The 242,962-nt window shown below is 38.5% G+C and overlaps 1 protein-coding gene and 1 long non-coding RNA gene across 7 annotated transcripts; both read right to left on the bottom strand.

The window, feature by feature from the left end:
* Window positions 1–10,005: 10,005 nt before the first annotated feature.
* On the bottom strand, window positions 10,006–153,025 carry RBMS1 (RNA binding motif single stranded interacting protein 1). 6 transcript variants are annotated; one of them, XM_064718171.1, is made up of 14 exons: window positions 152,657–153,025; window positions 75,434–75,606; window positions 50,593–50,651; window positions 47,682–47,773; window positions 35,686–35,843; window positions 32,584–32,663; window positions 24,047–24,162; window positions 23,129–23,178; window positions 22,942–23,035; window positions 19,638–19,688; window positions 17,421–17,531; window positions 16,682–16,762; window positions 15,363–15,447; window positions 10,006–12,510 (listed from the first exon to the last, which is right to left on the bottom strand). In XM_064718171.1, the coding sequence occupies exons 1-13, from the start codon at window positions 152,729–152,731 to the stop codon at window positions 15,370–15,372; spliced, it is 1,218 nt and encodes a 405-aa protein (XP_064574241.1). In that variant the 5' UTR covers window positions 152,732–153,025; the 3' UTR covers window positions 10,006–12,510; window positions 15,363–15,369. The 6 variants fall into 6 exon arrangements, with proteins under 6 accessions (XP_064574241.1, XP_064574240.1, XP_064574242.1 ...); XM_064718170.1 differs by having other exon boundaries at window positions 75,434–75,609; window positions 152,657–153,024; XM_064718172.1 differs by having other exon boundaries at window positions 24,056–24,162; window positions 75,434–75,609; window positions 152,657–153,024.
* A 53,465-nt stretch (window positions 153,026–206,490) lies between these two features.
* Window positions 206,491–217,498, bottom strand: LOC135450401 (uncharacterized). The gene is made up of 3 exons (XR_010441064.1): window positions 217,378–217,498; window positions 208,478–208,610; window positions 206,491–208,317 (listed from the first exon to the last, which is right to left on the bottom strand). It is a non-coding gene; the product is annotated as an uncharacterized LOC135450401 (long non-coding RNA).
* Between the last annotated feature and the right edge of the window lie 25,464 nt (window positions 217,499–242,962).

Here is a 242,962-nt window from a genome sequence, read left to right as displayed (position 1 = left end):
TGAGTGAAGTGAAATGTAATGCTAATAGACTCAAAGTATCAGTAAGGAAAATTTAGATCAGAATATGATATTCATAATTAATAAAACAGGTAACTATTGTACCATGCAATAAATGGTTACAGGTCTCATGCAGGACTGGATTATTAATAACACCATAGATAATTTCACTGCAATGCTATAATTTTTTTAAACATTCTTAATGCAGTAAAATATCTGAATAAGCCAGAATGAGCATTATTATTATTATTATTATTATTATTATTATTTATTAGGCTGCATAAATGAGCACTAGTGTTTAAAAACAATCAAAGGTATTAAATTCATTAATAGTGGAGCAACACTGACAAAACAGCTAAACTTCAAACATACTATTTTCCTAGCCAAATCAATTTCTGAAAAATCTTACAAGGTAAAGGATATACCACTAAACCTTTCATGTTTTTTATGCAAATTATGAAAATAAATGATTGTTAACTAATTTATATGTATTTCATTATGAATTATATTCTCTTTTGCAGCCAGCATCATGGAATCACAGGGAAATTGTTTAAAAACTATTTTTTTAATTAATCAGTTGAACATACTTTTTAATATTATTAACTGCAAATTAGAGTGATAACAGGAACAGACCTAGAATATGTGCTCTGAAGCCTATAATGATGCATTGCACTACTTACCATTCAGGACAGACCTTTCAATTCAGAAAGTGCTGAATGCATTACCAGGCCCATTGTCCAGAACCTCTGCCAGACATATCATTTGTCTCTATTGTGGTAATAAAGAGATTCCTGGCATTCTGCTATTAAGAAACCAGAAGTAATACATTAGTTTTACTTTACCTCTGCTACTTAATAAGGAGCACATACAATAGAGCACACACTTCAGAAGACTATGAAGATAGTATCCTATTGAATGACAGACTGTCTGCTTGATTTACATGAAATACCAAGTGCTCGTATGAGAAAAGGTTAAAATTAGATTGACGAGCAAATGTGCTACCAGACTGCTGGCTGACAAATGGCAAAGTTATGCCAACGTATTACTTATTCTGGAGGCGCCCAAGAAGCAAGCAGGAGGATAGTAATTCATGTGCTAAAATATATTCACATTTAGCATAAACAAAGAGTCCTCAGGGTCTGCAACAGGAACATATTAGCTTCATGTAATTTATGCCAACCACTAAGTCAGTGGAACAATTTCCTTATTAGATATGGAATTTGAATGACTTGTATTTTCTTGAGTCAAGAGTGGGCTCCTCTACTGTCATTTAAATTATTTCAGAATAATGCCCTGATGAATGACTACATTGTTCTTCCAATAAATTGACTGTTGTGCTGCATCCTCCTTCCTGCTACCAACCACACAATGAAAATAGAGATTAGTCATGTAGCTTTCCACAGTGGCTCTTGGATTATAGTCTGGCTGCTTCTTGGTCACCGTAAAGAGCAGGCGAGCTCAGTAGTGGTGACTCCTTTCCCTTTCTCTTTTCCTTTCAGGAAGTCCTGTTGAGATCCTTGCTAAAACTTGTTCCCTAAAAGGTGTGAATTAAAGAAAAATTTTGACTTGCCCAGTTTCTGAAATTCAGCAGCAAAGATGCATCACAAACTGACCTTTGTGCTCTGGGCATGTCTGCAAGTCTGGAAGTTACATTTGATGATTCTATGGGTACAAATATCAATCCACCAGAGATACAGGGCACCTCTGCAAGCACCAGCTTTAATGATTAGAAGCTGGATTTTGGTGATAATGAGTAACAACCAGTCAGTTGGGCCTCAATTTTGGTTTATGAACTAAACCCAACATTCTGAAAGAGATGGAAACAAATTACTGATGCCTGCCACTTTAAAACTCATTTTACACAAATCAAATAATTACACAGTGAAAAGCTGCTACTCTATGAAGTGGACAATGCAAAACTGTATCTTTCTCCCTTAGCGACTGATGGCAATTCTGCAGTTTACTCCTGTGGAATTAGAGATTGGCTATAAAGTGAATTTTTCTACATGTGAACATGAATTAAAAAGGAATTTAAAAGCAGACAATATGGGCTTGAACCTGCTCTTCATTGGAACAACTTTTTGATATTTTGTTAATATGAAATTTCATTAACACTAAAGCTTTAACAGACCCAAACCCATTTGCCAACCTGTTTCCTTAGGGAAAAGTGCTCTTATTTCCTTTCCAATTGCCATGACAGACAGCAAGTTAGGGGAGGGAGTTAATTGCCCCCTTAGTCATCACCTTGTCAGGATGACTGGCAGCCAGTAGCCTTCAGGCTTGCATGAAAAGCCAAAGCCAGTTGAGATCCTCTCAAGTCTGGACGGGAGAGACACCTCTGGACCTGCTGCCCCTCAGTGACACCTGGAAAGCTGGTCCAATATTTTATGCCAGGTCTTTCATATGTCTGTTAGTTCTTCTTCTTCCAAAACTCCTGCCAAGTAACAGGGGAGGGGAACAAAATGGAATTCAAGGTTTGAACCCCATCAGGTTCTCTTTCCGGCCTCCTCCTCCTCCTGCAATACTCGTCTTGCAAGTCATTGACGACCAAAGATACACAGGAACAATTTGTTACTATCTAAAATAATCCACTAGAGTGCAAAACAACCTCTATAAAAAGAGCAGCCATTTCTGGAAAAATCTCTGCTTTAAAGTTATGCTATATTAAATGGAGTTTACCAGCAGAGCCTTCACAAGTAGCTGCTGGAAGCAGTTATTAAAGTAGGAATTAGGCTAGGCTCAGACCTTGTACAAACAGTTGTAGCTCCCCGAGGACGATCGCACTGACAGGCTGGTTTCAGTCCTCTAGGCAAGAGAGAGGCAGAAAAGTGAGAGACGCTAGCAGAGCATCTGCTAGCTAGATCAAAAAAAGTCTGTCTTGTTGGCAGAGCTATTGTCCTTTGGTCACACCAATCCTAATTTGAGTCCTGCTTGCAGCAGCATAGAAAACCTGTGACAAACATAGTCATGCTGACATTGAGCTGGATGCCAAAAGTAGATAATCACAAGTACTTGAGACTGCAAAGGAAAAAAATTTAAAACCCCCAAAAAACAAAACAAAACAAAAAATTCCAAAGCCACACACAGGAAAGGAAAGCTTTCAGGTCTGAAACTGATTGAGAGGGGGAATTTTGTCTTTTCCTCCCCTACTCTCATTCAACACTAAAAAAAAAAAAAATCCTCAAAAATTGCAAACACATGCCTGGATCAGATCTTTTTCCAGAAATTCAAGTCTGTGTCTGTGCACTGTTTAGCCTAAAGCTAGGGTGTATGCAAAACAGAGAAATACTTTATATTTCCAGACTTACAGTATTTTTATTCATGACTGTCTGTGAGCTCTCCTATTTGTTCTGATTGCTCTTTGGGTCTTTTATTGTGCCTGATAGAGCAATCTGGCCTGGTCCAGAAGTGAATCATCTAATTACTTTGAAGACTGACAAAATCCCTGGCAGAGATTAACAAATGCTTCTTGTAGTCCACATCTAAGAGCAAGTCTGTGCAGGTCAGAGCCCCTGGCCAGCCCTCAGGCCCTGGTGATGAATTGCAAGGCTGTGTCCAGCAGAACCAGAGGGGAACAAAATAATCTGAAATGCATTGGCAACATGATTCTCCCTGACCAAAAGGGATCCTGCAAAAAGCTTCTGAGATCTGAAACACTAACTGAAGCACTAACTATCCCCTGTGGGTTATGGTTAATTATTCATTAGATTCAAGCTGTACAGATAGAGACAAGCAGCAAAAATATCTATTTCTGTGGGCCCCTTCGCCCACTTGCCACATCTGCATTACTCATCTGGATTAATATGTAAGAAGCCCTCTTTAGTGATCACTGACAGGTTTTCTTGAATGAACTTTTCAAAAATGAGCTGCCTTTTCTATATCACTTTAAATACCTAGAACAATTTTGGTTTCTAGTACGGATTTTTCATTTAGCCCCCAAGACACCAATTTACCTTCACAGCTTTATCTATTTCCTGAGAAGGTATTGGTTTGTTTTACACTGTGTTTGGAATGAATATGCTTTCAATTGTCATGGCTCTTATAAAGATATAGCAATCATAAAACAGATTTTCCTAAGAGTATGTGAAAATAGACAGGCTTTGAGTTAATGGGAAAAAGATTTCTAACTCTGGTCTGCGTTGAACCTTTGCAGGCTACTTGACTTCTCCAGAATTGTCTCCTTTTGTGTTTGTCTGTCACTTACAAGCTACTTACCAATTCTCCCTGATCTTGTATGGAGCACTTGTGTGGTGACGTTGTGGTTTCTATTAGATTCCTTTATTTTTTCCTCCCCGTTGGCTGCTGTAGGTATCCTTACCTGTTTCATTATCCTTGCACTGAAGGTATCCTTACCTGTTTCATTCACCCAAAAACCCCTAGTTTTTATTTTCCTCTAATAAAGACAACCCTATTGTTATCTTAATGACGACTAAAAACACTTCTTAGAAATGTGAGCACTTGCATTGTATGGCACAAAGGCAGGATGAGGTTTTGCTTTTAATAGCAGGTAAATAAACGCTGCACAATGGCGCGCTGTGAATGGGTGTTTACCTTGTGTGATCATTGCGGTTTATCCCGATGCCCTCTGGCGGCTGCACGGGAGCTGTTCGAGCTCTGGGTGAGCTCAGCGGCTGCGGGAGGCTCTGCCCTCGCTGCTCCTCGCCCGGCACCGAGAGCCCCAGCCCGGCCGCACGGAGCATCCATCCCCGGGGCCGGGGCTCTGCACCCCCGCTCACCTCGGGAGCCCAATTAAACAGGGCAGCCCCAACACAGCTGGCCTTGCTGATGTAGCACAACACTGCTTAGGAAATTAATTGCAGGCCTGGAGCAGGGCAGCAGCACGCACTGCAGGGCTGATCAGGCGATCCCCACTTGGAAGAGATGGGCTGTGCATATGAGGACTATAATACACGGAATGGTATGGCTTGTCCTGAACTGTTTTTCCAGAGACAGCTGGCTAGTTTCATCTGCAAAATACTTTTGAGGAGAGGAATTTCTATAACTGCCTAATTTTTTTTTAATAACTGAAATCTGGTTTTTCAATGCTGTTGTACAAAATTCACCCTAAAATAGAGGGTAAGGCTTGCTGTTTCTAGAGACACCACAGCAAAGACAGAGCTAGACCACTCTTAAATATGAACAGTTTACCTAGAAACAACTTAAACCCCAAATGTTCCCACTCTTATGCACAAGCTTTCTTCCCTACTGCTGGCTCTGTTCCATAACTTCTGCAGCTCAGGGCCCAGTGACTCGCTTGAATGCACAAGTGGCAAAAGGCCTTTGCTGTGTGAAGCCTGTGAGCTGCTGATGAGCTGCCTCCTTCCCACTCACGTCAGAAGCTGCTGGCAGCTGGAACTTGTTGAAGTTTGGAAAGTGAGCAGAGCAGGGCTGGAGGAGGTCAGGAACTGACGGTCCATGCAGCTGCTAACTTCTGGAGCATTTCATTCTACTGAGCTGCACTGGCCTCTCAGAGCTGTTTGAAATCTAGTTTTCATTCTGTTCTGGCAAAGACAGCAACACTTGGAGCTCTTTGAATACCCTTTCTTCCAACTGCATTTGAATGTTTTCCTGACTCAAGAAAGACCTGGAGTATGTCAGCCCTTACTGCAGCCCCTGTGCTGTGCCTCCCTTCCTCTCCACAGCTCCCTGCACATGAGGGCCCAACTCTGACCCAGCCCAGCTGTGTAACCTTGCTCAGAGTGCTGGAAAAAAAGCTGTGAGAAAGTCTGGAGAGATAACAAAGGTAAAATTACAGACAGAGGTAGAGCTAGTGGGGCAGGAATGCCAGGAGCTCAAGGGCTTAGGAGGGAAAGCAGCAATGTAGAAAGGATATAAAATCTAAAGGAAGAAAAGAGCAAGGCAAGTCAGGAACCATCAGGTCAGTCAGTTTCCTGGGCAAGGCACCCATGCCAGGGGCCCTGATGGAGCTTGGCAGAGGACAGAAATGTGGCAATGTTGAGGGTCTGCTCCTGGGCCTTCCCTCCTGCCCAATGTCTGCATGGCCAGCAAAGCCACTGCTGGCACCTTGCTGGGTGAGCAGAGTCATGCTCAGCCCAATGGATGGTGAAATTCTTTCTTTTCTGTGGGCTGGTCAATAAATAACTGCTTCACATGCCTAGTTATGAATATTCTGCTTATGGATTATCCTTGAGACTGGCTAAAGATACCAGAACAAATTGATGCAAAAACAAGCTGGTAACAAATGCCTGTAAATACATTATTGGGCACTTTAACATTCAAAAAAACCAAAATAAACAAAGAAACAAAAAATTTAGCAGTGATTTCTCATTGGTATGAAAGTACTTCCCATTGGGAAAAGGCTGAAGCCCATAAAGGAAAGGTAATTTTCTATTTGTACTTAGGAAAAGCTAAAACTATTTACCAAAACATAACATTTACTAGTGAACTTTCTCTTGGGCTTGTTTAATCATTGCTTTATTCCATTACCCTTAAGTGCTTCACAGACATTGCTTAAAACCATCATCCCTGTGTGACAGTTTCAGGTGGTTAAAATACTTGGGAAAACTTCTACTGCAGATGACTTCTTTAAAATCAGCAGAGTGCATGTGCAGAAACCATTTTAAAATATTATTCCCCTTGCTAACACTTGCATGTGGGGCTCCGAAACAATGACCCTTCTCAGAAAGCTGCCTGAGCAGGTTGACCTGAACACCTGCAGGGTACATGTGGGAAGCCTTTAGGGTGCCACATACCTTCACTCCTTCAGTGCTCCAAAAATCCCTTTGTATTGCAGTGAAGCTGTCAAAAGAGGTCAGTTTATTCAGCTGAAGGGAGACCAACATAACACAGCAGAATTCAGAGCACCACTGATGTAGATACAGCATGAGGGGATAGTGTTGAAAAAGGCAAGATATCTTAAACAGTTAAGGCTTGCCTGTGGAGAAGCTGGCCTTTCTTCTTGGACATGGAAAAACACCCCAGTAGTATTTTCCTGTGATATGATTTCTTCTTTACTACAGAAGTGGGCTGCACAGATTTGTCAGATGGTAGATGTGGTTAGAGCTGTCCTGAAAAGGAAAGACTGACTCATTCCACATGCAGGCTTTTACACCCTCCCTCTGATCACTGCACGGTAAATCTTTGCTGTTCTGACATCAGCTTGGCTTCTCTTAGTCACTGAAAGAGAAGTTGCCAAACAGAATAGGGTTTGTATATCCTAACCCCGATTCTGGAGAGAATTAATGGACTGAGTCTGAAAGCCAAAAGCCTCAGATTTGTTTGGGTTAATCAAAGCCAGAATTTGTTGGCGGGGAAAGGATACAGATGATCTCTCCCAGTTGAAAGAGTACGTCAGTGTGGCAAGCGTTGGGAAGGTAACACGTCTTAAATGCCACCAAACAACACACTGGCTTTCACAAGAAGGCACTGCTGGACAGGACAGATTATCTTATTCCAACACATGTGGAAGTTCACAAAAAATTTTGGAGTGGTTGACTACAGCAAAAGGAACAAGTGCAGTGAAGTGTGCGCAGGAGGAGTAGGATACAAACGCATACCAATATTCTGGCACATAAAATGCATTTCTGATATGATGTTTCTGTGGAAGATTAGGTCAATCATGACTTTGTCTGGTATGGTGGAGGTACCACGGCATAAATTAAAGCTAGAAGGAGAGAGCAAAACAGCACTTACTAACTTTTTTCCCCTGAAAAGCTAACACCCAGTACCAGCAAAGTGCTTTAGATTGCTTTGACTTACTCTGTTCTAGCCCAATATATGCAGTCATTAGCAAGGCTCAGTTGCTCAACAGTACTTGGTTATACTCCTTGTTAATGCATTGCTTGCACTTGTCTGGCACCTGCTCAAAGTAGCTAATTTAGAAAACCAAGAAAGATAAAAAATATGTTTAGTGCCTAAAGAAAAGCTACCAGGTAATCACTAACAACTAAAAAACAACAGGGTTGGTGCATGATCTTGCACAAAACATTTACATTGGTGCACAATCATCCTACATTAATCTGATACTTACCCATATTTGTTAACGGGTAAAAAACATTATTAACAGCAAGTTTGCAAGTAGGGTTCAAAACAGGTTGTGTACAAGAGGATGGAGTCAATGTTGAACAAACTAGTTGGTAATGACTTTTATTATATACAATAAAAGTATATTACATAAAGACATGGTATTACTGCATATTGCCTGATAGGAATGATAAACACAACCTTATTAGATCAGGCAAAAGATACTAACCTGAAAAAAGCATTCATTCTTATCAAATATACTAAGAGAGCTAAATTTATCATAGGAATAATTAGAAAAGCAAATAGAGAGCTAGAGAGCAAAAAACATTTCCAGCCTGTATTATTCTATTTACATACAGCTTTTGTGAGGAGCATTCATACCTAATTTTAAAATAATGCTTATTAATCTGAGATTAATTCAGTATGGTGATGGACATGAATAATATAACAAAACCCTTTTAAACTTTTCTGTATTCATCTTCTCATGCATTTCATCTGGGACAGGCAACATACTGAGCCAATATTTAAATGACCCCCCCCAAATGGCTAAATGGTATTTCTTTTCAGTCACAGGAATTGAGTGTGTAGTAGCACAGTGTGATGTTTTTTTCTCTCCAATTATCACAGAATATGCTGATTTGGAAGGGACTCACATCGAGTCCAACTCCCTGCCCTGCTCAGCACCATTCCCAAGAGTCACACCCTGTGCCCAAGAGCATTGTCCAAACACTCCCTGAACTCTGTCAGGCTTGGCCTCTTCCTAGGGAGCCTGTTCCAGTGCCCAGCCACACTCTGGGTGAAGAACCTTTCTCTAACATCCAACCTAAACCTCCCCTGACACAACTTCAGGCCATTCCCTGGGGTCAATTAATGCTATAATTGTTGAGGATGTCTTCATTGCATAAGCAACTGTAAATCAGGTTTCCCATTGCCCAGGTGAGTTGCTTTGCCAGCTCCACTGGAAACACATTTATTCTCAATATCTTGCACGAGTACTGCATGAGTGAAAGCTCAGGCTGAGCACTGCCAGCTGCATGTCCCCACCTGCCATCCCCAGCAGGCTGCCTGTCCTGCCACGGCGCTGGCAGAGCCCTTGGGATCCCTCAGAGTCAGGAGAGCAATGGAAAGAACTGTCTCCCAGGCTGGAGAGGGCTGTCCAGAGCAGCACAGCCTGGGGTTAGCGAGCCTCCCCTTTGCCTGTCCAGCTCCCAGAGCAAGGAGCAGGAGCCCTCTGGATCACCCAGCCCTGCTCTGAGGTGCCCAAGGCCATGCCAGAGCCCCCTCCTGCCACACACATCAATCCAAAGCCACGTCAGACCATGCAGCTGGTAAATCATGTGGCTGAGCAGATACAAGAGTTTGACTTTTCCCCTCTTGCTTTCCCTAGCCTTACTTTGGTCAGAGCAGTCCTCTACCTGATACACACCACCAGCAGTACTGATCCTGCCAGAAGGATAACAAAATCAGAGATTACCTTTAAAGAAATGCAGGGCTTAAAGATGGCAGCTGGAAGGCCAACACTGGAGATCTCTTTGAATCCCAGTGAAGTGTCACCTCTGCTCTCCAGAACTGGGCATTCCAGCCAATGACAGCACACGTGGGAGGACAAAAGCATTTGAAGGCAGTGATCCCGTGCCATGAGCTACCAGAGTGACCCTCTCCAACCTTACCTCAGGAAAATGGCATTTACAGCCACAGCACGCAAGCCTGGTTACACACAACTCCCTGTGTGGGCTGGCACACAGCAGAATGAAGTTTTTGCATCCAAATCCGACATCTCATCATTTATTTTTCATATATCTTTTCCTGTTGTGTTTGAAAGAATTAGTGACTTTGTAGTGTGGTGTGAAAGAGTTAAAATTTGGTTTTGATGAAAGATAGAGGAGAAAAAAACCCAGGCTGTCAAGCAGAAAGCAATTCCAAACATTTCAAAATAAACACAGATGTTTTACCATAACCTATTTGGGTTTTGCCCCAATAAAGGAAGGTCTGAAGGAAAAAGACGATGCATTTTCGTTTTTTTGGATCTTTTTTATTCAAAAGTTTTCAAAGAAATAAAACAGAAAAAGCTAACAATCTAATCAAATTTACAGTTCAAAAATGTCTTTTGGCGTTTAACAACAAGTCCTAGGAAACAAAACTACAGAGTTATCTTGAACCGGACAAATAAGTTACCACTGGCAAGTTTGTGGCACTAGTAAAACAAAAATAAAAAATTAACTCTCTTGATCATATAGATATCTCTATGAAAATCTTTTTTTTTTTTTTCAATCTGTACAAAAGGTCTTTCTTCATAAATTAATTTTTTATAATTTAATGGCTGTCTACTATGTGATGTTTAAGTAACTGATTATTTCTTTATGTACAGAGGTTAAATTTCCCAAATCTTACCCAGACAATGAGTATGGCACTTAGTTCAGACATTTCTGTCAGCAACTCTTCCCTCCCTCTAACACAGCTATCATACTGCAGTTTTTAATTAATGCAAAAATAGCAAGTAGTGAGAGATCCAGGTTTGGAAAGTTACCAAATACAGGCAAGGTGCTGCAGGAAGTCTGGACTTTTACAAAGCAGTAATATTCCAGGGAGCATAGAACCAATAATACCACAACTTTTTAAAAAAAGAAAAAACAAAAACACATCTCTTATGACTATGCATTTCACTAGAATCTACACTTCTCAGAGCAGCAATTTACTTTTGAAACTATGAAATGTCACCGACATCTATACTCCAATACTCACACAAAATTTAAAAACTAAAAAATACTTGAAAGAAACAACTGCTTAGCCCTAGCTCCCGAGCTAGGATGATTTGGTCTGTGGAAACAGGGAGGGCCAGCAACCTGTCCCAATACAAAAGGAAATAAACTTTGAGGTAGATAACTGATCATATACAGCTGACCAGAGAAGTACACAGTTTTGGAAGACAACTTAATTTATCATTCAATTTAAAACATATGCAATTGTAATAAAAAGCTTTAGTAGCAGTGAATTATCTAATATGTGAAGTACAAATAACTGTGTATTTATGAATCAGGAATTTCATAGTTTCAAAATTGGTTTTCTTTACACTTAACACTTGTAGTGATGATGTAAAGTGTGGCACTGCTTGGATCCAAGTCTTCCTTCATGCTTTTGTGTCCATACATCAATTAAAATTATAAAACCTAAATGCAAATGTACAAAAAAGGCACATTCTCTTAACCGCAAACTGGTCCGGCAAAAATAAAGAGTACAGAAGACGCAATGCTGAGACAAATCAGAATTATTGGTTACTGGCTCTTTGTTCTTTGGTAAAGTTACCTTTTAAAAGTGCCAAGTCTTTTTATTTTTATTTACCTACTATAGAGAGCTAGTACCCAATCAATTATGTTTCTACTTAAATCTCAGCATATGTTTGAAAACGAGTCCTTTAGCTTTTGCCATTTTGCTGTAATAGCAACTTTTCTGTTTGCTACCTCTCAGCACAATCCTCATCCTAAAGCACTATCATTAGTAAAAAGGAAGGACAAAAACATTCGGTGATATCTCCACCCCAAACTCCCTACTCTACCTATGCTAAAACTAGAACATCAAGTTAGTTTCTGAAAAAAGGCAAAAAAAGATTTTACATTGCATCATACAGCAGAGTTCCTAAATCATTCAAACTACCAGAGGGAACTATTGGCATATGGCCTTACAAACAATTTATACTATTAAAATTTCCCCAGTCAGAAAATGTGTTTCACACAAAACATTTTTTCCCCTCTTGCATTTCACTACCTTACATATTATGTGAAAAAATCATTAAAAACACTTACTACACATTAAAAAAGCCAAATTTTCAGCAATTTTTATTGACTACCTTTAAAAGCCCTATGCTGCTGTTTTACAAGGCATAATAGACCAGCTCATTTGGTCAAAGCATTCTACACCATTAGTTTGGACTACTTACTGAAACAGCTACAGCATTGAAAGATTTAAGGCAAATTGGAATTTATAGAAAAGGATAAGACACTTCACACTACATTAAAAGAAAAACAGAAAGCTAAGAGACCAGACACTATAACTGCAACACTGCACTAAAGCAACACTCACACACTGCAAGCACAGAACATCATCTTAGATGTTTTACTATTTTAAACTTCAGAAAATCCATTTCATACAAAAAAAAAAAGGATAAAAAGAAACAAACAAAATAAAAATAAACCAAAACACAAATTCTGTCATGCACGTGAATAAGTCTTCGTGGTCATCTGTGCATACCCAGAAATTTGAAGGTTTTTTTTTTTGCGTCATAACACTTGATAAAAACTTTTTTTTTTACTAAAATAAACCTGTTCATGGGAACAGCTACTAGATGAATTTAAGGTTTTTCTTATGCACCTTATAGAACTTATAGCAAAAATAGTTTTAGTTGATTTCATTATAAATAACATTTTCAAGAACCTGTGCAAAACTGTCAATAATTCCTAAAGCACAATTGATCAGTAAAATCCATGATTGTTTCAGCCTTTGCACCCTTCTCCAGGCCAGGTCAACACTGGACATCTGTAACACAGAAAGGTCAGAGCTAGAGCAGAGTTACAATCACACACCTTTTTTCTAATGTAGCTGTCTACAAAATGAGCTGATTTCCTATTTCAGACAGCTGTGAGAAGACTCAATGAATCTGAGTATAAACCTGGGCAGTACCACAGGCAGCCCTGCAGGTGCTTGGCCCTTGCCAGGACAAGGCTCTGCACCAGGACAGAGCCTGTGCTGCATTTCCCCCTCTCTCCCTAACAAGTGCTCAGCACACAGAGCTCCCGCGGGGGAACCGTGAGGCTGCACTCAAAGCTCTTCCCTTCTTTGTTGTTTTGTTGTTGTTGTTCCTTTTAATCCACCAAAAGTGGTTGTGTGTGCTACTCCTGTGTCATCTCCAAGGCTCTGGAAAAGGAATAATAACTTTTTTTTGGTGCAGCTTCAATGAGGATATGTATGACAGCTAAGACAGACACAGCTACTGTGCCTCCCTGATGGTAATACTGAACAGCAAGTCAGGGCTCATCAAATTTGAAGGCAGACTTCTTAATGTACTGGTTTATGTTGCCACATGGGTTTAAAAAAAATACCCAGCTAAAGACAAAAAAGTTTAGACAATTTTTTAATTTTTCAAAGCAAGGCAAAGATTGGTATTTTAAGGCTTGTACATTTGTAGGTGCATATAAAACAGGTTTGGGGGTTTTTTCCAAGTCCCTTTGACTATTTTTCACATAGGAACAACTTTTTGAGAAGAAGCTATAAAGTTATTAAATGTAGCTGCCATAGGAAAAACACTGTATTTCTGAATGACTGCATCCCCTCATGCAAATATGCTAGTTGTAATTTACCCCTCGAATTATGGGAATATGGGTACTGACTTTCAACAGGACATTCCCAAAAGTGCTGCATGTGCGTTTAGAAAGAAGTTTCAGCTTGACAACAGTGACAAAGCCACAACAATCAAGAGACTGCAGTGTTCCCTGTATTTAGGGCACAAAATAACTGTCAATTCCCTCCCCTTCACCTGTCTGAAACAAGACAAGTGCCAGCATGTTCCAGGGACAGAAATACCAAATGCCATGCTCTGAGGCTGAAATCAGCTGGGTAATATTAACCTTCCCCCCACGTGCCCACTGCTACAGCCTCTGCTGACACAGATTTCACTTGCTCCCACTGCACAGAAATACAGGTAACAGTGCCTCTCTGAAGAATAAAATAAGTGGAGAACTGACTTACAGCAAACACACAGAATTGCTCACAGAGCTTGGATATCTACACAGAGTCATCAATACAAAACATGTCTCAGATGGCAACAACAACTCATCCTTTCAGGAGACTTAAGGCTGTTCCTCCTGCCTGGCCTCAGTCTATGGGGAAAGACACTGACAGGCTGGGAGAGAGAGGCAGCAGGGGGATGTGACATGCAGGATTCCACTTCGCTGGCTCCCACAGATCTCTGCTGGTAAGGAGGTTTTACATGCCCACGGGGAAGACTTAAGGCAAAACAAATAATTCCTTGAAAAGCGGTTAACACCAGGCACCAGCCTTGGCATGGGAAACGTGCAGGAGTCATGATTTTAACACCAGGAGATGGATAACGAGAAGAGCCTGTGGCTTTGCTTTCTGCCTGCCCTGGAAGCAAATCAAGGATGTGGGCTTCCTCTAGATGCCAGCATTTGGCCTGACTACAGGAATAACACAGGTCACACGCTGCACCACGCAGGCTCTGCCGTCTGCTGAGCGTGCCAAGTTTCCCCATTGGTTTGTTTCTATCTTTCCATACAAGAAGCTGTTATGCCAATAATGGGGATGAGAGCACTGCTGTCAAACAGCTCAGCTGACCTGCAGGATCAAAGCTAATGCCAAAATGTGTGTTTTGTTGGATCAATACATTTTAGAGAGATATCACACAATAGTAGCACATAACTGATTTTGATTTTTCAGTATCAAATAAATGCCACAAGGGCTGTAGAAAAACCCTTCTAACATGGCCTCCAGCACATTATTGCAGATGAATGGAATTTTTCAGTGTGAGGTCTTAGAAAATGTGATGTAAAAAATTATGTAGCCAAGTTGCCTGGCTTACAAAGCACTCAAAAAAAAAAAAGATGAGTTAAGGAAGAACTAAATTCCAGAACTTTAAAACATGGATCATGGAAAAGGGAACAGTTAGTGCAAGTAATGTTTTTAGGACGGAAATGTACAGAAAGCAAAACAATTTTGTATGAAGTAAGTTAAGGTAAAGCTAATGATTTGCTAGTAAGAAAGGCCATGCAAGCAGAACCAGAGGAAACCTGGAGTACGAAAGTAAAACCCTGGAATTAAAGCCAAATGAGGACATGGATTAAAAACAAATTGACAAAAATCTGGGCCAAACTGGTTTTTTTTCTAGAAAAAAGGATGAGCAGGGAAGTCTTCAGGAGAAAAGGTCAGCAAGGATTTCTAGCAGACTGCCTCCCTGCCTGTGGTCTGCAAGTCAGCCACCAAGCTGCTTCTAATCTTACATGTACCACAAAATTAGGCATGATATGTCTATCAGTACAATTCCCTTTAGCATTTTGATTCTTGTATTTTTGCATTAATTCATTGTTGTTCTGTATACAGCACGCTGCTAAAATGAACAAATTAAATCCAACATGTTATGGTATAGAGAAATTATTAAAACAATATTATTCAGAATTCATTAATTCATTTCTGGATCCCAGGTTTCCTTCCCTGGCTTTTGACTCTGGCCAAGTTCAAATCAGCTTCACTGTCCCCAGATGGCATCATCAGTATTATTTATATGACATTAAAAAAAGTTCAATACAGAGTACTGTAAGTTATGAAATAAAGCATCTTTGAATTCACATCTTTCATGAGACAGGATGAGCCCCTACCTCACAGTTACTTATTTTGCTGATACGTATATGGAGAATGGTCACTGGATGTCTCTACTGTAACCTGCTGCTGGCCACTGGCTTCCTGCAAATGAAAAGGAAGGCAAGCCATGAGACACAAAATCAAGCAGCATTACTTGCAATCTATATTTCCACTTGACTCATGCAATTAACAGTCTTCAAATCTACAATCTTCATCACATTTCTCAAATGAAGTATTCCAAATCTGAGGTGTTAACTTTACCTCGATGAATATTTCAGCAAACAGAGGAATTAAATGATCATGCAAACTTTGTACTTCCTCAGATACTTTGATGATAATGAAAAAAAAACCCTCAAACTTTTGACAATATAGAAACAGAGAGAGCAAATAACTGCTAGAATATTTTCTATCTGCAGATGTAAAAGAGCATTCTGTCCCTCTCCTTTTGAAGGGGAGGGAGAAGAATGAGATCTACTTACCACACAAACACTATGAGTACTGTGATGGGGTTGGCACTAGGCAACACAAAGAATTGTAGATGGGACTTTGCACCAGGCTCCCCAGAAACCAGGCAATTAATTCAGCTGAGAGTGCTCTGGCAGACAGAGCAATCAGGTAATTACCAAAAGAATTTCTCTGATTCATATGGGCAGATGCACCAAAATGAATCAAACAAATTCTGGAGTTTCTGGATAAACAGACTTTGAAATGAAATGGGTTTTTTTTTTTACAGGCTCTGGAAGAGACTGTCTGGCACTCATTCTGAATACATGAGCTGCAGCATGCCTTGTCTAGCTCCTCTGTCAAAGCAGGACTGACCTAGGAAAGGCTGTAAGGTAAGCCAAAGTAGGAGAGGAATTATTTAGCTTACTTATGTTATGCTCTCCAACAAAAGTAATAAATTCCTGTTCGATGGAGAGATTTATTAGACAAACATGCACAATCTCCTGAGATGCCAGGGTCAAATCAGGATTCTTTGCAAAAATCTACAATCAAGGTCTGCTGGCAGATAATTTTGTACACAGGTAAACTAAGTTAAAGATCAAAACTATAATCCATTCCCTGGCTTGCTACTATTGGAGTTATGTTTGGCAAAACACAGGGTTTGCCTGAGCTATGCTCATGGAGCAGATTGCTCTGAGTATGTACTGCCATAAGTACAGGTAACTCTTTGTTGTAATATATTAGTTGAGAATAATGACATTTTATAGTTTTAATACATGTGGCATTCACAGTACATTCACAATTACAATACTTGCCTTTGAGCACTAATTTTCCTAGGAAAAAAAAATGTATTAATATTTCTTATCTCTGGTCTTTTCTAAAATATACTGACCTCAACAGGAACTGCTGCTGTCTGGACATGTGTGTACTGGGGGATGTAGGCTCCTTGCATAGCTGTTGTGGCTGGCATGTACTAGAAAGACAGAGACCATTACATTGAGTGAAAGCCCAATATAAAAGTACTCAAAATACCTGTCATGGTATTGCTTAAGAGATATTGACTGTTTCCCTAAAGCAATATACAGGAGAGAAAGACTTTTGTGTCTGAAATCAATAGGCTTTCCAGAAAAGTCATTTATCTATCTTGAGAAAATACAAACTTGGACTTCAAAGACTATGTAAAGGGCTTTTCCTTCTCTGTTAACCCCGGGCATAATATTTTATTTTTTTAACCCCATCTGGTCTGAAAAGAAAGGTCTTGCAGTTTAGAGGCAAGTCTGAATCTCTTCTGATTTAACTTCTGTTCCATACTTAAGAGATTTATAATTGCAGAAAGGAATATAAAGAGTAAAACTAACTATTTTTAATATTTTGAATGCAACTCTGAAGTTACCTCCAGGATGCCTTTCATTTGTTTTGGTCTATTTTTATTTACTCATTTCCAATTTCTGATCAGTTAATAGACTGAATAAAAGCTGATTAATATAATTTTAAAATGGAGACAGATCCTAATAATTTACTGGACATAAAATGACTTATTTTCCCACATGCAAGCTGCACAGGGATACTGTGATCTACATGCAGTATTTTCTACTTGGGTAAGTTCTATTTTGTATGAAGTTGCTACATACTGTTCCAGTACTGCCTAATGAAAGATGACTCATCTGCTGTGTCAGAGGGCTTATCATTGATGCAGGCTGTAGTGACATGGTGTGGTCCATGGAGGGAGTCAGAACAGCACCCTGTTAAAACAGAGAAACAAAGAAATGGTTGCAGCACTCAGATTTGATTTTTGATTTGAGAGTCTAAGTATGGAGTCTCCTTCTCAGGGGATGTACCACAAGAACTCTCCTTAATCCCAGGCACTGACTCGAAAAGCAAGTCTGGGGCATTCTGAATATTTCACTCGAGCATCTGCAGATCCTCAAGGTGGAAGACCTGCTTTGACTTCCTGTTGGACATTCAACTGACATGCAATACACTTGAGAGACCTGCTGAAAATGCTTTCTAAAATATGAGTTTAACCAGATGCTGACTTGAAAGCAAAAATGTGCACATGTTACCTGGTACAGATTCACTCAGCTTAAGCTTTGGAATTTCATGCTTCCGGAGGAACTTTTATCTCATCTTTAGGAATGGTGGCTTTGGAGGAGGAACGTTTGTGTTCCTACCCATCACACACAATGTTCACACACGAGGCAGCTGCCCTACTTAGTGGCTGCTTTCATTAGCACACACATCTCAGAAGGGTGATTTAGCAAGGCTGATTCTTTGTCTAAATACCAGCTGCTCTTGATGACATTTCTATTGCTTCTGTACCATTTTGTTAGGTTCATAAAAATTATACTCTAAACTTCTAAACACTTTAGATTGTTAAATATGGACAGCACACAGGTTTTCAGAAGTAGCTGAAATGGAAAATTATCAAGAAATTTCATTTTACCAATCATGTTCCACAAAAACACATTTCCAAGTATTTTGTATGACTTATGCTTGCAGAAGGTGTTGAATAAAATTAACGGAGGCTCAAAATGAACAGAAATAATTGCAGTGTACTGAAAGCAAGTATTTTGAATCAATAACTAATCCTTAAAATGAAAAAAAAGAAAAAAAAAAGAAGTATAGAATATACTTGGAAAAACAACCATGTGATCAGTGTAGATGAAATGAGTCACAGGCACATCAAACACTGAAAGAATTTCCTGTCTGTAGACTGCAGGCTTCTCTGCAAAGCAAATGAGCAAGACAGCACCTGTCTTTGCACAGGCCAAAACTGAACTTCAGTCTAGAATCTAGGTCTTTATTTGCAACTGTGAAATCTCATCTTGTTTACCTGTGAAACTAATACACCTAAACTAATACCCCATTATATCAACTCTTGTCTTTTACAGCATTATCTGCAGGATGTTGTTTTATGAAAATCTGTGTTGCTAGAGAAGGAAGTTAAAACCTACTCTGTGTATGTGTATTTAACATCAAAAACCACAAATACAACAACAATTAAGTGTGTGAGAAGGTGTTCTGGTTCAACATCACCTTCTCTGCATGCCCAAGAAGAAAATGTTCTGCCAAGAAGATTTACATTCTATAATCTGCCTGGAGAGGTTAATTAAAGTCAAGACCATATCCCTTCTGCATCTGGAAACAGACCTGTTTGTTAACTGTGGGAGCACATGTACTCAAGTGCCTGTTATTATTAGTAATGCTCATCTCAAGAAAGCCAGTAGGTCTCAGATGTAATGGTACTTAATTGGCAAATGACACAGACAAGAAGTGAAATGTCACGGGAGAGCAGAGCCCAGGATGCCTGACAGTCTGGTACAGATGCCACAGCCACAAGTGTAGGGAGACCAGCATTGCTCAGGAGTGCTGAAGCCAGAACAAGCTACGCAGGTTTGCTCAAGTGAGTGCCCACAATGTCATTCATATCACCACATCCATCTGTCTTTCACAAATTATCCAGTCTGAACTATTGTAGAGCTATTCTAAAACACTGGGTCTCCAATTTCAGCTCCTGAAAGGTAGACAGTATGTAAAGCATTTGGCATTTGCAAAGTGTTTTCCATTTCAAGTAAAGTAAAATAAAACAAAAACAAAAAACCCCCAACACCACAAAGTTTCGTCTTGGAAGTTTTCTCTAATGGTCCTCATCACATTGATACTCTGAAGGTAGCTTACTTTTTTCCTAATAAAATGAGGCCCCAGTTCAGGTTACTGTCTTTGTGTTGTTTTTACATTTTGATCCATGGAAGTAATTGGGCAGGAACTGACATACTTCCTGTGGTTTAAAGTATGTAAAGTGTTTATATAATAGATAAACACAGCAATGGAGAAGCATAAAAACTTACTGGGTGCTGCATTATATATGGTTGAGGCTGCATCCAAGAAGGACTCTGAACCTAGAACAAAATTGGCATTTTATTTTTCATTTTACACATTACTCCAGCTTAGATATAGTAATAACCTAAATCATGTTAACATGCCTCCTCCCTTATTTATTGACTTTTTAACCCAATTAGTCCCTCTGTGGAACAACATTGATTTCTATGAAAAATGTATTCATTGTAACCTGTAAATCAGAGACAAGATTTGGAGACCATACACCGCATACACCTTTCAGAACAGAAGACAATGTTGTTAGTGCAGGTTTCAGAAACAGTGAAAGGAGTCAAATAGATGAATGGCAGATTTCTGCTACATTGAAAAAGAAAACTCCTTCTGTCTCAGAAATTCCTTTGTGCAAAAGTAATTGGGATCTCCAAAAGTATAGCACCCTTTGCCTTCTAGTGTGATCTGATTAAAATAAATCATTGTATTTTCACAACTGAAAAAAACCCCAGGAATTCTGCTGTAAAAAAATCAGGAATTCTTGTTCTAGAAAAAAGAAGATTTAGGAGTACTGTTCACACATTTTGGTGTGTTATTCAGAAAGCACAGGAAGAGGAGGAGGTTCTGATGGAGTCCCTGCTCTTGCAACAAGCACACTTTCTCTCCAAAATCAGTGACCACCCAAATACTTCAGTTGCAGGAGAATGCCTAACTTTGCATGACAAAGTGAAATATAAAAAGGGAGTGTAAAGGTTATATTGTTATCCTGGTTAAAAGGAGCTGGTTGCAACAGCTCTCTGAAAAAGTGTGCAAGAAAAACTAAAGGTAAGGACAAAAATGTTTCCTCCCCACCTTCTGTAGGTGTGTTGGATAAGGCAGGAATCTGACCTGCACCACACACAGAGCAGGCTCACCACTGCTGCTGGACATTTAAAGCTTTTTAAATGCCTCTGCCATCACTCCCAGAGTCCTGTGAACAGGACAGGTAAACACACACAGCCTTGAAAAAAATCCAGGTGAGACATTTTCTGGAATATGGAAATATTTCTTGCCTCCTTTTGATACTTAGTTTCAAACCAGAGCTGGGTTTTGTTGTTTTTTTTTTTTCTTTTTCAGTCAGGAAAAGAGCAAAAGGAGTTCAAAAATGGAATGGAAAAGACTGGAACACTCCCTTTCCTCAGGCAAAATCTTAATGGCAAAAATACCGGTACAGCCTGACTAAAGCTTTGGCTAATCTCACACTATGATAGTAACTGGCTCAGTGCAGTCATTTGGATACACAGGGGTTGCAGAAACAAACACCAGCCAAAACTTTATTAAATTTGTTTACCTGAATAAGAATAAATCTAGCAGCAGGTTATACCATGCCTCAAAGAAAAAAAACCCAAAAAAACCCAAAAACCCCTTTGCTTGTGTGATACATGCTGCTGTGTAGAAGACAAAGCTGCAGGTTTCTGTGAGAAGGGATCAGTAATGAAGATGTGACTAATACTCAAATTGTGAAACTCCTCTGGCCACGAACCTCCTTCCTCCCCAATACAGAATACTTCAATTTAATTTTCAATTCCAATTACTGTGTCACTTCAAGCATAATGATATTAATAACTCCATTCACAATAATTTAAGCTTCATGCCATGTATATTGAAATACTGGTAACTACATTTCTGGAAACATAATGGATTGTGGTCTGTCTATCTCAATAAGCCCAAAAAATAATACTGTATTGCTAACTAGTATGTTTCCATGCCAACTTCCAATTTTTACTTGGATTCTGAATATCAGAGAGTCATATATTGATAAATAATTTATATTTTAATAAAGAATAGCAGTTAATTTTACTGAAATATTTTCCTGGGTAAGAACTTACTGTAATTTCTGAGGTAATGCAGTACCAAGCAGAGTGATTCAGTATACTGACAAATACAGTCTAGCACTGTCTGCCCAGAGCAAACATTGTGTTGCATAAGTTACCTCAGAAATTAATATAAAAATAATGCAGCTGCCCTTCACACCAGAGAATGCTGTTTTAACTCCTACACAATACTTTGCTCATGCCAGACGGCATTAAATGCCCAGACTAATATGAGACAATTCTTCCTCATCCTCCTCACTTGGAATTGAAGGCTACATGGGAATTTCTGCAGGATACAGCTGATGAGATGGCCCACAGTGCCTCTGCCAGCTCCTGCCCCCCTTTGCACACCCTTCCACACTCATGCACACACAGAGCACATCTGAAAGCTCTGCATGTCTCTCTCACTAGAAAGCAAACTGCCTCTTCTTCCCCTGTTCTGACACATAGAGGTAAGAATCTTCTAAATTTAATTACTTTGGGTTATTTATGACCTGAATCTCTGCTGTTTACTCCATCTATGTGTTAAACAGTAAAATGCCAAAAAAGCTCATAATTTAGCATACACTGCCATAATTGGCATGTCTCAAGCAGTAATTACAGAGCACACATCTGAGACTGCCATACTAGTTGTATTTAAAGCAAGTTGTTTGTAAACTGAAATGTACAATGCCCTAAAATTGAAGATTGCTAAGAGATCTATATCAAAGTGCTAAAACTGTTCCATGTAATTTCCCAATGTGTTGAATTGTATGTCAATATCCCTTGTGAGGACTCAAGATAGCACCTATCAAAATCCCTCTTCAGAAAGCTTTGGACCAAAAATGTCCACAATTTATATTTTAATTTATTATCCAAAATAAAGTAGCCTTTGGTTTAGAAATACTGTCCTAGGCTATTAAATGCTTTACTCCTAATACAAAAACACTGAATTTGAATCCTAAAGTAATTTGACCACGGAGCTCTTTTTTAAAAATTTCCTTCTCTAATGTGAAGAATGTTTCTGTACCCTTCTTAGTAGAACTACATAAGATATTATTGTTGGGCTTTCTGAGAAAAGTACAGAGAAAAGCTCAAAATGCATGGAAAACATCTTTAAAAATAAATTGAATTAAACCAATAAGGCTTTAAATAAAGAATAATTACTTCATGTGTACTGGTGACATTAAAATAATTTGCCTGAGAGAAAATGAAAAATCTCCCATGAAAGGCAGAAATGGCTACAAATCCCTCAGCCACCAGCACAAGTTGGAGACTTGGCTTTGCAAGACACCAGGGCCTCATTAAAGCACTGTGCTTCCTGAGACACACACTCAGGTTTTCAGGCTGTCACTTTCATGCTGTACAGCACAAGGAGGCCACTTCATTAAAATGTAACATTATTGGAGACCTCATAAAACCAGATGCAACAATTGATAAATAAACATAAGCTCCAATGAACCATTTCAGCTACCAAGCTCTAAATACAAACCTGGTATGTAGAAACTGGAGAAGCAATATATGGCGTAATAGATGTCTGAGTGATCATTCTGTTTGCTGTAATACTGTAGGGTGATGGATAAAATCTAGAAAATGCAGAAATATTTATTAAATGCTAGTTCTGTGCATCTTTCATAATGCAAACATTTTTTTTCTTAGTGTGACATTACTCAACATACCCATTTTGTAAAGCAGCTGTGGTTGGATCATATGTGAGTGTCATTCCAGCCTTAAAAAAAAAAAAAGTGGAAAAGAAAGAGTGGACAAAATTAATTTTAATTGTAAATTATTTCTCTTTTTCTTTAGGTTGTCTCATTTTTAACTGAAAATTTGTATTGAAATAATTTATTAAAACTTAGGGAAAGGTTAATTGACAGAAGTAATTATACAGCAAAGAGAATTAGCAATATTGTTTGTGAATACAAGTTTCCATGTTCCCATTATGAGGAATAAAATGCAATCTATTAAACACCTGGCTAAAAGTACCTGTGTGTTTGAGATTCAGGGCATGCAGATGATTATGTTAGGGTGTTGCCTACTATATATGACCTATAAGATTGAATGGGGAGTGCAGTTTTTCAGAAGGCACATTTGAATTTTCCTGTGTAATATAAATGAGGTGGTTAGGCTTGCTAGCCATAGTAAGTCTGTGAAACTATTATCTTGAACATTAAAGTTTAAAACAACTGTTGACTAAAACCAACAATGCTGCATGGCACTGGTACACAATTTTAATCTTGTGAAAGTGATGTGCATTTTAGTGTTGCATAGATCAAAGGATTATTTCTGCATGTAAGCACAGTTATGTTTCTGGTAGTTTAATAATATGAGAATGCTGAAGTTTATATAATGACCAAGTTGAAGGAGATTTTATTGTTCACTTCAATGAGACAGGACTTGGCGTTTCACATTTTGCCTTTTCTCCTCAAAAGAAAGACACAGTTAAACATCTTTTTACAGAGACACAAACTGTCAGGTAAGAGTGGCTTGAACATTTTTAATATGCCAAAGACCCAAGCCAAGAAGTCTCAATGCCTATCATTTTCCTAAGTATTCATTATTGCACACCCACACTAAAGCTTGAAGGGAGGACTTACAAGTCTCACCTCGCCTTCTCTGTGCCATGCTCTTCCATTCTGTATGTATTTATTCTGATTCTGCCTCTTCTTCTGTCCTCCATCAGCAAACTTGCACAATAAAGGTTCTGCAGGAACTGGATGGAAGAAAGAAGAAAAATTAGTTGAAGTAGCATTGATACACAGATGCTCAACTCTCCATATGAGGCATGGTTTTAAGTTATATTCCAAATATGACACTTAAATAACACAGAGCTGTATTACAGCATCAACAGCTGTTCAGCATAGCACAAAGACAGCTGCCACACACAAACAGAGCATCTGGAATGCCTTATCTATTTTGATTTTGAACTACTGCTGTAAAACCTGTTGGAAGGAAACATGGTCTGTATATCCTGAGTATGTGTCTCTTGGTCTGGGTTCAACAAGAACTGTCATCTGAATTCTAAGCTTTGTCTCTTTGGAAGTATATCTAAGCAGGATGGAGAAAAATTCTGGCCAAAGGTCTGTAATACATTCTCCCCACCCTTTGGAGGTTTCAGTAATGTCCCAAAACTTACAAGTGTTTTACTCATCCAGAAGAGGCACCTTTATGTCCTGAGGCCTTTTACCAAGAAAATGCCACAGTTGTTCATTCCCATTTTATCCCTGCTCTATAAAGAACACCCAATGCAACCAGAAATTCTTCAAGATTGTCCTTTTGGGGTTTTTTGCGTACTACCATGAAACAGCATCACCATACTTTATTATTTTTCTTGTTGTTGTTATTATTTTTTTCCTAATACAATCCTGACCATGACCTCAATTTTTAATGTCAGAATTAAAGCAATGAAAAGGTTTGCATAGCATTCTTTCTTTCCCTGTTCTTAGCTCCCACATTGCCAAGTACCTATGGCTGAAGCACAGCTCTGCTGCATCACACCACACCCTCCCTAATCACAGGGTGGAAGCACTGTTATGACTTGGATGTAAACTCTTCTCTGCCAATAATTCCTGACACATGAGCTGTCTAAGCTTTACCATGACACTCCTCCAGTCACTCTCTGTTTGGAAACATCTTCATGAGACATGGCTGGACCTGAAAACATACAAGTTTCCAAATGCAGAGTAAACACATGGGGTGGGAAGGCCACCTGCAAAAAAACAACCCCAAGAAAAATTTTCAACAAAATCTATTAATATAACCATGGTGAGTGCTGATGTCTCTTCACCCTGTCTGCATTTGCCAAAGATGATTGGTACTGAAAACCTCAGGGACGCGTAACCTCATAAAGAACTTGACTTTCAAACCTTTGGCACAAAACAAGCATTAATGGCTTTGGATGTCACACCTAAAACACTAGCACTGTTTCTACTGGAAAAATGTCCACTTCCTGCATGACACATCTTTTGACTGCCTTCTCTGTAAAAAAGGAGACAGAACTGGTGTGTGGTTCCCTGTCTCACCTCCAGCAGTGACCACACAGCTCAGAGACCTGGACCTCTCCTACCAGGGCGCTGTTATACAGAGTGTCAGACTGTAACATTAAACATGACAACTGAATAAATTTAAAATGTATTATCCTTCAGAGAATGGTAATTAAAACCCTATAATCATAAAATAAACCAGGAAAAAGCTAGGTTAATGCCACTGGAAAAATATAGGAGACCTATGGATGATGGAGTAAATAAACAAGGAAATAACAAAAACCTTAAAGTAAGAGAAAAAATGGAAAATATTGTCTTCAAAACATTGTATTTCTGAGGGGATTTCTGGCATTACCAAAACTGAGTTTTGCTTTGAGGTCTTCTATTATGTGAAGCAACTTCTGTTTCAACATATTTGGAGCAAAAAGGTTCTATGTCAATATGGTGATGGATGATTTGATGCTGCTTTGTAAAAGCTATATCCAATAACCTTAGTCATAGCACACAGCATTTCAGTCTATACAGTTTGGCTTAAATAAGAGGAGGTAATCTCAGAATATGTTAGCCAATGTTGGATAAATTTCTCAGGTTCTGGTCTGAAATAATTTTGGTTGGTTTGACACAGAGTGGAAAACAAAAATCCATTGGACACTGAGACAAGAGGTCCAAATACTGAAGTTAACTGCCTTAAATTAAAAAAAAGCTCTTCCCCAAGTTGAATATCTTCATCTATTTTTACATTATTTCAAAAAAACTAGTTTTGTGAGGAGCATATGTGACTTCCAAAATATGCATATAAAATTTTAGATGAAAAATCAAAATTTCATTTCAAAATTCAATTTCTCTGGCATGAGAACAGTACAGAAAGACATCAGAAAAAATTTCGGGCCCTGACATTCTGTATTATAGCACTCACAGGTAGTAAATGCTTTATTTAAACCTGGATTATGCTTTCATTAAAAATCCCTACAATGAATTATAAAAAACTTGTTAGAAAGCATCATTTGTGCTTGCATTTCCCATCATTGTCTCAACATAAATATCTTTTCTTAAAAAAAAAAAACCAGAGTAAACCCACCCAACTGTCTGAATGGAATGTTCATAAAAAACCTATTTTAAGAAGCAATCTGAATTTTTTTGTCAGTAGATAACTCAAAACAGCTACATTTTCTATGATTAAACATCTTTTGTGTTGCATTGTAAAAATTCTCCAACAGATTTAAAGAGGAAGAAAAAAATGGAGTCAGAATTATACACATGTACTGGATTTTGCCTACATAATATCCAAAACCTGCATCACTGAAGAAACCCAAGCATTTAAAGAGCTATCAATTTGTGATCTCTTACAAGTTAGTGCTCCATCTTACTGAACAGCCATGGGGACCTTTGTTTCTCTAACTTTCCGCCTTCCCATGCTCCTCCCTGTGCCCATCCAAGATGCCAAATGCTGGGAACGCTCCAACTCACACTAAAAACCCCTTGCAGACCATCTATTTAATACAGCACTTCTGTCAGCAGGCTGTACAGCATTTGCCTTCCCTGATTCTGCTTCAGGATCTGGCTGCTGACAGTGGGACAGCTCCAGTGGAAACCCAACTGCAATTTTTGGCTGCTCTTCCACACACGTGACCTGAATGACACCGTGTTCATTCCTGCAACAACACAATGACTGATGGTCACCACAGGGAGGCTCATGAGAAACAAGATAAACCTTCTGGGGTTTATCGCGACCTACTGATCTCCCTCCCACCAAAGAATGAACATAGACCTTACTCTTTTCAAAATTAAATCTGAACCTTACTTATTCAGCTTACTTTTTCTCATTGTTTTCAAGAATATGCAACACATTCTCTCTCTTGCATATACGTGCAAGCATGTGACAGAAAAATATTTGAACAAAAAGCTCTCACAATTCCTACAAACCAGTTAAGCAATCTTTTGTAGTACAGGAAGGAAGGGAGAGTCATTTTTATTGTTTAATTGCTGGGAACTATGCAGGCCCAGTGATGAAGCAGATCATTAATCATTCAGTGACTTGTCTGTATGTGCAAGACAAAGGCAGAGTACAAATATTCAGAGTTGCATTCACAGCTGAGAGGTACCTGATGTAAAAGGCTAAACTCAGAGTGGAGTTAAGCTTTTGCAGCTAGGACAGCACGTTTGACAAGCCCACTCTTGTGGCACCCAGTGCAAACCAGCACTGCCCATGGCTTGCAGGTGCCTGTTGGGCTGCAGCTGCTGAGGGGATCTGTAACCATGAGCTTTCCTGGCCTTCAACATCAGGGCTTTAGAACAACTTGGCTGTGGAAAGTGCTGACCATCTCCTCCCGCCCTGAACCACTCTCTCTAGGGCTAATGTTTTTACAGAAGAGAGATGTGAATGTGATATTAGCCCAGAGATTAAATTCTTCCTTGTTGTAGACACTTTGTACACATCTGTACATTAGAATTCAGTTTGTCTTTGTTCAGTGTCTACCTAAATTTGTACCAGGGGGTACTATAAATGCAAAACCAAAACTGATGGTCTTTGTTGGACCTTGAGTTTGCACCCTTGATTTTATGTGACTAATTTTATCAACTTTTCAATAAACGCTACTTTCAGTTACTGAAAAATACAACGAAATAGTTAAAAAATACTATTCCTTTAGTCAATTTTCAATTACACTGCATCTTTTAGAGACTTTCATTGCTTATTTTCTAGTGCAAAGCATATGGGACTTAATGAATTCTGACATTAAAACATCACTTTAATGATAGAGCAAGCCTGTACAGCCAGAAACTTTTGCCAAAGGCTGTGGGAACTAAAAAAGAAATTGTGCAACCCATGATCAGGGTAGTTTTATATGTTTAAAGAGAAATTCAATATTATACTCTTCACCATCCTAGTCTTCACTTAAACATAATGCTCAGGATTACATTGTTTTAATAATTTATACAAGGTTTAATAATTTGTGACAGAAGGATATTTTGAGTGGTTTTAAGAAGCATTTTCCTCTTCTAATCCTATGTTGGTTCTTAAAACTAAGCAGCAAATTCAAATTATGGGAGTTAAAACCTCTAATTCACAGATTTCAAAAAATATTCAGAGTTGATGGTCCTTGTGGGTCTCTTCCAGATCCAAATCTTAAGTGAATGGCCCATACAAGGATCAAACCTCCAACACTGGTACCTCAGCACCATGCTCTGACCAGCTAAACTAATCTCAGGGTCTTGATCAAAAGAGTGAAAGTTTTGTTCCTCTGCCTTTAGTGTGGCAACCACTGTCAGCCTTTGATATCCTTAGCAGTGGTTTTTAGACTATGGTTCGTGTGTTTTTTTAAAGGATCTGTGACAGATAATTGAAAGAAAAATTGAATTTATGGTCAAGTAGCTTAAATTCACTAGAGATCTTTGGTGCTGGATACTTTGTAAAGGTAAGAAACTAGGAAACACTAGAACATGAGTGACAGGAGACAGCTACCTCAGGGCTCCATTTCCACTCCTTCCCACACTAGAGTGATGTCCAAGGCCAGATCATTTCAAGCCATGGTCTGTATCATCCCTGGTGGACCTCATCCCAGTCTAGTCAAGAGCACAGGCAGGAGCAGGGCTTTTACACACTCATTTTTCTCCCCTAAAAGAGAACTTGAGCAACCAATCTCTATATCCAAAGTGGGAAGAGAGGGGTGGGTCATGGATAATTTTTGTTTTTTGCATCATCACCATTACCAGCCATTACTGAAGTAAAAATTACATGGGCTGCTCAGCAAAAATGCTCTTACTCCCATTAAACCAAAATCACTTAAGTTCTTTTCCAGTAAAAGAAATATTAAAGCTACATGCTACTGTGACAGGGAGGAGATGTCTTTCAAGATTTTGCCCAGAAGATAATTTCTACAATCACTGTGGATGCAACACAAGACTAAAGGCCAGAGAACACTCAGTATCATCTTTAAAGGAGGAAGGCTAAGTATGCTGCTGCTCTGCTCTCACTGCTCATCTGCTGGCTCCTGGCTCTCGATACCAGTCTGGTCTGTTTCCTCCAATTCACGTCACACATTGTACAGGAGAATAAAAAAGTTTAAAATATTACATTCTTCACTGAAAACAATAGTTCTTTAAGGAGGAGAGTGAAACTAAACACAAAAGTTACTTTAAAATTATAACAATCATATAATAGTTACATATCATAGCTGAGAAGATAATTAAGTAGAAAATTAAAGTTCTGAGTTGGGTTTTTGGTGACAAAATGGAGAGGAAGTCATAGTCCATAAAACACAACCAGCTAATACAATAACTTCCATAGAAATGGACAAAGCACAACAACAAAAGGTGAAACTAACACATCACTTCCAGGAGTTTCAGGGTTATACCAACTTGCAGTGCTTCCAGGAGTTTCAGGGTTATACCAACTTGCAGTGCATTTCAAATTGCTCTCTGAGCTAACCCTTCTGCTTCTTTACTGAAGATAAACAAGGACACACTAAATACTGAATATATTTCATTAAGTTAAATAAAGCCTGAATAGCCAGTTATATCTGGGTTTAGCTTGCTTACCATCATCAATGCCCAGTCACTCACCTAACTCTGGAGCTGACAATTTTGACACCACCCTGTGTTAATCCCTGGCCTTCCCAGATTCTTAGAGGTTTTATTCATTGTGTCTTCTCATGCTCCAGAGGAGGTTTCACTTATGCTTTCTATAACTGTTTAACCCATTCTTCCATTTAAGCCCAAACTTAGTTAAAATAACAAAGCTGCATTATGAAAGCATGTTTTTGTTGAACAAATGTTCTTCCTCCCACACCTATTTCATTACAGGCCCATCTCTCCTACCCTCTTCATCCTGATAACATGGATGTTTTTAGAGCCAGCTCCCTTTGCTGATTTTAGCCAAGTTTCTAGGACACAATGTTTTAATTTAAACACAGATCTGGTTTTATGATTTTGTTTTGCATGTGTTTGAAGTTGATCCTTTATAATCCCAATGGTCACTAATCTATTTCAAAACAGTTTCCTAATCTTTGCTTGTTCAAGAGCTTTCCTACTGTCATCCAGTTTTCTCTCTGCAGGCAGTCCAAAATCACAGTGGCCTCATGACCCCACCCCATGTTTTGGCAGACTGCAGTATACTATGATGCATAAATTGAATTCTCTAATAAGGCTGCATTATTGGACAGGTGCTTGCTGTGTGGGATGGAACTCTGGGAAGAATTTGATCTCCATAAAAACCTTTGCAAGGAGCAATGAAACTTCACCAGGACAGAAACATAGAGCTGAGGCTGTGCCCTATACAACAAAATTGAGGGTCTTTAAAAACCAAGGTTCTCACAACTCCCTTATGACATATGATCATATGTCTCATTTTCAGTATCATGGAAGGTGAGACCCATCTGAATTTCAAACATTTGGAGTTATCTATTTCTGAGTCACTGAGCTAGACACCCTTTGTAACTGCAAGGACAGTCTCTGGAGGTGTCTTTTTCTTTACCTGTTCTAGACAGAGAGCCTGGACAAGTGCTTTGCAAAGGAAGCATTAGAAGTTCAAGCCTGTGAGGTGGATTATTTCTTGACACCCCTGTTTAGTTTCCACTTTCAGAAAATTAACAGTTCTCTGCAAATTTCTTGTCCCTAATTCATCACATTTTTATGTTAAATATTTCCTTCAGACTGCAAAAATCATTCCTACAATTCCATGCAGGAAGCTTTTATTCCAACCTAGTTGAACCTCATCACGTAAGGGTGCAACTCCAGCTTCAGCAAGAAGCTGAGACAGATCATGATTAGCAATGACATGCTTGACGGCTCATTCATTGAGAACAGGAGAATGTAAGTGAAAAAAACCCTAACAAACTAAAAAGCACTGATAGGAGCTTCTGTGGCAGATGTTTAGTGTCCTTATTATCTGTTTAAACATAGGCGGTAACATTTTTACTAAATGTAGCAAAGAAACAACATAATATAACCAAAGAAACAAATGCAACAATGTGCTTAAATTTACCACGTCTTTGTAACAAAGTTTTAACTAAATAATAATATCAGGAATTAATCCTTGTGCAAAGGGTCTGCAAGAGCAAGGCTAGGGAAGTCAAAATGCTGCATTAGATTAGTTGTGCCGAAGGGAGTGGTTTCCTGTGCTCTGAAGCATTTTCCATCCTTAGAGCAGCACAGACTGCCTCAAACTGGAGCAATCTTTCAGGGATGAGCCATGTTTGGAGTTTTACTAAACAAGCCACATTCTTGTCTGCCTGCCGAGGGTGGCTTTCCTCCTCCTCAGTGACAGGGTCTGGCTGCACAGAACATTTCACCAGGGGGATAACGGCAGCTTCCCCAACCACATCAACACTGTAATTTGCAAAATTCCCACTTGGGATTCTCAATAAAATGCCCACTGAAAGCTGCCTGGAATGCCAGGCATGTATTCTTTCCTTCTTTATTTCACCCTCTTTACTTTCTATTTTACTCAGCAGCATTCAATTTCCTCTCCTCATTTTTCAGAATTCATGGAATATACATTTTGTCTCCTAGAAACAGTGCTGACAAAGCAGACAAAAATGATGAGGAACTTGGTGTGGCAACAAAATTGTACTAAGCTTTCTCTGAATTCTGCCTTGCACAATATTTCTAGAAGTAGCATTCTATACTGACCTCCTTCCATTTTCCTGAAGGACTTTAAAACCTACACTGACTTGAGAGTTGCAGCTCCCCAGTGAATGATCATGCCAGGCACTGCTGCAGATTCCATTTTCTTCCTAGGCAAATATTGTTTTCAAAAATGCTTAGAAAAAATCATCAACAGATGACAAAACCAGCCCATTTTTGCCTCTGAAAAAAGCCCTGTCCATGGAAAAGCAGCCAAATTCTGTTCAGATAGATATTTGTTTCCTCACTTCAACTGGGATTACATTGGATGTAAATTTGTACATAGCTGGCGCCTTAGCTGCTTGTTTCTCTGCTAGGAGAGAACACTACTAGATTCCTAGAAAAGGTTTACAACAGAAAAGCAATATACTGTGTTCCAAGCAAGCATTACAGCCATCCAAAAAGACAGAGTTTAATTTTAATAAGCTTGCCTCTAAATGAGAAGCCAGATACAACAATCAGTGTAACAGGCTTCCACCATGTAAGCACTAACCCATTCATACATCTTGTAAGAAATATATGCAACATACCAGAAACTCCTGCTGGTGTCTTTATGAATTTTCCATTAAAATGAGCAATCACTGCTTCACATTTTTCTGTTGACTCCATCCTTTGAAAATAAAGAATAATTTACATAAATTAAACACTCAAACAGATTCCCATGTTTGTGATTTTTTTTTAAAGCACATTTCTCGCTTTTTCTCAAATCATATTTCTTGTTTTTCCCCTCTTCACTGCTCTGGCTTGCTTTCCCATGTGTGAACAATGGAGATTATGTTTTCTAAGAACATACAACTTCAGAAAGGTAAAGCCAAACTCAATTAACATTTTATGCACTCTGAGACCAAAGTCAGTGCCAAACTGAAAATAATGCTCTTATTTACTCAGAAATTATACTGTAGCTGTCCAAGCTGCCTCAAGTACCTCTCTTGTCTTGAAAGCAGCAGAAGGACTGACTCACCATCATTCATAACTGAACCCTTACTGTCCATGCTGCATGCAGCAAAGGTTAATGCCACTCTTAAGAGAGGATTCAGAGCTGTCTGTACAGTTTAAGGGTAATAAACTCAAACAGAAACCTGCCTGACTGCATGACCCAAACTGACTTGGCAGCTTTTAGCTTATACACATCATCTCCACTAAATGATGCACCTGGCTCTTATTTAATTGTCTCCAGGTTCCAAACAGGAGCCAATACCAGCAGAGCTGTGATGGCTACTGAGAATGTGTCCAAAATCTGGAGCAGGTTTGTGCACTCCTCTGTCAGATCCAGACTGAGCAGACTGGGCAGGGGGCTGTGGCCTCACCTGCAGAGAGGATGTGCCAGCCCCGACTGCCACCTCGGACTCCGTCACACTGAACAACTCAGATGTGCAATTACAACAAAATATATTTTAAAAGAACTTATTTTGCAGCTGCCAGCAAGATGATGTTTGGTTAATGTTGAACAGATAATTTCTTTTCAGTTGTTCATTAAGTTCTGTAATTCAGATCCACAATGGCCTCAGTAGCAAACAAGCAGGACTAAAAATTACTAAGTCTTGGCATCTCTTTAATTCTGATATCCTTTCTGCACAGGCTGACAAAATACAAGTATAGATAACAACTAGTACCACCAAAAAGCCAGACTGAACAAGAGGCTTTCCTAATGATTCCAAAAATATCTCTTTGAGAATTTTCAGAAGTTCTGGATTATTGGATCTGCATCAAAGAAATCTAATTTTTTTTTGTCTCACATGAAACAAACAATATAATTTAGTTTCAGACTCAAGTCTGGACTTGATAAAATACATTACTCCCTTTTAACCTAATAAAAGTTTCCCAAAGGCAAGAAATTAAAATATTTATTTAATGTCTACAGGTTTTTTGGAAAATTTTAACTTTAATTATTTATCCAAGAACTTTTCAATACAAGAAAAATGTTCACCTTGTGGAAGGAAAGAAGTTCTAATTAGATATAGAAGCAATACTTACCCTATAACTTAGGTATACTTTATTTATGTATATAAATAAACACTTATGTAAAAATAACTTCACTGATGTATATATAAAACACAAAATGCATAACAGAGAAACTATTGAGAAAGTACTTTAAAAGTATTCTGTTTTAATGTCCTCAATACAACTGAGGTCTTGGGTACACACAAGTCTTTGTGACATTTGCATATGATTCCAGAACACTTCCAGCTACACTAGGAAAAATATATCCTACCATATTTCCTACCTTACCACTGATTCAAGGTAGGGGTGGTAAACAAGTTTAGGGAGAGGAGACTGAATAAGAGCAAAATGCCGAATGAATTTTATAGTGGGTGTTAGTGGATTCTACTCTTCACAGTACCAAAAAATGAAAGCTACACATAAAACACACATATACTAATGAAATTAAAATGCTCAGTTAATTTTACCCCACTTATTGATTTTTTTAAAGGGGACAGGAAGAAATTTTAGCAAAGCCCAAACTTGCTGGTTTTCCTCTCTTAAATAATGAATATTTTTCTATTATTTCCAATTTTGTTCCTTTGTTATACCTTCTTGAAACTTGATAGTTTGACATATGAAGTTTGGGTTCAAGAGGCTGGTGGGGGAAGACATTTGAAAAAAAAAAAAAAATCACAATGCCATGAAATATTCCCCAGCCAACTCACAGGAAAACCAATTCCTAAAAATTTTGGCCACATCAGGAGATAAATTTGTTCAGTTCTTTTCTGTGCACTAATTTTAGATTCTGGTATTTGTTCAAATACAAAGCTATTGTAATATTGGCTGAACATCTGAATTACTGAAATTGGATTTCAGTATTTTGAGAACGCCAATTCTTTGCTTGAAGCATGCTTTTATTTTTGATAATAGAAACCTTCAATTTAAAGCCTCTAAATTTTGATTGTTATACTAGGTTTAAAGCAGGACTTATATAAATAAAAACAGCACAGAAAAGACTTTGATGAAGAGATCCCAGAAAAAATAACTACATTAACTAGAGAAAAAGTAAATTCATATGGATGGAATATTTAGGAGGTATTTGTTGATTTGAGTGAGATATTTCACTTAGCACACAATTATTTTAAGATGAGATTTACTGTAAGTGAATAAAAAATATTTTCTTTCCCAGCTGACATCATGTTAATGAGCCTGAAAATTAAAAGGGCTGATGTTCAAAGGGCAATGATGAGTTCATTTTCTCCAAGGAACTAATGAAGAAAAACAACAAAAAAAAGGCATGGGGGTGGGGAAGAAGGATCTTCCTTCTGGTCTGCTGCCTGGGATTCAAACTTCCCAACCCAGCAGTCACACAAGTCTCTGTGAAGCATCACGTAACCCTTGCTTACTGACTCAGGGATAGAGGAGAAAGGAGAAGTACAGAAAAGGGAAGGAAGTGGTTTAGAGTGAATTCTTACTCTAGATAATTGTCCAGTAAGAGCAATAAATTTAGATTTAGCCATCTAAGCAAGATGAGACACAGCTCTACCAAAGGAAGAATTAACAAAACCCTGCTGGATAACTCTGTTTCAATCTTCCTTCTCTTTACAAGCTTTATCATTTTCAGCAATTTCTGCCTTTTCCGCCTATTCTTGCATTTTTAATGCAGACAAAGGGAGCAGGCTGCCAGCGCGGCTCACAGCCCGAGGTACCTCGCAAAGCCAACGCCGCGGCTCGTCCCACTCGAGTCCCGCAGTATCCGGGTGGAGATCACCTGCCCAAAGGGCTTCAGCATGTTCTCAAGCTCCTGCTCGTCCATGGACAGAGGCAGGTTGGAAATGTACAGGTTAGTCGGGTCTTGCTCTTGTTGCTGAAAGAGAATTAAAACCAATTGTTATTGTCATTGCCACTGACATTTTGAACTTAAAACAAACAAGTACATATGAATTCTGGCACAGATTTTTACTTCTCAGGCCCTTTGTTAAGTCTACTCTTTCCTAGTATTAGTGACCTCCATTTTCTGCCACTGCCTGCAGCATTCCTGAGAAAGTTTCCTTTCTCCTATTACTGCTGACACTGACATTTTAAAGTAGAGATAAAGGTGAATAATTGACCAGTTTATAGTCCGTGTTAAAACTCCATGTTTCAAATTTTTCTCAAAGGAAAAAAAAAAAGTAAATATGAGATAAAGGAAAGAAATTAGCAGACAAGAAATGCAAGAATGGTGGAAAGCACTAAGAAAGCCAGATGTAAATTAAGAAGAGAAAAGATTTGGATGACAATCAGAAAATAAGGAAAAAAATGAGAAAATGGATTTAAGAGTATGTACTTTGCCATAATAATACCAAAAGAACAGTGATACAGAAGCAAGTGGGACACTGTCGTCGCCTTCCATACATGAGCACTTATGACTTTTCACCAAACTTTTATGTTATACATTCAGACAATAAAAAAGTCTTCCAAAACTTTGTCTAGAAACAGACAAAATGAGAGAGGATGGCATCCAGGAGATGAGTAATTAGGGAGGTGACAAATATAGCCACATCTTTGCCATTCCCCTGATCTTAGGCTACTCACTACTTTGTGTTATCTATGTATGTGCCATAAAATGACACCTCTAAGAAACCTTTTTGGTGAAATTGATGATTTCCAGTGTTTTTCTACAGATTTCCCAGCTGTGGCAAGGGAGCATCTCTTCCATGCTGGCGATCACTGCCCATGCTCTGTACTGAAGCACATTCTTGATCTGCACAGACGGATGCGACACAGCCCTTAAAGTTGTGCAGAACTTCAATGTCATCACTGTCACCCTGGTATAAATGTAAGTCTCTGCAGGATGCCCACATTCAGTAGCACTTTTCTGGCATGAGCAGTGATATGATCTGAAATCAATTTTATTGATATACATATACAATTTTCATAGAATCACAGAATGGATAAGGTTGGAGAGGACCATGTCTGGTCATCCTGGATCACAGTGCACAAGCACTGCACAGAAAAGAAGCTCATCCCCATTTGCAGGTGAACTCTGTGCATCAGTTTCTGCACATTGTCCTAACATATTTATTGGTCCCAATATATTTGATGGCACAGTCCACAATGTATTTTCCTTCTGTACAAGAGGGCTGACTGGCTTGCAGGGAAGTTTGAATCAAACCAGACAACAAAAACAAAACCATACAAAACCACAACACTTGCCTCCTGCCATTAAAGCATTTCTTAAAGTGATTATACTGCATGAATGGTGATATCCTCTCATGCAGAACAGGATCAATTTGTCATTAAGACCCCCTTATATAAATAGTATCTCAGTACTTTTAGTAGCATATTGCATAATTTTATAACTTGCCATCTTAGATATCACCTCTCAGTTTGAGTTAGTTTTCCCCAGGAGGGAAAAAAAAAAGAAAAAAAGAAAAAAAAAGAAAAAAAGAAAAAAAGAAAGTGTTTGGGCTTGCAGGGAGGTCACACCTTTTAGGCACAGAAAGGAATTATCCTGTTCCAAAACCAGTGAAAATTAAAAACGGGAAAGCAAATTCTAGGCTGAAAAACCTTTACTTATTTGCATTTTTACCCCAAGTCTCACATTCAGTTCAAAAGAGTTAATGTTTTGAAGTTTTCCAAAAACATTTTTAAAGAAATTGGAATAGAAGACCTATAAGAGGGAAATGTTCTTCCATTTTAGTGCATGCCTCTGCCACTGGTATGAGTGTAATTCCTAGCCACACCAAAATCCCACATACTTTACAAAACAACCTTTTCCAGCTCCCAAGTGTTGCCCTCATTGGCCCCTTTATAGTCCATTACAAATGGCATTTGATTACCCTGTATGATTTTTCTTTTGTTACCTAGTAGAGACGTTCCCCTTCCAAAATAATACTGAATCTATACAGTACACAGACAAGTTTAGGGTTCAAATTATCTTATCATAGGGTATCTGAATTCTTTTTCATATTAGAAAAATTAACAGAAGGACAAGACAAGAAAATGGATTCACTGTGAGGCCACAGCTGACATTAATATTAATTGCTGGGCATAATTACAGTAGTTACATCTTGACATTCAGCTCAAATTTCCTCAGGCAGGAATGTGAGATGAAGAACAGCTTTCACAGTGTTAGAACTGGTTTGTTACTTAGATAGTATTAGGCAATTTTGTTTTGCACCTTGAGATGTGTAGGCTTAACTTCCTTCTTTAATGAGTTATATCAGCAAAAGCTTTAAAGGAGGTTTCAAGCATTGGCATTACAAAATTGCACTTGTAGCCATAGCAAGATTTTCTGAAATTCCAAACAGTATTTGAAAGGAAAAGTTTTGAATGTTTTACTTTTTATTACAGCCTGCAAAATATACTGTAGGCAAATATCCTAAAACTTCCCTAAATAATCTATAACAGTATATCAGCAGGAAAGTCAGACTCTTTGCATATTTTTATTTAATTTCCTAAAGTTTTTATTGTAGAATAACAGAAAGTATAAAAACGTTCTCATACAAAATTCTAACATTTGAAAAGATAAAGAAAAGACCCCATTTTGTTCACAGTAGTAACAGTGCAATTTACATGCAAAAACCAAAAGAACAAAAACCAGCCTACCAACCAAATAAAAGATTACATTCACCCAGAGAGAGTCACCCAGCAGAGAAATAAATTCAGTTAAGGCAGAAACTCAGAGAACCTGTTCAGGTAAGTGGGTAGAGCACACTCCCCTTCTCCAGGCTCCTGTGGCAGCCCAGGGCTTACCAGACTCCCACATTATCCTGGCACTATATCCTGGCATGAGACCGTGAACTTTTCCTGCCAAAAGGGGCACAAGGACCTGCTGCCATTCACTGCACACGCTGGGCATTGGATGCTTGTGCTTACCCACCTGCCAGAGAAAACCTCCTGCCACAAAACCATGTGACATACTGCTAGGGAAGGCAATGCTGCACTTTGGAAGAATATTAGCAACTTCACCACTAACCCACATTACAAAGCTCTTGGGGAAAAAAGAGAAAAAAGAAGTGCATCTGAGGAAATTGTTCTAAGGAAATTGTTTTCTCTGAACAGAAAGCATTTTGTGATGGAAAAATTTTACTTGTGGCCCATGAAACAATCTGTATTTTGCATTATTAATTATTGGGGTTTGGTCAGATACATGCTGAATGGCTAACTGGAAATGACTTCTGTTTTCCTGACCCTATCTCCACATCAGTCTAGTTCAGCCTGAATACTCCCAGGGATTCAGTTACTTCTGGTTTGATTCTTTGATGGAACACCCAGACCACAGCAAACAAAGGGGAGTTTGAAGACACTTCTACACATGTCCATAGCTAGAACTGGTAAAGATGGAAGGCAAAGGAGAGAAACAAAAAGGAAAGAAGCTGCCAACAGATGAGGATGTCTCACTGAAATCCTGGAATACAACTTGAAATTTCTTCCATCTGTAATTCTTTCAGCAAAATAGTTGAAATGCCAACAACACATTCCACAGTGCATTGAGGAGATATCTGCACTGCAGGTGCAAACCCATGATCACCCTGCAGTTCAGCTAAAAGGATAAATCACAGGGCCACAGAATAGCTCAAGTTGGAAGGGACCCATAAAGATCACCAAGTCCAACTAGGTCAGGACAGATTAATTTAATCCACTTCTTCACTTTTCAAGAAAAGAAAGAAACAGCCACTGATTCACAAAAGGGCTCATTTACAACACTCATTTGCAACCCCTACTACTGTTGGCATAGATGCAAAACAAGACTGAACTTTTTCTAGAGTGTATTTGGAATTTTATACAGTTTGACAATGGAAGATTTACACCAATTATTGTGCAAAACAATTCTCTTCCTTTGAATAACTTATTTCACCATGCAGCTCCTGTCATGTCCAGAAGGCTATTAAAACTTAAAACAGATATCTGGGTACATTTTGGGAGACTATAAAGCAGCAAGTTAGCTCCTTCCCCTTGGGTTTCCTAGCTGATTTCCAAATAGCAGCCACAACTAGGATTCTACTTCCATCTCTGTGCTATCTTACACAGAAGGCACTGCACAAACAGATGTTTGCCTTCATACATTATTTTGTCATGGAAAATGGTTACAGGTTAACAGTTAAAACTCAGGAAGTTAGGAGAAAGACAAACTATTTAAGTCATCCCTCTCTCTCTCTCTCTTTCTCTCTGGCAAGCAGAGGTTTAATACTTGAAGTTCTGTGAATTTTTCCCTTACCAAAACCTGTCTCACCATTGCTTAATTCACAGTGCTATTACTATTCAGTCTCAGAAGAGAAAAATAATTCTTTTGACACATGAGTTTTTAATTCCTCTTCTGGAATTAAGAAAAAAAAAAAAGCGAAACCAGGAAAAATACCTTCCAACATAATTCAGCTCAGACCTTGCCTATACATTGTAATAATTCTTAGGATTTAAAGGTAGGTGTTCCTCTGCTTAAAATCCATGAAATTGTATAAGCCACTTTCCCTTATATATCTTAAATCTCTTAAAATTATTTGCATTATTTTATGGAAATGATCAAAAATATTTACTAAAATCAGTGAGAAGTTCGCTAATTTTGGGCAGCAAGCCTCCATTAACATATAATCTACTGAATATAATATTTTTTTTTAATTCTATACAATTTAGGAAAACTGCTTAATTTGAGTGTCTTCATATTTCATGCAGGGGTTTCCTTAGTTAACAGAACCTTCAGCAGATCCTGAAAGATGCTGAAATTGCTCAGCATTTTCAGATTATGGGCAACATCAGGGAATTTCTGGGCTTCTGTAAGTAACCACATTACTGAGAAAACTAGCAAATCTTGTTTTTAGCAATGCAAGTCATCAAGTTTCTATCAATCTTTTCTCTCCAAACACCTTCAGCTGTGTCTCCTGAACTTCTCTACCAGAATGTAACAATATAAAGATGGAGAGCAGAGCTCTTGCAGAGTAACATGCTGATTTTCCCCAAAGAGCTCCCAAAAATCATAAGATACAGCATTTCTTACAAAAATGACAGGAATGATCAACTGTTAATATTTATTTCTGCAGAAAGAGGTGATCAGGATTCCTACATAATGTGAAGGGCTCTACATCATCTGAAAGAAATTAACAAAAACCTCCCTGTGCGTGTGGAATTGTTCCTAAACTGCAAGCAAGAAACTTGGCAAAAGGCAAGGACATCTGTTTTCTGTTGCTGTGTGTAAGGTCAGAGGGAACAGATAGCCATTCAGAAACATGTGACTAGGCACTGCTCACAGCAAGGAAGATCCTCTGCCTGACAGGGAAGGGATTAAATGCTTGTCTGCCTTCATATAGATACTACTTCAAAATTTACAATTGGCCAGTGTCTCACTGAAATATGTCTGTTTTAGCCGCAGTTTTAATGCTGTCTGACCACAGACTGTTAACAACACAATTCAGGGAAAAATCACTACCGTAATCTTCACTTGTTCTCCAGAATTGCATATGATTAATACACTAAACATTCAAATTTATTTTTACAGGCACATCTGTATTAAGAAGAATTTAACTGCAATAAGCTTTGTGATCAATCTATCACTTCATGAATACATTCCTTTTTTATTTCTCAGTGATTTTGCTCTCCCTTTGCTAGAAGAGCATGAAGGTGCCCCTTGGGAGCCGTGAATGAGCCCACCATAGCTCAAAAAAAGGCACCAGACCCTTGTCAGAACAAGCCACAGCACAACTTAGCAACTGAGATAAGACTTTTGTGGGCTGAAACCCTTTACTCAAGGCAAGTGTTTGTTAACTGTCTATTTAGAGCACTTGCAATTCCTGAAGTGAAAGTCATGTGGCTCCCAGGTAAGCAAATTTTGGCTTACCTTTAATTTGTTTTATAATGACTTTTAGGAACTTTTATAATTATAAGGAGAAAATTTTATTATATTTATTTAAAATCTGTTACAGCATGATTTAATACTATTACCTACAAAAGTAGTACAAACTAGATAAAAAGAAAACTTTTCAAGACAGTTGCTAAAAACTGCTGTAGAAATCTGCTTGAGTTAGCTCCAGTTTGCCTGTCATCTGTTCTTTGGCATTCAGAAGCCCAGATGTAGAATAAAAAAATTGCAACGTACCTACCTTCTCCAGTTAGATTAAGTGCTCTAGCTACCATGGTAACCTAAACTATTTTTCTTACTTTGCTCTGCAGGAATGAAAACTGATTTAATTCTCCAGAAGGTTGTCACAGTAAAGACAAGTACTATAAGCAATACATTACTGAACCTCAAAAAAGCTCTTCCTCATTTTTGCTCATTTAAAACCATGTTATTCATCAGCAACATAAAGAAAGAGCTGTCTTTAATACATTTTGCTTATTAGCTGTGGAAAAGCCTTGATTTCTGCTACAGAGATGAGGACAAGCAGCTAAGCAGCTTTTCCCTCCCAAAGTTCACACTTTATATGATGTGACAATTCATCTTTTCCAAATACACTTGGGAAAAAAGTCATCTAGAGTAAATTTAAGATATGAGAGCTTAGGACAGAAAGATAAAGCTACCTGCACATGGAGTGTACATCACAATTCTACCTTAGTAACCTCTGAGTGAAAAATATTAAGATTGCAAATTCAGGTCATCTCTGTACTCCACAGGATCAACATGAACTCAGACAATGGGCTCATATTCATCACAAGCTAAAAGCCACCCACACATAACAAGCATCAGAATTTGATCTGATGCTTTGAGGGCCTGTAGACCACTCCAGAAAACACAAATTGTGTCTTAAGAACGGAGGAAGTCAGTATGTGATGGGAGAACATCCTTTACATTGTCAGCACACTGTTATTCTGACACAACTCAAATAAGAAACAATTGTTAAAATGGTCCTAATTTTTTGCACAAGCTTAAAATATTTGAAAGTATTTAGTGATAAATTAATGTGAGAGCTAATACAAATAATCAGGACCACACCTCATTGTGTCAGCGGAAGCGAAGACTTTAAGGAGAAGGAAATTGTAACATTATGAATCTGAAGTCCTAAGTCCTAAAAATGTGCAACTCTGGGGAAATCTTGGAATGGATAAACAGTGAGTCTTCCCACAAAAATGCACATTAGTACATAGAACAGCATTCCTTGGCTCAAATTAACAAGGCTTACTGACCACAGAAATCTTCCATGTCCGTGGACTACTTTCATGGCTTCCATTGTAAGTGATATATGTTTTCTAAAGGTAACTTTATCCTTCCATAGGGAAAAAACCCAGGAAAACACAAACTGGAAAATAACGAATATCAACCATTTAAGTCATAAATTATCTTGACTAACTTATAGCGAAGGTGTACATATAATACTACAAATCTCACAAGGAGAGAGAGAATTGAAGAGACAGGAGAAGACAAGGTCTTCAACAACAAAATGTAGGGAATCAGGGTCTTGAGTCCATCAAGCTGTGTTGGACTTGGATGGCCTAAACAATTTTAAAGACTACACTGATTTTAAACACATGGTTGAAGTTCTATTGTGAGAACGTCCACTAAGACGACTTGTGATGTCTGAAGTACATTGTAAGGTTTTTTGCAAAAAGTGGTCATTCCTCATGTAGATATAAGCCTTTCACTATTATCTCAGAAATCTGTCAACCTACCAGGAGATGGACAATCTGGTTGTACAAACGCCTCTGCCAGGCCAGGAAGGAGTTAACACTCAGAGAAGTCTGAGCTGGCAGAGCCACACTGCTGCTCTAGCTGGCGTGTGCAGCTCTACATTGCTGTCAGTATAATTTAGATATTCTCTTGCTGACTTTATCTGGGCTGCAAACACAATGATTCTCTTCCTGTCTTAAGTTTGCTAGACAGAAAGATGAGAAGAATTGCGGGTTTTATTAACCATTCTTGTTTAGTAGCTCTTTTTTACCTTTTATGTTTATACATTAGTTTACATTTGGAAAGTAAGAAATAGTCAACTTTCCATTTGAAACAGTTGCTTCAGTAGCTACAGTAGAATTCATTTAACACCATTTATTGAGAAAGAACTTGGTCTGAGCAGTGACTTGGATGCTTTATGTTAACTTCAAAATCAAAAGCCTATGAGAATTTAAGTGTCTGATATCTCCATAGCATTTATAGCTCATTTCTAAAACACCCTTACACAGTCTCAGTATGTTAAATCTCCATTCAAATTGCAAATATATATTTGTTTTTCTGTGTGCATCTATCTTCCTCTACACAAAGTCCCTTCCTGCTCACTTTGAATAATTAGAAACCTAGAGTTATCTCACTTTTACTTGTGGGGTGCTGGGAAGAGAAGAGGGTTCTCAGAAGAATCACTGACAGAAACCACAACTTTTCTAACAAACAAAATTGTCAGAGCTTTTCAATACTACTACTAATCTTACCTAAGACTGCTCAGCTCTACAAAATCACAGCTTTTGAACTTATAATTCTTGGTTTATAATCACTTCTCTAGGAGCAAGAACATAAACTAAGAAAAGAAATTTTGATATATTAAAAGGAATCAGAATAAAAATTGGACATGCAGAAGTTACTAACTAGTTTAGAAATAACACTACTTTTGCAAGACATGTATTTGATCTGTTGAGTAAGATAATCTACTGGTTTGTACTGGTGGATCCTGAAACAAACTGGCTACAGCAGAGCTCACATCATCTGATCCCCTTCCACAGCCACGTACATACCCTGAAAAAGATGGACTTACCACTGGCAATACTCAGTGGAAGAGAGGAGAGGGACAAGACCTTGTTAAACCCATTTTAAATTTCCATCCAAAAACTACTCCCATCCCCTGGCTATGCAATTATCATCTTACATGAGGTCTTAGCCACATTTTCTGGCCAAAAGGAAACATTGGAAACATTTGTTTAAGCAGTGACCAGAAGACACTGGTAACCAGCAGAAAGCAAAACTCTTCCCAGGCTGCTTTGTCTTAGCCCAGGGTTCCCAATTCAGATCTCAGAAAAAGCAGAATAGCTGAAGGCATGGTATTTCATGAGCAATGGACTGACAGAGGGTGCCATTATTGTGGCATCTCCTGAGTGGTGGCCACTTCTCCACCAACAGTGACCCCCAGAACAGATTGGGCAGGATTTGGCCTGTAGCTGTACCTCAGGCCCTGGGCCTTCCCACTCTGCTCAGCAGCAGCAAAACATGGCAAGTGGGATTTTTTTCAACTCAGATTAACTGGGAAGCAGACTGCCAAATACAGCATGATTTTACCCCATGGATAGGAAAATACTACTACTACTACTACTACTACTACTAATGTCATTTACTACTTAATATTTTTTAAAATAATATAACTGTAATTTGAAGTTACCTCTACAAAACAGAAAGAATTTTAATATATAAAAATCAGAACCACTTCCACTAAAGCAGGGTTTGCAGATGAACTTGCTGACGTGAGTAGTTTTTATCTCACTGACCTAGAGCTACAGCAGGACACTGCAAAAAGGACTTTATGGCAGCCAGAGTCAGAACATGGCTCCAGCAAGAACATTTTCCTCCCTGTTCAGCTGCTGTAGGTCAGGAACCATGTCTGGGGGGAGGGTGAGAGCACTGAGGAGCTGTGCTGCTCCCCACACCCTGGGCACAGAGTAATTACAACACCTTTCCATGGATAAATCACCCCAACAGGCACGGATTTCCTCTCTGAAACTGCAGCAGCTGTGGTGGTCAGTAAGGAAATCCATTGCCCATACAGGCAGGAAATGCCTCAAATCCTTCTCTGTGACACTCAGGCTTAAGCCTGAAGCAGTGTCACTGCAGAACCACCACCCATGGCATAGGTGGTCACACGCAAAAGGATAAAATACTAAACACACAAACACAAACTTTTATAGTGTCATGCCTGTGAAGGGTGTGATTTGCTAATCTTGCCAAAGCAACTGTGACTGGCCAGTTCCAGACTGGAGCATCTAAGTAGAGATAGGAATTTTCAGACAAAAAGAGAGCAGCATTGCCCAGGGGAAAAAAAATCCAATGGCTCAAAACAGACAAAAATCAAAGCACTCAAACTCATAGTCACTAGTGGCTGTTTGTTGTGGTACTGTTCACTGGGCTGGTTTTGGGGTTGGTCTTTTTAATAATTCAAACACTCTCTCTGTGTTAAGAAGCAGAACAAGTTTCACTGGAATGCAAACCTCATAGTTACAGGTTTCCCACAGGTCATCAAGCTTGACACAGGGTCAGAAAAATAGCCAAACCTTTGGGATATTTTGATGCACATTATTTCATTAATGCTAACAAAAAGAAATATTACCAATCTTGCAACTGTCAGAGGAAACAAGTCAGAAATATATACTATAAAAGAGATTAAGAAACTATTCATTATGTAACTAGTTAATTATTAGAGCTTCTCCATCTACTCAAGAAAACAAATCAGACATCAAAGTTCATTAAGAAAATGAATTTACATTACTTCAAAATCTCTTTTTCCCCCTCCTACCTAGAGATCATATTCATAAGATGGCAGACAGAACTTTGAAAAATCTGGGATATATTTTAAAGTGATCACCTAAAACCTAAAGATTTAATAAATGCCCTTTATTAAGCACACATAAAACCTTGTAAAAGGGAAAAAACCCAAGTGTTTTCCAGTAAGCATGTATGTTTGTGTCATGGCTGTAATGAAACATGCATTAAGTATGAAACATATGGTTTCCATTTTGTTGCCCTGGAATCCATCCAAAGACATTTATGTTGTTAGCTTAACTGTTCTCTTTAGCTGAGAAGCTGTGGAAAATATCTCATCTGAAAAAAATCTGTACCTAGTGGATAACTATAAAAGATTTGCTAGATTTTTAGCAGACTATTTTAATAAAAAACCTCTGAGATTGCTAGATTTTAAGTTTTTTAAATTAGTATATAATTTTCTAACTGGAAACAAATTTGCTTTAAGTGGTACTAGAATTCTATCAACAGATTATACTGGTAATATTTTTTTTTAGTTAACAAATTTGTGGAGGTGTTTACGGCTCTCTTTTGGAACCAGGCCATCTGACCCAACAAGAATGCATGACAGTATCATTACCAAAGTATCATATCCCTAGCTTCATAAAAGAGAACTGAAGATCACATCTGGCTAATAAGCTGGTTCAGAGGCAAGGTTCGTTAAAAAATTAGAGAAAAATAAGATAGCTTTCATTCTGCATTTTTTTAATAATTGCTGGGTTTGCCTTGATGCAAAAGTAGGTCAGCCAAAAGCTGGCTAAGAATTTCAAAGTATCTATCATGAATGCTCAGATTCAAATTTTATTTATATTAGCAGATAATACACCAGAAGGGCTGAAAAATAAAGTTCAAAGGTTAAATTTTGCCATGATATACATAAAAATTAATTCCTAAATCTTAAGACTTCTAACCTCAGTAACAGACAATCTATTAAACCTTTCATACCTTTGTGCTGTACACCAATTCATTAAGCCTGCTGTAGTTTTTACAAACCATTGCTACATTTTTGAAACCATGTTTGATGAAGCCAATGGAAAAGACTATTATGAATAAATTGATAAATGCAATGAGATCAGTTTGAAGACTTTACAATTTCATGCTTCTTTATTTATTTAGTTGAGCTTATTTGGGATGTGGCAGACAAAAATCTCCATTTTGTTACCTTAATAATTACATGGCTTGAGGATTGTGCTCTCTGTAAAGGGCCCTGAAGCTGGAAACTCCACACTGCCCTTGTTGTGCCACTGTACAAGCTTGTCCATCTTCACAACCCATTGCAAGAATTAGCTGGTTATTCTAACTCACCTTTGCCATCTGTGCTTGGACTCCACTGGCCTTTAAAGCAGAAACTGCCTTCTGAGCAGCTGCTGGGCTGTCAAAGTCAACAAAACCATAACCTGAAAGAGAAAACATAATTTTGTTAGCAAGGCAGCAATCAGCTTACAAACAAACACTTCATAGCCAACAGTCGTGCTACTGGCAAGGTTACTTAATACAATTTTCTTGTTGTTCAACAGGGACAATTTGAACTCCAGGTCTTCATGCAGTGTCCCTCCCGCCCCTCTCTCCCAAAAAAATAACCTAGCAAAGTTCTTGAATCTTGAACTAGTGGAACAAATCCATTTCCATGCCCACTCATTATGAGAATTTTGGCCAAATTGCTAACAAGCAGTGCAGTGCTTTGTTTTCTGTTATCTGGTATGTAACTTCTAACACCAGATTATTTCAGAGATCACCAAATAAAGCATCATCTATTAATTTTTCTGAAGTAAATTCTTATTTCAGTTTGAATAAATGACAAGTAAGTCTGTAAGTTACTTTTTGTTTATTCAAATTTTTTAGAAGAGGAATTTAGTTTAAAAGCCACCCATCTACCCAATTTTTGGTAAATTACTTATCTCACTGTGTATACATAAAAGACAGTTAAATTTAAAAGTGAGTGAAAACCCATCTTCAGTGAAACCAAATGGTTTTTCCTATTATTGAAAGAATGTGAAAAACTGGCCAGAAAGCATTTTCTATGCCATACAATGCAATCTTTAAATACTAAAACAAGCAACATCAATTGAAACAAATTCCATATATTTACAATAAGTTCTTTTCTTATTCTGAACAAGAACACGTAACTAAGGGATTCCAGGATGCCCAAATTCCAATATACCTTGGCCTTAACAGACACTGGCCTTACAGGCTGGGATTTTTAATCCAGCCTGGGAATTGGAGGCTCAAGGCTCACCAAGAGGCAGTCAGAGTTTGGGAGCTACTTCCACTAGATGTTATTGCAAACCTCATTATGCATTTTTCAACCCCCCTCTTTTCCACCAGTGAGCTGCCCAAGTATTAATAAAATCCCTTTCCAGAGTTAAAGTTGGGGTAAAAGGAAGCAAACAAAATAAACAACAATGGAATAACCTCTGGAGGACTAGAAAATGGAAACATTTCTTCAAAACATATTACAATCCTCTTACAATATATCTATACTGAGAAAAGGTGGTCTAATGTTAGAACAGGACAAGCTTTAAAGCTCTTAACTTGGGAAAGACAACTCAAGCATCCTTGTACATCACTGCAAGCTTATTTATGCTGCCAAGAAGCTGAAGAAAGCAGCATATTGTTTTGTGTAACACGTGGTGGTGTGGATTGTTAAATCCTGACATGAAACAAAGTGAATTAGTTCATATCAAGTTTTGTGCTGCCAATGCAAGACTAACTCCCCATACCCCAGACTGGCTCTCCACACCCCTGGCAGCCTGGGTTATCACCAACACACTGCAGGGTGTAATGCAGATAAAGTTACATACTGACACCAAGCACGCCATCAAAGCCAGCTTTGCCACCTTCCAGATGATAGAGAAACTCAATTGCTCACTGTTCCAGTTAGTTTAAACCCCATAGTGTATTTTTTGGCAAAAGCCAGAGATGCTGTCAATCTTTCGGTTAAATTCCAGTTAGATATTTACATTCTGCCTACTTGTATTCCCATTGCAATTTCAGTAACACACAGTGAGCCTCCCTGGAGCCTTACCTTGCAGTGTACTGTCACAACAGGCTGTTAGCTACCACGTATCATCAGTGAGATTTAAATTCTCTATTGAAAAAATCATCTTAAATCTCTTAAAGAATTAATGTGAGAATTTTTGTATCCCTGAAAGGCCTACTGAACACTTCAGGAACTGACAAAATGGACAGACTAAATCTGTTAACTGCAATCATATGCATTAACTAATTAAAATAATTGCAAAGGGCACCTCCTCTTTCCTAGTCACAATGACATCTGCATACAAGCTAGGAAAAAATTTCTAGAAACTTCAGTTTCTGAACTGTCAGTGCCTCTTCAATTTTCTTAAGATGGGGAGTTGAGAAGCTCTGTCCTTGCACTGGTTCCAAGTTCTGCACAAAAGCTTTGTCTTAATTAATGATGGACTCTCCCCCCTCTGTCTATCAGCTTTCTGCTCATTCATGGGCATTATGCATATTAAAACTGCTCAATCAGCTGACTTAATATTTCACTTTGCTCAGAAATTATCCTCCTAATTGTAATAAATTAAAGTCTGAATCCTGGTATTTCAGTGTCTGCTACCACACCTTCTCCCACCACAAACATGCTGGGATCTGAATCACTGAAATTGCAGTGAGTGATGAAAACCCATGAACTGATACATTCAGCTTCTCTAGAGGAGCTCTAATTTTTTTTCCAGCTGCAATTACTTCATTGAAAATGAACCCTCTCTTTGCTCCCAATACATTCAATAGAACATAACAAAACACAATTAGAGTACTGGAACATGTAATTAAGTGCTGCTTCAAGCTACACTAATCAATGGAGCTTATTTCCACAATGTATAATTTTTTAAGATGCTTAGTATAGTTGAATGGTCATCTGCAAGCTTCCCTAGTTTCTCCAGGCAAAAGGGGAAAAGCTGCTTTTAACTCCATTTTTGTTTTTAAAATAGAGGCGAGCTGCCAGCCAGCCCTGTGCACGTCAGCTTCACTCCGCCTTGGCTGCGCCGCCGCCACCGGCTGTCTGCCAGCTCCACTGGAGGCAAATGCACGGAATACACCAACCACCAGCAAGAATAAAACTCATTTAGGAGCAAGAATGGGAAAAAAACCCAAACCAACAAAGGTAAAATGAACTTAAAATACAACATTAATGCACTTTATAGAATCAGTTACGACTTTCAGGGGAACACAGTATAAAGGAAAATATACATACCTTTGCATTTGTTTGTAGTCTTGTCCAAAATAGCCTTCGTGGATACAATTTTCCCATACCTAAAATGTATTATACATGTGTAAGGATAATGAGAAAAGAACATCCTATTATAACAAACACACAAATCACTTTATTTTATCACCTAGTATCCTTTACTCTGTGCAAAATGAAACAATTTATATAGACTACAATTATGGAATGCAAACTCATACATAGATGGAACTGACAAAAAACATCAACAATTTCAAGCACGATCTTGTTCTGTATTCTCAGTGGCACCACAGAATAAGCCAGAAAAGAGTGCTTTATAGAAAAGAATTCCAGGCATTTAAAATCCTGGTATTTATAAGACACATGTTATAGATATAAGCTGGGACTCTCTCAGTACATAGACCAGTTAGAGCAGATCAGTTGCCTTGTCAGTGGTAGGTTTGCTGGCTAGCACAGTATAGAAAGAGAAAAAAAATACCCAGCAAAACCCCAACTGACAAACACAAAAATATTATACCTGATTTAATATTATTCTGTTCTGGAATATGACAAGTAGAAGACTAAAGAAAGCTGTTCAGCAAAGTTTTCAAAAAAAATCTGTACATTTCTGTAAATATAAGCAATTTCAACTAAAATAAAAACATCCCTCAGGAAAGTTTCAATTTTCTTTTTCTTATTGCCAGTTTCTCAGCACCTGGTAAGCCCAGTCTGCTGTGTAGCCCAAAGGTGAGCACACAGAGATCTCAGCAACTAAGCTTGGAAAACAAGCGGACAACAATCTCAGCTATAAGAACAATGACTGTTTTGCAAGCACTCTGACAAGTTTATCAGAATTAGGTATTTTGATCATTTCTAGAGAAGAATTGTTCCTGTTTGCAATTTCCCTCCAAATAAAAATCCCAGTTTCAATTTAAAAACAGCAATTCTCTTGGCCTGCATACAGAGCACAGGTTTCCCAAGCTCCTTCCCACATCCTCCTGTTTGCTTGTCAGTGACACTTGTTAGGGTGCCCTGAGCATGGAAGAGAAAAATGATGCAAAAGGAGTTTGCTTTGACTTGAGAATGTAATGTAACTTATTACACTAACAGGTATACCTATGCACTGTGTGCTAAGAGGCTCTCTGTCATTGTACAAGAACCCAGGATTATGAGAAGTGTTATCAGTACATGAAAGGGGAATTTGGGGAAAAATGAATTTTTGTCATTTTACCTGCTAAACAGAACTTCAATAGTGTGAGTATAATTTCAAAACACACTATGTCAAAAGACAACTAACTCCATTTCTGCAGTAGCTGTATTAGTCTTAAAAATTCTTCAGAGTATATTAGAAGCCTTATAAATTGAGCTTTGTTTGTTAAGAGTATTCAATTCACTGTTCACTTGTAAAGTCATAGTTATTCAAAGGCAAAGCCTATTTATGAAGTACTTTCCCCACAAAGAGCATTGAAATACACCTTTCACCTAGCAGTCTTTGTGACCAGTTTCAAGATCCTGCTGTTTATGCAATAGTTATTGGATGGTTTCAAGTAATTGCAAGGGAGTAAACCTGGGACACAAGTCATGAGGTGGGTGATTCCTTCTATCTGAAATTGTGAGCATCTACACTGATATAAAATAGAACTATCCCTCTATAGCCTAAAAATATACAAGCATCAATGAAAATCAGTGCATACCTGAATTTATCATTTTAGAAGCTGTAATAAAGCAATAGAAATTGTGCATAATAGTTGGAGCAGGTACTTCGTTATTTGTACCACTTGTTTTCCAAATATGTCATTCCATTCAGAAAGCTTTATAGTGCCTAAATCAAAACTTCTCATGTTTTCTCCAGAATTTTTCTGAGTGCAGCGTAAAAGCACATGCTATAAATGAGAGAAGTAAACTGCTCAGGGCACTTGGTAACCAGCATGACATTCAACATTCAGCATTCTCCATATCCTATCAGGCTCCCTAAAGCTTCCTAAAGTGAACAGCTACATAGCCTTTTGTGGGGAAAAAATCCCTGGAGGGTGATCTTGTCTCTGCTACTGTGTCAGTTCTTGGAAGTGCAGAAAGTGGTGGTGGTGAAGAACCCCAGCCCTGGGTATTCCTGTGAGCACAATGACCTGGCCAGCGGGCTGGGGGCTGCCTTGGACTGCTCCAGCCCACGCTGCTGATGCTCAGCAGCCCATGAACAGGTCTCTGCACAGCTGTTCTTCACAGAAACTTTGTGGACTACCTTCCACTGTGCAAAGATGGCTTAGTGATTTATTGCACTGTCCTAGATAGCACGGCTCCTGCAAAGAACCAGCCACCATGGAAGGCTGCCAAGAAATTTCAGCAGTGTGAGTCTAGGAACAAACTGGGAACCTGTATAACAATAGCAGCTATCGCCAGGATTTCTCCTAGGTTTTCCCTCCCATGTGTGAGTTGTTCTCCACTCATGCCATGAGGCACAGAAAAGCACTTTACCCTCCCTGAGCCTGGCCAGCAGGATGTACCCCCTCCTTGTTCCCAGCATGTGATCTGATACCAGGGGAATTACTCCTTGCAGTTTCTCCCAAGTGCTTCCTTCAAATGATGACCATGGTGAAAACTTTTCTTCCCCTTGAATTCTGCAGTCATTATACTCTGCTTTGAACACAAGCTCCTGTCTTCAACTGGTCCTTTATTGGGTGCAACTGCAGTCAAGACCCTGCAGAAATCAATGAGCTATAAAACACACCAGTCATGACACAAACTGGTATGTATTGCAGAAAGGATTACAGAAAGGATTTTAGCAAGCAAGAGAAAATTTGTATTCCAAAGATATCTATGATGTTAGGTCTTGCTGAAGATCCTAACTCCTCTCAAAGCCTATATACATCTAGTTGTCTAAGGCACTTGCTGAGGGTTGTCTCCTGCTCCACAGCATGCTTGGTGAGATTTTGTACCTACAGCAAAGCACTGTTCCATGGCTGGCAGAAGCACTGCAGAATCTACAGCAGTTGGTGTTTGCTCATTCCCTTTCAGCTGAAACAGTTTTTTAAAACATGCTTTCCTTTAAATTAAGTACTAGTCTTTAGAAATAACTGCTAATCTGGCTGGTGACAAGCAACTAGGTATTCCTTATTAAGCAAGTTCTTTTTCTCCCCAAAATAACATCAAACTCATGTTCAACAACAATAGAGAGTTCATTTCTTTTCTTTTGAGTGCTTTTAACACATTCTTCAGTCTGAATTATCTTTGGAGATGGAAAGATGTTTTCAGCTTTGTGTCTCTTTTCTATACAGCACTTGTACCAATATCAACTCACACATTGAGAAAGAGAGAACTTGGGTAAGAGGCGGGTAAATAATTGCCAGGGGCACTGGGTATGGGATTAACAGGAGTGTGCTCAGCAACTGCCTGTGACCCAGTGTACAAGATACAGCTGTGGTACAGAACACCAATACAAATGTCTGGCTGGACAGAAGATAAAGAAACATGTTCAATGCCAAGCTAGGAAGAAATGCAGCACAGCTGCTTAACAGGATAATGTTTACTACTGCTCATTACATCCTCACAGCACAGAAATGAAAAAATAACCCTCACCTGGCTCATGCTGCCCCAAAATCTACTGCCAGGTGATAAGAATGTCAAACACTGCACTATACCTTTGTCTTACATGTTTTTGAAGTGGAAGACTTGAAGTGAAGCACCACCACATAATTTTTTTAAATCATATTGTTCAGCAACATGGTCAAAAACAGTGAAAACAATCATCCTGACAGATTCACTGCAAATAGCTAGGGATACATTTGGCATTTAAAACATCTCTGAAGCCTAATTTTGGCAACCTCCACAATGTTGAAAGAAAAGGGTCTTTAGAAAACCAAGTACATGAATCAACCTGAACCACTATTTATTTTTCTCCCTTTGTACATCTGGCAGTATGATGAACATATGTGGAAATGTGAGCATGAAAAGACGCCATCGTGAGCATGACAAAGAATGGGGAATGAAGTAGTTTGAAGTCTCAGCCCCAAGCGCTGTTTTGAGTGTTGAAAGAACTTATCTGTGTGTGCATTAGGGGAGGTACAGTAAGAACAGGCAGTGAGAGGCTTGATAAGGTTTGTCTGGAATGAATTGTTCAAATCTGTGTCCACAACATAATGTAATATACCTCATACCACCATGCTTACAGTGCTCCCGTTGCAGTACTCTCAACCTGCCTTCCAGCTTTAGCTGTGAAAGATTTCTGTACCACAAGATGTTGACTTGGAAAAAATATGCCAGAAGGATCTCTGCTACCATGGAATGCCCTTGCTTTTAAACGCTGCTTAGGTCCTCCATCCTGAACTGTCCAGAACTTTGTGTGGAAGATGAACAGTGATCTCCCTTTGCCTAAGTCCAGTCCAGCTTTAAAAGAACATTCCTAGAGATCCTGCTGTTACAGTTTGTGTTACTGTAGTGCCGTCAAAACTCCTCTGATATACAGGAATGCTGCATATTTTCTGTGTTTGTTATAGATTAATTTTTACATCTTAGAATCTTATCACTGCCCTTCATGGAATGCTCTTAATTTTAAGATCCAGAATTGTGTGGTAAAACCAGACACACATTTCATAACTTGTAAGTGGCTCCAAGTACATGAATTAACTTTAAGGTAGAATTGTGAAAGGAAAGAGAACCCGGCTGAAAACAAAATATTCTGACAGAAGGCCAATATTCTCACCAGGTGACTCAAAGACTGGAGAGAGCACAACAAACAGGCAGATCTGGCAAGAAGTGTCACATAGGAGAGCAGATCAATTAATCCTAAAATAAAATGCAGCTGCTGAATACACCCACATCAAAATAAATTGTAATTTTGACTAGGGCAAGTAACTAGATGAAAATGTATAAAGCAAATGCTTCATAAGCAATTCCTATACATTAACTGTAATGCTAAAAAGAAAAAGCAGGTGGGCCTGCTTAGTCTGTAAATCAAAAATATAAGAGACAACAGCAAAAACCAAAAAAAATTTCTTATTCAAGATGGCCTTATTCACCACACAGCATGGTCAATGGGTACCTTGCATGTGCTCTAAATGCAGCAAATTCTTGTTTGAAATGAAATCATGTTGTCTTTCAGTACGACCTCAAATCAATGCACACAACAAACATGGACTTCGGCAAATCAGTCACGTGCAAATTTTAAGATACTCACCTCCCCAAACACAGAGTATTCTGTTTTGAACACTGTGACTCAAAACATTTATATGCAACTGATTGTCTTACTAGCCAGACCGACACCACCATCTATCCTGCTTGTAGAGTGGGTGAAAGCCATTACATTCACCTCAGTTGAGACATGACAAGGAAAAACCCTAACATCCATGGGAAGGCCTAATCTCTACTGGAGTTCCCAGTTCCTCTGTAACACCTGGCGCAGGAGGAGCAAAGAAAATTCCCTGGGTCTGAGAAAAAGAGCCAAGGGAGTTGTCAGCAAGAGCTGACTTGGTGGTACAGCTCGCCCCTGTTCCTCACTGGTCTTGCCATGGTCAGGGCATTTCTAAGCCAACAGCACAGCCAAGGGAACACGATCAGCCCCATCAATCTTTTCTCCTGGATCCAAAACCCAAACATAAAAAGTTTTATCTGGCTCCCATACCTCTGCCTCTCTGCTGCCTTTTGGGAAAGTGGTGTACTGAATCTTAAGCTCTTGGTCCCTTTTAAGCTTAGACAAACAAAGGGAGTTTTTGTTTCTCTATGTATCAAATTTTCAATTTTTCAGTATGGGGAATTTTGGAAAATAGTTCTCAACACAACACTGCTAGTCTTTGTGATAGACAACTCTGATCCCACTCTTTAGTTATGGGTAAATGTTTCTTACAAAACCTTGATAAAGAAATTTATTCAATCCAGCAGAAGACTGAGTTTTAAGAAAAGAATCAAACCATATGGTTTCCATTTTTAAATTCTTCTTCACCACATCTATGCCGTCGTTCAGAAGGAAACATTGCTGAGAACATTTTGTCTGTGTTTTGTTTTCTGTTGTTGGAAGACACACTGTTCTTTGAGAAAGTCTTTGGAATACTTAGTTGCTTCAAGGCCATCATGCACCTAAAGGTTTTCTACCAGAACATAACAAGCATCTACCACCAAAAGCTGGACCAATCATTTTAAATATGTAATAAAACATTACATTAAAAAATGCAGTTATACTTTCATATTTTTACTTTCCAAGTTAATGTGTATGGATATTCTAGCTTTATTCTAGTATTAGTTCTGTCTCAAAATTTTTAGATTTGGCTAATTTATTTGGTTTAGTAAAGTCTCCTTTCCTAGTTCCAGATATTCAACCACCGGGTTAACCAATGCCACTAGATGTGCCCTGTTTCCCACATTAGACCATATTTTTCACTATATGCAAAACAGAACGAACTTGAGTGCCTAAATTAAAGTGTTCTTTTGAGGATATGGTGTTAAAATGATCGTGTGGTTTTGACATGAAGCTAGTTCCTTCCTTTCTTAATAATTGTCCCTTTGACTCTCTGTACTTCAGAAAAAAGATGGTATTTCCAAAATACCCAAATATCCAAATAGTTCTCATTCCCATTTATTATTATTTTATTTGAGAGATAAATAATACCTCCAAATAAATTAGAATTTATTATTATAAAAGCCAACTACAGTTTTGTCTTTACAAAATTGCAAAAATTACATTTTGTCTGTTAATGTAAAGACTACTTTTGAGATCTGGGTACTAAAAAAAAACACCAGGATAAAGATCACCCAAATAAAAAAGCCAAAACACCCTAGGCTCCTAGGAACTTTGCCTTTACTGACAAATCAATATTCTTATATACTGCTCTAAACTCTTCCTTAAGATCAGCAAAGCTTTCTTCACAAGATGTCTGCATTTAACTCTTCTTTTTAATTTAATTTCTGTTTTTAATAAGAATCAGTGTATGTCATCATCATTACCAATGCAACTACCAACACCTCCAGAGTGCAAACTACTTTTATTTTGGTACAAATAATCTGTTCTTCAGTCTCACTAGGTTACAATTCCAGATTTCCCTGAGAAGTAATCAAAAGCAGCAAAACCAGATGCAAGCCCAGATATTTTCCCATCTCCTACCGTTGTCTGCCCTCACAGGACCAGATGCTTTGCACAATGGACATACACAATTTAGTAAAGTGTGAACAAATGCCTTGTGAGTTTCTTGGACAATGTTAATTTCAACAGAAAAAAGCAGTATTTTATGAATAGGTATTTGGCTTGTCGTGTACAGGCTCTACACAAATGTAAATGCTTCTTAGAACTAAAAATAATCAGGAATTCAAAATCTTAATGGACAGTGACACACAAAAAGATTTTGGAAATTATTATTTTTCAGCTACCCAATTTGTTTTTCCCAAGAGTAGTTATTTCCTGGTTCAGACAAAGATAAGCTGTGGGGACAGGGAAGATATGTTTTTAGAATCAGGAAATGTTTGCTTCCTTCTGCTCTTGCTTTGTAGAGATGTGAATAACCTCTATCCATTCCTTAGAAGCTGACTGGAATTCAACAGGAAAGAGTCCCGTTAGCATCCTACAACTATTTTTATCACATCTTCCAAAGGTTTTTCAATTAATATGATCCTTGTTGCACAACAAATTGATTATTTTAAAAGCAAGAACCACTGCACAACTTCTTTAAGCAAGACCCACTACACATCGTCCTGCACAGTTGACTTTGCATTATATCTCTGGGCATTTTAAACATTTCAGAAATATTACAGCTGACACTAAAGCAGCTTTCCCAATGTGGCTTTTTAGTGTCTTAATGAACAGACTTTCAACAGCTGCTTGAAGATGTGTTCTCTGTCAATTTTAAATCAACAAATATGTAAGGGCACGTTAATTTACTTTTACTTTATAAGGTTAAGAATATTGCAATACGTGAAAAAGGGGTACTTTAAAAAGTTATACTTCAGTACTATGATGACACAGTCATGAGGGGAAAAAAATTTAAAATAATCCGTTAAGTATGCACACACACATATGCACACCCACTCCCAGCAAAAAGCTTTTGGAGTTGGAGGGGAAGGCTCTCATATTATGCCCTGTCAGGTATCAAGAAGAATTCTGCTGATGCTACTCTGAGAAAAACACAGTCAATTTAAAAAGAGATTTAAAAATGTAAGTATAGAAATCTTTACATTAAGGTTTCGGGGGCTCTTTTTTTAAAAAAAAAGAAAGAAAAAGGCAAATTCTGAAGGATGAACCTGCAACTTCTGTTCTAGGCTCTGACAAGTTTATCAGTATCTGAGGCCTCAGCTGCTCCTCTGAGGATGTGAATTCAGATACTTGGCAGAGCTATGATTAATAATCACCCTCTCTTCAGGGAGAGATTTTTGTCAAAGCCCTCAGTTTTGGCCTATCCTTGCTCAGCTGCAACATGATTTTTACTACTAAACATATGGCACCTAATTTCCATTTAATCTTCCATAGGCTAACAAGAGAATGCTGCTCAGTGTTATGGTAGGGAGAGACAACAGCTCCAGACGCTGAAAAAGGAGAGGGCAATAGCAGCTAAAGTGGCAGAGTTGACCTCTTGCTCTGCACTGGAGATCAGCTTTCATATTTCACAGACTCCTAAAGATTCTCATCAACCTAATGACTCTTATAAAAACCAGAATACAAACATGCTGGTCCTAAATTTGTTGATTGCATAGCTATTTTAACTGTAGACACAGGAAGTCACATGCTGCGAAGAAAAATGGCATTTCCAGCAACAAATTGTGAAAAATGATCCTGTTCTGTGCTTCTTGCTGCCTCTGCCCCTGCAGTAACCCAACCTGACTTCTGACAAGCTGAGGTGATTTTGCATAATCTCTGAACCATCTGCTAGGCTATCTGTCAGTTCAGTAGCCTTGTTACTTTACAGTTTATAGGTTAAGCAGGATAAATAACTTATCAGAAATACAAACAGATTTGCCTCTTTGACACACTTTGAAGTGCAAGTATTGTCTAAGTAATCACAGCTTGCTTACTCCTAAATGGAAGAAAAAGAAAATAAAAATCAAAGTAAAGCATTAAAACAAATGTCTATTCTTTCAGAAAAGGAAATTGTTTATCATAATCTTCACAGTTTATGAAATCAATAGCACAGCAAAACTAAAATGATTTTTCCTAACTAATTTTTGCCTACACTTTTAGAAGATTTTTATCTTTATCCATTTAAAAACACACATATGAAGTATTTTTAAATGTGTAAACTATGCAGAGTTATGGTTTTCAAACATCTGTTTGCAGGGACACAATTGCTGGTTGACATTAAAAGTGCTGTTTCCTGCCAAAGATCTATTGAGCTTGTTAACCAATGAGAGTGAAAGACCACTCTGGTTTTCCTTATAAATTATGTGGCCTTGTTCCTTAGAGAAAAATTTTTAAATATGCAGTGATGTGTGCAAATCAGATAGAATGGTTTAGAAACTAATTTGCCACTATTCTGCTTCTAATATAGAATATTGTAATTTGTGTGAAGTGTTCTTCCACTGAAAGCATTACAGAAAGTTTCACCATAAGACACAGAACTGAGGATCCTTTGCATGAAAATAGTTTGCAGTTATTCAGATAGTCAAACAATAAATCTCAGAATTATCATAAATTATCATAAATCAACTAACATGCATTAAGATGATTCAAACAAGAAGCTCCCAGTAAATGCTACAACATCACAAAAATCAAGGAGTGTGCTTCTCAATGTCTGCCTCACAAAGCAGGCTGCACTTCCTAATCTCTACTGTCCAGCATCCAGTTCAGCAGTTCTGGACAGCCCTGACTTTACAAAAAGAAAAAAAAAATATAAAATTAAAAGATACTTGGAATTTTTGGCTAATTCACTTTTTAGTACAACCATCACTCTTACTTAAGAAAACACAGGATCATCTACATTTTCTGCAGCAATTTGATGTGCAACTACTGACCAGGCTATTCCAGAATATGGGAAGAGGTTACAGTTTCCTACTGTAACAAGATGGAAGAACAAAACCATGTTGTTTTAAGAGAGCAAATGGTCTCACACCCTGTTGTTTTCTTACCCTAGTGCTACAGAATGGACACAAATTACATACTGAAAAAAATATGCATTTTTCACCCAACTGAAAGGTTGAAACAATATTATTTGCAAATAATATTATCATAGTTTCTGTGGCTCCCAGAAAGAATATAAAAGACATGAAAGCATAGGGTTTTACATGGGCACAAAAGATACAGGTTGTTTTTTATTAATATTAATTCATTTGCAAGCATAGCAAGAAAGTAACAAAAATATTTAAATTACAAAGCTGAAATGTTGTTTCTACAGTCTAGTGATTTTTTTATCCTTTTCTTTATACTGTGAAATGATCACTACTCAGGACAATGATTTGGGAGGACAAGAAATTAACCCAGATGAATGTTAATATGTATTTATAAGCCAAGCTCATGGCAGGTCTGCAGATGTGCATGTATTGATTTACCACTGCTTGCTGTTTTAATCTGAAAGTACAGCACTACTTCCACGCTCAGCCATAAATCTTGGCAAATTTCAGCCTCACTGATTTTGCAGAGCCTACACTAACAGCTTGAAAGAATAAAAGTATGAAGACATAACAGAGCAGTTCTCGTTATTCATAAGTCTTTCTTCTTCCCTCTGTTCAACAGCAGAGATCAGCTTGGGAGCACAAATGAGCCTCTCTACCTGAAGACATTTTATTTTTCAATTCCGCCTCCTCCATCCAAGGAAGCCAAATTCAGTCATTGTCAGCACATGATGCATTGTCCATTATTTTGGCTATTCCTAAGCATATTTCTTTTTCTTGTGGGAGGGAATTAAGGAAAAGGCAAAGGGAAAATAAAATCATTTATCTACACCTCCCAATACTTTTTTTCTCTTGTTTAGTCAGAACAGTGTAAATCAAAATGATTTTATCATTTGGCTACAGGCTCAGCTAGTGTGAGATTACCTCCTCTCTGGATAGATAGGCAGACACCTATTAATACCACAAACCTACATACTTGCAGAGGATTACTCTTTAATTTATTCTTGCATATCAATTTCATTTCTGGTGAAGGTTGCTAACCAAGTCTTATACATCCAGTTTAAACAGATGATGCCTCAAGGAAGCCACCAGTCTAGAAAATCATGGGATTGAGGACTGCCATAAAAGGGCACTTTCAACCACACCCCATTTCCCAAGCCCTGATCCATCTGCCAACTCCAAACTACAAAAACTGTTTCACATTTTGTGAAAATTACATATATAAAAAGTACATACATCTATATGTACATGTATACATAATGTTTTGTGTTGCACTGAAGATGTTTTGTTGCTAGTATAATGCCTAGCATTGATAACTTTTTTAACTACATCAACATATTTTGTATGTTTTGCCCTCTGGCTTTGTAACATTAAGACAACTGAAAAGACAAGAGGATTTCCAACACTTGGTCTGCTGGGTTGAAGTACACTACACATAAAGATAACTGTTTGTCCTTACCTCTAGCTTGCACTAATTTAACACCCCATCTCAGTAAGTGTTGGCTGCCTCTCTTCTGTCTGGAAGGCTGGAGAGGGAAAGTCTCTATATAATTCAAATAAATTCCACTTTCTCTGAACTGCATTTTAAAGTGGTTCTTCTATGAAATACTCATAGTAACATCCTGGCTTCAATAACTATTCTATGCTGGGATTAACACCTTGTAATGAAGACACTACAATAAATAAAGTACAAACTCCTTTAATTTCTGGTAACTTAATGTCAATCTTATTAGAACAGAGCTAAATGGACAAATTACTCAAAATCACTGCTAAGCCTTCTGGATGCCTTGTCTCCTTAATAGCATGGCATGTAGACTTTATCTCTATTTGAATCTGCTTCTGCAGCCTCAAGTCCCAGCTGTGCTGAATAGCAAATAACTCCATTTCAATAGGGAAGATGGTTGTACTAAAGTAGTTCTCTCCAGGGGTCAATATACTTCAGAAGGGCATTTAAGTGGCTGTATGTTACTAAGCAGAAACATCAGCTCACATATTATTGATTGCAACTGCACGGCTCTGTTGAAAAGATGCCTGCAATAGTATTAAGTGCTGAGACAGGGATAGAGGAGTGTTATGCATTAAAAAAACTACTATCCATCTGTTGCCAAATTTTAGATAGATGAGCAATCACAAGCTGTAACACAAAATCTAAAGTGCAACCTCTGTAGCTGATGCGTCAGGGTCATATTCAGTGACACTTCCTCAGTTTCACACTGCTTAGATGATCTTTTGAATATTGACTGAGGAAAGCAGGAGGCAGAGTTTGATTTCTGCAGTTTTGCAAAGAGTATGTAATAGATACTTACATAGAAATCTGCTTTTGGTAGCTTAAATGTACCCTTTTCTTTAAGGCATCATTAATCTGTTCAGATCCCATCACCGCAGCAGCCCAGGACAATGGCAGCCCTCTGGAAGCACTGCACCATCAGCCCACTGAGCCCTGAGCAGCAGCCAGGGCTGCAGGCCCACGCCCTGGGCACCCCCAGACTGCCCTGCAGAACACACAGAGCCCTGAGCCACACGTGATCCCCAGCCCCTCATCTCCAGTGACTTTTGCAAAGTGACTACGTAAATACCATCATGGAAGGGTAAGCCCAGTGTCCCAGACTGCACTTTTGGCAGTGTGCCCAAGGAAGCAGTTGGATCACTGGGCTTCACAGAGAAGAACACAGATGATAGAGGTTAATCCTGGCCTAGCAGGGAAAACCCAACCCAAAAGTATTTGTGCAAAGGGGGGAGTCAGATGGGCTCAGAGAAAATTAAGATCCTCCAGTTGCTGTGTCAACTGCAAACCTGGACGGAAACTACATTAAGCAGAATAAGATATACAGTCAAAAGTTTCTTAAAAGGAGCATCTGTGGGAGTTTCACAAACCCAGAACATCAGCAGCCACAGAAGGAATTAGTCAAAAAACCACATTCTTACACAGAATCAAGAAAAATCAATCAAACACTGCATGACTGCAAAGTTGACAGGCAAGCCCAAAGTCAGTAAAGCCAATCCATTATCACCACCTCTCTTGAACATACTCAGCATTACATGCCAGCAAGGAAGCTGGCATGTAAGGAAGCTCATTGTATGACATGATCACAGTGTTTCTGGGCTTTACAGACCTTTTTGTTTCAGAGAGCCTGAGATGACTATTTCTTTGCCTGCAAGAGGGCAGCAGAACAAGCTTTTCTCTTAGAAGTGATAAAATACTACAGGAAAGAAGCTGTAACTTCTGAGGATGAATCTCCATGCCTACACTTCAGGTTTTAAAATAGTTAGTTTTCTAATTTTTCCAATCAATTTAATTAAACAAGATGCTTAAAGCAATTCAAGTAGAAACTTTAAAACACTTTATATAAAAACCACTCAGAGGCAGGGAAATAGAATGGATACAATTATCACATAGGAAAGGATTGAGACTGGAAAGAGGCAAAGGCTATACCCAGTGTCAGAGAGCCACCCCCTAGTAAAGAGTTAAATAGTATCTAGGTCACTCTAAAGTCTTTCCTGCACACCCTCAGCTCACTGCATATCGGAAACGCTGTGTGGGAAGGCCAGGGAAATAAACTCACAGACCAAGTATGACTCAGACTGCAGTAATTTAATGATACTTTTATTCCCTTAAATTATCTTTGGGATTAAAAGAATCCACACCCTTAACATGGAACCAAATCACAATGAAAGGAAGAAACCACAAATTAACAGATCTTAGTGTTAACAAAAGGTATCTAGAAACAATTAATTATTAATGGCAAGGAGCGAAACCTCTCCTAGAACATACTATATGGTCAGAACAGCAGAAGGTGAAGAATTTGAACCCCAGTCAGATGTTCTTCTGAAAGCCTAGTGAGGATGATCTCAGTAACAGGAATGTCAGAGAACTGCCTGCCAAAAAAATAAAGGAGAACTGTCATAGCCAAATGCTGACCTCTACCACTAGGGGAAAGCAACTTGAGAGAAAACAGCCTCACATTTTCTCCATCACTGAAGAAGTTGAACTCAAGAGCTGTCAAATCTCTTTGGCACAAGCATGAACAGAAGTATTGAGTCCTAAAGAAGGCAGAACACCAGTGACCCAGATCCAAATACAAATCTAGCAAAATTCTTGAGGGGAAATTAAATTTCTTGTAAATTCTCTCCCACTGAAAAAAGCAAAAGTTTGGAAAAAACACTAGTGGGCAGAAGAAAGCATTGTCCTCAGAACTCCCTCCTAACTACAACATACAATGCTGAAAATTTGCTCTTTCCTCTGCACTTTAAGCTGCCTCCCCATCTCTCACTTATGGAAAGGACAAAACAAGGCACAGTAACTACCAGGAAACGATGAGCAAATCTAAGATGCCCTAAAGGCACTCAGATATTTTCTATCACAAGGACTTGAAAATCTTCATAGAGAGAAACAAATTAATTTCCCCTTTTTCATGGCAAAAGATTAACTGATTTTGTTGTAGTGTTATAAATAGCAGTGGATGCCCTTTCCAGTAGAGTTTCTATTAGTATATCATTATAACATTCTAAAGAATTGAGCATCTGGCTTCACAGCTATATATTTAGATGTACTCTGCTCTGTTTCTAATTAAACTGTCTTTTTTTAAATCTCATGAGATAAAGAAATGAACAATGTTCCCAAAACCTATATTCACTACTAGGATACCGTTCAGTAACCAGTTACCTTTAAAAGTCAAGTTTTGCTTCTGCTCACCTTTCAGCTAAATCCAGACCAGTGAGCCTCTGCTCCTCAGATTATCACCTCGATCTCAGTTCAAGTGTTAGATGGGAAATAGTTACCAGTGGCAGTCAGAGCTGTCCCCTCTTCCAGGAAGGGCCACTCTTTTAAAAAATATTTAATGACATTTGCGAAACTGCATAATTCAGAGCGAGTGTCTAGACTTCAAAGAGAATTAACAAATATATAATTAATTAGGAAATAAATAAAATGTGAGGAAAAATCCTTCAGAATTTCCCATGGAACAAAGTAATATGCAATTCACTTGGGAAGAACAGAGGACTGGGACATATTCTTGTGTATTTTTAAAATGTCATAACTGAATATTTGGAAGATGTTCAAAAATAATTGATCCTAATTTACATTTAAAATGTACATTCATGCTGAGGCCTTTGTGTGATGATGGCCTTTTCAGCAGCAGTCCTGGCACAAGTCTTTCACTGCTAGTACTGTACCTCTCTTCTGAAATGTGGAAGCCCTGTAAGCTGTCACAAAGAAAAAGGAACAGAGAGCAAGACTTTCCCTCTCATTATTTGAGATCTTCAAAATGTAGCACACAGACTTTTGGCAACAAATAAGCCTTAGCAATAAAATTTAAGACAAAGCCTTCCATACAATAAAAAACATGTAGCTTCAAGTATGGGAAATGTAAGAGTTTAAACACAGGATCTATGGGGAGGAGGGGAGAAAAGGCAAATTATTTACAAAGAGACCTTTCCAGATCAACAGTATCACAAACAGTGATGAGGAAAGGAAATGCACACTGCTACATCAGCTCAGCTGGATACCCCACCATGCTTATACCCTCAGGCCTTGAAGGGAAAGAGTCTCTCTTCTCTCTGCCAAATGTCTTCTCCAGAACTCAGCCAAGGCATTCAGGCTTAACACAGGGGAGATTTCTGCCTGGGGTACTGCACAGCACAGGTTGAAAAGAAAAAGAAACCACAGTGCAGTGCCAAAAGCACCAGACATCGTGGAGTTCCTCTGGCACTCAGCACCACAGAGCTCAGCCCTCACCACCAGACGAATCCTCCGTGCGCACTCTGGAGCAGGGAGCGATTCCCAGCCCTGGCTGGCAGCAGGAGCAGCGGGTCCTGGGCGCTCTGGGCTTCCCAGGATCGGGGCTCTGGGAGCACACGGCACACAGACAGCTGCAGTCAAGCTTGCCATCATCTCCGGGGCATGGGGAAGCATTTCTGTTTGTGAGCACAGCAGTCTCTTTGGGCTTTGATATATACACTAAATGAAATTATATAGTGAACTATAAAACTGTGCTTGTCTCCGCACTCCAAAAACTCTTCAGTTACCCTTTCAGCAAAGTCCTTGAAACAAGAAGTAAGTAATTTGGATCTTTTTTAAGTCTTTAGATTTATTTCTGACATGAAGAGTTTGAAAATAAAAGATTGAGGTTTCTCATGTATCTGCACTACCCTGTATGAAGATCTTTTCTTACCATTTTAGATCTTTTATTAACATAACACTTATTTCAGTATTGCATTCACTCAGATGTTAAAGTCCTTATTAATGCAACAGAATAATTGTTGATACTTTGAGAAGACTTGTGAAAGCTTATTAGTGACTGCACGTAAGCCAAAAAGCAGCACTAGAATTAGAAATATTAAAAATGTGTAAAACCTAAGCCCACAATGTTTTCCTAGGAAAAATACTGACTCAGACTCTGTCTTCTAAAGATAACATATAAAATTACACAACTGCACAGAATATGGAAAACAAGCATTTAAGAAGAACATACATTTTAGGCTAACATATTTCAGTTAAGATGTCCAAAATGATCAGTTAATTAAATCTAATTATTTATATCCAAAAGTGAAGTTACGCACATTTTGGTGGGTAATTTTTATCTTCTGGTAAAATAAGTAAGAGAAGAAATGGAAATGTAAGGTGCAGGACAGGAGTATAAATCAGAACATATTTCTTCCACTGCAATTGATTCTGTAAATGATTAACTCAACTCACACAGGTTATTTCAAGTAGAATATTTGTACTAGTAACAGTGTCAAAACAGACCCCAGATTGAAGTATTTTCTTTTTGAATTTTCACTTGTGGTTTTTTTCTCTGTGTCCATTTATCATAACAATATCAACATTCAAATTAAAACTTGACTTTTTTTCCAAGGTACAGCACATCTATCTACAAAGATCAGACACTTAAATGATGAAATGCTAATTCTTCTCTCAGTAACCCTTTAATGACTTAATTTTCTACACAGTTCGTCTGAGCCTTGAGTAAGGCAACTGCTCAAATTGAACTGAGGCAGCTAATATTTTCTGAATGTCAAAACAGGGTAAAATTTTAGGAGTTGGGGAAAAAAATTGAGGATCAAGTCTTAATATTCAGTGGAGGTTTTTTAAAAGATAAACACTGTTTACTCTATTTCCTCAGTTACACATTTCATTGGAGGTAGCAAGATCTGAATTAAATTAATTAATTATATTCAACTAGTTTACCAATATTTGATATTGCTTTCATTCTGCAGGTAAATATGAGTATTTATTATGTGGGTTGCAAAGTGTTATAAGGCTGTTCTTTGTCAACCCAAAATGTAGCTCAGCAATAATGTGGGTAAAAAAAGGTTAAAAGGTTATAAAAAAAATTAGTGGCCTTATAACATGCCAACATCAGATGTCTCATTTTTTAATTTCAAGGAGTTAGCATCAGAGAAATCAGAGCTAAGCAGAATGAACCTTTAGCAAACAAAGTCAAGACTTCACAAGATTTCTACAAGTTTTGTGATAACGGGGTATTGGTCATTGGATATAAGAACCTGCTTGCAAATACTGGTCCTGATTTCTACTCTGAATGGTTTCCTGAAGAAAAGGACAAGCTTGATGCAAGCACACTGAGGCAAAACCAACTTGGGCTCTAAGGTGAGTCAATTCTGGACTGGTTTCTGACTGAGATGCCTGCCTAAGAGGTCTCTGACGGAAGGGGAAGTTTTTGGCATCATGGAACCCACCAAAAAGCCTGATTAGTACTTGTTAATATTTTTATTAGTCCACTGGAATGAAACTGTCCCCTTCAAAATGTTCTTGAATTACTGGTTATGCCAGTGAATAACTGCTGCTATCACTTCCCATCTGCATCAGTTCCCAGCCATTGTGGAGCTGGGGACTGGGACCCTGATCAAAGACATTCCAACAGCTGCCACTGGACACTTCTTTCCTGCAGCTCTGCGGTCGCATCTCAGCACAGCAAATACCCAGCCCTGCACTACCAAATCAGCTGTTTGTTTTCCAAGAAGAGATCTTAAATGGTGGTAACTTTTACCAAATCTGTTTTCCCAGTATTCCTTTCACAAGCAGCTGCGGCTGAAACATTCCTTCCACTCTCTTCTCCTCCCTCGCCCCCACTTCCTCAAGGAAATTCCATGGGATCACCATTCCTCTGGCCCCACACTGCAACAAAACTCTCATCTCCCAGGGGACAGGGAGTTTTGCAATCACTGGATCTCCACATCTGCGAGCACAGGCAAACACAGAGTTCCTTTGCAGTTCTCTATTTGGATTACTTGTTTTTTAAACAATGTGCTCAGGGGAACTGCTTTAAAGTAAGGCTAAGCGAAATACTTAGAAAAACCACAATCTTTGCTTAATAAAAAAAATGGAAAGAGAAAATTAAAACTATCTTTGTTTTAAATTTGAGGCATGTCAAGAGACTATCTGCATCTGGAGGACAACTTCTCTACTTTTCTCTCAACTGCAATTTCCCTGAAAATATCTATGTGTCCCTAATAACATTCAACATGAAAGCATTACTGTAAAAAAACACCCTGGAATTTCTCAGAGAAAATTACAGTGTAGATTTCATTTGATCATGAATATAAAGCTGTCTGAATTTTATTTCTAGCTAATTAAAGTCCAAATATTGAGGGGAAGATAGAGAGTCTTCCTTCACATCATGCCAGGCTAGACACTTCATGACATGACTGCTGAGATGTGTTGCTCAACAATAAAAAGGAAACATTTAAACCAAACATCAACTCTCCAGGCCAATCACAGTTCCCATGGCATACCAAGCAAATGCCTTGCTACGTGCGGCAGTCAAGCCCTGGCAAAAAGGAGCATTTCAGCCTTCACATCAGGCCTACATCTCTCCGGTGCATCTGGCAAAAGGAACATACAATAATGAATTCTATTTCTTTTCAGCTGTAGAAATGGGATACATATTTTTGACAGGAACCTCCCAGGAACCTCACCAGCTCAGACAGAAGCCAGCAGAGCCGGTTTACACACCACAGTGGCAGGCCACTCCTCCTCTGACAGTCAGTCTGGTTGAGAAACTGGGTGCATCAGCTGGGCAGAACACAGTGGAGATCAGCTAAATCTGGTCCCAGGGTTCCTGTGGGTGTTTCTCTACTGTGTTCCACACCCTGCACAGGCAACAGCACAGGCACAACCAATGAAAGCATCCAGGGAGCGCACCTTCACCATCCCCGGGGGTATGTTTGCTCTGGGGAGCAAAACTGAGTGAAAAGTGCAGTAAAGGAAAACCTACTGCAGCTAACACAAACCCCAAACCATGCCACATTCCTTGAACAGCGAATAAAGGTAAAACATGATGCTGGTATTATACAAACAAGCTGAACAGTACATATCACTTACTGCTCAATCACTAAGGAATCTCTCTCCTCCTAGAACCAAATATTATTTTGTAAACCTGGTGTTATTTATTCAGATGTGTATGCAATCATACTGTTTTTAAAAATGCACACATAACTCTGAAAAAAAGAAATTTGCAGAGGGCTTCTTTCTACCCTAAAAGCTAGAACAATAGATAGGCTCCTACTACAAAACAATCAGGACTAATACTGTTCTCAAAGGGAACAGTTTCAGAGACACTGATGTATCACATTTAATTATATGACATGAAATCCTATTCCACATAATTATGAATGCAATATCTCACTGCAGCCAGCAAACCATGAAAGAAAAATGCAAGAAAAATGGAGAAAAAGGGAAAAAGGAATAAAGAAAAAATACTTTAAAGAGAATTGGAAAAGTTTGCTTTGAAAACTTCCATTCCACTTAGCCACTTAGGGGTTGCGTTCATGTGCTATAACTATTTCTAAGCAGCAATGACCTGCCCAGATCACTCTCCCAAGGAGTTAAATGCAAGAGATGTTCAGACTATTTTCTAAAGTCCAGCCTTTCTTTTTTTTCTAATGAGATATGCTGAGTAAAATTAATAAATTTCTTGATCTAAAGTGACCACAGTGGTGCCAGCTCCCTGCTACAGTAAATGTCTGAGCTCCAGTTCACCTCTCTTCAGTCCTAAGTATGTTTGAAGGAGATGAGAAGTGGCAACATGGGAGAGGTCACATTTATACAGCAAAGAACATGGAAACATTAATATACTAATGAATGTCACATGACAATGAAAATACGTCCTGTATTAAGAACAGGGAATTGAAACAACTTCCAAGTTATCTTGCCTCAAAACAGGGAAACATCGGAGTATATAACTAAGTATGTTTTGGAAACAAAGCTGTATATCACATCTGGGTCATATGTTTCAACAAAACCATTAGCCTGCCAGTTGTTTTAGCTATGCCTGTGTTCATGATGCTGAGTATTTGGCAAGGAACCCTAAATTACTCTCTCAGCAAGACAGGTGATTTCAGAATGCACATATGCAAAGGCAGCCACTGCAAAGTTCTGCTTCTGTGTGCGGACCATCCTGGCACAGAACAATGGCCTGCTGTGGTAATTCTATATTTTGTTATCTTAAAGCAGCTGCTTTGCTGAATGCATTCCCATTAAAAACCCACAATATGACCCTACAGTGATAACTTAAGGAGGAAGGCCAACTAAGTGAAACTGTCCAAAGGAAAAAGCGATTTCAAAAATATCATATAGACTACGAACAGCTTGATACAAGCAGCAGAGTGTGAGAAAACAGCCTGGAAGGGAAAATACCAAAGGGTGGGCTGACCAAATGATTTATGCTGAACTGAACAGAGGAGACTTGGGTTAAGCCTCAAAGCTTGAAATCTCACCCAGGGACTGGGGATTGTCAGGAGGATGAAGGGTCTGCTGCATCATCCTCATTTAATGATGTACACTTCACAAAAGGAGGTTTTTGAAGAAACGGCATTACACAGACACAATTCTGCTGCAGGCCAGCAAGTAAATCATAAGCTAGACAGTGGAAAGTACAGGGCTTTGGAAGCATGTGGCTTCAGCATAAAGGTCATCCTCAGCAAAGCACAGTGCTTAGTGAGAGTCTGGAAAGCACCTAGAAAACATGTCAAAGCAAGTTACAAACTCCTGGCTGAATCTGCTAAGACCCAATCACGTAAGTCCCTAATCAGATAAGCAGGCTCAACAATTTCAGTGAATAACTGGAATGGACTTAATCTTGCACCTTCAGATCCAGATATTCAATAAGTTAAAAGAAATTAGTAAGAGTCACCAATAAGAAAATACAGTTAAAGCCTAAATAATATATTCAAAACCCATCTGTGGAGCTGAAGAAAGCATATCAAGTACTGATATCCACACCAGGAGAAGGGAGTGCAATTAGGTATGGCTGAAGTAAACACTGCTTCAGCAACCCTGTCAAACCAGCTCTTCATGGCAGAGGCTTGCTCAGTGCAGCAGATCCCATGCAATGGCACTCCATGGTTGTGAAAAGAAACCACACAGCAGAGTCAGGCAGCTTCCTGCAGACTTTCCCAAACCTCACTGGCTCCTGTCCTATTTAGCTGATTGCTCCTGTCCAGCCTCCCACAGAAAAGACAGGACCTGTGGGCCACTGCATGGATTGCTTTGCCTACTCCCACATCCCTGAAGGGAAGCTCGTATGGCCAGGGCTGACTCACATCATGTCCCCCTGACACTCCTCTGGTTCTGGGCTGACTGTTATGACATCCTTGTGACAAACAATACCTACTTCAGTCCTCCCCACACTTCTGCCTCTGGCACAACTGATATGAAGAAATTTGGTTTCTCAATGCAGAACTGGAGTAGCAGGCTCAAGTTTGAATGAACTATTCAGAAATATGGCAGCTTCAGTTCCCACACAAAAGCCAGAAATATGGTCTGAAAAACAGCTGTGCTCCCAAGCCCTCACAACAAAAACATAATGTGTTCTTTTCAACCAGGAAAAGAGGAAAAGAGCTTCTCCTGATAGAAAAACAGAAATGACCAATCAGTTGAAGGTGGAGACAGATTTGTAGACACGTATACTGGCAAATTGTGCTCTTGCCAGGAAAATACTTTTCCACAAAGCTGGTGAATGTTTGTTCACTGTGTTCATAAATACTGCACAGCTGTGCTACAACAGGAGAGCAAGCCCAACGCTTCCATAATTGATAAGGGGTTTTTCTAGTGATTCACCAAAAAGAATTAAACTAAGTAAAAACATGGCCAAAATTAGCACTGTTGTCATGAGAAGCACAATGCAAATCCTGACTAAATCAAATAAAACTCACAGTATAACAATCTCCCCCACAAGAAATCTGTAGATTATTTGAGCTTGTATTCTGAGGGATTCTGTCAAAAGCAATCTTTCTCTACCATAACCATCACTGAAAATAACTTTTCAGTAGAGCATATATGATACAAGTCCATGACGATCAGAAGGAAAAATCTCTGCAGATGGGATGTTTCTGGTACTTGCAGTGACATTGATGCTTTTCAACCATTACTTCCTCAACCCACAGGTGTTTCTCTGTCTTGTCTGACATCAGCCAAAAGACACAAAACAAGCCAGTGACCTTTTTATGTACATCCACCAAAAGCTGCTTATTGCCAACTAGCAAGATCATTTCTACAAAATGCAGAGCAGCCTTTCTATCTATTCTTAGCACCAAGCACTGCAGTGGACACCCTCTTAGGATACCAAGACCCACTTTATATGGAGAAAAGGAGCTAAAACTACTCTAAAAGCCTCTCAGTAAAATCTTAGGAATTTGGAAAGAGACAAAACAATATTTCAGAGACCTGGAGTAAACAACAGTCTCTTCATTGACTTCTGTGTGTCCAAGATTCTATTTTCCATTTATTTTGTATTATCTCAGCTTAAACAATGAACACGGCAGGTTCACTTTGAAGAATATCTTGCCCTCTACATCCTAGAAGCTTAGGCAGATTTACAAAAAAGAAAAGGTTTGCATCTGAAGCTTCCCATGGTCTACAAAAGTGGATTACTGAGCTTCAGTGAATGGGGAGAGAGCTGCCATTTCTATCTTACTGCCAAATCCAGTTAGTTGCTCAGGGATTATGTTGTCCCCTACCTTAAGTTTCTGGACATCTCACTCGCTTCCTGAGGAGAAATGGAGAAAGGAGACAATCTCCTTTCCTCTTAGGTAAAATTCTTAGAAGGAAATATCTCACAGGAATAAATGTCATAACCTTCCATGCCTGTAAATTCACATCAGAATTGATTTTACAAGTTCATGGCTGAAGTTTTTGCCTGTTCTTTATTTATACAATTCATATTATTCCACCTACAATTATATATTGAACAGCAACAACAAAATCAGAATATTTGGTTATTTAAGAGGAAGAGGACCAGTTACAGCAAATTATGAAAAATATTTTTTCTAGGCTGTTCATGCATCAATGACATCTGAGACTGTACAAACCAAAATGTCTTCAGAAAGAGATGAAGGAGCTATAGTAACCACTGCACAAATAGTAGATACTGTGGTGTTTCCAGTGCAAAATAACCTCACAGCTCTGTCCTAACATAACATGAGTGCACAGGCCAAGGTTTCCTCATCAGTTCAAAAGACAAAAACGGGAAGGAAAAATCCACTTCTGTAAAACATGCATTTGCAACTAAAATTCAAGTTACAGGAGGTCATTGTCACATAGGGAGCCGTAAAAATGTTTAATTTATCAACAAGCCTTTTCAAAGATTGATTATGTATTCTCTTCTCTGCAAAACACAAGGATTTAATTTGCTATTGAAGAAATAAGCAAATAGATTTTTTTTCTTTAAAGATCTGAGAGCAAGCTGTTTTTATTATAATACTAAGATGACTTCTATGTGACTACTATTCTGAAAGTCCATTTTTTAAATTAAAAAAGAAAATATCCTCTATAAATAAGGTATCAGATTTTTTTGCAATATACAAAACCAAAGGCACTTCACATAAGCTCAGATCCAACTTTTACAGGTTTTGCTATCAATTTTTATTATTTGTGTTGTGCTCTATTTTTGAATACTCCTATTTACTTATCTGCTAAATGGAACATAAAATTATTTTTTAAATTGCAGCAGTAGAGTTAAATTCAAATCTTAATAATTCTTCATCCAAAATAGACAGATTTGGATGTTTTCCTACATGTAGTATTGAGAATTTATCTGAGTACTTTTGATTTCAAAATAATCCAGACAGTGCACTATGAATTTCAGAAGTACTAAGACATTTTAAAAATCCAGTAAAACAGTTAAGGCTGGTGATTTTAAACAGTGTATAAACAACCCAACTGCACAGTCTTTTGACACATAACCCATATTTGAAAGTAAGAGGCATGTGCTGCTGTAAAAATTCAAAAATCGAACAAATAACTTTCTTAAGCAAAAAAATCTTAGGTTAACAACATTGCCTAAAAGCCCTCTGCTAAACCAAGTCTATCCAGAACTTCAGCCACTAGACAGGATTCATACATGGACCAGCTATTTCTAATCTTAAAAATAACTGTGCAGCAAAGTACAGCCATAAATTAGTCTCAAACTAGGAAAAGCCTTCAAATGCACATTGTAGTTCACAGTGATTCAGAACAATTACTCAAGTTTGTATCAACAGATTATCTTAGCAGTGAACAGAGGAGACACTCTATGCAGGTTCTCAATAGCAAGTTTCACATTTAGGTATTAATTTTATCTGTGATTTCAACAGCACAATGGGTAATCACAGCTTTTACAAAAGCAATGGGTTGCTTCAGTTCACCACTGTATTCTCACTTTCTGTGCTTCTCCAAAGCATCAAACAATCTTTTCCTTCTGATTGTCAGCAAAGTTGAAACCTGCCACCATATCACAGCATGAAGCAGTTTGTTTATGTATTTGGTTTTCTTCCCTCATAATCCAAACACTCATCTTTGGTACCTACTGCAAGCTTTTAAGGTACGACATTATAATTTACATTTAAACGTTGTACTTACGGTTGGCATAGTTTTACCAGGTCCTGATCAGTGGTGTTTGGAGGCAGTGCTCTGATGTAAAGGTTAGTTTTACTTAATTGATCCCATCCTGAGTTGCTGCTGCTACTACTGTTGTTATTACTGCTGGTGGTGCTGGGACTAGGAGGAGCCATTGGGTGGGCTGGTACAATGGACTGCTGCAAAGGAAAAAGCAGGTTAGAGTAGAGTACAGGCAGCAATCACAGCATGCACATCAGCTCATCTACAGCAGCCTGCTTACCATGGGGAGCACTGTGCTCAACCTGTTCCTAATTACCCACGGATTTGAAATACAACTGCTTTCACATCACACTTGGGACAGGGTTCACAGGCACGTCCTAATATCTCCAACCACCACTTGATACATGACACAGGGTCAAATTATATATAACCTCCACTGAATTTTACCCAAAGGATTTTATCACTCTTTATTGTGTCATCTCATGTGAAAATAAAATAGCAACTATTGTTCCTCTAGGTTCCAGCACATACAAACAGTCATCACTATGACTGTTTCACATGTCAAATTGTGGCAGGCACAAAGACCATGCTCCTTCCTTAATCTATCAAAAAATACAAAAATAATTAGGAGCCTCTTTTCTATCTCTCTGGCTTTTAGTACATCATATAATACTGCAATTATTTTTTTACAGATAGATAAGGAGCACAGATAGCTTAAGAAAAATACTTTATGAATGGTGTGCCTTGGGAGAACTTTCATACTGCTGTCTGTCTCCATATTTGTGGATTACTTCACAATTATCAAGAAAAAGGCTCTATATAATGGCAAAAAATTCAAGTTTCAAAAGGAGAAAAGCACAGAAGCACTTCTACCTACTCCTCAAGGTATCTAGCCCTATTGCTCTTGCAATCAGACCTCAATGGAACATTAAAACATTCTAGAGGAAATCTACAGTAAAGAAATCATTTGCATTAAGAGAAGTACAGCAGGGCACTATACAAAAAGTACTATGAACCTGTCTGTGGTGTTGTAAGAGAGGAATACTTTAAAAAATATATACTAGAGAACTGAAGTTGCCTGTAAACATCTTGTGACTCCATGGTTTTCAGTGACAAAGTGGCTGCATGTGGCTCCTTTCCTGCAAAAGCCTGAGGTTCCACCACATATAGCAAAGAGCTGCCCCCCGAATACAGAGGAAAGGCACAGGAGGGGGAAAAAATAAATTGGAATATAAAGTGAGATGTCAATGTAGACTCACTTGTTCCCACCCTAGTACAAACAGTTGTATAGCCACAAACTGAACCCAAAAATGATCTTCCCTGATCTGGTACACCACATGCGGGCTTTGCACTACGCAAAAGCTTTGGCTGTCACAAGGCAGGGAGCAGGAATGTGACGGCAGAGAGGAAAGGATTAGAGTTTATCTCTGTTTAGACCACTCATGAAACTACACGCAAGAAAAGTGAAACTATTTTGGAGATAACCTCAAGAAATTGGAATGGAAGTGTGAGTGGGAGAAAAGTACAAAGGCATGTCTTATATCAGATACTTTATGGTAATTATGTGTTTCTTTTTTGTGTTTTCCTAGGAAGGTTTTGAAATCTTCCAATTTGGCATGTTGCAAAGTTTATTATGCAGCTATAATGGCCTGGAACAGCCAACTGCAAAACTTGCTATAAAATCAACATTGATAAGCAGTAACATTGCTGCTGCCCAATTTAATTGAACTGAAAATTACAAAAAGGAATGAAATACATTCCTGATCATTTAGCATTTCAAAACTAAGTATCAATATTTCATTGCCATAGGGTTAGAGATTTTTGTTGTTTTTAATAAAGATTTTTAGAAACATCAAATCTCTTCCAAAATATTTATATTTGGAATTGAAGCACTGATCTAGAATTTCTTCCAGGGAAAAAGATTAAATGCTCCCTTCCAAGTTTGCAATGGAAACAGTGACGGATTTTAACAATAGTAGCACAAGTCAGTCTGTCAGACCACTCTTCTTCCAGTAACGCCAAGCAATTATTTTTAGGGTTACAAGCAATGCAGAATGACAGAGCAACTAGTTTCAAAACATTTTCACAACAGAACAAACTTAGTCTGGCACAGTGAAATTCTCTTCAAAAAGCCTTCAGTGAAGTTCTCAAAATGCAAACAGTGATCAAATGCATAACTGCTCTGTTTACGGTTTCAAAATGTGCATGTACAGCTGCCAGAAATCTCAATATACACATACCTGTCTTCATCTAAACTGGTTTAAATTACAATGAAAGATTAAGAGGCTCTATTAAGTTTTTCAGTATCTTTGGTTTGGTTTTGCTTTTATTTCTTACAGTGTTTTTCCCTTAAAATCTTTGTTTTTCTATGTTATGAAGAATTGGAGTTTTGTAAAATCTTGTCACCAGCTGCCCAAAGGCAAGAGAGGAAAATGTGTGTCTGTGTGTAGAGAGAGCAGGAATCCTAATTCTGTCTGTCTGTAAAACATAAACACTCCATTCTGAGAAATTTAAACTTCTATTTAAACATGAAGAAGTTCTAGTGCCAGTGGTCACATTCAAACACGATGGGAATGTAAATGGGACTATAGTTGTCTTCCTAAGTTTACAGACAGAAGGTTTTCCAGTGCTTCCAGAGAGACTCATACCTTCACAAGCCTTAAAGGCTTTACAAAACCCATGTGCTGAGTGTCCTGCAGCTCTCAAAGCCCGCAACCCAACGACAGCCAGCCATTAAAGGGACAGTGACATCTTAAGCCATACAACTAAAACACGTTTTTTACATTAAAACTTTAATTTTAAATTCTGAATCACTTTTTCCGCTCTGCTCTTCATCGACGACTACTTATAAAAACTAAATTATAGAGGTCCCTCTGTTGTTCAAAGGGGCCTCTTTTTCCAGTTCTCTCGCTGCACAGGGTTGGTTGGCAGCGCGGCCGCGCTGGCGGAGCCTCCCACGCTGCCAGCGCGGGCCAGAGCAGAGTTTGTCTGCTGGCCGAGTTGCATCACCTCCCCAAACAACATCAGCCAGGCTGATAAAAGCTCTCTTCTGCCTGCACAGCTGCATCCACACCTGGGCTTTCGCCAACATATTGATGTCAGCGGGGATGTATGACTTTTTTCCACACCCCTGGCTGATACACAGTGCTTTGCTGGCAAGACATTCTGCAGTGGAGACCTGGCCAAAGTTTGGGGTTGTTTGTTTAGAAACAGCTTTCACAAACCTTAACTGAGTGCTCGGTCTAAAACCTGAAATAAAACTTGAGAAGTTTTGGGTTACAAACTGTAGTTTCTGCTAAAAATTCATATCAAAAACTGTTCTTGAGTTTTTACTATATGGACCTCACAATAATCTGCAATATTGCAACATCTACAAAAACACATTTATTAATTTTTCTTCATAATCATTGCATCTTAAATTAAAACATAGAACTCAAGGATAGGAGGAATAAATGTAGGTAACAGAATGTTATTTCTTGTGGCAATATTCCTGTTCACAAGAAATACCACTGTCACACTGGTTTGCCATTTCCTCCTCAGTTTTCACTCCAAGAGGTAATTAGTGATCGTTCTTTTTACACAGCAGTTTCCTTCCTGTCATCTTCAGCAAACATTTAAGCAAAAAGGCCAGTGACAGAATAATCAGCCCATCTGCTCTATGATCTCCCCAGCCCATTCTGGAGCCAGCTGTGAGGAGCCTGCTCACTGAGAGACCTTCCATCCAGCCCTCCACAGCCCCTCCACAGCAATGGGAAAACCACAGGTACTTATTAGGAAAACTAAAAGCTCACTGACTGAACAGTCCCCATGAAGTGCCTTAAAACAAGGAGAATTGTTTGCCTGTGTTTCATTCTCAATATAAACCCCAAATGGGAATAACTGCAAGTACTGAAAACCAGCTGGAGAATATACTCATCTTACATGAGCCATTCCTGTCCTTCTTATAAACCATTCTATGCTTAAGGACTGCAAATAAGTCAGAGCAGGATTTTGTCTCCCTAAGAACAGAAGAATCTCTTTATTTCTTTGCTGTCAACACATAACAAAAAAAAAAAAAAAAATGAAGACAACAAACCAAAATGGAATAACCCCAAGAAATTCCTTTGACCTGGGGGTTGGGAGATACTGATCCCTGCTGCCTTCAGACTACAGAATTCCAACAGAACTTCAATGAGCAGAAGATAACTTGGACAATGACTCCAAGTCATTGTCCCAAAACAGAGTAAGATCACTACAGTAGCACTCTATTTAAGTCTCTTTGTGCAATAAAATATGCGTATAAAGTTATATAACATGTTAGTATTTAATTATGAGTTTAATCACTCAGCCAAAATTCCTAATGGGAAAAGTACCAAGACTTTTAACAACAAAGTTCTCACACATCTACTCTAAATTACTCTAAATTCAAACCATAAATTGCAGCCTACATTAACTATCAGATTTAGCCAGAATTGCTACTTGGATCATCTCATAGCATCAAAATCTCATCAGCAGTGTTTCCCTAGCCTTGCTCAGGTGATTAAGCTACAGGCACCTGCTTACCTAGCAGGACTTTGCCTAACCTCCCTGATTTTGAAAGCAGCACTTTCAGTAACTGGCAGTGATATGAAAATTATCATGCATTCTCTGTGGATGTGTGCAACAGTGAGGAAAAGTATTAAATCTGGATTTAATTTTTGTTAAATTGGGCCTTGCTTGTTTATTAATCTACCTAACACTTTAGGTTAGAGAGAGCTTTACATGTACAATGAAAGCACGGGCTCAGTAGAATAGAAGATGCCATACCTAGTGAAGCAAGACACTGCAACACTTTGTGTACAGCTTAGGAAACAGGAACTCATTTGGAATTAAATCATGTCCCTAGAAGAAAGAACTCCAAGTGCTTAACAGAAATTAGTGTTCATGGATGAAGACAGTTGCTTTATTATCTTTCTTTAAATAAGGTAACATTAAACCTTGATCACTTATTCTAAGCCAGCAAAGCGACAGCTGCAGCGGAGATGCCATTTTGAGTGTCCTGCACTATTCTGCCTCATGTTTTTCCTCATCATGTCTGAAACATTACAGCAAGCAAAAGTGAATTTCTGGAGACCTCTCCAAGTTCAATTCTCAGTGGACATGAGTCAACCAGTAGAAACTGAAAGCTTTGCTGCTGCTTTACTCATCTCTCCTGCCTTAGGGTAGCTTCTCCAATTGCTCTTCTTTAGTCTGTAAGCACTTGTCACAGAAAGAGTCAACAACCAAATCGAAGCATTTTCAGCATGACACCAGTATAAAGAGTATCTCAGAAGCTCCAGACTTCTGCTGAAAATCTCCTCAGGCAGGAAAACCCTGATACCTGCTCCCTTTTTCTCCTTTAAACCACTGCCCATAACTTCTCCTTGCACAGGTGAAAATGTGATCTCATAGTGACACTGTAAGAGTCAACAGGACTATTCCAGAAAGGGCTGGTGAACTGCACAAGGCAGAAACTATGGATATTGTGTTTTCTGACCAGAGTTATTTGCATACTGAGGATGCAAGGTTATTCCATCTTTCTTAAGGTGTTAGTAGTTCAGCCACAAGGAGCAGAAGCAACTACAGAGAAGATGTGGGACCCTGAGGGTGGATGCTGGCATTGGGCAAAGACTCTGCCTGTTACAAATCACAGGCAAACCAGGAGCACTTGGAGATCCAGCCCTGTGTTTCTCCCAAAACCCTGCTCTACATGTTCCATATCTTGGTATGAAAGTACTATGCCCAGAATACTACAGCTAGGATTACAGCAATGATGGACTGCAATAAAGAGAAGGAAAATTAAGTAATCAAGGAAAAAACCATATCATACTGAACAGGGAAGCCCCCTTGCCTTAATAGAGAAGTTTTAACAGGAGCTTTACAAGATAAAAAATATCCGGTAATACCTTTTTTCTTGCCTGTATTTTACAGCCAAGTCCTATGAAAACTGTTTTTCTAAATACAGATACATCTTTTTCATACTAAAAGGAAACAAAACCGTAGGTGGATATCATCATGCATCTATGAAAATAATACAGAAAAAGTTATTTTCACTCTGATATTTGTTTTTAGTTAATACTCTCTTTCCTCTTTGTTGTTCTTTAACTAATTTGAACCAATTTGCCAGTAAGAAAAATGTTTCTGGCAAAATCCAGAGAAGCGGTTAATACATTTTTTTGAGCCATCTGAAGAAGCCCTTCCTCGAATTACAGAAAAGCATGAATGAGTAGGTACTTCTGCTTCCTTTTTAAAATGCCTTCATGAAGAGTGGCTCTACTAGCAATGAAACAAGACAAAGTCTAGCACAAACCCCCAGTCATGACTCAGATCCTCCTAACAATTTCACTTCCAGACTCACCTGATTACAACCCAAGCTCATTCCCCACTGAGCTGTTTTGCTTCCTTTCCTCAGATTTTATGGTAACATAGCAGGACTGAACCTGTTCTCACCAGAAAGCAACAATTACTGAAACCAGAAAGTACTGAAGTAAATCATTCCAGGTTCTTATAAAATGTCACATTTTCATATTTTGACAGGAAATTGAATCAGTATTATTTAAATTACACATTTAAAGCTTAATGCAACAGCAATCTTCTGCTAGCAATGAAAGCAAGCTCAAAAATCTACCTATATCTTTTCTGTGGAGACACTTGAAGTATGAGCATAATCCTGGCCACACTGAAGTTTATGACAAAACTCACACTGATGCTTTGAACAGAATTTTTTTCTCCAAGAATAGGGTGTGGAGAACTTTTTATTGTTATTACTCAAGAAAAAAGCTTTCTTACTTGGAGTTGGCAGGCAAGATGGTAACAATAAAGCAAGCAATGAGCACAGGAAACTGCTTCTGGTTCAGGGAGCTCTTTTAGAGTCTCAGAGATAAATTAAAAAACTTCAAAGCTCCCAGGAACTCACTTACTCCACTGACTCTATCCCTTGGCAGGGATTTTTTGGTGCTCCACTGATTCCCCTAGTTCAGAAACAAATAAAAAGTGCAGAATACACAAACCTAGCCACACTGCAGCACAAAAGCTATCCCAAAGGAGAGCAAGGGGAGTGCTGAACTGGGCCACATCCTGTTCCTTTCCAGATGTCATGAACCCTCCCTTTCCCTTTCCACCTGCTCATCCTGAATCACAGCATCTGTCTTCCCTCTCAGTTTTATACCTGGATTTCCTGGACAGTCCCCTGAAACAATACCTTGGTACTGCACCCTAATTCATGACAGAATTATAGACACATATAAAGCAAAAGACTTCAGTTTCTGAAATATGAACAAGCTGCAATCCAACAGCTAGGCTGCACTTAAAGAATCTGAAAAGAAAGTCAAGATGCTGAAGTACCCGATAAAGAGAGCCTGGTACTAAGATGTACCAGACAGACAAAAAAGCATATCTATGTTTTTGTGGTTAGCCCTTCACTGAGCAGTAGACACAAAAGAATTCACTGCCAACTTTCTTCTGGATTCTAGTACATACACAGGCCTATTTTCTTCAGTGAAACCAGCTAAGGTGTTTGCTCAGGATCCAGAAAGCACCGAGTACTGAATATCTAGACTATGTTGAAGTTTTTGTTCCAGCCTGAGGATTCAAATTACAATTAAAAGAAAACACATCCATTTTCAGAGAGGTGTAACTTGCATACTAATGGTTTAGGCAAGCACCTGAAAGGTAGCAATACGAATACATGACATTCAATCCAAATAATACAATATTCCTCCCTTGCATTACACATCTCTTGGTACATGTTAATAGCAGGGTATAAAATCTTACAACGTTCTCCACAACAGGAAACATTCAAGATACCCTTCATTGAAGAAATGCTTCACCTGAAACAGCAATTAACTTAGAAACTCCTGTAGTTTAGACTAGATCACAGATGGTCACATCATAGCCTGCAAATCACATGCAGCTCACAAGCACTTCAATGGCAGCTCAGAGGACAGTACTCGTGGAATTAAAGTAAAAAAATTTTCAATAAGCATTAAGAGGTTCATAGTGGTCCCTTGGCATTGTAAATAGGACTCTGCTTTAGCATTTATTAAACAGGAAACTCCTACTCACTACCTCCATTTAAAATCTCTTCAGATGTCAGCGCACTAAGATCTGAAATTAAATAATATTATTCTCTGACTGTACTTACAGTGTAATGGAAGAAGTGGGACTTAAATGTATGGAAAATGAGAGACATGGCTTTATCCTGGACATTTTTTGGTTCCCTTGTAGGAAAATACAAGAGAGCAGGTAACCATTTCTCTAAGTAAATCCCACAAAACTAAGCTCTGGCAGTGAGACTTCTTCACCACCTAAGGCAGCTACTTGTGTTCAGAGGACAGACTCTCACTAGAAGAATGCTAATCTCCAGTTCTACTGCTGTTCAATTTCTTTGCCATTATGTGTTGTGAACTTTTACTTCCAGTGTCAACAAACAGGGCCATGGACAATTTTCAATGTGATCAAAAATGTGCTGCTTTCAAGAGCTTCTATTCGTGATGTTTAAAATGGATCCTTTTTATGGTTGTATGTAGCTACATTTTTAATTTCATGAAGCAGTAAATGTGCCATCTCTTAACTATTAGGGATGCTACTGTATTTTGGAGGTTAATCCTGCTAAATCTGTAAAGTAGCAGAGTATATATACAGATATTTTGACTTATTCAAGAACTGCCTGAATATCTGTATTACAAAAGCTGACAGTACCGCAATAAAACAAACAAAAAAGTATGTTAAGAATGTTTGGCCATTCTTTAGTTCTTTAAAACAACAGAGGAAGAAAAGATTTAAAAAAAAAAAAAAAAGTTTAAAACTCTGCACAGAAGTTTCTGAAGTATTATTTATTCTTCTTTCATTTTGTATTAGACTTTAGATTTCTGATAAATCCATGCAAGTATTGTCTCTTACTTAAAAAGTGTCACAGATTTCATGATGCACAGAGGAGAATTTTGCAGCTTCTTTAAAATGATTTTTATACTTCTTTGTCCTTTTTTATTATTTTCCAAACTGTTGGCTTTTCCCCCAAAAACGACAACGTCACCATTCTGCTCATCTGGCTATCCTATCCACCCTCCCTCCATAGACAGCAATTATAGGATAGGAATGGCACCGTATTGAAGATGCATGTCAAAAGAAGCATCTGCTTTTCTGGCAAACTCCACATTGTTGGTGGCACTGGAATTATTGCTATACTGTTTGTCACAGGGTTAGACCACAGATGGCTCTTTTGGCTCACATGGGATCCGCTATGTCATTTTCTGTTTATTCAAGTTAAATAAATTAAAGAACTTGTGCCCGACCGTGCATGAGGGAGTCAATTCCTATCAAAATCCCTTTGTCTAGGATTGCTGATACCTTATGGGCAACATACTGCACCCAGCCTAGCAGCAGCACTGTTACTGTGAATCCCTCTGTTCTTTTCCAAAGAAGAGAATGTATGTTCCTCCTGGTAAGGCCATTACACAAGTATTTAATAGGTAGCCCAGTCTATTCCTGCTGCTTCCTTTGACAACATCGATGGAACAGATGAGGCAGCTGGCTCTGGTCCTTCCTCCTGCATTCCTAAATCCTCATCTCCCTGAGAGACCACACCCTCTTCACCACAGCCAGCATCTCTAGCTGTTGGAAAGGTGGCACATCAGACAAAAAAGGGTAGAAAAAGCCACTTTTATATGACTTCATCATCAAGACTGAATCTTGATGCCCCCATGAAAAGGCTCTTCGGGCTGCACAATTCATACTTCCAAGTACAGATCACTTTAGATATTTTATCCTTCCTACTCACTTTGCAAATGTTTTTTCCTTTTCTGTCTCCAGGCCTAACTAACGTAATCAGGAAAGAACCAGCTGGTGTAGATACACTGCCTGAGCACAACACAAAGGTTACTGTAATTTTGATACCAAGAAGGCCCAATTCTGCTGCTCAGCAGCTTGTTATGTGCCTGTGTCAAGTAACATTTGGCCCAACATCAGTGAGAATAGCATCTTGCACCACTTTCCATGGGAATAAATGATTCCTCCATGAGCTGAAGAAAAGGAAAGCAGACTCAGAGCACCACTGTCCTTCCTAGTTACTCCACTGCAATTATTTCCATAGTCTTTCACAGTATTTGCCATAGAATTGAGGTCAGCATGACCTGTGCTGTATTGAAAGTTCCATTCATCTGCTTGCCCCTAAATTCTGAAATTTCAAAATGCGTCCTTATGGTTTTTATATTCTGCAATATGATAAAATGCAGCAGATACAAGTCATTATAAGCAACACATTGAAACAGGACATGCACAACATTGCTGGTAAAGGATTAAAGCAGTAACTAGAAAAGTACATACCAAATTCAAGACATACTAACAGTGTTAAATTCATCAGGCTTCATACCTCACTGCCCTTTACAATCAAGAAAAAGTGAAGCATAAGATACTTTTAAAATTATTTCAGCAAAGGATGAACCATCAACTAAACTTCAGCTAGGAGTTTGTGCTAATTTGTCATGGTATTTTAACAGTCATGGAGTCCATGAATGAGACTGTGTTGCTGCAAGTGGTGTATGCATACACACACATTTTATATATATATTTCATATTTGTTATTTATATATTATTATTTTTATAAATATAGTCTAACACTGAACTTGTAATTTGCTATGGGAGAGTGACCACACCCCCATAAATGTGATTCTCCTCCATGGGCAAAGCCACCAAACTGAATAGAAGCAGGCAAAACTACCAAACTGTACAGAAGCAGCCAGGTATTATTAAAATAGCAATACAGCTTTAAAGCATGAGCAAGATCAGTAGAAACTTTTTAAACCATCAGACTCATTATGTAAGGAGTTGTCACTTCTCAGCACTTGCACATATCGGCCTGGTTTCGCTCTCATCCGGTGGTTCTGCATTCATCTGCACAAGCTGAAAATCTGTCCAGAAGTTTTATATATTTCAACATTGCACAGAACTGACAGACCAGAAGACAGCAGTGGATAATGTTGGCAAAACTTCTCTACCTAGGGCTTTTCCACAGAGCACCAGGGAACAAACTCTGTTTGGTCTGCATGCTACAACATGCAAACGAATTTTCTTTGCATTGTAATGAGACTGCGTGTAGCATGTATGAGACTACAAATGACATTCCCAAAGTCTTCTAAACGACTCCCAACACTCTACATGGTTCCCTAGAATGAAACACAGAAGCTCAAATCTCGCTAGAAAAGAACTGGAGTTTAACTTCATTGCCTCTAAAACGTCTGCCTCCTGCCTCATTTCTCATTTGGGAGGGGAGCGTGGCCTGGCTGCAGCGCCGGCAGCCAGGGTGTGACAGCAGCAAATTTACCAAAGACTTTCATTAGTTCAACTGTTTCAGTGCAGTAACACACACAATGACACCTCCAGGACAGACAAGGTCTAATTTGTGCTCTCATGGAAGGCAATGAACACTGCAGTGCTGTAAGTTTGCCTTATACCCAGCAAAAGTGATTTAAAGTAAGAGCTCCGAGATAAAGGTGTGTGCAGGCAGCACCCAGGACAACATGCTACTTTTGACATTTCTCAGAGATGATCCTGCACCATTAGAGAGCCATACTAAAGCCCACCACATCCAGTATTTTTGGCCAAATGTTCACTACAACATATGCTGCATAGCTGACATTAAAAGTCCATTTTCTCCAGGTTTATGATGTAATACAGTCACACACAGGATAGCCTTGCTCTTCAGGAAAAAAGGAGTGGTCTGTCATGCTTAGAACAATTTGTACAACTTTATTCTATGTAGCACATAGAGATTTACACCCATGAACAGGACAAATTACAATCAGTTTAGCATGACAAAAGCAGCTATGTTTAACTCTTGGGAAAGATGGAAACAAGAACAGCTCACCGGGCCAGTGAATGGTTCAGATACCTAACACCACCTTTCCTGCAGCTGCTTACTACAGAAAATGCTGCTAAGATGGTACAGACAAATCGAGACATTCCCAGTTGATCAGGAAACACTAGCAGCAGAAAACACAGCTTGACAAACAGCAAGAAAAACACACAATTTCTCTCATTTGTTACCCTTTTGCCCCTGGAAGTGTGTGTGTTCAAATATAGAAAATAAAGGAGTTCTACATACATTATTTTATATCTGTGTATCTCATATATTCAAATCCTGAATTAAATTACAGGCTGTTTGAACACTATGGGTTAAGACATTACCACCTAATTTTTTTTTCTTCCACAAGCCTTTATGAGCTTCTATTTTGAAAACATCTGCTACAAAGAATACTAGGAAAATATTGACATTTGGACAATTTTATCCTGGAAAAGGTAAGAAAGTAAAAATTTTTGTCTTTAGATAACTCCAAAATCCTAACCTACTTGGTTAGGATTGGTTTAGCTTGGTTTAGCTTCCTAGAAGTTAGAGGGAAGCATTTTCTGCTCACATTTCCCTTCAGTACATCCTTTTTGCTTCCCAGTACTCAGTGGCTGTGCCCTCTTGACACATTTTTCTCTCTCTTGATAGACAATTTTTATGCACAAGAGTGAAAAAGAAGCATTGCTTCATTTTTTAAGAATTTTAGATTTTACAGTAAGACAAAAATCACTTCCTTCATTACCAGAATGCTTAATGAAGTGATCACTTTTCCAGCATCATTTCAGGGAACTGGGACTAGGATACTCCAGAGCACAATGCTTAGTATAGTACAAATACTATTTAATCCCATTCAACTCGGATCAAGCAGGGTTTGTTAGCATTTGCTCACCACCAGTCTCAACAGATCCAGGCTATTTCTAGCAAAACCATTCTGTTGTTTAATGAAAGCCAGTTCGGGCATCCATGGCCTAGAGAAGCTGATTTTAGCCCTGTTTAAAGCACAAAGTTGCTGAACATTCAAGACAATCTATGGTGAACTCTTTTGAATTTTAAGCCCTAGAAAACAGGAGTATGGCACATTTAAATTACAAGTAGCAGCAGTAGTAAGAAAATCTAACCAATTAGTAAATGTAATGCTCTTTATGCAAAGTTATGAAAAATGTAAATATTTTCCTAAATGCAAGTGATCAAGGGCGCACAGATGAGAAGGAGCTCTTTCATACATTAAGGCAATTCACTACAATACTGTGAACACAGCAAATCTGGGGACGTGATGAAACAGCAAGGAGTTTGCTAAAATCAGCATAGGAAAATCCAGCACACGAGCCTACTTTTATAGATTGTAGTTTGCTTCTCCTTAGAATAAGGAAAATGGTATTCCTTCAGTAGGATGAAATTCTCAAATTTGTAAAGGTAGGCTTTAATTAAAACTGAAGATTCATCCACAAAAATAAGAGCAAGACTTCCAAGGGCAGGTAATTTCTGGTGGAGTTCCCAATAGATGTCTAGCTGCACATTAGGAATTATTTGCCTGCACTGACCTTTGATGGCCTGAATGTAGCACCAGGTCAACTAAGAACAGTATGGAAAGCTGAAAGCTTTCAAACATTACTGATTGGGTGTGTTAACATGAAAATTCAACTCCTGATAAAACTGTCAAGTAGAAACAGCACTTTCTAAGATATCTAGGAGGCGCAGAGAGTGAAAAGAGTGGTACAGGGATGCCAAAAAGGGTGGTTAGAGCTGCTGGTCTGATAAAATGTCTTTGGTGCAGTACCAAATAAAGAACAAAGATGGCTTTGCTGGTCTTGCTAGAAGCTCAGCTTTCAAGTCAACCTTCCCCTCAGTTTGGCTGAAAAGATCCAAGTGCAACAGAGAAATTGTGGAGCCACAGACCAAGATGGCAGTTCAAGGAATAGCTTAGGCTGGCATTACCCCAAAAAGCAGCATCCTTGGCCCTATGGCTGCTTACTCCTCCTCCTGGTGTCTCCCCATTGCTCATCAATAGAACAAGGAGAATTTAAAAAAAAAAGTTTTAAAAAAAGAAAAAGGAAGTTCAGACTGCTTCATTTACCAATGGTGCTGACTCATGAAAGTGGTAACAAAACAGCACTAGACTGTCAAACTATTCAGAACTAAACCAACATTGTTTTTTCATACACAAAGTAAGAGAACTGCAGCAAACACACATGGTACCTCTGTTCTTACAAGAAAGGCAACAAGCAGCATGCAAAAACTGCTCTGCTAAAAGTAAGTGAAATCCTCTGTACATACCACAGGCAGCAGAGTTGCTCTGGCCTTAGGGTCAGATTTTCCTTACAGCCTTATCTGAAACAAACCCAAGTCAGTCTTTTCTCATTCTTTAAAGGATGATGCTTTGGTAGATGCTTATCACTTATTAGATCCAATACTTTCTGACTGTTGGCTTTTTACAAATGACAATCTTGTCCAGAATCCTTGTGCATGCAATTCAAAAAAATCCCATGCTATATTACTGTATTATTTCCTCTTCTTCTTGATAGCTGTAATTTATATTGAATCATAGAAACAAAAGTTGTTGTAAATCACTTCTACAGCCCTCATCAATTTTTCTCACATATTGTCTTCTAATTAAAAATTTCACTCTTGATTTGAACCAAGACAAAACTTTTTTCTTTTGCAAACTACTGTTCTAACTCATGCAGCTTTTTAACTCAGATTTTGAATTCCAAGAGAAAAGTGATTTTAAACGGTTAAGAATATCATTCAGATGGCAGAAAGTCAAGCCATACAATAGGATATATTCTAAAATTAAATTGTTTGTGACTTCACAGTGAATGATAATGAACAATCCCTTTTACACCCAGAAACTTAGTTCTGAAGATCAGTTACAAAGATTTAGCAGCTGTATGCTAAGCAAATGTGGGATGCCATTCCTTGGTGCATCCAAATAGCTGCTGGGGAAATGTCTGACTGCACAATGAATCATTGTCAATTCTGAAATGAAAAACACAGGAATTAGATAACACCTAGGAAAGCTTCCAGACGTACTAATGCAACATTAATAATATATGAGAAATCCAACTGCCAGGCAGAACTGGTCGTGGCAGTGCAGGAGCAGTCTGACTCAGGCGTGTGAGTGGCTCCAGCTACAGCAGGGACCATCCAAGGAGTGCTCCAGCAGCCACCAAAGGGCTCAGAAGCCCCTGCAGCCAGCAGGCCACCATCAGCACAGCTGGCACAACAGCTGCAGCACCTGTGGGACACAGCCTCCACCTCTGGGTGGTGAAGGGACACGTGGCTTGAACCACGTCTGGTGCTATGTATGGATGGATGACAAACACTAGTCAGGAATAAACCGGTTCATTTGGGCAGAGAGCCCAACTCATGCACAGTTTTAATAGTCATGCTCTTATCCTTGGTACAAGAATTCAGCTGAGGAATCATACCTCTGAACACACCAGAAAGTTATAGATGAAAGAAAATACTTGTAATAAGTACATCTGGAATTGATAATTAACTTTAAAATGCTGTAGTGAAAGGGAATCTGTCCAGTCATTGGCTAACTTTTGAAGACAAATTAATCACTTGCCTCTGCTAACTGCACAACCCCAGTGCTTAGAAACTGCTTTCAGGTTCATCTTACACTGTGGACAATTTCAAGGAATCACATTTTCAGTAAGTACCTTCAACTGCACTTTTCTTAGCAGTAATTCTACCTTTGCAGCTTATCCATCTGCACAACACTTGGATATTTAACACTAATAATCTTGTACACCAGCACTGTTTCACTACAGAAGTCACCATAAATTGAATGATGGTGTACTGCAATTCCTTTAAAAAAACAACAAAAACCTAAAAACAAACAAAAAAATCCAAAAATAATTGAATTTTGAATTTATGCAATTTAATTTGATTTCAAAATTTAAATGGGACAACAGAATAATGAAGTATGGATTTCTCAGAAAAAAAAAAAAAAGAAGAAAAAAAAAGGGGAAACCCCTAAACCCTAAGGAAGTTCATTTCATAGGAAAGATAAGGACATAAAACCACTAAAGATAAGTAGATTAAATTTCTGTAAAATCTGAGCCACTGAACTTCAGGGAGTTATTCCTGTTCTCAGTAATATTTTCATGGTTGACTGCCTTTCTGCCCAACAAGCATCTGCTTAAATAAAATAAATGCACCTATTGCAAACAGTAAATCAACCTTTGAAAACTAGAGTTCTTTGAAAACTATAGTTTCAACAATCCAGTTCCTTGCCAAAATGAACTTTGCCACTGCTAATTATCTGGAAATAGCAACAATAGCACTCAGGTGAATGTTCTCACAGACCATGAAGAAACTACTTACACAGTATGTGACAGGCAGAACTTGAACACAGTTCTAGCATTCCAAATAATCTGCTCTATCCTGAGCTTCAGGGGACAGACAAACATAGATTTCTACGTAGGTATGTGTGCATGTGTATATAATTTTTTTTTTCAAGATATTTAGTCCTAATTGCTGTAGTATTTGAACCACTTGTAGGTGTTAGTATATTTCTGTGCAAAATCTGAGATGTAGGAAACTAATATTAACAAGTACCTTTTGAAGAGTCAAACCTTAACAATTTAGTTAAGATTATCCAATATATCAGTGACCAGGACCATTTTGAAGTTCAGGTCACCATCTTAATCCTTATGAATAACCTTTATAGGTGCGGCTGACCTTGGACTTCTACTATTATCCAGGACAATGACACAACACAGCACTTATTTCAGGGAATGAAGAAGGTGGAGATGGATTCAGTCATTTTGAAAGAGTCAACAGAGAAGTGTCACACCAAAATAATGGTTTTTGTCAGAAGGATAAGACACACAGATAGGCTAAATGTTTCTTTACATCATCTCATATACTGAAATCCAACCCCTACATTAATAATACTAAAACAATAACAAAGTGGCAACAGAAACTGTAAACCAGAAAGCACCAAATTGTCAAGAGCCTCAGAGCAGGGAATTCCCAACAATTTACCAGAATACACAAAGAACAGTTACATGAAAATCCAGAGTGCCTTTTACAATGACTACACCAGTCTGCAGCCCTTAGTGACTGAGACCATGACACTCCACACCTGAGAGATCTAAGAACATTATGTTTGCTGGCAATCTGACAAAGTCTGCTTCCAAAGTTAACATGATTTTTTTACTACAGCAATTAAAATATTGACCTAATGCTGAAACAATGACTTCCTTAACCATTTCCAACTTGCATTAGCTTCCACAGCATTGTAGAATATTGTATCTGGGAATGGGAGCAGCTCTTAGAGCACATAAAAAAAAAAAAACCAACTAAAAAGCCCCTGCATTCTTCTACTGGTGCACATTGTGCACCTTTAACCAGCTGAAATTCTATATACTGAATTATATCTTAGTATTATTCACCATTAAAATTACTGAAGATTTCAAATGTATTCTATAGCTCCTCAGTACTGCAGGATATAACTGGTTCTCTCATCTCAAAAAATGTCCCTAATTCTAATGTATATAGGGACATTCTAATGTATATTAGGAACATTATATAATGTATATAATGTCCCTAATATTTACATGTATATGTATGCATTGGAGACACTGATACCCTAAGACTATAAAGAAATCTTATCATTTATATTTTTGTAAAGTGAAACATTTTTCTGAAACCCCAGTTTTGCTAAGTGTTTCTCACAAGTAGCATTCAGAGATATATCTCCTGGAATGCTAAACAAAAACCAAAAAAATGCCCCTGTTTCAAAGGTTAGTAGACAATCCTATTTAATACCTGTCTCAATTTTTTTTTCCAAATTACACAGAAGTATTTTTAAATAAGCACAAGTACTATCATAATAAGGAACATGCAAACCAAACAGACTGGGTGGAATAATATTAAAGCAATTTAAATACCATTTGATTCTGAACTAGAATTTAACACTAACCCCATGATATACCAACTATTCAACTCAGGTTTCTCCTAGGGGAAATTCAGAAGTATTCTGGTTCTCTGTCTCAAAAGGCACTTTTTGATGTCAGCAGTCTCACCCCATGCAGTGGCACCACCGGCTATGTAAATATGCGCTGGCACAAGCAAGAGTCTTAAAATTCAGACCCACAATTTTAAACTCTTCTTGAACTTATCTGGAAGACAGACCACTAAACACTTCAAAGGATCTTGTCTGCTGGTGGTTGTTTTCACACAGACAGAAATCCAAGGAATTGTGTGCTGGCTCTGCCAAAGCCCAGGTTTATCCAGGGTGGCTGCTGCTCTCCCGGGCTCGCAGGAGGAGAGTCCCTGGCCAGGGCATGGCACAGCCACCATGTCTCTCAACACAGGCTTGTACTCTATGTTACTTCTGCACTACGTACTTCAAAGAGTTTCATGTTGTAATAGGTTATTTAAAACCTTGGCTAAGCAATTAGCTAAGTTAAGCCAGAACAGCACACATGCATGTGGCAATGCAAACAGTTCCAAATGGGTCACCGCAGCCGTGCTCAAAGGTGGGCACACAGGTGACACACACCTACCAGTCACCGGCAACAGCTGAAGTGGCAGGGTCTCCCCCACACCCATAGAAGACCACCAAAATATCTGCTGCACTATTGTTTAAAGCATTATTAGCAAATTGTACACATAGGCAGAACAGAAAGAAAAACATCACAAGACTTGAAATTCCTTCATAATTTCATACATGAGATCCCCTTTGCAACACACCAACCATCTTTTTGGTGCTCAGCTAAAGAGCACTCCACAGCCTGGGCAGCATTGCACCTGGGGATGCCCAAGAGACATCACTGTTTCCAAAGCAGGAAAAAACAACTTATGGTCTTGAAAGAGGCATCACCAACTTACCAATAAATAGCAATATCTACCCCTTACTCTTCAAGTGGGTTAAGTACAAATAAAATACAGAGAAATACAGAGCCTCAGATCAGAGTCTCTTCTCCGAACACAACTTGAGGTGCCAGGGCTGGACAGTAACCAGTCCCCCTGAGAAGACTGGGGGTTGTGTGCCACATGCCTGCATATTAGGTAAAGGAAACTTCCCACTCCTGTACTACTATATTGTTCGGGGTTTTTTTCATTCCTCCCCTTTAAGAATTCTGTATTTTTATTTGTGGACCTGTTAACAAGGACCTGCATTTGATTTTACCCTTGCCTGCCTGGTGTTTGGAGTGATTTTGGATTGTTGCAGTGGCACAAGCACAACCTGATAAAGTTTCTGCAGGTCAAGTGAAACTTAAAGCAGGATTGTGAATCACCTCAGAGTAGCCAAGAATCTATGAACACTGCTTCAGATTTTCAAAGATAACTGGATAATCCTTTACCAAGTTGCAGCAGCCTTCCTGGAAGCTGTGGTAAGACCACAGGCATGAGAAGAGCCCTGTGGTGACAAACAATCCTGAGAAAAGCTCCCTTGTAACGCTCATCCAACTCCCACCTGAATCCTTAGAATTCACTTCTCAAGCACAGTAAAAATGGAAGTGCCATATACATACCTTGAATATCCTAAAGGGCTGAATTCTAACATTGTTATGCTGTAATACCTAAATGACAGAATATATGAGCTGTAGTTAACCAAAGGACTCATGTTTCCACTTTATTGAACAAAGCACCATATGGCAAAGGAGATTCTGATCTGAGAAAACAATAGAAGTAAGGAAAGAAATAAATCCCCTTCTCATCTGAGCAGAAAAAACCCCACACAATAAGGTGTGAAAGTGCCATTGCCAATAAGAGACACTGTAAAGAAAAAGAATCAATGGTGAAATAAAGTTACACATATTTAGCTGCAGTAAAGAAGCATTTCATTGCAAAAGCAGGTAAGCATCAGACTAGACTAAGTTTGATGTTCACCCTGTCCTGGTGCTTCTGCTGTTCTTCAACAAAGGAACATGAAGCCCAAAGGAGGCTCCCCAGAACAATGTGTTGCTTGTTTCCACTGCAACCTCACAAAGTTCTACAATTCTATCAAACAAGTAAACGCTAAATATCCACTCTATTTGACACATCATTTTGCTAGAGCAGAATACTTTAAACAAATAAGACACACATGAGTGATTTCCTAAACAATTATAGTTAAGCGTACAGCATGGCTTTTATGAGGACATATGAACAAAAAGGTATTATTATAAATCATATTATTATGTATTTATACATTTCTGTAATTATCAGCTATTATTTTGCAACAGACCCTAGAGCTGATACATCCTTACACTCCACCATAAATTCCAAAAAAGACATTGTTGAAATGTTGTGACTATATTTTTGTTTAAAAGAGCTTCTAAGACTTCAAAACACTTGCTAGATATTTTTAAGCCAAGACATCTTAGTGCACAGGTGAAGTTCTTAAAATTGGTACAGAGTTTCACTATTAAAAATCAATTTGCATAAAGAGTAATAAAAGTTACTAAACTTAAATTCCTAGAAATAAATGAACTCAAACTGCCACAAACCCAGGTAATCTTGAATTTGTTTAAAGCAATCTCTCACCAGCATTCAATTACTTCAGCTGCAGTTTAAAACTACTTTGTGAGTCAATACACAGCTGCAGCTACACTGCCTTAACTGCAGTCTCTTGAGGGAAACAGCTAAAGCTGTGCTAATCACAGTAACCAGCCCTTACAGCACATGATTTTTTTGTTGTGTGTATGTTTCCTAAGTTGCTGGGTTAGGAGGCTTGTGCTTATCTAATCCATGGTTCCCCTCCTCGTTTCTCCTCTATTTCTAACTCATCCCTTCCCTTTCCTGTTGCATCAGCAAGCTGCACATACAGTGGCTGTTATAATTACCACAGTACACTGCAATTCTGAAACATATGCAAAATAACTCACAATTACTTCAACAAGGCTCAGGAACTTTCAAATGTGCTTCTGCTGGCTTTTTGAAATACTTCTGACCAACACCTCTTCCAAGATCAAAACATCTCCATGCACCTCTTCATTAGGATTACAGATTTATAAGCCTGCACACTGCCCCCCAAGTAAGATGTTTTAAAACAACTGGCTGTAGGAAAGGAGAAAAACATTCATAAGAAGTTGGAAACAGATCCGTGAGGGAAATCCACTAGAGGTTCCTCGTCTCCACTGACTTCTTTTGTTATACACCGCCTCGTGCAACAAACGCAGGTCAGTTTCAACCACACATTTAAAACGGGGGGTAAAAGCTTACCAAAACGGTTATAATGTCAAATGATCATTATTTTTATTTACTTGGTTGCAGCACTGTGCGGATGTTTTAGGAGACATCTCAAGCTTGCAGGAAAGGATTTTCCACTCCCTTCCTTCCTTCCCCTCTCCTCCCTGCCAGCAGTTACAGTTTAAAGGATCTAACTCTTCTGAAATGTGTTAACTCAAGCAATTTTTTTAACAGTTGGAAGTTTCAGGGGAAAAAAAATGAACCCAAAACAAAACAGCAGATGTTCAAGACACAGACTTCTATCTTCCCTTCCATGTGAAACTAAATGGCAAAGACACATACTTTAAACAATAGCACTTCCAAAGAGACACAAATATATTGTTCACCCTGTTAGAAATACTAAACAAAAACTTCAAATTGCCAAATACAGATAAGACAATTATATCACTTTTTATAATCTATAGCATCATGCCTGAACAAGAGAAGATGTTTCCTTTTATTTCTTTCATTCACATTTTGCTACAAGTATAGAAACCCACTGACTGAGTAGTTTTGCTCCCTTGAGAATAAAGCAGAACTTGACAAACAATCTTATAAAAGCACTGAAAAAATTAAAGTAGCTGGTACTTAATGTAGGAGTTCAGTTCTGCGAAACCTAGGTAGATCCTTTACCATTGTATACAATGTAATGGGAAACAGCCTATCACCTCAAGTCGGTGATACAAAATTACAATTCTTATAGTTCTCAGAAAAAGAAACAAAAAGAAACGAATCCCGTTTGTTTCTGTAACCACAGATATCTGCTCAACCCGCGGCACCTCAGCCTCCCCGCGCCGCAGCACCATCCGCACGCACAGGAGGGGTTGTGTTAAATCCCTCTGGGCACAGACTGCTCCGGGGAGCTGCATGTTCTGAGTTACGACCATGCCCAGGTCTTGCAAGTTTAATGAGGTTCCTTCTCACACACGCAGACACCACACACAGCGCCAACTGGGAAATCATAAAGTAGGATTGCAGGTGTAGCTTCTCGATAGGTTAAACCTATAGACAGAGTGAAAGGCTAATATACACTTTTAGCCTCAGACTGGCAAAAGCTTTCTCAATTTAACTGTCATTAGAAACCAACCCTAAACTTCAACTTTTAGAAAACCTAACCTGCCACACAGCACTTGGTATTACCAGAGCTACACGCAAAGATTGATCAAAAGCTTTGTCTGTCCCTCCATACACAGGCCAAACCTCAAATCAGTGTTAAATTCCTCACGTGCAGCTACACCCAGTTAATCTTCTCTAAAGCAGCAAACTATGTAAATCTCCTCATGCTGGCAAGACAAACATTACACTCATCTAAATGCAACAAGAATCACCCTTTCAGGGCAAAGCTGCTAAAAGGCACAGAGACACTGGGCTGAGCACCCAGGCCGTGCTGGTGGGACCCTGCACTCGTGTCCTTCCCAGGCCCCCAGAGCTGCTTCTGGCTTCCTCTTGGAGAAACCTGAGAGCAGAGGAACCTCCCTGCACAAAGCAATTTAAAATCCCTAATCAAATAGCTGGAGTAGCTCTGTAGATTCAAGGAGCAGATGGCAGGAGAAAGCCTAATTTTCCATTTACGATAATTTTACAGAGTGTAGAAATATTTACTTCAGAGGAGCGCCTCCCGATTTACATGAGAATGACAAAAGTGGGAGGAGGGACAGAGAATCATCTTGTTCTCAACAAACCAAGAGCTAAAAAAGCCTGTATTAAGCAGAGTATTGTATGTCATTTTGTTTCCTTTTCATTACAGATGCACACACGTGCATTCTTTACAATGGCTCGAATAACCTTGATAGCAAAGGTCTTAGCTTATACCTTTTACAGACAGGATGTACAGCTATGAGTGTTGTGATAGGTTATTACTGCAGATATTGTGTGGCTTTCATTCTTTAACAAGACCTACATCTGCATTTCAAATTAGTTCTCAGATGAGCTGTCACTCATTTAAGCAATGTCTCAATTTTAAGCCTGGCAAGAGTATTTTTAATATGCCTGTCTGTCCACAATGCAGGGAATCCTTTTGAGCAGAGACCACATTTTAGTATTCTTACAAGTACTCCAGAAGAGAGAAGATGATCAGACCAGTCAAATCTGACCTGAAAATGAGAATGTTAACTCGCTCCTACATGCCAGAGATGCACAGTGTAGATACAACAGGTAAAACACATAATGTTATAGGTACAGATTTGTTTATAAAACAGAACAGAGTTATATGGAAAAACAAAAAGAGAACATGGGTAAAAATCTGAACCTACTCTACCTACATGGCATTTTGTCAGTGTTTTAAATTAAGGTAGAAATCCGCATTATATTACAATGTCTTAAAAATAAATCAGGTTAGTGTCACCTTGCCTTTTATCAGTTAATCACTCATTTTTTCAACTGAATCTGCTATAGACTCTTAAAAATGAAACAGGATAATACTAAACATGAAGTGTTCATTTATTATTCTGATATGCATTAAAATACCAACAGAGACATACAAGCTGTTCAAAACATTTTAATTTCTCTTATAAGTTATTTAAAATTGTTTCAGCTTCATATATGACACACTGTTAGCATAGCAAATCTAGTTATTCCTTTTACAGTAATTGGTTGAGAACTTTTCCTACACTAACAGTACCTAGTGTCTCAGGCTAAAGCTGAACTACAATGCAATTGTCTGAATATGGGTTACACAGAGCATACAGGGACTTAATCTCAACTTTTTTTAATTATCATGGGTTGAAAAATTAGGCTTGCAGTGCTGTTCAGCATTGTTTGACATCGGCTCACCCCTGCAGGTGAAGTCTGAGTGAAAGGGAGATCAGAAAGCCAATGGCTAATCGACATGAGTCTATATGAATGAAGCTAATAAGCATTTTCCATGCACTTATGGAGAAAAGCACAGACCCTGGCTCCTTATGTAGGAAGTGTTTGAGCAGAGAATAGCTACACACTAACAAAAGAAACCTTTGGTACCCAGGGTCTTAAGCCCACATAATACCCCTGCATTCATTTCTTTCTCTGCCTGTTGGGGAAAAAGGGTCTGTTTGTTTTTCTGATTCAGTCGGCCCTTTTAGCTCTTTGAATCTAAGGAGTGCACTGTGAAAAGAAGAGCATCTTATCAGCCTGCTCCAGAGCAGCAGGCAAACTCACATCCGCACATAAAACACAACCCTGCCAGCACGAGGCCTGGCCCCGCTGCCCTCGGCTCCTGCCAACACCCTGCCCCGCACCCGACACACTGCACACACACAGGGGGCCTTCCCTGATTAATGGTCCTCTCAGGGAGAGCACGGAATTCTATCTGATGCACTGGCTTCATTTATAAAGTATGCAGGAGCACCAGACAAGATGATCAGCATGGGCGTATCCAGGACATTTATTAACAACAAACCAAAACCAGCGCACACAATAAGCATGTTTTGTTATGTATGGACTTGAACACTTTGACTACAAGATGCAAAGATAACTCCGTGCACTGCTGGGCAGCATCTGCAGAGTGCTGCTGAGATAACACACCAGTGATTCTTATCAAAAATATATTTCTATAAAATAACAAGGAGAAAAAAGGAAATAGCAATTTTTACTTAACCTTCAAGAAGATATCAGTCCAACTTTCACTGTTAAGCAGGTTAGCTACACAGACCCTGTGTCACCCCAACAATACACCAAGAGATCAAAATTTCGAAGCCTATGTCCTCATGATTTATGTGAAGCCCTCCACTGTGTGCAGCAGTGATATCTGATTTCCTATTTCTACCCTTAATGTATTCTGACCCCAAGCAAAATAGGACGAACTTCCCCAGTATTGCTGACTGAACCTGTCAAATTACTCCTTTCAGCTACTAAGTGCAGCAGACGCAGAAGGATTTTTTCTCACCTGGAAAGAAGCCTGCCATAGTATTTTTGGCATGCTTTGTCAAGCCGGTAGCTTGTCAGTGACCTCTACTCCATTTACCCTCTGGCACACACACAGAGTACACTTTCCCATTAACTTGAAATGTAAGGGGTTTTTGTTTCTTTTTTAAATTTAATCGAAGAGTCAATGAAAAATAACACACTAAGCAGTAAATAATGTAAGATTAATACCAACATTGTATCTTGTGTGCGTAAAAGTGCAGCCACAGACAAACGGTCCAGCAAGGTTGTAACAACTATTTCAAATATTTTATTTCCTGCGATTAAACAAACAAACAAAGAAATACCTCTTTCAGTACAGCTCCATAGATGCGAGTGCTCCGAGCTTATCAGAGAGATCACTCTGCCCGTAAAATGTCACAGGCTCCCCCCCGTGCCCCTCTCGGGGGGAGCTGGGGCGCACCCGAAGGGCGGCGGAGGTTTTCTGGAGCGTTGTTTGAAAGAAAAAATGTGCCCGGATCCCCTCGCTCATTTCACGCCGAGTGAAAAACATCCAGCCCCAAGTTTCGCTGTTGCGACACCGGCTCCTTTCTAACCTGTTGCCGAGCCCGGCGGGGCCGCCCCGCACCGCCCCGCACGCCCCGCGAAGGTGACCCGGCTGCGGCCGCCCCGGCACTCGCCAAGGTCACGGCGCGGCTCTTCAGAGAGGTTAAAAGCATTAAAAAGGAGAAGAGAGTTTCTTTTCTCAATACCAGCTCTCGCGAAGCGAGCAGGCTGCAAGCCGCAACTCACGCCAGCCGCCACTCCTCTCCCCACTCCTCCCCCAGTACCTCGGGGCCGCGGGGGGGGACGCGGGGGTGCCACAAACCCGCACACCCCCTCCCTTACCTGCTTCCGATAGGGGGTCCGACCGCCGCCCGCCGCGCTGCTGTTGCTGCTGGGGAAGATCATCGCCCCGCCTGATCCCCCGCTCCCCCTCGGGATGGGGAGCAACTTTGGCGGCCGCCGGGCTGCGGCGCGGCGGGGCTGCAGGGAGCTCTCCGCCTCCGTGCCTTCTCCTCCGGCTGCGGCTCCTCGAACCCTTCGCTCGGCCCCCGCCCTGCCCGACCCCGCTTCGCGTCGACCCTATCCCGCGGCGGCCGCCCAGGCTGCCATGCACGGGCCCCCGCTGACCGCCGCCGGCTGCCCCAGCCCGGCCCGGCCCAGCCCGGCCCCACCTCCCGCCGGCCTCAACCACCGCCCAGCAGGGGGAGGGAGAGGGCGGGGGAGCGCCGAGCGCGGCGGGGAAGCGCGGAGCGGGCGCGGTGCTCGCGCCCCGCCCCGTCCTGCGCGGGGAGGGGGGCGCGGAGCGGGGCGCGGCGCCAGGGGAGGCGCGGAGCGGGGCGGCGGGCGCGGACCCCCCCGCGCCGAGCAATGGTTGCGCCTGAGAGGGGCGAGGGGGGGCGGCGGGCCCGCGTGCCGCGCATTCCGCCGCGGGGCGCGCCCGGCGGGGTCCCGACCCCCGAGCGGCCGGAGCGGGACATCCCGCGGAGCCCCGGCTGAGCGCGGACAGACAGCCGCGCCCCGTGCACCCCCACACCGCGGGGCTGGCCGCGCCGAGGCGACAAACACTGCGCCCTCCAACTCTCCTAAGTTTTTCTTGACTAGGGATGGGGAGGGGGGAGGAACATCCGGTCACAGCCCTCTCCGGTGCCTCAAGGCTGCATTTGGGAAGTGAAGGGAAATTCTTCAGTTTCTTCACGAAATTTAGGCCTAGGAAACGTTACAGTTCTTAGGCTCCAAGACAGGGACGTACGGAGGCAAGGAGTTCCCAACTTCCCTCCTGGTACTCTGCACTGTTAACATTACTATATTTACATTACCCAGTGATGTTGACAATCTAGTTTCTAAGAAAGTCCAGAGCTATAGCTCTGTCAGGCCACCGACTGATCAGTGACACTGTAGAAGAACTTTGCCACGGACATGCATCATCAGGCACCTTTTGGTTTCTCTTCCTCTTTCTGACAATACGGTGGCCCCGATCCCATACACCCCAACATGGCCATAGGAAACAGCTGGGAAGAAACAGAAAATTGGCAGATAGTTCATTACTGAAAAGCCAAATAACATCTGAAAATGCTAGTACTTACAAAAACATATAATCTTCAATTACTGACTTCCCTAGAAATAATCTCTAAGTATTTTGGTATCCTAATATATTTTTACAACAGATCAGAGCCCATCTGAATACAGCTAACAACAAGAAAGCACCAACACTTGGCAGAACTACATTCTGCATAACTTCCCTTTTTTCTGTGTTTCAAGTCCTAAAATGGATCTCATTCCATTTGGTCTCAATTTGATAACACAAGTTTAAGGTGTACTCTTACTGGATGAAAAGCACTGCAGCCACATGGTGATCACTGGCACTGGAAATTATTTGATGGAATAAGTTTGTACCAGCAGACTTTATGTCAAGTCAGGCACTGTCTGTCTGTACTACCCCAACTTCATGTTGGATCACGAACAGTCGTATTCCCACTGCTGGCATAAAGCTAATGCCAGAGGCTTAATGCTAGGGTAAATTCAGACTCCCTGGCCTGGTTAAGGCCTCATGCCTGCTTCACAGCAACATCAGTTGGCATCAATGCTGCAAAAGCAACAGTTTAGCAACTGATTCTGGATGAAACCTATTTTTTCTCTCTGATCAGTTTAATTTTTTTCCAGATTATTTCCTTTGTAGGGTTCCGCATGTGGCTGTGCTGCGGCTTGTGCCAGTGTAATGGAGGAGGTAGCAGAGAGCAAAAATAGGCAGGGGCAAGAGGGTGGATAGGAGGGCTTGTTTTGGCAGCAGTACTGGATTATATTGGCTTAATATGTTCGTGTACCTGTGGCTTAATTTGACAGAAGTGTAGCTGTGTGCTCATGCCTTCCTGAGATGTGGCACACACAGCAGTCGATCTGTGCTCCAATCTGACTTATTTCAGAACCCTTGGTCACAGATGTCACAATCAGACTCAGTGCTGGAGAACTGTCTTAAAGCAGTACAAACTGGAACAGTGACAGGCTACTTCTCCTGCTCAGATTTCTATTCCCAACTGAAAAACAAGAAAAATATTTTCTGGACAGTGTTGCAGTCACCCCAAAGGGGTGACAAAGCTTAAGTCTGCTCGACCTACAGGAGGGCTTTGTTAGCTGGAGATGTGTATAGTGACCACACCTTCCCCTCGCAGGGAAAAGCTTTTCAAAAGCCATCAATCATGCCTTGCTTCCTTCCCTCTTCTCTTCCTGCCCCACCCCCAAGGAAGAGGCTGCAGGGATGTAAACACTATATGCTCGATTGGGTGTCAGTCACTGTCATACCAGGGAAGGCTCTCAAGAATATTCCAAAGCAGTATCTGAAATGCTGCCGTCTTGCTCGCTCTGCTGTCACATGTCCCAAGGCTTCCTGTGATTTGGACATGATTTCCCTCTCTTAGATTCAGTATGTGGCCCATTTCTCTCAGTTACTAGTACTCTCTTTCCTAACATATTAGGAAAACACATAACAACAAATATGATCTACTAGATCACAATCTAACAGCATCTGATTATTTATTTTTGTTAAGGAAAAACTCATTACAGAATTTTCTGGGAAGAAAACTTGATATAATTTTCTAAGTGCTAATGAGTCTATCAACATTATCTGTTGTTTTTAAAAGGCTTGATTAATCTGTCTCCATTTTGGTCTCAAACAGGGAAATAGCTGCCTTCCAATAGATTTGACAATGCTATCAAGAACACAGAGCCAGACTCCTTACAGCAGTGTGTCTGGAGAGAAAGGGACAGCAAAGCTAAATTGAAACAAGCAAGTTTCTGACTCGACATCAGGACAGACAGACATTGCTCCAAGAGGCTGTGCACTCACCCTTCTTGAGCATTTCCGAGACCAGAATACACACAGCCCAAAGCAACCTGACCTGATCATTTTGCTTTATGCTGAGGTTGTACTAGAGATCCCCTGAGGTCCCTTCCAATCTGAAGCCATGCTCATATGGAAAAGCTGCTTTGTTCTTACTCCTGAACATAGGCAAAATTATTTCTCTGTAAAACCTCTACTTGAGATTATGTTTATAAAGATCCAGATAAGTGCCTGGACTTTTCAGTCCTTGTGCAGTGATATATCAGTTCAAGTACTGACTACAGTTTTCCTACATATTTTCTGAAATGCAAGAAGCATGCCTTGTTTGCAAAGAACAGTCTCAGTCTTACTGGCTTAGCAATGCCAAAACTGAGATGCCTAATCTGTAAAACGTATGCAAATATAATCATAAAAATCATATTTTCAAGGACTTTGTTATTAACTGCATACAACAGGTGTGAGCAGACTTGCAGGTAGCCAGTGTATTGCTGCTTGCAGTTATAAATGAGCAATTCCTTTTGACCCTGAGGGAAAAAGGTGACCACAGGGTCTAAGAGTGCCTCCTCTACAAATCATTCAGAGCTTCTTTAAGTTACCCAGAGTTGCTTATTCAGGAAAAAAGGGTAAACTTACAAGCAGCTTTGATGCATTTCAGAAATACAATGTAGCAATTTACATGTTGTGTTTTGTTAGTTTGCTTGTAGGTTTGCAGAGAGATGGTTATAAATACAGAAAGAAAGGCTTGTCTAAAAACCTGGAGACAGAATCTTTCCAGTAATGCTTATCAATCTTAACAAACAGTAGACTGGCAAAACTAAGCCATAATTTTAAAAACAGTTCTACGCATTTAAGCTGCTCCTTTACCATTTCTGTTCTAAATCAAATTCATGGCTCCCCTTACTTATCTCAAAATTCAACCAAAGTAGCTATTTCCCCTGAGGGCATTCAGTGCCTCTGCAGGGCAGATGGTCTCTCAGCCCTGGATCTGCTTTAAATGGGAAACTTACAGTCTATTGCAAACCCCTGTGAGTCCAGACTGGATGTCCTGAATTTCCTTACAACTCTGCTCTCCTGACCACTTCAGGGCCTTCAGAAGACCCACTGTGGAAAGGTGACTGTGGGCACCTCATTTCCCCACCCTGAGGGTACTGAGGAGACTGTTGCCACACTGTTCAGTTCCCTGAGCATCCATCCTCTCATCGCACATGGTCATATGGAGAAAGATAAAAACCAGAGTAGGCAGGAAGCTGAGCCACAACAATGCAAAAATACTTTTAAATACTGTATGCAAGCTAAGGAAGCAGAATGCAGGGCTGAACTTTGAGAGATATTAAGCATTTCCTGTAAAGTGTTAATAAAGGAATACATGAAGCTGAGTATCAAACAGAAGATTTTTAAATTTTGGCCTTAATTAATCTATTAGAACTTAAAGCATGAAAAGAATTTCTAACAACCAAAGGAACACAGTAAACTTCATTACACGGGAAGCTCCTTCAGAGATAAGTTATCTCATAGTTAATTGTTTTTATTTAAGCATTCCCAGTATGCAGGTAATAAAAGAAATCTGTATCTAGCTAAGGGAGGATGAGGAGAAGTCTGTAGAAATGGGACATAGTAATGTTGTGAACATGCCAAATACTTAATATATAAAATCTTCTGTAAATTTTCCTTTATATTAGAAAACAAAAATTATTATGAAACAATGACTTCTGCAGAAGTATATGATCTACTAAGAGTGAGGCATTGCATACACAATGAGAAGCTGTTGTTTAAGAATGCAGTCTTCAAAATACTCACATTAATATATTCAACAATAAGAAAAAAATCCCCATGACGATCTGAAAAGGGAAAACAAATAATCTTTTCCAGCAGTACCATTTCAAATACTGGTACCAAAATACCAAATTACTTGTACTCTACACTAGAATACAAAAAAAAATAGTCACTCATTATAAAATATGTGTGCACAATCACTGTAACATTTTCTTTTTAATCTGAACGCATCAGCTCATTCTCTCTGGGAGTCCTCCAACCTGTCTTTGATTTTCCCATCACCTATACTGCAGAGGTTTTTCCCTTAAATCCAACAGCTCACTGTGAAAAAAGAGCAGTCCTGTGCTCCCTGCAGTGCTCACAGAATGCATCCGCTGCAGCCACTGGGGTTGTACCTCCAGTGATATGCTTTGACTCCTATTCATTTTGGCTTGCTGTTCATTCCTTCCATGCTTCCTTAAATGTTCTTGGAAAGACACTAAATATAAATTGCACAATTATACATAATTGTTGCCATTCCTTCACTGATGACTGGTATTAAGAAAATGAACATAGTGAGCAACACAATCTCCTGCTAATGCCATGCCAGCATTTTATATTATGGAAAGCACTATTTATTATTTGAAAGACACAACAAGATACTTTATGGAAGCATTTCCACTGTCAAACAAATGCCTTTCCTAAATATACCATGTATATTCTGGGAAGCACAAGTATGAAACATAATTACTGTAAAGGATTACTATGTAAGAGAAATTTAAGGAGGCTGCTCATAATCAGTAAAGAAAACACAAGACAAAATCCAATCCTCATTTGTGGAATGAACTGAAATGACTCTTAAAGATGTCATTTCTGCCATTGGCCTGATAATGTTGCCAGACACTTGTTTGAAACTATAAAGCAGTCAAAGTGTATAAACAGCTGCCGAATATATTATAGAATAAAATAATAAAGTCTGTCCAAAATGACAAAGCATATTGCTTTTCCTGCTTTATTATTAACTATGTAGAAGTTTCACCAACATTATATTGGATAATATTTATTTTTAAAAGAGACTACTAAGAATAGCTTACTGTTTTGACATGCTTTTTTGACAGTGCATTTTTATAATTTGTGCAGAATAAATTTATGGAACAATAGAAGAAGAAAGCAAAACTATTTGCTAAGTATTTTCTAGGAAACAATGACTTCATGCAGCTATTTGATTTTATATATTTATTTATTTACATTTTAATACATGTATTAATAAAAGAAGCAAAATCTGGAAATACACAATTTTTTTCTTAAACTTCACGTTGTGAGGTTCCAAAGCAGGTCATATATTCTGGTTTTTAACCAGAAAAACATGCTTTTTCTAGCCACAGTACATTCAATTTTGGTGTGCTGGGTTTTCTTGGATGACATTATTCACCATATTGACCAGGCTTGAATGGTTACTATTTCATGAGAATTTTAGAAATAAGAAAGAAATTAAAAGACTCCTACAATTAAAATTTGTTTGAAGATTGAGAACAGTTAATGCCAATGAAAAGATAAATCACTGCACAATGGTTAGAGTGGAAGGTGTGACCACAAATCAGCCAGACATAATTTTTTTCCTTTGTGTGCTGTTTTTTGGTATCTAAGGCCAAGAAAAAGCTTCAGATTTATCAGTGCGCTACAGCTATAGAAAAAAAAATCAGCCTCTTGCCTGGTCTTTGCACATCTATAAATAGGGACATACATTCTGAATTCATGAATGAAACAGGCACTATTTGCATTGTAAGCAAATTTGGTACTAATGCAATAAGGAGCAGGCAGGAATCCTAACACACATGGAAAAAAAGGAAGAGGACAGAGAAAGTCATGTATGACATGATAGATCAAGAAGATGGAGTTGTCATCACTAGTGCAAAGTCAGGCCTGAAGAATACCCGAGGAAAAGCCAGAGCAGGTCCTGCTCTGCAAAGCCCTGCTGCAGGCAGCAGCCTCACCAGCAGCAGCGACGAGCCAGACTGGGGACTGCGTACGGTGGCTGCATGCATGTGGGTACCTTGGAACAAAACCACAAAACACCACTCTTTCCAAAGTTGTTGTCCTAAAATGACTCTTCTTGGTTTTTTTTCCTTTTCCTGAAATGAAGTCCTGTCGTGTTTGTTCGACAAATACTAGTAGCCAAGTGAAGAACTGACAGCTCTGCCCACTGACAAGCACTGTGCAAATTGTTCCTGTCCTCACACACTTTCCTGTCAATTAACCTCATTTCTGACCTGCAAATGTCTTTACAGTGCTCCAACTCTCCTGAGTACACCATCAGCACTGTACCAGCTCTCTGGGGTCCATTTACATGATCTCGGCTGGAGTGTGAGAAACTAATTTACATACAGATTCCAAAAGGGCATATAAATTTTATCTGTTTCAAAATTACAGCCTTTACCCTCTGTGTTTGTTTTATAATTACATATAAACACAAATATGTTTGTTTATAATGCACAATCTGATTGTAATGACCTAATTTAGAGTATAAAGTGAAGAAACAAAGTCATGTGTCAGAAGTTAAGCAAATGTTCAATAATGACCCTTAATCTTATCTCATTTTCAATATCTTTAAAATAAAAATATCCACATAAAACTTGATAGAATCGTTCCTGAAGTACCTGGAATAGCTTACATTTCTGAAAGGCATTATGTATTTTGGTATGCCAAAGAAGATGCAAATTGTATTTTTCCTCTAGAAGTACATGCTCCAACCCTCTGAATTTTGAAATTGTGTACTTGCTACATCTGCAGCACCTCCACAACATCAATATAGCACAGAACCAAATGATCAACAGATACATCTTAAAACAAGAAAATTCTTCCTCCCATGTAAATTCAGTGCTCATAAAGGTCATCTGGCTCATGGTTATGGCAATGAAAGACCTCCACCATGGAGGCACCCAGCACTGGCATTGGAAGTTTCCCCACAGTCCAGTAACCTGCAGAGGCCACCCTCAGAGGTGAAACAAGGGTGCAGCTCCTGCTGATGCAGCCCTTCCCCTAAGGGCTACAGGATCCTGAAGGTGTACGGTGTTGCTGATGTACCACAGACAAGTGAAAAGCAGGAGCTGAACACCAGAGCCATCTTCTGACACACTGTCTATCCATCAGCAGCAAACAGGGGGCTTCTGCCACTTCTGCTCTCAGCTAAACTAGCAACCAACTGCATTGCTACCCCAAGTCTGTGTCTTCACCGTCAGCATTTGAGTTTCTGTAATTTAAATTCAGATATGATCTGAATATTTATGTTCAGTAATCAGTAAATTAATCAAGATGGCTAGGACAATTTATTTCAGGGAGTAACTCACAGACTTATTTACTAATGTTCCATACTAAGTGTCATGGGCTGGCAGCAGCACAAATCATGGTGGGAAAATATTTTATTGCATCATAATTAAGTTTTACATTTATTTAGGTAAATAGATTCTTAGAGTTGTTTTCAACACATTCTCTTGAGTTGGATTCAAAGTATTTATCAGATACTGCACAACCATATTTCAAAGGTCTGCTCACGAATATCAATGCACATAAATCAAAGATAAAACCTGAAATGAAATCCTGGTCTAATCAATAGATTTACCAGCAAGTCCCAGATTTCACCCAGAATGAAAGCACTTACATTGCACTTCTGTGATTTACTGAGTTATTCCTCAATATAATTAATGCTTAGAGATGCTGAAAAGGAAGATAGCTTCTATTCCTTTCCTCCCTCCTGCTGTAGCTTCGTGGTTATGAGTCCTTTGCTTAATCCACTCTTCCTTTTGCTTACTGGTTCAAGTAAGCAAAAGGTTCAAGTCACTAACCCAGCAGCTTTTCTTTCTGCCATGGCAGGGAGTTGAGTTGGGTCACTGAGGTGTCTAACAAAACCCTCACAAGTGAAGTGCAGGAGCACACAGCTGGGGGAAGGGAAGGTGTGTGTCCCTCCTGGGAGCACGCTGGGTGGCTTCGCTCAGTCTAGGCCTCCCTCATGGAATTTTACTTGAAACATTTTCAACCAAATGACAATAATTTTTTTAACAATACATTTTCAGTCATATTCCAGAAAAGCGAAGTCATTGCAACAACCAGACCCAGACGTGTTATGCAGATGCACTGCAAGAGAGGTGGGTGAGCGAGTTCAGATAACACAAGATTAGGCTGAACTTTCGCCCCTAGTTCCAGTGTTCTTTGAAGTTCTTCACCGCCTTGGCAACTCCTCCCCCTATCTTCCACTATTGCAGCTTCTGTCACAGGCTCTGCATAGTCAGGATTTTCTCCATTCTGGGATGTTCAAAAAGAATTTTGCGCTAAGCTCCCCAGGGGCCAGATCTTCACAATGTTTCCGTGCTTGCAAGTACAGCTTGCTACACTCATTTCTCAGAAGAGCAAAACTCCCAGCTGCGTTTGCTGAATGGGGCTCTAAGACAAAAATTATTTCAGCAAATGGCTATGGGAACCTTCTATGAGTACTTACTAGGAGGAAATAAGATGATCTTCCTCTAGCAGGACTTAAATTTGGATAATTTTCTCAACGGTATTTTAACATGAATCTGTGAATATATGTTCATGCATACACACCAGGCTTTTGCTATTTATCCATCAAAACCACAAGTAAACAACTTCCCACTTCAGGACCTGATCCACTTGTCCCCCAGTATAATCCATAAGTACATAATAAAGACAACTGGACACTATCATAATATTGCTTTTGACCCTAAGACACAATTTACCATTCACTATTCTAAAGATCATGGAGAAGTTTTCATGTAAATTTTTGTTTATATAATCTGTTTACAGACAGAGCTTTGTTGTATTTTTCAAATTTATCTGTTAGATATAGTATTCAACCCAATTAGCTGAACTCCAAAATACCATCTGACTATATTTGGTGAAGTACACAAAAATGTGTTTGGACAAACAGAATGCTTTTGGAGACCCACAGATAGCACTGCTTCAGAACACGGTTTAGGTACTCGAGAAGCAAGGAAAGGGTAATGAGTTGGAAAGGCAAACATGCCTGCTTCTTATACCTTCATTGTAATCAGTTACTCTACAGCAGACAGTCTCATTACTATAAATTGCAACTAGAGGCACTTTTGCCTTGCAAAGGAATTCATAAAAACATGTCAGATCATGTCAGCTGAGATGTTATATAAATCACATTCTGCACTAAGTGAAAAAATACATTTTGCATCCAAGGAATTTTAGATTGTTTTCTGAGTAGAGCCCACTGTTTCACAACTCAAGAAGAATTTTCATCAGAATTACAGACATCACTTAAAAGACATGGAAGTTGAAATCTAAATATGCCTAAATGCTTCCATTTTAATCCCCTTGTTCATTATATTTCCACTAAAGTTGCTACTTCATTCCACAGAAGGGTTGTTCCCAACAGTGCCTCAGACTGTGTAAGCACACCATTAACTTCTGTGTGTGCATGTATGGAAATTACATTACTCAGAGAAAAAGGAGTGCTCTGAAATCAACTACAAATGTAACGATAGGAGGTATGAGTAAAGAAAAATCCTTATATTTTAATACCAACTTCAACCGCTCCTGCCACTAGTAACCAACTCCTAACTTTTTCTGACACTATGAGGTCTTTGACTTTTTAAAATCTGATTCAGTATTTAGTAACTTGAGATAGAATAAACCTTTTTTTCCTAGCGATGACATACAGTATGACAGTTCATGGGTGTAAATCATGTGGGCACATGATTTTGCAGGATCTAAGCCAGAGTGAAAAAAAGGACAAGAGAGCTGCATTAATCCCTTGGTGACTATATTCAGTGGGCTAAGCCTTAGTTTCACCAGCAGATTTAACCAGATTTTTCTTTCTTCATTCTCACAGAATAAAAAAGAAAAAATAGGAGAAGCTGAGTCTTGGAAATAAAAATGACTTAAAGTGCAAAATAAAGCCCAGTTTGCATCTTAGTTTAAAAAACCCCAATAATATTATATATTTTGTATCAAAATAAGTAATTATACATTTTGTATCAAAATATGTAATACCTGGCCACAAATCAGCCTAAGCAGCATCACAAATAACAACTCACGTTGGGCTTCCTTGCTGCAGTTTTTACTAATGTCTTCGTAGGATACAGAAACAATCTGTTTATTTCCACTTAAAAAAATCAGGTTAGGTCTTTAAAATGTCACCACTGTAGACGACCTTTAATTTTTTAACAAAACAAAAGGCAGTCTTAAATTAACTAAAAGGTTAATTCTAGAATGTATTACCATAACATTGCCATTTAAAATAGTACATCCTCTTATAATCTATACTTCAGATTCCTCAACTACAGTTGGTTGAAATGCTTAAAATTGTCTAAATACTAATTTCCTATTATGTTTGGCTGATAAAATTTAAGTTGAATCAAAACTTTGCTAGAACTCATTTGTTGAAATGCTAAACCAGCCAGGCAACGTGCCTCTCATTAACCACAGCTACTTCTTGACTGGCACTGTCGACTGCCTGCAGTTCACCCTACAATGGAAATTATTTTATGGTATCTACCTACAGATCTCAGTTTGGGCTGGACTTCTCCTTCTTCTTGCTTCTTTCATGAACTGTAAACTATAAAGTAAACATATGGGGGGGGGGGAGAGGAAACCCTGCCTCTGAGAAACTCCAGGCTTCCTAAGACAGATAGTGCTTACTATTTACTGTACCACTGCAATTATCTGGTAGCTGATCAAACCAATAAACACCATTTGGCAGAATGGGGACTTGGGACTACTTGAACAGATGTGATCTCCTTTTCTTCACTGAGATTTCATTTGTAGCAGACCTGATTTAAGAGCTGTCTCTCTCTGCCATAGCATTCCCTCTCCACATCCATGCCAGTCACTTGTTCCACCCTTCAAAGCAGACATTGCCACACTCCTTAGTGGGGCTGAATCAACTGCTTTATGTGGGTGTGCTATGCAGCGGAAAAGAAAACTGATACAGTTTAAATCTGTAGATATTCATATATATGTTTTCCTAATGTACTGATGCAGAGAGCATCTTAACACAACAGGATTGGCTAGACCTGGGAAAAGAGGCAGAACTTCTAAATCCCACCCAACTGCCGAGGGAACAGCAGCATCAAGATGCAGTCTGACTGCAGAGTCCTGACCAGCCTCAAAACTGAAAGCAAGCAGTTACTCGGGGGTTTACGTAGGTGCACATAAAATGTTCTCATTTTGAGAGACATTTGCAAACACAGAATGTCCTTAGTTTTGTCTTCAAATCTCAAAGAAACTTGCAAACGAAATACTCTCTTGTTTAAAACCATGCTTCAGTGAAAGATGCTGTGGTACACTACATGCTTTGAAACAAACTAACCAGCCTCCACAAAGAGAAGGAAAATGGTGTGATTTATTAATATGAATATCAGTGGTTTAAAAAACAATGTGGAGATGTTGCACATTTAACAAAAAGCTTAGGTTCACAAATTTCCTCACGTGCAGGGCAAATCTTTCTTCAACAGCTGAAATCATGGTAACAGTAACTTCCTATTCAGTCATTTCCTTAATTAAACCATTGAACTTTAATGTGAAATGCAGCCATTACAAAACCAGAAAGGAATCTGAACAATAACAATCCAGTCAAATGGGCAGTGCAATAAGCAACAGCAATGTCAAGAACACTGGCTGGCACGTTTTGGTTGGAATCAATGATGCTGTAATTCTCTGAGATGTTAAATGAAGTTCAAGTAAACTCTGTGCTGGATCAAAGTGCACGAGCTTCATGATACAATGCAGTGAAAACTTGGCACAAATGGGCTCTCCTTGGTAAAGGTTACTTAAAAACCAAACTGTATGTCATCTTTTCCCCAAGTTTTTGAAAGGTGACAACTTTAGTCCAGCAATAGCTGTGCCTTATAGTTGTCTCAAACATGTCTCCTGCTCTGAAACAGATTATCCAAATGGACGCACTTTTCAGCCCCTTTTTGCCTCCCTTCTACTCCAACCTTGCAGTCCCCAGTGGTACCCAAAAGGCCAATGTTCTCATTTTAAGCAGGCTCTTTCCTGTGGGCAGTCACTACATTCATGCCTGTCTTTGCCTCCCACAAATGCCCAGACAGCCAAAAGCCAACACCTGGCAGGATGCTGGTCAGCCCTGCTCTACCCAGGGCAGTGCCTGCTGCATCAGCGACACCGAGTGTGCTCCGTGAGCAGCGCCAGGAACCCCGCCTGGCTCAGGGCTGTGACACTGCTGGCATTCAGCAAACGGGGCACCAGCGCAGGAAGCTGCGAGGAGCTCCAGGTACCACTCTGCCCCCACAGTGTGAGCCCTGCACTCTGCACCCTGCCTCAGCAGCAATGCAGCTGCTGTGTGCTCCTACCCAGCCTGGACCACACCTGCACAGCCACACAGTCCTGCCAGGCACCCATCTGGTCACAGAGTTACGTTTTGATAGAATTGGATACTCTCAGCTCTTCCTGCTGCCCAGACACAGTAATAACTTTGTGGGTCTCTAGTTACACAGCCAGCTCACACGCAGGTAGGTGCGAGGGGTCACGGAGTCACTGCAGGGAGAGACATAATCTGTTTTCCAGGATGGTTTAGGTCTTGGGGCACAGTGCCTTCCTGAAGATGCAAGGCCATGAGCTAATCTAAACAGGCAGTACTTCAGTTTTTGAGGCATCAATAGGTCATTAAAAAGTAAGAAGGAAAAAAGAGTTTACAGAACAAATGCTATCAAAATTCTAGTGCCTACTATCTAGAATATAGATATTCTTAGAGAAAACCTTTTATGTGATCAGGATGGTTTTGACTGGTACAATCAAAGATATTGCAAAATAATTGTAAATACATATATACTGCCTTTTTCTTTCTTTTTTTCCTTACAGTTTTTACGCCGCTTAATTCAAAAGTGAAAGAAAGGCATGTTAGGTATGTGGAACCGACAGCCCCAATGGATCCATGTCTACCATACTTGGATTACCTTAAAACTTTAAATTGGGCTAAAGAAACAGTATTTAATTGATAAGTGTTATTGCAGAGATTGATGCTCAGTGAAATGGGCACATTAAAAACTTGTAATTATTCCAGGTAGCACCATACCTCCAAGAATACTTAAGTTAAAAAATCAAACAGACAAAACCTCAGTTAAAAGACTATTTTTAAGACACTGATTTGTGCAGGCTGTGGAATAGGACACAATGGTGCTCTCTGCCTCACACAGGACTCTTCTAAATGTTTCTCCTAGATAATTTTGTTCCTAATTGGGAAAACAAAACTCCATAAGGATAAAAATAAAAAAATCCCTTAATTATGCATTTTAAAGAGCATGTTGTCTGCAGTCTGATCCAGCCCGCAGACAGTGGGATTTTTTTCCCCTGTAATGGAATGATGGGTATCATGTTGCTAACTTCAATGCTGCAATCTGATTTGTGCAGGCCAGCCCAAGTGGAGAGCTACTGAAATCAGCTGGATTCTTTTACGGTACAAGATAAGAGAGTACAGATAACGCTGACGACTGAGGGCGAGGCCTAGGGCCTGCTGATTTCTCTGACTGGCTGCACTAACATTCCTGCCAGCAGAGCTCTGCAGGGCCCTTCACCTAACGCTGCAAATGCCCTGCGGCTGAGTGCTCTGGGTAAACAGAAATCTTGTTTTCACAGGTGTCAATCCAAAGTGACTTTTTGCTCCAGTTTACAAAACCCAGTGGGGAATGAATCCTGGATTTCTCTGGTGCTAGGTGCTCGTAAAACACCGCAAGTCTCAATGAGCTAGTAATTAAGTAATAATAGCCATCATAAAATTGCAAAATCCTATATACTAGATAAGACCATAATCCTGCTGGGTGATATAAAGATAACCAACTGCTTTTTCCTTGAAATTAAACATAAATGTGATGGTGCATTCTAACATGCTATTCTTAATACTGCTTTTACTTTACAAACTGTTAAGAGAAATATTTTTCAGTAATTGTTTAAGAAAACCAGTACTTGTATAATAACTCAGTTAAACAGACTGACACACAGAGATATGGAGGCTTTGTTTGTAATGAAGATACTTTATTAAAGGGAAAATAAATCTGCTTCTGGGATGGATCTCCAAATTGAAGGGGTTTTTCAGGTGATGGAAGTGAGTATTGTCCTGGGTCTCCAGCCTGATTACTTCCTGCAGGGATGGTTTTGTCATTGTGCCACCACCACTCCCCTGTGACTTCTAAACAACCCAGGGTCACTGTGTCCTCTCTTTAATTAGTATCTCACTGCTGGAAGGAGGGGAGAATGTCAAGGAAAAAAAAAGAATGAGAAGACACTGTAAACAAAGGTCCTCAGGGGCATCTTAACAATTTGGACCAGGAATGAAAAAAATGCTCCTTTGTTGGCGGCAAAACGAAAAGAAATGGTTGGGGTGGTCCAAATTTTAATTTTAGTTACATGAATTTGGATAAAATAAAGAGCAACCATGCTAACAAAAAAATCAATTCTGTCCCCAAGAGGGCTTTACCACCAGCAGATGAGGATGCATTCTACATTTTACAAGAAATCCAACTCAAATATGGTGCTCCAACCATAAGGCAACCAAAGCCCTAAGGAACAGCCTCTGGTTCCTTAAGCACTATGACTGAACTCGGTTGGGGTGATAGCAATTATTTTTATTTGCATTAAATTAAAACTTCCAATGAGTATTTTTTGTACAAATAATTGGATTGCAATTTATACCTATATTTTTCACAGAAGAATTCGGATAATCCAACAATAAGGTGAAATAGCATATAAAACAGTAACAGAACCCCACCACATTCACACTAGATAAGATTTTACAATATTTTGTAAACTACTCTTTTTCCTGCTGCATCCTGGTAAATTAGGAAGTGAAAACTGATTTTAAAGCAAAACTCTGCTGACAGGAGGGTTTCTCTTTAAAGCTGACAGCCTGAGAAGTAAATGGCACTTTGTCAGTCACTTGGCTATTGTAACACATAGGAGGTGGCGTTCCTCCCCCTGGAATTTCCTGCTCCAAGGCAGGCCCTCAGGTTACTCAAGCCATGAGTAAAGGGAAAGGGAAGAGAAGCCACACATGCTTCTGAAGAAAACCATACATGCAAGGAGCTGCAGAAGAAACAAACATTTGGAAAATCCCACGGAAACAGGAGCCCCAAATTCAACCTGGAGCCAGCACTCAGACCCCATTCTAGTGCCTGCTCTCTTGAGCACTCAGGAATGTACCTCTCTCAATTTCTGCTATCAATATGGCCACAGATTTATATAAAATAATGCAATAATGCTAGGAAGGAAGAAGAGGAATAGACTCTGTAGCCTGTGGCTATGGCATTCATCCCAAATATAAGAAAACCACATTTGAATCTTTTCCCTTATATTCCATTTCCAAACTACTGAATGAAGAAACACACACAGAGCATGTTTTGGTCCTTAGGTACCCACAGAATTAGGCACCAGTTAGGGCAGGGTTTTACTGGAGTGCCCCAATGACAGACTCAGCTGCTCAGCCCCTATAAGGATTCAAACATTCCATTCCTCTAATTAAAAACATTTGAGCAATTTGGGTTTGGTGACTTGTCTTTTTGGTCTTGTTTTAAGGCCCTGGATCATGAAGTCTTATGAACAATACACTTGTGTCAACAACTCTAACACACTGCTTCAGTTCATGGATACTTTTGGTTCTGTTTTGCCTCTTTAAGTTCCTGTGCCTTGAGCAGTGCAGTCTCCAAAAGGTTGGGTTCAGTCTCAAGGGCCTAAGTCTGGCTGTGAGCTGAGCATTATTCCATGGTTTCAGTCTATACCACAAGAGTGATGCTCACCAATACGCAGGTGAGCTCAGATTCCACCTTTGAATCACAGCATAAATATATAAAGAATCTCATATTTCATCTTAAATGCATTAAAAAATACAAAACATCTCCCACCTCTTCTGTGTAACACTGCAGTATTAAACTGAAGAACAGACTGATTTTGTAATTTTTTTTTAATAGAATGAGATGTAGCTTTCTCTTTTTTGATCAGTCTTATGATTTTCATGACCTGACTTATAGAGCCAAACACTTAGGGCAGGTAACAGTGCCATTTTATGTGCCCTATCTCTTCTCCTATCTCACACAACCACAGCAGAAAATTCTTTTTAAAACATGAAACAAGCAAACCCACCAAACCCTCTGTGTGAGGGGAAATAAAAAGCACATTTGAATAATATGAATTTTAGCTTTAAAAACATTGACATTGATTAAAGATTTCCATAGTGTACAATTTACAAGAAATTACCTCAGCAGGGTGAAAGGATTCAGTTTCATAATCACAAAGTTCCCTAACTCCATGGTATTATATTCCAAGCAAGCTTGTATATTAAGTTTAATTTCACTTTTTTCAGGAAGTGATTTTACTCAAGATTGAATACAGCTGTTAGCAGAGCTCACTGTTCCAAAAATGCTTCAATGCAAACTGAAAAGAGATGTTTCTGTAGGTGAGGACTTGCTGCCAAGCTCCATTTTCAGAAAACACTACTGAAAAAATACAGTCTTCAAATATTTAAATACTAAAGAATGGGAGAGGTCTGTGGAACACATTTGATGACTTAAACTAATTGCTCCATCTTCTTTGACAACACAAAGCTAGAAGACTCCCTGCTTTTACAAAAAGAAACATGACGGTAGATATACCTCTTTTTATTTTGTGCCAAACATTAGTATCAAACCCTCACTTTTTGGGGAGTGGGGGGATTTAGTTTCATTTACTATTTCATCTTGATTCTGTTCTTTTAATATACACAGAAATGTATGCTGGCATACAGAACAGGGCCTCTGCAGAGGAAATGCTGCCAGCTAAAAACACAGGATGTAATCGAGACCACAAGAGACATACTCAGTTATAAATGTAACTATGCTGGAGGTATGGGAAGGAAAAAAAAAAACCCTCTTATTTTTTGCTGCCAGTTTTAATTGTTTCAGTGATGTTTTCCCACTCTCATTTTGTGCCAGTATAATAAGAAGAAAAATAATCAAATTTAATTACTTTTGCAGCTAAGATAACTGCTGGATTCAGCATTCAGCAGCCCAGCCGACCATTTCTCCTTGCAGGAACTCCGCGGGTGTTTTACACACATCTCGGATGACAAGCACACACTCTTCGTGCAATGCGAGCTTGAGCAGGGCACTATCTGGTCAAATAAGCACCAAACGCATAATTAAAAACAGTATTAACATAGTCTCAAAAAAAAAAAAAGTACAAAGGAAACTAAAATTTAAGACTGGTATAAATGCTCAGTAGTAATCCATTTTCATCTCTGACTCGCCTGCTTTGAGACAAGAGAACCGGGAAGTAAAACATACTAAAAAAACGGGGGGAAAGTGAAAAAAAAAATCTTGTCTTTTCTACAACAAAATATTTCCTGTGAAGCAATCGCGAGTAAACGAGGTGTCTAAAACGCTTCCCATTTTAATAATAAACGGATTTCATTATCATAGGACTCAAGACTTTTAAAACCCGTAGTTAAGAGGCGGCCTCAGCCTCCCCGCCGCGGGCCGGCGAGCGCGGGGCGCGGCCCACAGGCCCCGGGGCGGGCTCGGGCCGCGCCTCCCCTCAGCGGCCGTGCCGGCGCTGCCGACCGCGGCGGGAAACACCCCCGGCTGCCGGGGCTCGGCGCGGCCGGCAAACAGCGCTGGCTGAAGCAAAGGCAGCGGTCGATCCCAAAGAGCGAGCCCTGCCAGAGCCGTGGCGTTTGGGCATAGCGGATGTTAACTTTTCTCTTAACTTCACGGCAACAGCCCGGCGCGGAGCGCGGCAGGAGCTCCAGCTCCGGAGGCGCTCGCAGCCATCTTGTCTTTCAGCTCTGGAAGTTGCCGAGCAGAACAAGCCCCTAAGAAAAGCTCCTAACGCTAAAATTCCCCGCTAGAGGGAGCCCCAAAACCCCGCGGCAGGAGGAATAAAACTGTATTTAATTAGGGAATCGCGTTTTGACTTTTTCGGAAAGTTTGTGTGTGATGCATTTAGAAGACTCTACCGCCCGCCCACAGCCCCAGTGCTGCAGAACTGCCGCTCCGTTGCCAACAGCCTCCCTGAGTCACCGCAATATATAAAGCAACCTTGAAGTTTGGAGGCTATCACTGTTACGCAGTATTTATATAAACTCACCGGTTCATAACGCACTTCAGAAATAGCATAGAAGTCAAAACTCCGTCTAAAATATTTTCTATATATATGCTCAGTCTGAAAGGCAGATACACGTCCACATGCACAAGTGGAATGTGTATCACAAAAACCCTTTTTCCAACCCTGATGAGGCTTCCCTGCTGATGTGCAGTAATAAGGAATAGATTCTGGTTTTGCTTAAACCATCAGATGTTTTACCTCTGAATCCAGTGGGGGCAGAGTGAGCTCCACATGAACCTAACTGGAAGGCCCCCTATGCTTCTCCGTACTATGGCTCTAGGGTTCCACACAGTTTGCAGGAATGAAGCAGCTCTTGGGCATCAGCTCAAAAAGCTGTGGGTACAAAGAGAAGGGTACAGTCCTGGGATGCATTTGTCAGTTAATTTTCATCCATTCAAAACAATCTACAGCCCCTTGCCAAAGTGTGGTTTGTGCAGAAGAGATGTGTTTTGCCTTGAACTAAGAACACCACCACAAGTTTCGTCTTTGCCTATTTAACATTTTTCCTTAGGAAATACAGTTCCTACAAGAAAGGAAAGGAAGAGAAGCCCACTTTGCACAAAAGCTTGAGACCTACATTTGAGCAGTAAAAAGCCCCTATTTGTGATAATAGACAGGAGTCTATTCATATGAAGTTTGACAACACATGCTTTTATTTCTGCATCCACTGAAATCCATATTGTTACTTGTTTGCTTAAAACTTCAGTAACACATTGCTAATATATTTGGAACATCTTTTATAGTTTTAATTGTGTATCAGTTACCCAACTATTACAGTGCACTACTGCTTGGATTCCAAACTGTGCACTAATTTTGAACTTATGTTCTTACAACAAAAGAGTTACAGTACAAATATCCATGTTTCCAAAGCCAATGTAAAACATAATAGTTTTGAGTTTGTCCCCTTGAACGCCTTATCAAAAAAGGGCACTCCTGGTAAAGGGGTCTAGTGGTTAACACACCACAATAGGATGCAAGAGCTATATAGGTTCTATTCTGCTTCTGCCACTTTATAATTCCTCCACTTTGAATTCATTCCTCTCTCAGTGGAATACACACTGATAATCCTGGGATCATACTTTAAAGCTATTTTGAACCTACCAATGAAAAAGGAGGCATTAATACTGTGATATTAGAGCTTTGGTTGTTCCTTATCTATTGTTAGTTCTCCATTCCTATTTGAACATTTATGAAAAACCTGTTAGTGCATATATTCTATCAACTTTTTTTTTACCCTTGGAATTAAAATAAGATTTTATGTACTTTGACCTTTTATTTGATCCAATATTAGTTATTATTATTAATTTCAAAGCATTCTGCTTGTACACTTGGAACATGATCCAAACAGTTGGATGGTTTTGCCCCTGTTTCATGTTACCTGTTTGGAATATTGATCTTTATGCAAGTTCTTTTTTAAATAGTTGACTCATACAACATTTAGGAAATTCAGTTAGGTCTTCTTCTCAATACTGCTTTTGATCGTAACAGAGAGAGTAGAATACCTACAGTACTTCAGAAACAAGACCTACTATGAAGAAATAACAACTAAACAAAATATTACTGAAACATGCAATCAATAGTTGTTGGACAAGCACTGGTTTAGGCAGGGTCAAGAGAGCCACTAGGTGGAATGATGTTTCAATGCTTTTTCTGATCTTAGGTCTTGATATCTATATAATTTTGCACATAAAATTTAGCACATAAATATGCATTTAAAAATAGCACATAAAACAGGCATGAACCATATAAAGTATGTGAATACTACTCTTCCGGTGATTATGGCAGAATGCACAGCACCCTGATTGCTGTCACCTAATCCTCACTGTAGTGTCTTAATGACTCAGTAATCAACGTGGCAGACATGACACATCTTCAAGTGGGACAGGGAAAAATTCCTTGCACTGCAGAGCTGAGTAAACAGAAGAATCTAAAATATTAAAATATAAAATATTATATTATAGAGATAATACACAAGGAAATAAAAATATTATAGAGCTAATATACAAGGAAATAAATATAGTAGTGATTTGTTATCTTATTATTGTTTAATTACTGCTGGTTTTAACTGGGATATGTAAGGGGAGACAACAGAATATGTGACAGGCACATAGGGAAAAGTGACATTTTTCTGTCTACCTTCCTGAAATGATCTGGCAGGCTACTTCAAATATTATGAAATACATAATGGCCAAATATTATTAAATAGATAATGGCTGTATGAAATATGGAAAACAGAAACGTGGAGGCAGTCACAAGACAGAAAAGTCTGCATCTGAAGCCTGCAAACATTCATAATGGGGACTAGATCTGATCTAAGCATCTGACTGACAAAAATATATATGTATCTGGACCAAGTCAGATTTTTAGTTTAGCCAAGAGAACCAGACATTGTGTTGACAGGCCAGCCTTGCAACAAGAAAGCAAATCAGAACTTTCTTTACCTGTAATAGGGAATGACACAGTTGCAGTACCATCCTTCCAAACACAGAGTCGAGATTTATTTATTTATTTGGAAGTACAGAAGTGTTTTAACTAAAAGGACAGTTTAGGGACTGTAATGTTCTAGGAGGTGGCCCTGCTGCTAGACTTTCTACTGTCTTGAGTATTACTGGAACAAACTCTTGTCTTGATTATTTGCATTCTACCCAAGCTATCCATTACTGGAAAGTGAATGATAAGCAGGTACTCTGGGATGGGGAAGATGTGGGACCAGACTCATGAATTCCCCATGCTCTGGGTAATTACTTATTCCAGTATTAGAAGACTACTGTAGATTTGATTTGGATTTATTCGAAGGGTCTGGGTAACAGACACCTTATGTCCACTTTGTTTTGCTATAAATACTTCCACGAGGGGCAAGGCAATGAAGAGTAACAGCCCCTGTCTGTCCTGGTTAGGAACACACAGAAAACTCATGATGATCAGCAAGCAGCAACAAGGACATTCCTTGTTCTCATCTATACTTGGTTCCACCCTCGCAGGGAGGTGGAAGGGGAGTCCACCAACACAAATCATTGGGGTTTTTTAAACACATGTTTATTTATGCTTTTCTACTTTCAGAGGTATATCAATAGATAAAACCAATCCTAGAGATAAAACATCTCCACAGTATCCCATTCTTCGAAATTCCTAGAAATAACACTGACTCTCTAGATCTATGGACAGATTCCCTGCTCAGTTGGCCATAAAGCATAGAAGTCAGGTCAGAGGGGAGAAGAATTATGGAAATAATTCAAAACTGATTTGAAAATGGTGGCTGAATAGCAGAGACAGATTTGATTTAAAAAAATTATCCTGCTGTGGCTGTTATCCAAGGCAGATTTAGGATGCATTTGCCTTTTCTTTGAGAATAAAATGGTGCCTTCAGTTGCAGAATGCAGAGCTTTCCTGACAGAAGAAAAGAACTTTGCCCCATGTAAGCAAAAATGGTGACATGGATCTATACAAAAAGGAGACAATTGCATTATCTACAAATTCTTTCTCCATGTCCCCCCCCACTCCAGCCTGTGTGTTTGCCATTTCTGTGTGTTTGCCATTTCTGTGGAGCACAGAGCACACAGATCACTCTTAGGGAGGAAGAGATTGTTGCTGGGGTCAGGCACAAGGTATTTCCTGAATTCATTATTTTCAAGTACAAAGTTTTGCAAGCCTGTTGTCTGCTCTGTCAGACAGCACTTTGTTTTCTGAGTATTTGAAATGTCAGATTTTAACATGCAACTAGAAGTTGTGCTTTAGAGAAGTTGTATGCAGCATTCAAATATATAAGCACATGAATGTTTTAAAAAATAAAAATACATTACAGTATATTATTTATATATACATTACATTATCAGTATACATAATCAGTATATTATTTGATACAAGTTGTTTTTAATATTTATATATGACATATATACAGGGGAATATCACAATTCCATAAATGCATGCTAATGAATGTGGTGTGTTGTCAATGAATTATAAAACACCCATTAATTCTTACTCAGTTTTCACAGTGTACAAAATAACAATCCTGGGTTTCGTCTTTCCACAAAGAACAGACTAAAGAGGCTAAATTTTTACTAACTGCTTTCCAATCTAAGTCACTTGGCATATTTTTCTATTACATGCACAAACTTTAATTACTAATTGGATTAATTTAACATTTTTCATTCTTGAAGCACTGCACAAATAATGAAGCTCCTCAACACTATTATTACTATTCATATTTATTATTTAGTCATATTATTATTATTATTAAACTTTTCATTTACAGATGGTGGAACATCTGTAACCATTTTAGGGAGCTATTCTCAAGCGTAAACAGAAGACAGCAAAGTTTAAAGGTTTTTCCCCATTTCTGCATTGGTTTTTAAAAGCCTGTTCACTAACACAGCATCCAGTTAAGAACTCAGTGTCTTAACACCTTCACAATAAAATCTTTTGCTCATCCATTGCCATACTCAACCTCACTGACAAGGGCCAGAACATACAAGTCCTTTAGCCTTAAACTTGCTTGACTAAATGGGAAATAACTAGGAGCTATTACCAATAGCTCCCAAGTTAGCTGCAGTGGATCATTCCTGGGCACCAGGAGTACTGAAGCAGTCTGTTACTATTATTCACAGCCTCTTTATGTCCTTAAAACCTACCTGATGGCACAATTCTGTAATTTTTTTCACTGAATGTGATCCTACTTATTGCCTTCGAAATCTTAAAGTTTGGTGGTAAGGCAGTTACGGAAAAAGTGATCTACATCTGGCCTGGACCCTCAGTTATTGCACCACAGACAGCATGGCATGATTTTCACATTAAATCTCAAAAGGTTTGGTTTTTAGCAGTTAAGGACTTGATTAAATTTGGATTAAGACATTAATCCCGAAGTTAAAACTTAAATTCTTCTTGAATTTAACATCAAATCCTTCCTTTTCTACCTTAAAAGTTTAGTAGCTCTGGAAATGCCTAGATCACATTTTTCAATATGGGCAGTGAGAGAGGAAGCTTCCCCTTCTGCCCTGTGAGTTTACCTCAAACCTGCTTTTGGAGGTTTGCCTTCAAAAAGAACGAGTGTGCAGCTCCCTTTTCTGACTCTGCTGAGCGTTTGGGGAAGGGTGACAACTGAGACGGTGGTGTCTGTAAATACAACAAACACAGCCTGGGACCAGCATCTCATCTCACATCACCAACAAACAGCCATGGAACACTGACAACTTTGTCCCCTTCCTACTGGCTACTATGCCTTTAGACAGTAACATCAGATTGGAAATTAGGCATGTTTGGGAGAAAGATTTTTCTAAATAAAGGCATATGAAAATCATTCACGTCTTTATAAATTAACTACACTCTCATTCTAAAATCTTGAGCATTACAAATGATGAGACAATTTGCCAGATGTAAAATAAGTGAACTCTCAGAAACCATATAATTTTTGCTGAAGTTACTTGCACAATCTGTGAAAAGCAAAAGTATAGAGAGCAGGTCACAGAGGCAGCACTTGATTAAAAATTATTTAACTTACAGCAATAAGGGTTCAATCAACCCTTTTATTAGTCAGGAAGAAGATAGAGGATTTACCCCTATCTTCCATAAATCAGGGCATGGAAGTAAGGGCAGAGTTTTAAATATACAAGGAGGCGTTTGATCTGGAAGATGGATTCACAAAGAGGGTCCAGAGACAAAACACAACAATCTGAGCTAATCTCTCCATCAGTATCAGGGATAAGCACCATGCAGCAAAACCAACAAACCTCACAACAGTTAACGACAATAAAACCCTTTGCTTCATTCTGAACTTTTTCTTATTAAATAGTTAAATATATAATTTCAAAATTATCTTCACTTCCTTTAAAATTATTGAAAATGAACTGGGGCAAAGAAACAATTAACTCAGCCTGAAGCAGAATGCTCTCAACTTAGTGTTGCATTGAAATCTCTAAAAATGATACATTTCAGGTGAACTAAAATATTCCATTGCAGCTGGACTCCAAATGCATTGCCTTTCACTCCCAGTTTCCAAATTCCAGCAACTCAAAAAATTCTTCATAGTTCTTGCCGTATCAGATAAATAACAGTCCTTCCAGTCTTTTGATCCACTTTATAAAGCCCAGACAGATAAGATATGATTATGTTTGAAACTAATGAACAGACCCATGCTTTAAGGCATGGGTTTCTTCGAGGTGTTGGGATGTTAGAAGAGGTGTGGAAAGACCTGTGCCTGTCCCGCCTGCTCCAGCACACACCCACTCCCTCAACATCTGTGCACTGGCTGTTCGCTGCTCCACTCTCCTTTGTTTGTTTTTAACTGCAAATATGAAGTACAGTGTGCTATTTAGATGAATGAAAAAACCTATTTACAAATACATCTTAGCCTTTGCATGTCTGATTTCTCCCTAAATTTTACATGCTTTCCTCATTCCATTTTCACTTTATGAACTTTTTCATGTCCTGTGATATGAAGATGGCTTCACCAGTAAGAACAGACTGACTCATTGGATTATTTCCTTATTCTGTACAACAACAGTCATTGTTTACTCAGAAAATGTAGCTCATTTCCCCCCCTACTTCCACACTTTGACATTAAATTAATTTCCTCATTTCATTTGTAATTATGAAAATAAATATCTCTTTTTATATATTCAACTTTTATCATGACTGTTGGTTTATTTTATACCAAAGACTACAAAATCTAGGATTGAAATACTCTAATACTGTGACACAGGATTTTCTCTAGAAACCTCCTAATTCTAGTTTGAGTTTCACAATTACTTTTTCCTCTACTGTACCATAAAAGTAATATTTAACTTCTTGAAACTCAATTTTTACTTACAGATTACAGAAGTGCCTGACTTTAGGCAGTGTTCTATATGGCAATAACATTTATGTAATAAATCAGTAGTATCTCACTTTAATATAATCCCTTTTATGAGAGATAAAGGTAAATAATAATAGTGATTGCTTTTCTCAGACTGCCAGGACATCGATCTCACATTTTACTTTGCACATCATCAGTTGTTTTCTCCAATAGTAAATGAGAATTCACTACTGCAAAGTTTCTTAAATTTCTTTCAGCAACAATGTTAGCATAAACATTTCTCTCCTTATCCTGCTTGTTCCTAGTATTCATTTTTGCTGTTTATTTTTAACCTGGAATGGTTCCCAGATCTATTTCATTGTATGGCCCCACTAACAGCTCTGCTGGCATTGTTGATGGGGTAATGTGGGGAGAAAGAATGTCTGGAGACAAAGAGAGATGCTCAAAGTTAGTACTGCTACAAAAGAACACATCTGCAAACACAGCTTTAGCTTTACAATGTATCTTCTGTGTTACAGGACACTGATCTGAGCTGAGCTGCGGACCTTGGAGCACAAATTACGAGCACTTAACGTTCGTCTGCTGTTCATCTCCTTTAGAGCCTCTACTTGCACCAGCTGCTTCTATTGATACCATACAGCAACGACTCTGTTGACTACTGGAGAGCAGTGAATGTTCTTACTACAAGTTGGGCTTTGGCAGATGAGCAAGCCTGCCTCTAGTAATTTGAGGTATTGCTGCCTCCAGGTGTCCTTTTTGCTCTTCTGCCAAAAATGCTTGTCTGGCAGAGTGAGCAGAAGGGAATGCTTGAGCCTCATCTGCTCCAAATACAGCACGTGGTATCTCAGCTCAGCAAAACTTTCCCCCAACACTTCCTCAGCCTCCTGCACCACTAGAATTACTTTTCAGGCGCTCCAACTCCTGGCTGTGAGAAGAATTTTATTCCCATAGCACGGACTAAGGAGGAAGGTGAGCTTCCATGTGCTTGCAAGCTTTTCTTTCTCTTGCTGCTCTCCTGTGCCCCCTTGGCTGCTGTATCCTTACCCCCTGTCCCAAGCAGATTCTCTTCAGTGAGGCTCTGTGTCTGTCCCAGATGCACTGCTCTCTCACCCACTGCCCACAGCGCACTTTCCTCTCTGGTCCTAGGTAGTTACCAAGGTGGGGACACCTTCCTCCAAGAGCCAGTGCTGATGATTATATATGATCAAGCAAGGCAAATCTGAGTGGCAAAGCCAAACTCTTCCAGGGAACAGAAGAGACATGGGCAAGTGTTCCCTTGCTGCCCCCACTGAGGTGTGTGAGCAGGGAGAGGCAGGGCAAGGAGGGTATGTTTAGATGGGGAAAGTAATATTTGACATCTGTGCCAGATTCACTAGAGTTAATCCCTAAACGCCCTTAAATTATTGCTTGCATAGGAATAGTTTAAAAGTGCATTTTTCTCATGTTTCTCCATTCTGTTACTGATCCAGAGTCAAGAGGCTTGTGGTCAGGATTAAAAATAAGGAGGCTCAGCCTGTGTCTTTTTCAACGTTAATGGCATTTGTGACACATCCTGAGTTATGACTGTAACAGAAGAAAATGTCTTATGACCAGAGTCACTTGGGTGGAGCCCATAGCTAAGCAAAAGCTGAAAAAGAGCCCATCAGTGCTTTCTCTTGATGATTTGAAATAGTAATCTTGTTAGGAAAATTAACCTTAGGAAGGCAACAAGGAATTTCCAGAGGAAGACTGTTGCTAGGCACTTGCATGGTTGGGCAGTAAAATACTGCAGTTTGTAAAAAGCAATTTTCTACTGTTGATTCAATAATTTTTAATAGATGGTACTCTAAATTTCTATGTTATTCGTAACACAGTTGCTGCCTCAGAGCTTTCCTGTTGTTCTCTCTGTATACCTTTGGAGAGCACAGGGTATATCCACACAGACTTCTCCCTACAGACTGGAATTACACAGCCTGTGCACCTGGACCAGCAGCCACCTCACTGGCACCTTGGCAGGATTCGTCCCAGCATATTTTCCCATTGGCTCTGGGCTGATGCAAAGTGATATCAGCATGATAAAGAAATCATGTGAAAATACCTGCAGATATCCCTCAGGGGTATTCCCAGCAGCTGCTCTGCTGATTGAGGAATACTGGGGGACATGAGGAAATTCTAACTGCCCACCTGGACGAGCTGCATCACATCTCCCACACACTCCTGCTGTGCCCTTTGCCATGCCAGGTAGGTGGCGGTCCCTGCCTCTGGTGCTTTTACTGTGAAGCTGGAATGTGTTGGCTAAGCTGCAGGAGAACACACACACACACCCCTGCCACTCCCCACCCCCGAATTTAGTGGGTTGTTAAAGGGGGGTGAATTGCATTTTCTCTAAGAGAACCTTACCCCAAGGAGTAAAACAAAAATATGAGAGCTCTTTTTCTTTGCAGCATTAACTCTTCTGGAGCACATTTCTCACTGGTTGTGCTACCATAACACTTAGTTCATAATAAGAAACTTTCAGCCTTCACTGCCTCACTCCATTTGCCATTGAAACTCCCCTAAAAGGCGACAAGCATCTAATTTTCTTCTCAATCCATCTGCGACTTGTATTGGCGCCGTGCTGAGGGCAGCAGGAGCCGAGGGTGCCGGGAACACTCGGCAATACCCAGAACCTGGAGCTTGTGTTTAAGCCACAGCTCCCTGCCAGCTGGAGACACATTTAACATTCCCTGCATGACTTCAGCAGTTCAGCCACTTTCCCACATTCCACAGCTGGCCTCCCACCACCGCTCAGCCTGCAAGCACACACCACACCGGGGTCATATTCTTGCCATCAATTCTCAAGTACAACTTGCTAGTGAAAGCACTGGAGAGTTCTGTTTAAAATGTGATGGCACCGTAAGACCTGTATGTCCTGGCTACATATAAAGAAGTACTTTCTCTATGCTCTTCAGCTCTTCTGTGTTTTATAAAAGCTCTGCATATCTTGGGAACCACAAAATGGTTGGGTGGCAACCCTGTAAAGTCCCAGAACAAATCCCTACTACTATGAGTAATCCCAGTGCTGTATAATAGGACACATAAAGTCCTTCAGGACTGCATCCACAGAGGTTTATTAACTCCATTGTTAATAGTTAATAGTTAATTAACTAGTAGTTCTCTTTTCTGACTGTAAATTCATGTTGCTTCACATGTATACCACATCCATTTTTGTCATTGTGCAGAAGTTAAAAAAAGGAAGCATGAAGTCTGGAGACGTCAATTTTTAATACCATAATTAGCTTGATGGATTACAGTGATTTGTAATTTTTTAATGTCTACAAATTGAACTGGCTTGTGCCTTTTTGTCATGCTTCTTGTGTAATGAAAAAATCAACAATAATTTTCAGAAAGAATTGAAGAAATCTAAATTCAGTAAATTTCAGTAACAATTCAACAGCAACATTCCAGCAATTTGTACTTAGAATTTATCTTAGAAGAAAACCCCAAACTATTCAAACAATTTAAAGGTTAAGCATCATGATTTTATGGGGATTACTAGAAGCGAAGCCTATTGTATGATTTGTATCTGGATTCCTCATTTATCTATTACCAATCACATCAGTGGTTAGGGACTGAGCAAATAAAGAATACTTGCACAAAATTAAACCTGCACATCTGGGTGCGCTGGGCAGAAAGGTCTACAGGTTCATGTTAGTTTTCCCTGGAAACAATGAATAAGTGAACATATATCACTGAATTTCTGGGTGCAACACAGGACTATTAATTCCACTGAAATAATGATTTGCGTAGCTGACATGATATTTGCATGAATGTACAGCAACTGAATGTATGGATCTAATGAGATAATCACAACAGTTGTGAAACTGGACAGGGAACAGCGCAATGCTTGGGCATTTCTCATGTATCATTTTAGGCCTGTTTTGGTACATAAATAGGACCTCATCATTCTGTAGCAGCTTAAAGCAACATGAGTTAGATCCAGAAAATTACCAGAAGATGTATTTTATTTCTATTCTAATTTTTAATATTTATTTTAATACTTATTTTACTAATATTTGAGTGAATGCCTTAAAAAATTAATCCAGTCATATTATCATTGAAGTATAAAGATTTTTGGCCCATGTTTTGAAACATCAGGTAACATCCTCTCACTTATTTTAAAAAGCTAAGTCACTGTTAAAAGACGAGTAATATTCAAATAAGATGGTAGCTTCCTCTTAAAATAATAAAAAATCAGAGAAGCATATTTTATATAAATTATTTTCTATAAACTAGTACTGAGCAAAGCCCCAGTTTATGAGTTAACATGACAAATGTAATACACTCTGGCTGTAGTTAATACAAATTTATCATGGAAGCAGTGGCAACCCTTGATCTGCACCAGGACTGGTGACACCAGTACACAGAGGGAGCAGCTACAAATGCATGCCATTATTAGAAGAAAATAATGTCCTGCCAGCAACAAGAAGGTAGATTTATATTGGCAAACATTAAAATTTTATTAAGGCAGAATTCTTTACAGCCACAAGACATGCTGTGTAGCATTATATTCTTACAGTCTTAAAGGAAATGTGATAGCTGCAATTGAAAGTGAACTCTTAACAGCTTTTGGAGTTTTCCCCCTCTCCATTAGCTGGGCATAAGCCCATCCAAGTTAATATAGGTGATGTTACCAATAGCAACAAAAATTTCACCAAAGCCCACAGGAAACCTCTCCACAGCACAGTGGACACAGCTTTGACTTTACTGATGTGCAGCAGCCATGTGCCTTTATGTCTGGCTTTCCTTTTGCTATGATTCTTGCACACCTAAGTACCAGCCACTGTCTAAACCCAGGGTGTCCCCACACGGAGTTTGTTTACACCTGCAGGCACAAGGCTGTGTACCAGCAAATGGTGAATTCCTCTCCTGGTCTACCCAGGGGCTGTCCATCAATTTTTGCTCCTAGGCCACCAAGATTGCAAAGTCATTTGACTTTGCAAGCCAGGACCTTTCTTTGGCTTCACAGAATAAAAAAAAAGCCATCTAATTTAAAAAGAAAGAACTCATTAGATACTGAAGGAACTTTTTTGTATTAAAAATATGAGGGAAAGGTACTGGCAACAGCTGGCAATTTAATATTATTACATCTGACAGAAAAGCCTAATTCAAAGGACAGTAATTTAAGAAAATATACTTCAAAGGTAATAAAGTTCCCGTACATTCACTTCTTGATTGGGCTGCTTGGAGGAGAACTTTCCAATGCTGTTAGCAAACATGCCACAGGATTGCTAATGAAATTTTTTATCTACTTCTCCCACAAGAGCCCATGCACTACTCCTAAATTCTGATTTTTAAAGCAATAATACTGGCATGTCAGTGTTCTCCAGCTGAGTATTTGTCCAGATAAATGAGAAGCTTTTTTTGAAAACTGAAAGTTATTCACCACTGAGGGATTGAGGGTCTTGACAACATAAAATTATTATTTTCCCTCTTATTATCAGCTCTAGTATAGAGTAGAATATAATTATTCTATCCCAACTGTAATAAACTGCAATTTCAGACAGGAGTGTGAGTAATTTTTGCTCAATGAGCAGTAAAAACAGCTCAGTGAAAGTGAAAAGGATGGATAGGTTAAACACCTTAATTTCAAGTCTGCAAATAACACAAAAACCTGTTTTCATCTCTGATGAGTGAGTGTTGTGATTATCTGAAATTGCACAGGATTAGTACTATTCCAACAGAATGCAAAGGTCAAGAGGTGTTGATTAAGAAAAGGGATTTTTGAAAGAAAACATTATCTATTTGAAACAAATGCAGGCTCCTGCACCTGGAGAGAAATAACCCCAGCACAGGCTGGGACCCAACCTGCTGGGAAGCTGCTCTGGGGAGCAGGACCAGGGGATCCTGGTGGACAAGAAGCTGTCCCTGAGGCAGCAGTGCCCTTGTGGCCAAGAAAGCCAATGGGATCCTGGGCTGCTTTGGGAAGAGCATTGCCAGCAGGTCAGAGGAGCTGATCCTGATCCTGCCCCCCTGCTCAGCCCTGGTGAGGCACATCTGGAGTGTTGTGTCCACTTCTGGGCTTACCAGGAAAAGAGACATGGAGCTCCTGGGGCAGGTCCAGCAGAGGACTATGAAGATAATTAAAGGGCTGGAGCATCTCTCTTAGGAGGAACAGCTGGGGGAGCTGGGCCTGTTCAGCTTCCAGAAGAGACAACTGAGAGGGGACCTAATCAGTGTCTGCCAGTGTCTGAAGAGAGGGTGACAAGAGGTTGGCCCAGGCCCTGCTCAGGGGCACCAACCAAGGACAAAAGGCAAAGGGCAGACAGAAACTGATGCACAGGAGGTTCCACCTGAACACGAGGAAGAACTTTACTGTGCAGTGACTGAGCACTGGAACAGGTTGCCCAGAGAGACTGTGGAGTGTCTCACCCTAGAGATATTGCAGAACTGCGTGGATACAATCCTGTGCCATGTGGGATGATCCCACTTAAATTGGGAGGTTGGACCAAATTACCTACTCTGGTCCCTTCCAAACTGACCCATTCTGTGATTTATGTTTAAAATATATTTGTAAGCTTTGAACTGTTCTCTTCTGGATGTGGATGAATATTTTTCATATACCATACAGTTAGTGTCCATTTTTCTGTAGTGTCATTAACTGCAAACAATCTCATTAATTGTTGTACAATTAAGTCAACAACTTACATTACTTACTGTACATTTAAATTCATATCCTACTTTACCTTCCATTTTTACACACATCCATTAATATGAAGTTTTTCATTAAAAATGTTCATTTGTGTATAGTCTCTACACAAAAATAAACAGCTTAATAGGAACTGAGGGTGGCCAGTTAATGAAAAACTGAAAAAATAACATTAGTTGCAAGCAATACAAGAACTATTATGATGTATATGCATGCAAAAGTATCCAAAATAATTTATTTTGAAATAAAATATTAAAGATAACTAGAAGAAATATAAAATATTACTGGTGATTCTGGAAAATCCTAGTGTTGTAATGTGAAACACAAGTATTTCTGGGACTAATGATATGCTGAACTGCAGTTACAATTCACTTTCAAAGTTGACCAACTGGCTTGTTGCTGTGGCTCTCCTTTATTCCTTCAGTAATTTGTATTTGCCTCTCATGGATTACTACACCAAACCAAGGATGAGTACATGGATGCTTATTAGTCACAAAAATAAGGGTGCCCAAATCAATCAGAATTAATTTTGCAATATGTGAAATAACCATTAGTCCACACTTACAACTCCCAAATTCAGATATACGTTCACGTGTCCAAAATTAATTCAGGTTTTGCTATACCCTCCCCATTATTTTGTATATATAATTTACTCCTTAAGCTGTACAGGTGAAAATGCAGTCATGCCCCTTGATGCACTCAGCCACCATGGGATTGAATTACTCGTCAATGTTCTCTCCTCTTGTTTACGTTGTAAGTTCCAAGAATTACTATCATATGAGTACAATGGAGGTCTTTTTAGCAGTATGCTGACATGAAAGAAAAGTTCAGCTATGTTGTTTAATTGTGTATACACTAGTGCTAGGCAACTCTCCAAACCTTACTGTAAACATTGTTTAAGGTTCATCCAGATCAGCACGATAATGAGGCTCATGCTTTTTAGGCTTAGCTTTTAGTGACAGTTGCTTTTCTTTATAGTTTTATATTTACCTTCTCTGAAACACAGTTAGAGACATCATACCAGGCTGACCTTTTTCTTTTACAGATTGATAGGTTGTCCTCTAAAGCCCTTGCCTAATATTCTGTTTACATCATGTTGTTTCCCTGGGTGGAGAACTGATCTATTGTCTTTTGTCAGTTTGTCTGCAGAACATATTCATCACTGCCTAACAAATGGAAATACTAGATTAGTCAGCAAAAAAGTGCATATTCAACAAATGTGGTGTTAAAGACTTTAAGGGAGCAAAAAATACTTAGAAGTTCCACGAAATGTATGGTTACTCTGAAAATATCATTCATGTTCTAACAAGTATGTATGCACATAATAATGTAAAACTGGCACCATTAGCTCTAATGTATAATCATTATGAAGTTATTTTTGTTAATGTAAAGACATCTTCAACTACAAAAATACACATCTGAGACCTAAAATACAGGACATGTGCTTCTTCAGTGGTGAGTTGTTCGAAGTGCAGACTGAGTGTGTGTAGGCAGACAATTATGAGACAAAGAACACTGCATTCCTAAACTTCAGTTTAATTTAAGAAGAAAGTTCATTTATTACTGAAAGAAAACAATTTACAGTGTTCCAAGTTTCTATTATATAAGTGCTGCTGCATTTTAGTTTTTGTAAATGGCTTTTATTTTGCAACACAACAGAAAAATCAGTATAGTATTTATCCAACCCCAATTATATATTTCTAAAAATTTACACCAAGTACAGCACATCAACATTTTAATCTATGTGCTTGTCAGAATCTAATCAATTCAGAGCTCTGGTAAAGACAGGCAAAATACTTTGGATTTGATCTGCAAAGATAGAACTTCAGATTTTTAATCATATGAATATTCTTAACTACATTAATAATTTCCAAATGCTGTTTTCATGATTAAGCATTTTACGAATTGTGATGCAGAGCTGAAGGTTGTTAAAACTGACAGAAATAAAGTATTAGCAAAAAATACCATCTCTGTTGCAGCTGAGATGTATATATAGGTCTTCTGTCAATGAGATTAATGTGCTGCATTGCTCTTTATCAGGTCTGCGATGAGCCTGACATTATCTCTGAACATTGCAGATCTCCCTAATAGTACCCATTAGTCACAGGATATTGAACTCACTGAATGCAACAAAGTTTTAAAAAAGTAATAATCTACCTTAAACCCAAGGATTATCACACAAAGCACTTTGACTATCCCTTTTGCTTATCCCTAAGGGCACTTTGTGCCCTGGGTTTCCCTGAGGCACGAAAGTCTCCTGAGCCCTCACACTGTGCATGGATGCCCAGCCTGTGTGCGGGGCTGCCAGCCTGCTCCAAGGGGACAGTGGGGAAGGAACAATGAACTGCATCAATTGGCAAGTACCTTCCGTGTGCCACACCCAGCTTCTTGCCAGAGACAGCCCTGGGCTCACAGGAACACAACATCAAACAAAAGAACAAATATAAGAAAATCTGCTTCTCCTTTACTATGCATTTCATTTCAAACAAACATTCTGCTTTCTGAAGGTTTGGCTGGATCCTCAGCAATTTCTTAGATCGCTCAAAGGCAACAGAGAAAGGTCTCCCCAACTATGAGGGCTGTTTAGCCAAAATCACAACCAACACCTTCCCTGGCACAACAACACTCCGGGAAGGCAGGAGTATCATGGGAAGAAAACGAGGTAGAAGGGGTCCAACACCCCTCATTAAATCTGTCCAGTGTGGGGCTTCAGCTTGTACTGGGAATGGATTCAGAAGAGTGAGCAGAGTTGACAGTACAGAAAGAGAATCCACTTGAGGATGAAACAGATCCCTTGTACCTGCAAGGGTCTGGGTCACTGTGAGAATGAAAAGCCAGCAAATTATTGTACATCTTAGATGCAACAAAGTTCTCCAATATATTTTTTGTTCTCAGTAACCTTTTTTTTAAAAAGACCACTGACAGTGCCTTGGTGAATGCTTCTGTGCAGATGCCAGTAAGATTTTAGGGATATTTGTTCCCTCCTCACTGGAACAAGTTGGTATGTTTGGAAATTAATTGCCTAAAATCAGAAATTCCACACTTAATTGGAATGAAAAAAGAAAATAAGAATGTAAAAAGAAATTAAAAGTAGATAGTTCAGGAGTCAAACATAAAACTCTAATAAATTAACTCAAGGAAAAACTATTTTTTTCTTAAAGAATTATTAATAAAATCCAATAAGGACCAGGAACTACAAACATATTTAAATGCTCTGTATATTTATGCTCTGATGCATCTCTGGAAAAAGAAAACATAGATTGTTTACCCAGCATAATGCTCTCTTTAACTAGAAAAATATTTAATTTCAAGTATTCCTAATGTGTAACTTGATTCTCAGTTCTTAGCTACATATCAGTCATGGGATACATTCCATAGTTATGAAGTACTACCTTGAGAGATTTCATGCTTCCAAGAACACGGCCAATTTCTGCCCTGGGATGCAAATGTACAATTCTCTTTGAAGTCTCTAAGAGTCACAAAAGTAGAACATGCAGCACACTGCAACTGAGTTTTTTCTGTATTTAGTGTCAAATTCTACTCAGCATTACTTATTTAACTCCACTCCCCTCTAATTTTAATTGGAGGGCTACAACTGAGCAGAGCTGGTCTCCCATGCCAACACTTACTGTAATTAAATTAAATACATCTATATATGCATCATAGTAAATGTGGCTTTTATAAAACTAAGCAACTTCATATTCATTCCTCTGCATAATATAACTTTTTACTTCTAAAACTCTTGGTATTTAATTAAATGTGTTAATATAGTTATGATATACTCATGTAATTACTTGTGTTTTGCACTACTGCACAACCTAGAAACCTTTTAATTTAAATTTAAATCCAAGATACCTGTGAAATTTCGGTACTTATAATTCTCAAGAAAAGAGACATCAAAAAGAATGCAGAGAAATCTCACCTGCGTTCTGCCAAGTGCTCTGCAGCCCAGTCCCAAATACTGCAGGCAGGCAAAATGCTCGCTTAGTGAAGTGAATAAATATTCATTGTGCATTTATTTACTTCTGCTATTGCTGGATTTAGTAATATAATTAAAACTATTAAAATCATTAATTAGAAGACAATATAGTTAATAGAGTTTTAGGTGACACAAGTTTAACACACTGAGTCAAGTTAATTAAGTCTTGTCTACATTTGGAAAATTACCAGAACTACTCTGAAATAACCCTGGATAGGGATGTGTAGATACATGAACATCTATATGGGAATTTAATATGCTCAATAATTTCAGAAAACATTTCCTTATAAATTGCATTATCTTTTTAAGTGCAGACAAGCTCTAAATCTTGTTAGCATCAGTATTCTGCACTGTTGACAGCTTTTACTCTCTAACACTCCAGCATGTTTACTTCAGTATCATCAAACCTTTAAGGCTTCATCCTGGAAAGAAGCAGGCACAGAAACCTCGTGCATCCATTAACAGATTTAAATTTAACAACATCTACAAGTAATGCTGTGACAAGGCAATCACCTTGCAGAAGAAGAATTCCTTTTCTTGTTTAGCTGGCTTTGAAAGTGGATTAAGTTGTTTTGGACAATTGGCACTAATTTTTTCAGGAAGAAAGCTCTGTCCCCTTGAAACTATTTGGGGACAGGTTTTCCAGAATACCTGACAAATCCTCACACCTGGCCTTCCACCAGGGCTAATGCTGTGCCCAGGGCTGGCACAGCAGTCACCGCTCAAGGATCCCTGCTGTCAGAATCAAGGAAATAGATGCCAAATGTCATTCTCGGGGGATGATGTCACACAAGACAGATGCAGGATGAAACTATATGCTGCAAAACTCTGAGATTTTATAATTTTTGAGTGTTAACATCGCCAATATAACCTGTGATTAAAAAAAAAAAAAAAAGCGTCCAAAAGAAAGAAAATCAAAAGCTACAGAACAGAGTTATTAAACCTGAACAAAATAAAAAGGATCTTCTCTTGCTTGGATGTAGTTATAGTTGTAGGACAAAGTGCAAAATCACTCTAAATTATTTGCAACTCCCCATAAAACGAAAGCCCTTTTGTAGGCTGTGTTACTCCACAAGGATAGACTGTGACATAAAACAAAAACTCAGTGTGCCACTCCTTTGGAGTGTCATGATCTCCACCACCACCAAAGGCCATAACACATATTAATTCTAGTCACTTCACATAAAATGAATTAAAATATACAGATCATTCTATTTCAGTTATAGAAACTACAAATGCTATTCTGCAGTGATGACTTGAGCACTTCTAACCTGTCCTTGGTCCCGCTTTTTCCTCCAAGTGATCTTACTTTAAACACAAACCCACCTCTCTGCTCACTAAAGCAGCCTAGAATGCTATTTCTAGTCCAATCAGGGATTTCCTCAGCTGCAGTGATGGACCTCAGCCTTGAGCTGACTGACACATGACCAGAGCAGGGTGTTTGGATACATAAGGGTTCTGGCATAGTACAAACAGCACAAATGAGCAGTAAAAACCTACATGCCAGAAAGTATGTCTCTCTATTCATGAAGTCTAAAGACAAACTAATATGTTACTGTAAATTGTGAGTTTCACTCTGACTGATAAATTGCATAATTTCAACTGAGCTCTATTCCCCATGCATACTCTTCTGATCTCTTATATTGAGATGAGAGCCTTTTGGGTTTCTTTTTTGTTTAGCCACTTCTGCTAGCAGCAGTGATATCCTATCTGCTTAGTGGATACTAACTCCATTTAGTCTTTGCTATACTGTATATTTTCTTGGATTCAGATTCATGCCATGCCTATCAGGATAAGAAAATTAGTGAGCATATAAAATATCAAAAAGAATTGCAACACCACCACATCACTTGAGAGAGTGTTCAGGAAGTTCTTGCATTTAGTCTAAATTCAGTGTAATAAGAAAACAAATGTATAAACTACAAGAAGTAAAAAGAAACACCAAACTGTTCAGTTCTGAAAAGTTTACCTCTGTAACTTTATATCCACTATCACAACAGGACTGCAGCAGATAAGGGGCAAAGGTAACTGACACATTTGCCCCAGGAGCACCTTTTGTCCTCTCACAATCTGTATAAAACAAGGCCTTACCCAGAGGTCTTGTCTGTCTGTTCCCTCCAAAATCATCCTTTGTTTTTGTAACAGCAACCTTTTATTCTTGCTGAACTTTAGCAGTCCCCAAACTGAGTTCTTGCAGAATACTGCCTTCAATCTCCTTTTGTTGGAGATGCAACTCCCTATGGATGGCCTGGCAGCTGGAGGTGCCTTCTTGTGCCATGCTCTGGCAAACGTGCCACAGCCTCTCCACTGAATTTGGCTTCTGCCCTTCTCTGCTCTTTTTCACTTATTCTTTTCCCTTATCTGTTCTCTGCAGCAATTTTCCTCTTTCAAAATTAATTTTCCTTACATTTTCCCTCCATTTGACTTTGTACTTTCCAGCTACTTTTTCCTCTTTTCCCATCTCAAATGACAACACAAGGCTCAAGAGACAGGTCTACAGTCAGCTTTCCAGTGCCTGTGTAAGCACCTCCAGAGACAAGCTCAGTGCTGGGGGCAGAGAATCAAACTGGAACAGTCCCACGGAACCACCTCTCTCCAGAGCAGGCTCTGGGCCTCAATGTGGCAGCAAGGACTGACAGTGAGTAGTTCGAAAGGTCACTTCCATGAGGCCAACACTAAATAAAACCACAGAACCCAGACTGCTTCTCTGCTGTTATCTCTCTCAGTGGCATTCTGAGACATGATTTCCTTTCCTCTTTTCCAGATGTTATTCCTACAAGTATAAATTATCAAAAGATTCTCACTAAAACTGTGAAACATTAGTCACTCCCAGACATAGCTCTCAGCTTTCTACTCCCAGAAATCCCAGCTCAGTCTCCCAACATCCTCCAATAATTAGGCAAGCCAGAGTTGCTCAAATTTGTACACAACCCTTAATATTGGTGAGCCTTCTTTCCTTTGTCTCCAAGGCATCCAGAGGCTCCTGAGCTCTGCTTTAAAGCTACAGGCTGTCTGGTATGGTCTGGAGATTTTCCAGATCATTTAAACTGAAAAATGGGGGGCTGCAATACAATGAATATTCAACTTAAGATTATGTTTATTATTTCTTGACATAAAAGGAATATTCTGGTGCATGATTTTCCTAATTTATGGAAAAAATCACAAACTAGTGCCCATTTTACACATGAATGCCTTCATTACACAGACAAAAATCCAGAGTATTTTATAAATAATACAGGCACACCCATACTTCACTAGCTGCCCAATATCTAAATTACTTGAGGCACAGGCTGTCCTGCAGAGGAGGCACCACATTTTCAAATCTCAAAGAATAACAGTAACTAGTCAATCAAGGAAACTGAACCAACAATTAATATTTTTAACAAGTGGTAGGTAAATCTAAGCTAGTCTACATATCCAACACATTTTAAAAATGCTGTATACAACCACCACCAGAGCACTGGGATGTGCAGCATCCTCCCTGGATGACAACAGCAGCACAGTTTCCATCAATGAGGAGACAGAATACATTTTGGAAGACAGCACTCAGATAAACTCCTACTTTTAAAAGGTGTGCCACAGAAATGCCAGGAGTTCTGCTGTTTGGCATATACACATTTCTAAACTTCATATAAATATCAGTAAAAGAGCAGCCATTTAAACCAACCTTGACAGAGCTGACTAGAGTGCAAGCATGGAAAATGACCCATTATACTTCATATGAATAAAAAAGATATCTATTATTCATTTAATCATTATTCAATTATTCATCTGACATAGAATTCCACTTTCAATTTTTAAAAGAAAGAAAGGGGCAACAAATATAAAATATGCATAATTGCTTTTCTGCCTCTTCTGGGGGCAACATGGCAAAGTAAACTTTTGTCATTCTCCTTCATTTTAACTGTGGTATTTTGCTATTTCTCACAGAAAGTAGCACAACTACTCAGCATGAAAGTATTATGTGCTTGGTAACACTTCTCCCTGATCCCAGGCCTCAACTAAATAAAATTCCAAGAATAGCATCTAAAATTCCTGAAACCAAAGACAACTCCAATACACAAATATATCTTCATTTTTTCCTAAAAAAATTCTATATTTTTGGAAAAATCTGCACTTTTTTTTTTTTTTTTAATATTTGGATAGCCCAGTCACCTTCAAGATAAACACTCCAGGATGAAGAAAAAAATAAAGAAGTATTCAACTGGTAACTTCTTTGGTAACAAGATGTAATGACTGGCAGTGATAATGCTGCTATCTTTGACTTTCTGGCAATGAAAGTCATCTTAGGGACAGCTTAGTCCAGTGTTGGGCCCCTAAATTTATTCTGGCACCTAACAAGAAACCTTATTTTCAGAATTAATGGACAACTATGATCAGTTCAGTTAGCAGAGTAAAAATGAACTGACATTTGGTGGGTTTTACATGTTTTTCTCATCACCAATCTGGTTGACAACCATAGCTGTGATTTTATTTTTTTTAAGATCTAGTAAAAGCAGCATATTTAAGATTAACTCCAGGATCTGGGAACATGTGAGTTCCTATTATTATACCTGCCATTGAAAATCCCTAGAAAATCTGGGGGAGAGTATATAAAAGACACTGGAAAGAAGTGCTAATAAAAGCAGAGCGAGCTAAAGAAGTTGGGTGGGTGGCTTTGGAAGCCTTTCATGTATCCATAGCTCCTGCAGCTGATGAACTTACTGTAATTTGGAAGAAAAGTCATGTGAAATATAGCAGAACTGTTAGTGAAAAGCAAAAGGAACATGTCAATTCTTGCAATTTTTTCTACTAGAAAGAATACTGCCTTCCTCAGTATTCTGATGTACCTCTGTAAAATGTCTGCTTGGAAAGAGACAAGATTTGGGGGTTAATTATTGTTTTATTTAATTTTTAATCCATGCTCCAGAGAAAAACTTATCAACACATTCAGATTTGATGCAGGAACAAGAAATGTCAGCCTAAAAAAGTGGTTTGGTATGAGAATGTATACAAGTCTGTCACAATTTACAGCATAATTTGGTAGCACTATAATCTTCTGCCAGGAGAAAAATAAATAGACAAACCTAAAGCCTCAAATTTTAAGCAGCTTAAACAAGATATTTGCTAAAATGGGATAAGGGAATTTGCATGATTTATGATTATTGAAATGTCATTTGCATATTTGTATAATGCATGTTCTGTTAAAGAGAAAAAGGGATTTCCTTCTATACCTTTCCTTTCCAAATTCCACAGCACAGCTTACAAGGATGGAGCGTGGAAGGAACAGTAACAGTTTCTGTAGAGCCTCTTATGCTGATGGATGGCTACCAGGGCCAGCCTTACAGAATCACACACTAGTTTGGGAAGGACACCTGGAGGTCATACAGTCCAACTTCCCTCCGAGAGCAGATGGCTCAGGACCTTGTCCAGTTGAGTTTTCTACCATCCCCGAGAGATTCCAGAACCTCTCTCAATACCTTCAGGTCATGCTTATGGTGAAAAAAAAAATTCTTCATATCTAATTACAATTTTCTAATGTCCGAACTTGTGTCCCTGTGTTGCATCCTACTGCCTATTCCCCTCTAGGATAAAACTACCAGCTCTGTAGACACGGGGAGGGCAGTGAATGTCATACCTGGACCAAATGGAACACTGCTGGTGTGTTCAACATTTTTACCACAGAGAAGTGCAAAGTTTTGCACCTGTAAAGGAAGAGTCCCTTGAAATGATGTCAGCTGAGAAGTGAGGAGCAGCTCTGCTGGAACAGACCTGGGGGCTGTGGCACACAGCCAGCCAAGCACAAGCCAGCAGCTTGCTCTGCCGCTCCTGCTGGGCTGCATTCAGAAAGGGAGGTGACTGCCCCCCATTGGAAAGGCTCCATTCAGGATCCCACGTGCAGTTCTGAGCCCCCAGTACATGGCACTGATAAGCCAGAGCGAGCTCAGTGCAGGACTGTCAAGACAGCTGGGGGCTGGATCACATATTCTGTGAAAAGCTGAAGGAACTGGGTTTGTTCAGGCTGGAGAAATGGAGGCTTTGGTGGGAGTTAATAGCAGCTTTCCTTTTATAGAATGGAAATTTATGAGGAGGTTATCAAGGAGAAGGGCCCAGGTTCTTACAAGTCAATGAGCCTAAGTTGAAAAAGGAGAGGTTCAGACTGGAAATAAGGGGCAAAAAATCACTACAAGAATAGCTAGCATTGAAACAGGTTGTGCTGAGAGGCTCTGCACCTCCATCCTTGGAGACTTTCTAGAACAGACCAAATAATGCTCTAAGCAACCTGGTCTGATCTTCTAGACAAACCTGATTTGAGCAGAAGGCTGATTTAGAGAGCTCCTGGTATCCTGTGATCCTATCCCCACGCATCTCCAAGAAGTGTCTGTCTCCACTTTTTCAGTGCATTCTTATTTGATACATTTAGACAGCAATTAGATCTCCCCTTAGCCTTCTCTCCTTAAAATAGCCTGCTCTTCTAAATAAAACCATTTGTAGGAGCTGGGCATAAAACAGGGAAATACCCATATTCATCAAAGAAAGGAAAAAAAAAACTCACCCAAATACAGATGTGGAAAGAGTAGAGAACAGCCTAAATATAAACACTGTGAATACAGTCCAGTAAAAGGCCTGAGCAGTGAGAATAGTAAACTCAGGAAAGAAATTTGGGACTGTGAACAAAGAAACTGCTCCTATGATCCAAGTTTCCTGTGTTCAGGGAAACTGGAGTTTGACTACTCTGTCATTTATTCAAATGCATCACAGAAACTACTACATATAGCTCTTTTTCCAGTGACCTAGGACAATAATAATCTGAGCTTTCGGACAACTGACTGGGTCAAAAGAAGTGAGAGGCACTCTGGAATCTTTGACCCTGATAGGAGCCATGGTTCCCCCTCCAATATGTCCCTATGTATTCTCCTCACTTTCATGAGCAATAGTAAAAGCAAATGGTCACTAACCAGGAAAGCTATCCACAGGAAACCAGAGGGTCGCTGACACGATTCACAAAATTCCAAGTTTGTATCATAAACCCTTCTTTAATGTTTTTTCTAGGAGACAGAATGTTTTAGCTAGTACTTTTCCAAATGAGTCACTAACACCCTTGTCTTAATTCTGCAGCTGCTGCTAATTTGAAGTGCCAGCCTTCTCCCCTCTTTCCCCAGAATGAAATAAAATATCAATGTTGCACTGTGCTGAAAATGGAAAGTTAGATGTAACACTATGCTACAAGGCCTCTGGAAGTTTCATTTACATTTGATTCTTTCTTTCCCCCCAGGCCTATACCTAACTTAAGCCCTCCCAGCAAATTATTTCACACTTACCTCCATAATCATTGGTCCTAAGAATGAAAGATTGACTCAAAAGGTTTTTTAACACTTAGTGCACCAACATCTAACACAATTTAAAACAACAAAAAATAAGATAAGTCATAGAAAAAAAGTGTTAACAGTTATCTGCATTTATGTGTAATCAGCAAATTTATGTGTAATCAGCAGCCCTGCTGGCCAAGGCCCCAGAAAACTTTTTATCCAGAAAAGCTCCACAGCCCGACTGCGTGAGACAAAAGCGAGACCCAAGGGGGTGGACTTCTTTTGGAGACAACTTCACCCACAGCCATGCAAATCTCAAACTTCTTAGGTATCTCATTAGTTGCTCCACTGTAAAAAGGTACTGCAGCTGGGGGGTTTGGGCTTAGCTTTCAGCCAGACTGGTTTCTTGATTCAGCTCACTGACCAATCATACAAATGCTAGGGCCAGCACAGGGGGAAGAATGGGTTGCTGGGAGCAATGGGGGAAGACAAGATCGCCCTTTTTGGCTGCTGTGCATAGTTATGTAAAATTAAACTGATTATGTAGCTATGGCCTGAGGGATAGAAGAGGTCACAGATACTACCACAGCCTATAAACTGCTGTGGAAATTGTGTCAGTGTGTGTTGCCAAGAGACAAGCACAGGAATTCACTTCTTAACCTGTTGTAAAACCCACAAAGTGAAGCCTGTTCACTCTACCTCTCTAGAAAACCTGAATACTTCCCTCTCAATGCACAAGACATTTTGTTCCATTTTGTATCAGTAAGCTCTGAATGATTCTGAAGCGTTTCTCCCAGGTCTTACATGAGATTTCAAAACCTTAGCTTTAATATATTTTGAAATGTTTTCATCAAGTCGGAGCAACTGAGACTAAATGTGCTCTTACAATCTCAGACTGTGAACAAGAACATGGTGCTCCAAAAGCTACCATGGAACAAGTGAGCCCAGTATCTGGTTATACCTACCCACGTCCAAGCTCTGACTTCACCAATACTGAGATAACATAATTCAGCTCAGAACTTACTGAAATAACATTTCAATGCAGATCTTGATATTTTCAACTGAGGAAGACTTGGTAGATGCATGAAGTCAGAAAATTATTATCATCTATTTAACCACAGTAGATATGACCTGAATCTGTTTTGTGTCTGTTTTGAATGAAATTAATTAAACTCAAATAGAACAGATTTTTATCAACACGCTTTTCCACCATTTTTCACTTTTTAGCAAAGTAGGAGTTTTTCCAGCAGAAATAGTTGTGAACACTATTTGCACAGGCCACAAAGTCTATACAATTGAAGAAAACACAAGCATGTAATTTCAGCTAAATCTGAGCATACATCTTCAATGGACTATTTCTCAAACCAAAAGCATAATTTAATGAAAAACAACCTATTTTTTAAAATCATTGTTAATCGCTCTTGATTATGGAAGACTGAAACTGAAATATGTAACTGTACCAAGATATACTTTCCAATTTATTACTACACCTTTGTTCAAACTTCTTTACTACTATCACAATCACATTTCTTTCATTAGGAGTACTGCATTAGTAGCATCAATTACCTTTCCAAATGATGCATCTACTATCAACATTGATAGCTCAAACTTTGCTACTTGGATTTCAAAGTGGATGAAAAATTGTGTCCAAGGAGTTTTTTTGATGTATGTACTAAAAAGATATATTTCTTAAAGGCATTGTTTTATAGAAAACAATGCTTTACTACTTTGTATTATTCTTCATTGGAAAACATGAATAATTTTGCCTACCTTTTCTCTGTTCTTTCAACATTGAGTGGAAGCTCAGAAGTTTACTAAGGAAATTTCATCCTTGAGACTGAGACCTAGAGACTTATGCTCTAACAAGAAGCAAAGTACTTAGAAGCATGCTCAATTCTGGTCTAAAAGTAATGAGAAAAAAAACCCTACTATCATTATGAAGAGAACCAGCTGAGTTTTGAAAAAAACATACTTTAAAGAACTGTTTTATACAGAGAAAATTAGCTTCTCCCCACACAAACTTATTGCACACCTTTCATGACTGCCTTGGGATCCTGTGCTGAGAGTAAAGCTAGAAAATACACCAGCACAAATCAGACATTGTGTAATTCTGGCTTCTTACAGCTGTTGCCTACCTACTGGTTGTAAACTTCACATTCGCAAACCCAGTGCCTGGAGGGGGTTAACAATCAAAATACAAAAGGAAAACAGCCCTGAATAAATGTCTCAAGACTATTTCAAGTCATGTGTAGGTTTATCACTTTTCTGTTAATATCAGTCCCATAAGACCATCAGATTCAGGATCTGCTCATATGTCTGCAGTAAAGTTACTACAGAATCACAAAGAGGGACCAAGATTTTGTTGACATTTGTTAAATGACGCAAGTCACACAGTATCAAATTAAGCCCCAAGTATGGGGTACTCTAGGGATGAGTTTAGTCTCAAAGTTCTGGAAACTACAAAGCTAATGAGAACCTGTAATTTCCATCATTGATTGAGTGGAGAAAATATTTTTAACTTTGTCATCCGCAAATTCAGCCATATATATGTATATATATATACACCATCCCTCTCTATGAGGAGGTTGGATTCAGGGAGGAAAGTTGTGGCTATTTAAAAACTTTTTAACAGAATCCCTAGGAAAAAAAAAAGCAAAATTAACACACCTTATGGATGCCATTGGTGCTTTTTCTTGATTCCAGCCCCAATCACACACTAAGTTGCCCTCCCTAAACTTTTGCTCCTCTGATGTGAAGATTGTGACCACCGGGCATTGCAAATCACCTCCAAATTAAGCATGATCAGCATAACCCAATAATAAATCAAGATTCTAGTAAATTTTTCTTATTTGAAATGAAAGGCCAGACTCATGTTGACTTCAATTAAGCCAGTCTTCGAGATAATGGTGGTGTGAAGTGTTTCTACAGTTCATGTTCCTTTAGCAGAATTCTTTAGAGAGTTACAATGATGTACACAAAAATACGTGATATGAACTCTTGCAGAACATTGCATGAACTTTGCTCAACCCATTTCTAGAGAGGCTTTTGAATATACAAACATTATTCCAGCAAGAGTTTCTAGAAATATCTCACAAAGAGCATATTTCATCAAAGGCTACCTGAACCAAACTTTCGAAGTTCAAAGGAGCTATAACTGGGACAAGGATAGAGATGCCCTTCACAAAACAAGCTGGCTGGAAGAATTACATAGAACAATCACTGTGATCAGTGGCAAAAAAGTTACTGGTCTGATGTATGGATGTAAACAGATGTTCTCAGTTTTGGACTGGGATGTTTGGAAGAACAGAAAATGCTCTTTCTAGGTAATACTCTTCATTTCTCTCTATTTTCCATCCTCTGAAATAATTCTATAGAGTCAGAGGGATTATCTTACCACCAAAATGCTCAAGTTTTTATTAAAACTGGTAGATTTTTAAAATTCTTTCCCTTCCACAGTATAGTTCATTTTTGGAAGAAATTCTCTACATAGTTGCACAATAAACCTCCAGCCTGTCTGGAATGAGAGAGAACACGCTCAAGAAGCTGAGGAGGACAATGGGATCAGGTAACTGCGTGGAGACAAAAAGCTTGCCTGCAACTAACCTGTGCTTTTATTTCAGTGAATTCCTAAGCTCAGCCAAGAGCTCACAACTAGGGACAATGAACACAACTTCCCAGAATATAAAATGTGCAAATTGCTTCTGTCCAACCTTACAAACATGCATACTCTCCTTTACTGCAAATTTGTCTTTTACTATGTACAGATTTCGCAGTCTTAGTGCATATGGAATAAACCTAACTAAAGTGATCAGAATTAGTAATCATTGATACTGATGAAAATCAGCTCAAAAGCTCCTGAAACTTTTTAAAGGATGACAGACCTGTGCTTGGTGAGGAATGCAGTGCTGAGGTACACATAAGCAGCAAAACAATTAGCAGGTTCTACTTGTTCTGCTTTAGAAGCTGAAGGTTCTACATCGGTCTATTAATTTCATATACTGACACTAAACTGCAGCTTATGCAGTGTCTGCTGATAAGACAATTTCAAGTCTACTTGGTTTAATAATGTTAACTGATTTCCTTCTTACTCTGCCATCAACAGGCTTGGATAAAAATTAAGTGTTCCCATTTTAAAGTTTGCTCTCATCAACCTGAGAACAAGGTTTTGTCATGGCAGAATCTGCCTGCTCACTACAGTTAATATCAATCTACAGTCCTGCCTACAAACCCACACAACTTCTAGAAATACTGGTTCTTCTCAGAGCTGCCAAAGCAGCAGTTTTGCAGCTACCAAATGATAAAGTTCAAAGCCCACTCGAAGATAATTTAGCAAGATTCACAAGACTTCATTAGTTCTAGGTTTTGTTACCCAATAGCATACAAAATAACTAGAATTCAAGTATCACACAGGTATTATCTACGATTACTAAATGCTTACATTTTAGGTAAGCCATGCTATCTATAGGAGATGTTGCCATCTTCCATGAACCCTGTCTTACACAAAGAACTTTCCTTTATGATACAGAAGCCTACTAGTGGAATTACTCATATTGCCACATTAGTCTCCAAGGGAATACCAGTAATACAGGTAGTTGTCACAATTTAGTTGTAAACTGTTGTGTGCATTGTGACCCTGAATTCCATTCAATATGGAAAAACAAAACATAGACTCACTTTTATTTCTTACTTGACCAAAGCAAACAGACTGTGGCCTAAACATGCCTCTACACATTTGTATTTGTTTATGTGTAGTCTGTCTTGTTAAATGTTAAAATACTTTGCCTGGCACAGCCAGGTTTTACTCCTGGGCAGACAGGCCTTTAAGCACTAGTAGAACACATGAAATATTAATGAAATAATTTTCCAAAAGGCTGAAATACAAAATCTCTCAATTATAAGTAAAGCTTCAAGTACAGAAATTAGATACAACTGAGTTGAAACTTGAAAAGCAATGTTACAGAAATATGGTTAAAGAAAGCACCTAAACCATTAGAAACGTCCATTGAACTTGGAAAATATTTTGATGCTTTCTGACAAGCCATACAATGCTACAATACAGGAACTGTCCTAAAACATACACTCATTAGAAGACACAAAATTTACCAAATATATCAAGCATATAATTCCAGAGTAAAAGCTGTCCTAAAAATGAAGGTTATACAAGCTTCAGCTTATAGCCATTTCAAACTGTTTTCATTGCCATAATGATATTTCATTTTAAGTCTTCTTCCAATGGTAATTTTGTTCTTTTCATTTAAGTCCATGGTTTCACTAATCTCTTTTGATTCTGAGTTTCCCTAAGACTAGAGGAAGGGAAGTGCTGAATCACAGCAAATGTTTATATTTTCTCACAGAATATATCACTGAACCAGCTTGAATACTTCATGAATAAGACTGTGAAGATCATAGCAGTCAAATACAAAATCTGTTTTTTAAAATCTGTAATATATTAATATCAATTTAAATAGTTGACCACATCAACATTTTAACCCAAAGAGCCACTAGGAATGTATGCAATTTATCTAATGAGTATTTTTGAGTGCTCCATCTTCAAGAAATTCCTGTCACTTCCTAGTTATTGATTTGCAGATTATTAGTCAGCAGATTTTCCATCTTTATTTAAATAAGGATAAGATGAGAAGCAGAACTTCTGGTTTAGGAGATTTTCCTACCTCCCCCAGTATAATCATGTACTGTTACCCATTGCTCATTCAGCAAAGGCGATTCACCTCTGTTATCATTTGTGTTTAACAAAACCCAAAGATATCTCCAGAATTACTGAAAGAGTGGACATAGAGTGGACAGTGAGCTGTTTTAGGGCCCAAAGAACAGAACAGCTAAAAACTATGAATTAAATGAATATTTCTACGTGTCCAGAGGGATCCACAGTGGGAAGATTGTTTATGTTACTGGATTCTGCATACTTGAGTACCAAAACCTACAGTCACTGGTCCCTGTATCTATACCAAGAAGACACCTATTTTTCTTTTATTTCTTTAATAAAATCAAGATCTCTGAAAACAGGAAACTTTCACTGGATCTCAGATATTTCATTTCATGTGTGTAGGTCAAATGGCTCTGTGTTCTCTCTGCTGAAACAGAGCAATGTAATTTGAGGCTGTATAATTTTATAGCAAAGACTGCAAGGCAGTTTGAAGATGTCATTGACTGTAAAACAAATCAATATTAAATTATCTGTACAGGAAACATTTTCAAAAGACAGTCCATCATGTCTTCTCATAGGATCATGGATTTCTAGGATCATTCTTTACTAACTACTATAAGCTATCAGAGTTTATCTCCCTCTTCAATTATTTACAGGTCAAAGCAGCCAAGTGATACTGCTTTATATATATTCCACGTTATGTACTTGATTTGTAACATACAATTGCCACACAAAACCATGAGGGTAAAAGTTTCTGCATAAAGACATTTGTTTCATTTGAGAATGTACATACAGTCTTACAGCCATGTGATGCAAAAGGCTGTCCTTTAGTCATTCCACCTTTCTTTAAAATAATGCATTAAATATATGCATACACATATATATATTAAATATATATGTAAACAGTTACTGCAGTGATTACTCTGCAGCTAAATCTTTAAATGGCTATAGTCTGTCCATCTTTAGCCTGATGTCGATTACACATTTAACAGATTAGTCATTTCAAATCACCCAAAGACCTTCGTCACATTTCTATCAATTTCTGTACATATGAAAGCACATTTCAAAGCCTCCTCATTGCTGCCTTGTAAAATGTCTCATGACTGTCAAATGGAATTTATTTTTCAGCCAAGCAGTCTAAAATACATTTCACAATACAGTAATACAAACACAATAAAAAGAAGAGCCTATCAAGTGTGCAGATAAAGGGAAGGGAATTCTTTCCTGTGATTGCCAAAGAGGCAAGACAGTTCAATAGCAAAAAAAAATAGAAAAATCACAACCAAACCCACACCACGGTAATAACCTCTAAAAAAAGTTCACACATGGAAGCCTCATATGGGTCTGTTTTGATTTGTGAGGAGTGTCACTGGTGGTTGGAAAGGCTTATGCTAAATGTTCCAGACAGCTGATGCAACCACCTCTGCATCTGCCAGTTTGCAGCATGATGCTTCTAGAGCAGTGGGGCTGGCTGCCCTTAAAGACTTGAAGGAGAAAGGGAAAAAGGTGGAGATACTCCACCGCAGGAACCACTAACATCAGTATCCCCATAAACAGCAGCTACCCGTATACATTAATCATCACGACCTGGACCCTCAATGCGTTTTTTAATCCAGTTTGAAAACTGTGAGGTGGCAGCTCACAAAGGTCCAACTCCGCAGACAATGAGTATCCGCCCGAATCCGACAGCTTCCCCAGTGCCCGTATTTAATTGGAATTACGGCCATCTCCATCGCAGCAGTAAGCACGCCCTGCCACCCCCGGGGATGTCACAGCACCCCCGCCGCGGCTGAGGCACGGCCATGGCAGCCCCCGCCGGCCCAACTTGGCTGCTCTGCCCGCGTTCCGGGGGCTGCGCCGGGCGAAGGCAGCGGGAGCGCGGCCCGCAGCGCTCCGCTCTGCGGCGGGGTGGCCGAGGACGTGGTTGGGAAGGAGGAGACACGCCGAGAGCCCCGGGGAAGAGGAGGGACCGACAGCGGGAGGGGAAAGGCGAGAGGGGAGTCAGGTCGGAGGCTGCACGGTCGGGAGCGAGGAGAAGCGGTGGAAGCCCGGCGGGGGCTCCCGGGGCGGCGGCGGGCGGCAGGAAGGGGCTGCCGGCTCTTTCCTGTCTCCGTCCCCCGGTGCAACCTGCCCGCCTCCCCCGGGCCGTGTCCCAGCCGCGGAGCTCCCGCCCGGCCCGGCCCTGTCCGGCCGCCCGGAGCGGGGCCAGCCCCAGACCCGCCGCGCCGCCCGGCGTGCCGGACCCTACCTTCGCCTGCAGATACTGGGGGTAGTAGTAGGTGGTGTACTGGGGGTACATCTGCTGTTTCCACACTTTGCCCATGAAGCTGGAAATGTAGCCTGCAGTGCAGGGATGGGGGGGTACTTTGGGGGGCTCCAGCCGCCTCTCCGTCTCTCTCTCTCCCCTTCTGCCTCTTCCTCTCCGGCGGCGGCGGCTGCTGCTGCTCCTCGGCCGAGCTCAGACCTTCCTCCACCCAAAAGCCACAGCGGAGCGGAGCGGGGGCAGGCACTCTCGCTCTCTGCCCGGGAGTTCCTGCCAAGTCCCCGCCCGGCCGGGCCGAGCAGCAGCGGCAGCGGAGCGGCGGCGCGGGGAGCGCTCGGGGCCGGCGCGGCGGTGCCAGGCGGCGGGGCAGGGCTGGCGGAGGGGCGGGGGACGGGGGCGAGGGGAGGCGCTTAGCCCCGCTCGGCCCCGGGGCGAGCCCCAGCCGTGGCCCCGCGGCGGGGCAGCCCCGGGGCGGGGGGCGCCGCTCGGGCCGAGGGCCGCTCCAGCGCCGGGGAAAGCTGCGGTGCCCGGCGGGAGCGGAGCGGGGCTTTCACGTTCTGGAGGAGAGGAGGAGGAGGAAGGCTGCAGTGGCCGCATCGCGCACGGCTCGGCTCTGACCTAATTAGCCTGGCTGTGCTTTGTTATCGCCTTCCCTCTTTTGTGCATCCCGCTGCTGAGCAGTGGTGCAGGGCACAAGCTGGAGGGGAAAACTGGGTACAATTTTGGAAAACCAAATTTGGCTTCAGTTCCGCCTGACGGTACAGGGTGCGTTTATCTGCCGGAGCAGAAGAGACTGCAGTGCTAAAATCATTTACAGAGCAGCAACCACAACGCCAGACCAAATTCTCTGTCTGCCCCATTGCACGTTCTTAAATTTGCACTTCAGCCAGTGGTGCTGAGTTCTCCAACAGGAAACATTCCTGTTCTAGACAGTAATAACTATATTTTTTTCACTTGAATATTTTCTCTGAGACAGCTGATTTCCTGAACATTAGAACTTAGGACTGGCAGCATACTATGCTCTACTGTTGAGTGTAAAAAACTCAGTCCAGTGGTTTACTTCTGACAAATCCATCTCTTTTCAACCAAAGATAAGCTGATCCTCAGAGCATTAAGCAGATGCCATTTCTTTGTCACACTAATCACAATCGTTTTTGTATTGCAGCACTGTTTGATTACTAAAACGTGTATAAGGCCCACCAAAACTCCTGGTTTTATTTACATCAGCCAAACTAAATGTGATAATAGCGGAAAGAAATATTAAAAACCTGAAGGATGTACAGGCATCCCAGGGTGATAGCAAAGGCAGCCTTTGTGCAGCCATGAATCCCTGGTGCAGGCTGAGCAATGAGAGGTAACTGCAGACAGTCTTCCAAATTCCAGCTGAGCAGAGGACAATTACACAAATGACATTGCAGCTCTCCTTGCCAGCTATTAAGATCACTTTAAAAGTTTGGGGTTTTTTCTTTCCAGGGAAGAGAATTGTACACACTTTGCAGTCTACACAGATTAAAGTACTAGTGGCATCTTTGGGAGAAGGCGTTTTCTCCAGAAAAGGCATGGGAGCTTTTGAGTTTTGGTTAGGTTTGGGGGTTTGTTTGTATTGTTTTGGGGTGGTTTTTGGTTTGTCAGCACACTGCTAGAATGACTATGAAAACAAGGAGAAACACAAATAACATAGGAGTTGGTAATGTCTTCTGTGAGAGGGACAAAAATTAAAGCCAGAGGAAAGCTGAACAGAACAGAAATATCAGGTATTTGAGGGGGTTAAGAATGTGCATCTGGAGAAGCTGAAATGGCCATGGCTAAAATCAGCTGTCTTCTGTTTACTGGCGTTTATGCAGTGGAAAAAGCAGACAGGCAGCAATTATCTCCAAAGAATGCCAGGTAATGTGGCTCCAGGGTAGAGCGTTGTCAGAGGACAGCAGAAATTAAGTTTCAGAACTTCATGGGGAAATGTGTTACTACAGCCCAGATACGTGAGGATACTGTTGTAGACTGCTTTGAGAACTGCCAAATTGTGGTCTGAAGTTCTTGGTTGAACTACAAAGAATGTGGTGCTGGCCTCTCATAAGCTGACAGGTTACGGGTGCTAGTACACTTAGTTTCCTTTTAAAAGAAACAAAACAAGAAAAAAGAAGAAATAAAGACTGATTGATGCACTTTGTGGGGATTTTCCTGAGGAGAAGGAAAGAATGAGATCTGAAAGAAAACATTATACTGAAGACATCTGGAAATTAAAAGTGTTTTCCTAGAATCCATTTTCTTGTAAACAGCAACTGTGGTTGTCACAAGTACATTGTGCAATCCTGAATGAGGAGAGAAGCATCCAGAAGGAAAAGAAAAGAAAAAAAACAAAAAACCCCCAAAACTTCAGGAAATAGGAGAGGGGAAATGCAGCCTATATAATTCCAGCATTTACAACTGCAATAGTCTCCAGCTTAACTGTGTCAAGTTATAGGTAATGGCTGATGGCTGCCAGCAAGAGGAGCAGCAATGCACTCTGGCACAACGGCTCCTGGAAGTGATGAAAGAGCAAATCTGGCTAAGAGAGTATTTGATTTCAAGCATAACAGCTAAAGCTGATCTCCAAGTTCCTTCCCAGTCTCTCCTTGCAAAGACTTAGAACTTTCTCAAACAAAGTATTTTGCTATAAAGATTAATCTCATCCCCAAACATGTATCACTGTTAATGTAATGATGAAACCAATTTGGTTCCATTTGCAAGCAGAATATTTTCTAATTAAAGATCTTCTTCCATTGGAATATCTGTGAAACTGACATTAAAGAAGTTCAAAATTCATAGTTTAATATTTACCATTAAATTAAAAAATTAAGCCTGCAACTTAATACTACAAACTTTTAAACAGTGCAGTGATCCCAGTGATGATCATTAAGAATTTGAAAATATTACTCATTTTTTAATAAAAAAAAGCTTAGAATATAGAATTATTTTATTGGAATAATTTACATGAGCTTCACTTAGAGTATTTTTTTAATTATCGTCAAAGTGTTTACTGAATTAATCATTGAAGAAATCTTGGGTCAAAAATAATCAAATCTAACATCACACAAGGCAATCTCTGCTTCTGTCTTTTTGATATGTTCATTATTCAGCCAACTTAGTAATATGAATGCAAGTTGTGCAATACAGACAGGATGTCATTGCAAGTGAAACTTTAAATCAAATTACTAATTTCTTAACTTTTCATACTAATGGAAATGTTTGGATTTAATTACTTATTTTATGTTAATTGCAAGGGCACATAAAAACTTTTAAATTGAAATAATTTATGCCGTCTGGTGTACCAACTCCTGTCATCATGACTAAATACTCACAAGATTTAAAATGCTTCCCCCATTTATGCACCACAAGAGGTATAGGATTAAGAAGGAAGATAAACACTGAGATGTGTTCTGGAAGCAAGTAGATACACAAAAGAGTAAAAAGCTGACTTCCTACAAAATGTTAAGGAAAACAGTACTCCATAATTTTGTCTATGGCCAGAGTACACTGAGTATTAATGAAACAATATTAAATTCTATTGAATTCTAGGGGTTTTTCCTTTACATTACTTCTTTATCATGGGTATTTTCTAACACGATGAAAACACAGTTGAGTTCTTGTTGCAAATTCCTGACAAGTGCTGCATGTGCTGCCATTCAGAGGAGTTTTAGGGCAACTCAGCTGAACCCAATCATTGGTTATGCACTGACTCTAACGGTGTTGTGAGAGAAATCCCATTCATGCTGTACAGATTAACTTAAACACCAGGAGTTCTACCCGAAGGCAGAAAAAGTCAAATGCAATGCAGAATAGGAGGGAAATGTCTTTAAACCAACTCACTTCAGGAACCAAGGGAACTGCTGTACTGTGCACCATTTGTGGTCTTTGCATTGGTTGAGCTGAAAGAGACAGACATGTTTATGCTGAAATCGTTATTACAATGACACAGTCAGGGATATTTGAACAAGATTTCTTTTTCCAGTTAAGATACTAGCTTGAGTTTTGGGAGATTTTTTTGAGTTTCTTCGAAACCACATGTACCACAGCATGTGGGTGAGAGGGTGTGCAAGTCGCTAAATTACCCTGTGCCTTACTTCTGTTTGCAAACTGTGTCAAACATTTACCCCATTCTTTGCCTGCACAGGGCACCACAATCACTCCCTAAGAATCTGCTGGGTTCGATTCACATAAAAGGACTAAAGCAAATGGAAGCAGCGGCAGTGCATCAGCTGTGAATGCAGAGAGGCCAGGTACTGCATCCTAATTCACAGACAAATGTTAACAAACCAAGAGTCTATTTTACATCCTCAGACAGCACGTTAGGGCTACAGAAACGCAGTGAGGTTTAAGCTGTCCACCAAAACTTCTTGCCTTCAACACACACTGTTCCAATTGCTTGCAAAACTTCCTTGTTGTAATGCCACCCTTAGCCCCATCACAGGGCCTTGACTGCTTTGCAACACAAATGAAAGACTCTTCAATTTGGGTCGCACTAGGCCACACTCAAGCACAAAGGCTAAATAAACGCCCATTGTTCATGGGCCACCAAGATGAAAAGCACTTGATTGTTGTCATCAATTAAATCAGCTCTCTAGCTTTAGTGGTTATTAACCCTTTCAGCAAATTCTTAAATATTTATTTCAACAGAGTGACTACAACTCTGTAGTTTTACAGTAGCTGTGCTGGTGTAAGAGAATTTCCCTGGAACACTGCTGAATGCAGCGTGCCCTTGTTTATCCTTACAGCTGAGCCATGCACTGCACTGGCTCAGCTGCTCCTGACAGCTGCAGGCAGCGTAATTGACTTCTGAAAACCTACAGGCTATACAGTATTCTAAGATTGTGCAAGTGAAGTATTTAACTGGCACTAACACGCAAGCATTTAACATACTCTGCATTTGAGCTGCCTCTTTCATGGTTTCATGTGCACCCAGCAATGCTTCCACTATTGGCAATGCACGCCCACAAAAGATGCCTCCAGACTGCCCAGGTTGTGTTTGCAGCTAAAAATATCACCATGAATTTGGGTGATAATCTTTTCCTCATTTTTAGATAGGTCTGAGAGTATCTTTTCCAACATAAGTGCCCCATTTTCTGTATTCTGGTTTACCCCAAGATGCCCACCTAACATAGATGATTGCATACAAAGAGCGATTTGGTTTTTTCCAGCATTCTCCATAAAACCTTGTGAGGCACCTCTTGTTGGTCCAGCTGTATAGATCTTTTTAATACATATTTTATGCAAATAGTCTTCTCACTGATGTCAAAAGTGAGTTGTATTACATGACTATGCTCACTCTAGGGTGGAAGTAGTTAAGAATCCCACTTCTGTTCATATATTATTTATCACAAACTTCCATCCCACACAGCTCCTAACTATCCTGGAGTCTCTCTGGCAATAGTCTCTCTTCACTGTGCAAGCAGATGAGCAAGGAACAAAATAATTGTACCTCTATAAAATATTGACCAGCTACAATTCTTTCATTAGGACATTCCCTTTCACTTTTCTCATCTCAGTTTCAGAGCAGTACTTGCGATTCCTCCCCTTTCTCCTTAAACACCAAGGCCAGCCTGCTTTGGCTGCAGTATAATAAGAATAATTGTGGATGTCTTTTTACCAGCTTGACCAACCAGCCATGGTTGGTCTTGATGGAATTCAAACCATTGATTTTAAATATTTATAGATAATTTGAAACAAATGCAGGGTTTTCATGCCATGCAAACAAAAATTGAAAGTTTAATTAACACAGACAACAGCCATCGTGTTTCTGCAGACTTTAGGGACATATTGCACTGTCTTTAGCCACATCTTAAGCAAGTGAAGGATACAACATCCAGGCTTCATTCCAATATGACCCTAAATGCCTCTAAACTTTCCTTTTTTTTGGAATAAAACTATTCCAAAGCATGAAATGTCCACCTTCCAATTTATACACAATTGTATTTTAGACAATTTCTACAGCTTATAAACCATCTAGCAAATCTTTCCAGTGTCTCAAACTCCTCCTGCTGCTTCCATCACACACAGCAACGCCCTGAGCTGCCCCACATAAGGGTGGGCTGGTTCAATTCACGTGCTGGCTGAACGGCCAGATGGCCCAGGGTGAACCCCACCTGGGGGCTCTCAAGCAGCACACCAGCTTCCTTGCCCTTTCCCACCTACTGACTTTCAAGCAGCCTTCAGGGTCATTCCTAGCTGTGACCTCTGCTCTGTGACTTCATCTTTCACTGAAATCTCCTCAAGGCTTCAAAAATTATGATTGCATAAGGGATGATGAAGGTGAATAAGGAAAACAATTGCATGAGCTTTCTTTCCTTAAGAAAACACATGAATAATTCAAAAAGCAGAGGCTATTTACCCATAATCATTAGGTTCTACATTTTTGATGTCTTAAATTTGTAATTTAATGAAACCAGAGAATAAGTCATTTTATTGAACATTTGAACCCCCTTTTTCACCCCCTTTTTCACATGTATTTATCTCAACAGATACCTATCAGTGCTGTTTTTATTTGATTTTCTTTACACAGAAAATGACCAGACCACATTGCCATTTTGAATTAGTCCATGTAGTTGAGCTTCATTCATAATTTGTCATGTTTATTACAGACTATTTGTAAATGCTGGACACTACGCCTGTGTACATGCAGATTAACACAGTGCAATATATTGTCAGAACTAATAGGTGATGTGTCCCTACTGCATAATTCAGAAAAACATTAAAGTGTCAGCACCCTTGATCTCCTGTAAAAATGGAAGTTTTCTCCTTGGCTTTGGATCCATCTCTGTGGTCCAGATGAAATGCCAGCTCTTCAGGCAAGCTGGGGTGGCTCATTCTAGCTGATGACCCTGCTGTGTAAGCCCCAGCACTCCCTGCTGAAATAGTCCTCAAGTCATGCAATATTGACAAAGCAAAGTTGAGCAAATTCATTTATTCTCCTCTGTCTGGCAGACAGCAATGCCAGTGCTGATGGGAATCTGTGGAACCAAGAGCAAGGCCCTGGCAGATGTCCCACTTATGGTGTATTCTTCAGGTGATTAAAATTTTTTTTTATTTCTGAAAACTGATAGAGGAAGAGTATCAATCTGATAAACTGAGATTCTTCTGGGTCCATTTTATGATGTTTCAGGACATGCCAAATTCCTGACTGAGAAGATAAAAAACTTTTGCATTTAATAATAAACATTTATTATATTTATAAGCCATCCTTTTACTGTGATAATGTTACAGTATTTTTTTGATTAATTTTCACAATAGTATTCTGAAACTATTTTTTAGTGCATTCACAGACATGAAACTGGGATAAGAAAGGTCTGTGTGACTGTTACAAGATTATAAAGGACATAATTTTTGTTGCAAACAATAGAAATCAAATAACAACATATATTAGGGGAAAAAACAAACAAACAAAAAAAACCCAACAAAAAAACCCCCTATAATTTTGGATTTTCTGATTCCAAGGCTAGTTCTCCTAATGAAGCCTAATGAATTTGTTGCTTCTAACATAAATAAATGAATGCACTAAAAAAACCTTTGAATTCTCATCTATAGGTTTAACTGTTTCATATCTGTCTTGTTTCCTAAATTATGAGTCTTATCTGAATATAGTTCTTCCCTTCCCTAGGATTTCATGTCTGTCAGAAACACTGTTATACCAAAAAAGTGTTTCAGATAGACAGCAAAATGTTCATAGCATTTAAAAACCTTTCCAGGTCTTGTGTTTCACAATAACTCTCTATAAACCAATGTGTATTTATTTTGGTGGAAAGCTACCCAAACAAAAATATTGCATTTGCAGTTCTGGTCTCTGGGGCTTTAATCCACTGAGAAACTTATGAAAGTACTCACTGATTGTGGGATAATATTTCTATCAGATGCGAGCAGTATTTATTGCATCATTTTATGAATTTTGACTCTTTTCAAAAATAATTTGATGTATATAAAATACTTTTGCTTCCATTTTCACTAGTGGAGACATAAAGACATTAAATCTCCAAACATACATTCCAAGGGGACCTAAAAACTGTAAATAAACAGGGCAAAGTCTGAGCTGTGATCAACACATCTCTAGCAATGAAGAACATTAATCACTTTTTCCCAGAGGACTTAGAGACTAGCAAGTATTTGATAAACCTTGCGATCATCTTTAGAATTTATAGTTTCAGATTTTCATACTTTAATAGTGGCTTACCAAATATATTAGGAATTCACAAAGATTTTATAGTTTTAGTTTATTATAATTTGTAGTTCATTTACAACCTCAGACTCCCTACAAAACCTAAGGAATGTCAGCATCTGTGACAACAGCTGTAGGGCAGAATTTTCAGAGTGTCGCACACAGTTCTGTGCGTGGGACAGCCCTGGCAGGCAGGAGCAGCAGTGACTTGGACAGAACGCGTGGGCCCTGGATACTCGGACCTCATCACAGCCTGCAGCTTCTTCACAAGGGAGAGAAAAGGGGCAGCGCTGAGCCTTCCCCGTGTGACAGTGACGGGAAAAGCTACATAAGGGCAGGTTTGGGCTGGATATTCGAAAAGCGCTGGGACAGGCTCCCCAGGGAGCGCTCACAAGCGCAGCCCGCAGAGTCCAGGGAGCGTTCGGACAAAGCGCTCGGGCACACGGGGCGGCTCCTGGCGAGGCTGCTGGGCAGAGCAGGGAGCTGATGATCCTTGGGTCCCTCCCAACTCGGCCCATTCTGTGGGGCAGCAGCTCCGGCCGTGCCGTGCCGGGCCGTGCCGCGGTGAGCCGGGCTCTGCTCGGGCCGGGCCCCGGCGCTGCAGCCGCCGCTGCGGGCGGGCCGGGCGGAGCGGGCACAGCGCCCCCTGGCGCGCCGGGAGCCCGGGCTCGGTACCGGCAGAGGCCGAGGGGCTCCGCTCGGTGCCGGGGAAACACCGGCCCGGCCTTGGTACTCTTGGCCCCTCTGCTGAAACGCTCCTTGCCGCGAGGGGCTAGGCGGGAGATGGGCTCCCAGGGGGACAGGGAGCAGCCCGCAGCTCCCACGGCACCGCTCCTGCCTGGCTCCTTCTCCAAGAGCCGATGCTTCTATCCCTGTAAACCTGCCGGATTTTGGCCTGCCTGCACGCCCCCACGGTGACAGAATCACAGAATGGTTTGGGTGGAAAGGACCATAAGGTCCGTTTGGATGGAAGGGACCTTAAATATCTATTCCCAACCCTCCTGCCATAGGCAAGGATGCAACAACATCATTCTGAATGCTAAATAAAATAAAATACAATAAAATAGGCTGTGTTCTTTATTTCTCATTTATATTTATAAAGAAAGAGACAGCAGGCCATGCTGAAAGCTCTTCTACCTTTTCATATTTTTTTTCATACTATTTGTTTTAATCATGGTCGCCACATATAATACATTTAATACTGGTTTCTTAAGCTACTGATTGTGTGTTTTCTTACCAGCCCTGGACATTTTCCCCATCTCAGAATCCAATTAAGCATTCAAAACACCCACAAAGGAAGTAAAATTAATCTGAGAGAACTAAAAATTTGAATAATTAAAATAAGTGAAATGAATGCTTGTTGACTATATGTTTACATGAGTATTTAACAGAACTAAGAAAATTTGCCATATATTTTTAACGTATTTATACAAGATTTTGACCACTTTAAGATTTCAAAGCTTTTAGTACAGTGCTTGGATTCTTGTAACCAGCAAAAGGAAAAAATCCATATCTTTTAAAAGCATAGATTTTTAAAAAGTATAGATTGTCCTTTAAATTTCAATTTCAATTTTTTTCTTTCTTTTCAGTTCAAATATGTTCTTAGCAGGATATAGTAAAACAACTTGTTTCTTAGCAGGATGAAGAGGTGAAGATTTTGGTAGAAAACATATGCCCAGTATAAAATTCTTTTGCAAAACGTAGATATGAACGAACTAACTCAGCTGGGAGCAGTTAAGCACATTTGTGTGTGTGATGTGTATTCTTGTAGGCATAAATAAAAGGCCTCCAAACAGGGAGGAGCTTTTTTTTTTCAAAACAGCATAGTTAAAATGGAAAGAAATTACATGTCTGCATGAAGAACACTGATATTTGACTTCACATTTCAGCTCAGCCTCTTCAGTTTGTCAAAGGAAAAGGTAAGACATGGCTTTGGTCACAGTTGCCCACATAGCTGCTCACAGACAAGACCTTCATAATGACCTCTCTTCAGTCTGCCATTCAATCATGCATGATTCAAATCCAAGAGTCAATTTTTATGTCTCAGTTTTTCCATCCTTGTGTACACTCAGGAAGCTGAGAAAATTGCCTAGGAAGGATCGTATCTTCTCATGAACAACATTTATTTTATTGCTCAAAGGTAAGCATTACACATCTTTTAACATGGGTCATTTGGCCTTGCCTTGTGTCTGATGATCCAATTCTTATGAATAGTCCTTTTCATAGGTGTGACAGTCATCCAGTTACTTTTACTTGCACAACTCTTTCCATGCTGCTGTCCCTGTTTATCTCCCCATCTCTGATACTTTCCCATTAGATTAGTTTAAATGGTTGAAGGATCAGAGATAAGGGGTCATGAATATTATGGTTCTTTGGATCTTAAAAATATAGATGCTTACAATTTATGAAAAAATGAATGAATAAGGTGTCACTTTTATCTAGAAAACTGGCTTAAGGAGACAACTTGTAAAGAGCTTATTCATAAAGAGGAAGCAGATGTGGTAGACTTTGGACTCCATCCCTCTGGGAATAGACTGACAACAAAGAAGATGGAGCACAGGATTCCAGCAAGCTGTAGGGTTTTTTTTAAATGCACCTAAGCTCACACAGGATGGAAAAAAGGCTTTATTTCCTCTGTGTCACTTTGTTTTTATAGTCTGCTGTCTTGCTGTATTGACTCCCTTCTCCAGGAAGAATACCAGCAGGCTCTTTTCTCTCTGGAGTTCTGCAGATCTGGAGTTTCGTTTCTGAAAGTTATAGATGAAAAAGGTGGGGATAGGGGCAGACCTTATGGAGAAAGAACTGTTTTCCCTTTCAAGCTTCATACCTATGGATCTTTTCTTTCCCTTTTCCCTTAAACCAGCTCACAAACAAAAAACCAGACCTGTCTCTCCTTAAGGTGGAAACATGAAACACTATTTTGTTGGGTTAGAAAAAGAAGTTGCAAGATGTGCTCTCAGATAAATTATATAATGATCTCACTATCAAGTCTTGTCTTACACATAAAGGTAAAAAAACCACTACTCTAAACCACTGGATTGTTCTGCATTTAGCATAGCATACAACTCCATCAGGCCTCTATCACAAAAGATTCTTGTAGGTCTTATGGACAAACATTTTTACTCAGCACTGGTATTCACAGTAATAATTTGCCATGGACTTCCAAATTCATACAACCTGTTTCTTCCTTAAAAAAGGTTCCTTGAGATGTCTGTCCTTTACTCAGTAGCTGTGCACTCACAGCAAGGGGAAATATTTTTTGTACAAGAAACAAAAAAAGAAAAAAGAGAGAGAAAAGAGAGCTGCACAGAGGTAATTATCTTTCCAAACCATCATGTTTGACAGTTCTGTTTTACACTTGTGGAAGATTCTGAACAGTGCCTCACCCTAACTTGCTTGCAAGTGACCTACCTCGGTCACACCATAAAGAGTTAGCCAGCTCAGCCTAAACTGTGACTTCCCAAGATGCTTATTTCATGGTTATTCCAGGAAATTAATTGGGATGCATTGGACAAAAACTGCAAAGAAGCTGGAGAACTGTGGTTGTCCCACTGAAAGACTAAGTAAGCACAGGAGTTTAGCCTTCAAGGACAGCCAACAATTCAAAAGGACAAACTGGCACCACTTTGGGCACAGTGCTAATGGCAGGCAAACATAAAAAATCCCAGCTCAGTTAGCATTTAGCATCCAGAAAGCTCAGTGCCTTTGTTGAACAGCTTTGGGCCATGAAACTTGAGAAATTTCTGCTGGGGTGTTAGCACTTCCTGGCTTTGGCAAGGCAGGAAGCATTGCACAAAACAGCCCTTATCAGGGTACTTTGGTGCTGCCAGTCCCAGTGCCAACAAAGCCCAAGAAGTCTCAGGCAATTATAAATGCTAACACACACAAAAAAAAAAAAAAGGTGAAAGTCTCTGAATATAAAGAAAGCATAAACTTAGAATGCTTTCAAAAAAAATTTTAACCAACACAAGTCTACCCTGAATTAATGTTTCCCCTTAATTTCAATAGTGTCATGCATTAAACTGTGAAACAGCAGAGAAATATTTGTCCTGTAAATATTTTAGCAGAAAACATGCTTTAAATAATTTGCCTTAGTGAAAAAAATCCAGAAATATGCAGATTACAAGGCAAACATTAATAAAAACATCTAGGGTATGATAATAGTAAGGAACTAACTGATCTCCCAGTTATATTGTCATTATTACTTGCTACATATTAATGATGCTTTGTATAAGATGCTTTATTTCTTCCTTCAAAAGGATTACAATCTAAACTAACACAGACCCAGAACAGATGGTATAAACAGGGAAGGTAAAAGTAGAGAACAATAGGCAAGCCCAATTTACATATATTCCATCTGTTTAAAATTAATGCTTTCATCACATTTTGTTGGAGATGAAAATTAATATCTCCACCTGGTCATGAGAGAAGTACAGGGATGGAGGGCAAAAATGCTGACTCTGTGGTCTGCTTTCTTTCAACAAAAAAATATTCCCAGGCATCCTCACAGGAGTAGGAGCAGGTGAAGAGCTGACAGGATGAAATGTCAGTCATTCTCCATAGCATTATCTCAATCAGCCCACCAGAAATTTTAAGCACAATTCATTGATAATATATAAGAATTAATTATAGTGATTCATTCACCACACCTTAATCTTTCTGAACATGGACAGTGCATCTACACTTTCAAGAAGGGAAATAAATTTCTGCTAAAACCTTACATTTCTTTCTTTCTTACTTTTTAGTTTGCAACAGCTCTTCAGTGGTGAAGAGCCTTACAGGCATGAGGTGTGGATCTCTCTTTGGAGCTGTGGAGGGCCCTTTCAACAGCACATGAGCATTCCATGCTGGCAAGTACTTCACCTTGGCCTTGTTTGAAGGCACAATCCAGAATAACTCAAAGTTGGTGTGTCCACATCTGAACATGTAAGATAAATAAGAATGAGTGACATAGAGGGCATAAACCTTTAAAGCTCCTCTGCCTCTTCATTCAAGCTGCAAAATCCATGTTCTCCTGTTGTAGCTGTCCTTGGTTCACTGCTTCCTTACTAACAGCTTACAGCACTCAGAGACTGTGCAGTGACAGCTTCCTTTGTAAAGCACTTCCCAAAAGCCCTGGAGCAGAGTAGGATTTGCAGCACACTGGGAAAGCAGGCACAAATGCTTTCATACATGGGACAGATCCAAATATAAATTCATTAATGTGGAAAAATTGAAGCCATGAAGTCCACATCAACTTCTACTCAGAGATCTCTATACAGACAGAATGGAAAACAAAGAAAATCTATATCTTTCTGCAAAGTGGAAGAATTTGAGAGTGATAAGATAAAAAGAAAGTGGGCAAAACAGGGAAGTTTTTCAAAGCAATTTCATTATTGCATCTATTTGAACTAAATTGAAATAAAATTCAAAGTATTCCATGAACAGCACATTCACCAAAATTTGATTACCAGTGTGTTTGTGCATTGGAAACCTCTTACCAGCAGCTACCCAACTTCATGTCCCTTATGACTGCACAAGTCCTGTGACAAAGCCAGTTCCCACTGTGTTCCCAGCCACCCTCACTCCCTGACACAACCTCCACAGCACTCCTCTGCCTCCATCTACTGCTTCAGCCAGGGGCAGCAGATCCAGCCACTGGTTCCTAGAGCAGAGGTCACTGCAGGCCGGGCAACTTTAGCTGATTAACTGGTGACAGTGTGACAGCACTGATCACTGCTGAGCTCTTCGTGTAGCCTCTCCCTTCCTGGGAGCACTGCTTGCTGTCTCTTTCCTCCTCCTTTTCTATTCATCTGATTTTCACTAAATCTGCTGGAATCTGATGGGTGAGATTTCGGCCTTTCTGCTTATTTTCAAGTAATCTTCCATAATTTCAGCACCAGGGTCAGGAATTACTAAAGTATGCACACAAAGTGCAACTTCAGAACACTGTTTCTGGATGACACCCAAGCTCTTAGAAAGGCATTAAAAGGTTCTTCAGAGAAAATGTTGCTCTCCAGCATTGGTACCAAACACCAAGAATGATGGGATCTGTGCTGATCCTCCCAGTTGGCCTTGGAGTTTGTGATGGGTCCATGACAACTCAAGTATGTTATAAAACAATAATAGCTGTACTGAACATAGCTATTCTATAGACCATGGTAAACTCCCATAGGTGAATAGTGATGCTATGAATTATTTTCTGTAAATACAAAGACAGCTCTTACACAGAGCAGTCTCCCAGCAATGAACCTCTGTTGCTAGTTTCCACATTTATTTTATTTCAGTGCAATAGCTCAGCTTCAGCATAACCCAGCAACAAGCTCAATTGATGAAGTCAAACTGAAAAAAAAGGTACTCTAAGCGAGTTACTTCTAGCATCTCTCTGAATAGGATTTAGATCAGTGAATCTTTGTAATTCTGCCATTTAGTCTTGTGCTTGCTGTGGGTTCTACAAGCATATGTGCCTCCAGAAGAGAATTTTTCCATATCTCCATTGGTTGCTCTACAGGAACTATTTGATAGAGCAAATTGATGAACCTCAATTAGAAAAAGATATATTTTTAAAAGGAGGATCTATCTTTCTTCTCATTCAATCCTCAACTCTTTGCAAATATTCTTAGCTACGGTATCTTAGTTATGGTGTTTATAAAGGATGAGTGATCTCTTAGAATCTTAATGAGATCTGCAGTAACCAGAGAAAACAAAATGATAATCAAAGGCAGGGTGGCATTCTGATTACATTCTAACACTAACATTCTAACACATTCTTTCACAAGAGAAAGGCCATTCTAACTTATACATAGGATGGATTTTTTGGTTTTGAGGCACTTAAAAAGCTGAAAAAATAGATAACAAGATAGGAATGATTATGCAGTTCCTAAGAAATCTTTTGAGATAATGAGTAGAACACCAGTCTATGAATTCTGCAATCTTGGTAAAGGTAGAAGAGCAAGTATTGCTGCTTTTCAAAGGATATACAAGAAGAGTGTGGGATGTCAATTTGCAAGGAAAAATGATAGTAACAACTTTTTATAGCAAGAACAGAGATATTGCTGGACAAGAATGCTCCCACAAATCTTCATTTGCAATAGGATTTTGAGTGTTGAAGAATAATGGGTAGGATTTTATTCTATAGAAAATTTTTAAAGGGGATTTTTTCCCTTTTCCTTCAGGGAATTGGGTTGAAGAAGACGACCTAGCAAAAAAAATTACATTGATTTGCCAGCAAAAATTGAGATTTGTTTTGGATTCTTTTTGTACCATTTATGATACATATAGGGAAATCATTAAAAATATTTTTGGCTTTAAGTAACAACTCACAAAAATAGGAGTTTTCTTCTAAAACACTTCAACTATATCAGAAGTGTCCGTGTAAGCAGAGCACTGAATCCGTGTCCCATTTACTTTTGGGAAATTGTGCATAAGCTACTAAAGATGCAGACAATGTGTTCTGAGCAGATATTTAGTGGATAATAACAAAATAGAAGAAGCTGAAGCTTGTGCTGGTATACCAAACCTATCTCCAACTAGAATAAACAAGATAATTTTAAGAAATTAAATCTAGCCATCAAGTTTATTAGAAAAGGTATAGAAAGCAAGGCTGAAGGTATTAGTTGAACATTATAGAAGACAAAGAGAGAAATCTGAGAACTCCTGTACACTTTGTGTCACAGAAATGGACAAAACAGAGCACAGCAATCATAAAAAGTCCAAAAGTTGCACTCTTGGAATCTATTCAGGCATCAATCTTTAGACACTGACATAAATTGAAGTTTTGTTAGAAATTCCAGGTGGTAACATATGATCTCTAAATATTTATGAAAATGCATTAGTATTCAAAAGGGATTAATGGATTTCCTGCTGGGGGCATTGGAAGACTTTAGTGGTCAGATTTTTAAAATCAAGGTGTTTATTTTGATTTTAAGGACTGAACTCAACAGCTTGTTCAAATAGGTAATTGTAATTGTAGTTGTAATTGTAGTGACATTTCAGGGTATATCCTTTTCACCTGATTATGCCATAGGAAATAAATCACTAAATGGAATTGACTGGTTTTCTTTTTTTTTTTTTTTTTTTTGAGACAATATTAGGTAGGAATTCAAAAATCCACATAGAAATGAAAAATCCTTTTGTCAGTGCCTGGTCTTACTGACTTTTTAGAAAAAACATGATTAAATTTAATAATAATTAATATTCAGACAGTGTTGATACTAAAATTTTGAAACAACACTAAAATATTTACTACATAATTTATTTTTTCTTTGTGCCAACAGCTGCTTTGTGCTATCAGTGATGAAATCACATACTATAGAAAAGGAGAGGCCTATTAGATCTCCTGCATCTGCCTCCCTCCTCCACAACCAAATTGTTCCTCCCTGCTTGGAATTTTCAGAGTGGCCCCTATGTTTGTTTATCAACCTGAATTCCCTGTTTTTCAAGACTGTGGTTAAAATTTCTGTATATTTTGATAACAAAATCTTCCATAAGAAAAGCAACAGAACTTCTACCTTGCAAAACTATTAAAAATAAAATTAAAACTTTTTACACCCATTTTCAGTTTTCACAATTGTTACAATCAGCAACAGCATAAAGAGATAATTGCTGAGTGACAATAGAATAAATTCAACCAAACTGCAGTATGCTAATGTTATGCAATGTTACTTGGTATATATATTTATTAATATGAAAGACTTTTCCTTTTTTACCTCAGATCACTTTCATCAGATTCTTGGTGGAAAAGCTGTCATTTCTGGGAGGAATTGTCTACATGGTATTGCATGATGCTGTGTGTCTCTAAATGCTGATTTTTTTCCCCCTCTTTACCTATTATGCTTGTCACAGGAGTCTCTAGCCTGAAATCAGCATAAATGAGTGTGGCTGGCACTGTGTGCATGCACAGTCACTCGGCCTCATCTGTGAATCTGCAGCAATTAATTATATTTATAGTGAAATATCTGCAGAACATTTGCATGTATGAATTATGTATTGAGGAAAAAGCAGTACACTATGGTTTATGCATTTTATGTTCTCATGAGAGTCCCTTTGTATCTGTAATATATGCTATGGAGCAAACCAGATTTTTATTAATTTGTCTATCATCTTAATGATGAAATATAATTTTAAATAAAGACATTATTTTTAGAAGTGTTTTTCAAATCACTATTTATCATTACTTTACCCTTACATTATCAAATAAATTGTCCATTACTCTTTAATGTATTTTTTCTTTAAGATTAAGTTCTTCTAGCAAACACCAAGGAAAAACCCGTGAATCATCAATGAGCACAGGCCAGAGTTTAAGGCAATGAAGTATGCATGAAATATAAGCGTGATGTGATTATCCCTCTTATTATGGTTATTACAATACATAATGAGCAGTGTCAGTCTGTTATCTTATCATTTTATTATTTTGTGGATTCACCCAAGAGTAAAATGTAAATGTAGTAACAGAAGTAATGAGTCAATGGGCTGGGAAGCATGATAAAGAAATAATAAGAAGGTAGTATGCTGCAAAGACTGTTCTGAGCTAGACTAATTGTATGCTCTGAAATTAATTATCTGCTACAAATATCACAGGTGGTTAAGTTAGCTGTGAAAGAAAACAGGTCAGAATATTCAGAAAGCCTTTTTTTCTTTGCTGAAGAACTTTTGGAGACAATATTGAATTAAAGATTCATACATTAAAATTAATCTGCTTGAAGCTCCTGTTAAGAACTTATTTTTCACATACTGTCCTACATAGAGGTGTACCAAATACAGCTTTAAATTTTTCATGATTTAGTGCCTGCATATGAAGCACTAACTTCGATTTTCAGTGTACATTAGTATTTTTCCAAAAAGCAAGAAAAAATATCTAAGAAATAATAAGAAATCAGATAACTTCTTTTTTTAAGTGGTATAACATGCACTAGCTTAAAATATATAAAAATAAATTTTATTAAAACCCCAATTTCTTTAATGATAGGGCCAGAATCTAGTGCAGCTCTCTCATGGTGTGACTATTGCATATACTCCACACACTTGTTTGCTTGGGTATAGGTTTACAGCCTAGAGAAAGGTTCCAAATATTAAAACTGAAGTGATTTAAATTAAATCTTCTTTGAATATTGCTCCCTAATTATCCTAGTTGTTTACAGTTACCACAGAATTTTCACAGATTATAGAAACCATTAAAGACTAATAATTATTATAACGCTTGAGGAGAATTTTAAGATGAGATTATTTTTCTTACAAAATCACCATCAGCCACACACTCCAGTATTACTTAATTTATTTTGCTGTAGAACAGTACTCAGCCTGGAATTATCTTAGTTAGAGAGGAGGAGGGGATTATATTATTCTTCAAAGTTCTGTTGCAGGAAACATATTAACATTCATTGACCTTGCAGTGGTAATTTGTACTGATGAGCATCATTATATGACTGGTATATTAAAGCAGCCTATTAGAGATAGGAAGCATCCTATGCTATTCAGAGACACTATTACCATTTGAGATGTGGCTGTCATGGAGTCTTTACATACAGGAGATATTTGGAACAGTGGAAAACTACTAGAATAGCCTGGCTAAGCCATCAAGTTATTGTAGCTCACAGCTCAACCTTTAAAAATTAGATCATATGAAAAAATCACATTGATACCTTTCTGGTAAATAAATACCACATCTTTCCAGTTTTAACCACAGAACTACCTTCTATTAGTGGATGAGTAAAAATTAAATCCTAGAGTGAATGAGAAATCCATGTTTGGGAGTACAGAGTCACTCTCCGTTCTGGCCATGGAGACGCTGGCCGAAAATAGAACTGTGATTGCAGTATTCTAAATAGAGAGTCACCCTGCAAGCTCTTCTTAGGAGGTGCAACACATCTCATTACCACATTTTGGAAGAAATATGTTCTTAACAGTGGATTTTCTTCTTGTATTGAGGCCATGAATATAATTACCACTTGATAATTTACAGTGTGCCAACTGTTTTACTGCATCCAGTAAGCAATAAAGCACTAAAGGGAACATGAAGTTTGTGGCACCTGCAACTCGTTAAAAGGGCACTATCAGAAACAAAGTGTTTAGTTGTCATGTAGTGCTTGGCTATACAGCAGCATTTAAGATTGCTGTAGGGATCCTTACATAAAGGACCATTGGCAACATAGGATGTTCAGGGAGTGTATGTTCAGAGCACAGAACACAGGAAGCCATACCAATTTATGAAGGGAAATTGATTTTCTTCAAAAGTAGAGCAAAACATCTCTGGCCATAGGAAGTTATGTTTCCTAATAGGCTTCTCTGTGTTCTCTCTTGCCTTTCATGTTCGGAACACACTTCTACTAATAAAAGCGTTTGCTATGCAACCACAAATGAGAACATATCAAGTGAACAATTTCACTAATTAAACAAACAGGTACATAAAAAGAAACCTCAACTTTTATTACTTAACATAATTAAAGTTTCCCTAGAATGAAGTACTTAGCTCTATTTAGCTAAAACCATACAAAGTATTTGAGAAGTGCTGATGTCACCTGTGTGTCCCCAGCTCCTGTGGGTATGGGTCCTCCTGCACAAGCAGTGGAGTGTTCCTGACACCCTCCCTGTGTGCTCTGAGCTGAGAATTGTACGAATTGAGCTGGGTACAGAGCAGGAGAGACATCCTTGAGCAATTATCTTTGTAAGGTGCCTTACTTTCTCCAAGACTGTCCTGTTGGCACTCACAACATGCACAAGGAGCTGCAAGATACAAATGCAGGCAGAATACCAGAGGGCATATGGAGGTAAAGAGGGAAGAAAATCCAGAGGACGGAATCTGGTGATACTAAGACTGAGTGGTTAAATGGAAATAAATAGAAAGACTGGTTGTGTTAGGGTCAAAAAGTTTTTAAGATGAATAGAGAGGGCCTGGGAATTGGTTGACTGGGAGAGAGTGATCTCAAGGTAAAACTAACCAAAAAAAGACTGCTTCAGTAAGTAAACTGAAAACAGGAAAGCAATACAACAGCTCAGACATGTATGGTGACAGCCTGGATTATAGGCCACTCAGCCTATACATCCAGTCATAATATTGAGATATTATGACTGGACAAGTAGACTGAGACCTCTGGTGAGCTAGGCTCAATGTCAGGTGAAGGCTGAAAATGAGACCTGAAGGAGAGATGGTGAGGCAGAGTAAATAAAGATATGAAGGAAGATGCAGAAGAAACCAGGCCAAAAATAAGAATGAAGAAACGGAAAAGGGAGGAGAGAGGTGAGGCAAAAGAACCTGGAATGATACAGGTAGTACCAGACAGGCTAGGAAACTGTGGGATTAGTGCCAGGAAGCAACCCTAGGAAAAACAGGTCTCTCTCAGGAAGAAGATGAAGGCTAGGATGAGAAAATAGACAGATTTCTTGGATGCCATAGTACATCATCATGGAACACAGAGATTGCAAGAGCTGTAGAAATCAAGTATCTGTGCTTGCTGTTCTGATTGTCACCCGTTACTGGATGCTGCTTGCTGGAGCCAAATGTTTTAAAATCTTGCCATTTCTCTCTTAGCAATATCTGTAAATCCTACTGAGATACTCTCCCACCCTCAGCTGTCCCTTCACCATCCAGTGGAGCATCCTACTACCAGCTATGCCAGATGAAGCAGCTGAGCAGTGCATCAGAAACTTCAATCTTGTAATGACCCAGATACACAGTAAAACCAGTATGTGGCCATGGACAAACCTTTACATCTTTTCCTTTTAATTTTAAAGATGTTTCAAATTACATTCACAAGAATCTGAAAAGATTGGCTAAAACCCATGCAATGGTAACTGGTTATAAATATTTCAGTGCAACTTTTAAACCAGTAATTCTTCAATACAATACTGTGAGCCTTCAAGCTTTTAAGAAGAAAGCAACACTAATGTGAAACATTAGAAGCATCCAGTAACATGGAAGATATTAAGTCTTATGGGTACTGCCTGTAGATAGTTTGTTCATGATTCACAGTTGCTTATATTGAATGAGTCATCCTAAAGTGGATAATCAGCAATCTTTCAGCCATTTTCCTTTTCCACCAGCAAGACTTTGTAGGCTTAAATTAATGAGAGGCTTTAAAAAGTAGCTGAGAGAAGAGAATTCTGTTTTTATAGAGATCAATGTAAGTAGAAATTAATCTTTTTAAGAACTAAGTAACTCACCGTTGAATGCTTTTCTATGCTTTCTACTGAGAAACCAGTTAGGGCTCCCTTTTCAGAACGAGGTGCTCAGTTTACAGCAACAGCTTTGTACCTCCGCATTCGATGCAGGCATGTAGTCATGGAAAGCAGCAATTAGAGTTAAGTGAAAAAAGAAGAGACCCATATTTGTTACTCATGGTTGAAAACTGATCCAATTAAAGTCTGTTAAATTGACCCATTTTACACTAGGCTAACCCTGAATAGGGCTCTGGATAGAGGTTTTGGGTGTGTGCCAGAGGAGGGACCATTGAATACACACTTTCACATAGCAAGTGGCAAATATCCTGTAATGGGATGGAATGATATCAGGATCAGCTTTCCAAGAAAGAGTTTGAAGCCTAGCCCCCTAACCTTACCGTAGTCAGAGAACACTGTTTTTTCCTCCTTGCACATTCACTGCACAGTGCAAAATATTTTTGCATTTGTGAAAATGTATGCAAATCCTTACCTGACACTATTTCCTACCAAGAAATTATTCTGGTCTTGCTTCTTTGCATACTTTTGTTCCTTTGTCCTTCTTATCATGAGGCGATTGTAAGAGAAAAGCAAAGAAGAATAGATTGTTAATTGTAACAGACTGATTACTATGGAGATGCGTTAGCATCAAGACAGAGCTGATCACGATCAGAAAGTCCTTTCTGTGGATGTTTTGTGGGTTTTGCAAAAATAATGACAAAATCAAAATGAAAAGAAAAAAAATTTATTTTTTAAATTATCCTCAATATACTGGATAAAGAATGAACATACTGGACCTATAATCTGTAAAACTTGCCTTAAAAGAAAACAGCCATTTCACAGATTTTTTTTTCCCTACTGCAATGGAAAAACAAGATAACCCTATAAAAATAAGCCCTTTCCCCCCACTCTTGCATACAGTACTATCTCAATCCTTTTAAGTGCTGAAAGAAAAGTCATTATTACAGAACAACAAGGCATCTTCTGAGTTTTTTAATTGCACCTGGTGAAACAGGGACAGATCTGTCTCCCAAAGTAGTGATTCAGCATTTAACTCAGTGAGCCAAATGTAATCTTTGTGACTCATAGATCTTCAGCAGGGCTGTAGTGGGAATTATTCTGTTCCAATAGACTTCACTGTTTCTTCAGAATGCCACCTACTTTTATAATTTTAATTAATATTCCAAGACTAACCTCCAACTCTCAGCCCTCAAGCACTTGTTGTTTAATTCATCATGTATTGCTCTTGCAATATCTCTTTTGACATAGTCCATTGTTCAGATTACTGTTCTCAACAATGTTTTATAAATTGCCCAATTTCCTAAATAACAGCGATCATTTTTCTTAGTTACATCTTAAAGGAGAAGCCATCATACAGAATTTCCCCCCTTTTTGTTGGCACAAAGGAAGGGGAATTCCTCTCCTTTATGGACAAAAAGCAGCTTTGAGGTTTCTCCCAAACATTGCACCAAGAAGTTTCACTGCAGCAGCTTAAATAGGAATAGGATTTTCTGTTATCACAGCAGTGAACTAATTGTTTGTAATATTTGCTTCATGGCAGCAGAGAACTCAGGCTGTATTATATTAAACTTATCACTGAGGAAAGCAAAGTAACAACAAAACTCAGAGAAGGAGATTGCTATTTCATTGGCACAGTCTGGAACAATTATTTTCTAATTCCTCTGTTAATTTCCTTAACTTTATCAGCTTGAAGCAAAATAACCAGTTTTCATTTTTGGGGGCTGAATGTCCTGTGCAAAGCACTCAGCTTTACCATGCTTTATAGAGGAGAGGCCTGAACTCCTTTGAGATCCAAAAAATCCCAATCACTGGACAGGTGCATGAATATATGATTTGTGTCAGAGCTTGGCTTTACCAACTTCCAGGTACAGGGAGTCACAGGAAAAAGTGCTATAAAAGCCCATAAATCTTTGCTAATATTTAGAAACAAGAGCAAAGCAGAAAACCAGTATCTGCAAGATTCAATCTCTTCATGTTCTTGTCTTCCTCCATATGAATTAGAGACGCCCAAACACAAAACCTCAGACCATTCCACCCAAGAGAAGAAAAAGCCTCAGCTAAGCTGATGCTCTGCAGCACAACCTTGTGTTGGTTGCCTACACAGCATCCCCCCACTGCAATCTGGGTGGGCTTGTGCTCAGAGGAGCACAGATTGCAGAGCACTGCAAAGGCTTTTTATCTTCTTACTCTCATTGTACTTATCCACTAATGTAAATATTTCCAAAACAATATCTGACTTGTACAGTCATAAATGCATAGGCTGGCAAATCTTCTCAGCTGCATTAGTCACTTCAACTCTATGTCTGAAAATTTGGTTTGGATGAAAACATTTACAAGTCTAAATCCTAAACTCTGTGCCTCACCATGCAGCCATTGAAAATTCCAGCCCCAAATATTCTTATCAGATACACCCTAATGGAGCACGCTTTATTCCAATTGCATACCAATAAGACCATTGGAAGAAAAACTGCAAGAATGAGTTTTTGAAAACAGGAGATTCAGAGAGAATAATTACTTCTTCAGTCTCAGGTTGTAAATGTACATCCCATTACTAACTCTGCTAATAGCTGCTAGGATGGATTATTGTTACAGCTGCTAATTGAGAGCTGGATTTGAACACCTAAACAGCTTTGTCATTGGTTGCCATCGAGCTATTAGAAAAATTGATAAAATGCACCCGTGTGGTATAGCTGCAGTAACAAAGCTCATTTTTAGCAATATAGCAGATTTCCTCCAGCATTTATCTTGCTGCTTAGCAGTTCAAAAGGAGCAAAATGGGACAGAGAACAGGAGGGAAATGCCCAGAGTGTCTGGAAAGCCTCTCATTTCAATCTTTGCATGTACCCAAGAGGTGAACACAACACGGCTTGGAGACTCTGTTCTCCTTGGAGTGAATGCTAATTTAAACTTCCACTATGATCTGATATGCTTTAAAATGCAGCAAATCCCTTATTTATGAGTATAAAGGCCATGAAAGGGCTTTAGAATCTAACCCTAGGGGGCTCTTCAAGTGCATGAACCTAGCAATGTTTAACACTTACACTTAGTCTTGAACAGTTTCTTGAGAAGAATAGAGAAAAATACCTGGTAGATGCCCTCTTTTCTGAACCGTTGAGAAGGCTTCTTGCATGAAATGAGAAAAACCCATTTTCTTAAGGAAATGCTTTCTGGTACTGTAGCTATTGCACATTGCTATTTAGAATTCACATCCCTAGAACAGAGCTGTTGCATACATTTTTTATGACATAATCTTTCACATAAATGCAGTTATTGGAATGCTGACAGGACAATAAAGAAGCCTTGCTGTATTGGGGGAACAAAAAACATTTCAGGTCTAATATCAAAAGAGTTATTAAATGTCTCCTTTGATTTTTGTGATGTGAGCTTTCCCAAGTAAGTCCATAGCACTGGCAATGAGACATTGTATAAATATAAAAAGATGTATTCTAAAAGCTACAAGCAATTAAAAGGCAGTGTATTCTTCAACTAAGATTCGAAATATGTTCCATGAAAAACGAGCATAATAAATTCATTCTGTTCAGCTGATGCAGAGTCAGATAAGATCAATAGTTGCACTTCTGTAAATCCTGGTTCAAAACTCCCTCACTGGCTTACATTTTGCTTCTGAAATGTTTGTGTTGCTCCTAAGAGGACTACAAAAGAGTCCTTTCATAAAACTCCGGTGATCCTCTGGGATGGTATTAGACACCAGTATGGGGTGTTCCCAGCAGTTTGCCTTCCTTCCTCCCCTCCTCCACTGCCCAGGGATAACATCCAGACCAGCCCCAGTAAAAATTACATTAGAACCTTCATCCCCAAGGTTCACAGCCTCATTAGCATCTGCTGCCATTGGTCTGGGGTTAAAAAAACATGCCAAATAGTGAATGTGGAGAACACTTGGAGGCTGACATGCAACAAGTATTTGCTTTTGCCTTCCTTGCTCCAAAGGAAGCATTCTCTCCAGCATAGGGACAAACTGTTGCTGGGAATGGGAAATGCTCAAAATATCCTGCTCTGCAGGAAACCCTTGCAGGGCTGATCTGCAGGCATCCCAAGAATTGTGGTTCTTGACAGACTTCAGTATTAATTACTGCAGCATTGCTCTGACTCTTCCTGAAACCATGAAGCACACGAGGAGTACCATAACTGCTCATTTTCATTAGTGCTTCCTTCTTGAAAAATAAAAGAAAGCATTATAATAGCACATAACTATGAAGCACATTCAGACACATTTAATTAGTAGCTGCCTCACACTTCTTTCTAAAAAAAAAAAAAAAAGTAACAAAATAATTTCTGGTATAAACTCAGGCTACATAATACAGGCTGTTTGAAAGGGGAATAGTTTCCCTCTTTAAGAAAACTATCTAACTGCTATTTCACCTGAAAGCCATGGCAAGGGTAGGAGCTATCAGTACCTATTCTTTAGCTTTTTCAACACAAAAGTAAATATTCAGTCCCATTTAAGCCCAGCCTTCTTGTGGAACCAGTCCCTCCTGAGCAAATTTACCAAACCAGTAAGCAATATCTTTCTCAAACAGAGTGCTCTCACCTGCAGCTCTTGCTCTGTTTTTCCCCTGACAGCCTACAAGTGAGGTCACTGATAAGTCACTGAGGACAGCAGGCAGCTCCAAGTCTGTTTGGGAGCTTTATAATGCTGTCCTGTTCTAGAAAACTAGAAACATATAATGCAGCCCCATCCAAGAACAGGAGCATTTTCCAATATGTGATATGCCAAATTAATTAGCAGAACTAATTAGCAAAGCCATTTTCTGTATCAGTCAGTGGAAATCAGCATTTTACCCAACTAATATACTCATAATGTCACTGAAGGAACTTTGTATCAAACAATTCATTTCCACACTGAAAAATGTACAAATGTGGAACATAGGGTTTGCCACACCATATAGGATTGATAGTCCAGTACTTCAGCTGTCCCATTTTAGACTGTGGTTAGTACTTCATCATCTGATTAAAAACCACTGAAATGAACAATTGTGGATTTCACCATGAGAAAGAGATCCTAATAACTCATCCGTAGTCAGTAGAGCCTGTCTAAGGGATCCAGAGAAACTTAAGAAGTTCAGAGTATGAAACATTTCATAAATTTGTACAGAGATTGAACATGAACAGGATAAGGAGATTTTTAAGAGAGTCTAACATTTATACTGCATGGAAAGAAAAATATTCATCCTCATCAAGCAATCAAGTCTCAAGCAAAAAGAACTAACATTCATTCTGAATATAAACTGATTTATTTACATGGGACAGCAAAATTACTCTGAAGTGATATTAGCTACAACCCCATAAGTGATACAATTAGAAGGCAGGAGGGCTCAGCAGAAGGGGCACAGCACCACCTGTCATCTTGCTTCCTGGACCGAGTTGGCTCAATTATCTTTAGTTTGGCAAAGAAGAAATACATAGCAAGGGAGGTGAAAAACATCCAATTCATCTCAAGTCACATAATTTACAAATTTAAATTAAAATTCAAGGCCTGGATGCATCAGAAATCCTCAAGGGATTTGAAACTGTCATGTAAGAGAATGTCAGTAACAAATACAGGTATGTAAGACTACTTGATATCTACATATAAATATATTCTAATTTAATTTGCAAAGTCAGAAAATAAACTGAGTGGTTCCAAGTACTGACATACCAGCATTTATATCTCTGTGCCAGATTTATATATTACTTTTGAATGGTATGTTTTTCCTCACTCTCAAAGAATAATGATTACTTAATTGATATTTGTATAATCTCACAGAAGTAAAATGTACTACATATAAATGAAGAATTACACTCTGATGAAATCTTAATTTTTAAAAATAATTCAACCTCTTGTTACTGAGTGCAGCATGAATTCATGATTTAGGAACCTCATTCACAGCACCCTTTTGGCTTAGACATGTTCTGAAATACTAACCTCTAGTTACATGAAGGGCCTCACCACATAGGACAGAGACAACAAACTGCTTCCCAGTTCTGTAAGTGCAGACCAGGCTTTGACAGCACTGTCCATGCTTACTCCATGCCTACTCTCATGGGCTGAACAGGAAACACTTCATTCCCCTATAAGTTCGTTTTACTGAAGAATTTCCCAACAATATCTTTTCTTCCCTCCTTTTCAAAACAGCCAGATTAAAACATGACAGAGCTAAAATGATAAATGAATAATGAAAATGATAAATGATTAATGTCCTGATTTTCACAAGAACCCTTTACTTAATACTGCAGATCTAAGTTTGTAGACAGCAGGCTAAATCCAGCCTGGGTATGAAAGCTGATGTAATTTATCCAGTAGCTTACCCTGAGTGGAAATTAAAACCATGTACTTGATACTGACTTGCTATTCAAATGCCACTTGATAACTACTCTTACACAGCATTCCATACTACAAAGACAGAAATCTAAATCTCATGGAAAGAAAAAAAGATATCCACATTGCTCATCGCCATTTGACCATCAAACTGCAGATTTCCTCAGAAAACAGAATATTGTATGTGCCAACTACACAGTTGTAGACTTATGACAGCATAGAAAGAAGACCCTTATTAATTTAACACTTCCTTGATTTTCAAGTCATCATTCAATCTCTTAAAAGACTAATCATCATAGAAACATATTCTACAAACACATACCAGCCTTTAAGATGATTGAGAGTAATTGCTTAGCTCTATGCAAAACTGATGTGTAGATATACAGGAAGAATTACTTTTTAGTCACAGAAGGTTGATTAAATGGAACATACTGTGGTTCTTCATAAAATTTTTTGACAAATTTAATCCAGGCTCCATCTGGAAGCTGCATTTACCTATTTTTTGTATCTGTCCTTGAAAAATATGATTTAATAACAAGAAGAGAGTTTCATGCTGTGAAAAAGTGAAACTCTCTACAGGAGCTTTTTGATTTTTCTAAAGACTACTTTGCTTGAAGTTGTGGATTTTCCTACTATTTGCCAGCTGGATTATTTTATCAATGAAAACTCTTAGTTTAGGTGGTTCAAATAATAATTCATACTTGGAAAGCTTACTCAGGTTTTTGGAAAGGGTAAGCTGTAGAGAGTGAGGCACGATGTTGCGAGACAGCATTGTCTGAGGTAGTTGTACTATTCACAGAACAAAAGCTAATTCTCAGTATAGACCATGCAGAAGTTATTGCACAGTGTGAGCTTAAGTTTCCAGTAAGGATGGAAGAAACTGTCAATAAATCTGAAATTTGGCAAGGTTTTATCAGTTCCTTTTGCAGGGCTACTTAGAATTTCACTCTGTGGAGTATTTCAAGCCTGGCAATATTTTGAAGGGAGCAGCTTGCAAAAAATAAAGTTTTAACTTGGAGTTTAATCAGCTGATAGTAGGGAAACTGTAGCAACACACTTCTGAGAACGTGCTATCTCATGAAGCACATGACTGAGAACAGTATGGGAAAGAACCTGACAGCGCCTAAATTTTATGTCCCAAACTGAAGTTGATGAACCATAATATTCCAAAGTCACACAGTTGGCGTGCTCTGGGTCTGCTTGCTCTTAGCCCAGTCCTGCACCATCAGAAACACCTGAAAGAGTGCTGGAGCCTCTGTCATTTCTATTACAGTTCTTTCCTGCTCCATCTTCCTGTATCTGTTTGTGATTCCACCTTTTGCTTGCATGGTGGGCTTCCAGAACATTGCTGTATTGAGAATAGACAGTGGCACTGTAACAAAACACAAACTACAAAGGAGAGATCTAGTCTGTGATTAAATAGCCAAGGCATTATAATACTATTAAAAAATAACTGGATAAATAGATGTGGGAATGCAGGTAAATGCTTGTAACATCTTCCATATTGTTTTAGTGTAATATGTTATACTAAAGTGCCTTCAGATTAAATGGTGCTTTGTGCAGGCACCAGCACTGGGCTGAAGTTTTGCTAAATTTTTAATTTATTTTTCTAATGACTAGAAAACAAATAGATAGATACTATTCAGAATGACCCTTCTATTTTAGGACTGCAGTTACTAAATTAAAAGGAAATAGGCCACCCCCCCCCCCCAAAGAAATACTGAAAGAACTCTCTTATATCTTCATCACCCTCAAAATGAGCAAATATTGAAAAATAAAACCAGTACAGAGATAATCCAAGATATCTTACAGATTTCTCTTCTCAGCATTCATCAGTCATCACTCGTGTAAGAACATAAGGAACACTGAACAGATGCAGGTAGGACAGCTGTGACCCAAGGCCAAGAATCTTCTCTGGACATTTTAAAGGAGACCTGTAAGGTCTCTTTTTTAGGGTTTTCACTTCATAAAACAAGGCTTCCAAACAATATTTGACTCTAAACAGAATTACAAATAATGGTACTTAATTATAATTATTTTTGTTCAATGTTTCCAACATCTGAACACCCATCTGGCAAAATGCCCCTGCACTGAATCCCTGCTGAATTCAAGATTCGGATCTTGATGTCTGAAGAACTTTGGACAGATTATTTTGAAACGGACAAAGGAACTATTCGACCATGTTATAAGAACAGATTCCTACAGAAGAAGTGTCCCTTGGAAACAAGAAAAGATTCATTACAAATGTGAAAATCTGTGACTAGAAGACAATAAAAAATGTTGGGCATATATCAACAGCAGCATAACAACACTCATGAAGATTAAATGCACTTTCCACATTCCTCTGTCTGAACAGAAGAGAATGGGAGAACAAATAGTAAAACCCTGGTTAAAATTTATAGCACAGCTATCTTCTTTTTAAGGTACTCACACACTCTATAACACCTGCAGCTGTCAAAATGCTTAGGTAAATTGACTGATCAGGTAGGCCAGAGCCATTGAGCGGAAGACACATTGAAATTAGTAGTTACATGTTTCACAAAGACTGCAAGCTAATGCTGCTCTTCAATAGCCCCATCCATCAGTGGCCACCCTTTGTTAGAGAGGGCCACTCTCCAGCATTTGTACCTAAGGGGTTTGTTTCCTTTGTTTGTTTCCCTACCAATTCTCATAAGCCAAACCACTTTTTGGCAAGGAAAGAAGCTTTATGTATTGTGAATATTTTGTTTTCTGTGCACTTTTTTATAACCCACCCATAATTACCCTGCACACTATATTTCAAAATAAACAGGAGTTTTAACTGACATAATTTGATGACTGCACCATTATGTTTACATATACATATCTGAATATAATTTTCAGTGGTTTTGGGGATTTAGAGCATTTTAAAAATGCCCAGATAATCTTAACTAGGTACCCTTGTCTAAACTGTTAATGCAAGGTGCTAGTTTGGACCAGGCCCTTTTTTTTCTCCTGAGTCAAGCATAGTACATGAACTTTAAATTTCAGTTATGCTCTCAATTTCTCCTTTGCTCCTTACTGAAACTACTTAAAAATATTTGGTTTTGTTTTCATTAGGTTGTCAAAAATATGCTTCAATATTTAATTAATAAATATTTTAGAGATTCTCAGGTGATTTGGAACATGCATGTATACATTGGTTTTGGAATAGGACAAATTAAGCATCTCTTCAGCGTTTCCATCTAAGCATAAAACATTGCATTTTGAGTAATCTTTACCATAGGGAACAGGAATTTGCTCTGTTGGAATTTATGATGCAATAAAACCATTATTATCTGTGACACCTATACACATGTGCAACATGGAATTAAAACTGCACCTGGGTCTCAACCATCACATATATACATAAATACTGCACACCTGTGCATGTAGAAATCTATGCCACCAAAAAAACCCATAATATACACTTTAATTCTTCATTGAATATATTTGGCCCTCATTCTCAGCTACTTCCATTTAAGGCTGTAGTAGTGAAGAGAGCTATATGGAGTTTCTGCCCAAATTACATCCAGGATAAAGTAGTCTATGTTGGAGCAGCCAGCTATGTTCCTTCAGACACTCTACTCTAGCTGAGAATTGCTCAAACAGTCTGTATTACTTATTTTGCTTGGCACAATCTCCACAGCTTGTAGATGTAAGAAGAAAAAATAGAAAGTGTTTTAGGAATGAGCTGTGCTGATCCCAAGTCTCGTGAGGACGCCTCAGCACGAAAGGGTGACACTCTGCAAGAATTCTCTGTAAGAATGCTCAGTGCTGCCTTAACACCAGGAAAATAGAGAAGAATCTTAATAGTTATGAGTTGTTGGTCCAAGGAAAGGAAATATTGCCTCACTGTTCATGTGGATCTGACCCTACAGCTTTAACATTAATGCAGTCTCTTCATTTAGGGCAACTAAGGCTCCTGTCCTTGAGTTAACTGTGGGACTCACGCTGCAAGGAGGGACCTGCAAATCAGCTGCATAAAGAGCACAAGCCACAGATGGAAATACACAGCTGAACACATAACACATGTGAAAATGAGTCCTCTTTTCAGAACCATGTAAATAGTTCACAGAACTATCCTTGAAAAGGATAAGGGCTTCCTTCACACATGTGAGAATGTCTTATTTACTATCAATTTATCTTGATTCTGTGCAATTAGCATGCTATCCTTCTACTCTGCTTTACTTAACAAGGTATCTTAGTCCAAAGACTGCAATCCTAGGGTTCTTTCAAACTATATTAGGCAGCTAAAATATGAAATTAAAAGAAAACAGAGTTCCAGCCAACAGAAACAAGTGACTCATTTCCTTGTGAAAACACACAAGGTTTATGTTACTCTGGCAACGATGTTCACCATTCCAGAATAAAGTCTCTTTGCTCCCTTCAGAGCTTTTATATATTCCTGTTACAATCTATGTTCCACAGTGACCTGACATTGAACCAAGTTATTCAGTTATTCACAAGAGACTGTAAGCTATGCTTTAATTTAGACAGATTCTAAGTTTACTCCTTTGACAACAAATTAATAAATACATATACTCTTCTTCACAGTGAGGATTTCAAAGGAGAAAAGTTATTTCTGGGGCATATTGGTGATATATGCCTTTTCAGAATTGTGTGTTGCCATGATGAACTGGAATGGCTGTGGCTGCACTCCCACAACCCTGCAAGCAACAAACACATCAGCATTCCAGCTGCTGGTTTTCACCAGGAAGGTGATTCAATTGTATCACATATGTCAAAATGCAAGTTAGGGAAAAAGCCACATAATCTCATTGTGAAATTAACCACAAGTGTCAGGAGAACACAAGCATAATAGGGATACAGAAATTCTGCCCTTTTGAATCCATGCCAAAAAAGTTTCTTAATTACAGAAGGTTCCTTACATATAAAGCTGTCACAGCATAGGCCACAGCACATGCTGCAGTTGAGATGGCCACAATACACAGAGTGCCACCAATATCAGAACACAATATCAGAAGGCTTCAGCCCATAGAGTACCACCCTACCTCATCAGAAGGCTTCAGGCATCAACCCATAGAGAATAACATCATTCCACTTCAGAAGGCTGCAAGCTCTGTCCTTCTCGTTCTTTAGCCCAGCCTTTTATCCCCCCATGTTGCTGCACTGCCCCTGTGTGCCCTCTGTTCCCTTTGGTGGTTGCTCAGTGCCCTTGGGCACTCCCTGGCTCGTGTCTGTCAGCGCTGCCCACCTGCTGCTCACAGCTGTGCCCACTGGGGATGGGCTGGGCTGCAGCCCCATCCCAATGATCACAAACTGTGTGCCTACAGAAAGTCATAATCCTCATGCAGTGGGAAAGATGTACAAAGTTTCAAAGCTATAGTTTGGTATTTGTTACTGATTTGCTTCAAGATACGTCCTTAAAAGTTAGATGAGAGATTGCAACTCAACTGACAAGGCAAATTTTCTGCTTAAATTTTGCCCGTCTATTTGGAGATTTCTCTGGAGTTAAAAAGGAATTCAGGAGATTTTGTCTGCTAGAGTTCTTGCTTTCCTTGATAGCGTAGTAAATTTCAGTCTTAAAAGAAGTATTTTCATGGAAGACTGTGAACATTTTAAAGTTCTAAAATACTGTGTAGGAAAACTCCCACAGAACACATGATGAGCAGAAATATATTGCTATAAACTTCTGTGGAGTAACAGAATTTGAAAACCAAATGCCAAAAAATGAAGCTTTTTGACATTTAGACGAACACATAGAGGGAAGTTTCCCTCTAAGTCCCTGAAAACTTTGCTGTTACTCTTTGAGGGATCAGGGTTTGGTCCCCACCCCCCTGAAAGTACCAGGGAAGAACACACAAAACACATTGTGCCCAAGTAATAAAACATTTTCATTTGTACTCAGATTTTCCACATTTACCTATATTAATATTAAGCTGAAGATTCATAAGAAGAAAGTGGAACATTAAACATAATTTGGATAAAGATAATTAAAAGTTCTGAAAAGGTTTCCTTGAAAAACTATTGCTTCTTAAATAAAATCTTCCCAAAAATCACTGACACTTTTCTGTTTCCTGGGCTTGGTTAGAAGCTCATTAAGTTACTGATCTTCTTGATGATTGACAATGAATTCTATGATTAAGCTGTGGAACCCTCAGCCATGAGTTACTATTAAAGCCAAACTCATAGCAGAATTCAAAGCTCAATTACACATCTTGATCCAAGTTCTTGGCTCCAGTTCTTTCTGTTGAACCTTGCTGAGACAGCACAAAAAAGACAGAAAGAAGATTTAAAGGGGCAGATTCCCTGATACTGAAAAATCTTTGACTGAGGCAACTGGAGATTGGTATAATGCCACACAACCCTAATTTTAGTTTCTAAGAGGTGGCTCAGGATTGAAAGATGGCAGGGAAGTGGGTGATCCTCAGCCACCTCAGATGCTGAGTCTCACATGGCACACCTTGTAGACATACTTCTATTCTCACAGTTTGTGGAACATATTCTGAGCATGTTCTGAGCACTGAAAAAACCCAAGGATTTATATAGATACAAAAAATGAGGATTAGATGGGATAAGTTCAAAGGAGCCATGCTGTTCTAAGATGTGCGAATAATTACAAAACACAAGTTGCCTGCTAGTTATCTGTTGAAAATAAAGATGAAGACTCTTTTCCTATGACTTCCTCCTTCCACCAAAATATCTGGAACAGATCATTAACAGAGGCAGGCTACATATTTGGAATACTAGAGGGATTTCAGGTATCTTTCCACATGACTTTCCTCTGCAGCAGTACTGTTATCCTATAGTAATGCAATGCCTTCATGGAGATAGGAAATGTAAGAAAGAATATTTTGCCTCTTTTTTCATGTTTAATAATTCAGACAAACAAGATATAGCAGAGTCAGGCAAAAAATGCTGGTTTATGAAAGTCACTAAAGGGAAAAGGGTTCTTTCATATGGCAGTATTCATACAATACTGAATACTGCCATAAGCATTCTTGGATATTACAAGGCATTGAGAAAATACTTCATAATCAGCATGTGCTCCAAATACTTGTTATAAAATATGCATAAGCTGTAATTGCCTGTGAAAGCTGAATGTTGATAAGAAGAAGTAATAATTGTGGTTTTGGCCTTGATCCTTAAAAAGACGTCTCACAATAATAAAATTGAGTAGCTAATACAGAAATCATTATTATCTTATGAAAAATGTAATAATTCTGCCTAGACTAAATTGACAGACTAAATCTGCAGTATATAAATGTATTAAAACAGATAAAATAGCACCAGTTTACATGAGGTTGATGCATGATGTTCATTGCTATAAACTCACAAAACTGTAAAAAAAGAATTCATCTTAAATTGTCACATGCTGAATGCCAATTCTGTTATTCAGTTACTGTTACTGCAATGTGCTTCTCATAGGACCCAAGTACACAGAAAAAAACATGGTTTGAGTGCAGTCACTGGAAAATGACAGCAGCAAAGACTTACATTGACATCTCTGATTACAGCATGAGGTTCAGTATGATTAGCAATAGCTTGCTCATTACTGTCATTTCTACATTTCTTTATATCTTTACAGGGTGTATGTAGTCAGGGTAGTAAATATGCTAATATGCTAAAAGATAGGAGACCATGTTGTACAGCAGCTGTCTTTCACAAACCTCCCTGCAGCATTTTCCACAAAGTACCTGTTCCAGAAACAGAATAGCTGTGAGAGTTGCAGTTTTTTTACTAGCTGGGTTGTTTGGGTTTTGTGGGCGTGTTTTTTGTCTTTTTTTTTTTTTTTTTTTGTCCCCAAGCACCAGGTAGCATAGTTAGGTACAATAAATTTCAACAAATGCACAGATCAGAAACCTATTACATGTGGTCTTCATGTGTCCCAGGTCTTCACAATTTTCTTTTTTTTTTAAATTGAAACACTTCAAAGGACTGTTCTTACCTGCAAAAAACAGTTCTTTTAACAGTGGTTTTCGTTGCCTCTACAAAAAGCAAGAAGAGAGGGAAAGAATTTATTTTTTCCCTGATTTAAATAATATGCAAAGTTCAGTTGTCAAAAGAAAGTAAAACCAACATTACTTGTGCCCTATAGTAAACAGTGCCTTGAGTGAAAGCTTGTGTTGGGAAGAAGTGCACACAGCTTGGTTTAGGAGTGCCATTGGAGTCACTGTTATGAGGTTTTTATGAGGTTTGCATCTTTGCATGTGTTTGTGGTTAAAAGAAACTTTCTGTCACAGCAAGTAGTAACTAAAAATACCCAAAGTTAGTTATTTGAGTAGGTCAAAAATCTTGACAATGCCTATTTAAAATACTTGATGGCTCTTCATACCTTTAAAGGCAGGAATAGGATCCTTTGGATATCAGTGTCTGAACACCAGGAGGAAGTTGCTCACTCCGAGCAGCCCTGGCAGAAGTGTGAGTGCTGAAGAGGCTGCAGCGCTCCCTCAGTGCCCAGAGCCCCTGATGTGCAGCTGGGACTGTGCCCTGGCTGCCTTCTGGCTAAAGCACCTGCACATCCATCCCATGAATCCAGGGAAGGAGAAGGTGTCAGTGGAGAAAGTTAAAGTGCACCTTGGCTCCCCTGGTTTACGCAGAGCTCTGTGTTGCCAAGCAGAAGAACCTAAGCTCTTGCTAAACTGGCTAGCTGGGAACTAGGTAGTTGGCTACCTGGAGGCAGAAAACCACAGAGCTCTGTGCAGGTGTATTGCCCTTCTGAGAAGCATTTTCTTCTTCATGGACCTCCTGCACAGTCAGAACCCACCTGTGGAGCGGCTGCTGAGGGTTGGGAAGGGAGCTGTGCTCACCATAGTCTGCATGCAGGAAAGGAGCAGCTGGCAAAACCTCAGCAGAACAAACCTCAGTAGAACAAAGCTCAGGCTGAAGCTGGTGTTAACTTGGGATTCATTACTGAAAGTGTAGTTTTTGTAGTTAAAAATAGGACTGGAACCCAAGAACACTTTTACTTACCTTTGGGATTTTGGGGTGGGTTTTTTTTATATGTGCCTTTGTATTGGTTACTGTTGACTGCATATATATTCAGCACACTGCCAAGAACTGACAACAGTTTCTGTGTGCACCCTGACAGCCATTCTGCAGATTCTCTCCTATGATTTATTAAGTGCCACCTGCTCACACTAAATAAAGGGTAAGGTGGGCATAGATGGGAAGAAAAGGCAGCTCAACAATTGAAATAATCTCATTATCCCTTCTGAATTGCAGAAAGTGTTCATAGCAGAGGTATGGAGAAGGTGGACAAAGGCTTTAAAAAAGTCTGTTAAAATACTTTAAATAGTAAGCAAAAGAAGACAGAACTTTGAAATCTAAGAACAAGGAAAATAAAGGAAGTACAGAATGGGTAAGAAGAAAAGAGATTTGCATTAGTAGCAGATAAGAGAAAATACAGGAAATTTATTTTTAATGGTGCAGATAACACAGAGGAAGAAGAATTGAAGGAAAAAATAGAAGAAAACAAACAAACAAACAAACAGGAAGAATCCAAGGATACACTTAGTAATACATTAGTAAATAATATGAGGAAAACCTCTATAACTCAATAGATGCCTAGTCTGACCCAGCCTGTCTCAAGTCTAAAAAAATACAGATCATTTACACACTCTCTTTTCAGCTAGTAACTTCTCACTCAGGCTAAAGCAGCTGATATTTTCCTACGGTGCAAACATCATCTGAGCAGAGTTTTGACTCACTAATATCCCAGCTTACATTCAGACCACCATGAAGCCATGTTTTTAAAAACACCAAATACAGATAAGTGCTTGTGAGATGGGAGTGGGCTAGAAGAGGCAGGTTGGATACCTGGCTTTGCCTACAGGTAAAAACATACCTGTAATCCGTTTTCTTTACCTTGAACTGCAGTTCTTCAATACTGTGCGATTATTTCTAAAACACTTGGTATGTTTTTAAGAAGGGGACCTCTGTACTGCAGTGATGACATTCAGGCTCTACCCAGCAAGGCATGCAAGGAATATTGTGGTTTTGAGTTTATCAGTGATTCCTGCACAGCTTCCACAGACAGCTGGCTATGGCAAGTCCACATCAGTGTGAGGATCCACCCACATAACTAAACGTGTCTAAAGCTCCTGCTCTATGACTCACCATATTCACTTACCATAATACTGAGCTGAGAAAAACAGGCAACAGGACTTGATGAATGCTTGCCTTTGTATTCCACAGAAATTCACCTGCATAAATATTTTATTTCGTTTAAATAAAAATATCTTAAAATGTTTTCTCTACTGTTCTGTTCAAATGGTATTTGGTCCATAAAATGCTAACTGTAAATTCACATCTGGCTAAGCTCAACATTTGTCTTTGTGTTCTTCATTTTATTTTTTCTTTAAGGGATTTTGAGTGTTAAGGATGATAAAGTGCTGACATTTATGAGAACATTCCATTATTATAGTTTGTATTTGATAAAAGCATTTGATTGAACTTTACAAATAAAATCCCTTCATGCTTCAGCAACTCTAGTTTATAATGGGAAGTATAACATACTATTTTTAATATTTTTTATTATTTTGAGTAAAATAAATTAGATAAAATACCACCTCAAGATATTAATATCTGGGTAGCAAGCAAATCAACTACAAATAAGACAGGATCCCGGTATAAGAATCCAGAAATGAATGTTTTTAAAACACAAGTTGATGTCATATTAACTATTGCTCATCAATTGGCAATGATTGCTGCATGTCAGTTTTGCATAAATAAAGGGCAATTTTTCCTCATGCTTTCTGTTTATGATAACTATCATGAGAACAGTAAGAGTACAGAATACATATTTTTGAATTTGGAAATGTACCTTTCAGAGAAAATGTAAGAAAAATCATTACAAATGCGCAAGTGTAGAGGCATCACTATGCTGTTTTCTCCTGCTGCTTGGGGGAATCCCAAGAATTAATCCAACAAGATGATAGGATGGGGTTGATGTGGTTGTTGCTGATATGTGTAATGGTTCTTGAAGAAGATGCTCCTAGTATCTACTAAAGAATAAGTTAGTGGTATAAGAAAGTAAGACAGCACTTGTCATTCCTTGGGTTCTAGATTGTAATTTTCACTATTTGTTGCGTTTCAAGTAAGTGATTTTCTGCACTTGTTACTCTCTCCAGTTCAGTGTAAGAAGTTTTGAGTGGGGAAAGCAGCTTTTAAGCAAATACTTTCTTCAGTGTAGAGAGAGAATAGTGACTTCTGAGACAGCAGCTTGCAGTAGGCAATCTCCATTACATGTCGTAATAGAGAGGAAATGGCCCTGAGGTGGTTATGTGTGAATACTCACAGTCTGGGAACATTATCTCACTGCAAGGTGAGAATTGCAAGTGCAGGAATCAGATCTTGTAAAACGTTTGCTTGCGACTTCCACAGAGATGAGCTACACAGTGAGTCGAGGTAGCAACATGACAAGTGCTTTACTTCAGTTTAGCCTTACCACAGTAAATTAAAGTAGGATATGAAAAATACAAAGATTTCACTAATGTAAATGTCAGTAATAGGATGATTTCCTTCCAAATATGTCTACAGAGACAGAGATATACAGGTACTCCTGTATGCAGATGATTCACCCTGGAGTAACTGCCCAGATAAATACAGACAACCTGCTGACACAATCTTTTTAGAGTGCTGCCATTGCAAGAGTCACCTTCTTCTTTCAGATTGAAAAGGCTCCATTACACATCTTGATTTGTGATGAAGAATGAGCCTGTTAGGCTGGTGTCAGAGAGCAGGGCCTCTTTGGATTGCCAGAGAGATAAAGAGATGTTAAAGACCTACAGGGTGTTTCTGGAGGAGAGCAGAAGGCAGGGATTGTTCTAGCTGAGCTGCCAAATTTTGCTCTAGGCCCAGCGGAGACAGCACAGCCTGAAGACCTTGTGCCTCAACTTACAGCACTATAACTACAATGACACAAATAGAATTGCAGATCAGAATTTAGAGTAAAAACCATTAAAAATATGAACCTTGGGAGCCATATCAATGTACCTCTTTGTGAGATAAAATATTTTATATTTTAGACTTATATTGAAAGTCTTCTACTATTTGAATTTTGCACAGCTTGAGAAGTGAACAAAAAAACCCAATCCTAGGCTGTATCTCTGCTCATTTATATTATAAAATATATAAAATGCACAATAATTATACAATGTGTAATAGTAAGAAACTAGTGTGTTACCAGCTTTCTGAAAAAAGTGTACTCTCCTGAAACAGAACCTGTTAGAGAACTCTTGTATATTCTATAAATATATTTCCACTGCTTAATCACTAATTTCCAAGCCTGATTTTGTACTGGTTTGGAATTCAGTATTTTTCCTCAGTTATGATCAATGTGGAACACAGAATCCCAATGGAATAATACTATTATTCAAAAAAACTCAAAAAGCAGGGGAAGCCCTTTGCCATTTACATCAAATGATAGCAATTGAACCATTAGATAAAAACAAGAAGATGAAAATATAAAGTGATGGATTCAGTGCATCTTTCAAGCTATGAGATGATGAGTTTGTCACTGAGAGTAGTGAGAGAAAGAATTTTCATACTAACCATTTTAGAGTTTTTAATTTTTAGAAAGTTTTCTCACATAACAATTTTGTAACAGATTTAATTTAATGATGGCTCTGGCAAAAAGTCTTCTTGAACATTTACTTCTTATCATCATAAAGTTTCAACTTATTTGCCAATATGTAACCAAAGGATAAAACAAGAGATGGGCTTAGATGGCAGGGAGAATAAATGTGAATGCTTTGGTTTCAAGGTATTCAAATCAAAATACCTCAGAAGAAAACTTCAGTCCCTGAGTGAGTATTTTGCACTCTTGTTCCCTTTAGATCATGCAAGAATTTATATTTCTTCATTTTATCAACTTCAGAAAAAAATGTGATTCATACCTTCCCAACTCAGTCTTTAAATAGACAGATAAGTAGATACACATAGATTATGTTTATGCGTCTTGTACATCCAAACACAGTTAAAATTTTATTTATCAAATATAAGAAGAAGTAATTCCTCTTTTGGTGGCTACAGTATGCAATTTATTTAAGAAATTCTGTTCATCTTTGAAATTACTGTTTTTGCTCATATGTCATATAGTCAAGATATATTTAACATCTTTGCTATAAATAGTTCTATGGGGATGAGGATGTATCTTCTAAATTAGTAGAATGTCAAGCACTCATGAATGTACAAAAATGCATCCCCAGTTTATTTTTTCAATCTGTTTTATGAATCACATAAAACAGATTGAAAAAATAAACTGGGGATGCATTTGTTTTTTTCTGTACCATAGTGGAAAAAATAGCACAGAAAAAAGAATAAAAGTTATAATCAGATTAATAAAGTGACACTATGTAACTTTTTGCCTATGACTAAAGGTAGGTCACAATTTACTTGTTGTTTATTTAGCCAGTTTCATTTCTCAGGTCACAGTAAAATGATACCAGAATCTTTACAACTGCTGTCCAAAGCATTTCCTGCTATCCAGCAAAAGGAGAGTTATTTGACTGATCTTTCATCAAAACAGACCTACAGCACTTTGTTTACATTACCAACCACAGGGACTCAAACAGCAGCCTTTGACAAAGACATGTTGCTATGTAGGTTCAATGCATTTGGTTTCCTTATCAAAATTAACTCTTTTTATAGATGCAAGAACTGTATGTGCAGATTAAACAGATTTTGTGATGTGGAATAATTTGAGCCAGGCTTTAACTTTTCTTAAAACAGTTCTAATCTGGTGGGAACTTCCTCTAACTTGTAAATAGCCTTTGAAAATAGTTAGCATTCTTTGGCAAAAAGACAAAAATAAAATAACTTTGGCCAGGTTTTCAAAGCACGTGTGCATTTTTGTATATGCCCTCTCTGTTTAAGAACTTCAAATACATGATTTTGATGACTCATCAAAAAAACAAGGAGAGGAATGGATGCTTGCTTCATATTTTTAGAATTAGCACCTCAGAAAGTTACATATCCTATTACCTTGTCAAGGATAAAATCATTGAGAAGCATGACACTTGACATCTGAGGTTTTTACTTGCTCTTTGTGGGAACACAACAGTATACCACAGTCCCACCATTGATAATTGTCTCAGATGTATTATTTAAACCCATCCAAACCAGAAAATTTGCTGCTTTCTACGAAAATTTAAACTACTTTGATCCCATCAACTCAATACTTTCCTCACATGATTTTTCGAACTGCAGTGATAGTGAATTTTATATTTAACATATAAGAGGCCTGGATTGTTTATTTGATGGCACTTAATTCAGCAAACAAAATAGGCATTACTTCATCCAAGCCAATGAACATCTAATTTTACTAACTGGAAACAAAAGTCAGATTTAAGGAAGTCTTTAATATTAAAAAAAAGAAAGAAATAAACTGAATGGGGTGAAACATTTGTGTTTATGCTCAAAATATTGAATAATAGTAGAAATCACCACCAAGCTGAATTATGAACTGGAGTTTGTAGGAGATACTTCATATGAGATCCATTTCTAAGTGGTTACAGAACTCTTGGAAAATTACATATTCATAGACCTACTTTGATCCTAAACTCTCTTTTCTAATCTGACTGAAATGATGAGAAAATTTCTACAACCGATGAATTAATTTCTGTTAATGAGTCTCCAAGGTCTGCATTAAAACTGCAAGTCATAAAATAAATGCAACACCTTTCCTTTCTCAGTGAAGGATTTTCATGATCTTTCATGATCTAGGAAGCAAAGTACCTAGATTAAGGCAGGAATACTGCAGGCTATGCATCATGCACCTCTGTAAAATCCAGTTAGGGGTGTGACTGGAACATTTTATCCAACTATGCTGTTAGTTTTCAAATTTTATCAATAAGCAAAATCTGAAGCAGGAATGAAAGATGTCCACCAGTTTACAACAAAGCTCTTGGAAATCCTAAGTGATGATTTTAGTTAATTATCTAAACTTCCTCAGATGTGAGGTTCAATGGCAATAAGCCAATGTAACTCTGAAGAAACCAGCAGAGCAACGCTGATTTTTGCTGGTAGAACTCAAACTCCACTGGGGGGTTTTAAATGTGGAGAGCATGAATTTATATAACATATAGTCAAATCAGACTTGCAAAGCCCACTGCTTTTGTAGTGCTGTTTCCATAATTCCCAATTTCTTTTGGGACCCGTGCTTCTACTATGAAAATTAATTTTGGAGTCAATGTTGGCATAAATAGCTGACAAGTCTATTTTAAAAGTTTCATTTGATAAATTTACTTTAGTAAACTCAATATTAAAGAAGCGCATAAAACTGTGGTTTGAGAGGCCTTTCCCTGATAAAATCAACTTTGTTTTAATGAGCAAGAGTTGAGAGAGTGTTAACACGACCTAAGCATGTTTTGGAAATAACAGTAAGCAGTAACTCACACTGGCATTTCCCTGTGTGGCATTTGAGGGTGGATCAGCTCACACTGCCAGCTATGAAGTGACAGCCACTGTGGGCACTCAGCTCCCTCTATCCACACAGCTCTGCTGCTCTGGGCAGGGGCCCAAAGCCTGTAGTTCCCTCCCTATGATCCTTAGTGTTCCTACTACCAGGTTGGAAAAAGAGGCATGCAGATGCTGAACATGTTGCAGATCGTAGTTGATTTGGAATAAACTGAGATCACTGTACGGGAGAACATGAGCTGAAACACATCACTAGCAAAGAGGGGGAAAAAAGGCATAATTCAGAAGGAAAATAACTACTCTACAACAGAAATAAGTAAAAAACTCCATATGCATTTTGATTTGTGGGAAAGCTTGAGCAGGGGCTGTTTCAGCTTTGGTAGAATGGATCCTACTTGATGAAATCACCAGAGAGCAAAGAAGAATTTTCATGACCTCCCCCTCAACACGAGGCCCCACAGCCACAGAAATCTATAGTTTGCATTGCAACGGAACATTGCACAATGCACTGCATGGTGCAAAAAAATCATCCTTCTGGAGAGAGGAAAACATTTCATAATGATCTGGCTGCAATATTTGGTTAACCCTTCTGCTCTGAAGAATGAAATGAGAAACCTGATATTCTAAATTTAGAAAAAAATTATTTTAAAAGTGTTTTAAAGAAATGTTGTATTCTATTTCTAGGTTTATGTGCCCATAACCCCATTTTGAAAGTCTCTCAGTCATTGCTGTTGAAAATCCAGCTAATAAATTGGAAGCATATCAAAAAGAGGGAGGAATTTAACTTACAAATCATAGTGCTTTGGGCTTTAACCTTCAAGAAAAATTATACCCACCACAAGAAGACATTTACTTAGTTATTGATTCTGCTGTGTTTTCAAATCATGGTTCAAACCTTTTAAAACCCCTTGAAAAGATAAACCCAAGAATAGATAAAATGTAAAGGAAAAAAATGTGAGGGCAAATATGGATCTGACTGAAGCTGCTTTGCTTGATTCAAGATTGTTTTTCTGTGTCTATATTCTGCCTGTGAAGGACAGAGGAATAATTGTGCCTCTGACAAGTTCATTCATTTTTTTTTTAAATTCTAACATTACTACTTAGCTAACTTTTTTTTTTTCTTTTTACTTCTATGGAGTAAAATATTGAGAAACTTCTGTATCAATGCATATACTGATTTCCACTGAAAAGCATTTACATCTTTGTTTCAGTCTCTATAAATCAGTGAGTGGTTTATTAGGCTGTGTCATTCCTTTTTCTCTCCCGACAGAAGGGTTCTAGGATTCATTATAAGATTCTACACCTAAATTTGGACAATGAACAGTGCACTTATATGTTGGCTACAGTTGGTACACAGTAGACCACAGAATTTTTGTCAGAATTTTTTTAGTAGACATCACTACTTGTGGTAGTAGTCACTTAGAATATATTTTTAGTTCTCTTTTGCACTTATCTGAAGGATCTTCAAATACAACTGTAAGTTTATATAACCTGTATGGAAGTATATAGCTATCTAAAATATTTACTTGATAAACAGAGATACTGAGGCAGGTAGAGTAAGATTTTTCAATGTGATGACACTTCATTTCAAACTTCAGACCCTGGGGGCCTTGCTGTTCATAGGTTCTCACAAGGAAGCTTTCATTAACTTACAGAGCCTTTGCGTTCACTACATTTAAGCATCTGTCCTCCTAGTTGCTCCTAGAAACCAAGGCATTCAACATCAAATACATAATCCAGCATTTCTTTGTCAAACATGAGCTGTAGGTCTCTGCACATTAAGTTATAAAGCAACAAATATTAGTCAGCTACACTAACATCAGTTCTAATCAATGTCCATCATCCTCAGACCTGATCTCTTCCTTTCCAAATCCTCCAGCTGATCTGCCCCTTCAAATTTCTTCATAAACCTGATGCAAAATTGTGTTCAGTTTACAGCAAGATCTTTTTCCTAATGGTACTATTAATCTACTCCGAATACAAAAAGATTCTTAATGTTTTTTTCCTTTCTAGAAGATAACTTTTAGGCAGAAGGCCAGGTTCCTACCTCAGGTCTCCCTCTCCTGCCCCTTTCTCAGAGGGAAAAGTAAGTAGCTCTTGCCTTTTTGCCTGCATCCATTGCTGACTGCCAGAAGAATTCCTGGAGGCCAGGGGCATCTGAGCACACTGACTTGGACCTGGATTGACTTCAGCCAGCTTGGAGAGGAGGGAGCCACAAAAGCTTTAAAAGCTCTCACTTCCTTTTCCATTTTCAAGTCCTTTGCCAAGGGCAGTGCATTTAGTCAGGGGAAATCTAGCCACAGGAATCTGAAATCTATTTAAAGATGTACATTCCTGAAAGAATAGTGATCCAAATCTGATTTTAACTCAAGCACAATTTGAAGTTTGACTTAAGCAGGGTCCAGAACCATGGAGTTTCAGATTCCATAAACAAACTGAGCATTACTACCTACTATGATGGGGTGAACAAAGTGCTTTCTTTGAGAGTGTAATGTATTAATTCTACTGCTTTTTATTTAGAAAGAGTTTGCAGGTATTTTCTGTTCCTGGAATTAATTTTCATTGGGTTTGTTTAGAGGCCAGACTGGTAACTTGAGGAAGAAATCATCACATCTACAGTCTTCCTTTCTAATCTCTGGCATATTTCCTTTACCCCTCTTTTCAAGTGGGAAAAGATCAGGAAAGTTTGTTCTACTATGGAGAAGCCATTTCCACTCATAAGCTTGGCCTGATAACCCTAAAACACCAAACTTGTTCTCAAAGTGCTCAAGTGCCCTCAGTTGTAAAGTTTTCAGAGCTACTTTGATAACTAACTTTTATCATAGGATTATATAAGTAAAATTTTAAACCCCACAAAGTTTACTACTTTCCTGCAGTTACATTGTTTGAAGAATATGATAGGACAAACTCTTAGACACTAGAATTATGTGTAATGAGTCTCAGTGGAATTAATCCTGACAAATACAAGATTATGTTTTCTTATGTTTATTAGCCCTATTAATATTGCTCAACAATTTGAAAACACAGATCGTTCTTCATATATGTATTTCCAGATTTAAGGAAGATAATTCTATTGTTAAATTAACTTATCTTTTTGGTTTTAGTAATTCCTAAAATCTTATTTTTCCCTTCAAATAATTTTCATTTCAATGAAAACAAATATTAAATCATAAAATTCCCTCTAGTTTATAAATAAATGTAATGTCACTTCTCTGTCAGAACCAATACCAAAATAACTGTGTGTGGATTGCTTAATTTCAAGGCTTCACTTGGAAAAAAATAGTAAATCAGTTCTCAAAAATTATGTAACATGGTCTTTCCCAACTGCATGCCAGCAGTTCTCAGAGCACTACAGAGACACAGGCTTTTTGATTAAATGCTGAGAACTGGTGGAGTTCAAACACACTGGGCAATGTAACAAAGCAGAGCAGTGAAACACTGAGGACTGGCAGTGGCATTAGCACAGATGTTTACATACAAAGAGGACATAAAGCTGATAAGCTGCAACTGAAAAACTAAGACCAATTGTTTGTGGGATTTAATTTAGGTAATTATAGAGATTTTTACTAGTCCAGATATATTTCCAGTGCAAGATGTCTGGGGAAAGCTTCTTGAAATTTACATCATCCAGGTTTTTAGATGAGCCAGCTGGCTACCGATTTCTCTCTCTTATGTGGGTAATCCCATAAAGTAACCACACTTAGATGAAAAGCTTCCTGTAAGGTTATTTAAGGGAAAAGGTTACAAAATTGAAAATGGCTATGGCTTGCTTGTCTTTAATTTCCATCTCCTTAATTTCTCCAATCAGTCTTCCTCTTCATATTAAAATGACCTCACTAGGTCACTGCATAAATTTGGCTGTACTGGATTAGAAAAGTCTTTCAGTGATTAGATTCAGTGGTCTTTACCTTCCAAGTCTGGACTCCTCTCTCAGCCCCACCCACCTAACATGAACATGCACAAGGATAACAGAAGAGTGCTGCAGAAACTGGATCTACCTCATTGTTGTCCTACATCCTTTTTTTCCCCTGTCTAGAAAGCACATGATTCTTTCTCCTCAGTTTCACAGACAAAAAGAAATACTGGGTTGTAATGGCCTGAACAACTGAATACACAAAGTGATTTCTTCAATGGCTACAGTAGATCAAGCAGAAGAGAGATGTGGCTTTGGTATACAACAATTTTATGGAAAAAGTCAAAATGCACAGGATAAGATTAAAAAAATGTTTGAAATCAATACACACAATGAAAAGCCATTATATAGCCCATTCCTGAATGCAGTAAGGATTCCTACAGTGTCCTTCACGCTCCAAATTTCTTAAGCTGTTTTACACTAATTCAGGACATTTGTCTGAATCCCAGCATGTGTAGTGCACTTGCTGTAAATAGTAAAATGGAATAAGCCTTTTCTGGATTGTTCACCAACACAGAAACACCAGTGAAAAACAGTGGTAATGGAAGGTGTAAAGTCTCTCTTACATTCTTCCCAAAGCAAAATGAAGAATGCAAAGGCAAACAGGATTACCATCAGTCCTCTCCACTGCAATCCATCAAGCACTCAAAAGCAAGTACCATTTCCAATGGATATTTCATAGAAGAATATTAGTTTTAAAGAGAAACATGACTTGCAACATTGCCAAGTAATGCACTGTTCCAGGACACAGCCATGTGCTGCAGGGTCTCACGTAAAACAGGAAATATTTGGCTCCAGTTTCAGCCTTAGGCCATGATCCAGAAATCTGATCCATGTGTGTACACTACTCAGGCTGGAACTTCTGCACCAGTTGGATTCAATTGCATCAGACTTCTGCACTCTTTAAGAGAAGACATGGAAGCAGGTGGTGGAATGTGGGTGGGGGAATGAGGGAGGCAAGGTACTTTTGAAGAGTGATGAGCATTGAGGAGATTTCACAGCAGATGGGTTGAAATGCTTCTACAGAGGTTAAGGGCTCTGTGAAGGGGTTCTTTCTCACCATACTCTGGACTGGGATTCCCTCAGATTTCTCAAGTTATGAGATATGAGATCCCACCTCAGACTTCTTATGCCATGTATTCCCCACTCTCCATCCCTGAAGTGACCTCTGCTTCCCTTACTTTTCCATTTTAATTTTATGCAGGATTGGGCTGTACTAGACCTTGACAGATTGCTATCCCCACTGAAAATTTCTTACCCTCACACCAGCAGCAATGAAAGGAGGGCTATGCAAACAGGAAATGAAGACCATTTCTCCAGGTACAAGTAAAGCCAGGAGTCTCAGGTTCCAAAGCCTGCTACCAGTTACTCAAATAGAAATATCAGCTACTTTGTAGCCCTATTAGCAATACATTTTGTCACTACAGTTAAAAAAAACCAGTCCTCACAGGTATGCTCACTTATAATGTTACCATTGTAAAGATTCAGTTCTAAACACCAGCAAGAGGAGAAAACCAAAACTTATACATTTCCCATTTATATTTGAGTGATTCTGCACCTGTCTTGCATGGTCTAGAGAACAGTAACTTGTAGTGCATGTTGTTTACAGGACTCCAAGATTTTCAGCCTCTCTCCAATGTTCACAGAAGACAATTATATGAACTTGTATAAGACAACTGATACACAAGCATAAAGGTTCTTTATGTCCACCTTATCATTACCTTTGATACAACTGCAATACTGCAGCAGAAATTAACTGACAAAAAAAGGTCAAATGGTTATCCCAAATGCTTTTTCTCTTCAATAAATTAAAACCATGAAAATACAGATAAAAGCTAACACCAAGTGAGCAATTCATAAAAACCCAGAATAACTATTAGAATACAGGATAAAAACCCACAGTGTTTTCAGTCAATATTTTAAAAATTCTGCTAATACATGTTGCAACACTTGCCCATAATTTGGCTAAAGGGGATGGATTTTGGGTATTCATCTCTGCTGTATTTGGGACTCATAAAGCATTCCTGTGCCAAGTTTTAGATCCAAATTCCTCAATGACCCAACCTAACAGTACTTCAGATTCATAATACACAGGATGTATTTCACTTTGCACAAAATCCCCCACCCACCTATTCAAAAAGGAGAAGCAGAAAGGAGACATTTTTTACAAGGTAGTGTAGCAAATTGTAGCAAACAGCTAGAGAATTTGGCTAGACAATAAAAATCTCAGTGCTTCTTTAGCCTGAGGAGGCTCAAATTATAGTTTTGATCTTCTGGAAGTGCCTAAACTCTTAGGCTATATATGTTTAACAGATACAGAGTATTCTACAGCCCTTCTCTTGAAGCTGAGTTGACATATAGAAAAGAACACTGAATTTTGGGGCCAAAATCAGAAAAAGAAAGGTAGCCAAACTAGCCATGTGGGTTGATTGCTCACACCTGTTTAAGATACAGGTATTAAGAAAGCCAAGTCAGACTAGAAAGTACATAAAAGTAAAAACAAGGATAAGGAGTTATGTTTGAGGAGGATGTCTGTAGAGTATCCTTTTTTCAGTGGCCAGGGAGTGTAACTGTCCTGTGGCAGTTCTGTTTCTTCTGATACTGGCGAAGTTGAATGTAGGCACATGAAGTTAACCCTGCTTTCACTAAACAGATGCTCTTGTCCCTGAATTCTGTCCCAAAATAACTTTCTGAAAGTGTATCTATGTTTGTGATTTGTTTTGTCAATGTACTTTCAGTGCTCTGGATTTTCACTTTCTCATGATGCCATACAAGTGCCATTGTGAGGGACTGCCAAGAAAACAGTAATAAGATAATCTGTCTAACAAAGCCAGGCATTTCTTAGCTCAGCTTCAGTGAAGAAACAACTTGCCACACCAGCAGCTGAACCATGCTGTGTCAACAAGATGGAATGTAACTTATTTCATGCTGCAATGTGCATTAGAACAGAAATCAAGGCATGATTACTGCTTGGTGTGTGGGTTTGTTCAGGCATAAGAACAGCAGTTTGAGAGTGTGCCATGATGGAAAACATCTGGCCCATCTGGGCCTTCACTTGCACAGCCAACCTGGATATGTCCACTTACATATCACTCCTTTCATAATCATCAGCTTTATATCTCTGATATTTTTTAGGAAACCTGTTAAATCTGAGAGACATAGGTTCTTTGTAAAGAGAAGCTATCCTCAAGAAATTTTACTGTCTTTTTTTGAATCTAACAGATCTAACAAATCACAAAACTAACACTTTTTTTGCTGTCAGACATGAGACATGCCATGGTGATGCCTTGGGCATAGGGTTTTCTAAGCCAGAAGGAAGAGGGTATTCTGCAAGAAAAGAAAGAGTTTGTACAGGTCTTGATTCATTTTCCCTCCAAAATTGCCACATAATTTATAAGATAACCACAGGCAAGAAATTCAGATAGGTTTTTTTGACTGAAAGAGACAGCTCCATGCAGGAATAAAAACAGAAGAACAAAATCTGTAGAAAACAAAACTAATTGTGAAGCAAAGTCTCCCAGCCCTAGACTCAGAGAAGAACTTAATAGCTGGGTACTTGGCTCTTTTTCCTTTATTTTTTTCTAACTGTAGTTTAGCATTCTCCCAAAATATTCCCTTTGTCTTCTTGAGTGACAAATCAAACTTTTAAAACAAAAAATGTAGATAGAACAAATCTACATTCTTCTGCAACATTTAACAACTTTATGAGAGTCCAATCAGACTTCTGACTCTCTCTAGCTGTGTTTCTCATCACAGTGCAGATTTCTATTGCATTTCCTACTTATTACTTCAAATTATTTCTTGAAAAAGAGATCTAATAAAATTTTGATCATTTGCCCATGCTGTTATTTACAGTCACAAGGTCTCCTGAGTAGTAAAACTTAGTGCACATATTTTACACATATTTTGAATACTATTTTTGTCTGACATGACTTTTAGAAACACAAAGCAGAGATAAAAACAACTAGTGATACTGTCACATCTGAGATCCACAAACTGAAGCACCCCCTCAGAGGGAGCTGAGAGGAGACAGAACCATTTATCCCACTGCACTGAAATAAAGCAGATGTGTTTTCAGTCAGTAATGCTGTGACTTAATGTAACTTTTGGCATGACATCTGAAGTGCCAGTGTGCTGTGTTCTGCTTCACAGCCACCCTCACACAACTAGATACCAAAGTGGGTTCTGAGAGAATTTTCATCCTTTATTTTGCTGTCTGCTTTCCTTCCCTCATCATCATCCTTCACCAAAAGGAAGTCTTGCAACAGAATCAAAAGTTAAACAAAACTCTTCCTTACACTAATCACTACATAATAAAAATAAAGAAGCACTAAAGAGGGGTTTTGTAGCAAAACATTGTAATGATATTAAGAGAAGACAAGGTCATTCTGCTTCACTTTCTTCATGGGAAAAGTGGAAATTAGTAACAACAATAATGAAGAACCATTACATTGGTAACAACATATGGCGTCTTCAAAAGAAGGGTCATAAAACAGGTATATCTGCTAAATAAGCTCAGGTGTTCTGAAATAGCTCTCAGAATCCTCTGGTACAGCTGCAGTCCTGCTTAAAAGAAAAAAAAAAACAACTAAGGAAAAACTTGCAAACACACTTTCAGTGGTTGTAAGATTGAATTTTTGCTTCTAGGGATCTGAGCCCTTAGGAAACACAGAGTGTTTTTAACCAAACTTGATACACACAATTTCTTTAGAGTGAAGAGAAAGAAGTTCTTCCACTGGGCAATTCAAGCACTCAAATGAATATTTGCCATGGATCTGCACTGAAAGAAAGCTACTTGCCAATTAATTACATAGGAAGGATGGGGACATTAGCCAGCTAATCAAGCCAGGTGAAATTAGGACCTTTAATTCAGCTGAACATTCTGTCAGGTTTTCTACCAGCTGCTGGTGCTCATGCTTTCAATGTGTCTCAACCACTTTCTTGAAATGTATTTAAACTTTTATGTACTTCAACGTTACTGAAACCTTATCACTAACATTTTCTATACATGAAACATCTTCATATGAGAAAGGTTTAGCTGGAAATATTTTACAATAATTAATTAATGAATTTTGTAAGAGAGCTCTCCTTTATAGGCACAGATAGTTAAATGTAGCTTGTATGTTAGTAGTTTGATCACTAAGATATTGGAATGGATTAGTATTCCTGCAAAGCAGAACATTTTCTGCCTTCCTGTCTTCAGAGTCTACTGCGTAATTTAGCATTTTGCAACTATTTCTTAGAAATGGTACTGTAAAGAGGTGCAGTAGATTATTTGGATGAAAATAAGTTATTATGTTCCTTTTCTTAACTTCCAAGGTGTGCCAACAGCAACAAGAAAAGGAGGAATATATTGCCTTACTGGAAAGAACAAAAATACATGCAAAATTCAGGAAATCACAAATTCAAGCCCTTATGCCACATAAATCCTGATCATTATCTCACTAAAAGCAGTGGAATTTCTACCACTGATTTCATTGAAACCAGATTTCAGACCTAAATGATAAATTATCTTGAATGCAATTATTTTCTACTTCATGATAATATGAATAACTATAAAACAACCTAGAAATCCTCTGAGAGAAAATAGCCAAACTCTAATATTATGCCCTTTCTGTTATATCTATTATCTACAGAGGCACAACCAGCGGAAGTGAGAATTGTGAAATCCAGCAATGTATGGGGAAAAGGAAAAGAAGATGCAGGTACAGTTTTTAATTGATTATAATCAATGCTCTGCTGCACAGTGCTTCTGCCAGTTATTGGGAGTATGCCTTTATACTTTGAAAATAGAGAAATAACACTATAGAAATACCTAGGATCCATGGGAGCTTGGCACCAAACCAAAAAGTGAATGCTTATACTGAACAAGCAACTACACATGACCTCATTATCACCAAGAGAACTCTCTGGTACACAAACACTTCATATGTAAACTTTGGCAGTGCCCTCATTTTTCTAAAGCTCCTGGCTAAAGCTTACAATGACAATATTTAACGCATAGTTAAAGGTTAATTAATGTAACAATGCTTACAGGAGTCTACAAAAAGCTTGAAATTGTAGAACTGGCAAGGAGGGATTGCTGACTTATTGTAATTGATTGAGAAACCTGCTGCTCTGGAGAGACTTCACCAGCGCTCTGCCACGAGGAGACTTCTGAGCTCAGCAGTAGATGAAAGCAACATCATCGCCCATCAAACCCTGTAGGTTCCAGCTGTTGGAAATGCCACCTCAGAGGCTGGAACTCTGGAGCAGAGAGAAAAAGCACTCAAGAAATGGCTCCAAAGTGATGGAATTTTCATTCTGCTCTTGAGCTGGGGCTGGGAGAGCAGGCAGGGGAGTAAGCAAAAGCCAAGATAAATCCCTGCAGCCAGCAGGGCCCTCTGTGAGAGCGATCATGAAGAGCTGTTTAAAGGGATGCTCTTTAGCTAAGACTAAGATGAAGATTTACAAGAGGAAAATAAGGGAGCTTAAAAGGTGGGGGAAAAAATGAACAGGATTCATTTGGCTCGAGGTTTCCTGTTTCTGAAGACAGAAGAGAGTTTCTGTTGAGACTTTTTGAGAGCAGACAACAGGATGAGTTCTTCAGTTATGTCTGCAGTTCACTCGCCTTCTTAATTCAGGAAAAACTGGAATTCCATTGTTTGCTTAAAAACCCAAGTAGACAAAGATGCAGGCCTCCCCTGCAATGAGAATGTGAAGTCAGGGATTGGGCTAATTGTCTGGATTAACTTGGTAAAAGTCTGGAAAGTCCTGCTCTGCCTAAATGAGATGAAAAAAGGCACATGGCTATAGGTAGGGTTTTTTACTTGTTGTCTTCATCACCTTCCCAGAAACTTATCTAAATGATGGCAACAAAGACTTACTAGGGAATATGCTGTGAAGACACTTTAATATCAAAGCGTCCAATTTATTTTCAAACACACTGTTAACAACTGAACATTCTAACTCTGTCAAAGTTTGAGATACACAGATATGTACACTCAAATTTTAAATATTTCTTATGTAGAAGTGACTGAAAAGCAAAGATATTTTATTCAAAATGTCTTACCTTTCACAAAGAATATTCACATTTTCATTTGTTTTTGGTTTTTTATGAACTCTTATAGTAGGATGCTGATAAATTGCAAGAAAAAAATAATCTTAATAAGTAAATATGAATCTTAATAAGTAAATATTTGGTATAGCAGATATACTTATTCCAAAATAGTTGGTTTTATCTTAGAAGTAATTTTTAAGTCAAAATCAGTCATGTCTAATGGGTCTTCTGGGAATTCTTGATAACTACTTCACTTTTTCAGATGTTTTCAAGCTATATGTTCCCCTGCATGAGGGAATATATATTAATCTTCACTCATATTCTATTAAATAAAACAATGTGTGAGTAAGAGTTATGGCCACATTCTCTGCTCACATCACTGATTCATACAGACAAGTCGCTCTACTGGGTTCTGTTTTTCCAAAATTATTGAATGCTATCAGCAGGCAGCAAGACCTGGAGCTTCTAGATCTAGTGCAAAACTCCATAAAATTGATTGAATCATCCAGCAGCTTTAATGAGATTTGGGTCAATCCTTTAAAACTCCATTTGCCTTCAACAGTAATTTCCTTGTACTGGCTGCGGTTTGAAATCATACCTCAAACCTCAAAACCTCAGCTCAGGGGACCACCATTTACTTAGGCAGTAGATTTGCCCTGGCTACATTTAGAACAGCAAATACTGTGGTCAAACAGTAGTGGTCAAACAGAGAAGAGTCAAATAGTTGGGACTGAGGAGATCTGAAGGTTCCATAATGTATTTTCCTTATTATCCTTTTTTTTCTCCTTTGGACTCTCTGTAGAGGAGGCCCCTGAACTGAATGTCCTTTTGCAGCTGGAGTGTATTAGATGTGTTCCTATTGTGCACCTTGTAGTTCAGTTTCAATCCAGAGGAATTAATTTGCATTCCTTGCATTAACTAAAATGTTACACAGAGAAAAATCAACTTCCTCTTGCCACGCACACTCTACATATCAAAGCAGGAGGAATATTCCCTTTTCCTCCAGTAAACATCCTGAAAAGTAACATGTTGTGATGATACAGATTTCCCACTATTATACTTCGGGAACATCACATTTAGCCAAATTCAGAGCTCTGAAAGATAGGAGGTATGGAGTTAAGGTAACAAAACACAACCTAGCTTTTAACTACTGTTATGTTTTTATATTAGAAAAACTAATATGTACTAAAGTCAGAAATATGGTGTCCTCTTTGTAAAGGCAAAGGGATTGTAAAATTTCAAACATAAAAAGCACACTGCACATATGCCATCCATGTAGTGCTATAGTTCTGTGCAGTGAGACCAGCTCTGTTTGGATGGGGTGAATCACCTAAAAACAAATATGATGATAGCTTGTCCTAGATTGATTTAAGTATCTTAATGTAAGTAAGACCCAAGACTGAAATATTCAAAACAGATTGTTAAAAAATGTGAGTTTTGCTGAACTCTGTATTTTGAGAGAGGCAGGAATCTTCCCAGCAACTTCAATTCTTATAAAGCTGTTATTTAATTTCCAGTGTCAAAACCAGAAATGTTCTTGGTGGCATCAGCATCCAGTTCCCTATGTTTGTTGACATACAGATGTGTAGCTGAAGAGCCAGCAAGTGGTACAGCATGCTTTACACTCCCTCTGTTCTTCTCATCCAAACTCTACACCTGAGTACTGGAAAACAGAATTGAAATGGGTTTTGAAATGTTTTGAGGACAGTCACTGAAGAGGAGGTGAAACTAGAGAAAGGCTCATGAACTGAAATTTTTATTCCATGGTATTTACCATAACTGAAATATATGAGAGTACTTTAGATTTTGTCTTTTTTTCTCACCTTTATCATACTCTCTGCATCCCTCTGTCTCTGCAAGGGGACCCTCTTTACCCTCCAGTCTGAAACTGCTGCTGCGCTTTCTGAGCACACACCATCAGGGTTAGGTTGCTGATGCACTCAGTATAACCTGCATCTTTAAAAGTAGACTTGTAGGTGGTCACTGAATGTAAAATTCTGTTATCCTTTAACTTCCTGGGGAAAATATATGTCATCGGGTACATTTTACAATAAGGTAGAAAAATTCCAGTTGCCAAAATTCTAATGATTTTTTAAGGTATGTGAAAAGTATGTATTCAAAGCTATTTGCACATTTGACTTATGTGCTTCTTGAACTCACATTCTAATTGTTTCCACTTTATATTGTATCCTTAGAAATTGTAAGATTAAAGATAATTTTTAGAAGTTGTTAAATTTAATCATTTACTCTTACTATAGGATTTCTTTTTAATATCATTAAAGAAAAATACTCTAAAATGCTTGTCTTGGACTTGACTTTCTTTAGGGCAAATGTCATAGGCTCTAAACACTTACAACTGTTAAAAGAAACAAATATTGTAATGCAAATACATACAAAAAATACAAACATCATAAATTCCCCATCACAAGAAAGTGCAGAAAAATACTTTGGGTGAAACTAAATACTCCATTTTGATGTGACTGTCTTAATACTGTGTCTAGTAGACAAATCAATGTAATACAGTTCCAAAATGTTCTGTTTTGAAATAGCTGGAATGAAATTAATTTAAATTCTTAAAAAATAATTTCTCTCTAAAGAAGCTAAAAGTACTCAAAAGTTTTCTCAAAGCTATTTCTGATAAAACTATTTCTGATAAATCAGAATTTTCCATTTATCACCAAAATATTACATCTAACATTAATTTTACAATAATGAGTTTATATTTATACAACCTTCCACCCCAAAGTATTTTATGTTTTTCATTTATTGAAAAATACATTGTGTATATTTCCATAATTTTAATGTATCTTTGTGCCTGCGCTGAAGCGTTGTTTGCATTTAATATCCTTAATGTTCATTCTGATTTCAGTTTCTACTAATACTCCCTTTGAAGATCGGGGTTCCAGGCAGTAAAATTCCCTTAATATTATCTGTTTCCAATATCTCTGAGAGAAGACATGTTTACTGAAATCATTTGTCAAACCTGAGCATTTCTGTGTTGATTATACTTTCAAATACCAATGCTAGCAAAATCAAAGATGCAATCTTTATGTTTGAGAATTGCAAACACAGATCAGGAGGCTTTTTCTAAGTATGCAAAGCACATCAGGGTCATTTGATGAAGGATATCAACTTTTGCATACAGCAAAACCGCTGAATTTCATGATAGATTGTGTATTGACTGTAGTTTTTTCTGAATAGCTATGTATAGAAATTAATAAAAGTTCAAGGTAATATCATTATGACATTTGTCTTTCAAGTAATTCTATTGCAGAACTAATTCTAAAATATGGTTTTCTCAGGAAAAAAAATACAAAAAACCTATCATTCATACAGTTGAAAAGGTTTTGTAGACAAAAGCATTTTGTATTTGCAACTCAGAAGTCTGCAGCCCCAATACATTTAAGGCATGCTATTAAAACCCATTCAAGGTATCAGATTATTTTCAATTGTGTATGATGATTAATGCTAGAATTTTTGTTCTGGTGAAAAATTTGGTTGCAGTAAGAGACATTAGATAAACTCCGTGTGATTTGAGTGTTACACATGGAAATTCATTCCTCCCATCATCACTTCCATGCCTTTGTACCAAAGCCAGAAGAGGAGACAAATCACATACTGCCCTCATGGAATCTTTTTGCTTGCCTGACAGTTTACCTCAGCTACACTTCAGAGCTTGTTAATATTCACCAAACCCTTATCTGATAGTCAGAACCTGAGAACCTCAAAGAATTCAAGGGCTGAGTAAGATGTTGAGACCATCAAAGCTACTGCACTGCCCAGAGACAGAACAAACTATCCTTATATCATTTCTGATAGATCCTTCTCTAACTATTAAAGGAGATTTCACTATATTGACAAGCTTTCTATTCCTGACCTTACTTATCTTTATTATTAAAATAAATGATTGAATGCTGACATATAATCTGCAGATCATTACTTCTTGTACTGCCCTTCACAAATGTGGGAATAGATTCTAATTGTCCTTCACAGCAACTTTGTATTGGTTAAAATTGCTGAATTCTGGTGAAATGTGCCTTCTTCCTCTTGAAGGCAAATATTACTACAAGACACTGTCCAATGAGCTGCAGTTACCTGCATTGTTAGGCTTTTAGCAGGTTTGTCTCTAACCAGTTTTTTCCTACTGACTCCTCAAGAATGCCCAAGTAAAAATTGCCTGTATGCAAGAAACAAACAGGATAATAGTAAGGTTTTACAAAACAGTTGAAAAAGGGAAGTTCTCTCTTGGAACTCCCACAGTATCTAAATGCATTGCTCTCTATATTTATGAAGTTTCACTCAAGATTTATGTTAATTTGCCAGCATCCCATTTAAATATAAGATATTTGTAACATTCTCAGTTCACCTCAAATTTTACTGAGCAGACAGCAGGCAATATTTTATAAATCTACCACAACTGGACAAGCTGTCAATAAGTCATCACATGAGGTAGAAAACACCCCACAGTTCTGTTCATAAGGTGGTGAAAACAAAAGGTATGCTATGATGAGCTTGTCTACAAAACAAAAAAAAAATTCCCCAAAGGCCAGAGACTCCCCACTTTTTCCTCAGTTTCTCTGGGAATTATTTTTATTCAATTACATACTTCAGTGGGCAAGCAACCTGTTCTCATCCTGTTCTCGGTTCTGACCAGCTTGATTTTTCAGCAATGTGACCAGGTGTGAACACATATCATCATCTAGGTGTAAATGGCAAAAGTAAGTGCATACCAAATTTACAGTGCCTGCTCTGGCACACAGGGGTCTTCTGCTTTCTTGGGAGCAGACTAAACATGGACTCCATATGGAGCCAGGGATCATTTCTACCTGCTCCAAGTGATTCCTGATCAGCGCTGTCTGCAAACACCAGCCATGGGAGCAGCTTCTGTGACTCCACCATTATTACTCATTCAGATCTTCTAGAAGCACTAAACTTGCCTACATCATTCGAACTGGAGGATCCTACCACCGTTAACTGCTCCTCCTTTCTATGTGTTTCACTGGCAAAATGTGTTTTCCTAGCTCCCTGACAGGCAGCTTCCTATTCCTGATTGGAGAAGGGAAATCCCAGTCAGTCTTCCTGCTGGAAGCAGGAGCTTCCCTTCCCTCTCACCCTCCTGTTAACTGAATAGAAACAGGACACCAAGCCTATAAGGCACAGCTTATAGAATCAAAATTTAAAATCTAAATAGTTTATACTCTGAAGACAAACTGAAAGACATCCACAGAATGATATGACTCATGTCCTCATACATGTGCCAAACCACTAATCTGCCTGTAGATTGTATTTGTAGTTATACAGGGAAAATATACTCATCTCCTGCAGTGTTTCAATACAGATATTTTTTTCCCTACCCTGGGTCACTGAAATAAGGGGTGTAAAGCCACAAACAGAAGTTAATGGCAAAAATTCAGTCTTGTGTGTATTTAATAAACTCTCAAAACAACCTTGTTGCAGACATTTAAATGCATGTGGTATCAAATCCCTGTCTCTTACAACTGTCATGAGTAGTGTTCCATGCCTGAATTTTATGAAAGACTTAAAGCAGTTATGTGAGTGAGAATACTGTGATCATATGATACTGCTGTTTCCAATTCTTACCCTATGGGTTAACAATAAAGGGGATTTTCTCTCTAATTAAGAAGCAGTTAAACACCACCCCCCAAACAAATAAAGGTTACTCAGTTGTAATCTTATCTTTTGATTTGTTATTTTGTGACATAACCAGATGTGAACAGCCACACAGCAGCAAAGAGCCCAGACCAGGCAGGAAGAAAACAAAAAGTCTCAGAATTCTCCAAAAGCAAGTGAGTCTCCAGACTCAGTTACTATGTAAACTCTATGGTTCTTAAGTCTTTAAAAGACTTAGTACAAGTGGCTTGTGGTTTAATCTTTTAATTCTATTGCTCCACAAGTTTCCTTGTAGGTTCATTGAGCAAGGAATTCAGCCTAGCTAATTGGGGCCCTTTATTGTAAAAGGGACTGGGTATGAAAAAATCTGCAGTACTGAGGCTTCTAGAAGAGTTTGGAAATTAACCTCCAAATTTATGTGACCTAAAAGCCATTATCTTTCAGGGATTCCTGTGTTTCAGACTGTTCACATTTACAATCAGATGTTTGCCATAGGAGACACTTCCTATCAGCAAACATCCGTGGAATGTACCCAAGCAGTTACAGCTAAACATACAAATTTGTGCCACCAGGTCAAAAAAAAAAAAAAAAAAGGCAAGGAGAAAATAACTTTCACATTTTGAAGATGTTTTATAAATATTCTGCATGGTTGCAAAATTTGCAGAATTTTTGCTGAAAATCTTCAAAATATGCATACATGCATTCCTGGTTGTTCTAATAATAATTCCAATTTAGATTATAAATTACTTCTGAAATTAAGTAAATCTGGTTTAACACAGGTAGCCAGGCTTGGTTAGTACCCTGAAGAGAATGGTTCTATGTTGAATAATGTAATCAAGGTGGATAAGGTACATGAAGAAGAGAAGCTTCTACCTTGTGATTTCTTGGAGAAGGAATACACAGGATAGCCAGAGGCAGACTAGAGGCTGGCAAGAAGGAACCAATAATTTCTGCTTTTGATGTGATGTTTGAAATATACACAGGGAAGTTTCTATGTTCTTTGTATGAATCTAAAATATTTTACTGATTTACATATGTTTAATTTCCAAAAAAATTAGGTTTGTAAATTTGAGCAAAATGAATAACAGTATGAAAAAACATGTGACAGCTATCTCAATTGTTTAAAAGTCTTTGATAATGAAAACATAAGTGTTGAGGTATTTTATATTAAAAGGTACCTTAGCTTTATCCTAAAGCTGTTTCAGAGACAAAACAACATAAGTTGAAAGTCAATATATGACATGATTCTTCTTAGATAATATTTATTAAAATTTTATATTACTATTAAATATTTTATTATTACATTAAAATATGTATTATTGCAAAATTTTAAATATTTTAAATTTTGAAACTTTTTAATCAGAAAAGAAACAAAAAGCCCTACAGACTACAAGGAAAAATTGGACTTTTATTGTCACCCTTGAGTTTTGGATTTTTTAAATAACATACCATAAACGTAAGTGAAGTGATTTTGCAAACCTAACTTTATCCTAAAAATTGTATTTGCCCATTGCCAGTATCCTAAATGCTGTAGTGAACATGAACACACAATTTCATGTCACAGACACAGTGTACACCACTGAATCATTTGGAGCCAGCATGGTTAATTTTTCTCAAGAGAAAATCCCATTTATGCAAGAATTTAGAATATGTTTTCATTTCAAAGTAAATCCATCTCCTTATTTTGGTGTGGCTCTGCCTAGCCACAATCTATGATTTGCATTGCAGTCCCTTCAGCTCAAGTTAGCCAGTTCCAAGGAGGTTTGATTTGATGTGATCTGGTGCAGTCAGAAGATGGGCAGCTCCTTCCCTCAGCTAAACCCTGCGTGCCCAAAGCAAAACAGAACCTACTCAAGAATTTTACTGGCAAAAGAAATGAAGAAAACTTTTTTTAAATGTGGGTCACTATACTTCTCAGAGTACATGGCATATGTTTGCAGAAATCCCAGTGAAATGCACAGGTGAACACAGTACATCCAAAATAACATTGATTTAAATTTAGGGCTCACACCTTAGGATGTGCTCATATGTGTAAGCAGTGACCTGAGGTAACACTGCAGTGCTGATACTCATTATTATGAAGCACATTTCCATTCTGTCATCGAAGCTTTCAGAAGATAATCTCGCCCACCTTCTCCTTTAATGTCATGTTCAACCACCTAAGATAATTATGCAACCTTCTACTCAAGTGTAGGAAAGTATTCTTCCAGAAAAGTGGAACTCTTACCTGGCATGTTAGCTTGTAAGATACTTTTAGCTATTAAGTTTTTTCTTAGCCACAGTGCCAGCATTAAGCGCATCCTGGAATCAGCAGAGATTGCTGTTTTTGGAAAATCTGATTATGAAACTTTACTTCTGTTAAATGATGGTGAAACACTTCAAAAGTCTATGCTCTAGTTGCACAGTACAGTTGAACACGAAGGAACAATCCACCACAGTGCTCAGGGATTGCTGCAACTGAACCACAAAATGCATGGCAAAGGCTATAAACTCTTATTTATCTATCGCAATAAGAGGACTTATTTTGGCTCCTTTCTATCTGTTTGAAATGGGGACTTTTCCCCTTCAAAATGACATCTTGGAAGGCACAAGGCTGTATTATTTCATACATGTTTGTCATAGAAAATAAAAACCAAGGTTATGGAATTGTTTTTCATTAGATCTTCTCAACGAGTATTGTTAAATTAATGACTGCGCAATGCTAAGAGAGCTACACAACTTAATTTACCAAATACCTATGATGTTTTTCAAATCACATTTATCAAATATGTTGTTTATATGTGAACTTAAGGAAGGAGATCAACTTTTTTCTATTACTACATTGTTCTTCAACTCAGGATTGCAAAGCACTAAGCAACATTATCCCCGGCTGATGAGAGCTAGAGTTTGTGCATTCTCAAGGGGAAATGGCTTGAATAATCACAAGGCAACCCCAAACCTTCTAAATGTCAGTTTTTGGGACCAGAATTGGTCCCTTGGTTCCTGTGTTTAAATTAAAGGCCATATGTATCAAGTGTGGGGCTATATCATGCCCCATAGGGCTCAGAAATGCATGCAAAGTTCTGAATGTATGAAAGTTTGTGGGTGCATTGGTGTTAACCTCAATTTATCATTTAGCTAGAATCTCTTTCACTAAATCATGTGAGCCTCTCATTAGAAACTTGTTTTTCTAAAACAATGAATTGTTTTCTAAACATGAAGTGAGCAGTTGTTTGCTAATGCATTTCAAGTGTCTTTTCCTAAACACTAACTAAAGTCCTCCAGTATCTTTCCTAAAGATGGGTTTCAGCAACCAGCTATGACTCTGTCTTCTACAATTAATCATCTCTGCCTCTCCTCATCCGTTTTGGTTTGAACACGTGAAACTCAAGCTCTCCTCAACTGGAAGAAAATGTTAGATGCCTCTCATAGACCAAGCACTCTTTTTATAAGTGCAGTCCAATGAAAAACCAGAAACATTTCATGGTGATGCTTCTTAGGGGGTTTTTGATATACCCTGTGGAGAGGCACAGAGCATCCTTTGTGCCAAATGGCGAGAACCATGAATTCTGCAGCATCACATTAACATTTGTCACTCACATGTCCCCTTCACTTCTTTTACAGATATTTTGAAAATGTTCCAATACATGCATAGGTTTCTAGTAAAAATGGGCTTATGTATGGATGGTAAATTAAGTATTTTTTACTTTCAATAATTTATATAATTTGGGAAAATATTCTTGTACATTCTCAGGCAAAACTCCTATCCACCAAGTTAGTCAGGCATACATAAAAATTAATTTCAAGCCAAGATAATAAGACTTATTTTGAAATGAAAGCTGCACACATTTGTTTCTGGCATGGTCACACATTTGTTTTCATGCTGTCAGTTTGGGTTTGACATTAAAATCTCACAGAAATACAGACTTAGACTTCAAATTTATTTTGTATTTTTCTTGGGTAGCTTTTTTTTAAAGAAGATATTCATGTGAAACAGTTTGATTTCAACAGAACTGTATTTTTTCAACAATTAAAATATTGCCAGAACATTCTTAGCACTGCTGAGAAGGAAGGTGAGATGGATAACACTTCTCTGTGAAGCTTCTGGTTCTCAAAAACTGCATATCAAAATACTTTTTTCCTGTTCTACTTGCTTCTCCAACTGCACTACCACATAAAAAACTAAATTCTACTGCCTTTTCCCTCAGAACTTGGCTATGTGAGCTAGGAAGACTGGCTGCAGGACTGTGAGACATGAAAACCAAAGTGGTATCTCTCTCTATAGTGAGGGTGTTATGGGACATGAGGATATTACTACACTGCACCACAAGACAAGCACTGCTCAAGGAAGTTGGAATAACAGAGCTTCCCCTTGTGGGAGCAAATGCATGGAGGCTGCCATCAGGGAGAGGATTTTAACTCCTTAACCCTTGGTACTACAGTGAATGACCCCAGTGTGATGACAGTTCAGGTGCTCAGAGCTGCACATTTACCTGGGACACTGATGCTGTGCAACGGGGAAGATGCAGCAGGACATGAGAGGAGCCCAGCAATGAGAAGCATCCTCCACTGAACTCTCCCCTTTCTATCCACATTTCTAATTAGACTAAATTTGTTCACATACAGCTTTGCACCCCAGACCCACAGATGATTCACATAACATAGGTAATCTCTAGATGGATAGAAAACTTAAAGTAGCACAGAAGGAAAGTGTAAAACACCTGGAAAATAAGTTAACAGAAGTGAGTAATTCAAATGGAAAAAGAAAACTACTGTGAAAATAAAGAGCTAATATGAATAAGCAGCTAATCTTGGACTGCAACCCCCATACTGAAGTTTAGGCTACATTAATATTTTTAGAACAAATGCTAATTTTTCAAAGTCAAGGAGGGAGAGCTTAATTCTAACTGCAATATCTGTGCAAAAAACTCAACCATACAGAGAGACCACACAACAAGAACCCCATTCTCTACTTTCAGAGTTCAATATAAAATATTTAAAGAAGAATTACAGGGATTTCTCTGAGCTCTATCTAATACAATTGCCTGTTGGGCTTTTTTGGCCCTAACAAATCCCTTAAGAAATACCATGAAGGAGTTCAAAATGTACATACATGTCACAGTACATGCTGCAGTTGAGACAGCGACAATACACAGAGCATCATCATATAATAGCAAAAAGCACCAACCCATACAGTGCCACACCACTCCAGAAGGCTTTAAGCACCTGCATCTGCCCTCTTGTTCTCTAGCCCAGCCTTTCATACCCCCCAGCTCATGCACTGCACCTGTGTGTCCTCTCTACTTTGTGTGATTGGTCAGCACCTTGGCACTCCCTGGCTCATCACCTTCAATGCTGTTCACATGTCCTGCACGGCTGTAGCCCATTGGGGATGAGCCCCACTCCCAGCCACCACAAACTGTGCCCAATACACATTCTTTTGCATTTTTCATAGTCACACTTTCGCCATTCATATCAGTAAGAATTTATTCACCAAAAAAATGTAATCTGATGTAATTTACCTACCATTTGAGTATAGAAATATTGTTCTGCCTACTAAAGTAAAATTTCATTCTACTGCAGACTACTTTTTGGGAGCCCAAGTTTTGAAAATTTTTTTTTTTCTTTCTCTGTGAACACAGGGAGTACAGAGAGTCTACTGTTCATTCAAATATTTTCTATCCTAGGACAGTGTACTCACATTTCTTGCAGATTTTATCTTTACCATTCATGTTTTGAGGTGTTTATGAGCCCACGACTTTCTCAAGAGCAGGACAGCTACATTACAGGATGCAGAAAAGAACTGTGGTACTGGTAGTAGTGTAGAAAGTCACCAAATCTAATCAGCTCTCAATTACCAGTAGGGGATTATCTGGGTTATGGATTAACTGTGCAACCCTGAAAGGGAACCTGCTACATGATACATTCTTGAGTCCAGCACAGAGATGAGCCTTTTGACCTGTCATGCTTCTCACCCAGCAATAAAGTCAGCACAGACTACTTTCCCCCAGATTAATTTTCATATTTTCTTGTGTTGCATTACTGAGTTATCCCACCATCCACTGCCCTGGGGAGTCAGAAACAGTGTGGCCATAGCACATATTTCAGAGAAATGTGGATAACATTCTGACATGAAAATGTGCCTAGGCAGAATCACAAGTCACCATTAGACTTCTGCACAATATTAGGAGGATTTTGCAAGCTTTTAGAAAGAGAGGTGATTATAATCCTCTCCTAGGACATGATTATCTATGTCAAATTAATTCTATATTCAAAAGTACAGAAGTGCTGTTAGGATCACAGAGAGCGTTAATATGGTTGTAACCGTCTGTATGCCCCAAAGGTAAATAACATTTGCATGTGGTGCTCTGACACTTTCTTGAGGCATGTTCTTCCTTCTCTGTGCATAATTCTCACCACTTCAATTTTCCTTTGAAGCTTGCATCTCATTAAAACATTTCATTTTGCCTAACAATGTGTGAGCAGAACCATAGGTATCACAAATCAGCATATTGACAGCAAAGGAACTATTGCATTGTACATACAAAAACTGAGTTCTGTGTGTTTGGGGTTTTTTTCACAAAGAGAGGAGAAGACTAAGCCATGTTACCATGAAAATGGTATTTTTCTTAATATATATTATTTTTTTGCCTTAAGCATACTATTATGAAATATATCTTCTGAATTTCAGATGTCTGTTAGTATAAATTTCAGTCAGATTCTTCCTTAATGTATCAGAATATTTAGAGACTGGACATAGTGAAGTCAAAATAGTGCCTCATAGGTAGAACAAGAAACAAAAATGGGAGTAGTGTCTATCAGAAATATATACCACCAGTAATGCTTATCACTTTCTTTTATAAACCTCAGGGTTCACCCATTAAACTAATATTTGCCTATAAAGTTAAAAGGCAGATTTAAAAATCATGTGAGTTATAGTTCTTAGTTTGACATTAAGAGCATTGATGGTAAAAGCAAAATAAAATATCCCTAAAACTGGGAACACTGCTACACAGAGTTCACTTCTGCTATAGCAAGTTGATTTTTATGTTGCAAAGATTATATCAGAAACATACTGATCTAATACCTGATTTCAATAGTTAAAGAATGTTCTTGCAAGTGTGGACAAAGAAAAGATTATTCTGTGAGCAATACTGAAAGTTCCTGAATAATCTATGGTTTAGATATGAGTGCTTAGACATTACAAGATGGCTAAAAAAGCAAATAAATCAATAAAAGCTATGTTCTCTGACTCACAGTGATAAGATTTATTTACAGCCAAATGAAGGATGATTTTTTAAGAGAGAAGAGGGAACTCTTGGTTTTCCTCTGCAGATCAGTCCCAGCAATTGAACACCATATAGTTATAAATAAATAAAAATCTTTAAAGTGCATATCATTAACTTTTTCAGTTTAATGAGAAGTTTTAGAAACTACAATGACTGACAGGTCTGTAGGAGTTTTTTTTTTGTCTTACCAAAAGCAGGTTGCTTTAACTTTAGCTATAAGCTCCCATGCAGAGCTGTTCTCAAGCATCGTTAAGAAAATAGATTAAAAAAAGGCCATCACTATTTCTGGACAGAAATATTATTGTACATATATAAAGATGTATGATACATATTTATAAATATATACAGAATGTAACACATAAAATAGACTCCTAAAAATATGAGAGAGTTCACATGTACATGTGCTTCGTGTCCAGTCTTGCAAATCTGAAGGGAAAATTTTGATGAATAGCTCAAAAGACCTGTGGCTACATAAAGAAAAACAAAAATTGCAGGTATTTTGTCTACAATATTTTGCCTAACAGCCAGACTGTCACTAAATGTACTTCAGAAAGTTACCTAAATAAATGCCTGCATATCTTCTGTTTTGGAAGAGCTTTGTCAGGAGCTGAGAAGTGGTTTCCATCCAAGCAACAATGTTCTGAACCTTGCCGTGTCCGTGCTCAGCAAGTGCCTCACTGAATGAGGGTATGTCAGTAAGATTCATTGGGCAAAATCCTACTGATAACCACACTGAAACAGCAGATTTGTAGCAGTATAACAGTGCAAAATATGCCTGATTTTTAAATAATAGCTTGAAATACAAGTAGGATTGTGTGTTTGCATTTTGGATGTTTTTACTTAATAATATCCTTTTAAATTACAAGAGAGACTATACTTTCTCACAACAGATGAAAGAATGTTGTTCCTGTTTCAACACCTCAATAATTAAAAGCAAAACAAGTAAATTTAACTATACAAAGTTTTTATATAAAAATATTTTAACATTTTTATTCTGATTTTTTTGTTTAGTTGAGATTTATTTTTATGAAGTGCCATAAACCTCTGTCATACTATAGCTACAAAAAGAGAAAGCAGCTTTTTTTACAAAAAAATGGTAAAAGTTAATCAGATTTTTCTCTGTGTCTAGTGATCGATTTTTGTGGATATTGATTAGCAGGAGGAAAACATCAGACAAAAAGACTTTAATTTCGTACCAGCAGTGTTTATTTTGCAATGGGGCTATGAGTTTTGTGAAGACTGGAAGTATAAAAGCAGAGTGGACTCAATGAACTGAAGAATGCAGTAGGAGGGGAGGTAAGACGAGCTGTAAAACTAATTGGTGTCCAACGTGTTTTGGACTGCATTTAATTTTCTTGAGGGGAAGAGAGGTCAAGAATGGAATGAAGTCAATGGGAATAGGAATAAGAAAGTGGAAAGCAAAATGGCCAGTATTAAAAGGTCAGCGAATATCCCAGGGACAGGAAATGAACTTTAAACAAAAGTATAAGGTAGTATTTCTATCCACGTTTGGGAGTTGTTAAAATTAGTATTAAAAGAAGGAAACTTAAATAACCAGATGTTTCTCGTATGAAAGCTTGTTTCAGTCTGCTTTCAATTTATTGGAGGCCTTAGTAAGACCAAGATTTTGTGTGCAATGCAATTAGGAAATGAGTATTTCAGCAGAGTGCTAATGTTATTTAAATATTTTAAAAGACTGCGATATTTCACAGTGACTTGCTTCCTGTTACAATTTTGTACTCTTTCTCTTGAAAGAAATCTCCATCCTGAATTGGGAAAGTAAATGTCTCACAAGCTTTAATACATAATTTAGCCACAACAGCCACCCTGCCTGCATCAAGCTAATACATGGACACTTTGCAGTCTACCTTAAGATATTTAGGCTATATTCATAAATTCATACATGACCTGTTAAATCTTGTAATATTTTAAATTATTGAATATAATTTAATTTAGAGCATCAGCTTTGCCCCATAAAGGCACAATTATTCATTTGAAATAGTTTCTCTCACTAAAGCTTTGGCTAAAATTGAGTCAAGAGAGGGTTTATTCTTGCTCCTGGTTCATTTGTGTGAACATCAGAATGAAATAATTTCTTCCCACCATATTTAGGTTTTCATCCAAAACCTGCTAGTTTTAGCAAGAATCTTTCATTTTACTTAAACTGGCTCTGAATCAGCATCTTTGTGTTCTGACCTGGCTGAACAGCACATATTTTTCTGCTCCAGAATATGTTTAATTCAAAACATCCACTATTTTTATCACGTGCACAGCTCCACTCTTCTCTTTCCTTCTCAGTGCAGCAGGTAATTTATAGATGTTGAAATCATATGGAGTAGCTCTGTTGAAGGCACTGTCCTGGAAGCAGCAAGAAGGGCAGTGAATGGGCCACCAAGAAGCCCAGAAGAGGAAGGAGAGGTCCCAGAGCATGAGGGATGCACTATAACTGGCATCACCAGAAGTAGCACACCCAGGGGAGAATATTTGTTTTATGAACAAATCTCCTTTTGCCATGGTTGCCAAAAAGCAGCCTCAGCTGTTGGAATTACAAGTTTACTAGGAATACTTTGTAGTAAAACCACCCAAAGTAGAAGCTAGTTTTTTAAAAATCACTGCTAGACCATGTCAACTTTTACTCAGGCCAAATGTGAGAACATGATGTTAGTTATAAACACATCCCATTTTCAAGAGAAATTTTTATTTCTTTTCCTTTCAGTGACTATAAATCTCAAACCAATGGATCTGAAACCATACAACAGCTTTGTAAATACAGTGCCATGCTTCCTTTAAAGATTTAAATTACATTGGTGCTAAAAACTGGGTGTTAGGCTTCCAAATTCTATTTCTTATGCAGTATGAACTCATGGAGTGACCTCACAGGGTGAGCAGGATAATTTATTATCAGTTCTATTTGAGACATTAATGATTATACTTCAAAAGAATGAAGATAACAAGTACCATACCCAAGGACTGTGTGGATTTATGTTTACATTCATGTGGCATCTTCTCTTAGAGATTTTCCAGGAATTTTATGAAGGTGGAATGAATTTTTTGTGGAAATTTGAAGAAGTTTACCATGTAAGGATCAGTACCTTCAATGTACCAGTAATGCCTTAGTAATTTTTTTTTTTTTTTTTGGTGAAGGAAGTATGAAGCATTTGAATGTAAATGGGCCTGCACCAGATTATCTCATGTTCAGCAAGATAACATTAAGGGAGACTTACCCTTTAGCCAGATATGAAGTAAATACTTTTTAAAAGGGCAGAAGAATAACATATCCAGCAAGAAACTGCCAAGGGATTTTGGTAAAAAGCACAGAAGGGTCATTGCAAAAGAAAAAAAAACCCAAACTTCAGAAAAATATTTCCTGTGTAGGCCTGAAGAATAAAACGGAATAGTTTTGAGTTAGTGGAAAGTAATTTGATTCCCTTTCTTTTCCCCATTTCCCTCTTTCCTCTTCCTTCCTTTTCACCCCCCATTTTTTCTCTTTTCTTGACCAAGTTAAAGGCTTGCAAGTCTTCACACAAGCTTCCAAAATGCAAGTTGTCTTCCCCTGGGACTGCTATGGCTCATATCTTCCCACAAATGTCCCCTGAGGTCTCTCCTTAAATGTAACTCTCATGTAAGTGACTGGACCTTTCCTACTGGTATCAAAGACCTATATGGCACTGAAAATGAAAGCTGGGCAGATCATTCTTCCTAGCACCATAGTGCAAGGAAAAACATCTAGATTTTATTTGTGCTCTGCTTAAGAACATCACCGATTCATTCTTACTCTACTTTATATTCATAATTAAGCAAGAAGAAAAGCTAAGAGCAATTATTTTGAGAAGCTAAATAGATCCCTCATTACCTAGCATATGCATTTCACTCAGTGAAGACTCAGAAACCTCAAAGACTAATCTCTCATTAATACACGACATGTTCACAGAATGCCTGCCAGAACTGGGAAGTCAAGTTTAGATGGAAACTTGGCATGGAGTTACTGGCTTGTCCCTTTGAGGGTTGGGAAGGAAAGGAAAAGAAAAAGCAGTGAATAAAACCCTGTTTGCATGCTTGCATGCATGTACATATGAGAAGACTTTTTAACTTCATTTTCTCCTTAAAGAACAGTGAAACTGTAAAGATTCCATGTGTGTTCTTATAAACTGTGCTTTTCACACATCTTTTGTTAGACACATGGAATGTTAACTGAAAGGGCTTATCTTAAAAATCAGCAGGGTAGTTGGAATGCAATTTTAAAAAACCTGGCCATCTTTCAACAAGAGTGGGTGGATTTTCAATGCAGCAAATGTTTGTGTATTAAAAAGTATTTGCCATGGTGACAAAGCTTGGAGAAACATCCCATTAGCCACAGACGGGAAGCCTTTGCAGATTGTTCTGATTATCCATGCCCAAAACTTAGTCTGGCTCTGTTTATACGGCATTTCCGATAAAAAAAAAAATAATTCAACATACCCCTAAAACCTGAGCAAACTGTTTGCACTTACTTACACATGCCTTGTGCTGTATTTTCTGGCTCAGATTCAACACATGATTAGATTCTTACTTTCCTGGAACTTAAAACATGTGCTTACAGCTAAGCATATGCTTAAATATTCTGCTGCTCTGGGACCCAAGACGATGTTCCTATATTCATGGTACAGCCAGGACATCTTGTGAGACAAATAGGAATTTTAGACTAAGACCTCTAATCTACAGCTCAGTAAAGAGATGAATAGAACAAGTCAATAAGGGTTTGTGGTGAGGTGAGGGACTGTATGAGGGAGCATGGGAGAGCATCTGGGCATACTTTGCACGTGTCTGCCCAAAAATCTTGTCTGTATGGATCTGGGGCAATTGCATTAATCATGGTCCCAAGATGGTGTCATTAAGAGTTGGTGTATTCTACCATTGTTATTTTGGTTTAGAAACTTGGAACAAATAAATAATTAAGTTGCTAGGGCACTGCCATTTTCTCATTATTCTTGTAACATAGCTCTTCTCTGCATGCAATATAACACTTTTGAGACCAACAATTTGGGATGTTAGAACATTACATCTCACTGGAAATTTAGGAGTCTCCCTCACTAGATATATGAAGTTCTAATTTCTGCTCCTCTTGAATAGTAAGCATGTACTTCTTTTGAATAGTAAGCAAGCAATGTGGAACCTGCAGAAGTGAGACTGTCACCTGCTGTGGTGAAAGGAAAGAAAAATCACTGTGTCAATTGGTATCCCCTGGAAAATACTCAATTCTAACTGTAATTAATAGGTGCAAGCAGAGTGGTCAGAATAGCCCTGTAAAGTGCATGTGGGATCATTAGAGATGAGAGAGGAAAAAATTACAGGTCAAACCCAATCTGAAACACATGTAAGTGCCTGAGCAAGATATGAACTCATTGGTTTGATACCTCTGGCTCATATGTAATAATCGGAGATGGATTAAAACATTCCAAAGAAGTGTGAAAACCCTGAAAAAGTAAAATGTCTTTAAAAACAGTAAGAACTGTATTAAGCCCTGTTGAATACAACACAATGTTTCTTGAAATACAACACAATGGATATTCTTTATGTCATATATACTTGGGTTCTTCTGCAAATATTCCTACAGGAATTAAACAAAATAATAGACTTAAATAGTTAAAAGTGTGTGTTCCTCCTATTTTTTTCATTTTGTAACATTCTTCCGAGACATAACCTGGGAAGCTTGAAAAAAGACTCATTTTACTCCTATTTTCATCAACAGTGTTTATAGGCAAATGATCTTTTATGTGCTGGAATGAATGACTATGCTATAAAACTAAGTATCCTACAGAACACTGCTTTGAAGTTATACTTGTCTGCCCAAGGTAGATGACAGACAGTGTCAGGAAACGGGATAAAAAATCTTAAAGGTCATAGTTAGGTCAAAACAAATAGGTCACAGCAAATTAATCCTGATCATCTGACCACTGTGGAGCAAGAAAAGGGCAGTGTTCAAGCTCCAGTCTGCTAAAATTTAGTGGGAAGGTATAAAACAATTAGCTGTGACACTGACTTCTTTCTTCTCTTCTGTTGCTGGACATATAAGTTCCCCAAGGAGGATAAAAATGAATATCATTTTAAAATATTCTATTTAATGATTTATGTAACCAAAAGAAGTTTTTTCATCACAGTTAAGCTGAGCTGGTCATTTTTTACTCCAGTGCTAGTTTTGTCCGAGTAAAATCCACAGAACAATCAAAAATATTTTATATTTTCTGTGAAAATTTCATAGAAATTATTACTTCTCTTCCAAATTTGGTTCAAAACTGTGTTGTACTAAGAACCAAATCAATATTACCACAATATATCATTGGCTTTTATTGAGAAAAAAATCAAGACAGTATTATCTTTTTTAGAACACTTTTTCCTCATAACTGATAAAATGTTACTATTGCTCAAAGTAAGGCTGTCATTTATGATCAAAATGCCCAGTAAATCCTTCATGGAGTTTTGAATAAATCTATTAGACTTTTTGTCAGAATATAAGAATATCTAGACACTATGTAACATTTGCATGTCCAACCATACTTGCTGTTTTCAATGTGCTTAGATGTACAAAGCTTTAGTACGTGCATTTCCTAGATTGTATAAGTGATGCTCTTTAGAAGCAGCAGAAAGGAAATATTGCTCCTAAAAATACTTGTACTTAAGTTAAAACTACTTAAATTGAAACTGCAAGTTGATAGGGCTGTAAACCTCTCTGGAAATGGATGGAATTTTCATCAGAATCCCCTTTTCTGACTATGAGTCTTTAGGTGCTCTCTCTGATTTTCTTTTCTGATCATGCCTACTGGCTGTACTAGAAAGAGAAATTATTTTTTCCATCACTTCCATCTCTCCTAGGTCCGTGGGAGGCCGGCAGGACTGAGTCTAAGTAAGCTGGACTGGAAAACCAGCTCTGGGTAGAGCTGCTCAGAGCTGAGAGCCCTTCTGTGTCAGAGCTGACTCTGCTCCTGGGGCACTGGGCCCCTCCCCTGCCCTCAGCCTCAGATGCTGCGTGTGTGCAACCTCCTCCAAGCTGCCCATGCCTCTCCTCTCGTTTTTCCTTAGCTTCCTTTAAAGCAGCCCACTCAGTTTGTGAACAACTGTTCTCAATCATTTTCTTATCTGAGGTATATCTGTCTCAGGAATGTTTCAATGGCAGGGCTACAACTCTTTCTGCAACTTACAACATTCATGTAACAGAATGTAATACACAAAATCTCTTTTCTACTGAACAGGTACAAAATGAACCTCTCAAATTATTCATCACTAAAGCCTTCATTAAGATTAACCTGAAGTGATTGCCTGGTGATCTCAGACATGCCAAAGTCTGTCAGACTCAGCCTGTGGGCCCTGACATCTGGAAGATTTTGCGTGCTTTCAAACTGGTTTCTGCCATGCCTGCTACTAGCAGCTGCAAAGTCCTGAGCGAGACAGAAATCCATTTGAGACCAGTGGAAAGGGAGTAGAAGATTGCAGGTTATTTAGCTGAAATGAGCCAGCTAGAAGGAAAGTAAATAGAACAGCAGATACATGTAGTCCATATTCTGAAGAAGACTACAAATATGATAGGGATAAGGATGCACAACTAAGAGGCATTTTAAAAAAAGGCATTAATGTAGTAAACATATCAATTAACAGTGTGATCACTTTACTTATGTGCTATAAGTCTTCCTGCCCAGCACTGAATTCCAGGATAATGTAACTACATTTTCTGCTTAATCTATCTCCTAAAGCTTCTAGATATACTAGGAATGAAGAGAATTTACACTATTTGATTATATACTCCTGTAACAGAGATTGTCAGCTGAAATCTACAGCAAATATCCCTCTGTCAGAAGAGGGAGCAGACTAGGTCAAACTTTTAAGTGAATGTGAAGGAGGATTACCTTTGGAAAAATACAAACACCCCCAAAACATCCTGATTCCATAAAATCAGAAATACTGCATTAAAATTACAGCATTCCAAAGTTATTTTAGAGCTTATTTTGTTTTCTGAGAAGGACTTTACGTTCATCATGTCTCTGTGATATTTTATATTTGCCAAAGTAAACCAGAGCAAAAGAGGTTGCATACCGGGAAGTGATAACTTGTGGTGTCACATTTCAGTATATAGAGTTTAAATATTTATGTGCAAAAGTAATTTAGCTATAAGCCTGTTTCCTGTTTTAAACCAGATGCTGTTGCATAAGCTAAAAATATTTAAGAAAAAGTCTACAATGATAAGAGATTTAATTTGTAAATGTCCCCTGTACCTAGTTTCAAAGGACAATCCGTGGGTTTGAAAAAGCAATTGTCTAGTCTTGTGTGTGCTTCAGTCTTGATGCTGAGATGTAGAACTCATTTCTGTGCATTTGCACAGTGGCACTTTTAATACAAAGAAGAATTTGCATTTACAATAGATACATTTCCCTGAAAATCATTATATTTATACTTTCCCCTTGGAAAGCTTGGGGTGGTTTTTTGTTTTGTTGTTGTTGTTTGGTTGGGTTTTTTGTTTATGCATGTAGGAGTTTAAAGTATAAACAAGGAAGAAAGAATGAGAAGCAGCAAGATATTTAATCAATGATTAGAACATTCCTTCCAGCTCTCAGCTCCTGCAGGTACTGTGGTAAAGAACACAAAAAGAGTTAACCATGACCATAAATTAGGCATGTCTTTAGAAGGCTGGAGTTTGCTGTATGATATTAAATTGGAAGAGGTTAAAGCTCCTCATAGAAAATATAGGCCTTATTTCAAATGCACAGAATTTAGCCTTAACAATCAATTAAAACAATGTAAAACCTGTCACTAAACAAAATTGAAACCAGCTTTTCCATCTGTATTTCAGTATTTCTCTTGAATTGGGACAAAACTATCTTAAAATCAAAACAACTTTGAGGTAGGGCACAACTCAAACCTGCAAACTATCTACAATAAATAAAAGCCACTCCATTTCCCATAGCTGTTTGCAGACTCTGATGATATTTCCTTCCAACTACAGTTAACTGCATTCTTAACTGGTGTTAAGAATGACAACAAGCTCCAACAAAAGAATTTGTACCATGTGGTAACATGACACTATGATATCAAGGCACTGACTTATCAGCCTCTTTTCCTTTTTTCCTCCACAATACAAGTGTTTGATCCTTACAGCTTCCTATTCTCCACATTCTGTAGCCAGTTCAGGAACTATCCATTTTTAACAGGAGGGTCCAGATGCACTGCTCACTTGCCATCTTCACTTGCCATCCATGCAACCACAGGCAATAAGGAGCTCTATATGGGCACTACTGGGAGAAAATAAAGCACTGGCTTGCCCTGGTTTCTACCATGAGGTTTTCTCACACCTTACCACATATTCATATACTTGTAATCTCGGATGACCTACAAATATTCCCTTTGTGTCACACAGACCTCCCACCTGAGAGAGGGCAGTAGGAGCGCAGTTCAGTTTAATTCAAGTGTATTTGTGCATCTTTCCTGAAATTAGATGTTGTTTCTAGTACAGTACAGTATGCAGTATGCACTGGCCAGCTGTCAGTCCATCTACCACCACTGTCATACCCAGCCAGCTGACATCTGAAACCAAACTGGTTTGCAAGGCACCAGCTGTGCCTGAAGGCAGGAGTGCAGTCTCGTCCCTTTGATGCTGATGCTGGTTCCTCTGAAAGCTTGCTCTGGCATGGAAGACAGAAAAGGTTGCTCACATTGTTTCATGTAGAAGCTCTGCAGCCATTTCTGGCCATGCTGTATGCGTACAGAATGGCATGTTTGTTATCAACACAACTGTTCAGGCTGATGGAAATCAAGTGACTTTTGTGTCCTCCCATTTTTTGCAATTTGTCACATCTCCATACCATAGGTATTTCTGAGCAACTCACTGAATGTCTATTGTGCTGTATAAGCAACCCCTTCGAAAGCAAGAGCAATCAAAGGATCTGTGGCTTTCTCCTTCATTAGACTGAAACAAGAAGGTGCAGGGTAAGATCTTCTCCAAAAAGTGTGTTGACAAGCTAAGCTGCTTCTGCACTTGCTTGTTTAGGTTGACAACCTCTCCTTTGAATAAATTTTTAAGGCAACTTCTCCTGACAAAGTGCTGAGAAAATCCCAGAAATCCTAGAGCCAAATACACCTTGGTTCAGTACCTGTGGAGCTGGGGAGATGGTTGCAATTTTTTGCCTTTGTTTTTTCCATTGTATTTGGGACATGCAATATGTGATGTTCGGCAACCTGAAATCTTGGAAGCAAATTGAATAACATGTGCCTGCCAAGATACAGCACAGCACAGTGTTTATACATGTCATAGAAATGTGATTTATATAATTAAACCAATAGAAGCTTCTGTACACAGACAAGCCTTAATAAGTTTTCCCTCCAGACATGGCTTTCCAAATGAACATGACAGCAAGGAGAGCTCCTTGGCAGAGCAGGAAAGCTTTACTACTTTTTATTCAACTACTTTTCTATTTCACTCTCCACAAACACTGAAACAGCAGAAAGTACAACACATTCAAGCCCCAAAGGTAGCAGTTCATATATGATTTAATTTAAAAGCATTTTGAGACAGAATTCTTACTTCATAAAATATTTTCATTATTTGCAGTGTGTGGATGATTCATGAGATAATATTATTTCCTAGTATTATACAAGGGAAAAAAAAATCTTTCCATCAAAATAAGCAACAAAACTTTTCTCTTAAAATTAAATGTTATAATTATTCACTTTTACAAGTAGGAGACCAAAGCTTGGAGGAATTCATTCAGCTGCCCAAAATCACTGAGGAAATCTAAAGATTCCTTAACCCTGATTTTGATGCTGAGTAAAATGTTTTAATAACAATGACATCTTCTATTCCTAAATACATTGTGTCTTTTCAAACTAAGCACTCACATCACAGTGAAGAAAAGGCCTGGTCAGTAGCAGATGTGGGAGAAAGGAAAAGGGGATTATGCTGAGCAGCAGCACAAACATTTGCTTTACTACAAAAAGCCAGAGCATATGGGTAGGAGTTTAGAAAGATTTTTTCAAATCTAAGGCTGTTATAAAGGTCATAAACCAGTAAAACAGTACAGTTTTTCTTGACATTTCTATGTTAAAATATATTTTCCTTTCTTGGTCTGTATCAAGGACTGTGGGCTGTGATCTGGCCAGCAAGAAGTCATGGCTGGGGAGCATAGTGCCCACTGCAAAAACAGACTGCACAGGCTTCTCTAAGCAAGTAAGTATATCCAGAGAGAGGAAAATAATGTGAAAAGCTCACACACCAGATTTGGTTTTGTTCATAGACTATTTCCAAATTAAGACGTTCTTAGTGAAAATAAATCTTATCTTTCTCTAAGAAATGGGGCTTCAGTACATACATGTCCATGCCTTCTCACATAAGCAGAACTTAACAATACTTCACCATGAAGTGAAGCAGAATTTAACATACTTCACTCTGTTTTGCATTCAGTGAGTTTTCCAGCATTGAGCCTGCTTCTACAGAACTGCTACTGAACAGCACAAATATTTAATCAACCACTAAACCTTGTTAGAAAGAAATATTAGGAGCCAATGTTTCAATTTTTGTTCTGTAGCACTGAAGAAACATGGAGGAACTCATTTCTGCAGCATCCTTCAATTTGATGCAATTTAAATTCTCAGAACTCACTCTTGCAAGTGAGGGAAGATTTAAGGACTAGACTCCAAGATTTTACAAGTTGCAATAAAAAGGATTTTTTTTTCTGTCTTTTATTCAGACAAATGTCTATTAAGTGCAGTGGTGAGTACACTTTTTTCTGAATAATGATAACAGTAGACATTTCAACTGACTGAATAGTTTGCTTTTATGCATGTATTAATTTACAATATCAAAAAGAACTAATTTGAAATTTAAAAGTATATAATTAAGTGATTAAATGCTTTGAGAAAGGACTATGCATTTTAGTCATTACGTCAATAAGTCTTATGCATTTGAAAACCAACGATCCTCATGATAGAACAGCATTTTGATTTTAATTAAAATTATACTCTTCTTCATATATCTGAGATTTAAATCTGGACCTCTGTCAACTCTGTAGGCCTTGTTGCAGTTTGTGAAGATCTGGGGGAGAAGAAAAATTATATGTACTAGCTACACTCACATGAAGCTATTTTTAAGTATATTGTAAATAACTGAAGGGAACATAGCTGTTTATACTTGAATCAAGAACAAAAGAAATTTAGGAAGACTGTGGTATAAAAAGATTTTGAGTGCATGTCAGAACATTGCTTGAAAACCTTGAAAGATCAAAAAGATTTGATCTGTGAAGAGAAAAAAAAGAGGAAAAATCAAAGTTGTTATTGACAGTTCAAGTTCAAAAAATTAAAATAGAAGAAAAGCACTAAGAAAAAGAAGTATGATTGATTAAAAGAAATGGTGAGTATATATTATCTTTTAAATGCTTCCAGACAAATGCCTTACAGTATATCCTTTAAAGTAATTACAACTGTTGAAAAACATCTTTATACCAATTGATCTTTATATCACATAGTGACAATTGCAACAACAAATGTAAGGGTTGCTACAGAATGAGGAAAGTATCATTAACATGTAATATGCACAGTTAACCCTCAAGAAACCAAAAACTATTTTTCAAAAGATAGGTTATGAATACAGAGTCCAACAAGACTCTGTCAGCATACAGCTTAAGCCACAATAGTGCCCCAAATCTGGTCTGGTTTGCAGCACTCGGAACACTCAGCAGTGTGAGAGCTGTGTTTACATCCGTGCCTCTCCTTTGGAGGGGGATAACCAGGAACACTCAGTGTCCAACCGTGCTGAATAGATTTGCAAGCAGAAATAAGTGTATGTTGTGCAAGAGGAGAATCCTAGAATGTTTTAAAGAAGTAATCCTAACAAACAGTAGCTTTTTCTTGTAATTATATGCTGACATTCCATGACATGCTGCAAAGGACTTCGGGCAAATTTTTCATGTGAAGAGTTTCTGTTTGTGCTTAGCAAACGTGATTGCAGGTTTGGTACCAAATGCCAGTGTGTACATCCTTAATTTGTAGTAAGAATGACTTATATAGATGAGGTCCACCCAAGAATGCATAGCAGATTTAAAGATCTAATATCTAGGATTGGTGTGTCCTTTTAGGTATGCTATTGACTACAGTATGCTTCAAAGAGGATAAGGAAAGTAGCTGTTTCAAGACCTAGTTTTAGATACAGTTTGTTTCAGGGGCAGAAATACTTGCTTGATTTCAAAAAACATACAAAGCAAACATCTGTGTTGAATGAGGATGTGTCATGTTCCCTTTTCACTTCTGCAGCCATTTGCTCAGGAAAGTTTCTCCTGGCTGTAAATAAAGATGATGGGATTTAGTTTTCTTATGTTCATGAATTAAAATTCTAGGGATGCTACAGGTGTTGACATGGAGCTGTTTAAGAACACTGTTTTTATAAAATTCTTTTTTGGCTGTTTGTTGTCTTTTTTTTTACTGAAATATCTTCATTGCCTCATTCATGCTTTAAAAAAGTAATTATTACAATTATTTGCACATTCAACAAGTGAGACTCTTAAGTACCACAGACAAAGGGCTTACAATCTTTTTGGTCACTATCATTATGAATTGGAGATGAAATTCTTAAGGTATGACAATCATTAGAAACATTGGAACTGGAAGAGGTCAGATCTGACTATTACATTCTGAAAAGTCAAAGGCTTAAAGCTCTCCAGGCATTTGCAGAGAATAATATTGCTTTGATGAAAGCTGGCTCTTCATGCTAAGTTCAACTGCAGTACCACAATTGTCAGTGCTGTGTGCCATGAACACATGGTCTCACATCAAGGCAGAGAATGCTACAAGGAACTCACTCAGAAGCTTCAGTTTTCTCAAACCATCTCAAAATGCAGGTTTCTGTGGTGTCTCATTTCCATATAATGTGCCTGCTGGTCAGATATAAAAGGCAATTGATCAGCTTCACTCAATCAGAACTCATTAGCAGAGATAATACTCATATAGTTATTCCTGTGTTAGTTCAGCAGGTTTAAGTTACTTTAGCTCTCCAAGTTCACCAGTTTAGCTTGAAAAATATTTTGGGCTCATGGTCTAAGTGTGTGAGACAGAACAGCCCAACATTAACTAATCAGAGTGAGTGGTTTGAAATACTCTTGAAGTGATACATTTTAGAAATGCCTGGATAGCAAAGGTCAAGTAGATATGAAAGTCTGGTCAGAAGATGCAGCAGCCCTTTACTTCCCACTTAAATATTTCTCAAAATCAGACAGTGTTTGGACACTTCTAAAACCAAAATATTATAGCCGATTTTGTCTATTTGGTGAACATTCAGTTCAGTAGAAAGATTACTACTATCTTCAGCAGAATGTTTTTCTGGCTTTTGATAACCTTTACTCAGAGATTTTAAGAGAAAACTTATGAAATGTTTTTAAATTTGCAGGACAAATGATGTCTATATTTTAATTGAAGAACAACCTAGAACTGGATTATAAAAGACTCTGAAATAGCTGATCTGCTGAACCAGCTCAGTGAGGAGCTGTGTATTTCCTTTAACTACTTTAGTGTAAAGCTAAGTTTTCATCCACTTAAGCTTACATGGTCTGTCCTTCAGAAAGTTATTCTCTTTGGCTTTTCTTAGATGTAATCAGAACTGTTCTGTGTTTCCCTAATTACAAACACATTTCTTTCTCCATGCAATATCCCTAAGTATGCAGCAAACATCATCTTGCCAAAGCTTTCTGGCATTTTTATTCCAGTTAGATTCCAAATCTACATTTTTCTGTGAGAAAAGCTGTAGGGAAGACTGTAAACAGGATAATTATGTAGCAATACAATTTTAAACACAAGTTTTACTTGCATATTATTTTGAATGTATGGGTTTTAATTTCCTAGTGAGTTGTGGAGACACAATGCTATTGTCCCTGAAGCTGTGTTTTCATTAATGTAAATTTCAAGAATTCTGTAAGATTTAAACAGCAAGTATAAGGAAGATAAAGAGATATTACAAAATGTTACAAAAGTTGCTTACAATCATTGTAATGGTCTATCACTTTAATCTCTAATCTGTGTCAATTTTGTGTGGCCTCCTTTATCTCACCCTGTGGAATAGTTCTGTAAAGCAGCCAACCAATAAAAAAAAACAGAAGGAATGTAGCCTAGTTTTCTTTGTCCTTTGCACATGCCAGAAGCACCTCATATTAGACTCTTTTTTTTTCATAGTTTTAGAAAATATTAATAAAAATATTTTTGAGAGATAAGTTGAATAGGAACTCAATAACTGTCAACAATATTTGACATTTGGAATAGAAATCTCCATGACATGTTAGAACAGAGGAATTTTTTTTGCCACAAATTTCCTGGGAGAGGTTTGTACTCATAGTATCATAGAATATTTTGGGTTGGAAGGGGCATTAACAGGTCATCTATTTCAACCTCCTGCAATGAGCAGGGACATCTTCAATTAGATCAGGTTGCTCAGAGCCTCAGCTTTTTACTATGAGGGTGAGAAAACCCTGACACAGGCTGCCCAGAGAGATGGTACAGGGCCCATCCCTGGAAACATCCAAAATGAAAAACTGTGAACAAAGTAGTGCTTCCTTACAGGCCATGGAATGAAAACACAAGTGGTTTAGAGCAAATTTTGTCATGTTTTCAGTTGTTCTATTGCCTGACCAAGTCTCCTTGGACTGTGCTGCCACTCACTAATATACACCCTCCTTTTGTTCAAGCAGGCAAATGGCATTTGCTTTTGAAGCAACATTATCGGAGCTACATTCCAACCTCAGGCATTAAATGTCTGGGAGCTCTGCTGTATAACCTCATAATTAATACTACATCACTGGATGGCCCCTGTGTTAACTAAAAACTGAATGACTCTTGGAGGATCAAATTAATACTCTTGTTTCCATTAAAGCATTCTCCAAGAACAGTGATCAGTTAGTTTACTTTCCCCTAAACAAACTGTGATTATAGCCAAGGTTACCTATTTCTTCTTCTGGGAAATTCAGGTTTGCATATAGATTAACTACTACTTGCACCTTTTCAGAGAAACACTCACAGATCTATCGTGTTGCCCAAACAAACTGATTATGCACATATTTACAGCTTTAAAATTAATCCAGGTATTTATATATTCCTATTAAATTAAGCAGTCATTGCCTATCAGTAAATGAGTTGTTCATATCAGCATTATAAGAAAGTCATATTAAATTAAAAAGTAGCAGAAAACTTACTAATAAGTGACCATATTCACATGCAATTTTAAACAGTATTCATTCACCTTTCTATAAATTATGTATGGTGACTAAGTATACACATGCTCCTTTTTGTCTTCAACTTAAAGGAAGATAAATAGAATATCTAACCTCCCAGAGGGGGAAAAAATTATTTTGCTTTATCCAAGACATTAAATGTTGAAATACTGCAGGGAGAAATGTAGCTTTATGTACAAAATAATGCAGGAACCAGTCTGGAACCACAAGCACCTCTCCAACAATACATGTATAAATGTTGCAAGGACATTTTTCTAATGTTATTCAAATATATTCTGTTTGTATGTGTTTGTCAATATTCCCCAGAGAGGCAGACACAGGAATGAGGACTTGGCTCAATAGGCACAGCTGCTGGGCATAGATGATCATGAGAGCAGAATTAGAAAGATGAACCTAGAACAAAACCAAATACTAATTCTGTCACACTAGATGAACTTTTCCTCACTACTTGTCTATAAACATGAATTCTTGTGTCACAGTTAATTGGGAAAGAATCAAGTGGAAACACAGTGTGAATACAAAAGAAACCATCAAACAACTCACTACACAGGCATAAGTGAAATACAGAAGTATCACCCATATGCAATGCCATGTATTTTACATGGTGTTTCCGTAACAGAAATAGAACCAACTCTTTAAATGCCACAATATATATAAAATACAATACAATGTTTCCAACACTTAATATAAGTACTTTGTATTCGCTAACATACCAGCCTTGCAAAGGAGTTTACAGACCCTTTCCAAAACGTATCACTTACATAACTGCTAAACTGTTCTCCTAAATTGCAGATCTTTAAATAATACTGTTCTGAGAAGCTGCTTTATTAAGCTGGAGAATGGAAAATTCAAGAGGTCCTGATTTCCAGTTCTTTCACCTGTCACCAAGATTATAGCCAGAATTATTAAGGGCAATCAAAAAAATAAAACATTCTAAATGTTGCGAGAACATACATCTTAAACACAATGGTTAAAATAGGGTACAATGAATTTGTGTTGTCAAGTTGAATGTATGAAATGGTCTACCAAAACAGACTAAGCTTTATAGATATAGTTACTTTTCAAATGACAGAGAAGCCATTTCAGTGTCTTTCTTTACAATCAGCATTTCCATTACAAATCAATTTTTAATCTGTCTTTTAGACTTCAATGTATAACTTGGGAACATTGACATATAGATTATTTTCCCAATTTGTATAATCAGTAGTACAAATACCCTGTCAAAGCAATAACATTTTGTAACAATATCCAAACTCTTTTAACAAAAACCCAACTTGGTATGTTAGCTGCACTGAGAGGATTCATGTATTGAATGAACAACAGAGGTTATTCTCAACTGGGGTTTAATTACACTGTGTATGAAGCCTAAGGAGCCTGAAGTATGAAAAGATAACATCTTTAGAATTACTACAGACCCATTGAACGTACAGTTAAACATTTTCAGTGAACATAGCAAGTTTCAGAGCTTATCAAGTTTTCAGTTTTCCCAGTGATACTGAGAGACCTTTGTGTATTCAATTTTAATGCAATCAGATGAATTAGAAGTACATAGAACAATTGCTTAATATTTGCAAATATTTGAACTTCACTCACTCGAACATATTTAAAATGCTTTCAGTTTAGTCTGCTTTACAGGTGTGGACTGATTTTTTGGGGTGTGGATGCTTCAGGGAATGTCAAGAGTCTTCATAAGAATGATGCTTTTCTTGTTGTGCTTGAATCTTTTGTTTGCTAAGTTGTCTTTAAGGCAGTACTGGCAAGTGAATACATTCTTCGCCCTGACCCAGAAAAGACTTATGAACACAGTTAGGTTTATGTACTGTGAGTGGCCTCATTGACTGGTGATTTAGTGCAATGCTTCACAGACTTTTTTTACTTAAGTCCCTTGAGAGGATGTAATAATATGAAACTGCCTAGCCATTACTTTTTGCTTTGAAAAGAACAGAAGCAAAAATATAAGCACTTAAAACTAATACAGAGTGTATATTCTGTGTTTTAAAGTTAGAAACACGAAAACAACTGAAGTAAGCACAAAATAAAAAATAAATAATACATGCATCTTGCACTCTAGAAAATATAGTGCTTTGGCATCTGTAATTTATATTCATATACCCTGAGTGTAGGTACACCCCCATTTCTAGGTTATCCTTTGAAGAAAGAATTATCAAAATGTCTGGCTAAAACAAGACCTAGAGGATATTGCTCTTACAAGGCAGGATGATAACTAAGTGGAATTTCATGTTCATTTTCTACAGACCATATAAACCCCACAGGAGAAGCTTTCAGTAAGTATGTGGGAAACTGTTCATCCCTCTCCATTCAATTCTGTACATAAGAGCAGATTAGTCAGAGTTTTATAGGAAACGAGAGAACGCTGAAGCATTGCCTGAAATGGCATGAGACATCAAAGAACAGTTTGATAACAGAGAAGCCAACAGCCATGGGTGATCATGGCAGGGGTGTAACTGTGCCTTGAAGTCTCGTGGAGCTGGGTTCGCCTCCATCCTGGTAGAAAGGATGATTCCATGGTCATACCTCTCACCTTCCTAGCCAAAGTCTTTGTTAGGAGAACCAGACAATGACAACTATTTACTGCAAGACCTGCTTCCAAACATCCTTGTTTGTCATGCTTCTGAAGCATTATTTTTGTCTTCACTCTTGTCTAGAGTGGAAGAGTCTGGAAGGATCAAAAGCCTTCCTGTGCAGCCTAGCCTGGATGAGACTTTCTGCTGCATTTCCTGTACAGGATTCACTTAAATGCTTAGCAACTGTTGGCAAATTGCTCTGAAAATGGGCAGGGGGTGTTATGCTGAGTCCACAAGAGATTTCATTTCTACATAAATGAATAAAGAAAGTTATTAGGGACACCAAAGCAGGGGAAACAAAAAGAGGCGAAATGCTACTACAGCTGCATCGCTGTTACTGCAGTAGTATGACAGTATCCAGCAACTTATCAGGTCCTTGCACTGCATGAAGGAAATGTTTGTCCTTGAATAATGCATCACCACATTTGCAGTGTTTTTGTAAACAGGTCTTCCTGCCATCATTATTTCCTTTTAGTCTCTGCTTTGAGATGTAATCCATTTAAATTACAAATAGAATATTTTTACAGTTTTTAAATAAAATGTACAAAAGATTTGATTCTTAAAGGTACTGTAGAAGTATAAAGAAAACATTTACCTGCAAACTAATTCAGGAAAAAGCAACTGACTGAAAAAAATCTCTGCATAGCCCTTTTGTTATGAAAATAAGTCTGTTATGAAAATAAGTGGAATTAACAATGTCTGTAGGAAATGTATCAAGCAGTTAATACTTGATTTTTATTGAATCTTCTCTGTTCCAGAATATATCAAGAATTTCCACCAAAATAGGAGAAAACTGGAAGTTAGAGACTGTGAAGCTGCTAGAAAGTTTCTGCCACCACAGACAAAGGTAATTGTGGGAACAAAAGCACAGGAAATGGTATAAAATGAACAAATATGTGATCCAGTAAAGAGCAGAGTATGTATGGCCTGAAGATGGCAGAGAATCAGACATTACATGGACCTAACTGACCAAGCATTTTCATCAGTGGTGGCCCATCTCATTCATCTTCTCCTTTCTTACTTCTTCTCATTTTATTCCCCTCTAATCTGCCATAAACATAATTTAAACACCTTTAGTTTATCATCTAAGCGCCAGTAGAGATAGAGGGGAAGGCATGTAATGAATTAGCAGCATGATGCTGGAAATAGCATAAGCACATTAATTTAGAGATCATTGCACCTGCGAGTTATTTTCTGAGTGTGATGTCTGGTAGAGAGGACCTGATATAAAATTATTCTTTATGGTAATTATATTAAAACTCATGAAAATCTCTTTCTACTATTAGTGGATAGCAAGGGTACAACTTTTTCTGCCAAAACAGTTTCAGGATGGCTTCTAAGAAATTACTTCTTTATTTTGGGATTCAAATTTTCCTATTTACCAAAAAATATTGCATCTTTCACAAGGGATGAACAGCCAGAGCAAGACACAACAACAACAACAATAATAACAACAACAATAACTCCTCATATATTTTGATGTTCCAGAGCCTAAAATATCAAAATATCATTGAGAAATTTATAAATTTCAATTTGACTCCATTATCTGCCTGCCACCAGGCTCTCCATCACTCCCATGGCATCCTTCAGTGCAAACACCTTTCCTTACCTTTCCTTGCTATTGCACCAATATGGAAGTAAATTACACAGACCTCCAAACTCTTTAATTGAACAATTTGGAGGAGGAGTAATAAAATAGACTTTGACAATCTAGCTTTCAGTGCAGACACAACCTCAAAAATGTAAGGATTCTTTTGCTGTTTGGCTGTCTTTCATTAGGATGAGTTAGATGGTTTTTTTTCACTTTTGTCTCCTTTTTCCAGTCAGCAACAGTAAAAAATTCCAAACAAACATATTGAAAAATAGTTATTATCTATATGACAAGCGTTAGTACCAATAAGTTATTTCCTCAGTACAAATGAAATATTATTGACATACATCATCAGACATATTTTAGTCTCTAACTTGACAGTAATAGGCAGCTATATCAAGTAATCTTGTAAAAATATTAAATAATTCACAGTCCTCCAAATTTTCAAGATCTCATTTTGGCCCTTGTTTCTTTTTTTGTTAAGTTACTCACTTGAATTTTTCCCTTTATTTGAAAAAAGAAGAATAATTAAAATTGTCATTTAATACAATCCAGTCTTCAGTAAAATCATGTCATCGTATAATTAAGATTCTTTAAAAGCTTTTAAAATAATTAAATGGACTCAAAATTTCTTTCTCGATAAAATAAACATTTTAGAGGGAAAATAACCCATTATTGCAAAATCTTTAGAAAAGATCTGTAAGAAACCTAAAGGAGACCTTCTGCACTAAAAGAGAAGCAACTCACTTTTATTGTCTTTTTTTTACATACAAAACATGACATATTATCTACTTTCCATTTACATGCATTCACAAAAATGATTCCATAGAGATTTCTGGGATTTATTTATGAGTTAGCAATCACCCATATGAATAAGGACTGCACAAAGTCAGCTCATAGAATATAAAGGAATAAGGAGATTAGGTTACATTATGAAAGATTTTATGCTTGCAAGATTTTATAATTTTAAATGCTACACAGTCAAAAAGATCAAGAACATTTAGAAGTCTTAAGGAACAACTCCATCCACTGAAGAAGAAAATTTCAAAAGAGATACAAATGGTAAGGAAGTCAAATTTGTCAGATTATTAATGTAAAGAAGGTAAATTTAATTGTCTCAGAAGAATTGCCTCTGTTTTGAAGAAAACCATATATCTTTCCCTTTCAAAATGGCAGACTTAATCTACCTCCTGAATAAAATCTCCAATCTCAACATGGCAATGCTATTTACTAGATTTTTCAAGGAGGATTCTAATATGTACAGAAAGGCAGCATCATTATTCAAGTTGACATGAACTCCCTAGATAGCCTTTTTAATTAACCAGATAAAGCAGTGTAGGAGCAGTTTCATCCTGATGCTGTAGCTCAGGATGAGCTTCTCAGTGATCTGATGTGACAAATGACTTACTAATTTTACCTTACACCCACATTTAAAAGTATATTGTAAAAAGCCATAACCCCTTAAATGGAGAGGACACATCATTTTGAAAAATATCTTGAAAAATCAAAAGTCAAGGTTTTTATAATCGGATAAGTAAAATATAACACAGACAATTAAAACATTTGGATGTAGCTTACATATATCTCTGAAGGAGAAGGATTGGGATTCAAGAGAGATATTCCCAGTAAGATATTCCCAATAAGACTTCTCTGTGGCTTTAAAACTGGAACCTGAACTTCAGTCTCTGTATTAGCCTCTGTGCTAACTTTCATAATCTTGACAAGGTATTGGTGACCTCCAGAGCACAAGTGAACCACAGAAACTGCCTTTATCCCCCAGAGACCTACAAAGTGTATGGCCATCCTTCCTCTCCCCTCCCTCCCTCCTTCCTATCTATACCTCTATAGATGAGCCATTAGGAATGGGGAAGACATGAAATACCTTCATCACCATAACATGAGAGTAACATGTCTCCAGCAGAATAAATCCCTGATGTGAAATAAATGCCATTTTACATTAACACTCCCAAGACTGGAATGAACAGTTCTCCAAGACCTAAAGGAAGCTGTGTGGCCTCTCACTGAAAGGATGGGCCCCTCCAATAAGCTTTGGCATTCAAAGCAACATAGTGGATCATATTTGCTAAATGCTAAATATTTAGATTTGAGAAAGGGTTTGAAGGATGAAAGAATGTCTTCTTATGAAATAATCCATTTTCTCAGAGGCGTCACCTCACAATGACTCATGCAATACATTCAGAGCAGACTAATGCTACCTAGTAGTTAAAATTAAATACAAAATCTCCACCTTGTATAAAATAATTCAGCAGTTTATCACGTTATCAGGACACCTGAGAAAACAATGCATTATTGCATACCTTTCACTGGCTTGTAGTTCACATTCAGTGCAGTTCAAGGCCATGAACCTACTCCTCAGTATATGCACCTGTTTGATGCCTGCACTACTGACAGACCTGCTCTATATATAATCCAGAGAGACAACAGTGTTCCACTGGCACAACACAATACTGATTATAATTTGTAATTACTGATTACTGGTTATAATTTATAATTACGGATCATAACATAAATTTTGATACATCATTCACAGACACATTCACTCTTTTACTTTCTTTTTCTGTTATTGACAAAAAAACCCCAAATGCTCAATAAAGAAAACCAGACAAACCAAGAGAGGATGAAGACTCTATTAAGACCATCTTGGCATCATTCTTCATTACTTAATAAATGCTTTTCTATTCTAGCATGCAATCCTTCAGAAACTAGTCTGGCCTGGCCTAACTAAACATGAATTTAAACAAATAAGATTTAGGTTGGAAAACAGAATATGAATTGGAAACAAATTTAGCACAATTTTTATCTTTAATATATAGTTACTAACTATATATTAACTGAGAACACAGTTACTGTTCCTGAAAAACAAACTCTCTGGACACTGGTACCACAACAGTGAGGAAAATTACTTACTGTTTCTTGAGTGACTATGTAAATAGCACACAGATTTTAGGAACCATTGCTCACTCTGATTCCAATGCAGTATAAAGTT

Source organism: Zonotrichia leucophrys, chromosome 7 (genome assembly GCF_028769735.1).
Source record: "Zonotrichia leucophrys gambelii isolate GWCS_2022_RI chromosome 7, RI_Zleu_2.0, whole genome shotgun sequence".
Taxonomy (NCBI): Eukaryota; Metazoa; Chordata; class Aves; order Passeriformes; family Passerellidae; genus Zonotrichia; species Zonotrichia leucophrys.
The sequence above is the reverse complement of the archived record's forward strand: the minus strand, read 5'-3'. Positions and strand labels throughout refer to the sequence as shown.

Coding starts and splice junctions, on each gene's coding strand:
- RBMS1 (XM_064718170.1), bottom strand. CDS start 152,731: ATGGGCAAAGTGTGGAAACAGCAGATGTACCCCCAGTACACCACCTAC. Junction 35,844..47,681: donor TCCAAGCACAGATGGCAAAG/GTGAGTTAGAAT, acceptor ATTCTCTTTCAG/CAACAAGAGCAAGACCCGAC. Junction 32,664..35,685: donor CGCGGCGTTGGCTTTGCGAG/GTACCTCGGGCT, acceptor TTATTTTCAAAG/GATGGAGTCAACAGAAAAAT.